Source organism: Colias philodice, chromosome 1, assembly GCF_061535455.1.
Source record: "Colias philodice isolate Cphi_HAF_F1 chromosome 1, ilColPhil1 Martin Lab GWU primary, whole genome shotgun sequence".
NCBI lineage: Eukaryota > Metazoa > Arthropoda > Insecta > Lepidoptera > Pieridae > Colias > Colias philodice.
In genome coordinates, this window is record NC_143086.1 from 12,910,831 (window position 1) to 13,199,188 (window position 288,358).

At 34.4% G+C, this 288,358-nt stretch overlaps 6 protein-coding genes across 23 annotated transcripts; 2 read left to right on the forward strand and 4 right to left on the reverse strand.

Moving 5' to 3' along the window:
- Window positions 1-17,107: 17,107 nt before the first annotated feature.
- LOC149491430 (uncharacterized) lies at window positions 17,108-61,546 on the forward strand. 13 transcript variants are annotated; one of them, XM_089696958.1, is made up of 28 exons: window positions 17,108-17,402; window positions 18,704-19,367; window positions 19,999-20,175; window positions 28,942-29,163; window positions 30,291-30,446; window positions 31,292-31,408; window positions 38,656-38,771; window positions 40,618-40,765; window positions 41,452-41,542; window positions 43,159-43,328; window positions 44,405-44,542; window positions 46,147-46,336; window positions 49,035-49,198; window positions 50,517-50,626; window positions 51,239-51,350; window positions 52,264-52,360; window positions 52,643-52,746; window positions 53,450-53,539; window positions 54,198-54,275; window positions 55,094-55,234; window positions 55,848-55,938; window positions 56,191-56,450; window positions 56,809-56,953; window positions 57,471-57,562; window positions 57,891-57,990; window positions 58,441-58,604; window positions 59,640-59,862; window positions 61,275-61,546. In XM_089696958.1, the coding sequence occupies exons 1-27, from the start codon at window positions 17,368-17,370 to the stop codon at window positions 59,859-59,861; spliced, it is 4,194 nt and encodes a 1,397-aa protein (XP_089553084.1). In that variant the 5' UTR covers window positions 17,108-17,367; the 3' UTR covers window position 59,862; window positions 61,275-61,546. The 13 variants fall into 13 exon arrangements, with proteins under 13 accessions (XP_089553084.1, XP_089553127.1, XP_089553102.1 ...); XM_089697001.1 differs by having other exon boundaries at window positions 57,903-57,990; XM_089696976.1 differs by having other exon boundaries at window positions 28,954-29,163; window positions 57,465-57,562.
- A 3,183-nt stretch (window positions 61,547-64,729) lies between these two features.
- LOC149491431 (angiopoietin-4-like) lies at window positions 64,730-69,204 on the reverse strand. Its single transcript, XM_089697795.1, has 8 exons — window positions 68,730-69,204; window positions 67,772-67,922; window positions 67,427-67,519; window positions 66,687-66,843; window positions 66,286-66,550; window positions 65,908-66,034; window positions 65,548-65,701; window positions 64,730-65,251 (listed from the first exon to the last, which is right to left on the reverse strand). Exons 1-8 carry the CDS (start codon window positions 69,202-69,204, stop codon window positions 65,105-65,107), a joined length of 1,569 nt encoding a protein of 522 aa, XP_089553921.1. The 3' UTR covers window positions 64,730-65,104.
- A 1,397-nt stretch (window positions 69,205-70,601) lies between these two features.
- LOC149491432 (uncharacterized) lies at window positions 70,602-71,913 on the reverse strand. The gene has a single exon (XM_089694550.1). It carries the CDS (start codon window positions 71,801-71,803, stop codon window positions 70,640-70,642), a length of 1,164 nt encoding a protein of 387 aa, XP_089550676.1. The 5' UTR covers window positions 71,804-71,913; the 3' UTR covers window positions 70,602-70,639.
- A 13,329-nt stretch (window positions 71,914-85,242) lies between these two features.
- LOC149491433 (RNA polymerase II subunit A C-terminal domain phosphatase SSU72-like) lies at window positions 85,243-87,313 on the reverse strand. The gene is made up of 2 exons (XM_089694558.1): window positions 87,060-87,313; window positions 85,243-86,661 (listed from the first exon to the last, which is right to left on the reverse strand). The coding sequence occupies exons 1-2, from the start codon at window positions 87,120-87,122 to the stop codon at window positions 86,077-86,079; spliced, it is 648 nt and encodes a 215-aa protein (XP_089550684.1). The 5' UTR covers window positions 87,123-87,313; the 3' UTR covers window positions 85,243-86,076.
- Window positions 87,314-88,315: 1,002 nt separating this feature from the next.
- Window positions 88,316-95,404, forward strand: scu (hydroxysteroid 17-beta dehydrogenase 10). The gene is made up of 6 exons (XM_089698270.1): window positions 88,316-88,546; window positions 88,827-88,991; window positions 89,195-89,359; window positions 89,751-89,879; window positions 92,115-92,223; window positions 95,151-95,404. The coding sequence occupies exons 1-6, from the start codon at window positions 88,538-88,540 to the stop codon at window positions 95,339-95,341; spliced, it is 768 nt and encodes a 255-aa protein (XP_089554396.1). The 5' UTR covers window positions 88,316-88,537; the 3' UTR covers window positions 95,342-95,404.
- A 219-nt stretch (window positions 95,405-95,623) lies between these two features.
- On the reverse strand, window positions 95,624-196,903 carry ftz-f1 (ftz transcription factor 1). Of its 6 annotated transcripts, XM_089697696.1 has the most exons (9): window positions 196,545-196,903; window positions 127,110-127,403; window positions 109,612-110,234; window positions 106,761-107,019; window positions 106,503-106,603; window positions 104,288-104,430; window positions 102,554-102,613; window positions 100,557-100,604; window positions 95,624-100,260 (listed from the first exon to the last, which is right to left on the reverse strand). In XM_089697696.1, coding segments are annotated over exons 1-9 (1,713 nt in total). In that variant the 5' UTR covers window positions 196,729-196,903; the 3' UTR covers window positions 95,624-100,259. The 6 variants fall into 6 exon arrangements, with proteins under 6 accessions (XP_089553822.1, XP_089553806.1, XP_089553840.1 ...); XM_089697680.1 differs by lacking the exon at window positions 196,545-196,903 and having other exon boundaries at window positions 127,110-127,979; XM_089697714.1 differs by lacking the exons at window positions 102,554-102,613; window positions 196,545-196,903 and having other exon boundaries at window positions 127,110-127,979.
- Between the last annotated feature and the right edge of the window lie 91,455 nt (window positions 196,904-288,358).

Consider the following 288,358-nt stretch of genomic DNA (forward strand, 5'->3'; position numbering starts at 1 on the left):
AATTTTTATACTCAACTTAATAGTTCTTATATGAAAATATTTCTTACAGTCTCTGAAATCCTTGAAGCTTAAAATCTATGATCCTGTACTCTGTAGTATGCCAATTACCCACAACGTACGTCTGATCCTAGATGCAATCGGGCATACATAACTACCTACTTATCATTATATTGTAAATTGCTTGAAAATTCTCGAATTACATTTCTAACGTAAAAAAAATGTCTCGGTCTGGCAAGACACATAAGGCTGATCACCTACTTGTCGCTAAATAAAATCGATCAGTGAAACAGATGTATGCATATTGAATAATGCATCTGCGGTCTGCCACATACCCCACTACACGAGTAGGGGACACGGGACTTCACTTTTTCTAAAATATTTCAATGTACATAGGTACCTACTTATGCTTTTGTTTTCTTCGCGTACCTTTGGGGTTTTGTTTATGGTCAATAGTTTTTTTATTGTTATCTAATGTTTAAGGAACTCCAAATTAAGCCAAACATTTAACTTTGATAATAACAATGACTAATATGATGTAAGTAGGTACCTACGTAATAGGTATGTCAAAAGTATAATGTGGGTTTAAAGTTTAATTCAACCAGATCGTGATATTTTGATATTAGTAGACAAACAAATAAACCTAAAAGAACAGTTAATATCAAATATAATAAAACAGTAACAGTAGTATAAAGCCTTCGGCTCTTATTTGAATAATATGAGACGAAGATCTCTCAAGCTTAAAAATCTATCCAGCCGTTTAGACTACAGCATGCCAATTACCCACAACGTACGTCTGATCCTGAATGTAATCGGGCATACATAACAACCGTCTTATCATTATATTGTAAATAGCTTGAGAAATTTCCAATTCAATTCCTAACATTTTTCAATGCATGTTTTTGTTTTTTTCTTGTCTCTGTCTAGTTTTTGTAACTGGTCAAAAAATGTTTTTATTGTTACCTAATCTTTGAGGAATTATAAATTGAAGCCAAATTAAAGCTGACATAATGTGTGATATCATGTCAAATCTATACATATAATAAATCTGTAGAAGGGTTAATTCTGTACATTGAAAATATTGAAAAAATAAATAGCAGGGGGTGTTACTGGATCGATACCAAACCCAAATATGTGATTAAAAAATTTTTTGTCTGTCTGTCTGTCTGTCTGTCTGTATGTGAAGGCATCACGTAAAAACTAACGGTTCGATTTCGATGAAACTTGGTATAATTATACCTTATTATCCTGGGCATAAAATAGGATACTTTTAATCCCGGAAAAATACGTAGAAAAAAAATAAATCTTAATTTTTCTTAATTTTTCCGCGCGGACGGAGTCGCGGGCGGAAGCTAGTCTTCAATAATTCTTCAATATGGTGATTTCTGGTGATAATTGATATTGGCACAGACTAATAATAATATACTACGTATACAAGTAAAGAAACAAATAAATATAAAAGAACGGTAAATAATAAAATAATAAAACAATCTATTCCTAAAAGTGACAAATTTAAATTAGACGAACTCAAAACGGTTTCTGTATACCAACCGTTCAGTTCACACCGACTCCATTTCAATTTACCATTCAGTACAACCAGGTTTGAATTTACCGGTGTTACGTAAGACAAAGTTTACGTTTAGTTTTGGTCAGATTGTTATTACGATTCGGTTCAGACAGCAGGTCAGTCAGTTGGCCTCATTGACTAATTATTCAAGGGTTAACCACTAACTGTCGTTATTAAGGGCGCGTATAAAGTCAAATCACCAATCAACTTTTAGTTGATACGTGTAATATTCAAGACCAAATATAAAAAATAAAATATATGTAAAACTTGATGATATTTTCGATTATATTGTCAGATCAAAAACATAAAATATTGAAATTGACTCGATAGAAAAAATTCACGAAGTTACCTCTAAATTTCACACTTTTACGTTTTTTACTGGACATGGTAATACTTATTATGATTTTTTTTTCATAAACAATTATATTAAAACATTTGCAAGATATTTGTCAGAGCATTTTGTGTAATTACTTTTAGTTTTGGTTTAATCACGATAAAACACTTTTGGCGCTTACTATATTTTTAATTACGCAAGAAATCATCTTCCATCGCACGTTCCGGGAGCTAAAACATAATTCTATTTCATACATCAGACGCTATCGCTCCGTTGAGACGAGTAGACCACGCTAAAATTGCTGCGCCGTGTTTTATAATTACGCCGAATATTGATTTGTTGAAAATGGTAAACAACAAAATGAAAAGACTTAAGAAACGAGAACTAAAGAAGATTCAAATTGAAAAGATAACTAAATGTCGAAGGTAATAATGTATATAATGTATAATATAATAGTATTGTTATAATATTAATAAATAATAATTATAATATAAAAAGATAAGTCTTGATTTACCTATTTGAGAAAGTTTAGTTTCTGTAAAATAATTTCCGCGGGCTGAGTATTGACGCGATAGCAGCAGCAACTATAGATAGGTAAATAAAATTCATAGTGGTAGGTACCTAATTCTTACAGTCGCGGTGCAATCAATCAAGTCAAGAAAGATTTATATTATTATTATTACTATAGGCAGATCCTATGTTCGCTCCAGTAAATAATAATATCAATAATATGTAAACCGGTTGTGAATAGTACATATATATTATATTTACAATCTGTATTAGATAATCATACATAACATCTATACATAGGTATAACAAATTCGTACGAAAGTCAAAATTGTACTTACATTGAATAGGTATTTTTTTATAATACACATATGTATATGTATATATATAATATATTCATAATCTGTATTACATAGTAATATGTAGTACATATCTATACATAAATATAGTTTTTAGAATTTTTGTATGTGTGTCTGTATGTAGGTATGTCTGGGCTCTAATTTTGGTGCAGATATAGCTTGAGACCTGAGAAAGGTCATAGGATGAGTTTTATCCCGTAAATAAAAAAAACTGTCTGTGTTTGTCTGTTTGTTTGTACACGCTAATCTCCGGAACTACTGGACGGATTTGAATGAAAGTTATTTTGTTGTGTAGGTACTATTATATTATCCGGGAAATATAAAATAATAATTTATTTTGAAAACTGAAACACCTGATGCAGAACCGCAACAGACCACCTAAACTATAGATTCATTTGAGAAAGTTTATCCAGGCGAGTTTGGATATTATTATTTGTGTAAATTCTGTAAATTCGTTTCCGCGAGTTGAGTATTCATGCGACGATATTTATAGATACCTACATTCATAGTGGGTACCTACAATTTACAAAGACACTTTTTATACTTAGTTATGTAGGTACCTAATTCCTACGGTCGCCTTGCAAATGCAATCAATCAAATTGACCCTGTTTGAAAGTAATTTACTAATTTCACAGAACAATTTTAAATTTGGAAAATGTGGACCCTCACTCTCAACCTGTGTCTACTGACTATTGCCACGCAGAAAAAAATACTCCAGAAAGGTACCTGCTAAAGTTACCAGCTCTCGATAAAATAATACGTAAATTTCGAAGAACTTTGTAATATTTTATAAAGGATAATTTTTATTTTTATTTTTAGAATAATTGCTGAGTCGAAAAATGTCGTACAATCTAATAGTCCATTGAATAAAAAGTTCTAGAGTGCGTGAGTTAGTAACGTAAGATGTTTCTTCGGAAACATTTCAAGAGTCCCTAGGTAATAAACATACTAAAACCCCGGGCCACTAGGAGGAGCCCCGGAGTGGGGGGAGGGGGAAAATGGGTCCATTTTTTCATTTTTCGCTTAAATCTCAAAAACGGTACATGTTAGAGAAAAACTTTCAAGGAAAAGTTGAAAGGCCATAAAATTATCTACAAGTTGTACCTGAATCATTTTTTCCTATATCCTACCGTTTCTGAGTTATACGCAGTAAAACATGATTTTGGCTCAAACAATTTCCACATCAATCGATCAAAAAATATTTCTTTCTTCCAAAAAACTCAAAAGTGCTACTTGTGACCGGTACTGATAGATTGCTCTTAATTAGGTCTATAATTGGTAAAATAAACACATTCCTCCATGGAAGCCTTTAGGAGGAATCGATTGTCAAAATATTATATTATGGTAGTTTGAGTTACTGAACTTGATCTTTTTATTTTTTTCTTCCAAAAAACTCATAAGTGCAACTTGTGACCGGTACAGATAGATTGCTCATAATTGGGTCTATCATTGATAAAAATACCAGATTCCACCATGGAGGCCTTTAGGAGGTATTGAATTTTATTAGGGTAGTTACGATACATGAACTTTTTAACTAACTACCCTGATAAAATTCAATTCCCCGTAAACGCCTCCGTGGTTGAATCTGGTATTTTTAGCAATGATAGACCTAATTATGAGCAATCTATCTGTACCGGTCACAAGTTGCACTTTTGAGTTTTTTGGAAGAAAAAAATAAAAAGATCAAGTTCAGTAACTCAAACTGCCCTAATATAATATTTTGACAATCGATTCCTCCTAAAGGCTTCCATGGAGGAATGTGTTTATTTTACCAATTATAGACCTAATTAAGAGCAATCTATCAGTACTGGTCACAAGTTGCACATTTGAGTTTTTTGGAAGAAAGAAATATTTTTTGATCGATTGATGTTGAAATTGTTTGAGCCAAAATCATGTTTTACTGCGTATAACTCAGAAACGGTAGGATATAGGAAAAAATGATTCAGGTACAACTTGTAGATAATTTTATGGCCTTTCAATTTTTCCTTGAAAGTTTTTCTCTAACATGTACCGTTTTTGAGATTTAAGCGAAAAATGAAAAAAATGGACCCATTTCCCCCCTCCCCCCACTCCGGGGCTCCTCCTAGTGGCCCGGGGTTTTAGTATGTTTATTACCTAGGGACTCTTGACATGTTTCCGAAGAAACATCTTACGTTACTAACTCACGCACTCTAGACCCCCCTTGGAGGGACTCATTCAATGGACTATAACCAAATTAATCAAAATAAAGTTCTGGAGGAATGTGTGTCGTCGACTGCGTATGTTTATTTAAAAATAGTATCTATACTCGCTATTTCGACAGACTTTTTTTACGGATTCGTGCTCTATACTGTTTCCCTAATATTGTTTTTTTTTTATATATTACATACAGACAGTTTTTACTTTTTTTATTGTTTTATAATATGTATAGATTATCATTAATAATTATAAACAAATAATAATAAAAAGACATATTACATAATTTGTGATGATTTCAACTTCACTGTTTTATACAATTATTTTAGACAACATACCTACTAACTACCGAAAATACGCGTTGAACGAGCGAAGAATATTGTGTATAATTTAGCGTGCGATGAACTTTACGTACGTTGGATGAGCCGGGTGTATGAGGGTATTGTGAGGGCGCGCGGCATGGCGCGTAATGTGCGGAGCTTAATCGTAGAATTATCTGGCTTTATACGCCCTCTTAAAGCTGGCGCTGAATGTAAGGGGCATTTAGGTTTCCTTTTGTTGCTTTATATCCGTTTGTCAAAGGGGATTAGTGCTTCATATTTAGCTGTGCATATTAGTGGACGTAGCGTATATTTGTAGTAGCCTTTTAGCACCAGAAAATGATAAAAGAGCCGGCAATAATTAAAGTGAATGACCCATAAATCGTTTTAACCAAAAATTTGTTGCGTGTGCTTTTCAAACACAAACGGGAGTAAAGATCTAGATAACATTTAGCGATTAGAAAAAGGGCAATATCTGAACTTCCTCACTTAGAGAGACAGCCTTTTGAGAAATTCATTGCGAGTGCGTAATTTAGAGTAACTACCTACTAATTCACAAGGCAAATTGGATACACATGTACCTAGATTGTTTCGATATTACATTCAAAATCAATAAGTAGGTACTGCGAGGGTAAATTGCCAATCACTCATCCAATCCAATCCTTTAGTAAGAACTAAAGGTAAAATTTCTCACCAGGCTGAGTTGCTCATTTGAAAAATAATATCTCAGAGAATAAAATTGTCACATAACGTCACTCGTCAGCTCGTCAGAGGGCTGTGCAGTGAAGCGCTCAAGCATGTCGCTGGCGGTGCAGTGTCGCGCGCGGCGCTTCCTTTATAGCTTTAGCCTTTAGACCCGTCAAACGAGCTGCAAACCTTGTGAGCTTTGTCGAAACAGCTAAAATAATTGTTACGTGCGAACTCATTTGAAACAACTTTTACTTTCCGTGGAATTTCTTTACAATGTTATTATTATTCTGAACTAATTTTCCCTTTTTGTGCAAAGCGCTTGTTTTAATGGGATTGTTCTCGGTATTTCAATGGAGTTATTTTTTAATAAAGGCTTTATTCGGTATTGTGGTTTGTTTTAATATAATTCGTATTCATGATAAACATTTGTTCAACAACAATAATTGATCAACAATGTTACTTTTAAAGTGAAACTTTTATTACATCGTCTCAAACTTTTTGGTCTGTGTACTGTGTAGCGCATGTCGCGTGACGGTCGAACCGTACGATAATTATCGTACAAATACGATAATTTTGTGCCTAAGTTTCACTTTTACCGTGGTTTCATAAAACCACACAACATTTTTTTATTTTTCCTCCTTTTCACTATGCACTATCAGCTCTGCAAGTTGCAACCACAGTCGGCAACGTAATGACCACCAGAAATTCTTCATCATAATGATTCAACTAAGTTGTGCGAGAAATGTTTAGCCCTTGGACCGTGCCTTGGGCCTTTAGCCTCTGTCATTCGGGAAAACTTTTACTTTCTCTGCTTAAAATATGTCGTGAATGTTTTTGAGTTAAATTGTTAAAAAACGACTACGATATCAAATCTTTCTAGTCTTGAATTGCGTCAAATCGCCGATTTTTGTTGATTTAAATTGATTAAAACATTACATAAAATAAAAGAATGTTGAGGCAGGTATGTAGGTAGGTACATCATACTTATGACGTCACAAATAAACAAGTAGGAAATAAAGAGACGTTTGTAATAAGGGTTACCAGATGTCCAGGAAGTCCCGCGTTCTCAGGATTTTGCGCCTCATTAACATCTTGACATTAGAAAAAGTCGTCAAATACTTATGTGATAATTAAACTTACAAGTTCGATATTTTTTATTTATTGTAATATGATGATATCTGTGTAGGTGTTTTATAGAATGTAGAAATATACAGGTGCGTTTTTAAACAATTTAGGTGAATCGATCTCAAACCTTTCATTTGCATTCAAAACTAAGAAAATAAATAAAGCATTGTGCTAAATGTACGTAACTTTCTAAGTGAAGAGTAAGTGGTTTCAGCATGTTTTAGTCATAAATAGTTAGCTAATTCTGCCATGTAGGTAATGCTAATATAGGTAATAATAGCTGGCATGTAGCAAACAAAAAATGAAGAATGAAATGAATGAATTCTCATGAAGAATTTAAACTCATAACTCATAAGGAAGCGGCTTTCTAAGTATTTGTGCAATTTGTTTACCTAGAAGTATTCATACAATATTGGAATTTGTGGAATGCTTTCCTTAGCAGCGGCGCTTTTCCTTTAATATTTAAAATATCGCATAAAAGGAACCCGTGTATTCAAGAAGACATAAATTATAATATATTTATATAAGTATTTATACATGTTACATATCTATATAAGTATTTAAAATTATATTTATTTAAAATTATATAGTATCCATAACACAAGCGAAAGCTTAGTATGGGATCAGATCGTGCCGTGTGTGAAAATTGTCCTGAAATATTTATTTATTTATTTATTATTTAGCGTTATCAAGCACTTTAATTTTAATCTTTTCGACAATCTATTCTTGAAAAGTGATATTGTTATTTAGTTTCTATACCGATTAGAATATAGATGTTGATTCCAGAACAAAAATTATTTTTTATTTTTATTTTATTTTAGGACTAAATAATAGAAAAAGGCAAACGCGTTCATAAAGGGTTTATCACGTGTCATCAAAGATCAAGTAACAGGTTGACACAGAAGACAAGGAAACTTTCAAAGTCGTGTGATGTCGGTCAATGTCCCTTTACGTCATTTTATTACGAGCGTAACTCAGATTTACGTAACGGGGGTGCGTCGTGCGAGGGTCGCGTCCCTGCGATCGATGCAGCCCTAGCTGGGGAGACTGTGGACCCGACATAGCTATAGCCAGGCATATTAATTGGTGCCATCCGCAAGTGATTGAAGAAAAACGCAGTAATAATGATTCATGTGTAATAGGTTGGTGTTTTCTTCCACGTTATTCCGGAAGCGGGTGCGAGATTTAATAATTATTCGCCTAATTGGGTTGAAATATCGATGGGTCGCTCAAGCTTAAGATTATTTTTTATGAAGAAATACATTAATTTACCATGTTAGGTTTAGAATAACCGATATAGATGCTGAAGTAGTTATAATTGCATCGCGCTCGTATTGTTAGTTGAACAAAAAATACCAAGCTGATACCTTTAAGCAGATTTAATAGGTACTTATGTACCAAACTACCAAGAGATGCTTATTTCGTTAAGTTGAAACTATGTAGGAACTAAGTAAGTACACATCTTGTACACATAGATAAGTGTAAAAAGTTTTTAAATGTTTATGTAAAATAATGAAATAGGTACCTACCTACATTACAAATCCACTTGTAAAGAAATATGAAATATCCTTTAGACTTGAAAGTTATTTGAGCTAGATAAGAAATTACAAATATACAACAACAATAATTATAAATCAATTATATTCATAAAAATCTATTTTGGGTATATTTATTACTAGTTGCCCTTTCTAATTAGCGCACAAAAGTATCGTTTATAGTGTCTTGTCTACAATTTCTATAAGTAGTTTTTTTCTTAATAACAATGCAATATGACGTTCAGCTACAGCTGTGGGGTTCATCGGCCGATGGACTTACACCCACACGATGAGCGAGATAGGTGAAAACCTAAGTGCATGGACTAAACGCAAGATGAAAAGAGACAGAACGTAAATGGACATGAAAGAAGTATTTGTACGAATCCGGGAAATGTGACCAAAATTTTTAATTACATATATAAGTATTTAAGTAGATAATAATATGTATAGTCCATAAGTTATTGTAGGTACCAATACCAAACCCGTTAGAGATATTATCTATTTATGTAAAAAACAAATTGAGTAGGTAGGTAGGTATATATGATGAAAAGAGTATTTTTCCTATCAATTCTACGGCCAGTTATTGCAAAAGCTTTTATTAAGGCCACAATATAACTAAGCAATTACCTGGCCTCACCCACACTTCAATTTAAATGATTCAAGAAGCATAAGATCGACCGTTTTATTAAAAGGTTATTTCTTTTCTACACGACTTGTGAATCGTCCTGTCTTCATTTTGGTTTTACTAAAGCTTCTTTCTCGTGATTGAAATGAAGATTTTACTGCTACAGATACATGATTTTTTTAAAACCCAGACAATTTTTTCTGATCCTGTTTAAGGGAAACATAGGATTGTAATTTGTTATCTATAGGTTAGGTTATGTCTCGCGTCTACTCCACACAATATAATGAATTGGTGCCGCCCTAATCTCTGTGCCTGGGATACGCATTACGCACCCTAATTCACGAAAAGCTCCCCCTAGATACGGCTCTAAGCTGTTTCTCCAGATCTTTGGAGACCGTTTTTGAAATGCAGTAATTGCAAAATCACTTCACATTCAACCTTTTGAAATTATTAGATAGCGAACAAAGGTATCCAAATATTATGGTGGAGGAATTGGTAATTCGATATGATAATGTTTTTATTTCTGATTATGAGTCGTTACATGATACCTTAGCCGTAAAAGAGATACCAACGAACTGGTGGTAATTTTAATTGATATTTCTGTTTCTATTGTTTACCCAACAAAGGCTATTCTGATGCAAGCATCTTTATAATTCTTTATGTAGGGGATATGCAAAAAATAAAGAGACAATAGGTCAGGTGCGATCCAGACGCCAAAATAAAGTAACAGCATTGTGTATCATTCTCAAGATTTGTCTTGCGGGATTTACTATAATAAGTTTAAAAATTAGCTTATTTTCTTAGCTTCTTATAAACGATATGGGAGAGAGTTTCTTTCTGGTAGGACTTCGTAAAAAGCCTCTTCGTAAAAATATGGATAGATAGGTTGTAGCCTCTATCTCTGTGAAAAATGAAAAATGTTCTATAGAAATGAAAATGCCACTTTTGCAGAAAATGCGCGAATTATAAAAGAAAGCGCTAAAACTTTGCTTAAACTTCCTCTTCTGCTTGCATAACTTATCACAACAATTTTTCCCATTACGTTTCAATTAATTGAAAAAGTTTTGGACAGTGCTTTATTTCTATAACTAGCTTCCGCCCACGACTTTGTACGTGCATCCCCGTTTTTCCCCGTTCCCGCAAGAATTTCGGTAAATCCTTTCTTAGCGGATGCCTATACGTCCTAACATCTACCTGCATGCCAAATTTCAGCCCGATACATCCAGTGGTTTGGGCTGTGCGTTGATAGATCACTATATCAGTCACCTTTGAGTTTTATATATGCATATAGATTAGGTATTTATTATAATTTTACATGGTTTGCTTGTATTTTGGTGGTATTTCGTTCATTTGTTCTTTCTTATACAGTTCTAACTTAGTTCTAAATGCATAATATACGCAGCTGTGACAATTTCACAACCCCCATAAACGATTTCTTCAAACCTCTTTACTTCAAACCTCCTGTGATTCCCTTTTCCTAATCACAGTGATTACGTCAAATTAGCCCTAGACTTCCCTTCCCCTTTAGCCCTAGTCCCTTTGCACCTTAATGACTAATTATAATGCTGTATATGTAATTACTTTATGTGTATAAGTATGCAAATGTGTGCGACCTGCCTAGGGTAGGTACCTAAGTACGTAATGGCTGCACTTAGCGGGTAATACAATCATCGTATTGTAATTGTTAAGTCTGGGTTTTACTGTATGTCGGATTTTCTCAAAAGGTTTCAAGTCTGAGTGAGGATACTCAAAACGAATGTAATTGCATTCACATTTATTATACTATCTAAGTAGGTAGGTACCTATAGGTAGCGTTAGCTACTATTAAGTATTCTGTGCTATAGGACTTAGAACTATTTAATAATCCCTGCTGTAAGTAGGTACTGATGTCAAGTTTGGTAGGCTCCCTAGCGACAATAGCTAAATGGATTTATGTTGGGGATTTGTGGTTTATGTAATTGTGAGAGGAATACTAAATAAAAAAAGGAAATGGTGGGCCATAACCCCATTTTTGTCTTAACTTTTTTTAGGTTAGGTGTCAACGGAAAATTTTACTAATCATTAACTTAGTTTAAACACACAGTTTTAACCTATTTTTTAAATTATAAGTAAAGCTATCTTTTAACACTTGGTCACAAATATACAGATACAAGCAATCCGACACCCACCCTCATAATATTAAATGTTATCGATCTTCTTGGGGAGATGCGAACGAAGGTGGTGCCTCAGGATAACAAGATAATTCCAATATATCAGGCATTTAAATATTGTAATTTTTATAAGAAATCACTAATCCCAAATAGATGAATATCTAGGTATGACCTATTTAATTAAAAATATGTATTCATATTGTATGGTTATAGGTAAACCAGAATCTGATGGCAATTAGGGAAATCAAAATTTTGAGTGTGCAACCCTAGGGAAAATGGACTGAACGATCTTGATACTGCTTATTTTTTATTTTGTCCTCAATTTCATTAGTCACATTACATAAGACGTGGACAATACTATACTTAATAATGAGATATCCACTTAATATTATGTAGGTACATACTTACATGTATAATATACATATTAATTACTTTTATACAGGTAATACATATTATTATTTACACATACCTATATTTGTATATATTCATTATCAGTATGCCATGTGAAAATATCGATATAATGATAATGTAAATCAAAACTAGACTGCTTATAATTTTTTATAAAATAAAATAAAACTATATTTATTTTCGTAAGTATTAACAGATACACACATTATAAAATTGACTTGGACAGCTTGGACTTGACGAATAGCCGTATTGGAAACTCCTGTAATAAGTTTTCATAAAATTATATTCTAATCAACAAACACTATTATAGTTACCTACATATAATATTTTTTAATTTAAAGTATCAAAACGGGTAAGTCCAATTTACCAATAAAATCTTCAAAATTGAAAATTGTGATGTGTTTGACCCTTCTTCATCGAATGTTTTTCTAGACACATTATAAACAATACCTCTTGCTTGTGATCGCAGCGGCTTTTTCGACATTTTCGAAGATTTTTTAGACAAAATCCTAAAAATTATTCATCAACTGCAAAAAAGACAAATAATTTGACAACCAATTTGATAGTTGTCAAATAAGTTGCCACATGAAAATCTTTTATTTCTTAAATATAAATATGCCATCAGATTCTGGTAGACCTATAGTTACCTTCATATACAGGTGTCCCACTGTTGGTATACAAAGCTCAAAGGAGGTTATAGTTTTGCATACGCCGAGTTTGTAAAAAATGCTTATAAAATTCCAAACGTATCTTTTTTCAAATATGTATATGAATTCTTAAAACTCTATGTGTACAGTGTACACCCATAACAAGCAACCCGCCCAACTTTACCACCAGCACGTGGATTATCTTTTCATATAGACAAAATACTCACATTAGCGAAGCGGTATAATATGCTGGCTGCGCGAAGCTAGAGAAGAAAACATGGATTTTCAGGAAAAATTTAGCAAAAATTTTTTGACGTAATTTTGTTGTATGTATTTAAGTATCTTTTACGTGATCAGTGTATGCTAATGCTTAAACTACAAGTGTCTTCGCGCATAATATACTTACCAATAGTGGGACACCCTGTATATTAAAAAATATGAGATTTGATTTTTTTTCGATTCTAATGACAATGGCTATGATAATTTTTAAACAAACGAACTTTACTGCAATGGTCATATAAACAGTGCTTTATTGCAACGTAAGCGTAAAAAAGTTTCGTATTAATAATTTAAAATAGCGCCATCTTCTGTCAAATTACTGTCTGAAACTTGGTTAATTCTGTCGAACGATGAAACAGTCGCGGCGTCAACCAATTTAGATAATACAGTATGCAGTTCTTAGTGTAAATTATAGGTGGCGCTATAGCCAAAAATAACATAATTATAATATAAAGAAATATTTCTCCTATCGAAATTTCGTATCAAAATGACTTATTATTTGATAATAAAAAATAATCATAAATTCATATATATAATGTACAATATACAGGGTGTCTCAAATGAAAGTTTATATTTTGTGGATGAATAAAAAAAAGGAAGCGGTGTATTGAAAAAATGTTTATTAATTATTAAAGTGCATAATATGGGAATTTATTTCTTAAAAATAATATCGCCCAAATGCAGTCCATTGCGTTCACGGCACTCATTTAATCGAACAGTAAAATTACAGTATTTATGGCAGCTCGGCAGGTAGACACAGTGATAGCTGCCATTTCGTGCCGGATATTTTCTTTTAAATGCTCTAGAGAAGTTGGTTTGTTGGTATACACTTTAGATTTAAGATACCCCTACATGAAATTATCGAGAATAGAAATTAGCGAGGAATTATTGGCCCTTACTTTTTCGAAGACGAAAGGGGGCGTGCAGTTACAGTAAATTCAGAGCGACGCGATGGTAGACGAGTTTTTAGTGCCTGCACTGCAAAACTTTCCTGGCTATAAACAGAGAACATGGTTGCAGCAAGACGGAGCTACATCACACACATCCAATATGTCTTTACTAAGGTCTTTACCTCGAATTCATGAAATTTTTCCGGGAAAATTGATATCTAGGAGAGGTGATATAAATTGGCCTCCACGCAGCCCTGATTTAACTCCCATGGACTTTTTCTTGTGGGGGTATCTTGAATATAAAGTGTTTGCCAAAAAAACAACTTCTCTAGTGCATTTACAAGAAAATATCCGACACGAAATGGCAGCCATCACTGTGTCTACCTGTACCTGCCGAGCTGTCATAAATGATTTTAGTGTTCGATTAAATGAGTGCCGTGAACGCAATGGACTGCATTTGGATGATATTATTTGTAAGAAATAAATACCCATATTATGCACTCTAATAATTAATAAAAAATTTTTTTCAATACACCGCTTACTTTTTTTTTATTCATCCACAAAATATAAACTTTCTTTTGAGACACCCTGTATATATTAAAAGTACCTATAAATATATTTTTAACCATATTCTAATATTATGGATGAGAAATAGATTGTACATCCATTTATGTTTAATTTGTATTTTACCCCTACAGCGTAAGTCATTTCAAAGGGTAGGGTAGTGGTTTCTGCCGGAAGCAAAAAATTTAAAATGGCGTCTAACCACCGGGCCATTTGTACCTCTCCCTCTCACACATGCGTTTTATTCTATAAAAAAAAATAAACGAATGTAGTTTACTACATAATAATACATTTACCTTTTACCTGGAAAGTCAGTAGGTATACATATTATAAATAGTGTTAAATTTATTACTTTCTTTTGTCCCTTTAACAGGTAGCTGTGCGTGGTCAAATGTAAGTAGGTAGGTACATTGTTTTGTTGTGCATATTTTATTATTTATTAATCGATAGGTAGGTACATAGAATAGCATAATGACTATATAAACATAATATCTGTACCTAATCAAGAATGTTGTGCGTTTTTGTGAAAAAATTACAGGTTACTGTTTTGAATAAGCACCTACCAAAACTGCAAAATACTTTAAAGTATTGCAAATAAATTTGGCAACAGTAGATAAAGTAAAGAATTTGAATGAATGAACGAAGAGACCACTTGACGAAAATTCCACAAGGAGCTTGGTTAGGTACAGACATGGGGCAAACTAACAAAAACTACCGTCATTCAATTTTCGTAATTATTAGGTCCTTTTCTTACTACTTTTACGAAAGTACTTAGGTTACATAAATTACTTAAATAGGTACCTAACTAAGTAAAGCAAGAAGTAAGTATTAAAGTTTTTTTTAATACCTATTAATGCAGACCGTTATGCTTGTAAAAATGATCTACTATCACAGAAGAAGTAAAACGTAAGGTAAAACGATAATCTTTCTCTCTAATTGAAAGTAAACTAATTGATAAACTCTGATTACAAGATAAACTATTGAATTACCTTCAATAATAACTAGTTACTAGGTAGGTACTCTACCAAAGACAGTAGACACTCGAAATTCACATTAGGTGGATAAATAAGGAGCATTCTTGCGATTAGCCTTTCTAATAACTACCGTGTTTAGGAATCCTGAGACCTGATTAAATAAGTTATAATCATCGTTATAATAAATATTAAATACTTACCTACCTAGTTTACTGTTTAGCCCACAATTAAATCCACAATAGTCGACAACGATTTGTGTTACACGTCATTGAGCAATAAACACTAACGCTGGCGCCATATTTAAAAATATTTATAAAAACCTGTGATAAAAACAGATCAATAAATGACGATCCTGTACATACAATAGAATACTCAATAACGAATCCCCGCGCAAAATTCCAGGTAAGTAAATAAGATTTTATATACTTAGTAGGTACTAGGTACCGGTACCCAACTTCTTTAAAAAACCTTGTCGACCGCGAAATTTACAATTGTTTTTTTTAACCTTCAATATTGTAGACGTTATGAAAATTATTATCAGTTCGAATTAATTATTATTCTTAGAATTTTTAGTTATTGGTACCCAGGTATAGGTATTTTCTGGAATTCAAGTCCACTTAAGAGGGTATTACATAGATGGCGCTTGTATAAAATATTTATAACATGAATTGTATACGTTAGTTTTTGTATTAAAATCGAGATGGCATTGTGCTGTTGACACCAGTTGACACGCAACTTATTTTCTATAGCCCTGTTAGCTGTTTCTTTAGCTTCTGAGGACTTTCATATTATTATCTAAACATATTATGTACAATCGATAACATCTATTGTATCAATTGCCTGTTCTACCGTTTATTACATTCGCTTATATTTCGATACCGGTAATTTTTAAAATGTAATCTCATCACTATGTTTATTTAAACCAAGTTTAAACCTTCGAATTTAGACTGTCACCGTCTCAGTCGCTGTAGTGTCAAGTGAGCTGCAATTCAACTGCATGAACTGCATCTCAACAGCTGTCAGAGAAAATAGTGACAAGCAGCACTTAATTTCAAATCGATTTCAATAACATCGAAATCGAATATAGTTAAGTACTTAAACACAAAATTTATTATCACTTTAACTAGGTTTTCTGTTAATGGGGAGGAAACATGTAGATACGCATTGCTTCTATAAATGAAAGGGCTGCGCTACGATACATTAAAAGACAACCAATCAGACGCCACTCAATGGTTATAACTTACTAATATATAATATCTATTCATTTTATTCCAGGACAAAGTAAACTGGTTTATCCCCTAAATAATATTTAAATATAGCTAAGGGGCGAACAGCGAGGGATATGATGATACCTATACTTAAAATATTTCGCTACAAAGTTTACAGAAAGTTACAAAGTAAAAACTTAACGTCTAACAGAAATTTAAAGAAAGTAGCACATTTCATTATTATTTGATGATCACAGTTTCAAACTATAAAGGTGCCAAAAATTACTAATAAGTACCTATCTAATTAAAAATAATGATAGGTAATATATTACATATTATGTAGGTAATAATATATTATTTCTGTGTGCGTATATTATTTTTATTAATTGAGCATTTATACATTTTTTATTTACAATATGTGTAAACTCAATTTTTTATTACTTAATTACTATTACTACACAAACGGCTGGAGAAAAGTATAAAAAAGGTATGCTGCGGGGCGATGCGAAGAGCTAATATTTTATATCTTCTCTCTCGCTTTCAACATCAAGTGTAAGCAGGATAGAGGCAGAAGTAATAATAATAACGCAGAAACGCTAATTTTGTTCCTCGCGCCCTTTCGTGCCGTTCTTAGCAACCGGTTTTGTTTGTGGAACGGTCATAAAACGAGTCTACCAATGACAGGCGAGCATTGGCAGCGGGCGTACCATTGGCGATGGGTGAGCAGAGCGTTCGTTGCGCGGGGTGAAGAGATTGGGTGCGGGGAGACGGTGGTAGCGCGCGCAGTTACCTCAGTTGTGTTTCGCCATTCGAAAAGGAGGTTATTGTTGCAATGAGACGGGCACCGCACTGTCGATAAAGTGTGTTTGTATGTCGTTTTCGTCGATAATAAGTGTTGTGTTTACTTTCACCCGTGCGAATGTCTCAATCCTTACCTTTTTTGTTTGTTTTTTCTTTAATAACTGCCGCATGGGTCGGCGCTTACGTTTCAGTTAACCCTTTATTTTGAAACGATGGAACGTTGTTCTTATGGTTTTTACACCAAAAGGTATTTTATGTTACTTTTTACTTTATCGCTGCGAATGGATGTGGTTGAGTGCGTCGCGTGTGGTTTAGTGTGGTAAATTAAAAATAATAATTGTGGTTCTAAATTGTGTTTCTATCGGCATTTTGGCACTTCTAAGAAATCATATAAATTAAGTAAATCTGAGGTTTTTTGTAAATTAATTCTACCTACCTACATATTTCTTTTGTTAAATACCTCTATACTTACATAATAATAAAAGCATCATCTATTATTCGAGGGGAGTTGGTATTATTATTGCAACGCTTCGGGGAAATGCCGACAATGTGGGGCTCTCGTGCCTGAGGGTCGGTTAGTGAGGGGGGAGGGTTCCGTCTGTCTGCACACATGCAGAACCGGTTCGCTCTCCAACTCCCCTAGTGCGCTTTATATACCTCTCTTTTATGCCACACGTGTTCGCATAATGCTCTCTCTTTCGCACATTTCATTATTTTTTGCTTCCCCTTGTGAAATAATGCCAGACGAGCCGTTTTTATTTGGGTTTCTTCCCTAAATAGGTGTATAACCTTATTTTTATTATAGTCATGGTAAGTATGATGAACACTAAAAAAAGTATGCGACTTTAGTTTTACTATCTATGATAATTTTAACAGAGGGTTAAATACCTTGTTACTAATATTTTAACTGCATGTTGTCCATAATCAATAAGATGGGTGGTTTTTTTTTTAAATTAAAATGTATATCTGAGAATACAAATAATTGTTAATTTTAAGTTAAATTAATCTTTAAAAATGAGATATGTAATAATATATGATGATTTAAAGTTAGAACGTGGCTTATACACCTTTTGTTTTTGAAAGAATTACGATTAACGATTTTATTAGGCATCACTACTTGGTATATACTCTGTAGATTACAAGTGACTTTGACATTGACATTGATGGACGATTTCGCACATAATTTCCTTGTTTCCTATCCGGAAAGTTGTTTGGTATAAATGGTATATTTTTATTAGTATGTTCATTGTATCTATAGCACAAGTGTAGAGACAAGCAAATATTAATATTATCGGTTTATGTTGTCATGTGTAATAATTTTGTCACTAACCTGGGAATTGTTAAATATAATGTTTCTATTTCGCCTTAAAATTCAATGCCGATAAAGTATACATACTTACAGTACAGTAAATTTATAGTGAAATCCGAGACATGGCTGATACTCACAGGTATTATGGTAACAAATGCACTTGAATGCCTGGAACTTGTTAGTTTAATGAAACACTTGTTAATTTTTTACTTTATTCAAATGTATGTTTTTGTTTCTAGATCTGAAATATTAGATAACATCCAAAAGAAGAAAGATCAGGACAAGGAACCGCCACAGAGCCCAAATTTTCAACAGCAACAATTAACAAAACCACCAGAAAAACAATTACATCCTCCCGAAGCTCCCAGTGCTAATTTGGTCACTCAGCATGTCCCCACACAGCTCTTGTCTCCCACTCATGGCTCGGGAGCCACTGTCCAACCTAAGGAAGACTCAAAGGACAAAACATTGAAAGTCACAAACTCAACGACAATAACATTGATTGAGAATAATAATTTAAACGGGGAAAAGGATAAAGACAACTATCCTAAGAATTATTTTACATTAGAGCCCAAGAATGACAAGAAGGATGACCTCACTAAAAATAGTATAACTATTACTCGGACGGTACCTAAACAGTCGCCTGGAACGCCGACCGACAAGGGTAAGGTTGCAGCGAAGCCGGCGAAACGTCCGCTACAGTACTTGGAGACATTAGCCCAGAAGGCAGGCATCACAACTGAAGATAAATACGAAGCTGCAAATACATTGCTGGCCTTGGACAAACAAAACAGCACATTTAGAAGGCCTGAGATTAAACAGCCCAAGTCTGAGCCTGAAAGTCTCTCGCAGGCAGATGATTATAGATACCGAAATCAAAAGGAAGATGATGATAAACTACAAGTAAGGAATATTTTCTGACATCCATATATTCATCTTAATATACTTACCCTCAATTACTTATTCATAACACACCATGACATACCCATAGTAGGAAAACCTCTGCAAAAATATTTAAACATAACCTAAGAGCTTATTTTAAAGTTAATAACCTTAGCTATTTTCATTTACAAATTACAATATTTGGAATATGCAGATGTTCCAATTATTTTTCCAGTACTACAAGACATAATGTAGGACCTTTCAAATAACATGTGAACTATAGCCAATTAATATCAATACTTAACGATAGTCGATAACCCCAGAAAATTAAATTAATTACATTGTTCACTCACCATCACATCAAAATACATTAATGATTGCATGTAATGTTTTGTTTTTGTTGTTTACAACAAATATGTTCAGATAAAAGAAGCTAATTGAAAAACACTGCATGTATTGAAAACAAGTGTTTTATTTTATTGTTTTTGTTATTGTGAACAAATATGTTTCAGAGATAAAAGCTTACTTGCTTTAATGTGTGCAAAAAAGTTAATTTGCACAGATAATTTTTAATATCAAAACTTCTGAAGCCAATTGTTGTTTTATTGTTTTCTTTTATAGTTTCATTTGCTAACCCAGTATAATGTTGTAGATACAGCAACAAATAATCCAGCAACAGCAACAGCAGCAGCAGTTGCAACAGTTGCAGCAACAACAACTGCAGCAGTTGCAGCAACAGCAGATACAGCAGTTGCAGCAGCAGGCGTTGCAGCGGCAGCATCAGGCTATACAGCAGCATTTGAAGAATCAACAGGATCAACAAGAATTGGTGAGTTTATTTAAATTTGTTTTTCAATCAACTTCAAAAAAGAAAGAGTTTCTTAATTCAACTGGTTTTTTTTTTTTTGGTAAATTACCTCAGCTTTAGATTACAAAATAAAAGGCAGATGGCGAATGACAATCGTCTATCGCCCTTATCAAAGAAAATACGAAATCAAAATCAAATACCAACCTGCGCCAGTGCTATAGCGCATCTAGTGTCATGCAATACGTCAAAAGCGGTTTGCAATTAAAGTAAAAAAAATGCTGTCTTGTGATATTAAAACGCTGTAAAATTTGTTCCCAAAAACAAAAAAAAAAAACATAAAACATCGTTTTACAGGTTTTCTGTAGATTATTTGGCTTATTTTTTATTTTTTTTATACAAATAATAATTTTACATGTAAGAAGGAATACAAAACTTCAACATATACTGCCAGTATTTTGATAATGAATTTGCCATTTTTATGGGTAAATCGGTAAAATGGTTAAAAGATCTTCGGGGTAGTGCTGTTGGATTTTTAGATCGTGAATGTGATTATTTGTATAGTGCAATAAAGGTTCATGATAATGATTTATTAGATTATTTAAATAAGCATTTTACATTTTTTTGTTACTTTTATTTAAAAACGTCATAGTCGTTTTCGCTCGATATTTAATTCATTGAACTCCATGATGGATATGATGAAAATAAAATGTCCCGCGTTTTCGACTAAGGGTGCACTCACACACATCAGTCACCGTCACGGCACCGATGACTGATCGGTGACGGTTTGTGTACGTATCCACAAACACCAGTCACCGTCATGTTGTCCGTCAGTCACGTCGCCGGTTTGACTGAATCATTGAACACATACATCAGGTTAGTCAGTGATTAGACGTGTGTCACGCTAGAGAACATGTAGCAATTATTGACGGTAGCACGACGCTGACTGAACTGAGACGTGACGGCACCGGGTGAGTGGGGATAAAAGTATGATACATGTATGGAAAGATTATTTGACGTGCCTGACCGGTGACGTCACTGATAGATTTCGTGCCGGCGACTGTCGTGTGGGAACAGAGTCATACTAGAACTATTGATACATATTTTTTTTTAATCCTGTCCGGTGACGTGCCGTGACGGTGACTGATGTGTGTGAGTGCACCCTAAAAACTACCGCTATTCGCATTCATATATTTTGAAAAATAAAAAATAATCATTGTAATCTTGCAACTTTTTTTATATAATTTATTTAATAAAAAATTGAATAAATTATAAAATTATTTTGTCCATAATATATAACTTTAGTAGATAGGTGCTTTATGTAATAAGAATTTTAAAGTGAAACTTTTATTACATCGTCTCAAACTTTTTGGTCTGTGTAGCGCATGTCGCGTGACTGTCGGCTGCCGAGTAGGTATAAAGCAGTGTTCGGAACCGTACGATAATTATCGTACAAATACGCTAATTTTGTGCCTAAGTTTCACTTTTACCGTGGTTTCATAAAACCACATAACATTTTTTACAATATTATAAAAAAATATCATAAACCCGAATTTATATTAAAAAAAATTTAAACTTGACTGCTAATTTATGTAGCCTATGTCACTACCACCACTACCATAATAATTCAGATGATTGCAATAATACCTCACAACTCAAAATCGATCTAACGGTTTATACCTACTGCAGGGCGTGTCAAAGAAATATTATACATACACACATTCGAAAAACATAACCCTCTTTTTTCCGTAGTTGGGGAAAAAATTTGGGAAATTTTTCAATATCTGGTAACATAACACGCTCACAGAAGCACCGTAGGTATACGTACATTGCAGCGGCGAAATGACAGCACACATAGCTTTATGGAAATGACGATAAATCATTCGGTTAGTTCGGCAACGCTCCATCTGTCTTTTATTTTGTAATCTAAGACCTCAGCACTACGTGAATGGATTTTGATAATTCTTTTTTTATTTAAAACCTGCCTATCATGTCTTCCCTTTTGATTTTGTTAGGCACTGACCTCTGTTAATTTGAAAGTGGTTCAGTTTTTGTATAATTATGTGTATGATTATTATGTTCTGAACCTTTGTGGGTACTTGTAGTCATGGTACATTACAAGTAGTGACTATTATTCAAAAATATTTTATTTCAAATGCATTATTTTAAATATACATTAGGTTTTGTACCATACAAATTGACTTGATAATGCAGAAATACAATTTTGTGGAATAGTGATATCTCTATAGATAACATTGATACATAAGAAATAATTAGATACTCAAATACTAAGAAATATGATTAATGTATTTAAGATAGTGTTATGTATATAATCTATGTACAAAGAAGATATATTTACTAGAAGTTATGAGATTGACTTAATAAAAATGTCTTCAAAAAATTGAATTTTCCGTATTCCAACAATTGAAATTATTTTAGATATTTAGTACATCCAGTAATTCATGTATGTAGTTAAATCTTGATAATTTATTAAATAAATTGTATTACATAAATACTTAGATTTTACAAAATGTACAACTCTAAACTCCGATTTTGATGCTAAAATATATGAATGTAACACCTTTCTTTGTGATCATTGTGTACTCTATACTTGAGTAACAGTTAAGTTTTCAATACTATTTGACTTGTTCAATACTCTATTAATATAATAATAGGTACTCTGTTGGTTCCAATTTGAGAGTTACGAATTAAATCATTGTCATTACACAAGAAACTGTTTTGTTGATAACTAACGAACCTAACTGGTTCTCTCGGAGATAGAATAATATGCCAATGTGTGTAATGAATAATGTAGGATTTGAACGTAACAGCATAATATCACGGCACGTTATAAGTTCGATTTTATTTGGGTTTTGCCTGTGGGTTTTGCGTAGGGTGCGACTTGATGAGTGTGAAAATAAATCTATGTGACTTTCGAGTGTTACCTATACAATGACGTAAACTCGTAATTGATGAGATCTGACATATTATTTTATACTAGCGGATCGCCCCGGCTTCGCCCATGGACCATGGTACATATATGCCAACGTATCTACCTACATAACGAACGGTGAAATAATTTTTGAAATCTGTGTAGTATATCTTCTATAGAAAATCGCGTTCAATAAAACTAACTGTTCAGCTTTTTATTAATCACTATAATAATAATGTAGATCTGCTATATATAGGAATAAAATTAAATTCAAAAATACAGTTTATAAATGTTTTGTTCAGATTGAAACGATAGTTAAATGATGGTTTGTGTATCAGTTATCTAATTTCCATAGTACAAGCGCGGTTTAGTATTCGTTAACGGTGTGTGAATATGCCTGGGAACATTTTTTTTATTTCATTATGTATTAAATTTTTTCATTTATGATTACCGGCTAACAGTTTTTACTATTTACCAATCGTTCCTCTGTCACTACTTAATCTTTGTTACGCTAATAATTTAGAATTCGAGAATTTTATCATTGTAAGGACATTTTAGAATATTCGAAAATTTTAGGGAAGAATTTTAAGTCGAAATTTATTTAATTTATGTTACTAATATAGGTTTAGGAAAACGAGTTTTATAGAATTTTTGTAATTCACTTAGTTATTCTAAAATAAGGTACTTACACTTTAAAAAAATACAAAAAAATTGCGGGTGAGTGGAGATTTGTTTGCAACAATATCATCGTACGACAATATGGCTGCGATCGCTCGGAATCTTTAGACGGATAAAAAGTAATTAAATGTGACATGAATAAAAATAATCATAGTGAGTTTATAAAAAGAAATAGTCTTAAACGAAGTTATTTATTAGTTTGTTGCAAAAAATGAAGTTCCTTGGTAAAATATAGGTAAGTATTTTGTTTTTCATCGGTATATTCTATGGGTTCATATTATACATTCTGTTGTATATGAAGTTTAATTACTATTTTATAACGCTAGTGATATTTAATATACTTCGTTTTTCTAACACGGCGTTAAAATCTTTGTAACGCTATCGTAGTACTTCATCGGTCGGATCGATTACTAGGATGTAAAATCCGCAAACGGTGATACACATAGGTATATCGCAATTCGCATTGACGATACTGCGTAAGAATATCAGCCTTATCATATAAGCAATAAGTGTCAGAATATTATGGAGTATATAATGCGAATGCGCTTCGTTTATGGGCGGGTGTAATTTGACGAGCGCAACAATGCATGCAAAAGTTTACCTGTTTATCGCCAATTTGACAATATAATGAGTTTGGGATAAAGAAGTAGATAAAAGCCAGTGTCTGCAGTTAAAAAATATCCATAGACAGTTATTTCTCATAACTATTAAAATATGATTGTTCTTAGATATTTCTGGGAAAACCATTGGTAGGAATTTTCTAATGCAACTCGTCAATACGTCATCTACCTAGAAGTGAGGTTAGATTGGTGTGTTCACATTGAATTATAGAGGTAATAATATGTAAATCGATTACATTTTAGCCACTTACAATAAAACGTAGGTAGTAAAACAATATTTTCCACGTAGGTACCTACATTAAGTAAAACATCCGCCAAGTCTTAATCACAACGTTCTATTTGTTCCATATGTTTTATAGGCCTAATTATTTTGCACGCCTCATAAGCGAAGCGTTGAGGTGGGTACTACTGTCACTTCGCGCAAAACATCTGATTTTTCAAACTTAAAATGTCTTTATGTATCATACATTGCACTTGTAAGATAATACATACACACATATATTAAGAAAAAACACTATTTTTAACATTCATGATATTTTTGATGTCATTTTTGTTATTTAAACTAGTTAAAAAACAGTTTAAAAAAGTTCTGTCTTGGACGTCCGTGTGTCTGTATGTGCGGAGGATTTTCTTGTTAACACGATAGCGACCGAAATACTTTACTAATCGAGTCTTTTTTTTTCTCTTACGCTTGAGTATGCTCAGGAATAGAACCCTTTCATTTTTCAGGGTCTGATTCGATGTGGTTTAATATTTATTAAATAAACAAAAATAATAATTAATAAATAATTATTAAAAAAAAATTATGAGGCGTGCACTTTTGGATTTTCCAAATTATTTCAATCCTATAATCACAGATACAAGTATACGAGTACGATACTATTTCTTTTTTTTAAAAGCTTATTAACTACGTATAAGCAATAAAAGGGCTTGTTTAATTTTGAGAAATAACAATTTGTTGTGTGAAATGACGTCCGCGCCGACCGTCTGCCCATCAGGTAGATTCCGCTCGACGGATATTAGTTTTTAGCTGGGTTCGTTTCCCCTTGCTCATTATGGGAGATTCAGGAGTCTCATTTAGGGACCTACGTGTAGTTAGTGGTTAGATGCTAATCGAGGCTGTAATAAACGTGAATTTGTATTTCATACAATTCCTTACCTAAATATTAAAAATAAATTATTATATTTCTTTTTAATATTTATTCAAAGTACCTATTTTATGCTATGCAGTCTACGGTCTAATGCGTGAATTGTGCAATGTGCATGTTTTCTATTTCAATGTATATCGACTTATTTTGTTAAATACTGATAATCTTGTTTAAAAATATGCTTTTGATATGTAGTATGTTTCTAGGTACTTTTATTATTCAAATAGATACTGTTTAAATAATAAGTGGGCGTAAATCTACTTCAGCTCTTTAAGCTTAATGGCTTTCAACGATTATTATTTAATCCTAAATTATTTTTTAAGTCCCATCTTCCACTACCGCATAATATATTGTTTTTTTTTAAGAAATTTAAATAAAAGGTACCTACAAGTTGTATAAATTCGTGAAATGAAATAAATTACATAAAATCCACCAAAAGGTTCATGCAAAATGTACAAGAATTCAAGAAAGATATTATGAAATATGCTGTATAATAAATATAAATTATAAAAAATGATTTATGTATGCATTATACAGCGTTGGGAAGTACTGTGAGTTAGTATTGGTGTTTATTATATTCAGCTTTCTTTACATGTTCACAGTATTCTATTGAGTATTATAATATATATATTTTTTTTATATAAATTGCTATAACTTTTCTATAAAGGGAGTACTGTAGAAAGTTCTATAATATGAAATACCTACGTATAGGTTGATTGATGTTGCCGTTAATGGCATGTTATTGTTGAAGCACTTAGCATCTTTCTTTACATTTCATATTTTGCTTTTACAGCACCCCAGCACGTTATATAGGTCGAAGTTTTACAGCACTACAAAGGAGATATCGTATACCTCTTTCGTAACGTGACAAGGTGCTGCGGGAGTGACATCGCTTTTAATGTGCTTTTGTAATAGAAGCTCGCAGCAATACCTTTATACAATCTTAGTGTTGAATTACCAAGGCTAGTCTTTATAAGACAAACAACACCTAGCATGTGATACGAGGTGCATTGTGATCTTATAGTATGTGATTGACACCATTGTATCGGAACCATTATTGGGTGTACTTGTTTTTCTACCATTCACGTATAAATTGAGTCTGTTCCTTTATACTGGAAGATATAGCGTGATAATGTGCCATAGGAATCCCGTCGCGTGTAATGATCTGCCTTTATAAAGCTCTAAGTATATTCCACCGCGACGTACAATTCAAAGTAGATGATGCAATGCAACTTTCAACTAAACCGCTACTTGATTTATTTGTTGAAAAATAAAACGCCCACGAGCGGATCTAGATAGGTTTTAACCAGTTATGTTTCGATACGAGCGGCGTTTCCACTCTTTTTGCTGCCACGTTATTCACTATTGGTTGCGAATAACAGATATTTCACATGTCCGTGTGAGGAATACTTTTTATTTGACTCCCAACAATTGGCGATTCTTAGAATTTTGAATTTTGATTAGCATTTAGCTATTCAAGTTTTGTATGATTTTGATCTGTAAGTTCTAGTAATACCTACTACAATACTAGTAACTTGCAATGCGCATGATTCATGTTTTTGCAACTTACTAGTATAATTGGAAAGATAAAATATACTATTTACTATTTGAAATATATTAAAATGCCAAATTCAACTCAGTATTCATCCGATTGATAAAAACCACGGCCATCATTTTTTTCGAAGCTTACTTGCCTTCGCACTCGACTTAGCCGGCTTTTTCAATATCGATTTGCAAAAGCCACACCGAGAATTCTTGAAGCTTCTCGCTTGCTCTAAAGATAACGTTTCCCTTATTTTTTGTTGTATAATGTATCATTCACGTTTGGCAAAATATAATATAATAAGAATTGTGAATCCCATAGGTTAACAATTCAAGTTGAAAACCTGAAATACAAATACTCTTTAATCAAGTATCGTGTTATCATCAAAGTCATTCCGTTATTCATATGTGACGTAAACAAAGCTTTCTTAGGTCATTAGTAGTTGGTAGTCGAACTAACCGGACAATCAATCCCACTATCGTATATTAATATCCCGACATAAAAGTATGCCTATAGAATTAACACGAAACCCAAAACTTAAGACATCTCGTTCCATCATCCTAAGACGCGAATAAGTGAGACAGAGAGAACGCTATTTCGCGCTAGAACTCGCCTCATGAGAGATATAAGCGTGACCTTGTCATCACGTTGATTTAAATGTCTAAAACGGTTCGAATGGGATTTGCCTCCATCATAGAAAATATACGTAGCGCTATTTGAGGATGATGATTTATCGAATGGATTTAGCGGTTAGGACGAGGAAACACTCCCCTAAAACGGAGCTGGCTAACCCTCGCCTCCGTTTATAATAAAAAAAGGCGCGACAGCCGACAGCCGTACAAATACTGTATATTAAATGGGGTAGACTTCGAAATAGTCGCACCTTTGTATTAAGCTTTTTTCCTTTCGTTTAAGGTTATTTGAAATATGGCGTCAAAATTTTATATTTTATGCATTTAATATCCACCAAGATTTTTTATACATTTTGGTTGTCGAAATGTTTACGTATTTTGTAAAATTGTTCTAGAGAAAGGGGATTTTTCTAAAGCTCTCACTATTATATCTACCAGAAAATTTAACTAAACGTTGTTACAAACCTGTTTTCTCTGAAGGCCGTATCGGAAGGTTTTGAGGTGAAACACGAAACGGAATTATTTAACGATGGATTGTGGTTTTATTTTTATATTGTATGTATTATGCCCAATTGTTTTCTATAATATTAAACTAAAGAACAAAGTCGATGGTAGTTGAACAGTAACGTACAATGTTGCATTTATATTTATTTTTATCCTATGGTTAGATATAGTTTCAAAAACAGCCTTTGTGCGAAACGAGATCGCCGCTATTAAAAAAGCTATCTAGCTAGCCCACAAAGTTGCAACTCAAATAACACATCTCAGCTTACAAATACAAGGAATCGTATTTGTGTATGTATTATGCCCAATTGTTTTCTATAATATTAAACTACAGAACAAAGTTGATGGTAGTTTAACAGTAACGTATAATGTTGCATTTTTATTTATTTTTATCCTATGGTTAGATATAGTTTCAAAAACAGCCTTTGTGCGAAACGAGATCGCCGCTATTAAAAAAGCTATATTTAAAACTATGTACCCACAAAGTTGCAACTCAAATAACACATCTCAGGTTACAAATACAAGGAATCGTATTTGTTTTGTCGTCGGGTGTAATGTCGGTTAGTTCAACACCGACCATGGAACGTACTAAAATAAGCAGGTTTTAAAATAGTCAGTATTCATTGGGCGCTCCGATAGCATCCATAGAGCATAAAATGAATGTTTGGTGAAGAAAAACCAGTTCTGTTAATAGTTAAAACAGTGCCTTCCCTTATAGAGCTGTTCATTACAGCTACAAAAACAGTTTCAACAACAACAACAGCAGCAACAGCAACAACAGCAGCAGCAGCAACAACAGCAGCAACAGCAGCAGCAACAACAGCAGCAACAACAACAACAGCAGCAGCAGCAGCAGCAGCAGCAACAACAGTTGCAGCAATCGCAGCCATCTAAGCCAGAAATACAGCAATTACCTCAGTCACAACAAGATTTACAGCAGCAGAAATTTGTTCAGGTATTTATAGAGGTGTTATATTGAAATTTATGAAGACTTACTATTAAACATGTCCATTTAACCACTTAAATTAATAGATTGAAAGATCTTGTTATACATATATTTTAATTCTAGTTCAATTGAAAAAATACGAGATAATTCTATATAATTTGTAATAGACTTGCATTTGCTTTACAATTTTTTGCTACTTAAAGGAAAACTTCGTGAATACTTCCTGACTTGCAGATTTACTCTTCATAGAATATCATTCAATAAGTATTCGCATTAACTCCGTATTAAAGTTAAAAGCGCTCAAAGGTTTATTTAGTAAAAGATATAATTAAAATACAGCCGTACAGCGTATTCAGTTGAACAAACTTAAAATGTTGAGAATGTTCAATTTATATTATTTTATGAATATGATGACTATTTCACAACATTGCTAATTTTTAACCGACTTCATGTTTCTTAAAAAGACTGGTATTGTAAAAAAATTGTAATTGATCATAGCAAAACTCGGTTTCATTCCATTAAACAAAGTCGAAGTCGTGAATGTTCAATCTTTTACAAAACTTTTTTTCACTTGAAGATCATTCATGAAATGTGTTTTACGATTAACTTGAAATTTATTATTGCATTTACATTTTAATTGAGGTTATTTTATAAACTACTAATTAAAGGGATCAATAGGTTTCCAATGAAGTTTATTTATAATGTAAAACATAATAATTGGTTTTTATTTTAGTTATTCATTAATTTGATTGAACGATAAGAATGCTGCTTACAATTTAAACTATAACAAATTTTCCGCCAATTAACTGACCAATTCCCTATGCAGTTATTTAAATTTGTAATTGTGTAAAAACCATATTCAAAGAAGACGTAAAACGTACGTACTATTTTAAAAAGCTGTTCTCTAGTTATGACATGTCAGAGATGTATAATATATCCCTAACTTTTTATCACTCAATCACCGCATTAACCCGAAGTATTCGAAGAAAACTCAGAAATTAATAAATGTACCTACTTGAAGTACCCAAAAACAAAGGCCATAAGTTCCTTTGTGGTTTTTGGCATGTTCAATTATGTTAAGTGTATTTTTTATTGATAAATAAATAAATGAAAAAGTAAACACAATTTTCCTACAGGTTGTAAACAACCAATCGCTACACACGCAGCAGTTCAACGTGCCGGGCATAGGCGAGATCAACCTGAGCTTTCTCTCGTCACCACAGAACAACGTGAACCTACTGTTCGACAAGAACCAGAAGGGCGGCATGAGCGGCGAGATTAAGTCGCAAACGGTATGCGATTTTGTACCCTATCTTCATACTTGACAGTTCATTTTTGTATGGCAGCCGGGAAGGCTTTGATCTAACATCTAGACTCTAGCATGTAGTTTGGTACTTGACTAGGTACTCTTCAGCTGAATGCGGTATGAAGAAAGTTTTAAGGTGTATGTCGTTTGGTACAGCGTACTTACTTTGGTTGGTTGATGTGTCAAGGAAGGAATTGCATTTTTCTTAATTATGTGTGATATAACCTCTAAGGTAGCATTTAAGATAGAATAAAAAACAAAATAAGTTATTTATGATACATTTTAGAATTCTTATAAAATTGTCACGTAGTCGGCGTCTTTATCGTTCGATGAATTACAATTTTACCTCTCACTTTTACTGGGGAATTTAACATACTAAAAATAAATTCTTTTTTCTTTTTTTTTCCTCAACAACGCCTTGACCTTCTCAAAATACTTCCATTTATTATGTTCGTATGGTAAAATCGTACGTGTATTATGTCATATACATGTTGCAGTAATTGGGGAATTACATTTATTTCTATAGCTTAAGCCCTTTTTAAATGGGTGCTTTGGCTTTTAAATCCTTTTTCTATAATACTCTCTGTTATATTTATGGTCCAGTTATCAAGAGTTGCCAGATTATTATTAATCAAAGTAACAAAATATTATCTCCAATAATATTTCCATTATACAAAATTAAATTGTTAGTAGTTAGTATGTTAAAGATCTCAATTTTTCGACACAACATTCGTGGGACAGATTATATCTAACAGAGTTTACACTTTTACTGTAACATATATTGGTCTTAGGACATTAAGTAAGTACGTAAGTGATATATTGTTGTCGCAGATATCGGAAGGCCAGAATCAGCAAAGTATGAGTATGTCGCAGCACGAGCCGAATCAGCAGCACCACCAGACGGTGACCGTGGTGTCTTCGATGCCGAGCTCTATGGGGACCCATCAGGTTTGTGTCCCTTGTTTTTAATTTTACTTTGGTTTTGTTTTTGACGTGACAACGTCTTATAATTCGATAGAGCACGCACGAAAAAACATGACTCATGCGGCGTTACCTCGCTCTGAGGCGTTCCATGTAAGGCTTGAAGTGCAAGCGAGAGCGCGGAACGAGCGACAAAGAAGCACAATCGGACGTTGTCACGTTCAACTATCGTCAGTAAACCGACTTTACAGACAACCAAATTTTTTTCACTAATTGTTTTATATCTCTAACTTTAAAGAGAGGTTTAGGTTGGGTAGAAGTATGCTAGTACGCTATTTTTACTTATTTCGCAAAGTTGGTAGAGGTCAAAAGTACGCGCTCAGCAGTTCCGATGTGGTATACTCAAACTTAAACATTTATTTATTAAATTAGACTTCTTCTAGAAGCACTTTTGAATCGTCATTACATATTTTTAACATTTACCACCGATTCGGAAAGCAATATCTATGGAGAGGAACTGGCAAGAAACTCCGTAGTTGTTCTTTTAAATCATGTCAGGTTTCTAGTGTAGTTGGACTTGTGGAAATTTCGCGTTTTTGATAGCATTTTAAATTTATTTTATTATCATTCAAAACTTGTTGGCTTGACAGAAGTTGACTGTTTCCCCAAGACATTTCAATAAAAAACACTCAGCGGTGCAGACGTGGTAACAAACTTAGATTTGTTAAAATATAAAGAATTTGTTTGGCATTAATAATGGTAGGCTATTACTTCGTTAAATATGTTATCATACTGTAATATCACAGTATTACAATATTTATATTGTAATACTGTGGTAATCTTAATATATATAAATCTCGTGTCACAATGTTTGTCCTCAATGGACTCCTAAACCACTTAACCGATTATAATAAAATTCGCACACCATGTGCAGTTCGATCCAACTTGAGAGATAGGATAGGTTTTATCCCGGAAATCCCACGGGAAAGGGAACTATGCGGGGTTTTCTCTGAAAACGCGGGCGAAGCCGCGGGCGGAAAGCTAGTCATACTGTCATTTTCTTTAATATAATGTAATTTACCCTTTGTTCTTGCGATACTTTTATAAAGAATCAATCATGTGAGAAGTTTGAATACATTAAAATTTATTTTCTTCATATAATAATTATCCATACAATTATCATCCATATAAAGTGCATCTTTTGATGCCGCTAACCTGTTACGTAACGTATTTAAATCGGTTCCAAATTAGGTTTTCATTGTAATAAAACTTGATTGATCAAGTATGTTTTTACTAACCTTATAATGCCTGTCTGCCCTGCCTTGCGTAATAAGTCCAAAGAAGTCCTCATACTTCTTATAATAATATTAAAAATATGATTTTGCATTTTTATTTGCTAGTTATTCGACAAATAGAAAGGAAATTTTTCTCCAGAAATTTGAAGAACATTTTCCGTTTCTGTCTTATGATTGATAATGCTGGGCTTATGATTGATAATGCTCACAGTTTGTGCCGGCAGCAACAACACTAGACTATCTTGAGTTATTGTTTTATGTTTTAATTTCCGCCACAGTAGGTCATATTTTAAGTAATATTGTGTCGTTGAAGTGCAGGAATATAGTGGCAATACAGTGAAGCCTTTAGTATATGTTGTCTTATTGATTTATAATCAATATTGTTGATAATATAGGTAAAGAAACTGCAATAAGTGTATTTTTAGTAATATTACTGTAACAAACCAATCAGATACATTATATCTTCTTATATATAAAATTCTCGTGTCACAATGTTAGTCTGCATACTCCTCCGAAACGGGTGGACCGATTCTCATGAAATTTTCTGTGCATATCGGGTAAGTCTGAGAATCGGCCAACATCTATTTTTCATATGTACCACGGGCGAAGCCGGGGCGGGCCGCTAGTATTATTATATACATACTCACTAAGAGATCTCTTTAAGAATACTGGTATCCTCACTGTACCATCACAGTATATATTTAATAATATTTTATATGTACACAAAAACGCGGACTTACACACAAAAGTAGGAGATAGACACTGTTATGGCACAAGGAATAGAAATAAAATTGAAATGCCATTTTATCGGTTAGCTAAAGTTAAAAATTCGTTTATGGGCCAAGGTATACGTTTTTACAATAGAATTCCTCATAGTATTAAAGAGTTTAGTAGTGTTAAATTTAAAACTTATTTAAAAAATGTATTAGTTCAGAGAGCCTATTACAGCATTAAGGAATATATGGAAGATGAAAATCCATGGAGGGTTGTCGCGTAAGAACTACAGGACAGTTCTTTGGCATATTATGATAATATATATTATGTAGTTGGATGTAAGTAACATGTATCGGTCAATTAGGGAAAGCTGGCATGTTCACAGTACTCACACTTATGCAATTTCACTTACAGTATGTTCAAAAATAAATGCGACTCTAGTTTCATTTTAGACTTGAATTGTAAAATGGGTGCGTTGTAGATAAATATATATGCAAATATAATTACTTATGAAAGCTCTCATAATTTACCTGTAAAATTATAATTTAAAAGTAAATCAATTGATGAAGTTAATTATTTATTCTAATAATAATCAATTGGATAAAAGTATTAATAATCATTCAATTATCAAATAATAATTAAATTCCTGACTTTGGTCGAGTAAAGATATCTAAGAAATTTTATATTTGTAGTAAGTACGTAATACCTACCAATACGCGCTAACAAATATGTGTTACATGTTTATTGTATAATTTTCACACTATTGGTTTTAAACTCAAACTCAAACATTTATACAATTAGACTTCTTCTAGAAGCACTTTTGAATCGTCATAACAGTTTAACAGTTTTAACATTTACCACCAATTCAGAAAGCAGTATCTATAGAGAAGAAGAAGAATCTATTGAATCATAATCGTAATCTTCTACTTCACTGTAACTTTCATCGCTCGAAGAACTCGATGTTTCGTTGTCGGAATTTCTTAATGTTATTATTTAAATGAGTCAGTGTAATTATCTACTTTTGGTTCTAATTGAATATATTTTTCCTCATGTTCTCGCGTCTTTCTCCAAACGTCACTAAACATATCCAGACTAATAGCATTTGCTTCCTTTCTAAATAATTCTTCCACAGTTTTCAAGTTAAAGTTCACATTTTGTGATGCTACTTTCCCTTTAATTATGCCCCATAGTAACTCTATTGGGTTGAGTTCTGGATGGTATGGTGGAAGGCGCAATACACTATGTCCATGATCTTTGAGGATTGCATCAAGTAGGTAAAAATTGTGTATAGTTTGGCTTATTTTTTTTAATAATGTGATAACTCTGATTATTAATTAGTAATTTGATTTTTCTAACAAGATCCTTATCATCCAAATTTCCACCTTGGTGAGAAAAATTGACATTTCTAATGAAAATGAACAAAAAATTAAATGATTTTATTAAATACTGTAAAATAGTCTATAATTCTTCCATTTACTGTATCACAAAATTCTTCATAGATTTTTAGATATTCGTACTACACCAATTACATCACCCTGTATTTATAAACAATTGCAAAATATGACACATACATAGGCCGGGAGATACTGACACAAAATTTCGGGTCATTTGTAACAGAATGGCGGTTCTACAGAGGTCTTATTACGCAATGACTAAAAGAAAAATGATGGTCAGAACTCAGAACGCTGGTACCGGCGGACTAGTCGCGTGGGCGTTAGTCGAACTCGTCGGATAAATAGCGAAAGTCAAACGATTTGTAACACAAAAATTTTAGAATTCACCGATAGCCCATAAAAAAGATGTAGGCGGTAGTGTCATGCCATACTTTTCCGGTGTAACTTACAGCCTCCCATACCGACGCGATGCGTTGATTAAAAAAAAACAATTCAAACATTTGTACCAGGCTAACTTTTGCACAGGTAATCATCATCGTGCAGACATTTACGAAAATCGCCATGCCATACTTTTCGGACGATTCCAAATGGCCACCATACCGCCGAAAATCTGCAAAAAAAAATTTTTTTTCGCCAAACAATTTGTACCAGTATTGCATTTGGATTTTTGGAGAGTATTTGATAAAATGTGACCATTATTATATTTGCCATACTTCTAGTAGGGGGAAAAAGTGCTGCTATACTTGAAAATTAATTTATTCGTCACGTTTCAAAAATACGACTGTACAATACGTAAAATAATTTTTTACAGTATGGGACACAGACATAGATAGACTACGCAAGTACCGCGATCTGTATGAAAACCAAGCGTGTCATATTTTTTGTACTGACCTTGACGCGTTATGACGTCACGAGCGCTTTTTAGTGATGGTAATTTCATTTTACGCTAAATCGATTAGGACGCCACTCGCGCGGCGATTATAGTATCGTCCTATCACTCCTATCCCATCGAAGTAAATCGAAAGAAATCAGATCAAACTAGATCTATGTCTAAGAGGTAATTAAATAAATGAATCGTAATCGATTACTAAATCGATTCAAGACAGAAAAATGATAATTACCATAGACAGAGGAATGATAAAATAAATTTATAAACCTTTTAATATTCTAACAAGTAAACTAATGTGTTTTAGCTTTTTCTTACATATGCCCATTGAGTTACCGTGTACTACGTACTAGAGAGGCCATCGAAAGAAAGTAATGAAACTGTCAATCAATCAATCTTTATGTCCCGTTGCATCAATCCATTTTTCTTTTATGTTCGGGTTACTTGGAAAACTGAAAAAACAAACATAGTCTAAGCAATAAGGAGTTTTCTTAAAAAACTCCCAAGATGACACTTTAACTAATGGCGTCCATGTCATAATATTTATTTTTAGTACCTTTGTATTAAAATACTTAAAAGTTCTAGGTCAAGTCGTATTAAATGACAAAAAAAATCTATACCTTTTTTTCTGAAAAATTGCTCCTTCAAATTATCATTTTTCTGTTCGATTATAAAATCGATTAGAATCGAGAACTGTTGCATCAAATGAACATCACTAACCACAAAATTGGACAGAAAAATGAGAACAGAAAAATGAGAAGACGCTATTCATTGCTTGTTATCATACGACTCGATCTTTACCGTGCCAAGTAAAAGCCGCAATGTATTCCGAATCATTTCGTATGATTTGGTATCCGTGTTTGTCACGATCGTTTTCCACAGATATTCTTTATTTGATTTTAAAATAAATAGTGCATATTCTGATTAGAAAATTACTTACCGGTGGAAGGAAACATCTCTGCTAACTCGGCCACTCACAGCTGTGGAGTTTCTACAGTTTATAACGGCGTAATTCGGCATTTTACTTTATTCAGCTTCACGTCTTTCCTTGGCGAACTGCAAGCGCGGACTGAGTGTAGGCCAGCGTCAAGTAAGTTTCATAATATTAGTTTGGACACGGGAAGTACATACACTCGCTTAGTCTATCTTGATACATGTCTGTGGTATGGGATCATTATATTCTGTTTGCTTGTATACAATTCTACCTAGAAAAAAATATCGCAGATTGCAAACATGGGGCGGATGATTGTAAGACTTAAGCCAAGACGTAAAAAAAAATGAAAAGAATTGGCGATTTGTACCAGTACGGCATTTTTGGAAAGTATATGATGCAACGTGACCATTATTATATTTGCCATACTTTTAATAGAGGGAAAAATTAGTGCCATACTGCTACAAATCGTTCAAACTACGAATAAAATCTTACAATAAGAAAAAAATCTTATACACATTCGCCACCTCCCATTATTATCACACTTCTATTTATAATCATTCAGGAGTTGTTGAAAAAAAAAATGTAGGGTGGTACAAATCGTTTGGCGAGAAAAAAAAATTCAAAAATTTGCAGATATTCCGTGGTATGGCGACCATTTGGAATCGTCCGAAAAGTATGGCATGGCGATTTTAGTAAATGGCTGCACGACGATGGTTACCTGTGCAAAAGTGAGCCCGGTACAAATGGTTGAATTGTTTTTTTTAAATCAACGCATTCACGTCGGTATGGCGGACTGTAAGTCACATCGTAACTGTATGGCATGACACTACCGCCTACATCTTTTTTAAGGGCTATCGGTAAATTCTAAAATTTTTGTGTTACAAATCGTTGGACTTTCGCTATTTATCCGACGAGTGTGACTAACGCCCACGCGACTAGTCCGCCGGTACCAGCGTTCTGACCATCATTTTTCTTTTTGTCATTGCGTACTAAGACCCCTCTAGACCGCCATCCTGTTACAAATGACCCGAAATTTTGTGTCAGTATCTCCCGGCCTAACATGTGCAATGTGTAAATGTGTTGACGTTCCAGCTCTTCTTAATATACCTGTAATGTAAAATTATATTGTATATGGACATGATTTTAAAAGAGCAACTATGGAGTTTCTTGAGTGGTAAATTTAAAAAATGTAATGACGATTCAAAAGTGCTTCTGGAAGAAGTCTAATTGAATAAATAAATGTTTGAGTTTGAGTTTGAGTTTACATATCTTGTTATGATTTATGTTGCTATACCAAACCAACACCAAATCAGCTGCTATCATATTGTTTTAATGTATTGTTAGACGTAACTTTTGATTTAATATTTTTGTGGATGAGTAGTTGTCAATATGGTTGACACTGTTTCCTGTCCGAACATGCTTAGCTGTCGCATACTTTAAATTGCGTTCCTTTGACTCGTGGCGCATTCATACGAATCGTGCCTAGGGGCTCGGACGTTGTTTATACGACGTTTGACCCAACTACCTTCACAGTTCACTTTGCTAATAGTCGTTGACTTGCTGCGATTTGTTATCAAATACCTACATCAATTAGGTAGCTGTGTAGAATCGCAGTACATTCTTATTACATTTCAAACTAATATTTAACTCGGCCTCGCTTTTTTAATTTCTTACATCAGAAGCGGGATATAATTCAAGCCTATACTTTTTAAATGTGTTTTAGTTTACGTAGTTTTGTAACGGCATACTGGCGTTTGTGTTTTTTCGTGCGTTGTGTAAAGTAAAAGTTTGTTACGTGGATTATTGTAACGGGAATGTAGTTCATCGAAGGAATTGTATGTACTTAGTGATCCAAATCGCTAGTCGAACCCTGGCGTTGAGGTATTGTCTAGTCGCTGACGTATCGTAGTGATGTATTTCACTAGTTGAACGAGCGTAGATATACCAAGATACGCGAACGGAGTGCCAAGTGTTCAAATTACAAAGATGAACATCAAATCAGCAACATTTTATTAATACTTACCCCATAATTAACCTTGCTGCTCATCCAGGTGCAGCAGCAACAAGCAGCAGCTGGCGGCATTCAGCAGCAAGCCGGCGCGAGTATATCAACAATGGCGCCGCTTCAAAGCTTACCGCCAAATACACAACACCCACAGCAATTGAGGTTGGTATTTGGAATTTTGTTTGATTTTATCCGAGTATTTTAAATTTACTTAAAGACTTGGGGATTTTAAACGAGATTTATGCATTATATTATTAACTTGACGTTTCGCATACAGCGAGCATGCTGGAAATTGGTCAATGTATGAATTGGGAATGCCACTTTTTCGTAGGACTAATTAGAAATGTTTTGATCCAAAATAATTTAATTGGGATAGAAAAAAATGATAATTTCTCATTACAAATGATAAATAAGTGCCAGTTATTTCTCGGACTATTTTACAAATATTTATAAATATTACTGTAATTTATAATAATATGATCATATATTATAAATAATTTGGAAAATCCAAAAGTGCACGCCTCATAATTTTTTTTTAATAAATATTTATTAATTATTATTTTTGTTTATTTAATAACAATTAAACCACATCGAATCAGACCCTGAAAAATGAAAGGGTTCTATTCCTGAGCATACTCAAGCGTAAGAGAAAAAAAAAGACTCGATTAGTAAAGTATTTCGGTCGCTATCGTGTTAACAAGAAAAAGGATCCGCACATACAGACACACGGACGTCCAAGACAGAACTTTTTTAAACTGTTTTTTAACTAGTTTAAATAACAAAAATGACATCAAAAATATCATGAACGTTAAAAATAGTGTTTTTTCTTAATATGTGTGTGTATGTATTATCTTACAAGTGCAATGTATGATACATAAAGACATTTTAAGTTTGAAAAATCAGATGTTTTGCGCGAAGTGACAGTAGTACCCACCTCAACGCTTCGCTTATGAGGCGTGCAAAAAATAAAGCGCTTACTGGAATTTTATACGAGCAAGTTAACATGAAAATTAAAGATAAAATATAGAAACCTATCATACGGTTATAAACAAAGCAACTCGCAAGTGCTATTTCCCTCTTGAATAAGTCATAGGCTTGAGAATCGATTGTGTATGAAAAACACAAAATTATAAGTAATTTCACATTATTGGTTTGTTTTAGTGCTTCGTTAGACGTTACCGAGCATCCATTATTGGTTATTTATTCAGCCTAGCCATATGTTAGTTTCCTATTTGGAATGAACTAATTTTGCCAAGTTAGAAATAATTTTGTATAATTTGTTTACGCTCTAATTCGATTTCTAAAGGGTTGTTTGCAATTTTAATTCTACTTTAAAATTATCTTTGTGTGAGTTAACTAAATTCTGTTTTATTATAGGCTGACAAATGAAATAACGATGGATAGGTAAGAAAATCGAATATCTAATAGTTTAGTATGTGTCGTGAATAGTATAATAAAGGAATATATACGATAAAAAGTAGTCAATGTTGTATAGATTAGCAGTTAGCACTCGCCATGTATAAGCTTTTCATGTATTGTTTTGCGATATACAATAGTAAATTGATTCATTTATATATTACAAAACAATTTAAAATAGCATGGATTCTTTTACTTTTATACAAAATCTCCATTTTTGCTAATGTCATTAGCTGTTTTTTATGTTTAGTTTTATAGCATTAAAATGCTTTATAAATGAGAAATTTTCAATGAATAGAAAGAATTCTTTACTTTTTATTTTTTTCTATTTTTCTTTTTTTGAAGTGAAAACTTCTTTAGCGGCGTTGGGTATAAAATCTTAAACTCGCGTCAGGACACGTGACCTGATCGAAAAAGCGTAAGACGGATGGATATCAAACATGCTCAACGTTAATAATCAAGTTTTCACTTCTGCCGGCACTCCCGGAGTGCAACCCGTCTTTTTTTTTAATTCAAGGAGTTGTTATATGTAATAATTAGTGTATGATAAATACAAACAGAACACTGTCTATACTATAACTGTTTTCTATAGCGCGGACTGGGGCCACGGGCGCGTGCAAGTGATCCAGCAGCCGCTGCAGAACAACACGTACCTGCAGCAGCTGTACAACGCGCAGGGCTCGCTGCTGATGCCGGGCAACATCGCGCTGCACCCTGGCATCAACTCGCAGCAGATACAGGTGCGTGTGGGTGCGGCTTTATGTCACTTGGGAGAAGATATTATAGAGGGTGGCCGGTGTGGACGCGCCTTTATATAATGATGCCGGACAAAATAGTGAACTCCAGAATCAACTCGCAGCAGATATAGGTGCGTGTGGAGGAGGACGGTGTAGACACGGCTTTATATAATGATGCCGGACAAAATAGTGAACTCCAGAATCAACTCGCAGCAGATACAGGTGCGTGTGGAGGAGGACGGTGTAGACACGGCTTTATATAATGATGCCGGACAAAATAGTGAACTCCAGAATCAACTCGCAGCAGATACAGGTGCGTGTGGAGAAGGACGGTGTAGACACGGCTTTATATAATGATGCCGGACAAAATAGTGAACTCCAGAATCAACTCGCAGCAGATACAGGTGCGTGTAGTTGTGTAGACTCGGCTTTATGCCACTTGGGAGTGGGATGTAGGGGGAGGTCGGTGTGGACGCGCCCTTATCTCGTGTCAACTCGCAGCAGTTACAGTTTGAGTGTGTTAAATTTAAGTTTGTTATTATTTATTACACTACTCCATAATAGATTTTCAATGTTATTTACATTTTTTATTATTAAGTTTCATTATGTTGACCTCATTTATTTTATATATTGTATACAGCATTTAGATCTACAATTCATCAAAATGTATGTTTGGTGTATTTTTATAGGTCATCGCTGCAGGGAAACCCTTCCAAGGAAACCAACTGGCTCCTCACATGCTCACAACTCAAGGCAAGCAAGTTTTACAAGGACAGACAAGTAAGAACACTGAACATGCAGGCACACTAAACCAAAAACCACTTTTAACACTTTTCTAACACTTTATCACTAATAATTTCTTTAATACTTATAAATTAACACTATAACAGTAATATTCTACACTAACTCACTAATGCTTACAAAAAACTGTTTTCGACAAAGTTTATGATTCAAGTGGTTTTTTTACTTGAGATAGATTAAAAGCTACTGCTTAAAGGTAAAATGAACACTGATGATGTTATCAACTAATTGTTGAACTTGACTCGTTTTTTCATTATATATACATACATATAGATCATTCTCATATACCATTTTCTATAAAATGCCTTTGAATCATTCACTTTCAGCTATACATTTCACAATCACATTACAACCAAATACGACTGGAATTACTACTAAGACTTCTATATAATATTATCATTGTATAACCAGGTAGAGAATTATGCCTGTAACCCTGTTGAAATATTCTTGAATTGATTGAAATATACATTAAAATACCCCTTACATAGATAGCAATAATCTTTAATTGAACCCCGTAAATACCTAGCTTCTCTTATAAACTGAATGCTAGTCTATCATGCATTACCCCATTATCCGATTGTATTACTTATAATATCCATATCCAAAAGGGTCATAGTGGCATTTCTTTACCAAATGTAATAAACCAAACCCAATGGGACCAAAGAACAGCTGCACTATTTAGTTTTATAGTGAATTTTTCAGGTCTAACGACATACCCGGACCAAGGTTTATGTAATTTTCACAAATTGAATAATAATAATTGTACTTGTTGAAAGTCAAGTGATTTTATGTTATTATGTGAATGTCATTGTCTTGAATTTATGAGGGATGAAATTTATTTTTCTTTTCGTTACTACGCGAAGTTGCATTCTTTTTCTTATAAAAGTGTCAAATTATAGTTTTTGTGAATAAATATATTATTTTGATTGAAATTATACAAATAAAACGTGCTTTATAATTACCAGATATTATTTTCAAACTTTTCAATAAATGCCTTATAGGAAAACCAATGACATCTTTTCTAAGAATGTGAATGCGCTATTTATTATGAATTGGCAATTTTAATTAATTTGGAGCTGTTATTAAATAATTGATGTTTGATAGGCTTCGTCAAAAGGCTTATTTTTACTTTATTTTATTTATTACAACCGCTTCTTTTAAGTTCCACACAGAATGTATGCCAATAAATGTATTTAATTATTATCTGTACTTGTATTTAATTTGGAGTAGATGTAGTTGTGAATCTTGTCGTTAATGTATGTGTAAAGTCCTACTAATTAGAATAAACATTTTCTATGTTATTTGTCGTGTCTATTTTTATTCACGATGACACTCGTAGAATGTTCTAGTGCTCTTAAACTATATAGCAATAATCTCCACGAGAAATCTGAGTTATGTGCCTGCAAACAATTTATAAATCTATCTCGGCATGTTATTAATTACATAGGTCACCGTTATTCTAACTTCACCTATAAAAAAAGTTTCAATAAGAGCACTAACATTTCAAATTTAAATTTCGAATATGTCACAAGAAAAAAGAAATAAAAAAGCAATCGAAATTTGGAACACATTGTTAACTTTTTCTTTCCAACCAGCTTCGTTCCCGGGGTACACGACGATACCGACTATACCCACAACGCAGAACCAGACGTTCGTGTTCAGTCCGCTGGGCGTGATCAACTCGCAGCCGAGTATACTGCCTGCGCATTCGCAAGCCACGGCCTCGGGCATGAACCAGCAGCAGAAGACTGGTGATATTCATAAGGTAATTTTGTTTTAAAATATAAATTTCACTGTGTATAAATTAGGATAGAGGTTCCTTGTAAGCGTATGACAAAAAAATACTTATTATTTTTCGTTACAAATGAAAGTGCGCAAAAACACAATTTTAGTGATTTAAGTAAGTGAAAAGTTCGTGTTTTGAGATATTCATAAAAATCTATTCTAATATTCTAGTAAAGTTTTCACATGAAATTTTATAAAGAAATATACGAAAACAACGCATTAATAAAACATTACGATACATTTCGAACGTAAACAACAATAACTTTGTCATTCACTATGCGTTGACACAATTTTTATCAATCTTATAAATCTTTATGCGGTTTTCTTCCCTAGCCTAGTGCTCTAGTACTTAATCTAGGTTATTCAAAATTCGTATATTACTAAGCAATAAGCTGTTAAATATTTACGACTGTCGATTTTATACAGTGAATTTTTAGTTCTCCATATGTCATAAGATTTAATTATGTATTATGTATTTATGTGATCCAGGTGTCAATTGATAATCATGTCTTGAGATGTGTGTATATTTTTAAATAAATACAAGTATAATACTCAGTTTGGTTGACATTAGCATAATTATATAGAATGTTTATATTTAGACCTTTTATAGTTGTTGATGAGAGATAATTATGTAAATCATCACATGCAGGTCTAGTTTCTCTATCTCTTATAAGTACAAAATTGGAATTCTTTTTTTATTATAACATCTCTTTTATGCCATTTATCTATATATACAAAAGGTGACTGATATAGTGATCTGTCAATGCACAGCCCAAACCACTGGACGTATCGGGCTGAAATTTGGCATGCAGGTAGATGTTAGGACGTAGGCATCCGCTAAGAAAGGATTTCCCGAAATTCTTGCGGGAACGGGGAAAAACGGGGATGCACGTACAAAGTCGTGGGCGGAAGCTAGTATGGCATAAAAGAGATGTTATACTGAGCAGGCTTTTATCTGAAAAAAAAATATAGGATAGTTAGGAAAATAATATTTATTTAATATATTTAATAATACCCAAAATGCAGTTTTACCACACAAAAAAAAAAAAATTCCAGGTTATGAGCGGCGGTAAAGTGACAACGGGCAAAGTGAACACGGGCAACGGCAACGTGCCCGTACAGACGCAGTGCGTGCAAGTCTCCCAGCCCGTGCTGGGGCAGCAGCCGCAGGCGCAGATCATCAGCCCGCTGCAGGTGATTGTCGTTCTTGTGTCTATGGGGATAGGGTGCAGTTTGCTGTGTACATGTATTATAGTAGTTAGTGTTAAATTTGGGATACAGTAAAAATTTTAAGTACATAATTGTCTGTGTTATAGTGATTACACTGTTTAAGGTAAAAATTGGGATGATCAATTTTTTTTTTAGTGTCGGATTCTGATATTCAGATATATATCAGAATAGTTGAATCAGTTTTTAAATTAATTTGTAATACATGTATGCAGTTGATTGTACCTTTAAATAATTTAGATAAGTTTTTATTAAGAATACTGGGAGATCCTTCTATCTTATATTCATATGATGAAGTAATAAACAAGGATGGAAGACAATATTATTCCTAAAGGTTGTGTTGGAAAGGTTTCCAAAAACAGTTTCAAAGGGCACAGAGGACAAAATGCTTAACTATATTATTAATACAGTATTGAGTAGGGAAACCCCATGTTACTATGTATATGAAAAATATCGCTATTTTTATATTTATTAGTAATAGAAATTATATTGTTATTCGTTCATTGCGATTTGTTTACTGCATTGCGATGTTATACCAATATATGTTTTGTATTGCGATTTTGATATTTATTATTTGGTCTGATCATATAATCCTGCAAAAGTGATTCGGTACAAACTGAATCTTTATAAATGGTGCATTGCGAAATATTTGTTTATTATAAATTGTGCGAAATGGTTTATGAGTGTGTGAGAATTGTGAAGGGCAAAGCATCTGTGTGGTTTAAAGTTTTTAAGCTTTTTTATCAGTGAAGACAATGTGCTGCACGTCCCACTATTGGTATTTCTTTTTCAAATCTGAGATGCTAAGAATAGCTGATAGATTCTTTTAGAACAATACTTACTGTATATATATTTGTATGTATATGTTTATGAGTTCGTTAATTATCGATTAATGTGATTTTTTGTGGTACCTATACATTGAGTGATGTGTTACATTGTTAGTGGATAATGCGCGGCGGTTTCACTACGTCACATTTGCATAACGTAGTGAAACCGCTGGGTGGTCACATATACAGGGTGTCCCACTATTGGTATACTAAGCGCGAAGGGACTTGTAGTTTTGCATATACTGATCACGTAAAAAATACTTAAACAACAAAATTACACCAAAAAATTTTTGCTAAATTTTTCCTGAAAATCCATGTTTTCTTCTCTAACTACGCGCAGCCGGCATATACCGCTTCGCTAATGTGAGCATTTTGTCTATGAAAACATAATCTTAAACGATAGGTCACGAGCTGGCTAGCAAATCTGGGCGGGTTGCTTGTTATAGGTGTACACATAGAGTTTTAATTATTCATCTAATTGAAAAAAAAATGCGTCTGGAATTTTATAAGTATTTTTTACGTACTTAGCGTATGCAAAACTATAACCTCCTTTCAGCTTAGTATACCAACAGTGGGACACCCTGTATATAGTCCCGTTTAGGATATTTATTAATTTACACTTTAATACAGTTGTATATAATATATAGGATAGTGTAGCCGTCCGCACGTATGTGTCCATCGGACGGTCACATACAGGTGAGGCTAGTGTGTTGTGGGGCGCGTTAAAGAGGTTGGTGGTTGCAGGCGGGCGGGCAGATGCAGTTCGCGCCGTGGCAGATCTCGGGCGCGCTGCCGCAGGTGTGGGCGGGCGGGCTGCCGGCGGGCGCGCTGCCGGGCGTGCTCGCGCCCAACCCGATCTTCATCCGGCCCTCGCAGCCGGACGCGCCGCCCTCCATGTTCATACAGCACTCGCCGCAGAGCGTGCAGCACACCGGTTAGTGGCGTACTACCGTGTATAGAGAGCTGGGTGGGGTGGTGTACATCGGAGCGTGCAGCACACCGGTTAGTGGCGTACTACCGTGTATAGAGAGCTGGGTGGGATGGTGTACATCGGAGCGTGCAGCACACCGGTTAGTGCCGTCCTACCGTGTATAGGGAGCTGGGTGGGGTGGTGTGCGTATAGCGCTCGTCGCAGAGCGTGCAGTGAGCGGGTTAGTAAAGTACTTGCATGTATAGCGGGACCTGGGTGGTCCAGTGTACATCGGAGCGTGCAACACGCGAGTCAGTGATGCGCTTCCATAATATCCCACTATATTATGCTATAGGCTGGACGCTCTAGTGTACATACAACAAGCGCTGCATAGCGTGCAGTGACCGGGTTAGTGGCGTACCATGTATAGAGCTGGGTAGGGTAGTGTTCGTATAGCGCTCGCCGCAAAGCAAGCAATGAGCAGGTTAGTAAAGTAATTGCATGTAGTGGGACCAGTGTACATCAGAGCGTGCAACACGCGGGTGAGTGATGTGCTTCCATAATATAGTGGGGGCTGGACGCTCTAGTGTACATGCAACAAGCGCTGCATAGCGTGCAGTTACCGGGTTAATCAAGTGCTACCAAGTAGTTATAGGTGAAGGAGTGGGGAGCTGGGTGAGGTGGTGTACGTACGTACAGCGCTCCCCGCAGAGCGAGCAATGAGCGGGTTAGTAAAGTGCTACCAAGTAGTAGGTGAAGGAGTGGGGAGCTGGGTGAGGTGGTGTACGTACGTACAGCGCTCCCCGCAGAGCGAGCAATGAGCGGGTTAGTAAAGTGCTACCAAGTAGTAGGTGAAGGAGTGGGGAGCTGGGTGAGGTGGTGTACGTACGTACAGCGCTCCCCGCAGAGCGAGCAATGAGCGGGTTAGTAAAGTGCTACCAAGTAGTAGGTGAAGGAGTGGGGAGCTGGGTGAGGTGGTGTACGTACGTACAGCGCTCCCCGCAGAGCGAGCAATGAGCGGGTTAGTAAAGTGCTACCAAGTAGTAGGTGAAGGAGTGGGGAGCTGGGTGAGGTGGTGTACGTACGTACAGCGCTCCCCGCAGAGCGAGCAATGAGCGGGTTAGTAAAGTGCTACCAAGTAGTAGGTGAAGGAGTGGGGAGCTGGGTGAGGTGGTGTACGTACGTACAGCGCTCCCCGCAGAGCGAGCAATGAGCGGGTTAGTAAAGTAATTGCATGTAGTGGGAGCTGGGTGGGGTGGTGTACATACAGCGCTCGCAGCACGTGGGTTAGTCACCTGTTTATGTATTCAAGTTAGTGCTACAGATTGGTGCAGAGGATGGTGTATTGTACATACAGAGCGTCTAATGATCTACTATTACCTTATGATCAGGAAATTAGATGGTCTGATGTAAATGAAGCACTGGCCGTGGAGCATATACACAGTGTACAATCCGCCCTTTGGTATTAAGGTCAGCGAGCCTTCACATTGACATTTTAACAGCATGTTCAGGTATTACTGGTACGTTTTATATTAGTTAATCTTCACGCAGCAGAACATCCCATCGTGTAGGTAAGTCCTGTACTTAGACTTGGAATCTTCATCCCTAGGCGCTGACTCCACGAGCGAGAGAATCGCGATGACTCCGCCCTTATATCGTCGGATAATCTCCACGAACGAGCGATAATTCCGCCGCGTATCGTCGCGAGTCGTAACGGAATCGCAGCGTTTCCGCGGCGACTCGTAACGGTATCGCCACGTTTCCTTGAAGAGAACTACGAGAAGACCAGAGGCAACGCTGAAATGACGCTGCGTTTGACAGCGGGCCCGCCGCGCGCTCGTCGATAGCCCGCTGCTGGTCGCGGCGGGCTAGCGACGATGTAATGACGTTTCGCGCGCTCATTGCCACTCGTCGCATCGCGGCGATAATATCGCCGTGTGGAGACGGTTCCATAGAGAGTGTATAGAAATACGTGGCACGACGATAATATCGCCGCGATTCTCTCGCTCGTGGAGTCAGCGCCTAAAAAAAAACTTAGCTGGCATAAAGTACAAGATGTAACTTTAAAATTCATTGCGAAGTTGGAGTACATCAGGAAATTTAAAAATTGCTTAAGTTTGTCATAAACTGATGATGAAACAACGGTAATCACAAACAGCGTATGGGTTATTCATTTAGAGGGCATGAACTGGTCCACAATATGTCGACGCCATGTCTCAGGTAACTATAAAATTTAACGACATTATACAATATTATTATATTTCACGAGATATCAAAATTAGTTTATTATAAGGATCTTGAAGAAAATGCATTTGAAAGTTAAAAATCTAAACTAACCTCGATTGACTAACTTCTGATAGAAATGAAATGTCTCTTTAAACAACCTAATAATTAATAAGTTATGCAGAATTAAAACCTATCTGTTGATTTAACATGACTTATGACATTTGTGTAATGACAAAAATCATAACTTTACTTCTCTTCTATTTTGTTAATTAACCAATGTAACATAAATAATGCTTTGCGAATTAAATTGGCTCAAGCGAACAAGCTACGCTTTAATAACAACGCTCTTTTTACCCAACCTCCCTTAAATGTCTTACCGTATTAGAAAGAGATTAAATTGAATAATATATTTTAAGGCTGTGCGTTTCCACTGAATTATGTTAATAATTAATTAATTAATTAATTACTATCTAATAATTAATTATTCCTTTCCTAGGTGTAAGCGTAGCCTCATCAACGGTGACCACTTCAAAGCCAAGGGCGTCCACAGACACGATATCGAAGTGCCCCAGACCGTTGTCGAACATTCTGCCCTCTGGCGGGATTCGACCGGCCTCCAGTGTTTCTACGCAGACTAGCGCTAATCAGGCGCAGAATGCGGTAAGGATATAGAAATATACATTGAAAACGTTATAAAATAAGTTAAGGTATACTGTATTTAGGACCGAGGGCGGTTCAAGGGGGTATTGAGCCGCCTATAACATCTTCCCGGTCCTGTGACAGTCCTACCCACTCTGGGTAGTCGATAATGAGGAAGGGAAGCCAGTCTGGCATATAGCTGCGGGAACTCTGGTGCGTTCTGCGAGAGATCCCGGAGTCCCCGCTACCATGCTTTGGGTTTGGCCGTGGAGGTTTTAGTGGTTAAGAATCCCACATGCTCTCTTTTTCCCCCAAAAGGGAGTATCTTTTGAAGATTTGCTCCTCGTTACCAAAAAAAAGTTATACTGTATTTATCTCACGCACTATACAGAATACAAAATCAAATTATCATCGTTATTGTGTTGTATTATTGAATAAAAATTTCATTGATATATTCATAGGGGGTTTTCGCAAGATGTATAGTTATTTGTGATGGTTTAGAATGGATGGATATAATTTTTACTCAACAAACGTTGATGTACCTAATAGTTATGGGGCTATATTTTGATCGACCCAGGTGGCGCCGGGGGAGTAACTATTATTAAAAGCGTTTCAAGTACCTATTCCATTTGTCTGAATAGTAAACCTTGTACCAGTTTTTTCAGATAGAGTGAATATCGCAATGAAAAGTTTCTATAAAAACTAGGTCAGATAACATTAATGATCATAACTTGATCTGCGAAACGATATTTCAAAGGAAATGAGTTTTAATTGCCAATTAAAATCGTGCAATTCATAGTTTTATTATTTCCATTTATTACGCATAAAGCCCTTTACAAATTTTGATTAACACAGTTTCTTATCCATTGACTCATTATGTATTTATTAGTCCTATATTGATAAATTAGTTCTAGTCATAGCTTAAAATAAAATGCATTATGTGATGATAGTGAGGCTTTTGATATTTATAAATGTCTGAAATCGCGTCTCGCGTTTCCTTTTTGAATACTATTTGAGTTCTGAACTACATATTATATACATTCTTATGTTTATGAGAAAATCTCGATCTTGAATCGATATCGATCTGTTATGTCCGTACTCTGTACGCTAACATGCTCACCCTACATCCTTTTAGCTTGTTCAGCATTTCTCAGCATTACTGGCCTTTTCCATAGCATCCATGTTCAGTCTCTCTCCAAATTCTAATGCCGACGGACGGCTGTCTTATAAAATTTACTATTTCGTTTTTTTTAAAAGCCTTGTCCTGAGAGTCACAGACAGATCGCTATCCATATCGCTCTTTGACGTTTTTGTAATATAAAATAATAAAAAACAACAGGCAAAGCAACGCGGCAAGCCAGGCGTGCGCTCGCCAGCCCCCGCTTCAAAGCAAGATGCCGCCAACCAGACGAATAAGATGCAACATCAGATACAACAGCCGAAACAACAGTATGTATTCCGTAATTATTGTCATTGATAAATCAAAATTTTATTTGCGATTTTTTTTCCTTTTTATTCATGTATAATGAAGTATAAAATAATGATAAGAGATGATTTTTTTTTTCATTTTATCTTAGTTTTTGTTTTAATAAGAATAAAAGAGGTTTTTTTTAAATATCAATATAACAGACTGAATGGACATTATCACATATTAGTGCATATGCCATATACTATTTAACATCTATCCAAAATCAAGATATCTAAAGTGTTTAAGAAGTGCTACTCATCACCTGAAAATATCATAATCGTACATTTACGTACTATAAACAACTAGACACACAACCGCCTCTAAAAATGTCCGAGCGTCATTGTATAAAACATTTATTCCAATCAATACCCTTTCGCCAGTAATTTTTAAATTATATTTTGTCACACATTAGAAAAGTCTGCCTAACACGCGTAGGCAGAGTTTTGCCTCAGACATTTTTTGATCGAGATTTTGAGTCTAGTTGTTTATCATACATTAATGTAATCAACAACAACGGTGAAACAACATTGGTCGGGTTGGAGTGGTTTCACCATTGTTACATTTACTTTACCGCAACATGCAATGAATCTCAGGTTACTGGTTATGAACTCTAGCGGGCAGATGTCGCAAATGTCGAGTTTGGACAAGCAGTCGAGCAACAAGAGCATGCAGCAACAGCAGATGTTGCAGCAACAAGCTTTACAGGTAATTATATCATTTATTTGAGCTATAGATTATAAAGATAGATAATTACAATATTTAAAATGTAGTAAAAATTCATACGATGTAGGTCTATAGTTTATTCCCTCCTCCAACTCTATCTAGTTGCTTTTCGTAGTTTTCAGAGCTATTTTTACTACCTATTATCTTGATATCCATCAATGCAAAAATTATTGCATTCCCTTCAGCCGTTCTGCAGTTATAAGTAAAACTAACTAATCTATAGTTAAATAGATATAGATTACAATAGAATTTCTTCAGATTAGTCTAAAAATTCCATTTTTTTTCTTTCCGAAAGCCTTGTTGTGACACCGTGAGTATATTTCTGTTCAATAGAACTATATTTTGATGTCTTAGAAGTAATTTAAAGTATTGTAAATGATTAGTTGATGTTTTATTAAAGAACAAAATGAGTCGATGTGAACCATACAACTGACTGACAAATTATTATAACTTTATACTAAAAAAATAGTTTACATTTTAATTACTGAAAACAATAGATATTTGTATACTTTGAATAATTGAGTAAATAAAAAAAAGATACATATTTATAAGAATCAGTATATTAAAACATGTTTCTGAATTTGTTTCTCACGCTGCTCTCATGATGAAGTGCCCGGTGAGTTACAGATAATAAAAATAATATTCATGTTCTAAATAATACATGAATAAATCATATCATCACAAATCACAAATAATAGTAAATTCATCCTGGCATCAAAGTACAATCTGGAAAATTTTACAAAATCATATCATAATTCGTTGTCACATTGGCATTCATGATCATTCAAAAATATTTTTTTCAAAATTTCACTAAAGAACATCACGCATTAAGTAAGGCAATTAGATTTAATTTACTACAGTAAAATCGGTATTCAAAATATTGTTGTTATTTTAGCAACAACAACAACAGCAACAGCAGCAGCAACAACAACAGCAGCAATTGCTTCAGCAACAACAGAACCAGCAATTGGTCCAACATTACCAGCAACAAGGTACTTATATTACTAGAATATTTTATATAGTTATCATGGATATTAAAAAATATTTTTCTTATTAATTTAGTCTGCTTACTTGATATTATGAGTTTTGTTCTGTTTAAAAAAGCCTACATTTGTTTCCTGATATATTTAACTAAACTATCCTATAAAGTAGAGTAAGTATCCTTAAAAATGTTAACATGGTAAATTTTAAACGCTTATAAGAATTAAAGCACTATATTATTTAACCGAAAAATGAATAGTATATTTTAAATATTGTTATTTTTAATAACTTAGGAATGCTTGGGATGCAACAAGGCAGTCTGCCGGTGGGTTCCGTGTCTCAAACGTTGCCGATGGCCGGGCTACCACAGATCTCTATGGTGCAACAGATTCATCCGGTAAGGATTGTTTAAAAATAATAAAAAATAAAATAATATATTTGTATACATTTTGATTTTTGAAGTGAAAACTTCTTTAGCGGCGTTGAGCACTTTTTCTGTAATGGGTATAAAATCTTAAACTCGCGTCAGGACACGTGACCTGATCGAAAAAGCGTAAGACGGATACCATTCCAAAGTATCAAACATGCTGAACGTTAATAATCAAGTTTTCACTTCTGCCGGCACTCCCGGAGTGCAACCCGTTTTTTTTTTTACGGGGCTGTTATACATGAGTTGCGCTAGCAATGTGCGTTTTTGATTAATTTCCATCAAAATTATGTTCTTCTTGATATGATTAATATTTTTTATGTCACAGTATTAACGTAAAACTTTTATGTTTCCAACATATTAACAATTTACTTGTATTCATATTGCATAATTTACAATCTCACGAACAATATTCTAATATTTTAATCATAACTACAAACTTTGAAGCACTTTTGAATCGTCATAACATGTTTTTAACATTTACTTACCACCGATTCTTAACCCATTGAGTCCCGAACGGCCCGATCAGTCCACGACACAATAGATTTTCTATTGTGTGTGTGATTCCGGGGCCTGAGTTATTAAAGCAGTATCTATGGAGAAGAGCCGGCAAGAAACTCCATAAAAATACCTATTTTAAATAAGTATCTGTAACATATTTGTAACGTTATAGCTGGGCGGTATGGGCCAAGCGGGCACGCTACTCAGTCAGATCAACACGAGCCAGCCGCAGAACTCAATGCAATCGTTGCAACAACCACAGGTAAATTATTGTTGTAAAATGTTAAGTTACTCAATCCATACTAATATTATAAATGCGAAAGTAACTCTGTCTGTCTGTCTGTTACTCAATCACGCCTTAACTACTGAACCAATTTGCATGAAATTTGGTATAGAGATATTTTGATACCCGAGAAAGGACATAGGCTACTTTTTACCCCAGGACATAGGATATGTTTATCCCGGAAATCCCACGGGAACGAGAACTATGCGGGTTTTTCTTTGACTGCGCGGGCGAAGCCGCAGCGGGAAGCTAGTACAAAATATGTAAGGAATTTAATTTATGGATAATTAAATATATAAGTTAAGTTGGAGTTACTACCCGTTTACTAAAAGATTTGACCTTGCTGGTGCAATGTATTGCCTCCAGTCTCAATAGTGAACTTATGATAAATAGTAATAGTATAGTATATCTAAAGTGATTCACAAATATTTTAATGATGTTTTTTTCAACACTGTGCCCATGCGTTGTAGTGACGTCATGAACAGCAGGTCCAAACTTATAGTAAACGGGTACCATGTTAAAATATTTTAACTGGGAAACTCTGTGTGAACTTTACTTGAAATAAAAGGAGAAAATGGAGCCCTAAAATAAATAAACGTGAAATATATTTTATACTTAATTAAATGTCTATTTGCAGACACTAGTCGGCGGTGGACTCGTGCAAACGTCAGTGGGAATGGGTGTGTCTTCTTTGAACTCGTCGCAAATGCAAACTGTAAGTTGTACTTGTATTTACTACTAGCTGTGCCGCGCGGTTTCACCCGCATTACTCCGCTCCTGTTGGTCTTAGCATGATGATATAGAGCCTATATTACTCGTGGATAATGTAGCTTTGGAATGGTGAAAGAATTTTTAAAATCGGTCCAGTAGTTTATGAGCCTATTCATTACAATCAAACAAACAAACAAAGTTTTCCTCTTTATAATATTAGTGTAGAACAGTTTTATTACGGAATTCACATTTTGCCTTCACTACACTCTATTATCAATATACTATGTATCTCTTAACAATTCACGGGTACCACCAGAAGGAACAACCTGGTCGTTTGGAAGGTCCAACACGCAAGCAAACCCTTTAGAGAACTTTAATGTGCTATGGAATACCAGTTTTCAATGTTATTATTGAATATATTATGTATGTACAAAGGATAATGTGTTAGTTAAACAGCTGGAGAAGTTCTTGTGTTTTTGCATTGTTTATCGCATTAGAATAACAACTAAACTAATAAATACAAGTATATAGTTATACCAGGTGAAAGGTAAGACGTTTGACGAATTAAGACAGGAGCTTCTACTCATGAAACTGAACAACTTTTGTTCTACAACTTTGCTGAATTCGTAGAAAAAAATTTGGACTTTGTATGGAAATCTGTCAGCTGATTAGCGAAGTTTCCTTACAAAGTCCAATTTTTTTTTACGAATTCAGCAAAGTTGTAGAACAAAAGTTGTTCAGTTTCATGAGTAGAAGCTCCTGTCTAAATTCGTCAAACGTCTTACCTTTTACCCTGTATATTAACACAATAAATTTTAACAGGTATCCTCAAACAGTCTAAGCACGCCCCAAATTACGATCCAAGCGCCTGGTCTTGGTTTGATAACCGCTCCCGTGCAAGGCTCAGTGCTGCCGCTACAGTCGCAGATGCTCAAACCAGATGATAAAATTACTATTTCCTCTGTAAGTTAGAAATTATATATTAGTACAACACACATACACACACGCGTAAACACACACACACACTCTATCACGAACACGCGTGCTGCAAACCGCAAAATAATGTACTTTGTTTTTCTTTTATTATTATTAATTGTATTAACTTCCATTACATTAGATTATTTACCTACTTGTTGTCCATAACATATGTACCTATATAACCAAGAAGCGCAACTCAGGGTCCCAAGACACAAGTATTTCACTCAGTTTGGGACCCACTGTCATACCTACATTAATTGTAAAACATATAATGGACAAATAAATTTATTTCATTTCATTTCATTTAATTTCACAAGAGTAGATAAGCTGACTCAGCAAAAATATCTCTATTTAATGTTGTATTTACACCAAGAAAGTTAGCAGCAAACCAATTTTAATATTAGGTATCTATAATAGTATATGTATTAAAACTCAGCAATTGTTCAGCCTACTTACAGCTGCGTTAGCAAATATCAATAATAATTATTGAATTACATAATTATATGAGGTATTGCAAGAGCAAATTCTTCATGAATTATACATGTATAGGTTTTGTAATTTTAAAAAATTAATATAAATAATATGTTTTGTTTAACAGGGATCGATGCAAATGTCAACGTCCACGGACTCGTCTACAGAAACATCTCACGCTTCATCCAGTGATGCAGTCAGTCATAGCTCCACTTCTGGTATGTTTTATATATAAAATAAAATATTATGACTAGAAAATGATTTTAAAGAAAGTAAAGTAACGATTTTGTTTGGAAATATCTTAATATGTTTTCACTATGCTTGTAATAATTGGAAAATCAAAGCAATTGCTTACTTTCATCCATCATGTTTTGTAATAGATTTCAACAGTAGATAAATAAATTAATACAATTAAGTATTTCATTGATATTAATTCATACTTTTATAATACGTTAATTTAATTTATACAGCATCAACAGCGCCAGACACATCCCACTCTCACACGCCCCACTCGTCCCATTCATCCCACCCGACACACTCATCTCACTCATCCCACTCAACCCACTCAACCCATACATCCCACTCGACTCACTCAACCCACTCAACCCACTCATCCCACTCGTCCCACTCCAAACGGAGTCCAAGCAAAGCGGACAGCGCCATGACCATCACGGTCACGACCACGACCACGTCCGCGACCAGCAGCGGCCATCATGGCGTGTCTTCGCAGGTATTTATCATACAGAATATATTAAAAGTATAAATATATTCAGTAGAATTTGGTAATAAAATGAAGTCAGTTAAAGATCTGCCTATTGGTGTTTAAAGAAATCTCAAAATTTACGAAAAGTTGTAGAAAACTGGTAACTTTTTGAAAGATACCTTTGTGTGACACAAAGACACAAATTGTGTCTTTACTGACACTTTACGTGAATCAGATAAATCTCTGGTAAAAAATTGTGATTTAATTAATTAATATTTCAACAACTCGGTCGTTTTACAAAGGCTCAAATAAATCTTCTTTCGCATCTTTTTCACCAACAAACCTATCTCTTTTAATTTTTTCCCACTAATTCCATTTCCCCCAGTCGCTTACGTCAATGGCATCGTCGACGTCATCAACGACGTCATCGACGCTGACGTCATCAGTCTCAACGCCCGTGTCGGCCAGCACCTCGGGCGCCATGTTCAAGAGCTCCCAGGGCACGTCCAGGAATATTAGCTCGCAGCAAGGTAAATAACTGTACACTTATATCACGTATGAATAATTTAGTTTAAAAAAAAAGACGGGTTGCACTCCGGGAGTGCCGGCAGAAGTGAAAACTTGATTATTAACGTTGAGCATGTTTGATATTTTGGAATGGTATCCGTCTTACGCTTTTTCGATCAGGTCACGTGTCCTGACGCGAGTTTAAGATTTTATACCCATTACAGAAAAAGTGCTCAACGCCGCTAAAGAAGTTTTCACTTCAAAAAAATAATGACAGAGAGAGAGAGTTTATAGTAAATTCAATTGATTTTTTATAACCTTAATAAAAAACATAACTTTAGTATGTAATAGTTTTGTGTTTATATTCATTTGTTGTATTTGGTTGTTGACAAAAAGGAAAGATAAATAGCAAATAATATAACTGTGATACACAATGATAAAAGCTTTTCTATCAAATATTTTTCTAATTAGTTAAACACATTTTTAGAACGAACCATTACCATAAAGCAGATAAAACTAAAATAATCTCTTTAGTTACAGATAAAGGTTTACCAAAAGCGATGGTGAAGCCGAACATACTGACGCACGTGATAGAAGGATACGTGATACAAGAAGCCGCTGAACCCTTCGCAGTGAGTCCCATATTATTGTTGTAAACCCATCATATTATTGTTATTGAAATTAATAAAAAACCCAATCTTGAGATTTTTTTTAAGAATAGAAAAAATTCAGTCACGAGGCAGGATTCGAACCCGTGTATTTAGCTTTTGGTGTTTATTAAGAATTTGAATGGTAAAAAATTAAATATTAAATTTTGAATCTTGTTACTATAAAATTAATAAGCGAGAACTAATCAGTATACTTCACGCAAAAACCAACTTTTACTTGACAAAATGCTAAGTTTTCCAATGTTATCAATAAAAAGTATATGAATAAAGATGTATTCTTATAATAACCAAGATAAATTATTTGGCTAAGGTGAACCGGCCGCTCCGCGAGTGGGGCTCCGCGGACAAGGACCAGGATAAAGAGAACAAGATACCCTCGGACGAACCGTCACGTATGTATTCATATTTAATATAAATTTATACTGATTAATTCATTTATTTTTCATTGTCTTGTTAGTGATTATATTTTTTTTTCAGTTATATTAATATTTATTGTTCATTGAATGATGCTAAACTAATCGATACGTGTCGATACTTTGTCATATTCTCTCGAGTCAGTATAATATACTTGCTTGTTTCAACAGAATAGTTTATAATTTTTATTTTTGTCATTGTTCCTGAAATCACTTACGGCAGCTCTCATTGTTTGCTGAGAATAGCCCTGATAGATGCCACTGTCTGGTTTAAATAGATAAATAATTCGTTATTTTAACTGTCAGAGAATAAAACACCAGAAATATTTGAAACTGTTCCTGCGTTTAAGTTTTGATACAGCACTCTAATTCTGCGCCTAAACCACTTCAAAGAATATGTTACTTATTTATCACTATAACAAAACACAGGCAAGAAACAGAAGCTCGACAGCAGTTCGTTGCCGCGCATCAGCTCGAGCAACGAGCCGAGCGCGAGCACGAGCACGAGCGCGAGCAAGCCGGAGCCTCCGCCCCCGGACACCGTGGAGCCCCCGGTGGATGACGCGAAGATACCGAACGCGCATAAGTGGACGGTGAGAAGGATCTTTGTTTAAGGGCCGATTTTTCAATGCTTGGATAAAACTTATAAATAAATAAATAAATAAACTTATCCGTCCAATATTACACGATAATATTAAAATGTCACGTAAACTGTCAAATACGGGAAATTTGAATACGTTTTTAAAATGGTAGTTTTATACATTATTCGACGAATAATATGGTTAAAACACCAAGGATTGAAAAATTAGCCCTTAGGAAAAGTGTTATTTTGTTGTACTTATAACCTATATTGTAAAGTTTCATCCAAATCTATACCTACAAATCCCATCCTTTCGCGATTATAATATTAGTATGATATAAAGGTCTGTAAGTGGGTGAAAGGTGATAAAACGTACCAGAAAAAAAAGTGTCAATTAGGTGACTAGTGTCTTTTGCACTTATGTCTGCACTGATGCACTGATGTCGTTTTCGGGGTACAAGACGCAAAGTTTTACTTGTTATACTTCATCCTCACCTCTTAACTATTTGTCAAATTTTCTGTATTCCCGCATACATACTACGTAACAGATACACTCTTACATGGAATACCTTGTTACCCATACATCTATACCCAAGTAACTACACAATAACACTCTACCTATTTATCTACAGGGTGTAATCGTTAAGTGTGCACAGGCGATTATTCCGTAAATATTGCAGGTATCAAAAGACTTTATACTGATATCGAAAGCCCTTTACCTAATGATTAAAATATCAACAATAACTTTTTATAGATAACACGGGAAATATCCAAAAAAATTTATAACGATTACACCTTGTATACTCAGATCCAAGTAATAATATATTTTACTAGCTTCCGCCCACGACTTTGTACGTGCATCCCCGTTTTTCCCCGTTCCCGCAAGAATTTCGGGAAATCCTATCTTAGCGGATGCCTACGTCCTAACATCTACCTGCATGCCAAATTTCAGCCCGATACGTCCAGTGGTTTGGGCTGTGCGTTGATAGATCACTATATCAGTCACCTTTTGAGTTTTATATATATAAATTTATATTTGGTTGTGCAGGTGAGCGAGGTGTGCGAGTTCATCCGCAACATCCCCGGGTGCGCGGGGTACGCGGACGAGTTCCTGATGCAGGAGGTGGACGGCGAGGCGCTGCTGCTGATCAAGCCGGAGCACCTCGTGATGGCGCTCTCCATGAAGCTCGGGCCCGCGCTCAAGATCGTCGCCTGCATCGACGCGCTGCGCCCCGAGACCGAGCAGCCCGCGGCCGACGCGGCTGAATGAGGTGAGCCGGCACGAACACGCGTATTTATACACACGCACACATGCACACGGCGGTGTACGCGACGTAGGCAGACGCACAAACACATACACACGATAAATAGACATTCGTACGCTGCTGACGCGGTTGAATGAGCGTAATCACATGCGAATACGCATATAGGGTAAACCACCCTATTATTGGCACTCTACCAATTTATTGGCATGCTCCAGTTTTTAAGAAAATTAAGATTTTTTGTAGCCAGTATAAATTTTGTAGTATAAATTAATAAGTAGCGTATCATTCTTTACTCAACTAGCAAACAATGTTTTTTATTTCTTAAAACATTGCGGCGTATCAACCATCTGTTTGACAAGCCGGGACTTGTGTGGCAAAAATATTCAAAATATTCGTTTTTTACTAAGGTAAGAGCTATCATGAACTTAAAAGAAATTGCAATTCCGTTGTGTTTTTCTTATGCATATTCATTTTGTCTTATTATTGAATGTATGAACTGCCTTTTTTAAACATTATTTTAAAATTTAACCGCCAACTTTCAGTTATTTGTGGTATGCCAACAATTGGGCTGTTTAAAATCTGTTTATCCATTTTATTGGCACACAAAAATGTTAATTGAAACTTAAAAATTACTTATGATCTCATTCAACCAGAGCTGTGATTTAATTAAATGTAAGATAATCGTAAGCTAAAATTGTTCTATGTTTTATTTAAGTAGGTTTTTTGGTTGTCTAAAACCATATTTAAAAATAAGCGTTCCAACTGAAATGGTATGTTCCTCTACAAACAAATGTGACATTTCTTTTAACAAAGTCTTTTATTTTGTTTATTTCAAAATTAATTTCTGTTAATTTATGAATGGTACAAATTAACTTTAAAATGTCATAGTACACACTTTGAGAGCCCTACTTAAGATCTAGTAAATATTTTTCAGTCTTGAATAGTGACAATAATAGGTAACAGTCACTGCCAATAAAAGGTTTGACTATGCCAGCAACTGGTATTTTAGGTTTTTCTTTTAAAGGTTCACTATATTAAATAAAGCGATTTAATTTAAAATTGAAAAGTACTTAATAATATTCTCCATAGATTAGAATACCAGTATAAATGTTTTTTTCTTAATTAAAACATAATTGTACATGCAAATTTCACCGGTTTTGTGAAGTAGCTGCTTAAAGTGCCAATAATTGGGTGGTTTACCCTATATTCAGACACATATGTACACGGTTCATGGACATATACACGCACAAACACATACATACATAATATATACATACTAGCTTGGTTATATGCGTGCGTGATAATCACAACAAAAATAATTTACATTCACTTAGGACTAAAAAAAATTTATTATTTTAAATTTTAATCATATTACAAATACGTAGTACATTTAGTAATCTGCATATTTTTCTTTCCAGATTGGTATTAAGGTCCGCCGGTGTAGCGGGCCTGCCTCAAAGAGGCGAAGCAAAGTGTTCATTATTAGTTGTTTTAGTGTTTTCCTTTCTAATATTATTATATTTCTCCTTACGCTATTGTTTACGGCGCGGTTATAATAATTGGAATACACGCTTAGTCCAATCGTTTATAATTATCGATAAACCCCATTGGCGCAGTGGTTGATGGATCTATTGCGACAGGGGTTCGATAATGTATACGCGACTTACGGATGAATATATGTATAAAATAATAAACAGTATGATAATCTGTTGTCTAGTACATACTTAGTTAAGAGTTGCTTAATTTGAGACAGTCGTCGTTGTGTGAAATGTCTAAGAATATTAATTATTTATATATATTTTAATAAATAGTTTAATATATTTACTCATACATAGATTCATTCAAAAAAACTAAAGTTATGGATGTTCTAATCGCGCCGTTATATAATATAATATGTTATTACTCGTTTTTGTACATAGTTTAATAATTTAATTATTTATGTTTCGTGTAAGCCGCTGAGGGATATATTTACATAAATATTTTAATTGTGTCAGATCGTTGTTATTCGATATTTAATGGGCTTTTACTCACTCCCAAAATGTCTCAGAAAAATAATTCTATTTTCCCCAATAGATGGCGGACCACGTCGATAAGTTAGGCTAGTTAGATGTTAGTTAGTAGCTAGGGTATAATTAAATTATTAGTATTTAGGTATATATGTTAGGATAAGTGGGAATATAGAAATATTTTATCGATGTCAATATGCAGCACGCACGGTGTTCCGTGTGTACAATTAATCTCATACTTACCATCTTAAGTAAAGCCCTGTGGGTAAAAGCCCAGTGAAAAATTTGTTGTGAATGTTTATACCGCTTGTACAGTTTTTTTTCTACGATTTGATATTATTTTAATGAAACCACTTTCAATTTTTAGTCATAGTTTTTTTTATCTCCATTTTGTTATAGTCAGAAGCGCGACGTCGAAACGGTTGCTTTTCGTTTAATCATAGAATGTTTGCGAACGAAAAGTGAGTTTTTGTCGAATATGGACACGAATCGTTTGTGACCTCGCGCTTCGCCATTAAGAGCTAGCGCGCACGAGCAACTTAGTCTCCGCAACTATTTTGTCTCTCCCATCAATTGTATGGGGAGTTGCGTCGCTACGTGCGCGCACTTTCATACTAGCCCATGGGTGGAGAGACAAAATAGTTGCGGAGACAAAGTTGCTCGTGCGCGCTAGCTCTAATTCGTCTTCTGCATCAGCACCTTCACTGGACAAATGTCGATAGCTCCGCCTACTTAGAGTTAAGTGTATTTTATTCGCTTTTATAGCATCCTTTAATAATTTCGCTAGCGTTAAGTTAATTTACGCAATGGATTCAATCTCAACGAGTCCATTTGCATTTTTCTGTTTTTTTTTTTTTACTTTTCATCTCTCTAATATTTAGTTCAAATACTTATACTTTATTGAAATTACCGTTACGTTGTTCCGTTCCATTCAACTAACATTATTTCAATTTAGGTTTATTTTGTGCTTGTTACTTATTTCTTACTTTCTTTGAGCTGATTTTCTACAAATTCACCCTATTCAGAGTCGCAGTACCTTACTTAATGTTTTCTGTCTAATAATTGTTGTCCCTTTATCGTCGATTTGCCACGGAACAATTCAACTTATTACAAACGTTCCTCAAGGGTGATATCGGTAAAAAGAATCAATAATCATAAATTCAGGGTATTTGAAGTGAAATTACTCCAAAATGCTGAAATTTATAAAACTGGTTGTAGTAACGCAATAAGCATACTTATTATCTTTAAATTGTAAATCTTAAGAATAAATCCCTAAAACAAAAGCATCATTTATTATTAAATAATTGCTAACAAAAAATGTCAATAGTCAATGGAGTATATAGACAAACAGAAATTAGATGTTTCGGCATTATGGAGTAATTTCACTTCAAAAGACCCTGAAATTATTATTGATTCTTTTAACCGATACCAGCCTGAACGTTTCTTCATTCCTTATCCGTTTAAGTGTCTGTGTTGTCTCAGTGATGTCGATTTTAGTGTAAAACGTTTTTCATTTCTTCATTTAAGTGTATAACAAATTGACCATCCAAAACTAGTCTCGTCATTGCACTCGAGTGCCGATTGTGAGATTTGTGTTATTTATGTAATTATGTGTGTTTGTCAGAATTAAATGTAATTTCATGTGTGTTCGTCGAGGTGTTGGGTTCGTGTATAGAGTAGCTTTAGTTGTAAATAAACGCAAGGCAAGTGCAATTTTAATGTACGTGTCTCTTTTAATCCATATTAATTTTTTATAGGTTTAGTATTTAATGTTTGTTTTCCAAAATTGAACATAAACTATTGTCTATGGTGCTACTAAGTTTTTATTTACATCGTCTTAATGCGTACTCTTATTAGAATTTAGTTTTTAAGTAAGTTTTAGTTTTTAGTTTTTATTACTTGTACATTTTTTAGTTACGGTTCATTCTAGATTAAATTGTATTTAGATTATTATTTTTAGGTGAAATATAGCGTTGCGTTACATCGTTGTTGTATTCATGTTGTTAATATAACATCTCAGAGAGTGTACATATGAGAAAGGAAGGATATTATTGGATACCAAAACCGGGTCAGTATATGTTAAGCTTTGGGAACCTAAAGTTTTACAAGAGCAAATGAATATTTTACGATGACATTATTGTACGTAAGAGGTTGTATATTTTAGTGTTTCGGCGAAGAGCGTGTCGGACACGCGTCACTTTGTGTTCTATAGAATTTTACAAGCATTATAACAACTTGCAGCAATTGAAAACTACTAGTTTACTAATCTACTAGTTTAATAACTGTGTCAAAAATCTTATGAGAAAAGTTCATTAAATTAAATCGATCAAGAGTTGCAATTGCTGCAAGTTGTTAAAATGCTTTTTGTATCGATCTATCTTAGTTGTTAGTAGTGTTCGCGCTTGCGTCGCGAGTTGTGTATACCACGTTAGTGTTAACGAATGAGTTGTTCATGCATTTTGGGCAGAAATACATCGGCTATCGGCCCTAGGTTAATTAGTAAATGTATAAATTAGTGTTGATTTAAGTAATTGAATGTGGCTTATGTATTTCTGAACAATATTTATAGTTAATATATTGGATGTGAGTCCCATTTCGAAAGCCAAGTAACTTATTTTATGATTTCGGTATCGTTGTATTGTGTTCGTACATTGAAAGGACTGCTGTCCACTGTTGCTCAATTTAAACGAAGCTAATCTTTTCTCATCATCTGTATTATTAATGAAATAAATGGAATGAGACTGATTTTTTGTTTTTATTCACATTTATATTCCTGATGCATTTCAAATATAACTACTTAAAGTAGGTATCTTCTGTGGTATCTATAATAATCACAATCGAGAAATAAAATCATTCATTATGGTATTTTAAATAAAACTTTATTCATGACCAATTTCAACATTTACATAATGATGTTTAAACCTTGAGACATAAGAGCTATAAAAGAAACATAGCTAAAATAATGCATTGAAGACGTCAATATACAAAAACCCATTATTCAGCGTATGAATTATGTTTATAATACGTTGTTTAAATACTATAGTTTATTTTCAAAGCTTGGAGGGTAACATAATATAGAATCTTATCATCACTTTAGATAATTTTTTTGTGAAAATCTAAATTATAAATATCGCAAGTATTTCCTAGAATAAACAGCTATTTATCTTGTAAATTCTTACTTATCCATATCAATAACAAGCATGGCTACAATAAGGGTTTTTATATGAGTTAATATTAAATATCTAAGCATAAGTCGGGAAGAATCCTTCTGCGTGCACAGTATCGTCATAGCGGTAGGGCGGGCGACGGGCCATGTCGTAGGGCCCTCTCACGTCCTTGTGGGGCTTCTGCTTCTCACTGGGCCGGGGTTTTGGGGCGTCTAGAATTTTCTAGAAACATACATTGGTAAGTACAAGAGGACTTAGGTTAACTATATCTTCTACTAACTAGCTTGACATGCAATAAATAAACCGCTATTTCTGTTTATATCATAAACTTCCTGACTTAGATAGCACCTATCTACTCAAAGTTTGTATGTTATTTCAAGCTCAACTCTGGCGTAACGTAGTGATGACTCGTATTCCGTTATGGAGTATAGGACTGTGACGTCTCCACCGGGAATCGAACCCAGGAAATAGGGAAGATCAAAATATAGTTCTTAAACAAGGTAATAACTATACAGTACCCTAGATTGTTCGGTATCAGCAGGTCGACTGGCTGGCAAGGGCCGTATCATCATCCTCGTCTTGGCAAGTGGCGAGCTGGGTCCCATGAACGAGATCCAGTAGATCGACTGCCCGTGGTGTTCCTCTGGTGTCGTGTACTTGCCGTTCAAATTACTGGAAACATAGAAGAGTTGTACGAAATCTTCAAAGAATATAATGTAAGAAATATACAATACGCTGTGTAGGTACATTTTAGTATTCCTTGTTGTATAACTTATAGAATGCTTATTTTTTGTATAATGTGTAGTTCTCAAATTCACTAATTTTAGCGTGTTTTACAGTAAATTAGTTAATTGATGATTTTCGATTAGTTTAGGTACCTTTTGTCACACTCCTTGTACCACCAGGAGCCACCATGTTCGACGGCACACGCGCCATCTTTCCACTCATCGTTGTCTACATCAAACGTCGAGAACTTCTGACCCGCGTGGTATGATAATGAATCACCTTAAAACGAACATTTTTTTTTAATCTGTACCACCTAATAAAAAGTAGAAGTCAGTCACGGTTAGTCAAATACTTTTTAGATAAATGAATGAATGAAACATTGATCATCATCACCATAAATAAAAATCCCTTCCATAAAACCAAAACTAGGCTGGCTAACCAAAACTACTTGTAGTCAACTCTTATATTTGATCTTCAAACTTCAAACCTATTATTAAATTATTAATTAATTATTATATGGTCATAGTTACCAGCATTTCCCCTATAAGAGCCTAACGTGCTTATTCTGTACCCCTCATACTCCGGCCCGACAGTGAACACGGAGTACGACGCCGACACCTCCTGCCCCGTCTGCGCTTCCATCTCTATCCTCAATTCGTAAAGCTTCTGGTTCGTGAGATAATTCAGTTTTTCCAGCCCGAGCCAGAATTCCCCAGCTAAATTGCCAAACCCATGCTTGTAGTCAGACCAGCTCTTGTAGAAATCTTGGGAACCGTCAAAGCGATTCTGTATGACCTTAAAATGATGATAATTTAAATTTTAAACACCTACAGATAAAATAGTTAAGTTACAGTAGTAAATAGTTAAAATAGTTGGCTGGTATGTTTGTTTATCAAATACCTATTATAATACTAAATACTAAAATGCTTACAGTCCAACCTCCGCCAACCGTATTAAGATCGCACAGTACATAAAAGGGCTCCATATCATCTGGTCGAATCTTGTAAATACCAGATACATTAAAGCCTTGCAATTGAATTTCTTGGCAATCCGTTGGATACCTTTCAACGCGGTCTACTCTTCCAAACCTAAGGAACATGTAGAAATAATTATTGTTATGTATTGCAGTACTAATAATATTTGTTATTCATTTTCATTTTTTTATCACAAATTTTTAAAATTCAGTTGTTGGATTTTCTTTCATTTATATTATATTTGTAGGTGAATTACTGGCTGGTAGAAGTATTACTGGCTGATGAGAATTACATCGGAACGAGATTTGACAACTGTCGATCTAGCGGAGCGTCGCGTCCACAGGTCGCGTCGATGGTCGGCGGCAGACGTTGCTTGGTTACAAACGAAGAACGGCTAGAGCACCACGTTTTCGACGAATCGCTATTGTTCCGAGTAATCTTGTGTATTGTTGTTTCAAAACTAATTAAGAGCGATTCATTAAGCGATTCCCTAATTACTAGCGCATAGATTTGTGCGATTGAATAACCTTTGTTTGTGACATTGGTGATTCATTTGTTTCCACCAACATTATAATTTACTGAAGATATGAGTGATTCTGATGATTATGGCCATCCGCCCATATATTTATTTATTTAATGTATATTAAAATATACTTTACAAAATATTTCCTCAGAAAAAAATAGGCTTTATACTAACTTGCAGTCACACTTTTTCGTTTTTTGTTCCTGCAGAGCTCGTCTAAACTCTGAAATTAGGCCTATGGCTTCCAAGGATCCTCCGACATCAGGTCTAGGCACATAAAAAATATTATGTTATAATGATTATTAATATACCTAATAATAATTATAGAATTATTAGTGTTGTCCGCTAACCGTGAAACGTTCTTAGGTTCGATTCCGAATATATTTACGAGTTTTATAAACTTAAAAAAAAATATTAAAAATGCCTTTTTTGTTTGCAAAAAATAAATAAAAATAATCACAATAAAATATTAAAGCTAAATTTGTTAAAGATACTATATACATTTTGTGTAGTTCTTACTTTGAGACTATTCGAGCGCTTTGGCGCGATTTTACTTCTGAAATCACAGATGCAATGGATTCGATGCTCGTCATTATATTTTTCATATGGCTCTCTAAATACGCGAGCCGGCTGTCTAGCGACGCGTCCACTTGATACTCTGCTCCTTCCACTGGAAAAAATATTAAATTGACTCCTGTTATATAGTTCTTCTAACATAATTTTAAAGACGGTAAATCTATACTTAATTAATATTATAAAGCTGAAGAGTTTGTTTGTTTGTTTGAAAAATTCAATTAAATTAGATTAGATTTAAATTAAATTGAATTAGATAGCCCATTTATCGAGAAAGACTATTATAGGCTATATAATATCATCACGCTAGGAACAATAGGAGCAGAACAACGCGGGTAAAACCGCGGGGCACAGCTAGTTATTAATAAAATTTTTGTAAGAATGGACCTTTTTCCTACCGGTGAAGTAAGAACTAAGAAGTAGTAGTATCTATATGTAGTAGTGTCGTATATTTTGTTAATGTGTCGTAAATTAATACCCTTGCCGGTAAACAGATGGAGACATAATTGGCTGTTTTATAATTTTCCTATTGTTTTTTGTAGACTAATATAAACTACAACGTACTATATTTGTACACAAATATTTATTGTAGGTACTAGATATTAAGATATAATAGATGTACACTATCTAGTATCGTTATAGTCAGGATGCTGGTTACACGCATGGATATCAATACCTGGAAGTCATTGATTTTAAGATTTTAACAGGGGGGTGGCGCACGTGACTATATTATGCCTCCCCTTTAGCCAGCCGGCTGCCTCCCTTATTTTACATTGAAATCTTATTACGTTCGTTAATACGAGTTGATCAATACTCTACCAAAATTATTTTTCAACAAGGCCAATACGAAACAATATTTCCAGACGTCCACATATTTTTTTTAGAAATTTAAATTAATCATTACCCTTTCCCGTTGCTCGTGGATTTTTTTCAAAGTAAAGCTTTATTTCGCTAATATCCTTATTAAGTTTTTCTAAAGCTGGTTCTATACTCTCCGAATTTCCTATATTTTGAATGGCTTTAATGATCTCCGTTAAATATTTAAGAATGCTATTGGTTTTCTCGTGTATTTCTATGTCTAATCTGTTTAATCTGAAATCTATGCTTTCCACCTTCTTGAGGTACTGTTCACTGGACGTGATCGATTCGACGAGCTTCTCTATTACCATTTCGTTGTCAGTTGTCGTTGGCGATTGAGCGATTCGCGTGGCATTCTTATGGCGTTTCGAAGACAACATAGCGTCTGTTAATTCACTCTCGTATTCTTTTTTCCATAATGATTTGTCACCAAGATCATTTTTCCGTTTCCCTTGCTTTTCTCTACTACCGTCACAAATTATACCAGTTAGAAATATTAGAATAACAAAATAACGGACCATTTCGAGATGCAAACGACAAGTATGATGTTTAACGACTGCCGCATCTCAATAATGTCCCGATCATCAGATAGTTTACAAATTATAATATGACCAAACAAAAACACTCTTACAATAAGAATACCTTCCTTGTGACTCTTCAACCGTGTGAATATTGAAAATATTCTTATTATTATTCCACATACATTTTAAATTAATCAACATACAAGAAGAGATTATAATTTAACTGCATTAGATCGATAGATTGCTGTAATGTATCTTACTTATTTTTTAATTTCTAATATTAATTTAATTTATGGTTCGCCCAATAAACTGAATAAAGTAGATCGTGTACCTAGAGAGCGTGTATATGTAAACACGGATTAAGATAAGTACAGATTCTTGACTCAATAATTACTACACCTGATTACTATTTACCTGCTTATGTTAATAAGATGTATGCAAATAAAAATTCTAGTTCTAATCAAGTTTATTGTTTTGAAATTTGCAGTGGCAGAGCTAAGTTTGGAACTAGATAGCATTTTTGTCTTGAAATAGGTACTTATCCAATGCTTATCTATATATCGTCAAGAATAATGACAGAAGATATATTACTTACTAGCGGTCCGCCCCGGCTTCGCCCGTGGTACATATTTACGTTTTCTCTAAATAAGAACCATCCTCGTACTTCAATGAATATAATAGAAAAGAATTATCGAAATCGGTTCAGCCGTTCACACGTGATGCCGTGACAACGCGAAACGGGTGCGGACCCGCAGCCTTTTTATAGCTCCCGCCGCGAAGCGCGTCGAACGCGGCAACTGATACACAAAAATAATCCTTATGGCATGATTCTGTATTCACGCGCGATGACTTACAGCGTATTTCATGTATAACTTTGGTGTTTCTACACCGATTTACATGTTTCTTTTACTATAACCTGCCCAGGAGTATGAAGAATAATTGTGCCAAATTTGGTTAAAATCCGTCGTGTAGTTTTTGTTTCTATAACGAATATACAGACAGACAGACAGACAAAAATTTTACTGATTGCATTTTTGGCATCAGTAGCAATCCCTTATCACCCCTTCATAGTTTTTTTTTTAAATATATTTCATGTACAGAATTGGCCTCTCTACAGATTTATTATAAGTATAGATAATAAAATAGTAACCATATCATTTCTGAGCATATTAAAACTTGTTAAAGGTGCTTCTGTATATATCTCATTCATATTGCTTCCAGTAAAGGTATAAAAAAGATAGAAGCAAGAAACAAATAATAATAATTAATAATTGAATAAAGCAACTCCAAGGAACAGGTTAACTAGTGTTATAAACAGGTAAATATAAAAAAAAAAACACTTTGGGTAAGTTTTTTATTTATTATCATATGACATTAATTATTATTAAAAAAAAGCTGTTTAAAGTTTAAGATAAGTTAAGTAATGAAAGTTAAATTAATATTGTGATATAACAACAACATGAGGCTCTGAATCATTGCCAAGTTTTTTAAATGTTACATAAAATTCATTTCCAAGCCGTAAAAGTTTATAACATTCAGAATCCCAAATTTGACTTTCAATGGCACAACAATGTATGGCTATCGGGGGATATAGAAGACTCTCTGATGAGATTCGCTTCAAATTCATAATTGACAAATTCATTGATTTTCCTAAATCAACAAAGTCAACTAATGCCTTTTTTTCCGGATCGGTCACTTTCTTGATGAATCCTCTCTCATAATTCACATAGTCCGGTGCTGCTAGCACCGGCATATTTTCTTTTAACTCTTCACTTGTTAAAGCTTTTGCTTGCTTAGCAATTCTTGAGATTTCTTGTTTATGTTTTAAATATTTTGCATAATCACTCTTTTCAGCAACAAAAAATTCTTGTAAAGTTTTCCCAGATTGAACTCTTACATGAAGTTTATCATCGACCTTCAGACTCCTTTGAGAATAATATATCTTCTTTGGTGTAGGATTTGTTAGTCTACTTATAGCTGGTCCCACATATCCAAATGTGGAATAGCCAGTTATTGCGAGCATTGTTGATATATCATCAGGGCATGAATTAATCAGTTCTACGGTCAGCTTATTGTTATTTTTTCCTTTTATTATAATCTTTGCTTTTTCGTTACCTACAAGTGATTTCATTGCTTCAATAGTTTCGGTTTTCCATGTAGTGCTTTTGCATGGTTCACAGAGTTCCAACTTACAGCAAATCGATAATGGTGGGACTTGCAAGCAAGGGTTACTACTTATCCATATATTTTCGGATGTAATGTTACTGTCCGTGAAACCATAGTCTACTGCAAATATGCTGTATAAACAAGTACCTTCTTGTTCGACTATAGCAATTATTGTACCCCTTAAATAATGTTCACTTTGCCTCTTAGTATCCTTGTATACAACTAAATCTCCCGGGCTTATTTTATCAGGCTTCTTTAGTTCTCCGGCTAGATTAGTGCATATCTTCTCAGTCAAAAATTCACTTAGACGCATCAATCGTACGTAAAAGTTATGCGGGTCAATTATATGGGTTACATGAACCCAATGCATTGATCCTATACGAAAATTTGTAGGAGATAATTGACGAAAAACATCACTTAAGACTTCATCCATATTTCACTACAAAAATTTAGCAATTACTATCCTAATCTTAAAGTGATGAATGAATAAAACGTGTGCGTCCTGGGACAGAAGTGATATGTAGGTAGGTAACTTAGACCATCTAAGACCTGCTAAGTGCTAACACCTTAGGCGCCACACCGAAGTCCGAAACCACCTGTGGAAACCACCGTCAAACTGATAAATTATATGTTTAAACTTTAATCACAGAGACATTCGGTAAAATGACACTTGACAGATAATCATTAACAGCTGAAGAATTCTGAAACCAAAAACCAAGCCAAAAACGTATCTGTAATGTCCGCTGTCATCGAAATTTTCACGAATTTGACGTCCAAAGGTAATAAAATTTCACTGTACATAATATTATATTATTATTAAGCAAATACTCACGTTTTAATAATTCCAAGAAATACTTACTTTGATATAATTGAATCGGTGTCCCAGCAAACAAAATAGCAATAACATAAAATTAAACAACTAGGTATAAACTATAAAGTAAAATCTGATTTCCGAGTGTTGGCAACATTAAAGTATTTGTTTGCATTTGAATGTAAACTTTTATTTATTAATTTTCTCGTTGATGGGTCACAACCTTAGAGCATTAAACCAGTCACAACCAAGGTCACAACCATGTAAAAATAGACATTATATCCAATTCCATGGTCACAACTCTTAATTTTACCCATTTTACTGCAAAGTTAATTAATTTTCAGAAACTGTTGATAGAACGTTTAAAAAACGGTGAAAATATTTATAGAAAAAAAAAATATTGGCCACATTTCAACAAGGTTTGACTTTGGAACACCCGAACCGAGCTGTTTCTAATTTCTTGTCCAGTCTGCCAACACTCCTAAATCGGACTTCACTTAAAGCTGTTGTTTAATATTATTATAGGTAACATTTGATTAAAATTAAAATACTGGAGATTATTTATTATCAATGATTATTATATTTATTATCAAAGAAACTTTTGTCTTATCTAAAGTTCGTATCTTTTAAGTTTCTTTAATAAAATATCTATGGATGTTACTTTTAGTCGTTATGAAAAATAAAGGAGCGTATCGTATTTCGTAAGCGAGTCCACCGCCCGTATTTATCTAGGGGCTTCTGCAGATGCGTTGTCGATTTTGTAAGATGGAGGTACATACTCTCTTCTTGAAGACACTCAAGTTGTAGCTATTAGGAAATGTCGCCGCGGGAAGGCTATTCCATAATTTGGTAGTGGATCTGTGGTGAGCATGAAACTTTGCTTTGTGTCGGGCAGAACGATGGTGGAATTCTGCGGCAGGTATCAGTTTAAACAACTCATCAGAACACTCTTTCAACATTCCAATTTGGATTGGAATGTTCTAAATTTTTATTTATTAGCCTTAGTTTAATTTTTAGCCTAAGGAGTAAAATTTACTACTGGAAGAAACTTGTTCCCACCACACAGGGAATCCTAGTTATAGTGCGGGAGCAAGGGTTTGCAATTTCTATGTACCTATCTTATATTTTGGAAATAAAGTTATTGTTTATTGCTTATTGTTATTGTTATTTAGTTCCATTCCCGGGCATGAATAAAGTATTAAGTGATTTCTCAAAATTCTTTAAATGCTTAATACATAATAATAATATATAATATTGATTTAATAATTAAAATATATAACTAAGTAGTTATATTATTAATAATATTTTTTATGTTTTTTTACTAATTTTTAATTATTATTTTTTTTAAATAAAGGAATTTTTGATGTCCTTTCAGTAAAATTTGCTATTAGAATATTTCAAGTATTTCCCAGGGCCCATAGAAAATTTCCATCCTGTAAATATAGATAATAGGTAGGTATATTGTATAATATATCGTAAATATAGTAACAAAGAATACATACACGTGTGCTCATGATGACAATTGAAAACTATTTAAAAATCCAAGTCTACCTACAGACCTAGTGTTAAAGACTTTGGGGTATATCCATAGAAATCTAAATAATGGGTAGCGTTTAGCTACTATTATGTAATATTCTGTGTAATGGGTATATCCGAGGGTCCATTATCCGTATAGGTTGTTATCAGTTATAAAATCGGTGTACCTACATATTTAATACATTGTTAAACCTGTAAATTTATCAACGGCGATATAGTGTACTTACGTTTCAAATTCAATTAGCAATCTAGATAGGGGTTGTTATCGATGTAAAAGGGGTGCAAAGGGGTGCACACCATGCCTGCGCACTAACGACGTCGCGTCTGTGACGCATCATATTTTTCCAACTGCATGCATAAATATACCTATGTATATAATTAAACAGGACACAAAGAGATCTAAATAACCGGCCAGAAATATGATGTACCTAGTCGGGGTTTCAAAGTTAGTAAAATGCCCATATTTTACATGCAATTATATTGATACCTATTATTTAAAGCTATAAAAATGTATAATGTATACCTATAAAAAGGAGGTAGGCTTTAGGTATAAATATATAATTAGGTATACCTACAAAGTTTCTCTTGTGATACTGATATCCTCTCTTCTCTGGCCAGGGTGAGCAGAAATAGGGGATTTGTTTCTCCGATCGATTCTAAATGGTGATGCTCTCCTACTTGCAAAAATCGTTTATCTACTTACATAATATAAGAGGAAAGATTTCCCTATGTCCCTTTGTATGCTTAAATCTTTGAAACTACGCAACGGATTTTGATGCGGTTTATTTAAATAGATAGAGTGATTCAAGAGGAAGGTTTATATGTATAGTAACATCCATTAAATAAGTAGTAGAAGTATTGTTATTTTTGAGGTTTCTAATGTGATGTCCTAAATAATTACATTTTTTCCGCTTACATTGCAAACGCAGGCTGAACCCTACGAGTTTTATAAAAATAATGTACTAAGTATTGAAAAGGTCTACAGAAAAGTCCGTGATGGTATATGTCTATATCTTATGGATAACCCACAATAACTTTTTTTTGTCTGTTCTTTCATACAAAATGTAGAAGAAGGACGTGGTGCAAAACAGGTTGAAGAGGCGTGCCCGCGCCGCTTGTTTTTGAGTTTTGACCCGCGCCTATGGGGTTCCGTAAGATATTTGGGTTTTTCGGACACAAGGTGTAAAAAATCAACCAGAAAAGTTACATAATTTGCGTACGCTGCCTTAAGTGTAAAAACATATAGAAGCATAAAATATTTTAGTTAATTGTAGATCTTATAAATAAATATCTACAAAAAATCCGCGACACGCTATATAGAGGTATTTCGGGTGAGCCGTGAGGCACAACAAGCATTTTTTTTAATTAAAAATATTGATTTTTTTTTATTTAAGGTATATTTTATGATGTTTTTATCCCAGGCGGAGCCGGGACGACTGGCTTGTGTCATAATATGATCTTTACTTAAACAATAGTAAGTAGGCAGACTATTTAAAAACCTTACTTAACTACACACGTCCTCTATAAATGAAATAAATGATGTAGGTACCTACCTCTCATTTTCGGTAAGGCTTTTACTTTTTCGGAAACAGCTTGTTGCAATTTGTCCAAATCATGTTTCAGACTTCTTAGAGTCTTCTCCATCACGTCTTGTGGCACCGCGGCAGTTTTGGCGATTCTCAAAACCTCTGCCAAATATTTCAATATTGTGTTTGTCCTATCATGGAAGTTTGCATCTAAATGGTTAATCTTTTTTTCTACAGATTCGACCATTTTAAGATATCTTTCGCTAGCCATTAGTGTGTCCACAAATTTTTCCACAACCATTTCACCTTTCAGTGAACGACCTGTGGTCGTCGGTGCGTGAGTCAAATTATACTTTGATCTCACTTGGACGTTGCTACTATCATCATCTTCCTCCTCTCTCAAATACTCTCTTCTTGCGGCAGATGACCAAATTAATGTGATTAAAGAGAAGTATAAAATATAGGTATTCATAGTGCAGTGCCGGCTGTCGGCTGTCGGCTCCCACGAAATATACACAATGAATGTGCAAGGAGAAATAATGTTTAACATGAAGCTCACTTATTTTAAAACATTCGCTTCTTACGGGTATCATTGTTGAGTAATTTTAAAACAAATAATATATCTGTGTGAATGCATACATTAAGCACTTAACTACCTACTTCCGAGATCGCTTTGTCAATCGTCATGCACCTATAGTAGAAGATCCGAACATAGGTCGACCTTCACCGGCGTGATAATAGAAAGAGACCAATTTTATAATAAATGTAGTCGATTAAAAAATCTATTAAAGATGGGTTTGCTGAAAAAATCCTAGACAGGATATTTTTAGTTAATTATTTAAAGAAATGTTTTTTATTTTTTTTAATTATGCAGTGTTGAGACAATAAACAATTTTGTTATAAAACAGCGCTCATGCTGATATATTATATTTTTTTCGATCATCCCATCAAGTGAACGTAAACGGTACGGACATGCCTGTTTATACCTGCCAACCTAGCAGTTTGTCCAGGTAAATATTAGAAAACCCTATGACTGCACATTCTGTAGGTTTCATATTTCAAGTCTATTATAATTTTTTTTTATTATCTTGATAAGTACTGAAATTAATTAATAAAAAATATTTTTTAAAAATTAATTAAAATGTCCTGTCCAGGATTTTTGCAGCAATCCCATTTTTAATAAATTTTTTAATAGACTAAATTTATTTTATAATTGGGCCCATTTTATTATCACGCCGGTGAAGGTCGACCTCTTGGTCGACCTATATTCGGATCTTAGACCACTATTCAAAAACATGTTTGACTAATGGATAAAATGATAACATCTCATTACTCATTTGATCTCTTACGATTAATATAAAGAAGAAAGAAGGTTTCACATGGAATACAACATAAACATAACGGTGTAACAGAAGGCCAAGCAAGCTACACTTCAATAAAAATATTTTGCATGTACCGGGTACATTCAATTGTTCCTTGTCGCGTGTAAGGAGCATTGAGGCATGGGCGTATACGGTATATCTATGGTACTTAGTTATATTGAATGTCTATGTTCTATAAATTTATAAAGAATAGAAAAAATTCGATCACGAGGCGGGACTCGAACCCGCATCCTTCGCGCCATTCCGGGGCGGATGTCTATGTTCTGTACATTTGTTTTATTGTGTGTTTTACTTATCACTATACAGTGTGTAATCGTTAAGTGTGCACAGACGATTATTCCATCTTTGTTACAGATATAAAAAAAAACTATAAACCGGTATGGAAAGCACTCTACCTAATGAGTAAAATGACAATAATAATAAAACTTTTAAAAGATGAAACGAGAAATATCCAAAAAAATTACATTAAACACTCCCATACTTACACAAAATTTTTTTATGAAAAGCAGTTACTACTAACTAAACTTTCCTTAAAATTTGCGGAGTAGTTACAGCAAAAAAAAAGAACTATTTTTTTCATATTACATAATAATATATGAATGGGATATTCATATCTCATACTAAATGTATGCGAGCGTTTAATGTTAAATTATTGGGATATTTATAGTTTTATTATTAAACAGTTTTAATTGTTCTTTTATCATACAGTTCTTTCGATACCAGTTTAAAGTCTTTGGATATCTGGAATAAATACGGAATAATCGCTTGTGCACACTTATCGATTAGGTACATGGCCACACACAGATACTATAATATGGCCTTCCTCCATAAATGGGCTATCTCACACCGAAATAATTTTTCAAATCGGACCAGTAGTTCTGAGATTAGCGCGTTCAAACAAACAAACAAACACTTGAATATTATAGTAATAAATAATAGTATATCTATATGAAGCGGTTTTCGAAACAAAATGCGTTTTCTGTGCAAAATAGGGTCTGATTAGTAGGTACATATTGTATATATTTTTTTATGTTTGGGCCCCTTCTAAAATGAAAAGTAAACAATGCACTTTGTTAGTAATGCCCCTGAGTATCACATATAATATCTATTTTTTTAAAGGTAATCGTACCAACAGTTTCCTCAACAAAATTCATTATCTAGGTACATAGGTGTATTTCGTATTTGACCGGGGTGAATGTGATCCCCTTAAAATTGAGAAGTTATCATGTCTCAGGAAAATTTTACAGCAGGATAAGGTTGGAAATGATAATATCAATAAAAGGCATAACGCCAACGTATAGATGGACCTCGAAATAAATAATCGGTAAATAAGGGGGTGACCTAGCTGCGCCGGCCTGCGTGCGCAATGGCATGGCTACCTTTGCAAGTACATAACATTGATTTTTCCAGGTACGGGGTGGGTGGCTATTCAAGGAAATTCATCTACCTATCATACAAAGCTTCATTTTCAATCTCAGCTCGCAGTAATTTTACCTAACTACTGTAGAAGTTTATATTTTATTTATTTAATTATAATACTTTATTGTACAAAACAATGTAAGGAAATCTAGTACAATCTAATAAGGTACAAAAATTTTGCACAATAGGCGGCCTTATTGATACACAGCAATCTCTGCCAGGCAACCTGGTATTAAATGAATTATGAGAAGAATACGGATAGCGCGAAAAATAAATAAATAGATACTACATAGTCATATAAATATACTTGTTAATACACTACACAAACTACAATATATGTATGTCCTTATATAACTAATAGTAATATATACAAAAATTATAATTATACATAAATTATTTATTAATGCTACTATTGCATGGCTAGATAATGAGCTTTAGTACGTTCAATATTTCTTTAAATTACATATTTATATATTATGAGCTTATAAAATATGATATTCTAAGATTATTATGTTATGGTCTATGGAACAGTGGTTACCGCGTAGCGTAAGCGCATAAGTGGTCACCAGTCGCCACCGCCTATAAACATTCGTAACACTAGAAATGTTGCCGGCCTTTTATAGACAAATAAGCTCTTTTCTTGAAGGCCCCAATGTCGTAGTTGTTCGGGAACACCGCAGGTGGCAAATCGTTCCAAAGTTTCACCGTACGCGGATGTAGTATGTATTTTTTAACTCTTTAAAACCACGCAACGGATTTTAATGTGTCTTTTTAAAAAAAGATAGAGTGATTCAAGATGGTTTTAGTTTTAGTATATAATATGAGGTTTTTGACAAAGCGGGCGAAGCCGCTGGTGGAAAGCTAGTCTATCTATAAGTATATTTTTCAGGCTGATAAAAGCGAAATATAAGATAGCCATCTGATAAGATTCAGTAGGTGATAGATGCTGTTGCGTTACATCTTTCAAGGTACCAGCTGACGGACTTTCCACCGAGATACAGCGAGCTGGCATTAATTTTCATTTATAGTAGCACATAAACTATCACCAGGTAAATTTTCAGTTGAGAGGAAATCACTGAAAATATTTTTTTTTCATGTTCAAGCAGCCAGCTGCTGCCGCACAACTCACCATGTTACCACAGTATTACAATATTATTTCCTACTAGCGACCCGCCCCGGCTTCGCACGGGTGCAATGCTGATACTAAAATATACACTACAGAAAAATTGTGAACGCTGTATAGGTATAAAAATATAGCGGCCCGCTCCGGCATCGCACGGGTATAAAATACATAGCCGGGCGGCCGCATACGCTACGTCCCGCAATTTTTAAATCTGTAATATCTTCGAAAATATTCACTTAAATCATACGGTGTAAAGGGCCATATAGATCTATATTAAATGAACAATGTATCCATGGTATTTAATTGGTTAAGGATTAATGCTGTATTGGTTAAAATCGCTTCGAAAATTAGCCATTATTTGTCGTAAAAAGTAAATGACAAAAAAAAGTTATTGTGGGTTATCCATAAGAGGTAGACATATACCATCGCGGACTTTTCTGTAGACCTTTTCAATGTGTATAATACTTAGTACATTATTTTGATAAAACTCGTAGGGTTCAGCCTGCGTTTGCAATGTAAGCGGAATAAATGTAATTTTTTACGACATCACATTAGAAACCTCAAAAATAACAGTACTTTTCCACTACTTAATGGATCTTATTATACATATAAACCTTCCTCTTGAATCACTCTATCTATTAAAAAAAACCGCATCAAAATCCGTTGCGTAGTTTCAAAGATTTAAGCGTACAAAGGGACATAGGGACATAAGGACAGGGAAAGCGACTTTGTTTTATACTATGTAGTGATGGAAATAATTATTTATTGTAAGAGTACAAACAATTTCAGTAACTAATTGTATGTACAGATAGATTATATTCTACTAACTATCCGGCCGCGGCTTCCGCGTTTTCAAAGAAAAACCCGCATAATCCCCGTTCCCGTAGAATTTCCAGGATAAAACCTATCCTATGTGTTAATCCAAGTTACCCTCTATATGTGTCCCTCTATATGTAGAGTTTGTTTGAACACGCTAATCTCGGGAACTGCAGGTCCGATTTGAAAAATTCTTTCGGTGTTAGTTAGCCCATTTATCGAGGAAGGCTATAATATAATATTATCTCGCTAAGACCAACAGGAGCGGAGCACTGCGGGTAAAACCGCGGAGCACAGCTAGTTTTAAATACAATGATATTGATTTTAAAGTCTAATATTTGCAATACGCTAAGTATTGGTAAATAGTTATATTCAATTTATCAAACTAATGATTGTTATAAATGATTTAATGATTGCTCATGAGTCAGAGAAATATTTTAATGGTCTGTGTAGGTCGTGGGTTCGATTTTGTTAAATTATTTCGTGTTTTCGAATTTTAATATTCGTCCAGGAATTGCAGAGGTGATCTAAGTTTACTTTATAATATGTCAAAAAGGACTCTAAAATTAATAATAAAAAAAACATAAAAAGAACTACTTTTTTTATAAATAACAACTAAGATGTCATCTTATTATATGGCTAGGTTCTAGTTTTAAAAATTAATAGATACGTTAACTTTAATTCATTCAAAATAACTTATTACTACTTACTCATATAAAAATTTATCGTATGCCATAACTTAGGTATTCCAATCGAAATTCTTTAATTCGCAAACATACCTTCAAACACGTTCATTGCCTGATTTTACATCTTGCATTATAAAGAAAAATAAAATACAGCCTGCAAACTTTACGAGCTATCTCGTTAAATAACATTATTTCTAAAACAAACGCAAATTTGCATCCCGCCAGCGAGCTGTCAAAATGACATTGTAAATTATTTATAATCTGTGCGAAAGAAACGTCAATTTTATTTTTTAATCTATGTGTTGCGTATTTTATGGCCAGGATTAAAAAACTGATGTTTTTTTTATTAATTGCGTCTAGACGAATGTCAAATAAAACTTGAATAATAGAATTATTGTTGTGTAAACTTGTTTTGTTGGAATTCAAATGCACTCTGTCTTTATGATTTACTAGCGGTCCGCCCCGGCTTCGCCCGTGATACATATTTACGTTTTCTCTACATAAGAACCATCCTCGTAGGTACTTCAAAGAATATAATAGAAAAGAATTATCGAAATCGGTTCAGCCGTTCACACGTGATGCCGTGACAACGCGAAACGGGTGCAGACCCGCCGCCTTTTTATAGCTCCCGCCGCGAAGCGCGTCGAACGCGGCAACTGATACACAAAAATAATCCTTATGGCATGATTCTGTATTCTCGCGCGATGACTTATAGCGTATTTCATGTATAACTTTGGTGTTTCTACATCGATTTACATGATTCTTTTACTATAACCTGCCCAGGAGTATGAAGAATAATTGTGCCAAATTTGGTTAAAATCCGTCGTGTAGTTTTTGTTTCTATAACGAATATACAGACAGACAGACAGACAGACAGACAGACAGACAGACAGACAAAAAATTTACTGATTGCATTTTTGGCATCAGTAGCGATCCCTTATCACCCCTTCATAGTTTTTTTTAAATATATTTCATGTACAGAATTGGCCTCTCTACAGATTTATTATAAGTATAGATATTGTAATACTGTGATGTTACGGTCAGCTGACTTAGTTTTTCCTTCAAGATACTACATAAAATATAATATGACAAATTTTCAAATGAGATGAAATGACCGAAAAAAAAAATATTTCTGCATGCTTGGGAGGCTACTATAATGCCCGACCCACCAACGGAGTTGCAGCTGACGGTCGCGAGTGTTGTAGTGTGCTGTGTGATAGCTCTGATGCATTTTACGAAGTTACACTCGGGAGGAAATTGTTCATGAAAATCTGTTATGGGCTCCCGGGCTATAATACCACTGTAGCTGAAGAGAATGTACCACCCCCTCTTAATATGTACTGTAGGTACATAAAAAAAATTAGTCAAATAAAAGTGATTTTTAAAGGAAATAAATATTTGATTATGTATATAGCTATAATAATTATTATATAAAATAACTAGCGGTCCGCCCCGGCTTCGCCCGTGGTACATATGAAAAATAGATGTTGGCCGATTCTCAGACTTACCCTATATGCACAGAAAATTTCATGAGAATCGGTCCACCCGTTTCGGAGGAGTATGCAGACTAACATTGTGACACGAGAATTTTATATATAAGACTAGCGGTCCGCCCCGGCTTCGCCCGTGGTACATATGAAAAATAGATGTTGGCCGATTCTCAGACTTACCCGATATGCACAGAAAATTTCATGAGAATCGGTCCACCCGTTTCGGAGGAGTATGCAGACTAACATAGTGACACGAGAATTTTATATATAAGATGTAGTGTCAAGCATAGGTAGGTATCACTTAAAACTAAAGATCGGCTGAATGGGTTTAAGGGTTTCAAACCTAAAAAAAAAACCAACCTCATAAAGGAACACTTTGTTGTCCGTCTCTCTGTCTGTCAACACCCCTTTTCTCAAGAACGCGTGGAGGTATTAAGCTCAAATTTATATCGAATGCTCAAGTCTACGGTCCCTACTCCCTTGATGTTGTAAAAAAATCTAACTTATAAGCCAACGCAATCAAAAGATACAGGGCCCGTAAGTTTCCACATTCGCAAGGGAATCAAAAGCTACAGGGTAGCTACTTCCCATTACAAAGTAACGTTCTTATAGCACAGGATGAAGGAAAAATTGATAAAAATATAAATTTTATAGTACCTACTTAACAACGTAAAAAAAATAGGTTTATTCGGAACGTTCGGTGCGCGAGACCGACTCGCACTTGGCCGGCTTTTTTTCTAGTTAGGTGGTGGGAGTGTTTAATGTAGGTATTTTTTTTATATTAACTGTTTTATTTAATAAAGTTATTAATGTCATTTTACTCATTAGGTAAAGCACTTTCGATATCAATTTAATGTTTTTTGATAACTGTAATAGTTACGAAATAATCGCCGATTACACCCGGTATACCTATTTGAAAATTTCAAAATCGATTTTCAATAACGATAAGAACGATATAATCTCCATTTCATATTAATAGAGTTCAAGAAATTTTACTAAGTATGTTAAAATAATCTTACTCACCTCAAAGCTTATATGAAGACAACTAAAAAGTTATTTATTTATTATTAATCACACTGTCTCTAAAAAAGAATTAACCTACGTTCTCAGCCTGCGTAATTTTTTTTTTATAGTTTAATATTCTATATTCCATTTTAGTGTAGTAACTAACTAGGTACTTTGCAGAGGTACGTTTTTTGCAATCAACCTTATAATGCTCCAAATTCTACTAGGTAGTATGCGACAAGTAGGAGGTATGTAGCCAGTAGGTATAGGTAGTATTATTTGGAAAGACGATCTTTTTAAACGACTGTGTCATGTATTTTTATTTGGTATGTTCAATGCTTAGTTCAATGATATTTTCGGCAATTGAATTCTATAAGAATTATTTATTTAGTTCGAAAGGGAAATCAGGAAAAGCCAACTGTAATAATGTGAAATAAAATTTTAGAAGTAAATTTTGACCCATTTTACTTACATTACCGGTTTGCGATCGAGCAAAAATCTTGTTACATAAGTAACAATGTTTATCATCTGCTATTATTATTAAACTGATCTGATGATGGAGTAGGAGGTAGATAGTGGAAGTCCTGAAAGGTTAACAGCAAATAAACATAATGAGGGTGCCGAACCTCAAAAGGAAAAAACGGAACCCTTATACATATTAGCACTTTGTTGTCCGTCTTTTCACAGGAACGCGTGGAGATATCAAGCTGAAATTTTATAGTGAATCCTCATACTTACGGTCCTTTGAAGCTGTGATAAAATTAAACTTATAGGTATGCCAACGCAATCAAAAGATACAGCCGCTTATGCTGCAATTTTTGGCATATTTCGACATTCGCAAATTTGTATTGAATATTCAAGTCAACGGTCGCTTGTAGCTATGATAAAATTAAACTTATAAGACAACACAATCAAAAAATACAGTCTAAGCAGCCATTTAAGTATGCTGCCATTTTTCGCATATTTCGACATTCGCAAATTTATATTGAACATTGAAGTCTAAGGTTTCTTGAAGCTGTAATAAAATTAAACTTATAAGACAACTGCAATTTTTCGCATATTTCGACATTCGCAATTTTTCGCAAATTTCGACATTCGCAAGCAAATCAAAACCTACAGGGTACTTCTTGTGAATAGAGTCATGAAATTGTGTACCAAAGGAACATCTTATAGCACTTATAAAGGAAAAATTAGAGTAGGCTGTGTAATAAGCAATAGGTTTGTTCGGAGCCCCCCCGCGCGAGACCGACTCGCGCTTGGCTGTTTTTATTTTTAAAATTGCTTTTAGGTGCTATATAACCTATTCTAAATTCCAATATGGCATGGCTGATGCACCCTAGGTTGACTTACATACATTTAATTTTATTAAAAAAATTTTTTGCATTTTTTTTACATATAATCAAAAATCAAAACAACAATCAAAAAATAAATTAATAATATCAGAAGCGCTACCCACTCATCTATTTGAGGTAGATGCCAGCCAAGCCAAATACATAACAAATAAAAATTTAGCTATGTATTTTCGATAAGGGATGTATTGACAATAAAATAATATATATTTTTAATCACATTTATTTTCTTTGATACCAATCTTAATTTTACAGTCTTATAATTTAACATAATCAGAAATACAGAAATCAGCGAGTCTCACTCACATCGAAAACATTATATTATATGAAAATACAATTTTTTAAAGTACTTATAAAAAAAATACTGAATAATGTAACATTCTTTTAAAAGCTTGTAAAAATTGGCCAGTAAATAATACTGACTAAGTAAGACGCATACATAGCCTCCAAAAAGTATTGTTTCCATAAAAAAAAATGAAGTATAAAGCTCAAAGTTAAACTCAGCTCAAAGTTAAACCTACAGTCCATTAAATATATATTAAGTTTCTTCTAGTTTAACATCAACATCAACAAAAACATTCATAACATTTTTGCGAAGTAGATTTAATAGCGGATATTTTTCCAAACATTCCCAATAAAGAAAGAGATCAAGAGAACCATGGAAAGACCATATGGTTATAATCAATATTACACTTAAATCTAAGATACTCTTAACTTTGAGATCCTAAGACATTCAGTTTAACTTACAAATGTCTCTCTTATATCTAAAATTTAATGTAATTCAATTGCATCTTCTGCATTAAATAATTGAATGAAATACAATCTTAAATACCTTAATTTTACTAATTACTAAATCTACTGTGTATTACAATAATGGTTAACATAATATGATATTACATACATGTTTAGTTTTATGCTCAAAATGCAAAGTTGTAATTTAAACTAAAATCCATACGGATAAAGAAAAATAATATGTGGTACGGGAATTAATCAAACAGAATGTGAAAGACAAATAAAAAAAATCTAATTCAATTTAGAAACTCAAGTCCATCTATCCATTATGTGTATGTTTTAATAAGGTATAAAAAGTCTGTAATGTGTTTCAGTGTGTAGAGGAAGCTGGGGGAAGTTTTAGCCCAAAAGGTTCTGAGTAACAACATAAGGCAAAAAATCAAAGACCGCACTTTGTTGCATATTTGTACGAACACTTAAATATTTGTTTTACAAAAAAAAAATGTGCGAAAATAAATTTTTTATAGATGTGCTTATACAATATTAATTGTAATTAAATTTTATTTGATCAGTAATTATGAGTTATAATTACGAGTTTATTTTTCGAAAAGAATAATCAACTTAATTCTGAAATGTGTTGTTCATAAACCTTTACGACTCCTTTCATTCTGAGTGTATATGGTTTAATGTTCTTAGAGTTGATATGTGGCTTTTTGAGATCAAACAGTAAATAGATATCAAGACTAAAATAGATAAATAAAAATGTATGCTATACATAAATAAAAATATGAGAAAAGCGACTACAAAGATCTTTCCAGCATGACAGTGCATCTAATAAAACATAGTACAATGCGATACATGTTTCCTGCATTTCCTTTGAAAAGCCTTTAGAATAGAATGTAGATCCTTTTTGTAATCTGAGCTCTCAGTTAGTTTTGTAGCAAGGTCAAGGATGAGATAAGATCCCAAAGTAGCTTCCTCAAGATTGTCTTTAATATCAATATTTATGATATTAACGGGTTTGTTTTGTTCAGGTTTCTTTAAGACAAACCACTCGACGACCTGGTCAAAAACCCGTTTCTCACAAGTTATAATAATATCAAATCTATCAGTAGAATCTTGGAATCTCTCTGGACAGGGTTTTAGATTCTTGTTTCTCAGAAGCATATTCAAAACAGAGTTTTTCTCATAATATTCTTTATCTTTTTCAAGAAGGTCATTATATATGTCCTTATAGGAAACGCCAAATTCGTAGCAATTTGGTTTGTTCCCTCTACCCGGTAGTTTTACCTTGTCTCCAGTACCAAAAGATTTAACTTGAAAACCTCTGCGGCTCAGGATGGCGTGAGCCTCCATACTACGATTCATGTTGGATGAACAAACAACGGCAAACTTCAATTCATCCTGCATGATGGCCTGAAGAAAATTGGGGAGATAAAGTATGCTACATATTTTATAGACTTGCTATGCTTGTGGCATTTATATAGTCTCAGGGAACCTATCAAATGGTGAATGAATTTTTAAAATAGGTCCAATATTTATTGAGATTAGCGCTCAGCAGTAGCATTAAAATAAACAAATAATTAAGTACATAATAAACAGTTATATACAAACAGAAATGCCTGTGAATAAGTAGTATGTACTTAATTTAGAACCTATATTAATAATATACTAGTTAAGACAGAGAGCATTTAATGAAGTTATAAACGATGGAATTTTCCATGAAATTTTATCGATTCAGAACCACAGAAGAGTTTTTTGGCGTATTACCTATCATTTAATTAATACGAAAAGTTAAAATAAACTAAACCCACCTGAGTCCAATGATCAATTGGAAACACAAAACGGCAAACGTTTCCTTCACAAACGACACTCATGATGATAGCACAGATCAAGTTGAGCTAAATGATATTACCAGAGCACGTACCGCAGCAAACAGCGCAACAGGCAATGAGAAAAGCGTAGGAGAAAAGATTGAGGATGCTGGATGCCGGCTGCGCAAACGTCAATACAGAATCATTGATTAATGCACAGAGCAAGTAATATGATTAATACATAGATGCAAAATTGAACACACAAAATATCAAAATGAACGTATTTGCCATAGACAAGACGTATTATGGTGATACGATACGATCAAATGGCTTGATGTGGGCTTGATCAAAAAAGGTAAGGGTGTGGGTAAGGGTAACTATGCATATTTTAATTATAAGTAGCGGCAATTATCTCTAGCGTTGAGGGAAATGTGGAGGGGTAACTGGTAAGGGGTTGTCTTCGCATGGGCACTGTCGCACACCAGAATACGTAAAGGTGCAAACCAATCACTTGCTCTGTGGTGCAAACAAACTATCGGACGCGGCTAATACAGCCGCGACTACGGGTATCTAGATAATGATTTGCCTCGGAGCCTATAACAGATTTTCATGACCAATTTCCTCCCGATTGAAACTTCGTAAAATGTATCAGGGATTCAGGGACTTATACTCCAGTGTCTAGGTGTTATAATTCGCCGCAAGAAGAAAATGTGCACTCTTGATCGCGCGGCCAATGTGTGGATGGTGCGCCAAGCTTGCGACAAGTGTCCTTTGATCCGACATTTGGTAGCACAGAATACATAATAGTAGCTAAACGCTACAGAACGGACACTCTCCGCCTCCCGCCAAAATTATACTTACCTCACCCCGCGCGATCGTGATTAAAATGGGCCATATTTTTCTGCAAGGCCGATACGCAACGAAGATTGACAACATTAATCAAATTGACTTAAAGTAATTTTATTATTTTGGATTTGTGATTATCGTTTTTCGTAGAAAATGGTTAGATATTGTGCTGTTTACGGATGTATTTCATCAGAAAAACGCGAATTTTTTTTTACGCTAGCAAATGTGCCAACCATAAAGCGTTAACACACACATTTGCAGTCTCTACAGTGTGACTGTCAAAACGATAATTTTGTATGGAGTGTCCGGGGCACAGGTCCGGGGTGTGATAATCACAAAAATCATATCAAGCCACATGCCATGTCTCTTGTGTCTGTCTTTTCAGTGTCAACCAAGTGTCAAAAGGCAGCCAGAGCCAATGGCAGAATAGGTATCGCACAACACAAGTCACAACAATAATTTATTTGAATGATATTTACGTAGGCATTTTATTTAAATTTTGATAACACAATTTCAATTTGATTAGCATTTTTTCAAACATAACTCAAAGTTCATTGCGAGGGTATTGCGTAATTCGTGATTAACCATTACCTCTTTGATTTTCGCACGTGTTTATCTATTTTGTTTCAAAAATGTTTAAGGTTTGTATTAAATATTAAGTAATGTACAACTTAAATAGCTTAAGCAATTTATATAAATTTGTTTCTTCCGTTTTGTTTTTTATTTTAATAGAATTACATTGTTTTAATAGATTTTTTTTTGTATTGCTATTGAACGAAATAGTGTATCGGGAAGGCACAGGCTCCTGAAACACAGCGAAAGCTATATTAGGAGTCTGGGGTCCTCTTTTTTGTGTAATGTATTTTGGTTCAATAAATGATTTTTATTTTTTATTATTATTTAATTTACGACTGTCTTTAGGGTTTGGTTGGTCTAGTCACCGGCGGCGCTTCGGGTCTTGGAAAAGCGACTGCGGAACATCTAGTGAAGCAAGGAGGGCGTATTGTAATCTGTGACCTGCCCTCCAGTTCAGGGTCCAATCTCGCTAAACAATTAGGAAATGATGCAGCATTTGTTCCTGTCGATGTAAGATTACTATTGCCCATTTTAATTAATAGCACTTTTTTTAAATGAAGTGTAAATATTTTATTAGATTTTCTATTAAACCAAGAACAAAGTCTCTGAAATGTCTATATATATATATATATATATATATATATATATATATTATATATATATTATAAATTACGTAGTCTAAACTGTTACTAGCTGCTGTTATAATTTTCCAGGTAACATCAGAAGATGATGTTAAGAATGCATTACAAGCAACAGTTGACAAGTTTGGCCGTTTAGATGTAGCTGTGAATTGTGCTGGCATTGCCACTGCCTCCAGAATATATAATTTCAAGAAGAACCAACCATTTGATTTGAAGTCTTTCCAAAAGACCATTGAGGTATGGGTTTACAGAAATAACAATTATTAAGCTATTGTATAGCTTTTATCTCAGACTAGCTTACCGCTCGCGGCTTCGCCCGCTTTGTCTAAAACCTAATAAATTATATACTAAAACCTTCCTCTTGAATCACTCTATCTATTTAAAAAAACCGCATCAAAATCCGTTGCGTAGTTCTAAAGATTTAAGCATACAAAGGGTCATGGGGACAGAGAAAGCGACTTTGTTTTATACTATGTAGTGACTTTGAGCGCGGCGACCGAATGTAAAAATTCCGTAATGAAAAAACCTAACATCCCCCACTCCAACCGGCACAGTGATGCGATGCTATGCTAAGGAAGGAACTATGACAGAAGACATAATACATTTAAACTTAACATATTATTTTCAGGTGAATTTAATTGGAACATTCAATGTGATTCGCTTTGTGGCTGGTCTCATTGGCAAGAATGCACCAAATGCAGATGGTCAGAGAGGGGTTATAATCAACACTGCCAGTATAGCTGCTTATGATGGCCAAGTAAGTGGGATTCAGTCAAATACTTTTATCTGTATTATTATGGAAAATTATAAGTATATTATGGAAAAAGTGAGGTTCTGAGTCTAGTGTCTCCTACCAAGCAGATGCATTTGCTTCACTGATCAATTTATTAGTCATTTGCTGCTTATTGATGCAAGTAGGGACTAATATACACTATACTAATGTACTTTAAAAATTTGCATATTTTAATATAGTCTCAACAAAACAGTCTGACATATGACAGATTATTACTTCAATCACAATATCTGAATGGATTTCTAGTGTTTTCATGGTTAAGTCCATACATAAACCCTTTATCATATCAAGGCCTTATGCAAGGCATTTTCTTAACTATACTTAACTTACCTTATCAACTGAACACTTAATTGCCCACCACATGTATGACACAAACCCCACTATGGGGTAGAACTCAAACTCAAACTCAAACATTTATTTATTCAATTAGACTTCTTCTAGAAGCACTTTTGATATGTCATTACATATTTTTAACATTTACCACCGATTCTCATTCCGATTCCGATTCAAAACTCCATAGTTGCTCTTTTAAATCTTTTAAATCATGTCAGTTTTACAATTTAATTTTACAAAATACTTATGTAACATCATATATTATAATAATATGCCAATTATATAATATGAACTGTCCTGTGGTTTTTACGCGACAACCCTACATGGGTTTTTATCGTCCATATATTCCTTAATACTGTAGTAGGCTCTCTGAACTAGTACATTTTTATATAAGTTTTAAATTTAGAACTACTAAACTCTTTAATATTATGAGGAATTCTGTTGTAAAAGCGTATACCTTGACCCATAAATGAATTGCACGACTCATGATGCGAAGCATCAGAGAGTGCTTTACGATCGAAAAATTTTTTTCGCCTCATTTTTGCAGCTATTCTTATTATTATAGCCTTGTTAGTTCACGGAATCAAGATATTTTGCATACTATTGTCGAGATAATTTAATGGAGATTAATCCCATACTTTTTAAAAATTGATTTACTTCAATAGAATTGGAAAAAAACACCGAAATAGGTTAAAAAAATTTCCTGTCCGTCATGTGTGAAACCTGAAAACACTATAACTTGTGAAAAAATCCATCATTTGAGTTGAATTTTTTTTTTAAATATTCTAATCGACGATTGTAGGTCACTGAATGCGAATGATTAATTAATTCAGTGTCGTTTAATTGCAATAAATAAAAAACGAAAACTACAATAGTTAAGTTTTTTTTTTTTTTATATTTCATAATTAAATGAGCATTATGAGTCGTGCACTTTTGGATTTTCCAAACTTTATTTTTAACTTTAGCTAACCGGAAATATGGCATTTCAATTTTATTTCTGTTCCTTGTGCCATAACAGTGTCTATCTCCTACTCTTGTGTGTAAGTCAGCGTTTTTGTGTACATTCAAAATATTATTAAATATATACTGTGAAGGTACAGTAAGGATACCAGTATTCTTAAATAGATCTCTTAGTGAGTCCCGAGCACGTAAATTATATATAGAGCGAATGGCTCTTTTCTGTAAGATAAATATAGTTTCTATATCTGCTGCCCTGCCCCATAGTAGAATTCCATCGGACATAATTCTGAGATGAAAGTAGCTGAAATAAACCAATCTAGCTGTATCTCTATCTACATCGGTGAGATGACTTATTTTTCGAACTGCATATGCTGCTGGCTGACATGGGCTCCCCACTGTAGTTTCTTGTCCAATGTTAACCCAAGAAATACAGTCGATTCTGTAGGGTGTAATACCTCCCCGTTCAAGGTAATATTTCTGTTTATTTTTTAAACGTTAGGTAGTAAAAATTCAACACATGTTGTTTTTTTTGGCATTTAATAATAAATTATTACCAGTAAACCAGTCGGATATGTGTAAAAGAGCACTGTTCACTTCGTCAACATTTGGGTCATGCCTATCCACATTAAATATTAATGAGGTATCATCTGCAAACAGAACTATTTCACACCTATCCTGTAAATAATAAGGTAGATCATTGATATATACCGAGAACAAGAAGGGTCCTAAAATAGATCCCTGTGGAACACCAATGTTAATTGACGCACCGCCAGAACATTCTCCATTAACAACTACAGTTTGTATCCTATCATGCAGGTATGAGGCTATGAGGTTCTGAGCTTGTCCTTTAATCCCATATAAACAAAACATTCTACAAACTAACTTATACCTTAAATATTTTTTCAGATTGGACAGGCGGCATACTCTGCATCAAAAGCAGGAGTCGTGGGAATGACTTTGCCAATTGCGAGGGATCTTTCTAAGCAAGGCATAAGAGTGGTTACTATAGCACCAGGTGGGTGACCATTTTATTGGTATTTTACTATTTTCATTAGGATTGCTGAGTTATAAACTAGAAAAAGAATTAGAATAAGAAGTTATTAAAAATTATTATTATAGATATTCCTCATTTTTATCCCTTGTTTAAATAATTGACAAATACAGGGTGTCTCATAAGTACCCAACGATTTCATGATGCAAAAAATTTAACTAATTATTGGTTTTAAAATATAATATTGACAAATTTAATAGAAAACAAAAGGAATTTTTATTTTTTGAAGATTACATCGTTGAGATGGCGTCCATTACGATGCCGACATTCTTCGAGTCTTTGGTGAAAGTTTCTGAAAACTTTCTGAAGAAGAGGTCTATCTACGGACGCAATTTTTTCTCCGATGTTGGTCTTCAAGTCGTTCAAAGTTTGCGAAGAATTTTCATACACATTTGACTTAAGATACCCCCATAAAAAAATGGGGGGGCGTCAAATCCGGGCTTCTGGGGAGCCATTCAATGTCACCCCTTCTTGAAATGACTTTTTCGGGAAACAATTGGTGTAGGGCTTCAGTTGAGTGGTTAGTTGTATAGGATTTGGCTCCATCCTGTTGGAACCATGTCCTGACATTATAATGCTCACATTCTTGAAGCTCTGGCTCGAAAAAGTTGCGTAGCATGGCCACCTAATGCTTATTTGAGGTTGACGTCGCACCGAACTTGCCACCAACTCAATGTTTTCATCCGTTCTTACACTTCTTGGGCGCCCAGATTTCTTGCTTCCTGTTGTGTTTCCGGTAGTGTTGAAACTCCGGATCCATGAGAGTATGGTAGAGTTGCTGGGCGTTTCATCAATATGCCTCAATCGATAATTGAGACGATACAGGCGCCGTCGATTTATTGTTTTGAAAATAGGCGCGAACGCAAAAACCGCGTTGCTCTCCCGTGAACGCCATGGCGGCAACTAAAAATCCTTGGAACGCGCTAGCTAATGCCGCACTCACCGCTCCCATCAGTTGCGCCGGCTAGTCTAGACACGCTTTTGAAATCGTTGGGTACTTATGAGACACCCTGTATTTAAAAAATATAACATTTATACATAATGTTTCTAAAGTGTTTGGATTAAATATTAATTAAAAAAAGAGTGTGTGTGCCAAGCACACATGTCAGAAGTGAAATTTCTTTGGCATTATTCCAAAATACCAAAATTGTCACTTTACTCCATGGTGTGACGGTATTGCCATGACGCGACCATGAATTTACTGTCAACGCGCCTAAAGAAGTTTCACTTCAAAAATCCCTTTATAAAATAAGTGTAAGGATTTATTTTGTGTATTTTTATTTGTCTAGTTTGGTGCACTATGCGAAATATTACTACTAATTTATTTGCGATTTTTTGTTGGATGAATTTTGTGACAAATATATTTGTCCATGCATTTTATCATTGTATGCAGTTCTTGATAAAACAATGTTATCATAAGGGTCCTGTTAATTGTGCTGATAATTTGCATTGCAATTTTAACCTAAATTTCATTTGTATATACATAATTACTATTAAGAACTTACTTTCTTGAATCATAATAACACAGATGACAGAATGCAGGATTGGTTAAGAAATGATTAGAATATATCTTTTGAAGGTATGCGCCCTTGGCATTGCTCGCATCACTCGCATTTTTGATTTTCTGTACAACTTTTATTTTCTATAAATTCGAATTTATCAAACCAAATTTCCCCAAAATCAGTTCAACCGTTTTTGCGTCATAATAACAAACACTGTACAGTACTCCCAAACTGATAATGCGCATAGAAAAATTCGTCACTGTTCGGCAACTGTCATATTCCCCGAGCCTCCGAAGATGATATGTATATAGAGTGGTTAAATGTATTTTCTTCATGTATAGTTTATTAGAATTATGAGTTTTATTGTGATTTTATGGTAAAAGAGATAAATAACGAAATTTGTTTCGATAATTCAATGTAAGTTAATAGCGAGGATAAGCCACACGATTGCGAATATATATTTGTTGTATTGATTTATTCGGAAAATTCTATACTAAGAACTATTAAAGTGTCTTACTGAAGCTGGCGTAATGACGGATGTATGGAAGGTTAAAATAAGACAAAGTTTATATTTAAAAAAAAAATGATTTTCAAACACTGGTATACATTTAAATTGTAGAAATCTAATCATTAAAATCTCAGTCCAAAGGATTTATAGAATCAGGGATTATCTCTATTTCTGATATCGTAGAATGATCAGAACTTTCATTATGCTCTTATTAATTTTCACTTTCCCCACTGCTATCTGCTACCAGTGTAAATAATCATTTTATCGGAAAATTCAACTTTGAAATAAAACTAAGAAGGGTATGTAACAGCAGCTCTATATAATTCCATACAGAGATAATACGTGCCGTCGCCACCAATATATAAAGACGACTGACGGATTTTTGAATTTTTTGACTGACAGGCTACTGTCACCTATCGCCTGAATTGATTTCGATTGTGTATGACTCTGAATTGACTCCTATTTCTTTTGAACAAGGTGCAAGTGAATTGTTTTAGGGCACTTACGATTCAATGATTTGGGGTGATTCGGGTGTTTCTGGAAATACGATAATTAGCGAAGATCTGCATGCGCATTATTAATTTTGGAGTACTGTAAGGTTGATAGTACTGTGTAGTAGATGCTTTGAGACAAAGATATTTTAATATTTATATGTTTTAATTGCGATGGCGAGTTAATTCCAATAGTATAAAATTAATGCATAGCTTGTGATTGTTAGAAATAAATATGAATGTAACAAGTTAACAACAATCAACCCATTTTTCCAACTTTGCGAGCAAAAAATTGAAATGATAATCACATATTTGGTCCTGCCTTTGCAGTAATTTATCTAAGATAAATATAAACCTAATGTATTATAAAGATTGATCATTATTTTCCAGGTTTATTCAGAACACCAATGATGGATATGTTACCAGAGCCAGCCATCAAACAGTTGGAGGCGTCTGTACCATTCCCTTCACGTTTGGGACATCCCAGCGAGTATGCGTTACTTGTACAGAGCATTATACAGAACCCAATGCTTAATGGAGAAACTATAAGATTAGATGGGTCCTTGAGAATGCAACCTTAGACTAAGCGTACTGTTTTTGTTATACATGTTTATGAAATCTAAATAGATGTTATGTTTTAGATATGTTTGTGTTTCATTTATCTTGTGATAAGAAATTCTGTTGCACATGTCAAGGACTTCCACACAATGTATTGAATGCGTAAAGATCTCGAAACGTTCTTGCTTTTCATCGCAGTTTTTGTTTATTCTATTCTTATATAACTTAAAATATATGTAGGTATTTGCGAATTATTATATCAGCTAATAATTCGACGTAGTTATTAACACAAAAGAAAAAGCCAATTTAAACGAAAATATTATTTATTTCTACAATAACGGGCGACGACGGGCGCTGTCCTCCGCCGCCGACGCGTCGTGCGTCTCACAATATTTATTAAACACCATGAAAATAAATACACTGAATGCGGGCGACATCTTTACACCGCCACGTATATGTATCTAAGTGGACATCTAAAAATAGATCTCGTGTTTGCAGTTTCCAACTTAACACCTCGAAACACAATGAAGACAATAAAGATTTAGCGATAACAATAACTATTTTAAAATGTACAAAAAGACGTTAATATGTGAGGTAATGACACGGTACAACTGCGGCTAATAGATCGCGGTTGCTCATCTTTTAACTGAACCGTTCACAACTTTACCGATATGTATAACTCGACGCGGATTACCTTAGTATATACAATAAATGATCAGCCATTGCGAGTGACGATGGACGCGACGGCGTTGCGAAGGGTGTCAAGGCGTGATGTCTGAAGTGATGTATAGAGGGGATAGACGTTTGTACATTACATCTAAACGTTCAGTTAACAAAGGAGCAGCCTTACAATGCGCCTTACAGGCAGAGCTTAGATGGTGTACTTATTTTACAATTACAGCGGTCCGGGGACCGAGATGCGAGGGGTGTGTTCCTCTCGACGTGAGGATCGGGTCGACTCACGGAGGCCGTACGGTAACCAATTAGAGAACATCGAGGGACTAAGGTCCACAACAGTTAACACTCAAGAGTTACGACGAACAGAAGTACCTAATTATGTCTATCGTATCGGTTATGTATAAACAGCGAAAGCGACAATGTCACAGTGGTATTCTGTCAGCGCCTTTATTAAATTTAACAACAATAATTGAATTCTGTGTACCTCGCCCTATCTATATGTACAATGATGATATTATTATATAACTAACACGGCTCGCGAAACAAATTAAGGTGCAACAGAAAAAAAATCACTTAGGTTCATAAATTTACAGCTAGGGTGAACCAGGCTTAGGCCTGTCGATTCGCTCAAATTCACGTCGTCCTCACATTAACTTAATCGAAAATACTATACACAAACTAAAGTAAACAACATCGACTGAGATTAAAACTAACTTATCGTTAATGAACAACAAAGTGGTTAACTTACAAATTGTAACGCGTTTGTTGACGCGCGTTATTATGTTATGATTAGTGTTATTTTGGAATGTGTCTGACGCGTACGACCACTCAGCCATCGATAACTCGTCGCCCAATTGTTTACCGTCTGCAAGTGTGATGGTGACCGACTGCGACTTCGGCACCGCACCGAGCACATTGCGTGCACGGGCTCTCCTCGGCGGCTCCGGGCTTGTCTTCATTGCAATTGATATAGACAATGTACAAACTTGAATGTGGATAATCACACCCAGAGAGTGAAGAGATCTCGTACAGCAGATAATGTGCCCGGTGAGGCCCGGCGCCAGCGAACGAATCTGAGCGAACAAACAGCCGCCCTCCGATTGACCGCATCACACCGCGAGTTACCAACGCCTATTTGGTATGCATCCGTATTCCTCACCACCGAAACGAAATGTACATGTACCGAGAAACACTCTTCGTGCCGCTCGACGTTATAAAACACTTATTATAATTCATAAATATAGATATTACTTACTTACAAAAACACTAGTTACAACATACGCCGTATATTACAACCTAACTTACGCGTACATAGTAGTTTAACATTACAAGCATAAACTATTTATAATCTATATCGATCGATTAAATATTAAAATCATAGGTAATCCAAGTATAGTAAAGCGGGTAAAATGAAGTGGCGTTCGGATCGTTTAATAAAAGTTAGGATGAACACTGGCACCCTAATACAGCTGTTATTGTCTACTCTCGTTGCGAGCGAACGCAAACCACAAGCGGGCCGGGGGCCGGGGACCGGCAGGCCGGCGGGCCGAAGGCCGGTGGCTCGGAGACGCACTCGCGGACCCTGTACCGTGTACGGGCTTAGCTAATGGCACACGACTCCGGTCTGTAGATGACGAGGGGTATCCACGTAATATTCAATACGTACGACTAATTAAAATAGTATTTATAAATCTGCTTTGAAATATATACATAAAGTTATATTTATACATCTATACATTTAAATACTGCGATACATTTAAATATTTTATCTATAAACATCCAAGTTGTTATTTAATATAAATTGTATATAGGATTTACACAGACAATAATTCATTAGTAGTCGATTAGTTATCAGAGAATCGGTCGTTAATCGAATGCGTCCTACGAAAAAGTGATATAAAGCATTAGTGTATAATTAAAAATACTGTAGAAATGGTAACGCGTGCGCGGAGCACAAAACTAATATAACGAAGTAGGAAGAGTCGCCCGAGCGGGGTCGGATCGGGTTCCTCGCGCGAGACGCGTAACATACAATACTCCAAAGGGTAAACTCGTAGTGGACAGGAAATAACGTGTTCGCCAAAGTTTGGACAGACCCACAGCCTTCAAAGTACCTAACTACGTCATACCATCACAGATCAGCTTTGCCTTCAATAAAGCGTTTACGAAGCTGTGTTCTCTCGAACAAACCTCTAAGCGTTAACTGAAACTAAATAACTCGCAACATGCCACTTCAGCGGTAACGGTCGCCTGCGCTCGCTTATACCACAGCTCCAAGAGTTCCGATATATATATACAATGGGGTTTCGCTTCTGTGCGTCGCACCGACATCTATTGATTCCGTTCATTTGTATATTTCAAATAATTATACTATTTTTTGTAAAAAATAATATTCACATGTATAAGGGAAATTAAAGTGCAATGTAATATTTAGATTTAATTCAAATATTTCCCAAAACGATATCGATAAAAATTCACACATTGATAAAAACGTACCGACAACATTTCAAGGAACTTTCAATAATTGATTTTGACGAAAGATTTGATCCAATAACCGTGTAAAGCCGAACCCGATGTACCGATGAATGTCAAAAAATAATACAAACAAATCCGTAATTGACCGGAATTTCTAAACACGTTTTTGATTAATAAATTTCAGTTGACTGGACGGTATATAGACAAACACGGTACCATAACCTCTCTATCTATATAAATATAAATAAAAGCTTAGGTGAGAGCCCCGAGAAGAAATAATGAAAATAATATTAATCGATAACATCTAATATTATGTACTTTTCGTTGATGCGGTCTACCGTAGATGCGCACTTGGTGCAATAATTATAGGGTAAACTAAAGTTTATAACGACTCTAACACAAACCGTCGATCACATTAACTAAAATCTTATCGCTTCGGGGCCAGGCCTGCCGCTCCCTGTACTCGATCGCGAAGGCAGGCCGAGACCGTCCACATCTTATTCGACGAACCATTACAAAAATAAAACGTTTTCAAATTAAATTTGTAACGTACATATGTACATAGGAGATATAATATAGATATATGTATATAACACAATGATAACGGTTTATTTATAATTAAATACAATAATCCTTTTCCACTTTACAAGTTGATCATAATTTTCGATTACATTACACTATATGTTAGAAAAATACGAAATAATGTACTTTCAGTTAACATATTATATATGTTAATAAAGAACAATATGCTGTATAAAAATACATTGTCTCCTCGGCCGCAGGCCATTTGACGCTAGTACCCATCTTTTTTTAAAAATCTATGATTTTTAAGGCTTTTGCACGTATGTTCAGAAATATTATACATAATTACAATAGAAGTAGCGTAAATCACTGTTATGTGCTATTTTATAATATTTACAAAGATTATAATTATATACTCATTTGTACTGGTACGGCCGATAAATTATATATATACTTTATTAAATTTTATACAACATTTAGATAAGATTTAAAACATCGATTGAACAAATGTAAACTTTAAACACGACCTCAATGCGATCGTTTATTAATTAGTCCTTATTAGTATTTTATAGTGATAATACATAGAGATTTTTATTTTAAAATATCAACTCTTAATAAAATCTGAAATATATTCAGGCAAATAACTACTTTAACAATTCATACTTCACCTAGTCACGTGACCGCTCACAATATGCTCCATAGTGCGTTACTTAAGAAGACGAATTAAACGTGTATTTATAATATTATCGTAATGTATAGTAAGTAATAAGGTGAAGGTATGCGGGCTCGCACGTAGTTAGGTAAAGCGTTATTAACACTAACATTTATACATCACACAACTAACATTAAAATGGTTCATCAATTTTCTTCGATAAAAATCACAGACGTTTTCCTAAAATATGTATAGTAATATTTTTCCTTCACTACGCACCGGAATTAAGACGAGCTAATATAAAATCGGTACTTACACAATTTTGATACGACGATATATAGACTGCACAATAAATAGTAGCTACGCGAAACGGATCGTTAAATATTTGCATATGTTACAGAGATTAGGCAGATAAATAATTTGTATTACTGTATGGGACTAGGCGCGCGCGGCGTCGCCGGCGCTCGGCAATAACTTATATGCTTAATCACACACCAAGTTACCAACTAAATCTAGATTAACAATAAGTAATATTTTGTAGTAGCTATCTCGCTGGATGGGGGAGTCTCGATCACGTGCACGATCTGTTGCTCCCCGTCACTGGTGTTTCAAGATCTGCGAACAGAAAGTGGCTTTCAGCTCTCAAACAGTAATAAACAGGGATTGTATTAGGGCCGTGCTATGTGAATGATGGTTAGAACCTGGACGAGTGACTCCTTCACCGATATTAGATGTACGGATGGCCTAGAGGTGCGAATTATTCAAGCGTATCTGTTAGGTGCAGTGTCGTACGTTTGAGCCGCATTGCTACAACCGTTAATATGTAATACGAAGTAGTTAGTGCCTTTGTGGTGGTGCTGTATTAAATACGGTGCAATAGTGGTGCAGTCTCGGAGGTATTGAATGCTTACTATATTGGAGAATGCGGCTCAATCGTGTCGTTTGGCAGGAAACCGCACCTGACACAGACAGAGTCATGAGAATCAAATGTCAATTGCATCGTCATTCGGAGGTGAAGTCCCAGTATCCCAAATGAGGCAGCGTTGCACGTTTCCATTTGAACTTAATTATATTTCAAAATCAAACTGGTATATTGTATTGCCATAATTCATTATATAGAAATCCCGCAAATCTCCCAACACATACTCTCATTATATTTGGCCATAAATATCCATTTCAACGGCAAACTAAAACCGTACTGACCGTAATCTTATTTTTAAGGCTTCACGCTATTGTTGGGTCGATGGATCAAGGCCGCACGATTTGGGCCATTTTAAACTTTATTTCTATCGTACTATATTTGGATATCGACAATTTAGAAATGCGATGTTCTATTGTTATTTATATTCTCGCTATATTACCGCATCAGAATAAAGAGCGGTGCAAGCAAAAAGGCTTGTGAACGTGCTCGCTTTATTATAAATGTAATCAGTTCAAGTCAGCAACTTAAATATAGTACACAATTGGCACATCTATCGTTATTATATTATCGTATATCATGCAACTGATAGATTAGCAAACATCCATTGTGTTTCATTCGTGCCGAGTGCCTACGGTAACCATGACTACCGTAACCCGCTTTCGTCATATAAGAATTGCAACAAATAGTTTTCCATTACAAAGCTTATGCAAATAGAGCGTTTGAAGATTTATATCATTGAGGGCGCCTCGGATCGCGCTTTATCAGCGCGTTCATTCTATAAATCTATTTTATCGTATTCTTCGCTTATAATCTCACGTGACCTATTTAAAGAATCAACGGCGACTATTGAAACTTGCAAAAGTAAACATTTTTATTAAAATACACCGCTGTATTTGTTTATGTTGTGCTACATTTGTATGAAAGGCTCTTTATATAATTGATAAATACCACGTGTAATGTGACTGTATTATATGCTCATTCGTATCATATATTAACCCATTTTTGTCAAGTATAAAACATTAAATGCCCCATTTAAATTCAATGACCCGTTTATAAATAATTATCTTTTCATGTTATCGTAAATGAAGTGTATAAGAATAATGTGCGTATACAAGATATATTTAAATTACATAAATCAACGTAATATAAAATAGAAGAAAGAGATAGAAACAAATGATTAATGTCCTTAAATATCACAATATAAGTACATACACAGAGAATTAATAATGAGTCTGAAAATAGACCTTGCATTTCACGAATATGAAATCCTTGTTTATTTTTACGATAAAATATTTAATTAAATATTACATGTACCTCGGTGCATGTTTTGTGTGGTCAGCGATGAATAATGAATTTTACTCAATTGTATTTGCAGAAATAAGAATAACATCTCATCACGTTTGATTTCATTAATATTTTAATAAAAGCGATGTTTGTGAAATGTTAAAACATTATGTATAGATTGATTACATCCAATATTGTGGTTTATAAAGCGAATGAAAATAATAAAGTTGCCAGCGCATTCAAAGAATATTTATCGGAGACATATAAATGAGTTTTCATGTTCAATATGTATGTTGAAATTTACATTTATTATTTGTTATACGAATCGTATGCGTTAGATCTTCTATGAACGTGCGTTACTTAAACATGAATTTGGCCAATTTATTCATTTGTAATAACTATATATTATGTTCTTTATTAAATTCACGTTCATTTTATAATCGGATTATTATTCAAAAACAAAACAGAATTTATACAACAATGGTACTTCAGAAATTTCGTTAAACATTGTAATTATTTTCATTGTGTGGGTTGTGAGATTTTTAATCCCTTCAAAGTACTGTAAATTGTCTAATTAACGAATATTCATTAATTAAGTGAATTGTAAACAAGTAAGAATATCAAAGAACACTGGCAACTCTATAGCGTGTGGTCTTAGAATGAGTGAGAGATGAATATATAATATAATAACAAGTAACGTACAATCGGTCTAAAGTTGATGTGTGCTCAGCACTCCGGTTTACCATCTCGCCTCCATTTGGCCTAGAAAGAGACACATTACTGCATAACTCATACTATATATTTGAGTTTGAGTTTGAGGATACCTTCAGTTTTTTTAAATACTATCTACTAAATTAAATATACATATATGACTAATTTCCAATGAAATGTTTCTATATTGTGTTTATATTCAAATGTTGTGTAGATAGTCTATGTGTATTGATATAGTATGTCTGATGTTTTGAATTTTTATGTTTCGATAAATATATTTATGACTTATATATCACTTGTGAATATACTATACGTTGTATTGGGATGTAGTTTGAACCTTTTAAATTTATTTGACCTAACATTATGTTACTTTTTAAGATGATGATATTATGTCCATATAATTCATAATTATTGTTCTGTAAAGGTTTTATTCTATACCATTGAAATTGTATGTTCTGACAATAGTTTGCTATAGTTTGATATTAGGTAGGTAATTGTTTTGTTATAAACACTACAATATTTTACTTTATTTCCAAGATCCATTAAATGAAGACATATAGGTAATAGAAATTTTATTTCCTATCTCAGATCACATGTTTTTAATTAACAATAATTGGTCGATTCGTACCAAAATTTTCCATCAAGATGAGAACAAAATTGAGATTTCTTTTGTACATATGATAAAATGTAGGAGTTCAGCGAACTTACTGAATATATAAGCGGCTTTTACTCCCACAATTTCCTTTTAACTAAATAATTAATCTTATTACCAATTATTTTCATATTTCATGAAATTAGTATATCAATACAGGATGTTTTGACATAGGTACTTATCAGGGGCGTAGCTACCGCCGTATTTGCCGTATCAATTATACGGGGCCCCCAACGTGCGTAAGCAAAAATTACTAAAAACTTCCCAATTTTTTTTTTCAGAAATGACAAAAGTAAAAAAAAAAAACAATTTTCTGGCCTCCTGTGTGTAGATATATGTATATATATATATATTTAATTTGAATTGTTTGTAAAAATTTTGGAATGTGACAGATAGACAATTATGATGAATAAATATTTCTTTTAATTTTATGCAAAAAATTTTTTTTGTGAGAAATTTTACCCTTCCTAAGGGCCCCCAAACAAATTTTTATACGGGGTCCCGCCAAGGCACGCTACGCTTCTGGTACTTATGGAAGCAGATATTAATAAATATTTACACGACTTTTATACATAAAATACTCTCAGTTGAAAGTTCTCACTGTTCGACAAAAATTACTGTAATGTAAAGTAGGTTATCGCCTAACAATTTAATTAACGAGCATCGTAACTGAATGACGTCATTATCGCGAAACTATATTGAGACCATAATGAGAACGAAACTTTTCATTTATCATTTTATTTCCTTTTGTTTTATCAAAATTCTAAATTTCCAAATATAAATTCTATAAAAGTAGGTCATACCGGTTCGCCTTTGTTTCACTGTTCGTATCAAAAGTTTTCTAGATTGCTAGTTAATTTCGGTAATAGCTTACATGACCGTATTACTATGAGGGTCGCTCTCCATAGAGACAAGCTACAGTACCTATTCTCTACCTGAAATTAATTTAACTAATCCAACATTTGGAATGTGTACACCGATTGTCTTCAGATCTCGTTCAAGCGTAACCTAACCTTCTAGAATGTTCCCGAATATTCCAGGACGTCCGAGAACCTTCCAGAACGGCTACTCACTTGCGTTTAGCGTGCAGCATCTCCATGAGCAGCGTCTGTGTGGGGGCCTGCCCGGCGCAGTGCCGCTGGTAGAGGTGATCCTCCCCCCGGGCCGCGAGCGCGTGGATCTCGGGCACCACCATTACCAATTTGCCAAATTTATCCTGGAATAAACGGTGGTTTCTATTAGCTATTTGCCAAATTTATCCTGGAATAAACGGTGGTTTCTATTAGCTATTTGCCAAATTTATCCTGGAATAAACGGTGGTTTCTATTAGCTATTTGCCAAATTCATCCTGGATTAAACGGTGGTTTCTATTAGCTATTTGCCAAATTTATCCTGGATTAAACGGTGGTTTCTATTAGCTATTTGCCAAATTTATCCTGGAAGAAACAGTGGTTTCAATTAGCTATTTGCTAAATATATCTTGGAATAAATGTTGATAGTCGTTTCTATTAGCTATTTGCCAAATTTATACTACTGGAAAAAAGGGTGTTTTCAATCTGGTTAATATCTATTGTGGAACTTCTCTTTTCATTATTAAAATACGTAGTTACATTGTTATGATTGTAAAGAGCAACTATTTAGTGGGCCGGTTCGTCTCTGTAGAAACTGCTTTACGAACCGGTGGTAAGTTATTATTTTTCTGTATTCTAAACTAAGTCTAGTTGAATTTATAAATGTTAGAGATTGAGTTTGATGCTTTTCAGCTCATTTAAATCTAAAATAATATTTCGAAATTTAAACGTATATCGCTCTACAAAACGACTGGGATGTTATTGTGATGTTTTTAAGGATATCAGATCTTGTAACAACATCATACCTTGAATTCATTTTTATCCACAACGTAAAGAAATGCATACAATAGAAATAAGGCATTGAAAATTATCGATCCATTTTTTCAAATAAAATGTGCAAACTTCTTAGTTGAAGTGTTTATGAAACCTCAAGAAATGTTTCGTACCTATTTATGTTTCGTTCCGCTTAGCTAACTGGGAATCCCAGAGCACAATATGTTAATATTCTATCCCAATACGTGTTTTGCTTTGTTCCAGAAACTTATCGATTTTTTTTAACACGCCATCTCTAATGCATGTCACAGAAAACTGTCCTGTTTAACTGGGGCTATCTTTTCGCTATTTTAATGTAATTACTGGACGAGACAATAAAGAACTTTAGTTACCTATTTATACGAATGCGACTATGTTAATACATTCCACGGGATTACATTCATGTGTCTGTCTTTATCTAACATTGTTGCTGGCAATGAATAGAATATGCTTTGTAAATGCATAATGACGTTGTACTTGTTAGGTCTATACAATTTATGCGACGAATTGACACAAAAACTGTGATGTATACGATACTCGTGGTATTTTCGCAAAATACAAAACGTCTATATAAACTCGCCCGCTGAATACTCTCTCGCGTTTTCAGTGACCCATTTTTCGGATTACAGTTTTAGTTTCACATTCTCCGTTCAATTTAAACGTAAATAAAATATAATTTGAAAGCTTTGTATTGTGTAACACTACATAGCAAATCAGTTTAGTGATAGGAGCGGTATCGATATTAACTCAATAAATAATTATGTATGCATGTTGTGCGTATTATTATATTATTATAATAGCAATTGTATTGTGGCTATACATAATTTTTGAATTCGTAAACAATTGTTAACTCTACCTTCATTATGTGTAAGCTAATCGTGCGGTTATGCAATTATTATAATGCAACATAAAATTTAAAAATTTTCCTTGCAATTTGAAGCTAAAATATATAAAGATATATTGTTACGACTGTCTCAGATTTTTCTCTCGAGATATTGCGTATTAATTCATCGTAGAATGTTTGATTTGATCTTTGCAATCAATTGGCCAAGTAAGATAGACGTATTTCGATTAGTGCTGACGTTGAATCAAGAAGTTGATTACTCCTATAAGAAAAACGTTGTAGAACAGCTAGAAATATATGTATAACCAGACGTTATTTTTAGATGAACAAAGTATAAACTATTATAAAGATGCATTTTTTCACACTTCATCATAGAGATTTAGGTTATTTTTGTACGTCGCGGTTTCTAAACAATACTCCCGACCCAGCCTCTCAAAGCTGCTCGTCGGTATAATGAAGTTTAGTTGGTTCTACAATGTTGCATGACCTTTTCTTTGATGGCAATACGTTACCAATGATCATTAAAAGGCCTGTAAAATAAAGAACTACAAAAATGTTTACCTGTATCGTAGGATAGCAGGTCAGCGTGTAATCCAAGAGCGCAGCTTGTACCGTCTGGTAGCCGTCGCGCACGCATTTTACGTTTACGATACCCCTCACGTCTGAAACCCCAAGAATACTCTTCAAACAAGTACTAAATGAATAACTTGTCCACTTAAAATATGCACACACATACAAAATAAAAATACAATCAATTCGCATAGGGCCAGGCGTGTAAAACAAAATAACAAAAGTCGGAAGGAGGAAGAAAATACTAACCAGGGTTAAGTAGTAGCAAGAATTTGACACAGATGTAGTCAGGTACGTCGAATTTGAGTTCTGCGAGTTTGTTCTGGAGCTCGTTGAAGTGTTCGGCGAGGGACGGCACGCCGAGGAGGCCCAGACACAGCAGGTCGAACTTCTGGCCGTTGTGCAGGGTCGTCTCGTCCGGGAGCCCGTTGTGCATCCGCTGGTGCAGGTGGTCCAGCACGAGCATGTCGGACCACGAGTGCTGCAAGAGCTTCATTTGGTCGTCGACCTGGGGAGAACATTCAGCGTTGCTGTATGCGGCCTACCTTCGACAAATGCACGCACATTTGGGCGAAGAGATTACGGGAATACGGCGGTTATATACATTCGCGAGCAGACGAGTCAGACACGGCCGCCGTATTCTTTGCTTTTTCGACCCGGGACATAGGGACCGTCCTTGTTCATAGTATCGCGTGTGACGTATTAACGTTACTTTGCTCAAATCCCTGTTTCCCTGAATGCAGCGGTGAATTCGCTACATTAAATGTATAAGCGATTTGTATCTTGAACCGAATGACAGACGCGAGCGGCTCACGGCTCAGCTCTGACCTACATTTTGTCTAGTTGCATTAGTGTACAGGGCTGTACGAACGAGTAAATTTGCCGTTTACGAAACGACATAACTGAATTTTAGAGCTCAAACTTATTGCACCACCGCGGCAGCGCTTACTCAATGTCTATCAAGATCGGGTCATCAAGATCCGGTCTTCCAAAACGTTGCGTTCGATACCTATACTTGGATTCTGTTTAATTTTAAAATTGTCACCAACTGCCTATAAAACTGGCAAATAATTTTTCAAAAATAATTATCGCCTAACTTCGACGAAGTAGTTATGTATAAAAAACATCACGTTCATGAGTGAAGAAATGAAAAATCAACACTTTTGCATGCCGCTTTTAATACGAAACTAATTGCCATTGAATGTTTGGGCTAGCTTAGTTAGCTAGCATTCTCTTATGTGAGCTATCTTGGCTTGAGATGTCCGTAGTCCGTACTCGGCTTATGATCTGGGTCAAAGTCGCGGCGACGAGTAAAGTGCCAGATACCATACAAACACGTCAATTTAATAGAATACGGCTTTGTCAGCCTCTATACATAACTTTATGAATCGCGGTCTATTACATAAGATATTGAACAAACCTTTTTGTTTAGTTACGTCCAAATTTTTTGTAACGAAAGACGTTTTTGAAATATTAAACTTGGATTTGAATGAATTATTTATTTAAGCGGATTTAGATATTATTTTTTATAGTCGAGGCTTTGAATGGTCATACGCAATTATGAAATACCATCTAAATCATTATATTGTAACAATTTTGTAGAGCGTTAAATTTGCCAGGCTCAACGTTATCATAAGCGGTTTTGAAACTAAGGCTTGGCTAATGTCTTTAACGAATGGGCTGTAATGAAATAGAAAGGCGAAAGAACCAAATTGCACGACCCTATACTTTTCAGCAATAAAGTGTAAGTATGTAATAATTTAATTGAACATAAAAAAGGAAGCTTATATTCAAATGTATTTTTTAACTAGCTTATCAGACTGTATAAATAAATTGAGGGAACCCATTAAATAGTCAATTGGTTTCGTAGGTATCCCATACAAAGTCCATGTGTACATTGAACATTGACGTGATACCTAATAACGTCATTGCGTGTTCGAAATCATTGCGGTACGCGTCTAAACTAATCGTGACTCGTTAAACGTTACGTAAGAGAAAGCAACGAAAGGCCGCATAACTAGTTACGTCTCGGTTACCAGTGGTTACGCGCGCAGTAAAAAGTGCTTTCTCGCGGCAAGTCGGCCACGGGCACTGTGTCAAGTGCGCCGACGAAAGTGCAACGTTGCCGCACCGCACTCCATACCGTTACATCACATCCGTCTGGAGAAAGCATAGGTCATCAACATCGATCTCGCGCGCTCCATGCTTCGCTCGTCCTTTTATTTACGTGCTCACACATCCCGTTAGAAAGAGCTACGGCAAGGGCGGTCATTTCTAATGCTTGTGCGACTGCTCGCGTGTAAAGATTAAAGAACATAGCCCATTTCCGTAAACATGTGTAAACGCAGGCGAGATTCATGTACGTACGCCGTCGTCCTAATTCTGAGAATGGGTCGTAAACAAGCCGCGTCATTTAGCACAAATGAAAATTGCTAGTTGCGGAGTTGAGGCCATCTGTGGGAGCGAGAGGAGATGAGGGTCGGTGCGGCAACGTCGCGCGGCCACGTGACCGGCTACGGGTCTTGCGTAAGCGTACGGCGACCACGGAACGCGACCGCTACCGCTTTGCTCGCTCCTCCGTTGGCTTCTCCTGATTGATTGAACTCCGGTACACGCATAATTGATCACTGGACGCACAATCATTTGTATTCATGAACGTTGTTAGACTCTTTGAAATATAAATGCTTAAGCATGGCCGGAAACTACTGCATTTAGCGAGTCACTCGGAAATGAATTGTTAAAATATTATTATTATGTCATGGCAGCGAGTAATGTAATTAGGGACGCTAATGTGGAATCGTAACGCGACGGCAACGATTGGCGGCATGCTTGTCGTGGGAACTTGACCCAGTTGGTGAGGCGCGGCGGGCGGAGCGGAGGGGTATCGATTGCGAACGGCACCGCACCGCTCTATGCGTCACACGCGCTTCTATTTACACGGCCGGATCCCTTCCTTTACACACAAATCATAAGAAACATCCTTCGCATGGCGAAACAAAACAATTCGCAAAAGCATCACAACAATCGCAAAGATAGGTGTACACCAGGAGGGGGTTGACGGGATTCGGGATGGGATTCTTATACTTATCTGGAAATTCACCTTTAAATACTTAAAGAACACGGTGTTTCTCGCCCAGTCGACTTGCGAGAACAGATTTTGGTCGAGAACTTTGCACATTAACTCGAAGAGATCCACTTCGCACTGGTTGTAGGTTTGGCTCTGCAGAAGGCCAAAGAGGGAGTTCTGCCATTCTCGGTCGTCGATGGTCTGTACGAATTCCCGGATCATGGGCGAGACCCGGAGAGTTTCTGTGCTCGTGGCTTCGGCGGTGCTGGATGGGGTCGCGGCTGCGGAGGCTTGGGTGTCGAAGACGAAGGCGTCCGGCGAGGCCGAGTGCGGCGAGTGGGTTTCCCATTTGTCGTGCGAGGGCGGCGGCGGCGGCTGTGGAGGCTGCGGCTGGGTGGCCAGCAGCGCCGGCCCGGGGGATGACTCCGGTGATGACGTCAGCGACGACACTTGTGGTATTTGAATCTCCTGTTTCACGGGAACCGAGGCGTAAGGTGAGCTGAATCCCAGGACGAGCCCGTTGTCTCCGAGCGAACCACGAAGGGTCTGCACGGCGATCTGTCTCTGCCTCATCATTTGTAATTTGCGGGCGCGATCGCGTTTGTACATTGGACCGAATTTGTTGCGACCACCTCGCATGCGGTCTGCTCGCACGGCTGTAACAAAGAAACAGTTCATTACGATCTTTTCAAACTGACTGAGGCTGACGTGGACAGATAAAGTAAATCAAATTAAATTCTGAATGGCCTTAGCAAGTTATAGGTCAAGTAGTGTCTTTATAAGTCAGTATGTAATTATCTTAATTATTACTTGTGTGGGAAAAAAGCCATACATCATTTCTGTAATGCAGTCATTTAGTACTAAAACCTAACGTTCTCTAATATACGAAGCGTAAAATCTGTCTTTAAGAGAAGGCGTCAGTATATTCAGGAGTGCTAGATGACTACTGCTTGCGCTTTAGTTAAAGCCTTTGATCGTAAGAGATAGGATAATTTGAAGCCAAGTATCCTGTGCAAATAAGATGCGTTGTAAATTAGCGTTCATCTACTGATTGCTCTAGGAGACTTTGATTTAAAAACAACTCATTATCAGATTGATAGTAATAACTTTTAATACATTCATATTTATTAATGAAAATGAAATAGATGCATGAAAGTAATTCAGAATTGTAAGAAATAAACTACGAAGCAAACATTATTGCAGTTGAAATTATTATCTACACTGATAAATTACGTTTGCCTGAATAACATAATCCGATAGACACAAAATAATAACCTAAATTCATCAGATCATGTTGAATGCTAATGCATGATACTACATCAGCTTTGTATCCCACAAATTTGATATTTGATATTGACTAATTGCTAAAGCTCAATCCCAGATTTTCCATAATTGGTTTTTCGGGTTGTGGGCGCCGCCGGCCGCTGTTCGCTGAGGCCTGTGTGCGGACGCAGGCGGCCGGCACCGCTCCGACACACTCGGCCCTTCATCTCTTAAATCGTGTGCTGGCCTCTGAGTCTCTGATGCCACAATTGATATTTTTGCTAGCAGTACAAATACTGTCCTAGACCTCTGTAACAGGTACTTACATAGTGGGTAACTCCGTTTTGTTTTTATTTTTGTTAACGTATTATTACTAAATTCAATGTATGCTTTGGTATTATTACTGTAAGTACAATGAAAGTTTCAATAAATAAATAAGAATAAATAAATAATGTAGCGTAGATTGAACATATTTAATCATGAAAGTGAACCGTTATCCGTTAAGCAGATTAATAACATTGCACTAATTGATGATTGTAAGGGGATTTGCGAATTACAAAACAATAAATTAGTTTTACATGTATGTAGTAGTATATGTGGTATTTATGTATAGATATGCATGGCATTTATATATATAGGTATTTTATTTAATATCGGTGTGTTTCCTTCAGAATATGATATATAATATTTATGTATATATATAATTTGTATGTATACCTATTTATTTTATTTATGTATGCGTCTATGTAGATTTATATTTATTATCTTTGTACATGTATGTAAGTATATGATATTATATATATTTAGATATGTATTAATTTATGTAGACACATGTTTGTATGATAAAAAACTCTTCTTTTTCTTGGTTTTTCTTGCTATTATTATTATTATTTTATTTTTTTTTTCCTGTTCTCGTCCCGCGTACCTTTTTGCTCGTTACCTTTTACCGTGGTTGCCTGGAAGAGATCACTACGTAGTGATAAGGCCGCCAAGTTAGTTGTACTCTGTTTTTTAGCTGTAAGTAATTTTAAGTTTTCCTGATTGTACAACTAATAAAGTGTTAAATAAATAAATAAAATAAATAAATTAGACCTTATTATCTGTATAGAGAATTAAATCCATATTTGCCACCACATGAGTCGAATCTACAAAGCACATTATATTTTATTTGAATGAATAGCAGACTTAGTTTAAAATGTTCAACATTTTAACATTATGTTGTTTACTCTATTCGTAAACCCATGTATAAAATTAAAAGCATATTTGGTACCATTTCTTATCAGTGCCGCTCAGATAAGAATTCCTTCGCCTAATAGCAAATGTAAGTAAAACGAATCTTCGTCAACCTAAAATATTTATATGTCGGTATGGCGTCGCTCATTGGTTTTAATCTTAGATTGCAATTCGATAAAGTTTTAATAACATTCTTGAAAATTAGGACAGCGGCCCCATAATGCACGCAGTCTACTGCTCTTTATTGTTTTGGCAATATTCCAAATATCAAGCGGCCGCTTCTCACGATATCAGCAATTTATGTCCGTTCCGATTCTTTGAGAGGTAAAGTCTAAAATGGTGCCTCTAGAATGAGAACAGATATTAGTATTGTACAATGTACATAACTAAACGCATGTATAATATAACGAGCATCTGTTTGAAATTAATACCCTCGACATCGTCGCATTTCCCGGATATGCAGTGCACTCGAGTTTGCGTCGGGACAAAAATTGCATTGTTGAGGTTTGACGACTTCTCGCTTTACTTTTGAATTGCTTTAACGTCGTTTTCGACAAAGCAGAAACTTTCCTACTCAGCATTATAGCCCTAATAAGTTCCTATAATTACCATAAGAATATTAAAATCGAAGGCACATCATTCAACAATGTCAAAGTAAATGTCAAGGAAAGAAAAAAAAAACGCAGTCACGACATGCAATCGCCGTTCTGATTTTTCACTTCTCCAAATCACAAACTTTTTTGTACGTTCACGACATATCGCAACTCGCAGACAAGTTATCGAAACTGTTACAAACTGTAAATAAATAAGTCTGAATCTGGAACGGAAGGGGGCTTTCAGTCAGTGGCCGAGTCGCCCAACCCACGAGTTAAAAATAACAACCAGTTTTTATTGTAGCCATCGCGCCTCTGTGCGAGAAGGACAAAGTTATAGGGCGCCGCTAAGGATCCAAGAGAGACGCAGAGCGTAACGGATTTGAGCGTTGTTGTGTGCAATTCCACCAGTTTCGTATTGCAGTCTGTTTCATGAAAGAATTTATGTATCTACAACCGCAGAACTCGGTAAAGACTGTTTCAAACTTCGCCTACAAACTTAAATATCATATTTGGACTGCAAGTTTGCTGGTTTTAATGGCTATCATGTTTCGTAGTGGTCTATAGTTGTAGGAACAAGGAAGTTGGTATACAATTTCGATAAACATTCGTCCATTCATTGCAGCAACAAACAACTATGAGAGCATACTCGTGAATGCGGTACGTCGATAGAATCCTCTTCTCATTTCACAAAAACTGGTTTACATGGTCGTCCCTTGACACAATTTGATTAAACGGGTTTTTGACTTTCCTTCGTTTATCATTACGTAAAAATATACTATCAATAGATGGTTTCTAGTAAGCAGGTAAATAGTTTTGACTAGGACTGAACAATTTATAGACTAGCGAGTAGCGATTAGCGAAATATGAATGTTATTTTACAACTAATGAAATTAGAAAAAAGAAATTAAACGATAGCAAATCCTTTGACGATTATTTTAGTCAAAAAATCTGAAGTCACATCGTGCTTGGTTTGTTGTGTTTTCAAGAATAATCCTTTATATTAACTTTGATGATGAAAAATATACCACTTATTCATTACTAGCGACCCGCCCCGGCTTCGCACGGGTGCAATTCTGATACTAAATATACACTACAGAAAAACGGTGAACGTTGTATATAAAAACATAGCGGCCCGCTCCGGCTTCGCACGTGTATAAAAAATTTGTCGTAAAAAGTAAATGACAAAAAAAAGTTATTGTGGGTTATCCATAAGAGATAGACATATACCACCGCGGACTTTTCTGTAGACCTTTTCAATGTGTATAATACTTAGTACATTATTTTGATAAAACTCGTAGGGTTCAGCCTGCGTTTGCAATGTAAGCGGAAAAAATGTAATTTTTTACGACATCACATTAGAAACCTCAAACATAACAGTACTTCTCCACTATTTAATGGACGTTATTATACATATAAAACTTCCTCTTGAATCACTCTATCTATTAAAAAAACCGCATCAAAATCCGTTGCGTAGTTTCAAAGATTTAAGCGTACAAAGGGACATAGGGAAATAGGGACATAGGGACAGGGAAAGCGACTTTGTTTTATACTATGTAGTGATTAATTCAAAGCTAGCAATATAAAGAAACGAATTTCATCGAAACTGTTTAAAAAACTAAAGATCAAAATATACCATTTAACTGTCAGCTAAAACGAAAAAATAACAGCCATTATTATTTAAATTTTCAACAACTTTTTATGATTTTTTTAAGCTCTAGATCAGAGAGATTTTCATACCGAAGAAGCCTCATTATAATATAATAGCAATTAAAGCAGTTTGAATCATTGTAATCTAAATTTTATTTATTGCCTCAATTCACGTTACAATTATCTGTTGTACTCGTTTCTTAACTAGGACTTATGATAGAGAAACCAGTTCCTTCTCAAACATGCATACATAATGTCTGTGAAAGAATTATGACATAATACCAAAAGATAAAATGAAATTTATTAAGCTAACATTAAAAAATCTTCTAAGTAACCTAGATCTATTTTTATTACACGCTTTATATTAGCTTCACCTGTATGTTTGTATGTTTGTAACCGACTTCTTTGGGCGCGATTTTGACCCACTTTAAACGGTCAGATTTCGTTCAAACTTTGTAGATTTATTGAGGACCGATGACAATACACTAATTTGATAAAATTTTCTATTTTTTAGTTCGGTTTTCTATAAAAAGCGTGTTTTTTAGTTTTTTTAAACTATTATTATTTTTATTCTTTTGGCATTCATAATTTCAATCCAATTTAATGACAGCGTAGGCTTTAATGTTGAAAACTGGAGTGTATGTATTCATAGAGATCGGAATAAGCGAAACTAGATTGCGTCATAATACACGAGTAAATGTTATACCTTTCGTGACTCTGTGGAGTTCTTTTGTGACACGGTGCTATGATGTACTATGACCTATTACGGTCCACAGCACTTATTTAAATTTCGTGTTGTGTATGAAACGATTTTTAAGTATACTACTTACAGATCGTAATACACTTTCGCAATGTTTTGTATTTCCTTTTACATATGTGTTTATGTTATCATTAGACAATTCACACGACAACACTTTCAATTATTTTCCATGAAGCTATTCTTTTTAGCCGGATATTACGTGAAGCACAACTAATTTACTTTATCATGACTATAGTCGAGCCAATTTAATAGGCAACATTTGACGTCTATCAATTTTATCTTCGAAGAGAGGTAACCTGCTTAAAAACATCGATTTTAAATTAATCGATACGGACTTGAAACATTAATTGTCAATCGAACTTGAAATACATGCCAATTTTAAAATTCATCAGGCGAATCCCTGTCCCAGTAATACACTTATACACTTTCTTTCGTAAATTTAAGGAGCAAAATAAGACAAGTATAATACATAGTTAAAAAAACACAACGCATTTATTAATTTATGATAATTTTTATTCACAAGTAATCAATGCATTCGATTCTAGATGTCAGATTTCGATTTTTAGAGTAACGTCTCTGGTATTTAAAAAGAAAAAAAGTTTATTGACACAAAATTGTAGCGACGTCAGTTCTTTAATTCAGAAATTGTTTATTATGTTTAGAATAGTTTATCAGTAAAACGAAATCTTTAAAATATTACTTGTATTGGTCATTATTACTATAAATATGTAATCGTAATTGAAAAAAGTTAAGCAAATGTGCAGTTCTAACAAAACGAAATATCATGTTATTCTATGTCGTCGTTACTAGGTTACGTTGTTGAATTTTGTTACTGTCAAATGTTGCCTATTAAAATGGCTCTACTATATTGTCACCAGCACATTTGCGGTTTCCATTCACTACTTAATAATAGCTACTTCGTTTAATTCTTGTTGGAAAAAATTACCTCGTTACATGATTCCGTTTGGAAACTTGAGCATTGTTTAGGTACGAACCTAAATGGGAGCAGTGGATATTTTCTAAGTTCTAATGCATTTAATAATGTATCGTTATTGTAATGAGCACGCGATAGTAGCTGATAATGTTGGAAACGAGGTCAGGCACTTATTACAAGACGTAAGTAGATCAAGGTCAAGGTCATTTTTACAAATCAAAAACACACAACTCTGTGACAAACAGCCGGTGTGCAAAAATAGCTACAAACGAGTGTATGTTCACCTCGCATTCTAGAGCTATTTGCGGCTAAGATATGGCCTACTTATCTAAGATGGGTCAAGGTCTACCTTAGCGATACGCAACAATATACCTATCTAACTGTGGCGACCTTAGCGACGGCGACAATCCAACATCACGAGATTCCGAGCGATTACAGCTATTCGAAACGAAGATACGACCTTGGAGCGCGCATCAGGGTCGTCAAATGAAGTAATCGTGTCAACGAGATAAAAAATTGTGTGTTCCGAAAGGACGGGAAGAGGTGGGGAACGCTCCTTGTACCGACGAGTCGGTGAAACTTGGTCAAGGCTGGCGGCGCCCCCCGCCTCCTCGCCTCGTTAGCCACGACCGACTCCGAGGCGAACCGAATGCCGCCGAACGCCCGCGCGCTATATCGCGTTTAGATAGCACTGCTGTGATCGTTACACAAGACAACCGAGATAAATCATCACCCGCACTGATCTACACAACTGTGTCAAGATCTCCTCCACTCATTTGAAGATGTCGCTTATAAGATTTTCAAATGCGTAGTAACAAGATCACCGAAGCGATTCTGTAGTGACCTACCTACTTATATCTAAGAAAACGAACACTTACTAGAGACTAATAGGGCAAAACTATTATTTCTAATAAGATTTCCCAAACAATCATTGACCATTGCTGATTTCGAGTCCGAGACCTATGAAATTATTTTTGATATAAATTATGTGTTCTCAAACACATAAATTTTCATCGACAATACGACGATGAAGACATAAATACTAAATAGTCACACCTGTATGATTTTATTCATACAGATATATGACGAAATAACCCTTCCAAGAAATACTTATTTTTTAAAGATGGCCTCAACCGCCCCCTGCAACTTCTGTAATAACAAGACAGGTAATACCTAAAAAATAGAAAGGCCCGGTGTACGAGGCCGCTCTGTCGAAACGTTCGATTCAGGTCAAGGCAGCGCGCCGAAATAGTCGGCTGGCGCGCGCGTTTTTATTGTGATCTAACATCTGTCGCGAGCGCCTGACCCCCGCGCACTCTCAATACGTTTAGTATTTGCATCTATCCTCTCCTTCAATGAATCACGCCTCACTATCTAAAACCCCTTAAAGTAAAGCCAAATGTCTTGTCAGATTCCAATTAGCCCTTGAATTCATACAAGAACACGGCGTTTATACCGTAGTCGAGGCTCATCCAAATACTGTATATTTTATTTAATGCTCATGGCGTAATAAAATTGCGTAATTAAATATTGAGAACTATAAAGCCAAACATTGAATAGAGCATCAGTCTGAATACTGATTACATTTTAACTGTCGCTCGAAACAAGCGTGGCGTAGCAACGTCGTTACGTAAGGTGGTGTGAACACAACGCTCAGCAATCCATGTAACAATCATTATTTGACCATCTCCGTCCGCCGATGCGCTTATGTGGTCACGTAGGGGAACATATAGAGGTGAAATGTTTATAATTACGAGTTGGAGCATCAAACACAGTTTATGGCAGAATTAATAATCGTTAACGTTAAAATTTGTCAATAATTCAATTTCATAATATTCGTTGTTCATATTAAGTCTTCGTAATGAAGGTCACCTGCGATATTTCAGTAATATGATCGCTCGAATACAGATATGGAAAGTACATAGTAAACATTGTGTAGTAATAATTAGACAATGTTAAGCTAATTCAATACGCGTAGTCTTGAAGCTGCAACGTGATACGTGTTCAGGTCACATTTGGGTAGTCCATTGCGACAGGTCGAGCGAGGCGTCTTGTGAAATGGCGCTTGCGCAGCGCACCCCACTGAACGGCCGATTGTGTCGAAATGCACGATACAGTCGCTTGTACACAGCTCATAACAACTACCCTCGTTTCATGAACGTTCTCGTTTTTTAATTAGCGTTCATGTCATAATGTCGCAGGTCGGTTTCGAAACCGAGCTTTATTATTGGTTTCAATTCACATTTGACACCTTCGAATCGAAAGTGGATTTAAAGCAGTTTTTCAACTTGCCATTTGAAATAGTTCTCAATGAAACCGCGTTCAAGAGACCAATTTAATGTTTACATTGTATTAGGTACGCTATGAGAAATAATTAATAATACTGCAAGGGAATCCCTGGTGGAGTCAAAGTCGTTTATAATAAACCAACGGTAGTTATAAAGTTTAGGATACGACGTCAGTAATTAGTCCATTGAATGAGTCCCTCCAAGGGGGGTCTAGAGTGCGTGAGTTAGTAACGTAAGATGTTTCTTCGGAAACATGTCAAGAGTCCCTAGGTAATAAACATACTAAAACCCCGGGACACTAGGAGGAGCCCCGGAGTGGGGGGAGGGGGGGAATGGGTCAATTTTTTCATTTTTCGCTTAAATCTCAAAAACGGTACATGTTAGAGAAAAACTTTCAAGGAAAAGTTGAAAGGCCATAAAATTATCTACAAGTTGTACCTCAATCATTTTTTCCTATATCCTACCGTTTCTGAGTTATACCCAGTAAAAAATGATTTTGGCTCAAACAATTACCCCATACTACACATCAATCGATCAAAAAATATTTCTTTCTTCCAAAAAACTCAAATGTGCAACTTGTGACCGGTACTGGTAGATTGCTCTTAATTAGGTCTATAATTGGTAAAATAAACACATTCCTCCATGAAAGCCTTTAGGAGGAATCGATTGTCAAAATATTATATTAGGGTAGTTTGAGTTACTGAACTTGATCTTTTTATTTTTTTCTTACAAAAAACTCAAAAGTGCAACTTGTGACCGGTACAGATAGATTGCTCATAATTAGGTCTATCATTGATAAAAATACCAGATTCCACCACGGAGGCGTTTACGGGGAATTGAATTTTATTAGGGTAGTTAGGATACTTGAACTTTTTATTTTTTTTCTTCCAAAAAACTCAAAAGTGCAACTTGTGACCGGTACTGATAGATTGCTCTTAATTAGGTCTATAATTGGTAAAATAAACACATTCCTCCATGGAAGCCTTTAGGAGGAATCGATTGTCAAAATATTATATTAGGGTAGTTTGAGTTACTGAACTTGATCTTTTTATTTTTTTCTTCCAAAAAACTCAAAAGTGCAACTTGTGACTGGTACTGATAGATTGCTCTTAATAAGGTCTATAATTGGTAAAATAAACACATTCCTCCATGGAAGCCTTTAGGAGGAATCGATTGTCAAAATATTGTATTAGGGCAGTTTGAGTTACTGAACTTGATTTTTTTATTTTTTTCTTCCAAAAAACTCAAAAGTGCAACTTGTGACCGGTACAGATAGATTGCTCATAATTAGGTCTATCATTGATAAAAATGTCAGATTCCACCACGGAGGCATTTACGGGGAATTGAATTTTATTAGGGTAGTTACGATACTTGAACTTTTTAACTAACTACCCTAATAAAATTCAATTCCCCGTAAATGCCTCCGTGGTGGAATCTGGCATTTTTATCAATGATAGACCTAATTATGAGCAATCTATCTGTACCGGTCACAAGTTGCACTTTTGATTTTTTTTGAAGAAAAAAATAAAAAGATCAAGTTCAGTAACTCAAACTGCCCTAATACAATATTTTGACAATAGATTCCTCCTAAAGGCTTCCATGGAGGAATGTGTTTATTTAACCAATTATAGACCTAATTAAGAGCAATCTATCAGTACCGGTCACAAGTTGCACTTTTTAGTTTTTTGGAAGAAAAAAATAAAAAGATCAAGTTCAGTAACTCAAACTACCCTAATATAATATTTTGACAATCGATTCCTTCTAAAGGCTTCCATGGAGGAATGTGTTTATTTTACCAATTATAGACCTAATTAAGAGCAATCTATCAGTACCGGTCACAAGTTGCACTTTTGAGTTTTTTGGAAGAAAAAAAATAAAAAGTTCAAGTATCCTAACTACCCTAATAAAATTCAATTCCCCGTAAACGCCTCCGTGGTGGAATCTGGTATTTTTATCAATGACTAGCAATGCCCTGCGGTTTCACCCGCATAGATAGCGATATCGTTACAGTGAAAAGTCTACTAAATAGGTCGGACTATAGGTTTAATTTTTAATCACATGAAAATCACCTTTACCCCGTCCCGTGGGGCCGTGGGTTATGTCGGATTCCTACCGACCAAAACCCCACTGTGTTCCGTCAAGACGCATATTGGTAGAATTCCTCCGTGACCCCCGCACTACGGCCTGCTCGAACAGTATACCTACTATTTTCTGTAGATTGACACTTTTAAAAATTCGTTATATCTTTTGAATGGAATATCCAATTCTTTTCATTTAAAAAGTATTTTGCTGGTATTGAAACAGTCTATAATAAAACATCATTTAATGGGATAAGGATTAATATATGTGTATGGATAACATGGTTTGATTACTGTCGGCACTTTTATTTACTTTGAAAACGTAAAAAAGTTGTTGTAGTAACATAACTACTGAAGATGGACATATGGTATCGCGGACTTTCTTGTAGATATTGATCCATTCTATAATACCGTAGAACATTTTTTTGTTCTATCTTCAATAGATTCCGCAGCGCACGCGATGACAGAAGTTTTATTGAGGATTTTTTTACACCTTGGGTTACATTATTGCATTTTTGGTAAGGATCTCTAATTTTTTTGAAAATGCAATATAGCCTATGTTGCTCAGTAAAGATGCAGCTTTCTAATGGTGAAAGAATTTTTGAAATCGGTCCAGTAGTTTTTGCGTGAAAACCATACATACATACATACATACTTACATACATACTTACAAACTTTTCCTCTTTATAATATTAGTATAGATAGACCTAATTATGAGCAATCTATCTGTACCGGTCACAAGTTGCACTTTTGAGTTTTTTGTAAGAAAAAAATAAAAAGATCAAGTTCAGTAACTCAAACTACCCTAATATAATATTTTGACAATCGATTCCTCCTAAAGGCTTTCATGGAGGAATGTGTTTATTTTACCAATTATAGACCTAATTAAGAGCAATCTACCAGTACCGGTCACAAGTTGCACATTTGAGTTTTTTGGAAGAAAGAAATATTTTTTGATCGATTGATGTGTAGTATGGGGTAATTGTTTGAGCCAAAATCATTTTTTACTGGGTATAACTCAGAAACGGTAGGATATAGGAAAAAATGATTGAGGTACAACTTGTAGATAATTTTATGGCCTTTCAACTTTTCCTTGAAAGTTTTTCTCTAACATGTACCGTTTTTGAGATTTAAGCGAAAAATGAAAAAATTGACCCATTCCCCCCCTCCCCCCACTCCGGGGCTCCTCCTAGTGTCCCGGGGTTTTAGTATGTTTATTACCTAGGGACTCTTGACATGTTTCCGAAGAAACATCTTACGTTACTAACTCACGCACTCTAGAACTTTTTATTCAATGGACTAAATGGCATTACACAAGGCTCGGTTGCAGGTCGAGCGGGCGGTGCGAACCTCTCGCAACACCCGCTATTCGGGTCAGCAACCGATTTGTGAGAATTGTGTCATCTCACACATGTTTCTATAGTAGTGCACGACTAAATAAAAACTTTCATATATAATCCTTTCAGAATTTGATAAACAAGTAGAGACCCGAGCTCATATACCACTATGGAGAGACGATCCATCGCAGGTGACTACGTGACTACGTACGACTATGTATGTGATAGTTGAAAGTTTCCCAAATTTTGGAATCAAACTTATTCAAATGTAGCTATTATATGACGGGATGAAAAAACGATTCTGAATAAATGGGGAATAAATGAGTCGTCATGTCAAAAGGGATACTGTTTTATATACATGAGCGTGAGAAATGAATCCACAAAGGCGATTAACGATTCAATAAAATTCATATATGTATTTATTACATTTTACAAAATCGTATACATTTGAGTGTCGATGATTCAGTGACTTATTTAAATTGGAAGAGTCAAGAATTTTCAGGATAATAAACCTGTTGTAGGAAGACCAAAAAAGAACGACCTATTGATGGTGTTGCATTAGGGAAAGGCTATAGAAGATCCATAACAACATTGATGTAATATATTCCTAATGAAAAAAAAAAAAAATACATTCTGAACTTGTACCTAGAACTACGCATAACAAATCTAAAGTTCCAGTCTACCCAAGGTTTAATCTCGTAAGTTTTCGAAGATTAATTTGTAGCCGTGTGTAATATTATGTATTATACACGTTTCAATGTAAGTAATAGATGTTGCAAACATCCCAGCATCTGGCGAAACGCGCAATGGCGAGTGGCTCACGCACACAGCCGCAACCTTATGTTGCGTACATAAACTCACAACAGGCAGCGCGCGCGCCGCATCGCGGCCCCGCTTGCAAGTAGGTCAGGGCGCTATGCGGCCGTGCGCGTTTTAAATTTAGAATGATCTGCGCTTCAAACTCCGCCCCATTCGATCACCTAGCTACAAACTAAACATTACCTCTTATTACTCAAAATGTCATAATACATATAGGTCAATTAGGGAAAGCTGGCATGTTCACAGTACTCACACTTATGCAATTTCACTTACAGTATGTTCAAAAATAAATGCGACTCTAGTTTCATTTTAGACTTGAATTGTAAAATGGGTGCGTTGTAGATATATATATATGCAAATATAATTACTTATGAAAGCTCTCATAATTTACCTGTAAAATTATAATTTAAAAGTAAATCAATTGATGAAGTTAATTATTTATTCTTATAATAATCAATTGGATAAAAGTATTAATAATCATTCAATTATCAAATAATAATTAAATTCCTGACTTTGGTCGAGTAAAGATATCTAAGAAATATTATATTTGTAGTAAGTACGTAATACCTACCAAGTACCAATACGCGCTAACAAATATGTGTTACTTACATGTTTATTGTATAATTTTCACACTATTGGTTTTAAACTCAAACTCAAACATTTATACAATTAGACTTCTTCTAGAAGCACTTTTGAATCGTCATAACAGTTTTAACATTTACCACCAATTCAGAAAGCAGTATCTATAGAGAAGAAGAAGAATCTATTTAATCATAATCGTAATCTTCTACTTCACTGTAACTTTCATCGCTCGAAGAACTCGATGTTTCGTTGTCGGAATTTCTTAATGTTATTATAAATGAGTCAGTGTAATTATCTACTTTTGGTTCTAATTGAATATATTTTTCCTCATGTTCTCGCGTCTTTCTCCAAACGTCACTAAACATATCCAGACTAATAGCATTTGCTTCCTTTCTAAATAATTCTTCCACAGTTTTCAAGTTAAAGTTCACATTTTGTGATGCTACTTTCCCTTTAATTATGCCCCATAGTAACTCTATTGGGTTGAGTTCTGGATGGTATGGTGGAAGGCGCAATACACTATGTCCATATAATATGATCTTTGAGGATTGCATCAAGTAGGTAAAAATTGTGTATAGTTTGGCTTATTTTTTTTAATAATGTGATAACTCTGATTATTAATTAGTAATTTGATTTTTGAAAAAAAAAATGCCGATTTTAGTCAAAATTTATATTTTTCTAACAAGATCCTTATCATCCAAATTTCCACCTTGGTGAGAAAAATTGACATTTCTAATGAAAATGAACAAAAAATTAAATGATTTTATTAAATACTGTAAAATAGTCTATAATTCTTCGATTTACTGTATCACAAAATTCTTCATAGATTTTTAGATATTCGTACTACACCAATTACATCACCCTGTATTTATAAACAATTGCAAAATATGACACATACATAGGCCGGGAGATACTGACACAAAATTTCGGGTCATTTGTAACAGAATGGCGGTTCTACAGAGGTCTTATTACGCAATGACTAAAAGAAAAATGATGGTCAGAACTCAGAACGCTGGTACCGGCAGACTAGTCGCGTGGGCGTTAGTCGAACTCGTCGGATAAATAGCGAAAGTCAAACGATTTGTAACACTAAAATTTTAGAATTCACCGATAGCCCATATAAAAGATGTAGGCGGTAGTGTCATGCCATACTTTTCCGGTGTAACTTACAGCCCCCCATACCGACGCGATGCGTTGATTAAAAAAAAAACAATTCAAACATTTGTACCAGGCTAACTTTTGCACAGGTAATCATCATCGTACAGACATTTACGAAAATCGCCATGCCATACTTTTCGGACGATTCCAAATGGCCACCATACCGCCGAAAATCTGCAAAAAAAAATTTTTTTTCGCCAAACAATTTGTACCAGTATTGCATTTGGATTTTTGGAGAGTATTTGATAAAATGTGACCATTATTATATTTGCCATACTTCTAGTAGGGGGAAAAAGTGCTGCTATACTTGAAAATTAATTTATTCGTCACGTTTCAAAAATACGACTGTACAATACGTAAAATAATTTTTTACAGTATGGGATCATTATATTCTGTTTGTTTGTATACTAATTCTAATAGAAAAAAATATCGCAGATTGCAAACATGGGGCGGATGATTGTAAGACTTAAGCCAAGACGTAAAAAAAATGAAAAGAATTGGCGATTTGTACCAGTACGGCATTTTTGGAAAGTATATGATGCAACGTGACCATTATTATATTTGCCATACTTTTAATAGAGGGAAAAATTAGTGCCATACTGCTACAAATCGTTCAAACTACGAATAAAATCTTACAATAAGAAAAAAATCTTATACACATTCGCCACCTCCCACAGGTATGGCATTATCACACTTCTATTTATAATCATTCAGGAGTTGTTGAAAAAAAAAATGTAGGGTGGTACAAATCGTTTGGAGAGAAAAAAAAATTCAAAAATTTGCAGATTTTCCGCGGTATGGCGACCATTTGGAATCGTCCGAAAAGTATGGCATGGCGATTTTAGTAAATGGCTGCACGACGATGGTTACCTGTGCAAAAGTGAGCCCGGTACAAATGGTTGAATTGTTTTTTTTAAATCAACGCATTCACGTCGGTATGGCGGACTGTAAGTCACATCGTAACTGTATGGCATGACACTACCGCCTACATCTTTTTTAAGGGCTATCGGTAAATTCTAAAATTTTTGTGTTACAAATCGTTGGAATTTCGCTATTTATCCGACGAGTGTGAGTAACGCCCACGCGACTAGTCCGCCGGTACCAGCGTTCTGACCATCATTTTTCTTTTTGTCATTGCGTACTATTTACTAAGACCCCTCTAGACCGCCTTCCTGTTACAAATGACCCGAAATTTTGTGTCAGTATCTCCCGGCCTAACATGTGCAATGTGTAAATGTGTTGACGTTCCAGCTCTTCTTAATATACCTATACCACATTGATCTCGAGTTGGAACACTAAAGTAATTTTTGGATGACAAATAATGTCTAATAGGGGTATAATGATTCCAATAATGAAATTCGAAACAAGAGGTGCACGTCATGTAGAAGAACTGAAGGAGCATTTCTTATTGTATTTCGATACAATGCGGTGTCGTAAGCACCAAACATGAAGGGACTTAAAAATGGTTCAAATTGATATTTAACCAACTTGTTACAATTACACACCGTGAATACAATATATCATAGCTCTAGATATTTACTTTTTATGAAGCAATATGACGAACGTGTGACTATTTAAATGTCAGACAAAGGATTTAATATACGACATATTAACGAGAATAGAGTACTTAATACTTATGCTTGCACTAATGAGAGTAATATTATAGAGTCATATTATATTCGAATTATTGGTAAGCATGCTTTAGGTACAAAAAATGTCACAAAATAGTAAATTGAGAAAAATATCTTCAATACTCAAAAAACTTATTTTGAAGAGGAAGACAGTGACACGCATCAAGTGTTAAGAAATTTCTAGATTATGGGCATGGGTAGAAGACACATCAGGACTAATATTCAAACTTTTGTATCACATAAATACAAATAAACTACAGCAAATCTGGTGTTCCAATATTATGCTAGACCGAAATTAGGTACGTAAAATATAAAGAAATTTACAGTCATTTCAACATTTGATAATTTAGAGTATTTGTTTGTGTGTGAATTAGGACCACGAACGAATTAGGAAATTAGGCAATAAACCACTTCAGAAACGGCTCGACATAGCTCTGGTGAAACGAGTTAGATTACTCATGATACAGTTATATTTCTTTATGTATTATTGATTTTAAATCCTAGACAACTTCCTTTTAATAATGAGTGTAATATTGTCGTAATCATTTTAGTCCAGATTAGGCAAACCTTTTATAGTGAGGTGTTATTAACCTTCCCAATAAATACATGACTTATTTACCGAACAATGATAAAAGTAAACGAAAGTTGAATAAGTGGTTACGCCGATGAAAAAATATAATTCTTATTTCAACGATCTTATTAAGTAACTTTTAGCAATACTAGACAGGCGTTGACTTATTGCCAAATTGTTTTGAGCAACCTTTAAGTTAAGACAGAGCTTGTAATGAGTCAGATAGTTTATGCAACAGTCTTATTACTTTGCTTGTTTAGAATTAATTTAGGTAATGAAACTATTTGTATTTTTACGCCTTTACTTGCTTTCGAATATTTTTATCTAACTCTTGATAAGATTCAAGTAGATAATATGACAAAACCTGTGTTGAAAAGTAGGTGAAGGTCGCAAACGAGCTGCCTCGACACACAACGAATAAGTCATCAATTTCTGTTTATTCATATTAAGTCTCATGAAGACGTCGCTGACATCTTCTCCAAATTGGTGATTGATGACATCAGACATAAATACCATTAGTTCTTGCGAAGGATACCGGCACTGCTGACGGAAATGATGTATGGACAGGTCAATTGTCTTCTAAATTTGAAGACAGTTCTGCTAGAGCTAAAGTAAAAATAAAAATTCAACTCACCTTCTAATTTCATTCCGACGTCCAGACATTTTTGGAAACGGCAAAAGGGACATCGTTTCCTCTGTGTTTTATCAATGTGACACGCGCGTTCAGCAACGCATGTGTACACCTTTTTGTTCTGCACGGTCCTCTTGAAGAACCCTTTGCATGATTCACAAGTGAGCAGCCCATAGTGGTATCCACTCACTTTGTCCCCGCAAACGGGACAAAGTTCTTCGATCACATCTTTTGTGTCAGTTTGATCACACACAGTACCAGCTGTGGGTAAGTATGCCCCGGGTTCTCCTCCGGCACCTGTTGGGAACAGATATGAAGCATCCAGATTAGCGTAGGCAAAAGGTTGCGGGTCTGATGTGCATTGGTATGCGGCGCCCTGTGGCACGTATTGCTGTGAGGCTCCCGAGGGTCCGCTGCCCGAGCCCGAACCTTCTGGTCCCGGACTTAGATCGAAAGGGGACATGTTGAGGGACATGAGGCCTGTCTGCTGATCCATCGTCATGCTCGGCCGCACGTAGCGGCTGCTTATTACAAATCCCTACGACGGCGTTCAACCGAAACAACGTTCACACAGTCACTGAGTTCACTGGCGGTCTGACCGCAACACTATCTGCCGCTGGCGGGCTGCACCTGTTCAAGCACTATAGAAAGAGGCACATAAATCCAGCACATTTTGTTCTAAACGAATCAGGTGGAGATAAGTTCGGACGCGAAGCGCCGTGCTCTATGCATACGATCGCAACGAGAAATGTTGTTACAGTTTGTTGACGGCGCGCGTTTTTACGATCGCGACAAGTGTTGGTGTCGCGGCGGCACACGTGCCGTTCAAGAGACGTCCCGCGATCGACTGGCGGCCGGCCGGCGACATCGGCGCGCGTGCCGGCGCCTCCCGCATGCGCGCCCCGCCGCTACCCGCGAGCCCCCGCCCGCTCGCACAATGGAAAACGATTAGGAGCCCATGTAATAAGTGAAAGTGAGTCGGTGACCCACTTTCCCGCGATCCAGGTCTATGTTAGTGCGCGTTCGCGCGGTTGCGCCACCGCGCGGGCGAGAAGCGAAGCGGGGGGCGGCCCACTGACCCAGTTGCGCACAGTGCCGCAGCAGGGCAGGGTTGCCGCGAACAACGAGCTTATGTTTACGTTCGCACAGCATTGCTTGACGCTTGTGTAAAGAGCATTCGCTCTACGTAACATGTCGAAGCGTCATCGTAGTCACCGGAGCGGTCACACGCTTACAGATCTCAAAACTTCTATAACTAAACTACAAAACGATACCCTTCATACTTTGCGATTCTTAGTACCTATAGCTTATGCGCAAGAGTTTCAGATTGTATGAAAATATTTTTTGCCACAAAAATGATTGGAGACTAAAAACAATTTACATAAAACGTTAAAATACCTAATTGCGCAAAAGTAGTACCTACACCTTTTATAAATATGTATTCTTTGCAATAAATAAATACAAGAGATAGTTGAGTAAGGTCAGTTGTGCGTAGATCCATCATCCAACTAATAAATGAACGCAACACAAACTAAAAAAGTATTTATTAAAAACATTATTATTAGGTGACTCATTTTTACAATAACTATCTATTTAAAGTGCATCCTTTTGTAAAACATACAAGTTTTTAGACATTTTAAACTTCACCAAAAAAAAAAAACATTACTTAAGTAGTTTAAAAGTGTTCATGTGTAGTAGAATTATTTTTTGCTACAAAATATGACGCCAATATTATAAACAGAAAACTTATTATTTATTGCATTAATAAATTTTCCAAAAAACAGAATTTGCTGGACTTCATTAACAGCCCACGTTAGAAAAATCATTTGAAATATATGTAAAAGGACTAGCGGTCCGCCCCGGCTTCGCCCGTGGTACATATTTCGCAATAAAAGGTAGCCTATGTTCTTTCTCAGGGTCTAAAGATTATCTGTGCCAAATTTCATCAAAATCGGTCCAGTAGTTTATGCGTGAAAACCATACATACATACATACATACATACAAACATACAAACCTTTCCTCTTTATAATATTAGTATAGATATAGAAGAACAATAAAATATAGAAGAATAATAATTACAATTGATCTTTAATACTTTAATCAACGAGACTCTACATCAAAAATCAATCAACAATGCCATTACCTAATTACGATGCTTGTTAAAAATTTTAGCTCATTCAATTACAATTTATTTTTCATTTGTGCGTGTAAATAACTTCACAATAGTTGTAGTTCGAGAATCATTCAATATCAAAGCGAAATAAATTAAAGATCTTGACCTGGATTTGCTTAAAATCAGTCAACGGGTCACGAACGAGTGACTGTCTGTGACAGCCTTGTGGCGAGTAGCGCGAGCCAGCCTGTCCTAATGCACTAAACATGTCATGCAGACATACATCAGCACGTGGACAGAATAGAGACGCGTCGACGCTATTTATTTACTACACAAGATACACAATACACAAGGTACCTACTCTCGATTCACTTTCATTGAATTCGAAACGCTGAACTTGCAAACTTTGTTGCGTCGGAGATATCACATTATTTCATACGTCAGGTTCCGTTTCTAGGCTAAGCGATTAAGTATTGACCTATTGCTCGTTTTGCTTAATTATCTCTTGATTAATGGGTCTTCGTTTAATTTCAGTCGTGTGATTCGATAAAAATATCAAATGTTTTGACAAAAACATCACATCTTTACAAATTGCCCTGGGTAACCGCTGCGAACGTGCAAAATATCAGTCGCCGTGCAGAATCATCTCGAGCGCACAACAAAGCACCCTCATTACAGAGGAAAGCACATATTGCGTACACGGCGACGTAATGAGTCAATAAGTTTCGATTTCATAATCAAGACCTGAATACCGGATGAAAAAGCGACAGTGTCGGTGGTGTGTCATTTCGCTATCGTGCAGACGCCGCGACCTCCTACGAAAGCAAGAGTGGTTCGAGTCTCACGCGCAACTTTGCTTTCTTCGCATGCGCGGCTGCGAGTGACGTCACGCTTTCTCTGTGCGGCCTGCGGTGACGTGCGCTGATGTAACTATCGTAATCCGCAACTGTGTAATAGACGCGCCGTCATCGATTGTATTATCGCACTCGTTTCAAATGCATAACACGGAAACGTGCACATGCGGGCTTAATAAATTAATTATTCATTTAATCTCGAGCGTATGTAGATTGTAGACGTTGTGAGATGTTGTTTTAAATTTAAACGTCGACACATCACTTGGCACTCGGCGGTAAATCATTGAGAATATTGCTTTAATATATGCCAATTTGATTTCATACAAGTTCCATAACCCAAATTAAGTAAAGGAGATTGCCTAAGTGACTATGGCACTTTGTATCGCAATCAAACTTATTGTGTCAAGATGAAATATAGCTCAATTTAAAGCTTGATGTTAGTACTTTTAGATATGATTAAAGTTTTTATGTAAATAAGCCGCAGTTCGCGACAATAAAAATAAAACAATAGTTTTATTCAACACTTCAAAAAATACTTTAACGAGTTTAAACTAACGATGAACGTTAAGTTTTACATTTATTACATATCGTATAGGAGGTAGTAACGTTTAAAAAAAGTCATTTTAGTATTGGGTTTTTGATATACTGTTTCTCTTGCTATTTCGGTTAGAGTCCGGGCTGTCTGGCTGGCGGTAGTGGTTGCGTTTATTAGTGCGCCCAGAAAAATATCCGTAATTTAAAGTCATTTATTAACGCGTAATTTTTAATCTTTTGCCTTTAGATAGATCTATCAGACATAAATTTTTTATTGCAAGACGTTTTTTTCGTTTCGTTGTTAAATAGGTGCCATACGCAATTTTTTATTTCAAAATAATTAAAATGTCAACGAATTAAGTGAAATTACATCAACATGAGTCCGCTTAAAAGGTAAGTTATAACTTTATTACTTATATTAAATTATCCTTTTTTAATACTTATATTGAATAATTAGTAAACTAATATTTTTAATTGATGGTTTCATATTTATTACACTTTTGGGTATTAAACTATTAATGTGAATTTGATGATATTTGGTTTTTATCAAGTTTACATTAACGTCCTATTTGAGGTTCGTAGGGAAAAGGAGGCACCATGGTAGATTTTTGCAAAAAAATTATTAATAGTAAAATGAATATTATATATATTATAAGTAACATAGTGATTACTTATCCTTCACGGGGACTCATGTTGATGGAATTTCACTTATTTCGATGACATTTTAATGATTTTGAAATAAAAAATTGCGTTTGACACCTATTTAACAACGAAAAAAACGTCTTGCAATAAAAAATTTATGTCTGATGGATCTATCTAAAGGCAAAAGATTAAAAATTACGCGTTAATAAATGACTTTAAATTACGGATATTTTCCTGTGCAAATAAGATGCGCACTAATAAACGCAACCACTGCGGCCAGCCAGACAGCCCGGAATCTAACTGAAATAGGAAGAGAAACAGTATATCAAAGAACCAACTATACTAAAATTCTCACTTGTCAACGTCGGTAGCTCCTATACGATTATAAATATACAAATAGGAATTAACAATATCACGAACACGTGACACAACTAGTATTTTACCGATTCCATACGTGGTCATACATGTTTCAAAACACAAACTTTTACTTTTATTTCCGGTATAATTAAGACTTAATAGTGATACATAATATGATGATTATAAATACAAATAGGAATTAACAATACGACGATTCACGAATACGTGGCACAACTAAAATTTTACCGATACCATCCGTGGTCATTTTCCTTTACATTTGTATTTTTTTTGGTGTGTATACGTAGTAACTCTATGTTAAAAAAGGCAGATCGAGCCTCATGCATATGACTTAGAATTCAATGTAATAAATAAATTATACGATCTGTACTCGGAATACTTAAATGTATTATGTAGTTTGAAAAATTGATGTAAAACGTCTGTAGAGTTACCTACATCTACTCTACATTTTTAAAGAAAATGTAACTTGAATTTAGAACGGGGTCAGTCATATAACTAATTCAAGACCCATTCCTTCGGAGACATTATATTTCTAAATGGACACTTTACAAATTACCTTACTGGGAAATGGTTTTATCAAGGGAAAAACTTACAGGGTGTCAGACATGTAACGCCATTTCCTTTATATCTATATTCTATATATTTTATTATGATTTCACATACGTATGAATCAAAGCCAACACATCTACTCATATCGGAAATAAATTACGAACCCTCTTACAAGTGAAACTCGTGGGTAATATTCCATAAATTATATCGCAAGAAAATGCTTTAAATTGAAACATACCTACCACACGACGTATTTGAGCATTTTATCCCTCTTCAAAGGAGTTTTATGTGCTCACGTAATTATTCGGAAGTGAGGACTCGATGTTAATTAGTTTCGTGGCACAAAAGAGGTCACAACAATCGATAAAGGAGTCTAATACCTGCGTGAAGAGGGGTGCGTGAGGGTACTGAATATTTGAGCCAAGTGCACGGGGTCAGTAGGTCAGCGGCGCTAACCCATTAGTTCCCCAACCTACGTTTTATTAAACTCGAACACACAGACCCCGTTTGCTTAGTTATTACAGAAAAATGTCAAGGTAAGTTCTTATTTAAAATGAAAACCAATTATGCGCCTGGTAACTAGGTCTCAAACGACCTCGATTTATTATTGTAGACACATGGAAATGGTCCATGGGAACTAAGAAGGATTAGTGCCATATGTGCTACATAGATTTTGTATTTAGGGCTGATTTTTCAATCCTTGGTTAAAATTTATTCATCGAATAACGTATTAAACTACCATTTCAAAAATGTATTCTAATTGTCCGTATTTGACAGTTTACAGGTGTCATTTTAAAATGTTCGTGTTATACTTTATTGGACGGATAAATTTTAACCAAGGATTGAAAAATCGGCCTTAAATATAAATAAATAAATAAATTTTCACATCATAATTTTACAAATCGAAGTGACCCAGGCTCGTAAGATAGTAAGAACTGTTTTTCAGCAGCTTGTGTCTTCCATTTACAACTACACGGACACGAAGATATCAGTGAAAATTTAAATAAAATAAAAAAAAAATATTTAAATCACTACATAGTATAAAACAAAGTCGCTTTCTCTGTCCCTATGTCCCTTTGTACGCTTAAATCTTTGAAACTACGCAACGGATTTTGATGCGGTTTTTTTTAATAGATAATAGATTTCAAGAGGAAGGTAAGGAGTATGTATAATAACATCCATTAAATAGTGGAGAAGTACTGTTATTTTTGAGGTTTCTAATGTGATGTCGTAAAAAATTAAATTTTTTCCGCTTACATTGCAAACGCAGACTGAACCGTACGAGTTTTATCAAAATAATGTACTAAGTATTATACACATTGAAAAGGTCTACAGAAAAGTCCGCGATGGTATATGTCTATCTCTTATGGATAACCCACAATAACTTTTTTTTGTCATTTACTTTTTACGACAAATAATGGCTAATTTTCGAAGCGATTTTAACCAATACAGCATTAATCCTTAACCAATTAAATACATTGCACCCGTGCGAAGCCGGGGCGGGTCGCTAGTAATATATAAAGCTTAATATGTAGGTATTTATCGTAATTATTTCGTTTAGATATAGTACACTTGATCACTCATCATTTAAACAGGTGTGCACTTGCTCAGAGTATCGGATCACATTTCTAAACATCTATAATTCTATATGCTGATCCACTTTAGGCGAGGTATTACAATTACACCGGAAGTGTTATTTTAATGTTATTATTATTTATTGTTATGTTAATTCGATATTCTGAAGCTAAACTGTAAGGGCTTTAGAAATATTAATGCAAAGAGGGCGACCATTGTATAACTGAATAAATATAAACCACATGACAACTGAAAAATATTGCAAAACGCCGATAGACGAGCGAGCAAATCAAAATTCAGTTACTATCCGACACCACCTACTTTTACACAAAGGAGCATAATCTGCCCCAGTATAGAGATGCTTGGAATAACAAAGTAGTGTTGCCCAACTCGATAGTTGCAAAGAAACAGCCGACCTGATTCCGAGATACGACGATTTCACTTGTCCTCAAAATGCGTTTCTTAACAGTTAATCATGTACCGAGCGAAACAAAAGATTCAAAACAATTGAAATTGACCTTAGTTGACGCAGATGCATTATTCGGCTGCAGCTGTTATAACTCGTTACATTATTTTATTCAATGTTCATAATTAACTTCTATTTTTTTGCCGTATTCATGTACTTAATTAACCAACCATGAAGAAATTAATGCCAAACACAATATGAACTAACTTGAAACATTACACAAGAAGTTTGAAATAAAGTTAGAGTTGAATAGGCAGTCAACTTCGATTTTGTTACATTTGTTTATTTGATGTTGAATGGATAATTGAGAAATATCAAAGTTATTTCTTTGTATATTTTCATAAAATATTTACAACTTAAAGGTAAATAAAACCGGCCAAGTGCGTGTCGGACCACGCATAAGTAGGGTTCCGTAATCCGTAGTCATGTTAAATTTATTAAGCTACATTCAGTCCTAACAGTATTTTAAAATTCTTTATAGTTTGCAGTTCTTTTTGGATAATAAGTCTATATTTTTATTTTATTTATAATTTCAAAAGTATTCACCATAATATACCCAAAACAATTTTAATTACGAGTTTCCGCGCCACTTTATTTAAAGGGGGGGGACACACACCGTGTTAACGAGTTTGGCGGGCTATATCTCGCAAATGGTAAAGCTGATAAAAAAGTGTTGTATGGAAACTCTGCCTCATTTACATGGACCTTTTCAACGATACCCCACACAAGGGGGTGCGCTCAAAAAAATTATTTAGCCCCCCTTTACATGTATGGGGAGGTACCCTTAAAGAAAGGTAATTTTCATTTTTTGTATTTTTAAAATTGAGATCCATATCCAAGTTATCCTTGAACCAAGTTTCATGCAAATCGATCCATAAACGTAGAAGATATTGTGCTATGACAGACTAGGGTGCTAGGACGGACGGACTGAACGATCTTATAAGGGTTCCTTGTCGGACTACGGAATCCTAAAAAAGGGCGAACATTTTCTTCGTTATTTCAGTTAATAGGAAGCCAATGGAATCAACTCATTAAAAGGGCAAATTTCTCAACGCGACCGACTGAAACCAATTAAATTAATTTATATAAAGTAACTTTTAAAGTATAATAAATACAAGAATGGTTGTACGAAGTTAAAGCAATAAGGTTTCACAATTCCAAGGAGAAGGCTAGGAATGTAATCAGTAACGTGATGCGACTGCAGGCGGCAGGGAATCGAGACCTTGTGATCCCGTCCTCGGGGATGAAGCTACCCGTTTATTTAATGTTATACTAGCTTGTTACATCAATGCCACGCTTTTATTGTCTTTAACTTGATAAAGCCGCGATAGAACTAGAATTAATAAAGCATGAATGCGCAAGACGTAGAGTTTTTGTTCAAACGCGAACCATGTGGTCTAGGGGAAGTCAAGTGTGTAATACTTTGGATGTCAATTTGCTATAGAATTATAAACTAAATCAAAATTAAATAGCTATGAAACCAATTTTGAGGAATAAGGTCGCAAACATTCAGTCCAAAAGAAACAAAAAATATTCATGAAAAGCTTTTCCAAAATCTTCCATTCAGGTAGTTAAGAACTCGTTTGGCTATTTTTTACAAACATCGAGACTTACAAGATTTTCTTTATCTATTGAAACTTCATATAGACGCAAGTCAATTAAATACGAATTTTCGTATAAGTTTGGATCTTTATGGATAATAACATAGCTAAATAAAACTGACTACGTGACTTCGTGCCACGGTCCGCTTGGTAAATTAGGTTAACTCATAAATGCTGGAGTGCTTGTTAATAGTTTATAAGTACGGCTCAATTCATTTTTAATAATTATATTTTATGACAGCCTTTCATGACCGGTCGCTTTGTTCTCAATCATATTTTTTGCAAATAATTATGAAACTTATTTATAAACTTCTACCGCTTTATTGTACAAATTAAAAAAATCTAGGTCATGAACTCTTAACCAATTTCATTCCACCCTTCTCCATAAATTTACCATCTTGTTACTTTATAGTAATTAAATATTAAAAAGTAATCTTCTAACCGCATACAATAAAATTAAAAATGCCTGAAAGCTCTCTTCACTTAAGGGTATTATTCACTTAAGAGTATAAATTATAATTAAATCCATTGCATAATTTAATGGATACGTAATACGTTTAACCACGCAACTACCGCGCTAATTAACCTATATTCTCCATCGATGATCTCGATCCAATATTGCTCCATTAAAAAGGATCATCTGACCCCGTTCCCCCCGCGCCCTAAATCCACCCCAAACCTGACCTAGATAGGATGTATGACGTTGAGACCTTCGTGTATTATCGACGATAGGGAAGCCATTAATAATGAATAAATATTTATAATTCTCATTAAATTCCCTTTGCAGTTTGTGGTAGACACGCCGATTAGTCTGTTGACTGTTCCGAGTTACGTCATCGCGTACCTATGGCCTATCCGGACATGCATGAGCTAATTCTTTTATGAATTCTGTTTCTGGTATTACTCACAATACATCATATGTCAAATGTAATTGTGCTTTCTTAGTTCATTCATATCATATTAGCAGTTAGCTATCCGCTCGTGTGGTCAAAGAAAATTCCCACTGGAGTTAAATATGTATTTCGTCGCGGTAAAATGTTATTGTCTAGCCTAACTATCTCCAATCACAAAAATAAAATCTGCATTCATTGCAAGGTGAAGAAAAATGACTCGTTATAAAATAAAAGTAATAAGCAACTCATTTCTTTAAGTGAGACTCATTTTCTATAGCGTAGTAAGTTGTAATAGCTGCAATATAACATAACTAAAATCAATAAAAACTCGACTTAATGCATAATATATGACTTTTTTAATCCAACCTCTATCCGTTAGTAGCAACCTACCCGTCTGTTTCGTCTTTGAAAAAGCATGAGCCACCTGTAAAAATTTCTTAAATTTATTCACCCATTCAATGTGTGTAAATTTTTATCACACGATTTTAAAACATGAATTAAATATCATTGTACATTTAAATATAGAAAATACAAATCCAAAGGTGAACTTATTTTTAGAAACGGTTCAGTACTTCTTGAGATCAGCGCGTTAAAACAAACAAATCCTTCAGCTCTATATTACTAAGTACCTATAGATTTTACAGTGGAAATTTAATGGACTCTCATCGTGTGGACAGCACACAAGGTTTTCGCAAAATTGAGTTAAGCGAAGCGGGATGGACATGTAACGTACGGTGTCACCAATTGATATGCGCTTGTCACGACTATTTACTATTTTTAGTTGCAATAGGTGACATTTAAAAAACCTAGAGGACATCCAATGTTCGAATTCGGAGCATAACAAAAGAGTACAACCTAAGCGCAATGAATTTTTATTTTAATAAATATTACCATCTTCCTATAAGTGTGCCAAATTTCTACTCCTCCTCTATCCGCGAAATGTTCTTTAAAAAGTGTTCTAAAGTTCACGTATTAAAAATTATCAAGAGAAATATACATCGGCATTTCATATAAAGCAGGTAGAGCTGTAAACAAAAATAAATATTTATTTAGTCGCTTAATTGCTACACTGTAAAGCACCGTTGGACTCTATTGTCCCTTTGAGATGTATACAAATACTACTACGCATTTTTATTACACTTTGTGAGCCGTCAATGTTATGCTTATCCTGTTAATTTTGTTGAATAAGGCAATAAAAGAAAGTCGCTGCTGTTTATAATTATGATGTTATTATTTAAAAGGCGTTGTCGGTACACAATACAAGAACGGCATCGCATTAACTTTTAATTGTGTATAAATTTTATTATTATGTCAAGAGAATTGAGGTGATAGCGATATGTACCTACTTCCAATTAACCATACTTAACATTATTAGTGTTGAGTACTCAGGTGGAATAACTATCGTGGAGTTTCTACGATCCTACGTTTGAAAAGGATCTTTATCCATTTTCCTGCCTTTCGAAGCGTGAAAACATAAAATAACGTGCCACTTATCCAGAGCATTGCTTGCCTGTTTGTTTTATACGCTTTTATCTAGGTACATAAAAAACCTATGTCCGATATAGATTCTGGAACTTTAGTATCTTAGCATGATCTGCGGCAACTTTGTGACCCAATTGATAGACGACAATGAAGTTCAGATTACGACCAAAGTCATAAATTTCCCCACACATGCAATATGTAGATTCCAATTTAAATAGAAACGGTAACTGCAATTCGAATGAGTGATTTCTATTTAACAGTTCCTAACACAATCCACTCTTGAAAAGTGGGTCGTTAGCTCTAGCAATCTTTACACATACTGAGTCTGAATAAATAAAGAACACAACAGTGTCGCGTTTATCATAGTACCTACTGAGTATATTAGATTGTAGTTTGGGAATGAATACATGTATGTTAGTATTTCATTCGCACTTACACATATAAAAAGTAAATTAGAAAATTTAAATTATTTTCGCGTACTTATTAACAATGCATTTATTTTTAACGCTGTACTTTTTCTATTCACCTTCTTTATCGACTCCCGCAAGAAGACTTTTCTTTTCCTTGGCTCATGTGGTTGAGTTACATTAGAAGTTACTCATACCTACAATATTTTTTATATATCATAAATAACAAATGTTAAGGTGGCGGTTCGCGCCGCGACAGAGACAAGCTACCGAGACAGGAGACCGCGACCGAAGACCGCGACCGTTACTTGACGTTCGGCAATGTATAGGCGGCAATTCGCGAGCGAGACAGAGACAGGAGACAGAGACGCGAGACGGGAGACAGCGAGACGGTCGCTGCCCCAGACCAGTAGTGTCTCGTGTCGCGCTCAAAAAGCACATGTGTTTTTGTCATCAAACTTTAGGTGCTTGTTTACTAATAGCGAAAATGATCCTTCTTGGCCTCTAGTTAAATATAATTCTTTAATAGGTAATATTCTTTTAGTTTTGTATTTGTAATAATAATATAATAGCAAGAGGAAGAAGAAGACGATTCTTCTTCCTCCAATAGAACTTCTACAACTTGGTTTTCCATCATGACACAAACACAACTGACTACATCGACAGACTCTCCGATACTGATTAACTTTTCGGTCGTGAAGAGCCTGAGACACTTGTCGCGGTATCCGGTCTCGGTCTCGCCTTACAGTACATGCAGAAGAGACCGAGACACTTGTCGCGGTCTTCGGTCGCGGTCTCCTGTCTCGGTCGCTTGTCTCTGTCGCGGCGCGAACCGCCACCTTTAAGGGCCACTGACACCCCGGGCGAAAATATTGTGGCGCCCACTTGAGGTGTTCTGAAGGTTTGCACCAGGAGAGGCAACTTCAGACCTTGGCGCCCCCCAGAATTTGTCGCCCTGGGCCATCGCCCCCTCTCGCCCCCCCCCCTTAACACCGGCACTGCCGACCATAGTGTAGAGCATATCAAAACATATACCTACAAAGGAACCTCCTTTGATTCTAATTTGATTGAGAGGTCTTAACAGCATTGAAATCTAGATTTAATAGAGAATACATGCGGTTAGATCCAGAACACAGAAGCGCAGCATCCTGGAAACGTCTCATTTGTACACATTGTATACGGATTACCTACTGCCATTCTACTAAGATATGGTCTTTTAATATTCGTCTGAGGAACATGTCTAATAAAGTTTGTTTATAATTTATAGATGGATTTAGACTTGTTTCATATAAGGTACCTACTTTCTATAAGAAAACGGATATTTTTTCACCAATGAAACATATAGGGATCGATTGAAACATAAGTCACTATCATAGCCCGTTTTCTTTGTTCCTAAAATGTATTTATAATCTTCTTATATATAAAAATGAATCGCAAAATGTGTTGGTAAGCGCATAACTCGAGAACGGCTGAACCGATTTCGATAATTCTTTTTTTATTATATTCCTTGAAGTACGAGGATGGTTCTTATGTAGAGAAAAAATAAATATTATGTACCACGGGCGAAGCCGGGGCGGACCGCTAGTTTTTTATAAAAATAAACACCGATTAATGTATCACGAAAAATGATTAATTTATAAGAACGAATACGGTATCTAAATGGGTTAATCTATGCAAATTTATTTGATTATATTGCTCATGATAAGTGCATACCTATTACATTATAGGTAATTCATATATAAAGGTTACATTCCATATTCCTACGCAACACAACAGAAAAAAGTAAGCAGTCAATATTTTTGAACCATTAATTTTCTTTTACCCAAATTTTAAAATTTAAATATATTTTTAAAATTTATGATTTAGTTGTATTTTTTGATCTATTATGTTATTTAAGACAACAATCCATTTATTTAGAGAATTTCTAAGAAATTGAGCACGAAACAATACTTATACTTATTGTATCATGATTCATGCGCCATTTTAAATAAACTTAAAGTAAAATAAATTCAGTACAATTTTACAAAAAAATATGAGCTAACCTAACCCAACGATACAAAAATATTCCATGTTTTCGAAACAGCAATACAATTATTAAGATGTTTCAAAATCCTTGCTCTTATTCGGATTGGTAATATATTCGTGGGCTTTCAAAATTATGCATACAACACTCCACTTTTGTGACCCAATTTTTGTTGAACAAAGAAAATTTTGAATAATGTTATTGAACAATAAACGCGCTATGATTTCTCATTTTCAAACAAAAAAAAACTTTATACGTATTTTTTTTTGATATTTGAAACATTTTTAGTGATTCGAATTCGACGATGTAATCACAAAAGCATTTGGCAAGGCCCTTTAGCGAGTCACATTTGCGCATAATTGCTATGTTAGTGTATTATAATATATTATTATTGTGATAGTGAACGATCAGTGAAGCAAGTATTTCGTCGTGAGCGTACATTCTGGAAACCTCAAGGTCAACAGGCGGTTCACGGAACAACTGTCTCCTCGTACACTTTTTTATGTTTTACTTTACTTTTATTTGCACTTGTTTACCGACTACCCGGCTTTGTACGCATAGTGCTCCACTCTTTATGTCGATCATATGAAACCTCTTTGACTCGCGGAAATTCGCGGCACAATCGAAAAATGTAATTTCCGAGTTGAAATGAAAAATGTTTTCTGGCCAATGTTGTACGGTATTCTATTTTTGTGAAATTTACCTCTAGAAAGTTGTTTATTGGATTTTATTCCGCATTGTTATTCGGAGGTCGTCTCTTATTGGACATTTTCAGTATAAAGAATCTTTCTTGTTAGTTAAATTATTTCATAACCATTGAGCCGAGAGTTTGTTCTCTACATACCTACTTTTAATTTTATCGTCCACTATTTTATAGTATACCTTCTTATTTGTTTCTGATACCTACCTATGTATTAATATTGCGCAAATCCAATATGATTTTTTCTCTAATAGGATTAAACATAATATGTGTTATTTTAATGTAATCTACTAGGATTTGCCTGTGGTCGTAAATTGTTCTTGTAACTAGGTATACATAGCACTATTCGACAAATTTGCATAGTGATACAAAAGTGATAGATACCCAAACCACAAAGAAAAAAATATGAATATGTATGAATCGTCTATACTGCAAACATGCAGGTACGTACACGGTACAACCGACAGTAAAAAACTCTGTTCCTAAAACTTCAACAAGAATTAGCATATAAGGCGCGGGTCAAACACAAGCGGCGCGGGCGCGGGCGTGCCATAAGCGCACCTCTTGAATCTGTTTTGCACCACGTCCTTCTTATACATTTTGTATGAAAGAATTTTGGAAAGGCGACGAGGCGGCACGCCACGGTTGCGCCGCGGGCGTACCGCAGGCGTACCGCAGGCGCGCTTCCCCCATCGCATCCAAATAGAGGTCAATTCACGGTCATACACAATCAAAAACAAATCGGGTGGTATAGACCGGGAGATACTGACACAAAATTTCGAGTCATTTGTAACAGGATGGCGGTTCTACGGGGGTCTTAGTACGCAATGAAAAAAACGAAAATGATGGTGTGAACGCTGGTACCGGTGGCTTAGTCGCGTGGGCGTTAGTCGAACTCGTCGGAAAAATAGCGAAAGTCAAACGATTTGTAACACAAAAATTTTAGAATTTACCGATAGCCCATAAAAAAGAAGTAGGCGGTAGTCTCATGCCATACTTTTCCGGTGTGACTTACAGCCCGCCATACCGACGCGAATGTGTTGATTTAAATAAAACAATTATTCAACCATTTGTACCAGGCTAACTTTTGCACAGGTAACCATCGTCATGCAGCCATTTACGAAAATCGCCATGCCATACTTTTCGGACGATTCCAAATGGTCGCCATACCGCCGAAAATCTGCAAAAAAATTTATTTCGCCAAATTTTTTGTACCAGTATTGCATTTGGATTTTTGGAGAGTATTTGATAAAATGTGACCATTGTTATATTTGCCATACTTCTAGTAGGGGGAAAAAGTGCTGTCATACTTAAAAAAATAATTTATTATTAATTTATATAAGTGAAAATTTCCAACACCTAGATCTTTGAAATTTTATATTTATATTCGTTGATCCTCAAACTTACAGGAAAAATAAGTGCCATACTGTTACAAATCGTTTGACTTTCGCTATTTTCCGACGAGTTCGACTAACTCCCACGCGACTAAGCCACCGGTACCAGCGTTCACACCATCATTTTCCTTTTTGTCATTGCGTACTAAGACCCCTGTAGAACCACCATCCTGTTACAAATGACTCGAAATTTTGTGTCAGTATCTCCCGGTCTATAGTAGGAGACGGTAGCCTGTCAGTCAAAAATGTGTTCTCTCTGTGTGGAATTATATAGAGCTGCTATTACATACCCTTCTTCGTTTTGTTTTTAAAGGTGAATTGAATTAATCGATGAAATGATTTACACAGGTGATGGCAGTAGGGAAAGTGAAAATGAAGAAGAGCATAATGAAAGTTCCCATGTATTTACAATGTCAGAAATAAAGATAATCCTGATTTTGATTGTGTTTTTTATTTATTTGTAATTGTAATAATATTGTGGAATGATCAGTACTGTAAATACTTTTGAACTGAGATTTTAATGATAAGATTTATATGGTTTAAATGTAAACCTGTGTTTGAAAACCATATTTTATCTATACTAATATTATAAAGAGGAAAGGTTTGTATGTATGTATGTATGTATGTATGTATGGTTTTCACGCATAAACTAGGTACTGGACCGATTTTGATGAAATTTGGCACAGATAATCTTTAGACCCTGAGAAAGAACATAGGCTACCTCTTATTGCGAAATATGTACCACGGGCGAAGCCGGGGCGGACCGCTAGTACAATATAAATTTTGTGTTATTTTAACCTTCTTTTCTTCCATCATTACACCAGTACTACTTTAAAATTACTTTAAAAGTACTATAAAATTTTCCAAGTAAATTCCAACATTTCCAACAAAGATATATTTGCAATCGTGGGGTTATCCTCGCTATTTACTTACAAGGAATTATCAAAACAAAATCGTTACTTTCAAATTAACGTTACTTTCAAATCTCTTTTAGCACAAAAAACATAATTTTACTAAATTATGCATGAAGAAAATGCATTTAACCTCTCTATATAAATATCATTTTCGGACGCCAACAGCGCGCCCGATGCGCGCCGGCAGCGCGCCCGAGGCGCGCCGGCAGCGCGCCCGAGGCGCGCCGGCTGGCGCGCCCGCGGTGCGCCCGATGCGCGCCGCGCCGCTTGTATATGTCCCGCGCCTAACGCAAAACCAAGCCTTTGCAGAACGAAATTAGAACTCGCTCTAATAATAGCTCGAATAATTTTTCACCCGGTGTATTGCTTTATAAGGTAAGCATTAATATCTTTCTACAAGCCCTCAGTCCATCTTTGTCCATATCGAGATAAGGCAAGGTAAGCAATACAGTACTTTTTGATGACATCTATAGGCGCACGTAAATCCGATTTCTGGCGTGGCGACGCGTCGCCACGCTATATTTTGGTACAATATACAGGGTGTCCGAAAAAGAAGTCATGAACGGAAGCTGGGAGGTAGAGGACCTAGAGGGCTATCCGAATCACCCCCAAGTATGTTATGCAATTTTTTTTCAAATTTTCACCTATCGCCGAGTACGATGATATTTTCACTCATGGTGACGTCAATTATTGCGGAAGATGCTTGATTTTTTTGTGTGCTAAGCTGAAAGATAGGCCAATTCAGTATGGTAATTGGTAACATTTACTATCGATAGATCTTTGAATGGAATAAAAAAAAAAAGAATTAAATGCCAAGAAAGGTAAAATTACCCAGTATGTTCACCAATTCAAGGGCCCGTAAAAAATAAAATCACATAAAAAAGTTTTCCGTTTGGCTTTTAAAAACTTGCTCTATCTATCAGGTTTCAGGTAGCTTACCTGAAAATTTCATTTTATTATTCAGAAGGCTTCAATCGAAAAATTGAAATCTAAATGTGGTAAGTGCAAAAATTGAATTAACATGATGATTAATAAAAACAAATTAAAATCAATAACAAGGTGTTTATTTACCAGAAATTTTTAAAATGACCCCGCTGTTGCTCAGTGCAAGTGTGACATCACCATAAAAAGTTGTCTTTTAATTAATGTCTGAATGCCCTATTTTCATTTTTAATGGTTTCTTCTGCTGCTATGAATTTCCGGGTTATTTCGTCCAAATTGTGGCAGTCTCTTGTCTTTGTAGTATCCCCACGGAAAAAAATCAATAGGGTTTATGTCCGGGGACCGTGGAGGCCAGGCTGAAGGGCAAAGATACCCTGAATGATGGATTGGTCGTTGCAGCCTGCGCTTGCGCCGGTGACGCCTGCCTTAAAGCCTGGCCTCCACGGTCCCTCGACCTAAACCCCATTGATTTGTTTCAATGGGGATACTAAAAAGACCTCGGCTACTTGAGAAAATGATCTCATTTCATTTAGATTTCAATTTTTCGATTGAAGCCTTCTGAATAATAAAATGAAATTTTCAGGTAAGCTACCTGATAGATAGAGCAAATTTTTAAAAGCCAAACGGAAAACTTTTTTTTGTGATTTTATTTTTTACGGGCCCTTAAAGTGGTGAACATACTGGGTAATTTTATCTTTGTTGGCATTTAATTCTTTTTTTTAGATCCAACGATAGTAAATGTTACCATACTGAATTGGCCTATCTTTCAGCTTAGCACACAAAAAAAAAATCAAGCATCATCCGCAATAATTGACGTCACCATGAGCGAAAATATCATCGTACCTACTCCGCGATAGGTGAAAAATTGAAAAAAAAAAGTCATAACTCCGAAAATACGAAAAATCGCATAACTTACATAGGGGTGATTCGGATAGCCCTCTAGGTCCTTTGCCTCCCAGCTTCCGTTCATCACTACTTTTTGGGACACCCTGTATATATAGTATATCCTATTAATATTATAAATGTGAAAGTTTGTATGGATGTTTGTTACTCTTTCACGTAAAAACTACTGAACCGATTACAATGAAATTTAGCACACATATAGAGGGTAACTTGGATTAACACATAGGATAGGTTTTATCCCGGAAATCCCACGGGAACGGGAACTATGCGGGTTTTCCTTTGAAAACGCGGGCGAAGCCGCGGGCGGAAATCTAGTTAGTAAATATATGCAGTAGTGTTTTCACTAAATTCGTCGCACAAAATAATGTCGATGCTTCACATCTGCCAGGCGTCCCGTGACGGCATTTTTTCAATAACAATACTGTACAATAATTATATTCTTGCACAAGACTGCATTCGGTCACATCGCCGACACATAAGTCTCCGTAATATGTCGGTCATGGCGACTGCGAGATACCGCATAAGTGTCAAAATATCAATTCAGATTCTGTTTTGTACCTACGACCTACATGTAATATTTTTGATTTAATTTCTTGTTTATTTTATGGTTTCTGTCAGTCAATATTTATTTTTGAAGTGAAAACTTCTTTAGCGGCGTTGGGTATAAAATCTTAAACTCGCGTCAGCACACGTGGCCTGATCGAAAAAGCGTAAGACGGATGTTTGTTTTTTTTTAGCCCTTATATTCCATGCGTAAGACGGATACCATTCCAAAATATCAAACATGCTGAACGTTAATAATCAAGTTTTCACTTCTGCCGGCACTCCCGGAGTGCAACCCGTCTTTTTTTTTTAAATTGCTTTAGGGCCGATTTTTCAATGCTTGGATAAAACTTATCCGTCCAATAAAGTATTACACGATAATATTAAAATGTCACGTAAACTGTCAAATACGGGCAATTAAAATACGTTTTTAAAATGGTAGTTTTATACATTATTCGACGAATAAGTTTTAACCAAGGATTGAAAAATCAGCCCTTAATGGATTGAAAGACGTACACGTAAAGTAGGTAGGTACCTATGTCTATCGCTCTTTAGTTTTCGTAGAATTTCAGATTGTAATATGTACTAGTTTTCAAATAACTTAAGGCCTGAATCGGGTAGAATTCCCTTTTAAATACCGAAAATTAACTCTAGTTATAACCGTTTTTCTTCTTAGATTCTTAATGTACTATATCTAAAATAAAACCGGCCAAGTGCGAGTCGGGCTCGCGCACAAAGGGTTCCGTAGCAGCAAATATAATAAATTACAGTTAAATCAACCTATCTCAAAAACTATAAGAGATACTTTGATCAAACCAAAAATCGTTGAAAGAGTTAATTAGCATGCATCACCTCTATTTTTTTTAGAATTTTATACCCCGTAGTTATAAAAATAGAGGGGGGGGGACATACTTTTTACGACTTTGAGAGCTGATATCTCAAAAACCGTTCACTTTAAGAAAAATGTTTTTTAGAAAACTTTATATCATTTTAAAAGACCTTTCCATTGATACCCCACACGGGTATGTACATCGAAAAAAAAAATTTCATCCCTCAGTTACATGTATGGGGGGCCCCACCCCCAATTCTTTTTTTTACTATTTAGTGTCATATTTTTGTAGCGGTTCATACAACACATATTCCCATCAAATTTCATCACTGTAGTACTTATAGTTTCCGAGTAAATCGGCTGTGACAGACGGACAGACGGACAGACGGACAGACGGACAGACGGACATGACGAAACTATAAGGGTTCCGTTTTTGCCATTTTGGCTACGGAACCCTAAAAAATGTATATTAAAGTTTCGAATATGATAAAGGGCATGGCTGTTTTAATTTGTTTATTTTAACATCAGGTTTTTTGGAAAAAAATCATGAACTGAGGTCGATTTTTGGACTTTAAACCAAAACGCTAAGTCAATATAACGTCAATTATTATTGTAGTGTTTTTACAGTGTGTTTATGAAATTGAAACACAGGGCATGGTTGTTTTAAATTTTGATTCCATATCCAAATGTCTTTTTAATAATTTTTATACGGTAGATTCGCGCCGGCCCCCGATCCCGCCTTGTAAATCACCTAACAAGGTCGCTAGCCCCTATTAAGGCCTTAATATTTTTATTACGTCGATGCATGATTTCCGATAAGTAGGTATCTAACAAGGTTGGCCTATTACTGAAAAATAAAGAATTTTGAATTCTGTTCAATAAATATTAATCATAAAGAAATACACACCATATTTGCTGTAAAGTAAGGAATTCCATTATAGGTAATTTTTTATACAAACATATTCAACTTATTCCGTAAATTTGACTTCTTTTTCTCCGTAATTCTTATTAAGCTCATAATATATTTTTCAAAGCTCGGATGATCTTAGCCCTTTAAAGTTCTCGAGAATTTTTAAAATACTTTTTCTTAGAACACTGTAATCTACTTATATATAAAAATGAATCGCAAAATGTGTTGGTAAGCGCATAACTCGAGAACGGCTGAACCGATTTCGATAATTCTTTTTTTATTATATTCCTTGAAGTACGAGGATGGTTCTTATGTAGAGAAAACGTAAACATGTACCACGGGCGAAGCCGGGGCGGACCGCTAGTTTGTAATAGAATTTAATATTCCCAGTATTACTTTAGTCTTTGTGAGCGACACCCGATATCATTCAGTTTTCCATTTCTTAAGTAAATTTTACTTTTGAATGACAATATTACAAATTGCACGATAAAAAGATCGATGAACCTAGGAAATATGTCCATAATTTACCTATAAAAAAAAACAATAATTATTTTAGTCCAATATAGTTATTTTGGTTTAGTAAAGGTACTGAGCTACTATGAAAATAATATAAAGAACTTTAATTTGATAATTTTTGCATCAATTCCAATAACAAATTAACATTGCTCTACTACAGTTGCAAGAGCCAAAATATGTTGTTACTTTACTTGTAAATAATTTTACAGAAACTACTACATGTGTACATTCAAAGTAACAGCATCAAAAGAACAACATTGTTCTCATAACCTAGCGTAGGTAAGCGCATACGAAACGATTTGTGCAACACCGTTGCGTTATGAATTTTTCATTCCCGATCGACATGTGAGTAACTGAGTACCTACCTATCATAAACCACAAAAATAAGCGACGAACGCAATTGTGTAGCAGCATGCACGCATAACTTGGTACTACATTAAGCATAATTAGGCGTTGACCCACTTTTTTATCAATCCTCGAGGTGACTCGCGAGCGACGCGGGCGCATGCACACCGCACGTCGCGTATGGATACGAAACGCTCGATACACATCATACGAGACGCGTAATGTACACACCCACACACTCGATGAATCGAACACTCCGTTCAACTACCGACAATTAGTAACTGCTCATTAATATGTACCTAGTATATTTATATCGATATGTAATCATCTATTTTTATTATGCTTTAGTAATATTTGCTTGAAAGGTACATTTTTAAATTGTTCTTATTTGATTGTTTTGTAGATTTAGGGATAGAATTTTAGATTAATTAATCATATCTGTTTTCAGTCCAATTATCGAAACAGGTAGATATATCTAAAGCTGAATTATATATCAATAATAGTAAGTACCTACTCAAATAATTTTTGTTGATGGAAAATTTCTAATTTACTTATAGGCATTGAAAAAAAAACAGTGTATTGTTTCCAATTGAGAACAAAGAAAACAGAGAAAAACGAAAATCGAATATTAACCGAGGTTTTCGGTTTATTAATTCCGAGGACGACACCCCACACTGCTTATACTAGGCCACTGAATAAAGTTATTCAAAGAACAATTTTGCAACGCACATCAAAACGTTACGAAACAATTGTTAGCTATCTTCTCGTATATATACCTAATGCCCACACATGCAGACCGAAAATATTAATTACAAGAATAATAGGTACTAAATACACTAGCATCATTCATAGTTTGTATTGGATGCAGAAATATAGTGAATATTAGTGTAATATACACAATGTAAACGGTATTTCTCACATACATGTAAATAAGTGGAGCCTTGGCCTGGTTACCACGATTTTAGCAGTATTACAAAATACTGAGTGATGTGGCGCCCGCACCGACCGATGAGCGCTACGCATATATACTATTAAATAATTGTACATATTATCTATTATAACGTTCTCATATAAAAGTGTCAAGGAAAGCGCTAACAATGATGGATGTAATTCGCCGAGTATTTTGTAATAAATAAAACTACAATACATAAAAATTCATTCTAGAAACATTTCAATAATTGGAATGTTTCAATTGAAATTCCGAATCTAGGGACCTTTTGATACTCGGTAATCACACCGTAGATGAATGCAAACAATGAATCATATATTCATAGTTGAAAGTTTGTATACATTTTCTGCACGTTCAATTGATACAAATCATAATTATTATTGGGCTATTGCATTCAACAAGCATAGGTATCAAATATCAAATTCACAGTGATCAAATGTTATATGCTTCAAACGACTATCCCTTTTGAATGTAATAGTTTTATCTAATTAATCGTGTCTCGTATCTCCTTACAATCGTCACGTTCATCTTTATTATCATCACCATCAAGCCAATAGAAAAAAAAACCTCATTTAAGTGTAAAAATGCAAGTTAAAAAAATGTGGTTTTCCTGAATTATTCTTTCCAAATCTATACAATTAGCGAGGTCTAGCTTGGACCCATTTGCATTTTAATAAAATTTAATTAAAACTAGGTTAAACATGGCTTTCGTATCGCTTCTAATGAACAATATACGTATAAGTAGTGTGTATATTTTCCCAATATGAAACATTATAATATTTACACAATCCATTATGGTTAATAATATAGGAATATACTACTGAAAAATATGTAGTTGTTATGACTTGAAATTTTCCGCCAATATTTTTTTCTGTAGCACAATTTTATTTTACAGGATCGCCAGTCTATAAAATGCTCTCCCTATTTTTAAGCTTGCAACACAAATACTCCTTTTATTGTCACCTGTCAAAGTACAACGAAAGGCGCGAAAATTGGCACAACTTTTATCGGGCCCGAGGCCTTTGAAGGTTGCACATAATCGCGACACAATAACCCGCTAATTATGTTTAAATGCTTGTATGATAATTATTAGTATATCTTTGTATGACCTACATTGGCACAATACTGGTACTATAGTACTTTATGATTGTAAAGGTTTCTAGAACGGATGTTTTACATGTTTTAGTACACAAATCTCGTGTGGATACTTATATTATTAGTACCTCTATATAAGAGAAACTATAGTATACCAATTCATTCTTACTGCATCGATGAGAGACTTCAAATGAATTAAATATAAATCTTTAAATTTTCAATATGAAATTTCACAATCTTAATTTAAACAAAACAAATATAAAATATTACCACGCGTCATGCCTAGCATTAATTTGATACCTACCAACCAGTGACGAAAAAAGAGTTATAATGAAATATAGGTACAAACACAAATAAAATACAAATATTTTCGAATCGAACCACTTATAACAGAACAACAACGTCTTATGTTAGTGTAGTACCTAAATAACATTGAAAATTATCTCTAATTGAAGTTGAGTGGTATACCTATCGAATTGCAAATAAACCTTGAATTTTTAATTTTCCCTAAAATGTGTTTAGGTCAACGGCAAAAAATTAGAAAGTTGTACATGACCGCGATGGCCGATTTCTCAATAAAGTAAAGCTTGCACATCCTTTAAAATGCCTACAGTTTTTTACTAATTTAAAACTTCATTCTAGCCTGAAATTCTTTTAAGTTGCTTATGAAACATTGGCCTATGCGGTCGGTCGCATTTTGAATTTATTAATTGTTGCAAGTAAATTGATTTGTTCATGCATTGGAATTATGAATAACACATCACTCCGTCCACAATCGACAACTGATGTGTAAATGAGCAATACGTAGAACCACAAGGCATCGTAGCAATCTTCCTAGAGCAAGCAATATAGTTGACATCTTGACTGAGCAATTCATGAGCTCGCTATAAATTATAATGGGTCGCTTGCAGGCAAAGCGATTGAGTCGATCGTGCCTAGATATAATTTAGCGCATCCACAGACGCTTATAGGACGCTACCCACTACTACGAATCATCATAATATGACCGTAACAGGCACACGTCAGGCAGACACGTCTAGCAAAAAAATCTTTGTATATAAAGAGGAGACTCCAGTAAATCGTTCCGTCACCGTCACGTGGCATGCACGGAGCGTCAACAGCGTCCACTAGAGTGTATCAAATATGTATTAAATGTCTTTAATACATATTTGATACACTCTAGTGGACAAAATTGAGCATAGCGTGTTGCTTTCCGATCCTGACACGTTCCTATTACGGTCATGGTATGATACGTTGTAGTGGGTAGAGGCCCTTAAAGTGCGATGAATCAATACATGCCAGTTGTACGAATAGTCGAATATACAAGCACGTGGATGTGGCCCAAGGCTGCTTGTAGAAACGGTGCGCGGGTCGCTGAGAATACAATAACCTATCTTTTGTCTGAACTATGAAAGCTGCAGTTCAGTCATGCATACTCATGTTATACCTATAGTAGGGGAGGCCAAGAGGGGATTTTGGGATTTACTCGAGCGCGTCAGATTACTATAAGGGACGGTACCTTAGCTATTCATTAGTACCTCTAGTCAATATGAGCAGTAGTGGTTGGTGGGTGCGCTCAGGGGCCCCGCTGGAAAATTTGAATAATCCATAATTCCCTAAGGTTGAGCTCGAATCGTCAGATTAGCGAAATGGGGACTTCTTATATTGTAATTAACCCCCCCATATATTAATCTGACGCGCTCGAATAATATTACTTTAATTTTTTACCCTTTCTTCATAGCGATTAAATCGCCACTTAAATCGTCAGATTAACGTATACTTTTTTTCAGTGACGTCCTGGAGCATGCAAAATATCAATATCTAACGCGCTTGAGTATTTCCAAGCCAATTTTTTTCTTTTTTAAATTAAAAAAAATCAAAAAACCCTTCCCCACCGCTAAAAGTGAAAACATTATAGGACCTTTTTTTCTCGCTATGGTCTAATCTACCAATTCTAATAGGTTCCCGTGACGCTCGAGTAAATCCACATTTAGCATCCTGGGCTCCCCTACTACTAGATAGATTATACTAGGCTTGTCGCTGAATAGTTATCAATGCCACACAAAAAAATATTTCTATAATAAAACTAGCGGTCCGCCCCGGCTTCGCCCGTGGTACATATGAAAAATAGATGTTGGCCGATTCTCAGACTTACCCGATATGCACAGAAAATTTCATGAGAATCGGTCCACCCGTTTCGGAGGAGTATGCAGACTAACATTGTGACACGAGAATTTTATATATAAGATATTGTATAGTCTATTTTGACGTTTCAGAACTAAAGAAATGACCGTGGTGTAAAACTAAGGATAAGAAAGAGGTCTAACCCAAACTGCCAATTTGGGGCGACTATAAAGCGTATCACATAAATGGTTTGAAAGAGAGCTTGAAAACTTGTATTAAAATAATCCTTTTATGTAAGAAAGTGGGGCACGTTTCGTTGGAAGCAATATAGGTAATATTGCTTCCAACGTGTCTTAAATTTTCTGAAGAAAACGTCGTATACCAGTAATGTTGACCTCTCAGCTGTAGAGCATCGTTTACGTGCCGAGGATCAACTCATAATGTTTTTTACCTTTACATTATCTTATTACCTATACATTTTCTTTGAAAGTATATAATGTAGTAGTATGTATATGCTACAGTCAAAACCCTGAACCAGTCAATATCCTTATTGACGGTTATTAAGGTTACGGATATTCACCGACGCCCTTAGTCAATAACCTTAATAACCGTCAATAAGGATATTGACTGGTTCAGGGTTTTGACTGTAACATATAACAAATTTTTATTTTACATTATTTTCCTAAATCATCCTATTGGCTTGGAATATTTATCGTAATAGAAATGAATAATACTTCATTATAGACATTATAATATCAATTTCTTGGAAATTTCAACCTCGCCTCGATGTAAATGTGAGCGCTTTGAATAATTGCGCTAAATAGAATATAACTAAACTGTTACTATATAATTTGTCCGTAAATGAAATACTCGTAGAAAAAATACGCGGCTCATTTTCGGGCCTGCCAGTCAATTGCTCAACTCCGCAAGGTCAGATAGCGATTGAGAAACGAACGCCTCTGAATAATGTAGATAATACCTAATGTTCATTTTATTTAATTAGTCAAGAATAATTCTGTTTTGTTTACTGTTGTGTAAAGCGAGAATCGACCTTTAAATACCCTGGAAAATGTGCCATGCAATGGATTCATATTGACACCAGCGTCAAGTGTCAACCCTCGTTATCCGCAATAATTCTATTGCGCTTCACTAATCTGAACGGATTAATCAGAAATTCTGCTTTATTTGTGGTCGAGATAGGAAATATCCAGAAACAGTGAGCGCAACGGCGCGCTAGATTACCATGAATCGATCCCATTTCTCGGAAATGTTGATATTGCCGAGCGTTTGGACAGCTTTACAAAAGGAGACTGATTGGGCTAAGTTTATGTGAAAGTTGGTTTCGCAAATTACGCAATTCACGTGTATCATTGTGTATTTGTAATGATTCAAACTCACTGCGCCAGTCGTATAATATAATATTTTTATTGCGAGAAAACAAATAAATCCTTTTATTAAGACTCATCATTGCAAAAGGTGGTTTCGCTAACAGTTTTTACTTTTTATTGGCAGTTTAAAAGCCATAATTTTCCATGTTAAAATCTTGTGAATAATTCGAAACTACATTACGTAAATACGATTTTTTGTTTCCCCCATGTCGAATACAAAGACATTTTTCATACAGCTACAAGCGACGTCTCCTCGGCGCTCATCGGTACGCATATATTGCAAAACGCTCGACCCACTTACCAAGATAAATTGAAATTCAATTTCGCCAAAGGGCAACACACGTTTAAACATACTGAATGCTAAGTAACGTTGTGAAGTCACATTTACGAACAATACATCGCCATTCACAATTAACAGTGCATTATAGTACCTATAATAAGCGATGATTAAGACTGCATCTATTGTACTCGAATAGACAGACATTGCGTTTGATTTTGGATCGTTAAATATAAATTGTATATTTCACTCAATATTGATAATTCTAAATTTATTGCATACGCTGAAAGACCAAACATGGTGTTATTTAAAGAAGCACTCTAAACGTGACATGCGTAACCAAAGGAGCGATACAGTGTAAGATTTCTGCACCCAGCACCACACTCAATACATGTTTAACGAGCGAAAAGCTACAAAACATTTCGCGCAACCAAAGCTATATTCTCCAAACATTCTGGTTACGGTATCGAGTCAACCATTGCACAACCGTAGCCTTCGAAATGTGAAAAGAAACGCGCAACCCACATTGCCTTCTGCTCGAGTACTGTTTACTGCCATATACGTAAATTATGATAACTGAATGCTTTAACCTGCGACTTCAATGCAACAAGGGGTGCCAGGTCTTGCGTTTTCAGGATGAATAGGTAACTTTTAATTAAGGTTCCCCTTATGTTTACTGAAATAATGCTACCTGGATTTTTATGTTTGTGATATTTTATGTAAGTGTATTAATTTATTTTATTAGATACCCATAGGTAATATTTTAATCTTATGTAAAAATATTTTGAGTTCAAAGCTTGGTTCCTGCAATTAGAATGTGAAGCCTGAGTGCAATTTCAACATGGGCTTAAAATTGGGACATCTGCTGAGCCGAATAGTGCCTATACCTACTTATAGGTACATAGTAGCGCTCTTACCTTTACACCCTAAGTATGTGTGTTGCATATAGATTTCGATGAAATTAGATAAATCAACTTTTACCATAATTTTGACGTAAACGATGATAACGTAGGAAGTACTTAAAACAAGAAGCTCAGGTTTTGTATATATATATTTATATTATGTTCATTTAAAAAATTGTCAGTGAAATAAATGCAAAACGTATGACCATACCAAACAAGATTACACAATACATTTACGAAATAATAATATGTAATATTCATCTCTGATTTCAGTCTGTTAAAAATTGATATAAGAGAACAAAGATAACCGCATAACAAATTTTAATAACTGCAATGAAGCTTTTATATTTTACTGAAGCTTGTGTAAATATACCATTGCAAAACTAGGTAATTACATATTTAAATTACTCGTCCATATTATATTGCTTTCAAAATTAGCGTTTCATGTATCCCCATTTCAGCGTGCGGTATTCAATTTATCACTAAAATAATTATACAAATTGGGTACCATTTATAAACGATATCTGATAGTACGGATTTCGAATTTCAACACTAATATAGTTACCTGCTAAAATAATATTATAACTGCACAGTGACAATACAAGCATCTATTGATTAAACTTTAAAGTTATCTTCTTGTTAAAGCGGTGCAAAGTTCTGTACCACAATATTACCGTCACTATAATGTGATACAGAACTTTCTCATTAACGCGATCCAACTTTACTTTTAAGAAAGTTTAGTCACTTAATAATGTAGAGGAAGCTGGTACGTAATGTGTATATATGCCTACTGTTAATTAACCCGGGTTCAGCTAACATCTCACTGCAGATCCTGCATTGCCAAGTTCAAGTTCAAGCAGACTCGAATCAATAGATAGATACCTACCCGGTATATATTGGAAATGGACTGTACAGGGTTGCCATTGATTGGTTTGGAAAACTGATTTTTTTTTAACAAAGACTAGCACTTTTTTGCTATAATTAATATAATAATGGTGGCTTATTAATATTTTGACAAATGAAGAGTTGGGGTGACAAAATTACAAATCAGATATTTTGCATATCAGCAAAAAGTAATTTGTTACCAGATACCCACACAAAACTCAATAAACGCAGCAAATTAATCTGATGAGCATTTTCAAAATGGCGTCAACGTAATAAATGCTTCGTTTAACAGCGACCACCTGGATCGTCGATAACAGCATTTAAAAGATTCAAGCCGCTGATTATAATGTGAAGCTATAGGGCTCGTTCACAATGCGACAGAAATATTCTACTAGGAACTGATTTATCGTATCATCTTTCGCATTTCTCAGTGTCCCAATGCAGAATTAGAAATAAACCATGAGCTTTAAATGGATATAACTTGTCGCTGACAATCAAATTCTTTAGAGACGTATGAAACTGGGTTGTTGTAGGTATTTTTATTTGCATTAATGTAAGGACGTATTTCCATATTTTGAAGTAGATGTGTGTGAAATATGTTTTAAAATAATGTACCTATAAGGTTTATTAATATAACAATATTGAGAACATTTCACTCAGACTCATACCAAATTAACAAGCAGATTAAGGATTAATATGTATCTACTTTATAATGGAAAATCAACAACATTGAGTACTTACATTAAAGCTGCCAAATTAATATTTCACGGAACTTATAATCTGTGTGCATTTGCTTTTACCGCAAAATACATTATTTATCGTAAAACCTATAATGAAGAAGGCAATTAGGTTACTGCTTTTCCAGTAAATGTATATTATAAATACTAGAATAATCTGCTTAAAGGAAGTTCTAATGCGTAATACGACATTTTCGTTTGCAGATCGACACTTGACACCCCAAGATGGACAGAAGAGACCATTGATAGACATTTCCTTTTGGCAAGGCACGACGTAGCGGGCTGTGTATGCAATAACCGTATGCTATTTATAATCATACCGAAGGAGACTAAAGGCCTGTATTGAAATTCCTTCATACAATATAATTTTAGCATGAGATAAAGGTCGCACTACAGATATGAAAATTATACATCAAATCAGGATTCAAACAGAAATCACTGGAGTATTCCAGCTATTGACTATTAGATCTGTACGCAACGATTTAAATTCCTTGTAGGACTAACGTTCGGACTACATTTGCTCGAAAGACGACTTCTATCGGAACACTTAGGAAAGGAAGATACGGAATCTTCCGTACTCGATTGTTTGCCGAGTGGAGCTGTAAACAAGAGCAACTAAAAACGTATTGTCCTACAGATTTCAGCTTTATCGAGTCAACTGCAATCTCTCGGGACCTTGATGCGGGGGGCGGGAACGGGAGGCGGCATGGCCGCGGATGACGCGCGTCCTACTGACACACTGACACACTTACCTAGTGACAGTGGTACTGCTTTTAGTGCGACGAGGCCGCTTAGTGCGTCCTACGTATCGTACGTATAGGTATCATAGTACACTAACGTTCACACCACCTAACCAAACCGACTGGAACGAAATTGCGCCAATCTTACGATATGTTGAATAATGCCGTTTCATTTGAAACGACGAGCAAGTCACTGGAACAATTATCATACACAAGCAAGTACGTTTACGTACTGAAATTGGTACTGTATATTTGATATCCACAACAACCGTGACTATATTACAGTTGAGAAAATATAAACTTGAATATATTTTAATACAGTGTGGTAACTGGTAAGGTAAGTAGTTAATTAGTGAATATCCAAGTGATGAAACACTACGTAGAAGATTTGTTTCTGTGGCACCAATTCAGTAATGAGATGTGTTAAATCCAATATGGGCGCTATAAAAGTTTATTTATACACACAATCAATAATAATTGGAATATAAGAAAACAAATTAAATAGCCCAAACGAATGCAAATGTATGAATTCATAAGTATTTTACAAGTAATTGCCGAAATATTTTTATGTCAAGGTTTAACGTGTTGCGCAGAGACGAAAGGAAAAATCTACATTGCCATTTCAACCTTGCGAATATTTAGCCGCTAATTAAATTTAATTAAAAATTGGCATCACGATACCGTCACGCTACTTGACTGTAATCGGTCAGAATCTCCTAGCACGTAAGCTTAGATTTATAGGATGAACTATGGTAACTCGGACGATTTGCACTAAATGAATTCCATAGTTTTGTTTTTTGTTTTGTTCACAATATCCATACACATGTATACGCTCTTATCACAACATCCGGTAGTACTCAGATAGAACTTAAGTGCTCGTGTAATTTTTCAATCGCTTTGGCATTGAATTACGTCGTAATATATATCAATCAACGCTGCTCTCTTCGGGGATCCTGAGGAAATTACTTTTGCGGATATGTAATATAATGTAATGTAATGTAATTTACTTTCTTTATTGACCGTGACCCGTGAGATGTAGTTACTGAAGAAAATATTGCACAATAGCCTTGTAAATGTCGTTATGAAATCAAAGACAAATGTGCAGACACGCCATTAGTAATTATGAATTTCGAAAGCCCCCAGAGCCGATTTATAATACTGATGAATTAGCAGGTAAAATAAAATGACTAATACATATAACAGATAGTGGGGATGAGAGTTAAAAACTCCAATGCGTCATGCAAGGAAATTGACAATAATCTGACGAAGGTTCGCGAAAGAGAAAACACCCACCTAAGGCACAAATCATTCTTAATAAGAACATTTATGACTATTTCTTGTTTATGCCAGACATATTGCTATATTTTTAGATTATGCAGCTTTCATATCGGCGCAAATTATACCTGCTTAGGTAGGTTGTGTTTTTTTTTAGCGAAAAAATCACTTACCAAATCTATTATTGATATACTTTTAACTTGGATACTTGTATCCGTAGCGGTATTTCCTATAATATTCATATTCTCTCAAAGTTCGGAGAATTTGCATTACGTGATCAGATCGCATTTTCAATGTAATTTTCTTAAAAGGCTGACCGCTGTATTTTCGTAATGATCAGAAACGAAATAGGTACTATCGAATGGTTGTGGAATTTAATCTAATAAGTATACATTTTTAATACTGTTATTTGTACACGAAATTTCCAAAAAATGTAGGTTGGTATGAGATACCAAAACTAAAATAAACTATCAGTAGTGTAATAACAAATTATCCCAATTTTTTCGCCGAATTATTTGCATTCGACGTTTTTAGATTTTTATCCAAAATAATTGTTTGATTAATTACGCGAAGTAACTACGAATAATATAATTTATTACGCCACATCATAGCATTAACAAATTCTAAAAAGTATATTTCGAAATATCCGCCCACTGTTATCTTCAACAGAGCTTCGTTAAACTTAAAACGCGCCAATAACGTAATATTTTGTTTTACTAATGTAACAAACAGGTGAAGCGAAGGTTACATTTGTTTAGTAATTGTTATTGTTTGCCCATAACAAAATTATAAAGTAATTAAATAACTTGTCTCGATAAGGCAGCCTCTGATGCAAGCATCGATCCATTTTCAAGAACGCAACGACCTCGACACAATTATGTTTCTGCAGAATACTATCTGCATTTTCCTTATATAGAATGTCAACAGTAGTTACTTTACCACTGTGACATTATTTAACATTACGTCATAGCGCTTAACAGTTTCAATGAACATGAATTCAATTTCAAAAAAATAACGATCATTCTACCTCGACAATATCGAGCCAAGATCGAGCCAATTACAAATGCAAAACGTAGATATAAATTAAAAATGTCGAAACTCTTTGATTGACATTATGTTCCAAATTCTCAGATAGCGTTTTATATATTTATTTCAACCGTATGATGCAATTACTACGCTTTATAAAGTTGAAGTAAAAATAAGCTATGAATATAGATAGGTTCTTATTTAAAACAAAGAAAAACGAGTACTTCGATCAAGGTCTTTCGCTATCTCGCTTTCCCATTGAAAACTAGAATTTCCTTTAAGGACTTCCCTTGCATTCTGTTGTACTGTGTCAAGGGTGATTCCATTTTACCTATTGTTGATACAATCTATTACGGAGTCGTGATGGTCATTGTTACATCAATACTTATAAAGACACAAATCGGCCAAGTTTAAAACTCAATCGCGTGTGAGGGTTCTGATTTAAATACTATTATTACAATTGACTGAAAAAATTGTCAAATACTATCTACTATATTGATGTTTTATATCTTAATTAACTCTTCTTCAATTATAATGAAACTTCCTTGCAGAAATGAATGCTAGAGGTATATGTTTGTTCTAATATATAAACGGATTTTCTTCCAGCCAGCGCATAAAAATAGTTTCATCTGAGACGCCATGAAGCTAATTCAATTAATTAGCGACGTTCTATGAAATCATAATAAGAAAGTATTAAGAGAGCTTATTTTTTCTTTAAAAAAAAAACTAATTATTATATGAAATACTTTGATCATAAGATTTTCTACTGTAAGAATTTTCTTTACATTAAAATTATAAGAAATTCTTTCTAAATAACATTTTAAAAGAAAAATATGAGCTTATTTTCTCAATTTTAAAGGAAAATTTAAAATAAGTAGAAGATAATCCCCGACTCCCAATTAAAAATATTGTTTCACGAGTAAACATCCCCATCATTAGCGGATGTTTTTGCTGTAAATATGAGAGAACAAATCACAAGCTACAGTGAGTACTTACGTCAAAGCAAAACAGCATGAGCTAATTAAAAAATAAAGTTAATAAATACGTAATACCTTACAATTAACCTAGTTTAAATCGTATAATTCTCGCTCGCTATGTTTTATTTACTATCTGCGTACGAGAAGCTTCTAGGTCGGAATATGGGCCAAGTTCACAAAAGTAGGTCAGGGGGATACAGACGAGCTAATGGTCAATCCTGTACGGATATTTCTGTAACTCGTTTCGTAACCACATTCAATGTTTGTATTGGAACCAGTCGCTGGATTCAACATTTAATATTAGGGTCCGTATTAATAGATCTTCCACTGCAACGTTTAGGCCTTGAGATCCTATTCTCTCTGTTCAATTTTATAATAATTAAATCGTTACACAGTGACTCTTTTTGGAAATCCGCTGTTTCATATTGTAGCCGGTACAATAAATAAAAAATATTGCATAGATAAAAGCTATTTATGAAAATTGGTGTTATGGAGTATGGAGTTACTTCTGTATACCTAATTTTAGTCTATCTACTCTATCACAAAATCTACAATCCTGAGCACATTACAAAAAGTAATCGGTCGCAATATAAAAGTCAAGTTGATGCAACATGGACATGGAAAATTAAATCTGCAAACTTTCAAAACGTCAAGTTAATAGCATTGTTTCAACGCTCACACTTGAGCGGGACGTAATTGCCATTTCCTGGAAAGTAGGTCAAGCGGGTCAAGATCAAGAGAGAAATAGGTCACAGGGAATTACATTCATACCTCCCTTGACATAGCAAGGAGGCTAGGGGTGGGGCTGTCGACTGTCGAGCTCTCGATGGTACCGTGCCCTTGCCTCGGGGAGATGCCTTGACAAGGGGGAGCGTGTCACAATCTATTAGCTCCACTTGACTACACCCTGTGTTTCCTCGCGCTCTTAAAAACGTCAGTTAAATCCTGGGTAGTATATTGTTGTATGATATCACATAACATCACATAAATATTGTTGTATGATTTATAACACATATAAAATTTTCTTTACATTTTGACCATTGAAGGAACTGAAGTACGGCACGAAGTTCATTTTTGATACGCACGTTTTTTTGTTTCCAAATCTACTGTAACAAGTGTTTTAAATATGTAGTTTGGGAGTACCATAAATTTTTGAACGCTAAAAAACTGTTCGTTTTTACTTTTTAGGTAAATTCATATAGGCGTAATGATAACGAAATCTACGTACCTACAGACAATATTTTGGCTCAATGTGTATTGTGTATATATACAGGGTGTCCCACTGTTGGTATACTAAGCTCAAAGGAGGTTATAGTTTTGCATACGCTGAGTACGTAAAAAATAATTAAAAAATTCCAGACGCATTTTTTTTTCAAATAGATGAATTCTTAAAACTCTATGTGTACACCCATAACAAGCGAGCCGCCCAACTTTGCCACCAGCACGAGAGCTATCGTTTAAGATTATGTTTTCATAGATAAAATGCTCATATTAGAGAAGCGATATATGCCGGCTGCGCGAAGCTAGAGAAGAAAACATGGATTTTCAGGAAAAATTTAGCAAAAAATTTTGGACGTAATTTTTTTTTAAAGTATTTTTTACGTGATCAGTGTATGCAAAACTACAAGTTCCTTCACGCTTAGTATACCAATAGTGGGACACCCTGTATATATTAAGAATCTAATAGCCTGTAATTTTTAAAGAACACTAAAAGCGCCGCATATCTAAAATAGTAGAATTTTCCATATTTGACTCCTCTAAACCTAGTCATTAGATATAAATAATTCCAGGATGTTTTCCTCGCATGCTGACAATACTCATTAAGTCCACCACACTACATGGCGTCAATTTTAGTCGCATTAAAATCTACGGTATATGTACGAGAACATGTTATTTAAGCGTAGCTCGCTTGTTAGCCAGCATGCAGGTATATCCTTGCTATTAACCGTGAATAGTACTTATGTATTATAGCCAAGTACGTAAACCACTCCGATATGACACACACACAGATGATTTTGCAGTAATAGTGAGTGTGTTATTTATTAGGTATTCCATATAAGAGCGGAAAGTGTGTCAAGTTCGTTCAATCCAGGGCAGAGGATAACAGAAGTGCATTTGACACGAATATAATGTAGGTTACATAAACGCGTCATACTGTGTATGAATATTTCGCTCGTTCCGAATGAATTAATGTCCTTTTGCTCGAAAGATCTGGTACAAATGATTTATCTTTATTTCTAGCAAGTAGGTACCATCATGGCATTGAGAATTGTCATGAATTGAATTTAAAAATTTCCATTTTTCGTATAGGTTGACATATGAGAATTTTAGTATAGTTGATTCATGTTGAGGTAATTTCACTTATTTCGATAACATTTTAATTATTTTGAAATAAAAAATTGCGTACGGCACCTATTTAACAACGAAAAAAACGTCTTGCAATAAAACATTATTTCTGATGGATCTATCTAAAGGCAAAAGATTAAAAATTACGCGTAAATAAATGACTTTAAATTACGGATATTTTCCTGTGCGCACTAATAAACCACTACCAACCACTACCGCCAGCCAGACAGCCCGGACTCTAACCGAAATAGCTAGAGAAACAGTATATCAAAAATCCAACTATACTAAAATGACTTTTTTTAAAACGTTACTAGCTCCCGTACCATTTACATTCAAATTATAGTACCTAATGAAAATTGAAATATGTCTAAATATAACTTAATCTATTTAGAGGTATCGGTTTCCTCTTAATTTATTGGAGAAAAGCCAATAATTATAAAATGAATCGAGAATTAATCTTCCATCCTATCAAAACAGCAAATTGCCTTCTTTTTGACTTAAGGGCTTGGTCTAGTAGTGCAAACAAATGCATCCTGTCATCCTATATGTAAATAATACAAATGTACTAACGGAAAGTTGCTCCACTTAATTTTTAAAAATTAAATCATTCGTATAATTTAATATTCGTAATAAGTACCAAAAATGACAATTTGAAACAATTTTCGTGAAAATTACACCGGGTGATTTTTTTTATCAGTACACAAGATTTGCGAATACTTTCTATTGATATCTTCAACTTCATGTTTATATAACTGATCAACTTTTACAAAGAAATTTGGACGAAATATAAAAAAAAAATAAGCTTTCCATACAAAATGCATAACTCTATACATTTTTTTCGACCTAAGTTTCTTAGTGAAAGTTGTTCAGTTTAACTAATAAAACGGATAAACAAATTTTGTATATAATAAAAAAAATGTAATGTTTGTGTTAAAAAATTATAAAATAGAAAAATACGCAAATGAAAACAAAAGATATTTATTTCTGACTAGCTTCCGCCCGCGACACCGTCCGCGCGTATGTCAGTCTTCGCGTCTTCTACAGATTTATTATATTATGTATAATATATAGATTTATATTTATAAACCTAATAAATCTTTTGCTAGCATTCTGATGCTTTATCGGTTGCACTGGATTTATCTCTTTTTTTTCAATCGCTTGAATGATATAGGATGGGTCCTTGATGGCATCGAATGCTGAAGTCTCGAATCAATCAATTCTGACAGTAGGCAATTTATGTAAAATCTTGATAATGGTCCATCATTTTATTTTGCCTAAACGTTACATACTTTTTTATATATTCTATTTTTAACGAATGATTCACTCCAGTCCAAACAGCAAATAAGCAGACTTCTGCTTCTGCAACGTTTAGTTGTCCCTGAATTTGGAAAAAATAGTCATGATTCTTATCTATGACAAAAGTGTTATTTTTTGCATTGTATTTCAAATATTATTTTTTTTATTTTTAACCGCATCTTCCGCATTCATGTCTTTTGCTGGAATTAGACATTTAAAATCTACTAGTCCCATTTTCCCTTTTTGATATGGGAGTGTTTAAAGTAATTATTTAATAAAGTAAGTTATACTTTTAAAAAGTTATTATTGTCATTTTGCTCATTAGGTAAAGTAATTTCGATATCAGTTTTAAGTTTTTTGATACCTGCAATAATAACGTCATAATCGCCTGCACATACTTAACGATTACACCCTGTATACAATCCACCATCCACATTCATAATGTTTTCCTGTCCTCATCTCCTTTACGCTGTTCACCGATACATTTTAAATGAGTAAATCTGCTACCACTGAAGGATGTTTCATTGGGATCAGCAAATTTTCACCACTGTTGTCGATTATTTGTTTTTCATTTTTAATCAGCAATTGGGAATCATCAGTTTTGTTTTTTGCAGATTGGTGATGTACCCTAACAATACGTCGAAAAGGGAAAGCATCAACGAATTATCGTTTTCGTCCTCTTTTTTTATTCTTCGCGTCTCTGTTACTTCTGTTTGTTTAGTTCTCAACACCCACTGAATTTTCTATGTTATTGTGATCTTCCATTACATCTGAGTTTTGATGATGTGATGATAATCCATTCGTTTTAATATTGGTACTTAGAGTTGGTGGACTAAACTAGAAATGGCGGACTAAATTTGTCAGCGCGTCTGTAAGATCAGAATATAAAACCAACATCCTGTATTTAAGTTACAAAATTAATAATCAAACAACATGCCGCTACGTTGAAAATGACTAGAAGAAAAAATTAAAACACCTCGGCATATAATTTTGGAGTAAACAAATCATTTTCCCCGTATGGGGATTTCCCCGGATGAACTTGGGAAGTTCAAGTTCTCAATACAAGTTTATATTATATTTCGTATTTCTCAAACGAAAAATAAACATTTTTGGAACTTCAAAAAAAATATATTATAAGAAAATTTATGAGCTTACTTTAGTTTTAAAGAAATATACATCCCTTTACTGACACCCCGTAAAATAAAGAAATTGTTGCCAATCACCTTTGCAATCTATTTGGTTTCATTAACTTTATGTTCGAAGATAATTTTTTTTCTAGTAGTTACACGCGTATTTTTTTCTTTTATTTTCCATATCGAAATCAAATGTTTAAAAATACGAATATTTGCACAAAACTAAGATAAAAATAATCAATTAACAAAAATATTAAATTTAATGAAGTAGAGCAACTTTCACTTCGGTATGAAGGAAAATCGAGCGTAGAGCACACGTCAGAACGCTCCGGCCCAAGGAGCGCGACTAAAGAAATTCGCTAGGATTTTTCCTAATTATTTTAAATATTTTTTTAATATTTAAAGAATTATCAAAATTCAAAAAAAAATTTTTTTAAAGGATTAATACTCATTGGTCTTCAACCAACTCGAATAAATTAATGGAAAAAATAACTTTTAGCAGTATTTATCAATAGATTTTGTAAGGCAAAAAATGGAAAATTTAATGAATTTATAACGTTCTAATTAGGAAAATCATAAGTTTTTCGGCAATTGTATTCAGCAGTTTTTAATAACGACTATATAAGGATAATAATGCGCTGATCAGATTGTATAAATTGTAATCGGTTGCAACGTAGTGAGTGCACAAACTTAGCTCGAAATGTCTTTGGGGGAAAGAGACTTATCTTGAAGGCCTGATTAAGGTAACATAAAGTAACTTTATAAATGTGAAAAAATTCACGCGCATTGCGTATATAACACTAATTGATAAACAAGAAAAAAAAAATCAGTTTATCATTTCATTAGCCGGGAAAAAATTGTCAAATAACTTGTTGAAAACGCAATTTTGCTAGACTGCAGCCTTAAGAGTAAAAAAATACGTTGTAAAATTAAAACGACAAAGGTCACTCCCTGCTATAGGTACTTATGATTGTATAGCATGGAGGGTGACCTAATGGAAACCACGCTAGCAATAAATTATATTAAATCTTGAATAGAACATTCAAATCTAACAATAACATTCTTCAATTCGAAACTATCTAGTCTCTTGAGAAAATCATAGACATAGTGGTAACGTTGGGTGAACAATCATTAAATATTATTTTTGAACATATTTCTTAAATAAGTATACAGTTATGGAAATAGGTATTATTCAGTCATATTATTGTGAAAGAGGTATCGAAAGATTTTTTGTAATTATGCTCATACTTTTCTACATCGATTTAGACCACTTCTCAAACATTACGTCCAATCTTTATAACATTTGAATCAATACTGTTTTAATTATTACAAATAAGGTCACCTTTAAAATGTCTATTTGGATTAGTGGGTTAAATAAATATGTACATATTAGTAAAGTACGTAATCAACATTATGAAGTACTTCATTTTAATAGTATCAAATATCAATATACTATAGGGTCAGTAATAATTACCTACAATATAACGTTGCAACTAAATTAACAAACTAATATCTATTTATATGTTGATGAATTTAGATTTGTGATGAATTTAAAAACAAACTTGTTTTTCCACTTGTAACTAACAAGGTAAAACAAATTAATCCGTCGTTACTTTTACGTGAGTTATAGGTTGGTAATTTCACCTTCAGGTAAAAGCTTCCTAAAGGTACCTGAAGGTGAAATTACCAATTAATACCAAAAATAAACTCATAGGTTAAAAAGCAAAAAAAATCCTTTGAATCCCATACAACAACATCAAATGGATACCCACATAAATTATAATAATAAAAAATACCCCATACATTTGAAAAACGCTTTTAGCTTATTACATACAGGAAGGTGTAAGTTCTTACATGTAATGAGCAAAAAAATCCTTTGAAAAAACTCTCCTAAAATAACATCAAATGCGTACCCACATGACCAATTATAAGAGTACGAATCGAACCCCAATATTATATTTAGAAAACCACAGATTTATCAAACAGTACAACATAATGCGCTTAAGAGTGAGACAGACGGATAAGCGTGTGTTATGAAAAGATATACAACCGAGAGGTTGGATCCGACTGAGCGGGTAAGTAGGCGAAGGTTAGCAGCCATTGTGGTCGGCTTGTAATGACGTTACACCTATAGATAAGCTGATATCACCGGTACCACTAATCGACGCATCTCCTTATTTTGGTTACTATAGTTTGGTGTACATACTGTAAATGTTTTGACACGGTTATGTGAATGGAAATCCTTTCAATTCTCTCATGATCGATTAGGTATTGGTTTTATGAAATAGGTACGAATTTTTTTTTATCAAATCGCAGTTACTATATGATAAAATTCACTTAGTGCGTTTGGATGCTGGGACTACAGTACTAGCAAGACATGTGAAAGTTATGGGAAGAAAGTTTTTCCAACTTCCAACCTCAGCTTAAAAAGTTTTGAATAGTTAAATATTCTATATATTTATTATTTGTATATTATAGTTAAATTATATCTCATTAAATATATGCTAGCTGTAGTGTTTCATGATGTTCTGAAATATGTACTTAATTTGCGAAATAATCATTTTCATACTTTTAAGGTATGTAGGTATCTCCTTTTTAAAAGTTAGGCATATTCCTTCCACTGTTTAATTCCTCTTGCCGACGTCGTTCCACATCGTTTTACAATTTCATTGAGCGTTGAAAATTTTCCAATGTTTATGAATGGACAGAGATTAGAGATGAATAAGCGATGTCATCAAATAGTAGGTACCTATCTATCACATGCATCAAATGACGCTGAATTTAGGTTTGCAAAATAAAAGATCATGTTTATTATTGGCATAGGTCAGTTATTTTTATTTTGTACTCAGCATATTTAAATAACCTAGGCTTAGATGTGACGTCAAATACATCTGACTCTTAATTGGATCGTTCGATTCTATTCTATCCAGCACCTTATTTAGATTTATCGGAAGTAGAGGGTTATAAATATTTGAGTTCATTTTATATGTGTACAATATTCATGTGGGAGGGAGCTTGCTTGAGCATGAATTAGTTGACGCGCTCTAACCCACCCTCTTGGAAGATCGGCGCCAACGTCAAACCAGATTTACATATTATGGTATAATGAGGAAGCCATTTCCCATGTCGTTGTGACTACTATCCTGGCATTTCCACATCTCAAATCTTATCTTAAGCTACCATCAAATTATGGTCTATCTTTGAGCAGCGGCTATATCTCATCCTTGCCTCTTTTAAAATATATTACGAATGTTTATCTACTGTCCTAATTAGTGCATTAGACAAAAGAAAAAAATATGTAGCTATAGCCTCGTAACAGGCAGTAGGTGACTGTCATTAGAAGACCTAAAGTTTCAACCAATGAAGATATAAATTATACTTCACAGTTCTTTGTAAAAATCAAGTGTAGCATTTAATCTAGTAGAATTTTTTTTTTACTTATCTGTATTCTTTATATTTATTTCTTACTAGCTTTCCGCCCGCGGCTTCGCCCGCGTTTTCAAAGAAAAACCCGTTCCCGTAGGATTTCCGGGATAAAACCTATCCTATGTCCTTTCTCGAGTATCAAAATATCTCTATACCAAATTTCATGTAAATTGGTTCAGTAGTTAAGGCGTGATTGAGTAACAGACAGACAGACAGAGTTACTTTCGCATTTATAATATTAGTATGGATTAGGTATGTAGTTTTTGATTACGTAATTACTATTTATAAATTAAACATTTTAAATAAATTTATTAAATCATTTTACCATATCCTTTATTACATTAACGTTAATATTACAAAATAGTTAATTAACATATTATTAAACCGATATATAATGGCACATTCAAGAAAAACACATATGTATTTATGGCCTTCAAACATAATAAATTACACACTCTAAAATAAAATCGAATTTTTACAAAAATATAGACACGTGTTAGATCCACGATGGATAAGTTAATTACGTTTAATATTGCTCGTAAAGCTATTTCGTAAAATGCTATTTACTTATTTATCATATGTAATTATATTATAAAATTTCAAAGGGATGTCGTGGGCATATAAAATAATAGTTTAATATTTCTAGCACGAGTATGTTTCCCAGAAAACAATCCGTAAGCGATGTAATAGACGTTCCGATCCCCAGCGGAGCATGTCGTGGCGATGTTACACATTATGACATCATAAACTGAAATGTAATAAGAAATTCTCCATGCTTAAACGAATTAGCGCACGATACATTGAGAGGTTAAGTAGAAAAATCAATAGATATACGGAAGGACGTACGTGGTCGTTGCGTCCTTCATTAGAGATTAAAGGAAATGTCGCATTAGAAACGAAAAGTGTGTGGGAACAAATGGTGGGACTGGGACCGTGGGACGCCGTATTTCAGAGCAGTATTGTCAGTTAATTTTGGAAAAAGGAAATTGAATAATATATTTGTAACAATAAATGTTATTCTCATAATTTACGTGGTAGACCCACGTAAATGTTATTTTTATATGTTATGTTATTTTTATATATCACTTATAATTTCTGGTTTGTAAGTCTAAGTCTGATTGAAAAGTCAATTTTCTGATTCAGAATTCAGGCTATAAAAGGTTACGGAGTTTAACGATTAATTTTAGTGTACATTATTATAATCGTTGTCACACCCAGGGCAAAATGCCAAGTCATGTCCATATTCTAAGGTTGCATATATGCTATACTGACCCAAAAGTACAATGAACGCATCGTATGCATTTGCAACTGAATGCTAATTGCATTTATAATCGTCACCTTGGGCCCTAGTCTGTACAAATTAGTCGGTAATTACCGATAACTAATTTATAGTCCCGTCTTCAGCAATGAAAATGATGTCGCTTAATACCTCTCCCCAATTTGATGGAAGTATACAATGGATACATATTTGTTTATAATTTTTATTCTTCACAAAACTTTCCGTTATGCGTCAAAATATTTATATAATAATAGCCTTGTAGCAATGCATTTTTATCTAAATTAATAACATCATTATTTCAATTCCGTAGATATATGAAAAATAAATAAAATATAGATTTCATGGATTTGGAAAATCATTTCTTTGCAACACATTCGAATATTGTCAAAACAAATTATTCTTTGACATTGTCAATCGTTATGATACCGACGTTTGATCTCGACAAGATCTCGAAGGCCCTTGTCCCATTACGCTACCGGTATCCTACACGTCCGCGACTAGTTTGATTGGTCGCTTTTGCGTCGCGTTTCGCGCGTATCTCTTCGGTAGAAAGATAAAAAATTCTTATCATCATGTTGTAGTTCTCGTGCGGCTATAAAAACTACAATTTATGTTTCTTTCAATATATGGATGAATCCTGCAGTACCTACTTCCTACTTTTACGTCGTCACTGGAATCGCTCGACATAGCGTCCGTCTACAAAAACGAGGCACAATAATGATGAATTTAGTCATTTTTCAGTCGCATAATATGTGAGCATCGGGTAGCGAGCAAATATCTAACTAGTATTCTACTCGAGTATCGTATTCTAGAAGTATCGTAATGGGAGAAGGGCCTTACGGTTTGTGTGGATTTGTAGATACGGTTGATAATGTCGGAAAAATTATAGATTAAGTATTATAATTTTATAATAAAAAAGATATTTCAAACTTCCGATGCTACATGATTTAACGCAATATTGTTTTCTCTTAAATAAAGTTATTGCAATTAAAATAAAATAAACAAATAATGTTTTATTTTTAAGATGGTTTCAAAATTTTATTGAAAATGTTAAGAAGCCTCTTATATTATATTAAATAAATATTAAAATACTAGCGACCCGCCCCGGCTTCGCACGGGTGCAATGCTGATACTAAATACACTACAGAAAAACTGTGAACGTTGTATATTAAAACATGATTAAAACATAGCGGCACGCTCCGACTTCGTACGGGTAGGTATAAAATAGATAGCCGGGCGGCCGGCCGGTACCGCCGCAAACGCTACGTCCCGCAATTTTTAAATCTGTAATATCTTCGAAAATATTCACTTAAATCATACGGTGTAAAGGGCCATATAGATCTATATTAAATGAACAATGTATTCAAGGTATTTAATTGGTTAAGGATTAATGCTGTATTGGTTAAAATCGCATCGAAAATTAGCCATTATTTGTCGTAAAAAGTAAATGACAAAAAAAGTTATTGTGGGTTATCCATAAGAGATAGACATATACCATCGTGGACTTTTCTGTAGACCTTTTCAATGTGTATAATACTTAGTACATTATTTTTATAAAACTCGTAGGGTTCAGCCTGCGTTTGCAATGTAAGCGGAAAAAATGTAATTTTTTACGACATCACATTAGAAACCTCAAAAATAACAGTACTTCTCCACTATTTAATGGATGTTATTATACATATAAACCTTCCTCTTGAATCACTCTATCTATTAAAAAAAACCGCATCAAAATCCGTTGCGTAGTTTCAAAGATTTAAGCGTACAAAGGGACATAGGGACATAGGGACAGGGAAAGCAACTTTGTTTTATACTATGTAGTGATGATGTAGTGTACTGCTGTCTGCATTTATTCAGCCTAAATTATTGCATTCATATTCGATTAATTTCTTTCTGAACTTCTAGGATAATAAAATTATACAGATGAATACAAATAAAAAACGACCGAATTAAGAAAAAAATTTATTAGAAAAATTTAAATTTAACAGTTTATAATAGCGTAGTTGAAAATTTGGCTCAAAACCATCATCTCTCATCAACATAATTCTAGTAACTTGTTCATCTGTAAATTATAAAATTTATAGATAAATATTTATATTTAACACATAAATAATTACCCGTGAACCGCTAAATCAATTGCATATATTCATCCTTTGCTTATTAACTGTAATAAAATATACAATGATGCACATAATATAATATATGTAAGTAATAATACAAGCTAAAAATACAAGTGATACAAATTATCCGTTCCGTCCTTAGTTTTAGTTCCGTCCGTTTCTATAATGTCTTAAAGATTTCTCGAAAGGCTTCGAATTGAGCAGAATTATCTTGTAGAGCTTTTAGAGTCTTTTGATTAGAATTTTATTGCACTTCACAAATAACAAAATATTAGTAATCTAAAACTAATAGCTTTAACTATATAAAAACATAACGCAGATTGATGTTTTCTTAGGATATTTGTTATCCCATAGATTTATAGGATTTTTAAGAATATAATTAAAAATTATCCTCTTGAAAACACAAAATTTATATTTATTTTGATAGAAATATTATTTTGATTGATTGATGTCAAATGTCAAAAAAGTAAATAAGGAGATTGCCATACATGGAATTTTGGATTCCATGAATATGTAATAAATAGAACATTAATTAATCGATTGATATAAAAAAATATCGAATTTGATTAAAATTAAATTAACTGCCATGTTTTTTATGCATAACATGTGCTTTTTTCATATGCAATTGTATTTGTAATAATGTGAAAAATTTATGTAACTAATTTTAATTTACTATATATTCCATAATATCAGGGTAAATTTCTTGGAAAAACAACACTAAATTTTTTAGGTCCATACTATAGTTACTGAACATCGTTAGTTACCGACCGTTTTCGGTCGAGATCGATGTCGATTAATGTGTCGAGACTAGGCCCCCTTGTCACAATTAAATATCAATTTGTGCACACACTGTCAATGTTGAGTCCTGGGGGCCTAGTCTCGACACATTAATCGACATCGATCTCGACCGAAAACGGTCGGTAACTAACGATGTTCAGTAACTATAGTATGGACCTAAAAAATTTAGTGTTGTTTTTCCAAGAAATTTACCCTGATATTATGGAATATATAGTAAATTAAAATTAGTTACATAAATTTTTCACATTATTACAAATACAATTGCATATGAAAAAAGCACATGTTATGCATAAAAAACATGGCAGTTAATTTAATTTTAATCAAATTCGATATTTTTTTATATCAATCGATTAATTAATGTTCTATTTATTACATATTCATGGAATCCAAAATTCCATGTATGGCAATCTCCTTATTTACTTTTTTGACATTTGACATCAATCAATCAAAATAATATTTCTATCAAAATAAATATAAATTTTGTGTTTTCAAGAGGATAATTTTTAATTATATTCTTAAAAATCCTATAAATCTATGGGATAACAAATATCCTAAGAAAACATCAATCTGCGTTATGTTTTTATATAGTTAAAGCTATTAGTTTTAGATTACTAATATTTTGTTATTTGTGAAGTGCAATAAAATTCTAATCAAAAGACTCTAAAAGCTCTACAAGATAATTCTGCTCAATTCGAAGCCTTTCGAGAAATCTTTAAGACATTATAGAAACGGACGGAACTAAAACTAAGGACGGAACGGATAATTTGTATCACTTGTATTTTTAGCTTGTATTATTACTTACATATATTATATTATGTGCATCATTGTATATTTTATTACAGTTAATAAGCAAAGGATGAATATATGCAATTGATTTAGCGGTTCACGGGTAATTATTTATGTGTTAAATATAAATATTTATCTATAAATTTTATAATTTACAGATGAACAAGTTACTAGAATTATGTTGATGAGAGATGATGGTTTTGAGCCAAATTTTCAACTACGCTATTATAAACTGTTAAATTTAAATTTTTCTAATAAATTTTTTTCTTAATTCGGTCGTTTTTTATTTGTATTCATCTGTATAATTTTATTATCCTAGAAGTTCAGAAAGAAATTAATCGAATATGAATGCAATAATTTAGGCTGAATAAATGCAGACAGCAGTACACTACATCATCACTACATAGTATAAAACAAAGTTGCTTTCCCTGTCCCTATGTCCCTATGTCCCTTTGTACGCTTAAATCTTTGAAACTACGCAACGGATTTTGATGCGGTTTTTTTTAATAGATAGAGTGATTCAAGAGGAAGGTTTATATGTATAATAACATCCATTAAATAGTGGAGAAGTACTGTTATTTTTGAGGTTTCTAATGTGATGTCGTAAAAAATTACATTTTTTCCGCTTACATTGCAAACGCAGGCTGAACCCTACGAGTTTTATAAAAATAATGTACTAAGTATTATACACATTGAAAAGGTCTACAGAAAAGTCCACGATGGTATATGTCTATCTCTTATGGATAACCCACAATAACTTTTTTTGTCATTTACTTTTTACGACAAATAATGGCTAATTTTCGATGCGATTTTAACCAATACAGCATTAATCCTTAACCAATTAAATACCTTGAATACATTGTTCATTTAATATAGATCTATATGGCCCTTTACACCGTATGATTTAAGTGAATATTTTCGAAGATATTACAGATTTAAAAATTGCGGGACGTAGCGTTTGCGGCGGTACCGGCCGGCCGCCCGGCTATCTATTTTATACCTACCCGTACGAAGTCGGAGCGTGCCGCTATGTTTTAATCATGTTTTAATATACAACGTTCACAGTTTTTCTGTAGTGTATTTAGTATCAGCATTGCACCCGTGCGAAGCCGGGGCGGGTCGCTAGTATTTTAATATTTATTTAATATAATATAAGAGGCTTCTTAACATTTTCAATAAAATTTTGAAACCATCTTAAAAATAAAACATTATTTGTTTATTTTATTTTAATTGCAATAACTTTATTTAAGAGAAAACAATATTGCGTTAAATCATGTAGCATCGGAAGTTTGAAATATCTTTTTTATTATAAAATTATAATACTTAATCTATAATTTTTCCGACATTATCAACCGTATCTACAAATCCACACAAACCGTAAGGCCCTTCTCCCATTACGATACTTCTAGAATACGATACTCGAGTAGAATACTAGTTAGATATTTGCTCGCTACCCGATGCTCACATATTATGCGACTGAAAAATGACTAAATTCATCATTATTGTGCCTCGTTTTTGTAGACGGACGCTATGTCGAGCGATTCCAGTGACGACGTAAAAGTAGGAAGTAGGTACTGCAGGATTCATCCATATATTGAAAGAAACATAAATTGTAGTTTTTATAGCCGCACGAGAACTACAACATGATGATAAGAATTTTTTATCTTTCTACCGAAGAGATACGCGCGAAACGCGACGCAAAAGCGACCAATCAAACTAGTCGCGGACGTGTAGGATACCGGTAGCGTAATGGGACAAGGGCCTTCGAGATCTTGTCGAGATCAAACGTCGGTATCATAACGATTGACAATGTCAAAGAATAATTTGTTTTGACAATATTCGAATGTGTTGCAAAGAAATGATTTTCCAAATCCATGAAATCTATATTTTATTTATTTTTCATATATCTACGGAATTGAAATAATGATGTTATTAATTTAGATAAAAATGCATTGCTACAAGGCTATTATTATATAAATATTTTGACGCATAACGGAAAGTTTTGTGAAGAATAAAAATTATAAACAAATATGTATCCATTGTATACTTCCATCAAATTGGGGAGAGGTATTAAGCGACATCATTTTCATTGCTGAAGACGGGACTATAAATTAGTTATCGGTAATTACCGACTAATTTGTACAGACTAGGGCCCCTGTTTATCTTGAATTCATTATAATCAATACCTATTCATTATTCAATATACCTATATTCATACGAGAGGACCAAATGGTACGTGTAAACTTTTTAAATGATAGAAAGATACAATTAACATTATAATATTATTCCTAAACATAATGTATCTAATTAAATTTAAGTAACATCGAAGTTTAAATCATTTTAACAATATTAACAACAAATAAAAACGATCACGCACTGAGCGGGTGATTCGTCTTACTCGCAGTATGTATTTAAATTTTTCTTGCATTAAACTTTTGGGTACCTTGAAACTTAAGGCCACTCACGCAACAACAAACTTCGAACAAACACACAACATACCTATCTACATATGCCGTGTACGGCTGACCACACAACCACTCAACCGTTTACCAATGAGCAACTTAAATGCAGCGTTCCAAGATCATACAGTCGATGTCGTCGTACATGTCTACATTTACATTAACGATGCTGGAGACATGTCTGTAGTTAAGCATCGTTGGATAACAATATCGGTCGTCGTTCATTTAACAGAGCAAGTTATAACACTGAATTCGTACTTGTTTTCCTCGACCTAGTCTGCTCGTGAGCCATCTAAGGAGACCTATCGAGAGCAGGGCCATCGAGCTATTAAGGAGACATTGTTGAGCCATTTTTTATTTAATTTCATATTATTTTTTTAAGCCCTTGACTGGTGCTATTGTATGACGAAGAGGTGGAGATCGTTATCACGTGATTTCTTTTGATATTTCTAGAAATATAACACGAAGAATATAATTTATAAGTATTTATTTATAAGTATTAAGAAGTATAGAATTTATTGAATTACTGATATTTGTACTCTCATGTCTAAAGGTTGAAACATAAGATGAAGAAGAGAATATATATGCTCTTTAATTAATTATATGCTCTTATAATTAAATTATAAATATAATGACTACCTACGTTTAAATATTTTGTGTAAAACAAAAAATATTAATAGATAATAAGGTTGAGTAATCGTAGTACTTCTTCTAAAATAATCTTGGCAAGACTACGGTTAGAGGAATGGCAAATGTGACAGGATGTTGGGAAAGATCTCTTAAAATTCCTGTACCTATTTAAAAAAATCGACATCACATAATGGATTAACTAAATTGTGATAATATTCAGACTTCATAGAAACCTTTACGACCTAACTCCTAAGTAAGAAACTTTTCGATAAGTGTGCAATGCTCCAAATAAAATATGTATTAATGTCATGAAATTCATTTGACGACAAAGGACATAGGTGTTATTGTGAACAGTATTTGAGATTCATAAATTCAAAACTTAACATGAATAATGTTTCAAATACACCAAATCTACAGCAAGTATCGTTCATTGCGACACTCCGAATCGAATTAATTACCTCGCAACCGAGCGTAGTATTAAAAAACGGTTTGCGCAAGAGTCGATCCACACCTTGACACAGATAGAGGCTAGAGCTCAAACTGTCGTTTTGAATACACAAAACCGGACGCTGCCTTCACTATTTAAAAAAATCTTAAAATGTTTAACTCTAACTAAATAGAAATTAATACATTACTGCCTCTATTTCATTATGATTTCGATGAAAAACATCTTTAACTATTCTCATGTGAACCTGTGTGTATTGTAAACAATTAACCATCATTTAACACGTCTTATAGATCTTATCGTAAAAACATTTATTTTTAATAATATTTATTATCAGCTATATCAGAGTTTCATAATAAAACGCAGTTTCGTCACAAAGGCTGTCGTAATGTTGGTAACTGATTATGAATCTGTTCGGAGTGATATTTGTAAATTGACTATCTGTTCGAGTGCCTAACCCCCGAGTATCTGTAGTACCGTGAAAAGCGTTAGATAAGTTTCGACTATCTGTCGGATAAGCGCGTCGGAAAAAGCTGAAACAATAAGCCTCACATAAAAAGATGTACACAATACACGTGTTAAGAGTTGCGTAAAACGTCCGCAATCGTAAACGCACCCGCATATTAACGTACCTTTGTGTTATCCTGCAATGACTAACAGACAATATATAGGTCGGCATTTTCTATCTGCTTCGAACAAAGATTATTTTGAATTATTTACTCTTTTTTATGGTGATAAATTTGATTCTATGCGCATAAAATAACGAGAGTATAGGAGCATGAGCATGGAAAAAACTGTTGGAATAACTAGATTATGAAACGGCGGAACTAAGTCATTCGTAGTATCTACCCCTGAATGGAGCAGACATCTTGACCTGAATGGGATTGCAGTCTTAATAAAACACATTCATATTAGTTGCTTCAGTCTATCTTTTGTTTTGCTGCATTGTATTCAGCTTCACAGCTAAAACGGGAGCGCAGGCCCCAATTCTTCGTAGAAATATTAACATAAAATAGATGATTACTGAAGCATATTTTATGAACATACATAAAGTAATAATTCATGTGAAAATTGCTTTCATATTTAATGTGTGGACTATTAATGTCGAATTATAAGTTAATGCCTAGGCTTTGAAAACTCCTATTTCATAAAGAATTAGGAAATCGATTTTTTGAGTTGTTCAATTTGGATCTACAAACAATACCTACCTACAATACTTGTAAAAATTGCCACAATATATTAAGCGATTTTTAATTTGTGGCATTTATTTAACCAGACACATGACTTGAAACCTCACATTAATGAAAGACTTTTTATACAGGGTGGCCCGTTTATAGTGGTCCAAAAATTTTTTTCTGCTTGAGAGCATCATGAGTAATCATTTAAAACAAACTTTAGTTACGCGAAAGTTATGGTTTAAAAATTATGATTTTTTTTATAAATAATCCGGAGTTTCAATATTTTTGACACAAAACCACTCTGTTATGAAAACTACTGGACCGAATTGAATGAAATTGAATAGGTATAGCGCAATAACCTACCTATCGCACTATAGGCTCATCTTGTGTAAATAATTAGACTGCATTTTTTATTTTAACTTTTTCTGTAGTTTTTTGAATTTCTCGGCAAAATATGGATTTTTCGAAAAAATCCTGTGAAAAAAAAAATGTACCACCAAGGTTTTGCTGGTACTGCTAAAAACTACCTTAACATAGGGTTATTCTTGACACAAAAAAATCATAGTTGTCCTTCGATTGTAACATCTTCAAAAACAACATAACAGAGTGGTTTTGTGTCAAAAATATTGAAACTCCGGATTATTTATAAAAAAAATCATAATTTTTAAACCATAAGTTTTCGCGTAACTAAAGTTTGTTTTAAATGATTACTCATGATGCTCTCAAGCAGAAAAAAATTTTTGGACCACTATAAACGGGCCACCCTGTATATTCCATTGAAGCTACGCACTTTCGCATAATTTGGTTTTTAAACAATAGGCCTGCCAAACCCCACGAGTCTCTGATTACGAAATATCAAGGACACAGTTCCACAGTAGTGGGAAGCCCTACGAGTCATTACGTTGGTGGCTGACATAAAGTTGATTATGTTTACTTCGCTTGGACATTTTTCACGTCAACGTATATGGTTGCCAGTACAAAACATGCCAATTAAGTTCTTAATACTTCATTATATTTCCTAGAACTGGGTATTTACCAGGTTCTCGAGTTCCGTAATCCGTACTATCGTAAAATTGATTATTTTTATACAAAAGTATAAGTACGTCACTGTTTGTGAAAATAATAAACATCGGTTAATATTACCCTCCATTATTTCCATTCACAGAAATACATTTTACAAATAGCTTATATAATATATTAACCACCCGTAATCCGTTCAGACGTTGAAATAGTTCTAAAGCTTCATGCTATTGATCAAATAAGCTGCGTGTTTGAATTTTCATATCCATACAGGAGTTCATCGAGTGGACGGATATTATTCAATATTGTGGGCATAATAGAGTTCATGAAGTGATATTGCAATTTCGCAATCCATTTCATCGATATTGTTATATTGTGCATTTCAACCGTGTGCTGGGCATTGAAAATTTTGTCAGGAATTTTTTCCTGTTGCAAATAACAATTAAAATGTACAATTGATTTTACTGGTGGGAATTGTAAAATAAAGTGATGTTTTTAATACGCACTCGATTGCAAAGAGGGTAAACGTTATTCTGAAACAATGTTTTTATGTAATGTTGGTTTAAATAAAGATTTTCAGCTTAAAACTATGTCGCAGTAAGCTGACGACCCGGGTCAGTGGGTGACGAACTACGTCATACGGATTAATGTTATTGGCCAGCTCAATGCGGAGAATTTAAGTGTTCCAATATGTTACAACAGTGATGCCTGGCTGGTAGATATTTACAGAGCTCGCCCTAATTTTCTTAGCAATTCAGAAGTTGTTAATGCTTTGTATGTTCGGTTGAAATAAATTTTAATATTTGACGCCGCTTCAATGAGGACTTCCCATTAATTTAGCAACACAGTAGAGTAGTAGAGTTTTTAAGTATGTTTTCTATGCCAATAAATATTTGAGAACCATCAAATCAAAATATTTCATCCTTGTTACCTCTGTAAGCTACCACCATCGAGAGTTTCGTACATGTAATTATTGGGCGTCTCATCAAAATAAAGCTACTCACGGAAAATTAGCTTGATAGTAATCACTTGCAAAAATGGGCGAAGGATCCTGGACTAGGGCCTTGTAATTACTTTACAGATTTTGTAGATAGCACATGCATCATCATTCACATGTTAAAAATCTTCCTGTACATCATCACTACATACTATAAAACAAAGTCGCTTTCTCTGTCCCTATATCCCTGTAGTGATGATGTACTAAGTACACATTGAAAAGGTCTACAGAAAAGTCCGTGATGGTATATGTCTATCTCTTATGGATAACCCACAATAACTTTTTTTGTCATTTACTTTTTACGACAAATAATGGCTAATTTTCGAAGCGATTTTAACCAATACAGCATTAATCTTTAACCAATTAAGTACCTTGAATACATTGTTCATTTAATATAGATCTATATGGCACTTTACACCATATGATTTAAGTGAATATTTTCGAAGATATTACATATTTAAAAATTGCGAGACGTAGCGTTTGCGGCGGTACCGGCCGGCCGCCATTGCACCCGTGCGAAGCCGGGGCGGGTCGCTAGTGTAGTTATAATCTTAAAAATGAAATCTTTCATGTAGTCAATTCGCCTCTAACCAATTTCATTATGTAAATACCTACCTTCCATAAATTAGCATTTAATAAAAAAACTAAAAAAGGCTTTCACGGGAGCGCTCTTTGATAAAGCGGTAACAATAATATGGTTTAGCGGGATTAATTTCTCCTTTCTCCTATGCGCTGTTGAAGATTAATCTCGATGGCAAAACGAAGCTTTGCCATCACAATAACGACTGATTGAAACAAAGGCTTAGTCGCTGATTCAGACGTGAACCAAAAATTATCAATTAGCAAGTGCCTCTGTATATTGGTATTTGGTGCGGTAGAAATTAAGCGGCTTTGACGGTGGAAATTGTTTTTCAGATGAGCAGGGCCAAAAAATAAAAATTGAATTGACGACAAATAGCAAACCTTTAGTATTCGCATATCACTGATCAACCTATCGTTACTATTTAAAAGTATGGCTTTATCTGTTTCTATAAACTTGTATAAAATATAACTAAACAAATCAAACGTGATTGTAACATTGAAAGCATCTTGATCATGTATTTCTCTAGAACGATTTTATGCTATTTGTATAATATACTTTCCTAACTAAGACTGCTTGTTCATCGTATAATAAATAAAATTATAGAAATTTACCCTGGATACCCCTCGAAGTCTATCAGGGATGGTAAACAAGCGAAGTAAATGGATGAAAAATAGAGAAAACGAGCAGTACTAAGAATACTTCAATATTTTTATACCTATAAATTCAGAGAAATATCACATTTTAAGTATTTTAAACAAATAACTAAATAAGTAACATGTTATAAATAAACTTAAAACATTGTTTTATTTTTGAAATTATCGGTTCTTTTTTATAGTGGCTCTATATTCCATTTAACACTATCTATGTGATTTATTACAGCAGTGGATGAAACCCACATTTTATAACTACCTAACCAGCATTATTCTTGGACGATGCAATCGATATAATAACTTGAACTTTCCTTCACTTTTAAAAGTGGTCTATCGTCTAGCATACCCATTATATCATTATCTACGGTAAATTTTCTTCGCTTTATATTTTATTATTAATAGTTATTCTTTCACTGCTACTTAATCAATATATTGTTTGTGAATTATTTGCGAGTGCTACCTTAATGATTGGTTGATTCCCTTGAAATTAAATGAAACATACCGATTTATTCAAAATTCGTGAAACTTGTGTCCTAGGTTAGAAATTATAAATTCGAAAAATAGTTTAGACTAAAAACAAAAACCCAGCTTCATTTTATTTTGTTTAGAAAACAAAAACCCAGCTTCATTTTATTTTGCCGTACACAATAAAGTCAGTGCTCTGGCTCTCGCGTAGTGGTATGCAGCCGTGTTTTATCCTCTTTGACGCGACAATCCGCTCGAATTCCCTCAAATCTATTCATCGAAAACTTTTTTTTTTCACTATACCTTTCCACCTAAAAATATATAAATAATTAAATATAAATAAATTCACGTCACAAAAGTAAAGCTCTTATTCATAGAGCGAAAACATAACAAACTACGAGCCATACTTTATCACGTTGTAAAATGTAAAAATAATTATATTTACTCTTACGAAGAATAGTGAGTGTTTATTCAGAGTAAGACATACTCGTGGATAATGTGCGACTGCTACTCTACGTATCTGGGTCAGTGGGTCACAGACGAGGTCTACTGATAGTAAAGAGCAGTCATTTCCCAAAGTGTATTATTGTTTTATACGAGTCGAGTTTATTTATCGTACGCACCTACTTTTTAATGGTTTTCATTATCACATTTTATTGTGTTCGGGGTAAAAGAGACCAGGTGGTGTGGATAACATGTTGCTTCGACATATATTTCGAGGGGATCAATAATAAAAACTTAACTTAATTAGTGGATAAAAAGCTGTTGTTTGAATAAAGTACATGCGTAGTAAATAGTAAACAAAGCAGAGCTGACAGTATATGCAATATTTACAGTACGTTGTCACGTAACCTGTGATTAGAGTATCCCGTCTAGATCCCAATCCCATTCGAGGTAGGGAACACATCCGCAGCTAATGGTCGGGGGTGCTTACGTGCGTCGCTTACCTAACAGGGACATGCGTACAGTCCATTCTATATATCTCTATAATATTCGTTACTTTAAACATTTGCTCACTATTTTAGTAAAAAAAAAAACAAATCAAATTATCAATCAAAAAATCATTTAATTTCAAAGTATTTCACAACTTTGATTGGTAAAGAACGTACTGGGAGAAAAACAGTGAAGGTCAAGTCGACTCGAAGGACTTTTTCCTGCTCAAAATTCTCGGTAAAATATTTGACGTACGGTGGTTCTTGCAAAATCAAATTATTCGGGAATTTTAAGCGGTTACAAATAATATCATTTTAAACAGGATAGATATCATTGAATACTCTGATATATACATTTACACAAGAAACCGCATAGAATATTTACTTCACAATGATAAAAATATGAATAAATCGATGTTCATACGTCCTACTTAGCAAACTATTTAAGTAATACAATTAGATTCTACCCAATTCACTAATAGCCGATAGATCTGATTGATTTCTTTTGCCATTTGCCCATTGCGGACCAAACCCTCGTTCTCTACACGCTATACAAATAATCGAGTCCTATCTTTAGTTCAATAGTTGATTTTTTACCAACTCAGTAGTAAACGGTAGCAGGCATTAATGTGTAAACATTGCAGAATTAGAACATACATTGGCAATTAGAATCGCAAATCGAACACGAGCCGGCAAACTATGATCATTACGGTTCATTTCATTCTATTTAAACATCAGTTGACCATCAGCCTTGCGCCACATTCTAGAGAACAATTAATTCTTAATTAAAAAAAAAACTAGTGCGACGTAAATGGATTTACCCGCGATAAGTTCACTTGTACAGTTGTACTGGCCGGTTAGTAAAAATATTAGCAAATTTAATACTGGGTTGTTATGATATATTCCACAAAAAAAATCTTATTGTACCACCAGATCCCAGACTCGATGATATTCTTACTATTTTCAGTGTATTAAGAAGTGATCTTGATTTGATTTAGGGCTGATTTTTCAATCCTTGGTTAAAACTTATTCGTCGAATAATGTATAAAACTACCATTTTAAAAACGTATTCTAATTGCCCGTATTTGACAGTTTACGTGACATTTTAATATTAACGTGTAATACTTTATTGGACGGATAAGTTTTATCCAAGCATTGAAAAATCGGCCCTTAGTTTAGGTATTCAGGCAAATAAATATACTCTTATTTGCGTAGGTGCTAACGATTTGTTTTAATTGCGATGAAAGAGTTTTCATTGTGCGTTCGAATTAATTTAATTCTTCAAAAGCGTTCAAATGACACAGATATTACATAACAGATTTCCTATCATCAGTGGTTATAAAAATATTTCAAAAGAAATAGGTTACACGAATGTCTCGAAATATATTTGTTATCGCCACGTAGAAAATGTTATAATAAATATTAAATATTAAAATGAAATGGTACGTCATTAAATTAAGAATTCTCTCATCGCCCCTTAGATGCACGACACCTGTAATAATTCACACCGAACTAGCAGATAGCAAATAAAATTGCAACGAGGTCGAGTATCCCACTCCGAGCTAGAAAATGGGTCACAACGTAGCACATAAAGGTACTACTCTGTACCTAACATTTTATAAATATAAATATTAAATATTACAAGCTTGAACGCGTTTTTTTCTTACCGAAGCTGCAAGAGCTAACCTCATTAGTATAACGATAGATTTCGAATACAAAAGCTGTAGATGGAAACCTCTCATCTGCTCGACACTGAATTACGAAGCAAAATGGAAAATATTCCGAACATTTTATTCTTGTGTCTACTAATTGAGTATAATATTATAATACTGTTTGCGCTACCTTTGTTATTTGAAATGCAGAAAATATCAAGTAAATAATATTCCCTTATTCATAGGAATAGCTTGAAATATTCACAGAGAATAGTAAATAATATGTGAATTCTTATCCTGCATATTACTTTGTTTTTCAGTGTTTGTATTGAATTTCTAGAAATTTTATTTCATAGACAATATAAAAGAAAGCAATATACGAGCTTCCAGTTTCCTGTAATTCACCGGAAGGGATAATAAATCTACGCAGAATAGATACGGTATTAGATTTGAAATTTTCTCGAAGTATTGAATTCTAATATAAAATCAAAACAAATAAATCTGGAGCGAATTCATATTGTTCTGAATAAAACAAAAATCATGTAAAGCAACAATGACGACACAGATGTAATATTTTCGGTCAGTGTCCCTATTGACACCGTTTAACTATCAAAAGTTTTTTTACATTCATACTAAGTCCATATTTTACAATATTTGTTTCATTCATGATGTGATTTCTCACATATTTGTATATAAATTTGGGACTTCGTAATCCATCAGAATGTCTCGACCGGTTCTGACAATGTTCTTAATAGCATTTCATACTTGATACATTTTAAATGCTTAGTAATTAGAGTGAAAGCAAATTGGGTTTCAATTTGAAAAGTCACGTAACTCGGTTATGGTCGTGATACCGAGCTGAGGCTAATAAGGCGTTTAATCATTCAGCGCTTATTGCATGATAATTACGAGTATTTTATAGATTTGGTACACATGACGTCCAATTAGTACAGCTTTTAGTCAGTAACGAAGTAAAAAATATCACCCCTTTGTTGTTAATCTGATGCCCGAATCGTATTTATAAAAGGCCATGCGGAAAATCCGGTTATATAAATTCAATTCTCGTCAGTTTTGCCCCGGGTGAAAACAGTGCCACTGTTAGTAAATCCGCATCACAAAGAAAATATGTCGAAACATATTGCAGATGGAAAAACCTTCATGCATTTTTCATACTTAAATTTTACGATTACAATTATTTCTAAATATCTTTATCTTATATATAAAATTCTCGTGTCACAATGTTAGTCTGCATACTCCTCCGAAACGGGTGGACCGATTCTCATGAAATTTTCTGTGCATATCGGGTAAGTCTGAGAATCGGCCAACATCTATTTTTCATATGTACCACGGGCGAAGCCGGGGCGGACCGCTAGTGTAATATAATAGCACTAACTATAAATACCTATAGGAGACGCTTGTCATTACTTTGTCCAGGATGATTAGCCGACATTAGGTACTCAACACAGAATTTTTTCTTATGGTGTCTTTCACCGTTTCGTCATATTCGTTACTATTGAATTTTGAAAAAAAAAAACAACATAAAATATACCCGCTCTATATAATAATATTAATTTATTATATAAATAGATATATAAAATATTACACGTGTTTCGTTACTGTAACACACTATGGGGGAATAAATTGAAACTAGGTATATATAATATAATTATGCACTTTGATGCATTGTCGCTACGGTGATGCTTACTAATAGATCGATGCAGAGTCTATAATATGAATATGTATTTGATGCAATCTTCTCTATTATAGTAGAGAATTGTATACCTAAGTACCTTATAGGCTTATAGGATTTTTGGTTTGCTCATCTTCGAAGTAGGTACGTAACTGTTTTCTTTACCGATGGTTCTTGGTAATTAGTAATTACCAATTGACTTATAAGTTAAGGCTGCAGTCTAGCAAAATTGCGTTTTCAACAAGTTATTTGACAATTTTTTCCCGGCTAATGAAATGATAAACTGAATTTTTTTTTCTTGTTTATCAATTAGTGTTATATACGCAATGCGCGTGAATTTTTTCACATTTATAAAGTTACTTTATTTTACCTTAATCAGGCCTTCAAGATAAGTCTCTTTCCCCCAAAGACATTTCGAGCTAAGTTTGTGCACTCACTACGTTGCAACCGATTACAATTTACACAATCTGATCAGCGCATTATTATCCTTATATAGTCGTTATTAAAAACTGCTGAATACAATTGCCGAAAAACTTATGATTTTCTTAATTAAAACGTTATAAATTCATTAAATTTCCCATTTTTTGCCTTACAAAATCTATTGATAAATACTGCTAAAAGTTATTTTTTCCATTAATTTATTCGAGTTGGTTGAAGACCAATGAGTATTAATCCTTTAAAAAAATTTTTTTTTGAATTTTGATAATTCTTTAAATATTAAAAAAATATTTAAAATAATCAGGAAAAATCCTAGCGAATTTCTTTAGTCGCGCTCCTTGGGCCGGAGCGTTCTGACGTGTGCTCTACGCTCGATTTTCCTTCATACCGAAGTGAAAGTTGCTCTACTTCATTAAATTTAATATTTTTGTTAATTGATTATTTTTATCTTAGTTTTGTGCAAATATTCGTATTTTTAAACATTTGATTTCGATATGGAAAATAAACGAAAAAAATACGCGTGTAACTACTAGAAAAAAAATTATCTTCGAACATAAAGTTAATGAAACCAAATAGATTGCAAAGGTGATTGGCAACAATTTCTTTATTTTACGGGGTGTCAGTAAAGGGATGTATATTTCTTTAAAACTAAAGTAAGCTCATAAATTTTCTTATAATATAATTTTTTTGAAGTTCCAAAAATGTTTATTTTTCGTTTGAGAAATACGAAATATAATATAAACTTGTATTGAGAACTTGAACTTCCCAAGTTCATCCGGGGAAATCCCCATACGGGGAAAATGATTTGTTTACTCCAAAATTGATCCAAGGTGTTTTAATTTTTTCTTCTAGTCATTTTCAACGTAGCGGCATGTTGTTTGATTATTAATTTTGTAACTTAAATACAGGATGTTGGTTTTATATTCTGATCTTACAGACGCGCTGACAAATTTAGTCCGCCATTTCTAGTTTAGTCTACCAACTCTAAGTACCAATATTAAAACGAATGGATTATCATCACATCATCAAAACTCAGATGTAATGGAAGATCACAATAACATAGAAAATTCAGTGGGTGTTGAGAACTAAACAAACAGAAGTAACAGAGACGCGAAGAATAAAAAAAGAGGACGAAAACGATAATTCGTTGATGCTTTCCCTTTTCGACGTATTGTTAGGGTACATCACCAATCTGCAAAAAACGAAACTGATGATTCCCAATTGCTGATTAAAAATGAAAAACAAATAATCGACAACAGTGGTGAAAATTTGCTGATCACAATGAAACATCCTTCAGTGGTAGCAGATTTACTCATTTCAAATGTATCGGTGAACAGCGTAAAGGAGAGGAGGACAGGAAAACATTATGAATGTGGATGGTGGATTGTATACAGGGTGTAATCGATAAGTATGTGCAGCCTGCAGGCAATTATGACGTTATTATTGCAGGTATCAAAAAACTTAAAACTGATATCGAAATTACTTTACCTAATGAGCAAAATGACAATAATAACTTTTTAAAAGTATAACGAGAAATATCTAAAAAATTTACTTTATACACTCCCATATCAAAAAGGGAAAATGGGACTAGTAGAAGTTAAATGTCTAATTCCGGCAAAAGACATGAATGCGGAAGATGCGGTTTAAAAAAAAAATTTAATATTTGAAATACAATGCAAAAAATAACACTTTTGTCATAGATAAGAATCATGACTATTTTTTCTAAATTCAGGGACAACTAAACGTTCCAGAAGCAGAAGTCTGCTTATTTGCTGTTTGGACTGGAGTGAATAATTCGTTAAAAATAGAATATATAAAAAAGTATGTAACGTTTAGGCAAAATAAAATGATGGACCATTATCAAGATTTTACATAAATTGCCTACTGTCAGAATTGATTGATTCGAGACTTCAGCATTCGATGCCCATCAAGGACCCATATCTATATCATTCAAGCGATTGAAAAAAAAGAGATAAATCCAGTGCAACCGATAAAGCATCAGAATGCTAGCAAAAGATTTATTAGGTTTATCAATATAAATCTATATATTACACATAATATAATAAATCTGTAGAAGACGCGAAGACTGACATCCGCGCGGACGGAGTCGCGGGCGGAAGCTAGTCAGAAATAAATATCTTTTGTTTTCATTTGCGTATTTTTCTATTTTATAATTTTTTAACACAAACATTACATTTTTTTTATTATATACAAAATTTGTTTATCCGTTTTATTAGTTAAACTGAACAACTTTCACTAAGAAACTTAGGTCGAAAAAAATGTATAGAGTTATGCATTTTGTATGGAAAGCTTATTTTTTTTTTATATTTCGTCCAAATTTCTTTGTAAAAGTTGATCAGTTATATAAACATGAAGTTGAAGATATCAATAGAAAGTATTCGCAAATTTTGTGTACTGATAAAAAAAAAATCACCCGGTGTAATTTTCACGAAAATTGTTTCAAATTGTCATTTTTGGTACTTATTACGAATATTAAATTATGCATACGAATGATTTAATTTTTAAAAATTAAGTGGAGCAACTTTCCCTTAGTACATTTGTATTATTTACATATAGGATGACAGGATGCATTTGTTTGCACTACTAGACCAAGCCCTTAACGCGCCAAAGATACTTACTTGCATCAATGATTAATTTTTAATATTATAGTGTTCTAATGGTTGCTGTAGTTGTTCTGATTTTATACATGGTGGTAAATTGTTTACAAATGTAGGTAAGTATTTATATGAAGAGGGTGAAAATTCCCAATGAACATTAATTACTTAATAATTTACAAAATTCGTCTAAAAATTCTAACCTAGAACCCAGTTGATTATGTTCAATAATGTTTGTAACTGATCGATGCATGAGAGTCGATTAATACATTAATAAATATTATAAAGTTTATATTATTCTATGTATAAAAATTCATTGTTAGCCACTAGAAGGTCCCAACTTTATGTGAAGATTTAATTGAACGATAATAATACGAAATACACTGCGCAACGTATTGTTACACAAGTGTCATTTGTAAAATTCACACGTGGTTGGTCATGCTCGCACACTGGCGACGGTCCTCACGCACACATGCATCACGTATCTCTATCAAAATGCGTATATATACATCCTAATGTTGCGTTCGACCAGCCTCAACCCTTACGTACAAGGCGATTAAGGGCGATAATTGTTTGTAGTGTTCGTTTTGAAAGTCCGATATTTCTGTAACTTCCACAGTTGCATGCTCGAGGGTCATGGGTAGACTATAATGAATCGTTTACTGTTTACAACGGCGACCCTGCACTTGCTAACTCTTTGAAGACCTATTTTAATATTTAACCTCGATGCAAATCGACATTATCATAATAAAGTAGAAATGTGCTTGTTGCTTGGTTGCGATTTTGCAAACACGTTAAATTATTTCATTTTAATGCGGCCTGTAATCCTTTGTTCGCTTAATGTTTATTAATATTATAGAATATTCTATGTTACCTTTTTAAATATGTAAATCGATGGATTTGCAAAAAAGACTAAAGATATGAAATGGGTGTACATATTTAACTATTTTTAATATTCTCTTTAAAATATAACATGATGAATGTTATGTATCTATCATAATATTTCCATTGAATTGTCATAATTTTATGATAGAGTGGACGAAGCTTACTATGCACATAATAAATGCAATTGAGTTTATGCTGCGATAAGAAAAGATCGCGAAATAATTATAAAATATAGATTGCTCTTAGTTTGTTCTGTTATAACACGATAATGGATTGCCATTTGCATACAAATAAATTACTATAATTGTATAGTCTATATTCCTTTTTTTGTAAGCTAGAGCAAATTAATGGTACTGTCGAGTCTAGGCAGATTACTTCGAGACGTGATAATTATAATATAAGAGCCCACGACGGCCAGACTTTCCTTTCTTTCGGAAAGTTGAAAGTTTCTCTGTATATGTCTCCTATACAGATAAGAACGACCAGCGACTATCAAGTTTGGGTTGTGGTTGCTTTGGCAGGAAACAGGTAGTGAAGGTGTATAAAATAGTACCTACCTAACTTTCATTATAGTTTAAAAGCTAAATTTTATATATGTTACTTGGGGACCTATAAAAAGACATTACCTTAAGAGCCAGACAGTTTTCATGGTTCTTACATCTAGCCACTTAGACTTATGTTGATGGAATTTCACGTATCCCGATGACTTTTTTATTGTGTCATCGAGATACGTGAAATTTCATCAACATAAACCCCCGTAAAAGATAAGTAATAACTTTATTACTTATATATAATACTTTTATTTTTTTAATAATTATAGTTAACTAATGTTTTAGTGGGTTATTTCATATTTGTTACGCTTTTAGGTAGTTATGTGAATTTGATGATATGTTAGTTATTTTTTAAATGTGTCTGGCTAGATGTAAGAACCATGAAAACTGTCTGGCTCTTAAGGTAATGTCTTTTTATAGGTCCCCAAGTAACATATATAAAATTTAGCTTTTAAACTATAATGAAAGTTAGGTACTATTTTATACACCTTCACTACCTGTTTCCTGCCAAAGCAACCACAACCCAAACTTGATAGTCGCTGGTCGTTCTTATCTGTATAGGAGACATATACAGAGAAACTTTCAACTTTCCGAAAGAAAGGAAAGTCTGGCCGTCGTGGGCTCTTGATCTATTATACGTCTAGGTTGTATTCCTGTCAACCTGAGTATGGAGCAGTTACATCAACATCTGCTTTGCTATTAAAAATAACTAAAAAGAACAATCTTTTTAGTTTCATACACGCCTCTGCTAATATGCATCATACGATGTTGAGCTAATTTTTCTCTTTGCCATCTGCTCAAGTCTGGATAGTAGAATTATTGGCTACTTATTTGATGCTATTTTTACACGCTTTATATTAGCTTCACCTGTATGTTTGTATGTTTGTAACCGACTTCTTTGGGCGCGATTTTGACCCACTTTAAATGGCCAGATTTCGTTCAAACTTTGTAGATTTATTGAGGACCGATGACAATACACTAATTTGATAAAATTATTCCATTTTTTAGTTCGGTTTCTATAAAAAGCGTGTTTTTTAGTTTTTTTAAACTATTATTATTATTAAGTTTCAAATTTATATAATTTTTCACCTAGAGTTTTTCACCTTTCATTTAGTCCATTTCTTAATTGTAATTTTAAAAAGCATCGTAATTTGATTATTTAGAACTTAAGAAGTAAGTATCTAGTATATTAAACGGATTTCGATTTCCGAAAAAATCACATTTTGTAAATACTAATTACAAAATTTACGAGAAATGCAAAACTTGTGTGATCCACGCCACGTCAGTAACGTGTTAAAATTTCACAGCGCTTCGCGTGGAATCACGGATTCCGGATTTATGTCCATTAAAAGGGTTTCAGTGCTGTTGACAGTCCAGTTGCATGCAAATGAATAGAATTATTAGTCAGCATTTCGCCAGTGCACGTACAACCAAATGCAATCAGGCGTAGCCGTGTCAACAGTTAATCCGGATTTCAGACATGGATCGGAAATGGACGCTCGGAGCAAAAACGTGGGATTATCTGAAAACGTACAATCCCTTTATAACGTTCGCATACACTGCCATATACCTACTGCGACGCTAATTAACTACAGGGATTTTTATTTTTATATAACTACTAGCCTTCCGCCCTCAGTTTCACCCGCTTTGCCTAAACCCAATAAATGATACCTACACTAAAACTTAAAAAAAACCGCATCAAAATCAGTAGCGTAGTTTTAAAGCTTTAAATCTATGGTAGAGAATTTTGGATTAAAGTAAGTAGTAAGTTTATGTGAACGAAGCTTTGCTACACGTGGTAATTATATATCTTCATTATGTGTGTATGTATAGGTAAGTATATTTCTTTGGCACGCTTTGTAGCTCTAACGGTTTTATGGATTTCAGCTCGAGTGGTTTCGTTAAATTTGTATTAATGGGAATGCTTATATGTACTAAGTTCATTGGATTGGTATTTTTGTGGTATTTTTTACGGATTAAATTTAAAAGGTACAAAAAGGAACTACTATAACAATTTAGGCACCGACAGATTTGCTAATTACTGTATTTTTTTTCTTCTAATAATTTTTGTGAATACACTGATCAGTAAGAAAATATGGCCCGCTCTACTTAATAGAATAGAGGCTAATTAAAATGAACAAGTGTTTAATAATCCCGTGAAAAAGGTACCTTACCTACTTGAAAGGAACTTTTCCTGTAATAAATACTTGAGTATCGATGCTCAGGGCGATATTTTCTTCAGTCATATCATATTCCTTAATTCATAGCAAACTATCATATTTTATGCACTAGGTAGTCTCTAGTCGAGTTTGCTTTTTAATTAATTAATTATTGTTTTTGTCTTAACACACTCTTGAAGTGTTTGGTGTCCCCATACGATTTATCTGTGCCTTTTAAATATTTTTCGAGGTTTCCTTACTGGAATGGTTTCTTTCATTTACTATTTCTTTTTACGCTGTGAATACGAAGTAGAGCCGTCAAATATAGTTTTATTCATGTCATTTCTCTTTCGAAGCGTGAAAAGATATTGTTTTCAGATGGCTACCCCCGTACCTGCATATTACGTATGTTTAAGGGCTTTATTATGTTATTATAATGTTATGCTATCTTTGACAAATACAAACGCTGGACGCCAAATACTGCAATTTTTCTCTATCAATTAGTAACCAAAGCCTTTGTTGTTTAATGGTGTCCTTTTGTTATGGGCGTATTACATGATTACAGCAATTTAAATGTTTATGGATAGGGTTGCAGGTATAATTTCAGCCATTCATAACATTTTAATTAGGAACTTAATATTTTTATCTATTTAAGTAGGTATTGTTGTGGTAAGTTTTTTACTAGGTATCATTGCTGATCACAAAAATTGACAAGCCAAGCCAGGGAATTAATTTGTTTAAAAATCATGAATATATTATGATAAAGGGTATGGGAAAAACGGTAAAATCGTGCGAGTATCCGGATTTCCTAATACGAGTTGAACCCTAGTTCTGGGAATTTCAAAGGTCTATATTTCAATACTGTGATTTTTACACTATACTTTAGTCTTTAACTTCCTATCAAATATCAACTGGTACTATTGATAATTCTTTTAATAACATTGCGAGAAAATTTTATTTTACAAGATTCTTTTCAATAGATTGGCTTGTAAATCCTTTTTTATTTCTTCTATTCTTTTCCCATTAACATGCTATAATATTTCTAAGTGATATTAAGCTTTTTTGGCCATTGTTCCTAGATCAAATTTAAAGGAGATAGAGGCTAGTTTTTTTGAAGTATTTAAAACTATTACAGCAACCTGTCACTGATTTATAATATACTTTAGGCGCGGGTCAAACACAAGGTTTAGGTATAGGTAATCATTACAAATTACAAAATCCTTAGCGAAACTTTTATTACAAAATTTAGCCTCAGTCACGTAATACCTAAATCTGAATTATTCAAACTACACACGCACTCACACTCACACGCAGGTTTTATCTCATTTATTTTATTACTTAGGTAGGTACCTAGTTAGGTATTATTTTATTAAAAAAAAAATTTATATAGAAGTTTGTTAATAGTCTTATCATATAGAAGTTTATGAATAGTATCTTGAGTGCTTGTTAATTGATTACACCAATGTGTTAGAGCGAATCTACATTTTTTTTCTAAAGCTGATAAGAAATAAACGATTTTATTATCACACTAGCGGTCCGCCCCGGCTTCGCCCGTGGTACATATTTACGTTTTCTCTACATAAAAACCATCCTCGTACTTCAAGGAATATAATAAAAAAAGAATTATCGAAATCGGTTCAGCCGTTCTCGAGTTATGCGCTTACCAACACATTTTGCGATTCATTTTTATATTATAGAAGATTATAATCCAACACGCTAAAGTAAAGTACCTAGTAGCCAGATTCCAAACAGAACGATCGCTCGGCCTACTTGCAAAAATACGCAGAATGTTTGCGCAATACCGTACTATTATGACAGAGTTAAGGGTGCACTCACACACATCAGTCACCGTCAAGTCACCGATGACTGATCGGTGACGGTTCGTGTACGTATCCACAAACACCAGTCACCGTCATGTTGTCCGTCAGTCACGTCGCCGGTTTGACTGAATCATTGAACACATACATCAGGTTAGTCAGTGATTAGACGTGTGTCACGCTAGAGAACATGTAGCAATTGACGGTAGCACGACGCTGACTGAACTGAGACGTGACGGCACCGGGTGAGTGGGGATAAAAGTATGATACATGTATGGAAAGATTATTTGACGTGCCTGACCGGTGACGTCACTGATAGATTTCGTGCCGGCGACTGTCGTGTGGGAACAGAGTCATACTAGAACTATTGATACATATTTTTTTTTAATCCTGTCCGGTGACGTGCCGTGACGGTGACTGATGTGTGTGAGTGCACCCTTAGATAGAACAAGTCAATCATCGATCTGCGAAATATCAAAACATCATGATGCCCGTGTCTGTAAGCGTGTTTCAAGCGCGTCCGCGCGTCATGATTACTTCATATTGTATAACGTGATGTTGTGGACTGTGGAACTCTTCGCCGCACTGCGGGCTCACTGAGCGTGCCCTACTAACACAAAACAATCTAACAATAGGAAAAGATGCCTCATTCGCTAGCACGCGAGTGTAATTCATTCAATTATTTCGAATTCAGATTCTACGAACTTAGTCAGTCGCATGAGTCTTTTAAAATAATATCCGTTTAAGAAAAACAGTCAGAACTATTTTACACGGCTGTTCCATCGTAGTTACCGCAAAAAGCAAATGCGGCGTTGCCACACCGTGCGACCGAGCGTACGAGCAGGTAGCCTATAGCCTCCACAATGCATACAATGTAATTATTATACAACCAGCACTTGTCTGTTTTGAATAAAAGCATTCATATTCCTTATGGCCTCATGTCCCAAAACTTGTTTTATTCATACTCTTTCCAAGCGGAGTCTAATTCGAAATTACCTTTCATATAGAGTCCCAAAATATCATTTGAAAGGTAAATTACTTACCTAATCGAATATTCATCTCTTTTTTATCAACCTGTGAGTAATGACTTAAATCAATAGGTTTATGATCCGGCTTTTATGAATTTCATGTCTAATAATATCTCTGTTTGGGTTCCTGTACTAATTTAGTCGAAGCAGTAATGGATTAATTGATGAAATACGTACCGCTTGTGGGATCCACATATGCAATTTTCATTTCCATTTCTATGTTGCTTTGCGTCGGTTTGCTTTCTGTTAAACTCATCTCGTACTCAGATGGAGTTTCTAGTATAATATCGCTCTTCACCTGGCTCGTGGAGGCAACCAAACCCTGCGCAACACTCATTTTTGGAGAATCTTCGTGCAACATTTACAGATATTCGGGCGAAACAACTAAATTTAGCTGTTCGCAAAATAGAAGAAATACCATCTACGCGTAAAATAATAATGTTTTATCTTAAAAATTGTCCACGAAAACCGATAATTCCATGTAAAACACAAATGTAGGTCTCTAGGCCACTTCACTTACACTTTGATATTCCGACATAACTCGGACTCAATAGAACTACTGTACTCATGACTGACATTGAAATAAGTCGGTAAAGGGCAGTGGGAAACTAACCCAATTTTAGAAAAGTATGTCACAAGCTTTTTTCAATATATTAAAAGTAAATAGTATATAGTCAATTTTTATTCATTTATTTTGAATTTTTACAGTTGTTAAATACCCAAAAATATGTAAAATGTTTGTAAAAGTACTTCTTTGTATAGTTTTAATTTCGTGTTAAGTCTGCTTAAATTCATGAAAATAGTGCAAAATTACTACATTTGCTTATGAATACGCTGCGTTGTGTAATAAATGACCGTTTCTATTGCACAATCCTTTCACAAGGGCTTTGAATGTAGGTCAATCTGTATGAGTATGATAGCATAGCATTACTGTACCAATTTTGTTAAAAGTATTAAAAAAACAAAAGCTTTAAACTTAAAAGTATTATTAATTTAATTTAATGATAATGGGATTAATGTCTTTTAAATAAAAGCACATTAAATATTTAAAAGACCTGGTATTTACTTCAACATCCGGTATATATAAGCGCCATCTATGCAGTGATCGTTGACACTACTTCATGGTGTGGTTCAGTATTATATAGAGGGCTCTGTTTTCAATTGTTTATTTTAAACACACTTTATAGATGTCACTGATACAGAACTTTGATTTGCATAAATTTACAAATAATAATTACACAAGTAGTCGACTGTCGATCTTCGATAGTCGTGCCTAGGGCATAGTTATAGCCCGGGAGCCCATGACAGAATTTCATGACCAAGTTCCTCTCAATCGAAACTTCGTAAAATGCATCAGGGACTTATACCAATGTCCAACACCACCGAATAACGCCGCCAATGCTATGAATATTGAATACTCACGACCGTCAGCTGCGACTCCGTGGGCGGGGCCGGCAGTGACAGCCTCCCACGCAGGGAGAAATTTTTTGTTTCAGTCTTGTTTCAGTCATTTCCTCTCGATTTAAAATTTGTCACACAGGTTTGTTATAATTATCTCGAAAGAAAAATAAACTCAACTGACCATCATGGTGGATTGTACGTCAGCTCATGAACCAATGTCAGCTAGCTGTTTCACGCTCTTAAGAAATAATTATGTATCTACTGATAATACTTATTTAAACCACCCACAAAAAATTAAGTTATCGTATAAAGAGCAAATTATTAATTCCAAGCAATTTCATATTAGGTCACAGAATACATAATAGTAGCTAAACGCTGGTTGGCTGGTTGCTGGTGGTACCTACTCTTTTTAACCGACTTCAAAAAAAGGAGGAGGTTATCAATTCGGCCGGTATTTTTTTTTAATATAATTCTTATGAATTTATAAAACATATACTTGGCAAAGAGTGTCTAGGAACCATTGAGATACTATAACTGTTATGATCCGCTCAACAGAGGTCAACCGGCCACACTGGCATATAAACCTAATTATTCTATAGACCGTGCCATGTTATTTGCTGCGTGTACACTGTATTGTATCGTTTTCGGCTGATCTTTCAATCCTTGGTTAAAACTTGTCCGTCCAAAATTAAAATAAAATAACATAAAACAATGTTTACTGTAAAACTTCATATTATACAAGCAATTCTAGCATTTAGTTTTGAAATGGTTATTTAATACGATAACGGAAAAAGTTTAACCAAGGATTGTAAGTAGACGTAATATAATATGTTTATAGGTTAAAAGCTATAATATGACAGGCGTGCTCTCATCTTGTTTTTCTTAATATCTTCAGCTTCCACAGGAGTTCGGGAATAATCTCAACTGACAGAACACGTACAGAATTCCATTTAAAAATACTAGGGTTCCTGTAGGTGCCTATCACTTATCAGTCGGAACTATCCGAGGGATTTCTTTTTCTATAATTTTCCGTGTTCCTCAAATCAATTGTCGTTCTGCAGCGGTATCCCGAAAGGTATGTGTAACAGTCTTTTATGTATACTTAAAGACTATAATCGCATACCCTTCGGGATGCCGCCACCCACTGCGGTTGCGAATAGCTCTGCCCCCCTAGACAAGTGGCTTTCTATTAGCGTAAAGTTCAATAGAATAGATTATGAATGTATGAGATTGACGTAATCAATCGACGTCGTCGTCGTAATCAAACGTCAATCTCATACATTCATAATCTATTCTATTGAACTTTACGCTAATAGAAAGCCACTTGTCTAGGGGGGCTGGTTTGAATAGGCTTTAACGTGAAATGGTCCTGGTTTGAACTGCATAGTGATAAAACTTCACAAGATGGCTCCCACGTGGTCGGGGCTCAGAGGGCGTGCCACAAGTCCATGTAGGGTTACAGACATCGTAAACGCTGCAATAACTTGAACTCATACGTGGAAATGTGAACGCCACCAGAGCATGTCTTATGGCATGAGGTCAGGTTATTTATTTTCAAAATTATTAAATACATATAAACAAATTGGTAACATGTCATCTTAGTTTTAACAAAATTAGAAAAGAATATTGGATTAAAACTAAGTATAAGAAATTACAAAAACAGAGCTCATGTATTTTTTTAATTTATTCAATATTAAATATATAATATATATTTTTAGAACGGTATTTGATTGCTTTTTTTACCCCAATGTGCAGGAAGTATACTTTGGTGTTTTTTTTATACTCTGGGAACACAGCACAGGCATGTAAGTGCGTAATTCACAACTTTTATATAGACATTATCATTAATCATTCTTAAAATATAATGTAAAAACCTTTATACGTCCCAGCAAAACTCTTTTATTATTCCGTTCGCCAAAATATACTTAAAAAATTAACGAATTTTAAAAGTAATACATCTCAAAGCAAAAAATATTATTGTAACTTAATTTGACATCTTTCAAATATAAAATCGACAAAAACAATGATGCTGCAGAAACGTGAGAGATTACGACAGCTTAAAATTTTCATGGAAATGACAACTATTTTGGGCCCTCTTCACAATGCGCAGCGTTGGCCCAACAAGTGATCGTCAATGTTTGCCACCGCTACGGCGATTGTGAATAAACATCTACAATGACGGCCGATCATAGGCATTTAGGCCCTCTACACTATCGTGATTGCCTCTACTCGCCCAACGCTGCACATTGTGAAGAGGGCCTAGAACTTTAAATCTTATACAGAGAACTTAAGACTATTGGGAGATATGGAAACAAAATAAACTGAGCTATGAAATGGGATAATACAGGACAGGGGTGATCAATGGGATAATACAGGATCCTGTTCTCAACTGCAGGCTTCACTCCAATCGGTGAAGGCAAGCTGGACATGAGAAATGGGGCCTATTCTGGGAGCATTCGAGAGCGCGGGGTCGCTACTCCCCGACACCTCGCCACAAGGTGCCCTGCGCGCGACTGATTGCACGGTTGGGATATATACTGTCACGTGGATATTCCAACCGTGGGCGATGGGGTCGTCACATCCCTACGCCACTATATTTTTCTATACTTGTGAAAATGTAGTTTATTAAAAAAAATATGTACCTAATTGTTCTATAGACCGTGCCATGTTATTTGCTGCGTGTACACTGCATTGTATCGTTTTCGGCTGATCTTTCAATCCTTGGTCAAAACTTGTCCGTCCAAAATTAAAATAAAATAACATAAAACAATGTTAACTGTAAAACTTCATATTATACAAGCAATTCTAGCATTTAGTTTTGAAATGGTTATTTAATACGGTAACGGAAAAAGTTTAACCAAGGATTGTAAGTAGACGTAATATAATATGTTTATAGGTTAAAAGCTATAATATGACAGGCGTGCTCTCATCTTGTTTTTCTTAATGTCTTCAGCTTCCACAGGAGTTCGGGAATAATCTCAACTGATAGAACACGTACAGAATTCCATTTAAAAATACTAGGGTTCCTGTAGGTGCCTATCAGTCGGAACTATCCGAGGGATTTCTTTTTCTATAATTTTCCGTGTTCCTCAAATCAATTGTCGTTCTGCAACGGTATTCCGATCGGTAGGCGTTTAAGTCTTTTATGTAGTATATTACTTAAAGACTATAATCGCACACCGTTCGGGATGCCGCCACCCACTGCGGTAGCGAATAGCTCCGGTTTGAATAGGCTTTGCCGTGAAAGGGTCCTCCGTCCTGGTTTGAACTGCATAGTGAAAAAACTTCACAAGATGGCTCCCACGTGGTCGGGGCTCAGAGGGCGTGCCACAAGTCCATGTAGGGGTACAGACTGCAATAACTTGAACCCATACGTGGAAGTGTGAACGCCACCAGAGCATGTCTTATGGCATGAGGTCAGGTTATTTATTTTCATAATTATTAAATACATATAAACAAAATGGTAACATGTCATTTTAGTTTTAACAAAATAAGAAAAGTAAATCGGATTAAAACTATAAGAAATTACACAAACAGAGCTCATTTATTTTTTTTTATTTATTCAATATTAAATATATTATATATATTTTTAGAACGGTAGTTGATTGCTTTTTTTACTCCAATATGCAGGAAGTATACTTTGGTGATTTTTTTATTCTCTGGGCACACAGCACAGGCATGTATTGCGTAATTCACAACTGCATTATTATTAATCATTCTAAAAATGTAATCTAAAAACCTTTATATTATGTCCCAGCAAAACTCTTTTATAATTCCGTTCGCCAAAATATACTTAAAAAATTAACGAATTTTAAAAGTAATTTACATCTCAAAGAAAAAAATATTATTGTAACTTAATTTGACTGCATCTTTAAAATGTAAAAACGACAAAAACAATGATGCTGCAGAAACGTGAGAGATTACGACAGCTTAAAATTTTCATGGAAATGACGACTATTTTGGGCCCTCTTCACAATGCCCAACAAGTGATCGTCAATGTTTGCCACCGCTACGGCGATTGTGAATAAACATCTACAATGACGGCCGATCATAGGCATTTAGGCCCTCTACATTATCGTGATTGCCTCTACTCGCCCAACGCTGCCCATTGTGAAGAGGGCCTATAACTTTACATTATAAGTTTATTTGTTGTATTGAAAAAACCAGAATCGCAAATCATTTTCAAGTCTATATATAGAAATGTATAGAAAAATAATGAGTTATGGTGCCTACTATGATTTATTATATACTACTATTTATGGATAATATTATTGATATATTGGTTATAACGTTGGCAACCAGACAGTCATCATCTGAATATTTATTTCGGTAATATAAATATTACATTAACATTACAATGTAATTTTTAAAAGATAATTATGAAGCATTTGACATATAGACTAGAGTAGATAATTTTTGAAACAAAAAAAAATCGCAGTCGGATGAAACCCATTAGAAAAGGAGGGGAATATGATAAATATGTATAAGGAAAAATAAATTACGGTCAATCCGAGTTCGGGAAGCGGGAGGGGGGAGCTTTTAAGAGAAAAAAATGGTATCTCTCGATTTCCGACAAAACTACAAGTCCTATAGAAAAATGTTCAATGGCAAAGTTGTAGGTAATTAAAAGTTCTACAACTTTTGTATTCACAATTTTTTCACGTAACCTAAAAATTTAGGTGAAAAATTCAAAAAACCAAGTTTTTGGTCTTTTATTTCTATCTACTTCAAAATTTATTTATTTTCTACGAAATTTGGTGGAAACTTACTTTATTATGTCCCAAATACACTGTAATTTATTTGATTGAAAATATTTATTTTTTCGCCTTATTTTGAATTAATACCAAAAAAACAACCTAATTTTCAATCGAAAAGTCACCCGTCAAAATATCAGCTTTTTTCAAAAACTTGGGGTGCCTTTTATTTATTGAAATCTCTACTTTCATATGGTGTAAAAAAAATAAACACCACCATAGTAAATGATCCCAGGAAATGCATACAAACAGTTTGAAAATTAGCTTTTACTAAATCAGGCACACTTTTCGAACTACCTGAAATGTTTTTATCGACATCATTTTGCTTTTGAATATGCTGTAAAATATTAAACTTAGAACAGATAATTATTTTTCTTTTGAAATATTACCGAAAAGCCTATACAAGAGAAGATATAGAGTTCAAGAAGTGTGCCTGATTTAGTAAAAGCTCATTATCACACTGTTTGTATGCATTTCCTGAGAACATTTACTATGGTGGTGTTTATTTTTTTTACACCATATGAAAGTAGAGATTTCAATAAATAAAAGGCACCCCAAGTTTTTGAAAAAAGCTGATATTTTGACGGGTGACTTTTCGATTGAAAATTAGGTTGTTTTTTTGGTATTAATTCAAAATAAGGCGAAAAAATAAATATTTTCAATCAAATAAATTACAGTGTATTTGGGACATAATAAAGTAAGTTTCCACCAAATTTCGTAGAAAAAAAATAAATTTTGAAGTAGATAGAAATAAAAGACCAAAAACTTGGTTTTTTGAATTTTTCACCTAAATTTTTAGGTTATGTGAAAAAATTGTGAATACAAAAGTTGTAGAACTTTTAATTACCTACAACTTTGCCATTGAACATTTTTCTATAGGACTTGTAGTTTTGTCGGAAATCGAGAGAAACCATTTTTTTCTCTTAAAAGCTCCCCCCTCCCGCTTCCCGAACTCGGATTGACCGTAATTTATTTTTCCTTACATTTTTATCATATTCCCCTCCTTTTCTAATGGGTTTCATCCGACTGCGATTTTTTTTATCTTTTCATTATTTTCAAAGGCTTCTACCCCAGTCTAATAGTATGATTTTTGAGATTGAATTTATCATCAAGATTAAAAAGATAACATGGCCCGGTCATATAGGTTTATTTTTCTGAGAAAATAATGAGAATAAGGATTTAAGAGGTTTTTTTTCATCCTTAATACCTAGTTACGTTGCAGTTGTAATAAAAACATAGATATTATGAAAAATATAAAGGAATCAGGATGCAACATGATTTTGTAATCAAATTATTGAGATCGCATATAACATTTATTCATCGTATGATCGTAGCCACATGGAAATTGATACAAATATGTATTTTTATATTATTAATTTTTTTTTTATGTCAGAGCAAGCAAATGAGCAGATGGGCCACCTGATGTTAAGTGGTCACCACCGCCCATAAACACCTGTAACACTTAAGTGTTACAGGTGCTTTGCCGGCCTTTTATGGACAAATAAGCTCTTTTCTTGAAGGCCCCAATGTCGTAGTTGTTCGGGAACACCGCAGGTGGCAAATCTTTCCACAGTTTCACCGTACGCGGAAGGAAGTTGCGGGTGAAGCGGACAGTGGTGGAGCGCCAACCATCCAGATGGTGCGGATGGAACTGGTTTTTACGGCGTGCGGTCCGGTGGTGGAACTGTGCGGCTGGTAAAAGGTGGAACAATTCCTCAGAGCACTCCCCATAGTAGATTCTGTACAGTATACAGAGAGACGCAACGTCTCTTCGCACTGATAGAGGATCGAGCCTATCGGAAAGCCTACGGTCATCGACAATTCGAGCTGCTCGACGTTGGATGCGGTCAAGAGGAAGGAGTTGATACTGTGGGGCTCCGGCCCAGAGATGAGAACAGTACTCCATATGCGGTCGCACCTGAGCCTTGTACAGCTGAAGTCGGTGGGCCGGCTTGAAGTACTGTCTCGATCTACTGAGCACACCAAGCTTTTTCGAGGCTAATTTAGCCTTCGCTTCCAAATGACTGCGGAATTGAACGTCACTCGAGATTTCAACTCCGAGGATTCCGATTTTCGGCGATATACTAAATGTTAAATTTTAACCCCAATTAATCGTACATTATTTTCTACTACGTAGATATAGAGGAGACACCACGAACAAAATCTGTCCTGCAAGCGCGGCGGCGCGGGGCGGCTTGTGAGTCATAGATTAAGCGATGTCATCGACTCACCGCTACAGAGGCGAAACTTTGTAAATATTTTGCTTATTACTTATCAATTAAGAATAATCAATGTAAAAAAAAATATTAATCTAATAAATAAATTATTACTTAATAAACTTATCATTTAAAAACTTTTCAGTTAAAACCAATCAATGTAGCAAAAAAAATTGATACATAGGTAAATTATTTTCATCTTTCATGATTTAACCTTTTTTTTTTCAAATAATATCCACAGTACAATATTTTTTAAATGTGTAAATTGTAAAATTATTTTTTTCCACTATAAAATTTACGTCATCTGATACCTATATATAAAAATTTAAAAATTCTGACAATTATTTGTCGCGATTTCGTCGACTGCTTCAACAATATTGCGTTGAAATAATATTACTTCATCATCATCATCATCATCATCATCAGCCCATATACGTTCCCACTGCTGGGACACGGGCCTCCTATGAGGGTACAGGCCATAATCCACCACGCTGGCCAAGTGCGGGTTGGCGGATGACACATGTCGTTGAACTTTTGATTCTTCGACATGTCGGTTTATAACGTTATGTCGACTTATAACGTTAAAATTGAAACGGAGGCCCTGACTCATTCGGTTGAACCAAGCTAAATTGCGTTTTGAAGATTACATCTATTTATGCGATGCAATTAGCACAAATAAGAACATGCAGAAAATGTTGGGCTATTTAGATGCTTAGGTGCTATTTTTCCGGCGGCACAGACATTACATAAAATAGAATACACATAAATTGCACAATGGGCGACCTTATGGCTACAGAGCCATCTCTTCCAGGTAACCCAACCAAGGAAAGCAATGACAAAAACAACGAATACAGGTAGGTGGTGTATACTGAAGCACTGAAGCAATAAAAAGATAAAAAATAAATAAATATGTATAATACGTACTAATAATAGGATAACCAGGAAATTAAGAATATAAATAAAATATAGTATACATTTTGCGACATTAAGAAATGTATACCTATATATGTACATAATAATAATAATATCAAAAAAAAAATACAGATAAGTGAAAATACATAAATATATAAGGTCATCACTTAATTAAAGATATGTAGTAATTAAAAAGCAAGTTTTTGAAAGCATCGATGGAACTCGCTTTGCGAATAGCTATTGGTAAGTCATTCCATAGTCTAAGCCTTCACTGTAAATGAGGAATTGAAAAATTTAGTTTTAGGTATGGGTACATTAAGGAGATAAGTATCACTGGATCTCAGATTTAATCCGTGATTACTTGCGTACTCAAAGTTGTTTTTTAAGTAGGGTGGGGTTCTGGGATCGAATAATATTCCATACAACAGATGCAGCACATAAGCATCCCAGCGATATCTGATAGGCAGCCATTTCAGCCTGCGACGATAACTTGTACAGGTAGTACAAGTCATACGTATGAATATGCGCAAGATGCAATGACATATGTTCGTCATTATGGTCTGCCTTGATCTATTCATTACATTTACATGACAAATGATGAAATCCAAAATGGATGGAAATTATTCTACTGCTGCTTCCCGGACAGTTATCAAGTGATCGGCTCGACATTACCACACGTGTTTTCTAGCAATGAGTTTCATTAACCAAAACAATATCTTTCGGATTATTCAATGATGGATGTATTGAAATCGAATGAAAAAAATCAGGCTTGCAGCATGCACACATTTTAATTTGGTTAGTCGAAAGAATTCGGGCATATAAAATAGATGAGATTGTATGTGCGAGTATAATCCTGAAATCGATCCAGACCGACATTATGTTGTAATCACGAATATGATTCATGGACCGTGTGGCACCATCAACCGCCAATCACTATGCATGGTTGACAGCGAGTGTTCCAAAAGGAATCCACGAAAATTTACTGTAGAAACTATCACAGGCAACAAGATGATAGTGGTAGAACTATCATAACTAAAGTGAAAGGAAACGATTTCGTGGTCGACACCAGTAAAAGAATGAAAAGAGTTAATCCCAATGTATCCCAGGCTGCAAAACGTAGTTCAATTCGATAATTTTTCTCTGGCACGTGTATGAAGTTATTAAGTACCTAATTATTGTTTTTTTTTTATTCTATTTAGCTATACCTATGTATTATTCATCGAAATAAAATGCTGTTATATATCATTCATCAAAACCTAAATTAGTTTCAAGCCCAATAGCCTAAAGGTAACACGACATTTATTGACTGGGCGGTACGAAGTTCGCCGAGCCAGCCAGCCCCCCTAGTCAAGTGGCTTTCTGTTAGCGTAGCGTTCAATAGAATAGACTACGAATGTATGAGATTGACGTAAGCTGTAGATAACGTCTATAGATAGATAACGTCTGTAGACGTTATCTACAGCTTACGTCAATCTCATACATTCGTAGTCTATTCTATTGAACGCTACGCTAACAGAAAGCCACTTGACTAGGGGGGCAGAAAAAATTAAAATTAAAAAAAAATTCTATAAAAATGTAAGAAATTAAAATTATTTGTTGCGATTTCGTCGACTGCGTCAACAATATTGCGTAGCTATAAACAAGTTAAATTGCGTTTTTAAGATTGCATCCATTTACGCCATGCAATTAGCACAGAAGAAGATGCAGAAAATGTTCGTCATTATGGTCGGCCAGATTATTCATTAAATTTATATGTAATTCGAATCGATGAAAGCAAGCTGGACTTGAGAAATGGGGCCTATCCTGGGAGGGATATATGTCACGTGGATATTCCAACCATGGGCGATGGGGTCGTCACATTCCTACGCCACTATATTTTTCTATACTTGAGAAAATGTAGTTTATTTTAAATAAAAATTAAAATATATATCTAATTGTTCTATAGACCGTGCCATGTTATTTGCTGCGAGTACATTGCATTGTATCGTTTTCGGCTGATCTTTCAATCCTTGGTTAAAATTTGTCCGTCCAAAATTAAAATAAAATCACATAAAACAGTGTTAACTGTAAAACTTCATAACATTATACAAGCAATTGTAGCATTTAGTTTTGAAATGGTTATTTAATACGATTACGGAAAAAGTTTAACCAAGGATTGTAAGTAGACGTAATATAATATGTTTATAGGTTAAAAGCTATATGACAGGCGTGCTCTCATCTTGTTTTTCTTAATATCTTCAGCTTCCACAGGAGTTCGGTAATAATCTCAACTGACAGGACACGTACAGATTTCCATTTAAAAATACTAGGGTTCCTGTAGGTGCCTATCAGTCGGAACTATCCGAGGGATTTCTTTTTCTATAATTTTCCGTGTTCCTCCAATCAATTGTCGTGCTGCAGCGGTATCCCGAAAGGTATGCGTTGAAGTATTTTATGTAGTATATTACTTAAAGACTTTAATCGCATACCCTTCAGGATGCCGCCACCCACTGCGGTAGCGAATAGCTCTAGTTTGAATAGGCTTTACCATGAAATGGTCCTGGTTTGAACTGCATAGTGATAAAACTTCACAAGATGGCTCCCACGTGGTCGGGGCTCAGAGGGCGTGCCACAAGTCCAAGTAGGGGTCCCGTTACAGACTGCAATAACTTGAACCCATACGTGGATTTGTGAACGCCAACAGAGCATATCTTATGGCATGAGGTCAGGTTATTTATTTTCAAAATTATTAAATACATATAAACAAAATGGTAACATGTCATCTTAGTTTTAACAAAATTAGAAAAATAAATTGGATTAAAACTATAAGAAATTACAAAAACAGAGCTCATGTATTATTTTTATTTATTCAATATTAAATATACTATATATATTTTTAGAACGGTAGTCGATTGCTTTTTTTACTCCAATATGCAGGAAGTATACTTTGGTGATTTTTTTATTCTCTGGGCACACAGCACAGGCATGTTTTGCGTAATTCACAACTGCAATACCTATTATTAATCATTCTAAAAATGTAATCTAAAAACCTTTATATTATGTCCCAGCAAATCTCTTTTATAATTCCGTTCGCCAAAATATACTTAAAAAATTAACGAATTTTAAAAGTAATTTACATCTCAAAGAAAAAAATATTATTGTAACTTAATTTGACTGCATCTTTAAAATGTAAAATCGACAAAAACAATGATGCTGCAGAAACGTGAGAGATTACAACAGCTTAAAATTTTCATGGAAATGACGACTATTTTGGGCCCTCTTCACAATGCCCAACAAGTGATCGTCAATGTTTGCCACCGCTACGGCGATTGTGAATAAACATCTACAATGACGGCCGATCATAGGCATTTAGGCCCTCTACACTATCGTGATTGCCTCTACTCGCCCAACGCTGCCCATTGTGAAGAGGGCCTATAACTTTACATTATAAGTTCATTTGTTGTATTGAAAAAAATCAAGATTAAAAAGATAACATGGCCCGGTCATATAGGTTTATTTTTCTGAGAAAATAATGAGAATAAGAATTTAAGAGGTTTTTTTCATCCTTAAAATACCTAGTTATGTTGCAGTTGTAATAAAAACATAGATATTATGAAAAATATAAAGGAATCGGGATGCAACATGATTTTGTAATCAAATTATTGAGATCGCATATAACATTTATTCATCGTAGCCACATGGAAATTGATATAGATATATGTATTTATTAATTTAAATGTGAAATTTTAACATTAATTAAGTTGTACATTATTTTCCTAATTTCAATAGACATTTAGATAATAGTGTTCAGTAGCAAATATTGGTGAAAAAGAATTATTATCTTGATCGGATTCAGGTTTCCCAAACTAACAACCTTTTTCCAAACAACGAGTATCGTAATACCCCGTCCTATTACTGCAACTTGAGTTCCTTTAACGATAATTAATGTTTGATTCTTTTGTACCTAGGAACATGAGGTAATTGATTTTCATATGTTAATTATTGTATACTAGCTTCCGCCCGCGACTCCGTCCGCGCTGATGTCGGTCTTCGCGTGGATGGTTTATATTTTCTCCATTTTGAGTAACTCTGACAATGACATCTTATAAATATCCATTGGACCCAAATACGGGCCCATAATAATTAAGGAGATCCTTTTATTGAGCTACTTGAAAAAGACAGAAACGATTAAAACGCCACAAACGGGTGGTGAAAATTTTGAGTTCTAGCATATTATTATAATGATAAAATATCACAAATAAGGAAAACCGGTATTAAAGCCCGTGCTACATTCCTTCTGTGATCTTATTTAAATACGTCATAAGTAGGTAATAAATTCTGCCCTTAAATAGTTGGGATGTTTAAAGTAGTTAAAACCCATAATTGTTTAATAAATAATACCAAGTCGCGGTCGATACACATTTGTCATGAAATATTCAGTAAATGTCTTATTTCTATTAAGAAAAGGGAGCCGATTTTAGTTAATCAAAGCTCTAAAATCCATATTTCAAAACCTATTGCATCACTATTTTTCTCTACACTGAACTAACACCTCAGATAATGTACCGCTTCTCTAGAAAAACAATTATTTATCTGTAGTTACATCTATGTGTATAAAACAAACATTTCTTAAGTACATATTATATTTTATTATACAAAAAAAAAAGTGAAGTCCCGTGTCCCCAAGTGGGGTAAGGGGCAGATGCATTATCCATACATCTGTTTCACTGATCGATTTTCTTTAGGGACAAGTAGGTGATCAGCCTTTTGTGTTCTGCCATACCGAGACATTTTTTTTCTTCGTCTCCACCGGAAATCGAACCCAGGACCCCTCGGTTCTACGCTTACGCGTCAACCACGGCCACAGTACCAAGGAGGCGGTCATTTTATTATACAGCGTATATAATATTGTGTTTGGGGATCAATGTTATCAGTTATGATGTGATAATATATCACATATATATATATTAACATATATGTTAGGTACCTACTTAACATTGCAAAACAACTAGGTATAATATTATGGGACTAAAAGCAAAAATATTGATTCTGAATTATTAATACAAACTGGCTTTCCGCCCGCGGCTTCGCCCGCGTTTTCAAAGAAAAACCCGCATAGTTCCCGTTACCGAGGGACTTCCGGGATAAAACCTATCCTATCTCTCAAGTTGGATCGAACTGCACATGGTGTGCGAATTTTATTATATAATCGGTTAAGTGGTTTAGGAGTCCATTGAGGACAAACATTGTGACACGAGATTTATATACATATATTAAAGAAATCATTAGATTTTACAGTATTCCAGTCAAATAAATATAAATAAGATATTTAAATAAATAAAAGGAGAATTGAGAATGGAGATGTGCTATGTAGGTATATTTATTAAAAATTTGGAAAAATAATTATTATTTTTGTTTATTTAATAACAATTAAACCACATCGAATCAGACCCTGAAAAATGAAAGAGTTCTATTCCTGAGCATACTCAAGCGTAAGAGAAAAAAAAAGACTCGATTAGTAAAGTATTTCGGTCGCTATCGTGTTAACAAGAAAAAGGATCCGCACATACAGACACACGGACGTCCAAGACAGAACTTTTTTAAACTAGTTTAAATAACAAAAACGACATCAAAAATATCATGAACATTAAAAATAGTGTTTTTTCTTAATATGTGTGTGTATGTATTATCTTACAAGTGCAATGTATGATACATAAAGACATTTTAAGTTTGAAAAGTCAGATGTTTTGCGCGAAGTGACAGTAGTACCCACCTCAACGCTTCGCTTATGAGGCGTGCATAGGTTATATAGGATATATAATATAGGTTATAGTTATATTAACATAGGTTTGATGTCGGTGCATGGGCTATTATACTAAGTGCTTAGTGTTTGGCACCGACTGCAAACCTATTTAATAAATAGCACATCTAAATAATATGTAGTAATTAATAATAGCAAATCTTTTTTATTTTTTACTTTTCCCTTTTTTAAGTCGGTTGTTTTTAACGTAGTTATTTTGGCACGTGTATTAAGTTATTAAGTACCTAATTATTGTTTTTTTTATTCTATTTAGCTATACCTATGTATTATTCATCGAAATAAAATGCTGTTATATATCTTTATTTACTTTGTATCATTGTATTCCATTCATCAAAACCTAAGTTTCAAGCCCAATAGCCTTAAGGTAACACGACATTTATTGACTGGGCGGTACGAAGTTCGCCGAGCCAGCCAGAAAAAATTAAAATTAAAAAAAAGTTCTATAAAAATGTAAAAAATTAAAATTATTTGTTGCGATTTCGTCGACTGCGTCAACAATATTGCGTAGCTATAAACAAGTTAAATTGCGTTTTTAAGATTGCATCCATTTACGCCATGCAATTAGCACAGAAGAAGATGCAGAAAATGTTGGTCTAGATTATTTTACGGGCGACATACACAGGTAGCTCAAGTGAATCAGGTACAACAGGTAGCGCAAGATGCAATGACAAAATAATATGTTCGTCATTATGGTCGGCCAGATTATTCATTAAATTTATATGTAATTCGAATCGATGAAAGCAAGCTGGACATGAGAAATGGGGCCTATCCTGGGAGGGATATATGTCACGTGGATATTCCAACCATGGGCGATGGGGTCGTCACATTCCTACGCCACTATATTTTTCTATACTTGAGAAAATGTAGATTATTTTAAATAAAAATTAAAATATATATCTAATTGTTCTATAGACCGTGCCATGTTATTTGCTGCGAGTACATTGCATTGTATCGTTTTCGGCTGATCTTTCAATCCTTGGTTAAAATTTGTCCGTCCAAAATTAAAATAAAATCACATAAAACAGTGTTAACTGTAAAACTTCATAACATTATACAAGCAATTGTAGCATTTAGTTTTGAAATGGTTATTTAATACGATTACGGAAAAAGTTTAACCAAGGATTGTAAGTAGACGTAATATAATATGTTTATAGGTTAAAAGCTATATGACAGGCGTGCTCTCATCTTGTTTTTCTTAATATCTTCAGCTTCCACAGGAGTTCGGTAATAATCTCAACTGACAGGACACGTACAGATTTCCATTTAAAAATACTAGGGTTCCTGTAGGTGCCTATCAGTCGGAACTATCCGAGGGATTTCTTTTTCTATAATTTTCCGTGTTCCTCCAATCAATTGTCGTGCTGCAGCGGTATCCCGAAAGGTATGCGTTGAAGTATTTTATGTAGTATATTACTTAAAGACTTTAATCGCATACCCTTCAGGATGCCGCCACCCACTGCGGTAGCGAATAGCTCTAGTTTGAATAGGCTTTACCATGAAATGGTCCTGGTTTGAACTGCATAGTGATAAAACTTCACAAGATGGCTCCCACGTGGTCGGGGCTCAGAGGGCGTGCCACAAGTCCAAGTAGGGGTCCCGTTACAGACTGCAATAACTTGAACCCATACGTGGATTTGTGAACGCCAACAGAGCATATCTTATGGCATGAGGTCAGGTTATTTATTTTCAAAATTATTAAATACATATAAACAAAATGGTAACATGTCATCTTAGTTTTAACAAAATTAGAAAAATAAATTGGATTAAAACTATAAGAAATTACAAAAACAGAGCTCATGTATTATTTTTATTTATTCAATATTAAATATACTATATATATTTTTAGAACGGTAGTCGATTGCTTTTTTTACTCCAATATGCAGGAAGTATACTTTGGTGATTTTTTTATTCTCTGGGCACACAGCACAGGCATGTATTGCGTAATTCACAACTGCAATACCTATTATTAATCATTCTAAAAATGTAATCTAAAAACCTTTATATTATGTCCCAGCAAATCTCTTTTATAATTCCGTTCGCCAAAATATACTTAAAAAATTAACGAATTTTAAAAGTAATTTACATCTCAAAGAAAAAAATATTATTGTAACTTAATTTGACTGCATCTTTAAAATGTAAAATCGACAAAAACAATGATGCTGCAGAAACGTGAGAGATTACAAAAGCTTAAAATTTTCATGGAAATGACGACTATTTTGGGCCCTCTTCACAATGCCCAACAAGTGATCGTCAATGTTTGCCACCGCTACGGCGATTGTGAATAAACATCTACAATGACGGCCGATCATAGGCATTTAGGCCCTCTACATTATCGTGATTGCCTCTACTCGCCCAACGCTGCCCATTGTGAAGAGGGCCTATAACTTTACATTATAATTTATAAGTTTATTTGTTGTATTGAAAAAAATCAAGATTAAAAAGATAACATGGCCCGGTCTTATAGGTTTATTTTTCTGAGAAAATAATGAGAATAAGAATTTAAGAAGTTTTTTTCATCCTTAAAATACCTTGATACGTTGCAGTTGTAATAAAAACATAGATATTATGAAAAATATAAAGGAATCGGGATGCAACATGATTTTGTAATCAAATTATTGAGATCGCATTTATTCATCGTATGATCGTAGTAGCCACATGGAAATTGATATAGATATATTATGTATTTTTATATTATTAATTTAAATGTGAAATTTTAACTTAAATTAAGTCGTACATTATTTTCCTAATTTCAATAGATATTTAGATAATAGTGTTCAGTAGCAAATATTGGTGAAAAAAAATTATTATCTTGATCGGATTCAGGTTTCCCAAACTAACAACCTTTTTCCAAACAACGAGTATCGTAATACCCCGTCCTATTACTGCAACTTGAGTTCCTTTAACGATAATTAATGTTTGATTCTCTTGTACCTAGGAACATGAGGTAATTGATTTTCATATGTTAATTATTGTATACTAGCGCCCGCGACTCCGTCCGCGTTGATGTCGGTCTTCGCGTGGATGGTTTATTTCTCCATTTTGAGTAACTCTGACAATGACATCTTATAAATATCAAATCAAATAAATATAAATAAGATATTTAAATAAATAAAAGCATGGGCGTAGTAGCCACGGTGGGGCACTCTGACAATGACATCTTATAAATATCTATTGGACCCAAATACGGCTAGGCCCATAATAATTAAGGAGATCCTTTTATTGAGCTCTCAAAAAAGTGAAGTGAAGTCCCATGAACCTTAGTGGGGTAAGGGGCAGATGCATTATACATCTGTTTCACTGATCGATTTTCTTTAGGGACAAGTAGGTGATCAGCCTTCTGTGTCCTACCAGACCGAGACATTTTTTTTTCTTCGTCTCCACCGGGAATCGAACCCAGGGGGCCAGGACCCTTCGGTGCTACGCTCACGCGTCAACCACTGTACCAAGGAGGCGGTCATTTTATTATACAGCGTATATAATATTGTGTTTGGGGTACAAAATTATATTTATAAAAAATAGATCAATTCTATCAGTTATGATGTGATAATATATCACATATTATATATATTAACATATATATGTTAGGTACCTACTTAACATTGCAAAACAACTGGCTATAATATTATGGGACTAAAAGCAAAAATATTGATTCTGAATTATTAATACAAACTGGCTTTCCGCCCGCGGCTTCACCCGCGTTTTCAAAGAAAAACCCGCACAGTTCCCGTTCCCGAGGGATTTCCGGGATAAAACCTATCCTATCTCTCAAGTTGGATCGAACTGCACATGGTGTGCGAATTTTATTATATAATCGGCTAAGTGGTTTAGGAGTCCATTGAGGACAAACATTGTGACACGAGATTTATATATATTAAAGAAATCTTTAGATTTTACAGTATTCCATTTCCAGTCAAATAAATATAAATAAGATATTTAAATAAATAAAAGGAGAATTGAGAATGGAGATGTGCTATGTATATTTATTAAATAGGTTTGATGTCGGTGCATGGGCTATTATACTAAGTGCTTAGTGTTTGGCACCGACTTCAAACCTATTTAATAAATAGCACATCTAAATAATATGTAGTAATTAATAATAGCAAATCTTTTTTATTTTTTACTTTTCCCTTTTTTAAGTCGGTTGTTTTTAACGTAGTTATTTTGGCACGTGTATTATGTTATTAAGTACCTAATTATTGTTTTTTTTTATTCTATTTAGCTATACCTATGTATTATTCATCGAAATAAAATGCTGTAAATAGCACATCTAAATAATATGTTGTTAGACGTAACTTTTGATTTAATATTTTTGTGGATAAATAGTTGTCAATATAGTTGTCACTGTTTCCTGTCCGAACATGCTTGACTGTTCGACCCAACTACCTTCACTTTGCTAATAGTCGTTGACTTGCTGCGTTTTGTTATCAACTACCTACATCAATTAGGTAGCTGTGGAGAATCGCAGTACATTCTTATTACATTCAAACTAATATTTAAACCGGCCTCCCGTGTTATTTCTTACAATGTAGTAATTAATAATATCAAATCTTTTTTATTTTTCACTTTTCCCTTTTTTAAGTCGGTTGTTTTTAACGTAGTTATTTTTATTTAATAATTTTTAGTGTATTTTTCAACACGAATTAAACTACCCCGAACTCGATAAAGTTGAGTCAATATATTACTGAGTTCCTATGGCCACCTTCCGATTCCATCATCAAATCAGCTCTATGTCATGATAATGTTTCATGGCTATCCAATTTACATACGTATACAAAATTTCAGCTCAATCGGTTTCCGGGAAGTGAATCAAAGTTACTTGCTACATTTCAATTAAGTCATCGAGTACAGACAAAAATGCTCATAAATAAAAACTACTGCGCCTATCTGAATAAAATTTTTATGGGACCAATTCGACACCATCCCGCATCGAACAAAAAAATTATCACGTAAATCGGTTCAGAAACCTCGGAGTAATCGGTGTACATACATTAAAAAAAAATACCGGCCGAATTGATAACCTCCTCCGTTTTTTTTGAAGTCGGTTATAAAAAGGAGAATTGAGAAGGCTCTTTTTCAAAATAATTAATAACTACATAAAAAACTTATAGATAGTAAGTATAATTCAAATTTTAGATTTAACTTACCGCTAACAACACGGACGTTTGCCCTTCGGGTAGAAATAATGAGCCAAAGTCACTAGAGGGTCGTTTTATCTGAAAATAATATATAACATTGATTTACTTCATCATTTTATATTAACCTAGAAGTTAAATATTGTTGTGAGAAAGAAACTAGCAAGAGTGCTAAAAAAATCAAGTTTTTATTTTCACATATAAATTTCACATGTGACGTCACAAAGCTTTTGAGCCCCCCTGCCCCTTGTCACACTATTCACACCCTGATGATACCCTCCCCCCTTTTTTTTTTTTTTTTTTTTTTTTTATAGTGGGGAAATCTTCCAAAGATACCCACGGCCCCCAGGGGAAGGAGCCGTGGGTTATGTCGGATTCTTACCGACTAAAACCCCACTGTGTTCCGTCGAGCCGCTTTAATGATGGGGCCGCGGGTATTTGTTGGAATTCTTCCGCGACCCCCTCGGCGGCAGCCCATCTCCAGGCCAGGCGCAAGCCAAGAACAGGAAAGGTAGTTTGCCTGCTCTTCCCTCCCGTTGGCGGCATGAGCGGAACACGTCTCAAGCCACCTCACCGCACCGGACGATGGATTACATTCCCCGTTCCACCGCCCGGCGCCCTTCGTCAAGGAGGCACGTTGCGACCGTGTAGAGCGGCCGCAACACGGCGACGACGCCCAATAAGACGTCTGCGCCGGATCGGGTCCGCGTGAGGATCCCTCTCGCGCACCCGCTCTGCCTCCTCTTTCTGCGAGATCACGCTCTCCGAGAACGCGATCACCGCACGCCAGGATCTGTCGCCATCCACCATTGCACGAACAACGGAGGGTAGAGAGAGATCCGGCCCAATTATCGCGACTAAGCGAGCACGGGGCTCGGCCCACGCGGGACACACGGCAAGAGTGTGATCTGCCGTGTCCTCCGGGCAGGCACACCAGTGGCAGACCATGCTGGGCTCCCTCCTCGCGACTTTACACAGGTACCGCCCGAAGCAGCCGTGCCCGGACAGTATCTGCGTAAGGCGGAAGGTTATGGCCCCGTGCCGCCTGTCGCACCACTCTTGGAGGACTGGACGTATGGCCGCAACCGTCCTCTCACCCGCGCTGGGCTCCTCGAGCCGGCGTTCCCACTCCCGGAACCGCCGCTCGGCAGCCTCGACCCTCCACTCCTCTACTTCCTCGTAGGAAGGATTCACCCCATGTGACCTAGACGCCGAGACGCGGCGATACACGTCCGCTAGCATCTCGGCGTCCAGATCCCATGGCGGCGTTCCGGCCATTACGCAGGCAGCCTCAAAAGACACCGTGCGGTATGCCCTAACTACCCTGAGCGCCATGACCCGCTGCGGCCTCCGCAAGAGGGGTCTGGTACGGGCGCTCAGGGTGTCTGCCCAGATGGGGGCCCCGTAGAGGGCCATGGAGCGGATTACGCCAGTGTATAGCCGGCGACACCCACCCCCAGCACCTCTAAGGTTTGGCAGCAAACTTCCCAGTGCTCCGGCCGCCCCTACAAGACGGGGGGCGAGGCGACGGAAGTGCTCCGTGAACCTCCATCGGCTATCCAACACGATACCTAGATATCTTATGGTGGTGGTGACCCTGATCGCTACCCCATCCACCCGGATCTCTGAGCCTGCGCTATGTAGCCTCCGGCGACCGGGAAAGAAGATGGCTTCGGATTTCTCCAGCGCCACCCGTAGTCCCAACCGCCGGATGCGGCACACCACCTGCTCAACTCCCGTGGTAGCTAATAAAGCTGCCTCCTCGTATGTGGCCCCACGCGCAGTCACCAGAGTATCGTCGGCGTAACAAGTTACGCCAACACCTGGGAGGTTAGTGGCGCGCAGGACCCAGTCGTACCCGACCCTCCCCCCTACTAACGTGTGACGTAATTTATGGATGGCCCCTTAGTATAAAATTTTGCTATATCTGTACTTGCTAATAAAACAAAAATATACCGACCGAATTGAGAACCTCCTCTTTTTTTGAAGTCGGTTAAAAAGAAGAACGTGTGTGCCGATGATAAAGAAATAATACTTACCCAAAAACAAGTTCTTCAGCTGTAACATGTACGAATGGTTTGGCTCGTTCCCTGTAAGTTAGTGTAAGGCCGGAGACAAGTAGATTGAAAACAAATCCTGCCATGTTGGGGGAAAATGACGTCACAGTCTGAAAGAAAAATATTTCAATTTTATACATTTGCTATTACATAGCTTGAATTAAATAAGGGCTGTAGAGTTGAAATAAGATAGATAAAAATACTTGAACTTGTATCTTTGGGTAAATTCATACATTTTTTTTAAATTATTAAAAACTAGCTTTCCGCCCGCGGCTTTGCCCGCGTTTTCAAAGAAAAACCCGTTCCCGTAGGATTTCCGGGATAAAACCTATCCTATGTCCTTTCTCGGGTATCAAAATATCTCTATACCAAATTTCATGCAAATTGGTTCAGTAGTTAAGGCGTGATTGAGTAACAGACAGACAGACAGAGTTACTTTCGCATTTATAATATTAGTATGGATATTCAAACTTCACATTAAACTCACGGTAATAGTTCCTATACTTTAACTAAAACTTTAGTTAATTTAGGTAGATATTACTTACAGCAAATAAATGTACAAATTGAAATTATATTATACTAGAGGTCCGCCCCGGCTTCGTCCGTGGTACGTATTTCGCAATAAAAGGTATCCTATGTCCTTTCTCGGGTATCAAAATATCTCCATACCAAATTTCATGCAAATTGGTTCAGTAGTTTAGGCGTGATTGAGTAACAGACAGACAGACAGAGTTACTTTCGCATTTATAATATAAGTATGGATTACGCTAATAATTTTTAAATAATTATTGCCAATATATGAAATACAATAAATTTACCCATCCATATTCCGACCACGCCCTAGTGCACTCAACCAGAATATCTCTTACTGCTAAACACGTATTTAACAGATATTTACAGGCCACTCGACCTTTACGCTATCTACATAAAACACATTTAATAAAATAAACAACAAATACACAAAAATCTCACCAAATTAAAAATTCTTAAACCACCTATATAACGAATATCTTGATTATCATTTAATTTAATATATGAATAATTATTCCTGCACATATAAATAATATCCTCACCCCTGTCTATTCCAGGACAGGGGGGCAAGGTTGGGATATACATTATACATATACCTACTGTCACGTGGATATTCCAACCATGGGCAACGGGTTCGTCACATCCCTACGCCACTATATTTTTAAAATGTAGTTTATTTTAAATAAAATATAAACCTAATTGTTCTATAGACCGTGTCATGTTATTTGCTGCGTGTACACTGCATTGTATCGTTTTCGGCTAATCTTTCAATCCTTGGTTAATACTTGTCCGTCCTTAATTAATATAAAATAACATAAAACAATGTTAACTGTAAAACTTCATATTATACAAGCAATTCTAGCATTTAGTTTTGAAATGGTTATTTAATACGATAACGGAAAAAGTTTAACCAAGGATTGTAAGTAGACGTAATATAATATGTTTATATGTTAAAAGCTATAATATGACAGGCGTGCTCTCATCTTGTTTTTCTTAATATCTTCAGCTTCCACAGGAGTTCGGGAATAATCTCAACTGACAGGACACGTACAGAATTCCATTTAAAAATACTAGGGTTCCTGTAGGTGCCTATCAATCGGAACTATTCGAGAGATTTCTTTTTCTATAATTTTCCTTGTTCCTCCAATCAATTGTCGTTCTGCAGCGGTATCCCGAAAGGTATGCGTTGAAGTCTTTTATGTAGTATATTACTTAAAGACTTTAATCGCATACCCTTCAGGATGCCGCCACCCACTGCGGTAGCGAATAGCTCCGGTTTGAATAGGCTTTACCATGAAATGGTCCTGGTTTGAACTGCATAGTGATAAAACTTCACAAGATGGCTCCCACGTGGTCGGGGCTCAGAGGGCGTGCCACAAGTCCAAGTAGGGGTCCCGTTACAGACTGCAATAACTTGAACCCATACGTGGATTTGTGAACGCCAACAGAGCATATCTTATGGCATGAGGTCAGGTTATTTATTTTCAAAATTATTAAATACATATAAACAAAATGGTAACATGTCATCTTAGTTTTAACAAAATTAGAAAAATAAATTGGATTAAAACTATAAGAAATTACAAAAACAGAGCTCATGTATTATTTTTATTTATTCAATATTAAATATACTATATATATTTTTAGAACGGTAGTCGATTGCTTTTTTTACTCCAATATGCAGGAAGTATACTTTGGTGATTTTTTTATTCTCTGGGCACACAGCACAGGCATGTATTGCGTAATTCACAACTGCAATACCTATTATTAATCATTCTAAAAATGTAATCTAAAAACCTTTATATTATGTCCCAGCAAATCTCTTTTATAATTCCGTTCGCCAAAATATACTTAAAAAATTAACGAATTTTAAAAGTAATTTACATCTCAAAGAAAAAAATATTATTGTAACTTAATTTGACTGCATCTTTAAAATGTAAAATCGACAAAAACAATGGTGCTGCAGAAACGTGAGAGATTACAACAGCTTAAAATTTTCATGGAAATGACAACTATTTTGGGCCCTCTTCACAATGCGCAGCGTTGGCCCAACAAGTGATCGTCAATGTTTGCCACCGCAACGGCGATTGTGAATAAACATCTACAATGACGGCCGATCATAGGCATTTAGGCCCTCTACATTATCGTGATTGCCTCTACTCGCCCAACGCTGCCCATTGTGAAGAGGGCCTATAACTTTACATTATAATTTATAAGTTTATTTGTTGTATTGAAAAAAATCAAGATTAAAAAGATAACATGGCCCGGTCTTATAGGTTTATTTTTCTGAGAAAATAATGAGAATAAGAATTTAAGAAGTTTTTTTCATCCTTAAAATACCTTGATACGTTGCAGTTGTAATAAAAACATAGATATTATGAAAAATATAAAGGAATCGGGATGCAACATGATTTTGTAATCAAATTATTGAGATCGCATTTATTCATCGTATGATCGTAGTAGCCACATGGAAATTGATATAGATATATTATGTATTTTTATATTATTAATTTAAATGTGAAATTTTAACTTAAATTAAGTCGTACATTATTTTCCTAATTTCAATAGACATTTAGATATAATAGTATAATAGTGTTCAGTAGCAAATATTGGTGAAAAAGAATTATTATCTTGATCGGATTCAGGTTTCCCAAACTAACAACCTTTTTCCAAACAACGAGTATCGTAATACCCCGTCCTATTACTGCAACTTGAGTTCCTTTAACGATAATTAATGTTTGATTCTCTTGTACCTAGGAACATGAGGTAATTGATTTTCATATGTTAATTATTGTATACTAGCGCCCGCGACTCCGTCCGCGTTGATGGTTTATTTCTCCATTTTGAGTAACTCTGACAATGACATCTTATAAATATCAAATCAAATAAATATAAATAAGATATTTAAATAAACGGGCGTAGCCACGGTGGGGCACTTTGACAATGAAATCTTATAAATATCTATTGGACCCAAATACGGCTAGGCCCATAATAATTAAGGAGATCCTTTTATTGAGCTCTCAAAAAAGTGAAGTGAAGTCCCATGACCCCTAGTGGGGTAAGGGGCAGATGCATTATACATCTGTTTCACTGATCGATTTTCTTTAGGGACAAGTGGGTGTTCAGCCTTCTGTGTCCTACCAGACCGAGACATTTTTTTTTCTTCGTCTCCACCGGGAATCGAACCCAGGACCCCTCGGTGCTACGCTCACGCGTCAACCACTGTACCAAGGAGGCGGTCATTTTATTATACAGCGTATATAATATTGTGTTTGGGGTACAAAATTGATTAAATTATATTTATAAAAAATAGATCAATGTTATCAGTTATGATGTGATACATGTTAGGTACCTACTTAACATAATATTATGGGACTAACAGCAAAAATATTGATTCTGAATTATTAATACAAACTGGCTTTCCGCCCGCGGCTTCGCCCGCGTTTTCAAAGAAAAACCCGCACAGTTCCCGTTCCCGAGGGATTTCCGGGATAAAACCTATCCTATCTCTCAAGTTGGATCGAACTGCACATGGTGTGCGAATTTCATTATATAATCGGCTAAGTGGTTTAGGAGTCCATTGAGGACAAACATTGTGACACGAGATTTATATATATTAAAGAAATCTTTAGATTTTACAGTATTCCATTTCCAGTCAAATAAATATAAATAAGATATTTAAATAAATAAAAGGAGAATTGAGAATGGAGATGTGCTATGTATATTTATTAAATAGGTTTGATGTCGGTGCATGGGCTATTATACTAAGTGCTTAGTGTTTGGCACCGACTTCAAACCTATTTAATAAATAGCACATCTAAATAATATGTAGTAATTAATAATATCAAATCTTTTTTATTTTTCACTTTTCCCTTTTTTAAGTCGGATGTTTTTAACGTAGTTATTTTTATTTAATAATTTTTAGTGTATTTTTCAACACGAATTAAACTACCCCGAACTCGATAAAGTTGAGTCAATATATTACTGAGTTCCTATGGCCACCTTCCGATTCCATCATCAAATCAGCTCTATGTCATGATAATGTTTCATGGCTATCCAATTTACATACGTATACAAAATTTCAGCTCAATCGGTTTCCGGGAAGTGAATCAAAGTTACTTGCTACATTTCAATTAAGTCATCGAGTACAGACAAAAATGCTCATAAATAAAAACTACTGCGCCTATCTGAATAAAATTTTTATGGGACCAATTCGACACCATCCCGCATCGAACAAAAAAATTATCACGTAAATCGGTTCAGAAACCTCGGAGTAATCGCCAATCGGTGTACATACATTAAAAAAAAATACCGGCCGAATTGATAACCTCCTCCGTTTTTTTTGAAGTCGGTTATAAAAAGGAGAATTGAGAAGGCTCTTTTTCAAAATAATTAATAACTACATAAAAAACTTATAGATAGTAAGTATAATTCAAATTTTAGATTTAACTTACCGCTAACAACACAGACGTTTGCCCTTCGGGTAGAAATAATGAGCCAAAGTCACTAGAGGGTCGTTTTATCTGAAAATAATATATAACATTGATTTACTTCATCATTTTATATTAACCTAGAAGTTAAATATTGTTGTGAGAAAGAAACTAGCAAGAGTGCTAAAAAAATCAAGTTTTTATTTTCACATATAAATTTCACATGTGACGTCACAAAGCTTTTGAGCCCCCCTGCCCCTTGTCACACTATTCACACCCTGATGATACCCTCCCCCCTACTAACGTGTGACGTAATTTATGGATGGCCCCTTAGTATAAAATTTTGCTATATCTGTACTTGCTAATAAAACAAAAATATACCGACCGAATTGAGAACCTCCTCTTTTTTTGAAGTCGGTTAAAAAGAAAAACGTGTGTGCGGATGATAAAGAAAAAATACTTACCCAAAAACAAGTTCTTCAGCTGTAACATGTACGAATGGTTTGGCTCGTTCCTTGTAAGTTAGTGTAAGGCCGGAGACAAGTAGATTGAAAACAAATCCTGCCATGTTGGGGGAAAATGACGTCACAGTCTGAAAGAAAAATATTTCAATTTTATACATTTGCTATTACATAGCTTGAATTAAATAAGGGCTGTAGAGTTGAAATAAGATAGATAAAAATACTTGAACTTGTATCTTTGGGTAAATTCATACATTTTTGCACGCCTCATAAGCGAAGCGTTGAGGTGGGTACTACTGTCACTTCGCGCAAAACATCTGATTTTTCAAACTTAAAATGTCTTTATGTATTATACATTGCACTTGTAAGATAATACATACACACACATATTAAGAAAAAACACTATTTTTAACGTTCATGATATTTTTGATGTCATTTTTGTTATTTAAACTAGTTAAAAAACAGTTTAAAAAAGTTCTGTCTTGGACGTCCGTGTGTCTGTATGTGCGGATCCTTTTTCTTGTTAACACGATAGCGACCGAAATACTTTACTAATCGAGTCTTTTATTTTCTCTTACGCTTGAGTATGCTCAGGAATAGAACCCTTTCATTTTTCAGGGTCTGATTCGATGTGGTTTAATTGTTATTAAATAAACAAAAATAATAATTAATAAATATTTATTAAAAAAAAATTATGAGGCGTGCACTTTTGGATTTTCCAAATTATTTTAAATTATTAAAAACTAGCTTTCCGCCCGCGGCTTTGCCCGCGTTTTCAAAGAAAAACCCGTTCCCGTAGGATTTCCGGGATAAAACCTATCCTATGTCCTTTCTCGGGTATCAAAATATCTCTATACCAAATTTCATGCAAATTGGTTCAGTAGTTAAGGCGTGATTGAGTAACAGACAGACAGACAGAGTTACTTGAACGCATTTATAATATTAGTTTGGATATTCAAACTTCGCATTAAACTCACGGTAATAGTTCCTATACTTTAACTAAAACTTTAGTTAATTTAGGTAGATATTACTTACAGCAAATAAATGTACAAATTGAAATTATATTATACTAGAGGTCCGCCCCGGCTTCGTCCGTGGTACGTATTTCGCAATAAAAGGTATCAAAATATCTCCATACCAAATTTCATGCAAATTGGTTCAGTAGTTTAGGCGTGATTGAGTAACAGACAGACAGACAGAGTTACTTTCGCATTTATAATATTAGTATGGATTACGCTAATAATTTTTAATTAATTATTGCCAATATATGAAATACAATAAATTTACCCATCCATATTCTGACCACGCCCTAGTGCACTCAACCAGAATATCTCTTACTGCTAAACACGTATTTAACAGATATTTACAGGCCACTCGACCTTTACGCTATCTACATAAAACACATTTAATAAAATAAACAACAAATACACAAAAATCTCACCAAATTAAAAATTCTTAAACCACCTATATAACGAATATCTTGATTATCATTTAATTTAATACATGAATAATTATTCCTGCACATATAAATAATATCCTCACCCCTGTCTATTCCAGGACAGGGGGGCAAGGTTGGGATATACATATATCTACTGTCACGTGGATATTCCAACCATGGGCAACGGGGTCGTCATATCCCTACGCCACTATATTTTTCTATACTTGAGAAAATGTAGTTTATTTTAAATAAAATATAAACCTAATTGTTCTATAGACCGTGTCATGTTATTTGCTGCGTGTACACTGCATTGTATCGTTTTCGGCTAATCTTTCAATCCTTGGTTAATACTTGTCCGTCCTTAATTAATATAAAATAACATAAAACAATGTTAACTGTAAAACTTCATATTATACAAGCAATTCTAGCATTTAGTTTTGAAATGGTTATTTAATACGATAACGGAAAAAGTTTAACCAAGGATTGTAAGTAGACGTAATATAATATGTTTATTGGTTAACAGCTATAATATGACAGGCGTGCTCTCATCTTGTTTTTCTTAATATCTTCAGCTTCCACAGGAGTTCGGGAATAATCTCAACTGACAGGACACGTACAGAGTTCCATTTAAAAATACTAGGGTTTCTGTAGGTGCCTATCAGTCGGAACTATCCGAGGGATTTCTTTTTCTATAATTTTCCGTGTTCCTCCAATCAATTGTCGTTCTGCAGCGGTATCCCGAAAGGTAGGCGTTGAAGTCTTTTATGTAGTATATTACTTAAAGACTTTAATCGCATACCCTTCAGGATGCCGCCACACACTGCGGTAGCGAATAGCTCCGGTTTGAATAGGCTTTACCATGAAATGGTCCTGGTTTGAACTGCATAGTGATAAAACTTCACAAGATGGCTCCCACGTGGTCGGGGCTCAGAGGGCGTGCCACAAGTCCAAGTAGGGGTCCCGTTACAGACTGCAATAACTTGAACCCATACGTGGATTTGTGAACGCCAACAGAGCATGTCTTATGGCATGAGGTCAGGTTATTTATTTTCAAAATTATTAAATACCTATAAACAAAATGGTAACATGTCATCTTAGTTTTAACAAAATTAGAAAAATAAATTGGATTAAAACTATAAGAAATTACAAAAACAGAGCTCATGTAGGTATTATTTTTAATTTTTATTTATTCAATATTAAATATTCTATATATATTTTTAGAACGGTAGTCGATTGCTTTTTTTACTCCAATATGCAGGAAGTATAGGGTCATTGCGCCTGTTCGCGTCCACTTAGTGCAGTTGGAAAGTTTGAAGGAGAAAATAAAAATGTTCCAGAACTAATTTCAACGCAAAATTTATGTAACGTGTTCATTACATAGTCTTTTTTAAGATTTATTGTGTTGGAAATATTATGTGGTTTTTATTTATCTAGACAAATAGCAGAATTAGGTGTTTTACCCAGTTCGCGTCCAAAAATTCCAGTTTGCGTCCACCCGTGGACCAGTTCGCGTCCACCAGCTTAGAAAAAGAATTAAGAGTGTATTGGGTGATATTTTATCAGCTAAATGCAAATAAAAATTAGATTTTAATAAATTATTTATTTACGAATATAGTTATTTAATAAAAACCGGCCAAATGCGAGTGGGACTCGCACACCGAGTTTTCCTGTATAAACTGTTTTTTTTCATATGTTTTAACTGTAAATGATTATTTTTTCAATGTTTCCCTTATTTGTGCTATAAGACGTTGCTTCGTACCAAACTTCAAGTGTCTGTGTTCACGTAAAGTACCCTGTAGGTTTTGATTCCCTTGCGAATGTCGAAATTTGCGAAAATTTGCAGCATAAACAGCTGTATCTTCTGATTGCTTTGGCTTATAAGTTTGATTTTTTCACTGCTTCAAGGGACCGTAGACTTGAGTATTCAATATAAATTTCAGCTTTATATCTCAACGCGTTACTGAGAAAAAGGGTTTTGACAGAAAGACAGACCGGCAGATGGACATACAGACGAACGGATATCAAAGTGATCCTACAAGGATTCCGGTTTTTCCTTTTGAGGTTCGGAACCCTAAAATCAACATTATTATTAATATAATTCACTGTAAGGAAACTGGAAAAACTTATTTATATTTATCTTCTCATCATTAATAAAACTAAAAATTAACAAAAAACAAAGTTACATTATGTAAATAAATAATAATCAGTTCTATTAAGATTACCTACCTACCCTATTTTTAGTTTCTAATGAATTAAATTTCTTTTTTGTTTATATTATTTTCTTAACCACAGACTTATTGATTCTCATTCTCAAAGATACTAGTCTCATTCTTAGAAAACCCATTTTAAAATGAAAAAAATTGCATAAAAATTTGCTAATTTGAATGAAAATTTAAATTATCAACTTGTAGTCTTAGTCAAAAATTTACAATCTATTTTAAATTACATATTTTAACAAACAATTCATTGCTACTTAATGAAAAACAATGTGGACGCAATATGTTCTATTGTTATGCACTATAGGTATAGTTTGCGCCCACCGTGGACGCAAAATGGAAGTTGTACAAATTCGGTGTAGTAATTCGCGTCCACCTTATTTTAGCTATTAATTGTAAAAGAAATAAGCTGATTTATAATCCATACTATTCCATGTTTTGTTAGCAAAGTAAAGAAACAGTTACATATTCAAAAATTCACATTTAACAATAAGATACTTACCGTCAAACGCGACGCTGCGCACTATTTTTTTCTCAAAATCCCGCGCGTTTTAGCTCTCTCGTTTAATAACCAAAATTAAATATTTTTTTTAAATAGGCGGTGCGCAGGCATATTTTGAATATGTGTGCATGTCTCTAAAGCGCGTCACACACGGTGAAGATACTATAATATTTTATCTTAAGATACTGTTATATTTTATATTACAGTATCTTAACGCATCCGGTATCAGCGTTCGGACCATCATTTTTCTTTTTGTCATTGCGTACTAAGACCCCTGTAGAACCGCCATCCTGTTACAAATGACGCGAAATTTTGTGGGTTATTTGTAACAGGATGGCGGTTCTACAGGAGTCTTAGTACGCAATGACAAAAAGAAAAATGATGGTCCGAACGCTGATACCGGATGCATTAAGATACTGTAATATAAAATATAACAGTATCTTAAGATAAAATCTTCACCGTGTGTGACGCGCTTTATACATTGAGGTATTATCGGAAATTTTCCTTATTACAATTTTACTTAAAGTATACTTATTTTCGTGAATTTTCTAAAAGATATCCGCAAAATGGATGCGAATAGGCATGTGTACGCGAACAGGCGCAATGACCCTACTTTGGTGATTTTTTTATACTCTGGGCACACAGCACAGGCATGTAAGTGCGTAATTCACAACTGCATTATTATTAATCATTCTAAAAATGTAATCTAAAAACCTTTATATGTCCCAGCAAAACTCTTTTATTATTCCGTTCGCCAAAATATACTTAAAAAATTAACGAATTTTAAAAGTAATACATCTCAAAGAAAAAAAATATAATAACATAATTTGTTGATAAATAGATTACTTACCACGATATAGTATACAACATTATGATGCTCCAATAAGCATGTTGTTATTTTCACAAATAAACATGAAAAACAGCGTAGCAGTTTGCTACGGCGTAGGCAATGAAATCTACAAATAAGCGGTACTACACAATATGTACAGCGTACATACTATTCGAATAATATTTATTTAAGTTCCTATTAATGTATATTCCGAGACTATATTTTATTTTTAGCTTCTCCAAGCTACGTATGATTAAACTTATTTTAATGAAGATGGCAAAGAAGATACATAAGTAAGTAACGGGTGATTTTTTAAGAGGTATAGGATTTGATTTTCAAAAAAAACACAAAAAACTTGAAAATGTTGATGTAATCTATAATGGAATTGATAAAACGATCAATATAATTTAATGTTTGAAGATGATTTCATGCAAATGATGGCCACGGCTCCGGTTTAGATGGCCCATTCGCATTTCGGCACACTCTCTACAACATATCGGCCGGTATATCACGAATACTTAAATGCTTCAATATTGGCTACCAGTGCGTCAATCGTTGCTGGTTTATCCCTGTAGGCATAAGAAATAGTCCAAAGACGTTTGATCACGCGATCTAGGCGGCCAATCGACGGGCCCAAAACGTGAGATAAACTGTTCGCCGAAGACGGCTCGCGTGTGGTATGTGGCACCGTCTTTTTGAAACCACGTGTGAGGCATGTCCAATTCTTCCATTTTGGGCAAAAAAAAAATAAAATCGCCAATCGATGAAGTGCATCGCGCACTTCTTAACCGACTTCACACTCTCTTAACCGAGCATGCATTTTGATAGTAAAATTCAATAATTTGCAAGCGTTGTTCGTTCGTAAGTCGATTCATGGTTAAATTATAGACCAAACTGAACAAGTTTGATAAAGACACAAGACACGATTCACGCGTGATCTATCAAAAACAGTATTGCCAAAAAGAAACCAGCAAAAAAATCACCCTATATAAGTTATAAGTTTTTATGAGTTTTATAACATTTTGTGAATATAGAGCCTTATTAACGGACTTTAAACGCGATATCCTCCGGACTTCTTCGAGCTTGGTCATTAATTTAAAAAAAAAAATGGTTGCCTGTAAAGTCGGTTTTACGGGCGAAGATTTTACGTGACAACGTCTTTTTCTCGGTAGAATATTTATGTGCTGCGCGCGCGGCAGATCGCGGGCCTCTCTCTCGTTCGGTGACTCATCGTAACGTTACCGAGCGTTACACTTTTTCATAAGTGACTCCCAGTCGCAACCTAATTTAAGACGTTGTCACGTCAAAAAATGTGTGGTTTTATGAAACCACGGTAAAAGTGAAACTGTTCGAACGGTTCCGAACACTGCTTTGTGTAGCGCATGTCGCGTGACGGTCGGTTGCCGAGTAGGTATACCTACTCGGCAGCCGCGATACACGCGACATGCGCTACACAGACCAAAAAGTTTGAGACGATGTAATAAAAGTTTCACTTTAAAATATTATTGTAACTTAATTTGACATCTTTTAAATGACAAAAACAATAATGCTGCAGAAACGTGAGTGATTACGACAGCTTAAAATTTTCATGGAAATGACAACTATTTTGGGCCCTCTTCACAATGCGCAGCGTTGGCCCAACAAGTGATCGTCAATGTTTGCCACCGCTACGGCGATTGTGAATAAACATCTACAATGACGGCGGATCATAGGCATTTAGGCCCTCTACATTATCGTGATTGCCTCTACTCGCCCAACGCTGCCCATTGTGAAGAGGGCCTATAACTTTACATTGTAAGTTTATTAGTTGTATTGAAAAAAATCAAGAAAAAGAAAAAGAAAAAGATAAATCAAAAAAAAGAAAAAGATAACATGGCCCGGTCTTATAGGTTTATTTTTCTGAGAAAATAATGAGAATAAGAATTTAAGAAGTTTTTTTCATCCTTAAAATACCTAGTTACTATACTGACTACCTGCAACCAGTTGTAATAAAAACATAGATATTATGAAAAATATAAAGGAATCGGGATGCAACATGATTTTGTAATCAAATTATTGAGATCGCATTTATTCATCGTATGATCGTAGTAGCCACATGGAAATTGATATAGATTGTATATGTATTATTATATTATTAATTTAAATGTGAAATTTTAACTTAAATTAAGTCGTAAATTATTTTCCTAATTTCAATAGACATTTAGATAATAGTGTTCAGTAGCAAATATTGGTGAAAAAGAATTATTATCTTGATCGGATTCAGGTTTCCCAAACTAACAACCTTTTTCCAAACAACGAGTATCGTAATACCCCGTCCTATTACTGCAACTTGAGTTCCTTTAACGATAATTAATGTTTGTTTCTTTTGTACCTAGGAACATGAGGTAATTGATTTTCATATGTTAATTATTGTATACTAGCTTCCGCCCGCGACTCCGTCCGCGCTGATGTCGGTCTTCGCGTGGATGGTTTATTTCTCCATTTTGAGTAACTCTGACAATGACATCTTATAAATATCTATTGGACCCAAATACGGCTAGGCCCATAATAATTAAGGAGATCCTTTTATTGAGCTCTCAAAAAAGTGAAGTGAAGTCCCATGAACCCTAGTGGGGTAAGGGGCAGATGCATTATACATCTGTTTCACTGATCGATTTTCTTTAGGGACAAGTGGGTGTTCAGCCTTCTGTGTCCTACCAGACCGAGACATTTTTTTTTCTTCGTCTCCACCGGGAATCGAACCCAGGACCCCTCGGTGCTACGCTCACGCGTCAACCACTGTACCAAGGAGGCGGTCATTTTATTATACAGCGTATATAATATTGTGTTTGGGGTACAAAATTGATTAAATTATATTTATAAAAAATAGATCAATTTTATCAGTTATGGTGTGATAATATATCACATATATATATTAACATATATGTTAGGTACCTACTTAACATTGCAAAACAACTGGCTATAATATTATGGGACTAAAAGCAAAAATATTGATTCTGAATTATTAATACAAACTGGCTTTCCGCCCGCGGCTTCGCCCGCGTTTTCAAAGAAAAACCCGCACAGTTCCCGTTCCCGAGGGATTTCCGGGATAAAACCTATCCTATCTCTCAAGTTGGATCGAACTGCACATGGTGTGCGAATTTTATTATATAATCGGCTAAGTGGTTTAGGAGTCCATTGAGGACAAACATTGTGACACGAGATTTATATATATTAAAGAAATCTTTAGATTTTACAGTATTCCATTTCCAGTCAAATAAATATAAATAAGATATTTAAATAAATAAAAGGAGAATTGAGAATGGAGATGTGCTATGTATATTTATTAAATAGGTTTGATGTCGGTGCATGGGCTATTATACTAAGTGCTTAGTGTTTGGCACCGACTGCAAACCTATTTAATAAATAGCACATCTAAATAATATGTAGTAATTAATAATATCAAATCTTTTTTATTTTTCACTTTTCCCTTTTTTAAGTCGGTTGTTTTTAACGTAGTTATTTTTATTTAATAATTTTTAGTGTATTTTTCAACACGAATTAAACTACCCCGAACTCGATAAAGTTGAGTCAATATATTACTGAGTTCCTATGGCCACCTTCCGATTCCATCATCAAATCAGCTCTATGTCATGATAATGTTTCATGGCTATCCAATTTACATACGTATACAAAATTTCAGCTCAATCGGTTTCCGGGAAGTGAATCAAAGTTACTTGCTACATTTCAATTAAGTCATCGAGTACAGACAAAAATGCTCATAAATAAAAACTACTGCGCCTATCTGAATAAAATTTTTATGGGACCAATTCGACACCATCCCGCATCGAACAAAAAAATTATCACGTAAATCGGTTCAGAAACCTCGGAGTAATCGGTGTACATACATTAAAAAAAAATACCGGCCGAATTGATAACCTCCTCCGTTTTTTTTGAAGTCGGTTATAAAAAGGAGAATTGAGAAGGCTCTTTTTCAAAATAATTAATAACTACATAAAAAACTTATAGATAGTAAGTATAATTCAAATTTTAGATTTAACTTACCGCTAACAACACAGACGTTTGCCCTTCGGGTAGAAATAATGAGCCAAAGTCACTAGAGGGTCGTTTTATCTGAAAATAATATATAACATTGATTTACTTCATCATTTTATATTAACCTAGAAGTTAAATATTGTTGTGAGAAAGAAACTAGCAAGAGTGCTAAAAAAATCAAGTTTTTATTTTCACATATAAATTTCACATGTGACGTCACAAAGCTTTTGAGCCCCCCTGCCCCTTGTCACACTATTCACACCCTGATGATACCCTCCCCCCTACTAACGTGTGACGTAATTTATGGATGGCCCCTTAGTATAAAATTTTGCTATATCTGTACTTGCTAATAAAACAAAAATATACCGACCGAATTGAGAACCTCCTCTTTTTTTGAAGTCGGTTAAAAAGAAAAACGTGTGTGCCGATGATAAAGAAATAATACTTACCCAAAAACAAGTTCTTCAGCTGTAACATGTACGAATGGTTTGGCTCGTTCCCTGTAAGTTAGTGTAAGGCCGGAGACAAGTAGATTGAAAACAAATCCTGCCATGTTGGGGGAAAATGACGTCACAGTCTGAAAGAAAAATATTTCAATTTTATACATTTGCTATTACATAGCTTGAATTAAATAAGGGCTGTAGAGTTGAAATAAGATAGATAAAAATACTTGAACTTGTATCTTTGGGTAAATTCATACATTTTTTTAAATTATTAAAAACTAGCTTTCCGCCCGCGGCTTTGCCCGCGTTTTCAAAGAAAAACCCGTTCCCGTAGGATTTCCGGGATAAAACCTATCCTATGTCCTTTCTCGGGTATCAAAATATCTCTATACCAAATTTCATGCAAATTGGTTCAGTAGTTAAGGCGTGATTGAGTAACAGACAGACAGACAGAGTTACTTTCGCATTTATAATATTATTTTGGATATTCAAACTTCGCATTAAACTCACGGTAATAGTTCCTATACTTTAACTAAAACTTTAGTTAATTTAGGTAGATATTACTTACAGCAAATAAATGTACAAATTGAAATTATATTATACTAGAGGTCCGCCCCGGCTTCGTCCGTGGTACGTATTTCGCAATAAAAGGTATCCTATGTCCTTTCTCGGGTATCAAAATATCTCCATACCAAATTTCATGCAAATTGGTTCAGTAGTTTAGGCGTGATTGAGTAACAGACAGACAGACAGAGTTACTTTCGCATTTATAATATTAGTATGGATTACGCTAATAATTTTTAATTAATTATTGCCAATATATGAAATACAATAAATTTACCCATCCATATTCCGACCACGCCCTAGTGCACTCAACCAGAATATCTCTTACTGCTAAACACGTATTTAACAGATATTTACAGGCCACTCGACCTTTACGCTATCTACATAAAACACATTTAATAAAATAAACAACAAATACACAAAAATCTCACCAAATTAAAAATTCTTAAACCACCTATATAACGAATATCTTGATTGTCATTTAATTTAATATATGAATAATTATTCCTGCACATATAAATAATATCCTCACCCCTGTCTATTCCAGGACAGGGGGGCAAGGTTGGGATATACATATACCTACTGTCACGTGGATATTCCAACCATGGGCAACGGGGTCGTCACATCCCTACGCCACTATATTTTTCTATACTTGAGAAAATGTAGTTTATTTTAAATAAAATATAAACCTAATTGTTCTATAGACCGTGTCATGTTATTTGCTGCGTGTACACTGCATTGTATCGTTTTCGGCTAATCTTTCAATCCTTGGTTAATACTTGTCCGTCCTTAATTAATATAAAATAACATAAAACAATGTTAACTGTAAAACTTCATATTATACAAGCAATTCTAGCATTTAGTTTTGAAATGGTTATTTAATACGATAACGGAAAAAGTTTAACCAAGGATTGTAAGTAGACGTAATATAATATGTTTATTGGTTAAAAGCTATATGACAGGCGTGCTCTCATCTTGTTTTTCTTAATATCTTCAGCTTCCACAGGAGTTCGGGAATAATCTCAACTGACAGGACACGTACAGAGTTCCATTTAAAAATACTAGGGTTTCTGTAGGTGCCTATCAGTCGGAACTATCCGAGGGATTTCTTTTTCTATAATTTTCCGTGTTCCTCCAATCAATTTTCGTTCTGCAGCGGTATCCCGAAAGGTATGCGTTGAAGTCTTTTATGTAGTATATTACTTAAAGACTTTAATCGCATACCCTTCAGGATGCCGCCACCCACTGCGGTAGCGAATAGCTCCGGTTTGAATAGGCTTTACCATGAAATGGTACTGGTTTGAACTGCATAGTGATAAAACTTCACAAGATGGCTCCCACGTGGTCGGAGCTCAGAGGGCGTGGCACAAGTCCATGTAGGGGTACAGACTGCAATAACTTGAACCCATACGTGGAAATGTGAACGCCACCAGAGCATGTCTTATGGCATGAGGTCAGGTTATTTATTTTCATAATTATTAAATACATATAAACAAAATGGTAACATGTCATCTTAGTTTTAACAAAATTAGAAAAGTAAATTGGATTAAAACTATAAGAAATTACACAAACAGAGCTCATGTGTTTTTTTATTTATTCAATATTAAATATACTATATATATTTTAGAACGGTAGTCGATTGCTTTTTTTACTCCAATATGCAGGAAGTATACTTTGGTGATTTTTTTATTCTCTGGGCACACAGCACAGGCATGTAAGTGCGTAATTCACAACTTTAATATGGACATTATCATTAATCATTCTTAAACCTTTATAATACGTCCCAGCAAAACTCTTTTTTTATTCCGTTCGCCAAAATATACTTAAAAAATTAACGAATTTTAAAAGTAATACATCTCAAAGAAAAAAATATTATTGTAACTTAATTTGACATCTTTCAACTGTAAAATCAACAAAAACAATGATGCTGCAGAAACGTGATAGATTACGACAGCTTAAAATTTTCATGGAAATGACAACTATTTTGGGCCCTCTTCACAATGCGCAGCGTTGGCCCAACAAGACGTGATCGTCTACATCTACGGCGTTTGTGAATAAACATCTACAATGACGATTGACGGTCGATCATAGGCATTTAGGCTCTCTACACTATCGTGATTGCCTCTACTCGCCCAACGCTGCCCATTGTGAAGTCTGAAGAGGGCCTATAACTTTACATTATAAGTTTATGTGTTGTATTGAAAAAAATCAAGATTAAAAAGATAACATGGCCCGGTCATATAGGTTTATTTTTCTGAGAAAATAATGAGAATAAGGATTTAAGAGGTTTTTTTCATCCTTAAAATACCTAGTTACGTTGCAGTTGTAATAAAAACAGATATTATGAAAAATATAAAGGAATCGGGATGCAACATGATTTTGTAATCAAATTATTGAGATCGCATATTATATAACATTTATTCATCGTAGCCACATGGAAATTGATATAGATATATGTATTTTTATAAATTTTAACATTAATTAAGTTGTACATTATTTTCCTAATTTCAATAGACATTTAGATAATAGTGTTCAGTAGCAAATATTGGTGAAAAAGAATTATTATCTTGATCGGATTCAGGTTTCCCAAACTAACAACCTTTTTCCAAACAACGAGTATCGTAATACCCCGTCCTATTACTGCAACTTGAGTTCCTTTAACGATAATAATTAATGTTTGATTCTTTTGTACCTAGGAACATGAGGTAATTGATTTTCATATGTTAATTATTGTATACTAGCTTCCGCCCGCGACTCCGTCCGCGCTGATGTCGGTCTTCGCGTGGATGGTTTATTTGTGCTTTAAACGGACAGATTTAATTCAAACTTAAACCAAAGATTAAAATTACTGCATTGTACATTTACCAAGGATCGGTGACAATACAATAATTTCTTGATATAGCGTATTTTCTACTATATAATTTATACTAGCATTCCGCCCGCGGCTTCGCCCGCGTTTTCAAAGAAAAACCCGTTCCCGTAGGATTTCCGGGATAAAACCTATCCTATGTCCTTTCTCGGGTATCAAAATATCTACACCAAATTTCTTGCAAATTGGTTCAGTAGTTAAGGCGTGATTGAGTAACAGACAGACAGACAGAGTTACTTTCGCATTTATAATATTAAGTATGGATTAATTTATTATTCATATTTTAATCTATCCACCTTGCAAATAGCAAACGGTCTATGCGACTGTGAGCGCTATTACAAACTTCATAAGTGTAAATTTTGCTATAGTATCTGTACTTGCTAATAAAAAAAAATATACTGACCGAATTGAGAACCTCCTCCTTTTTTTGAAGTCGGTTAAAAAGAAGAGCGTGTGTGCCGATGATAAATAAATAATACTTACCCAAAAACAAGTTCTTCAGCTGTAACATGTACGAGTGGTTTGGCTCGTTCCTTGTAAGTTAGTGTAAGGCCGGAGACAAGTAGATTGAAAACAAATCCTACCATGTTAGGGGAAAATGACGTCACAGTCTGAAAGAAAAATATTTCAATTTTATACATTTGCTATTACATAGCTTGAATTAAATAAGGCCTGTAGAGTTGAAATAAGATAGAAAAAATACTTGAACTTGTATCTTTGGGTAAATTCATACATTTTTTAAATTATAAAAATATTCTAACTTCGCATTAAACTCACGATAATAGTTCCTATACTTAAACTAAAACTTTAGTTAATTTAGGTAGATATTACTTACAGCAAATAAATGTACAAATTGAAATTATATTATATGTATTACGCTAATAATTTTTTATTAATTATTGCTAATATATTATGAAATACAATAAATTTACCCATCCATATTCCGTAGTGCACTCAACCGGAATATCTCTTACTGCTAAACACGTATTTACAGGCCACTCGACCTTTACGCTATCTACATAAAACACATTTAATAAAATAAACAACAAATACACAAAAATCTCACCAACAGCGGTATATTCGGTACGAGTTACGACCAGTTTAAATTCTTAAACCACCTATATAACGAATATCTTGATTATCATTTAATATATGAATAATAATAATTATTCCTGCACATATAAATAAGATCCTCACCCCTGTCCTGTTATTCCAAGACAAGGGCAAGGTTGGGATATACATATATCTACTGTCACGTGGATATTCCAACCATGGGCAACGGGGCCGTCACATCCCTACGCCACTATATTTTTCTTTACTTGAGAGTTGAGAAAATGTAGTTTATTTTAAATAAAATATATCTAATTATTCTATAGACCGTGCCATGTTATTTGCTGCGTGTACACTGCATTGTATCGTTTTCGGCTGATCTTTCAATCCTTGGTTAATACTTGTCCGTCCAAAATTTAAATTAAATAACATAAAACAATGTTAACTGTAAAACTTCATATTATACAAGCAATTGTAGCATTTAGTTTTGAAATGGTTATTTAATATCTACGATAACGGAAAAAGTTTAACCAAGGATTGTAAGTAGACGTAATATAATATGTTAAGCTATAATATGACAGGCGTGCTCTCATCTTGTTTTTCTTGATATCTTCAGCTTCCACAGGAGTTCGGGAATAATCTCATAGAGCACGTACAGGATTCCATTTAAAAATACTGGTGATCCTGTAAGTGCCTATTAGTCGGAACTATCCGAGGGATTTCTTTTTCTATAATTTTCCGTGTTCCTCAAATCAATTGTCGTTCTGTAGCGGTATCCCGATAGGTAGGCGTTTTAGTCTTTTATTATGTAGTATATTACTTAAAGACTACAAACGCAGACCAACAGGATGTCGCCACCCACTGCGGTAGCGAATAGCTCCGGTTTGAATAGGCTTTACCATGAAATGGTCCTGGTTTGAACTGCATAGTGATAAAACTTCACAAGATGGCTCCCACGTGGTCGGGGCTCAGAGGGCGTGCCACAAGTCCATATACGGGTACAGACTGCAATAACTTGAACCCATACGTGGATTTGTGAACGCCAACAGAGCATGTCTTATGGCATGAGGTCAGTTTATTTATTTTCAAAATTATTAAATACATATAAACAAAATGGTCCTCTTAGTTTTAACAAAATTAGAAAAATAAATTGGATTAAAACTATAAGAAATTACAAAAACAGAGCTCATGTATTTTTTTTATTTATTCAATATTAAATATAGTAATATATATTTTTGGATCGGTAGTCGATTGCTTTTTTTACTCCAATATGCAGGAAGTATACTTTGGTGATTTTTTTATACTCTGGGCACACAGCACAGGCATGTAAGTGCGTAATTCACAACTGCATTATTATTAATCATTTTAAAAATGTAATCTAAAAACCTTTATATCTCCCAGCAAAACTATCTTATTATTCTGTTCGCCAAAATATACTTAAAAAATTAACGAATTTTAAAAGTAATACATCTCAAAGAAAAAAAAAATATTGTAACTTAATTTGTCATCTTTCAAATGTAAAATCGACAAAAACAATGATGCTGCAGAAACGTGAGAGATTAAGACAGCAAAATTTTCATGGAAATTACAACTATTTTGGGCCCTCTTCACAATGCGCAGCGTTGGCCCAACAAGTGATCGTCAATGTTTGCCACCGCTACGGCGATTGTGAATAAACATCTACAATGACGGCCGATCATAGGCATTTAGGCCCTCTATACTATCGTGATTGCCTCTACTCGCCCAACGCTGCCCATTGTGAAGAGGGCCTATAACTTTACATTATCAGTTTATTTGTTGTATTGAAAAATATCAAGATTAAAAAGATAACATGGCCCGGTCATATAGGTTTATTTTTCTGAGAAAATAATGAGAATAAGAATTTAAGAGGTTTTTTTCATCCTTAAAATACCTAGTTACGTTGCAGTTGCAATAAAAACATAGATAATATGAAAAATATAAAGGAATCGGGATGCAACATGATTTTGTAATCAAATTATTGAGATCGCATATTATATAACATTTTTTCATCGTAGCCACATGGAAATTGATATAGATATATGTATTTTTATATTATTAATTTAAATGAGAAATTTTAACATTAATTAAGTTGAACATTATTTTCCTAATTTCAATAGACATTTAGATAATAGTGTTCAGTAGCAAATATTGGTGAAAAAGAATTATTATCTTGATCGGATTCAGGTTTCCCAAACTAATAACCTTTTTCCAAACAACGAGTATCGTAATACCCCGTCCTATTACTGCAACTTGAGTTTCTTTAACGATAATTAATGTTTGATTCTTTTGTACCTAGGAACATGAGGTAATTGATTTTCATATGTTAATTATTGTATACTAGCTTCCGCCCGCGACTCCGTCCGCGCTGATGTCGGTCTTCGCGTGGATGGTTTATTTGTGCTTTAAACGGACAGATTTAATTCAAACTTAAACCAAAGATTAAAATTACTGCATTGTACATTTACCAAGGATCGGTGACAATACAATAATTTCATGATATAGCGTATTTTCTACTATATAATTTATACTAGCATTCCGCCCGCGGCTTCGCCCGCGTTTTCAAAGAAAAACCCTTTCCCGTAGGATTTTCGGGATATAACCTATCCTATGTCCTTTCTCGGGTATCAAAATATCTCTACACCAAATTTCTTGCAAATTGGTTCAGTAGTTAAGGCGTGATTGAGTAACAGACAGACAGACAGAGTTACTTTCGCATTTATAATATTAAGTATGGATTAATTTATTATTCATATTTTAATCTATCCACCTTGCAAATAGCAAACGGTCTATGCGACTGTGAGCGCTATTACAAACTTCATAAGTGTAAATTTTGCTATAGTATCTGTACTTGCTAATAAAAAAAATATACTGACCGAATTGAGAACTTCCTCCTTTTTTTGAAGTCGGTTAAAAAGAAGAGCGTGTGTGCCGATGATAAATAAATAATACTTACCCAAAAACAAGTTCTTCAGCTGTAACATGTACGAATGGTTTGGCTCGTTCCCTGTAAGTTAGTGTAAGGCCGGAGACAAGTAGATTGAAAACAAATCCTGCCATGTTGGGGGAAAATGACGTCACAGTCTGAAAGAAAAATATTTCAATTTTATACATTTGCTATTACATAGCTTGAATAAAATAAGGGCTGTAGAGTTTAAATAAGATAGAAAAAATACTTGAACTTGTATCTTTGGGTAAATTCATACATTTTTTAAATTATAAAAATATTCTAACTTCGCATTAAACTCACCGTAATAGAAAGCTTTAGTTAATTTAGGTAGATATTACTTACAGCAAATAAATGTACAAATTGAAGTTATATTATATGTATTACGCTAATAATTTTTAATTAATATATTATGAAATACAATAAATTTACCCATCCATATTCTGACCGCGCCGTAGTGCACTCAACCGGAATATCTCTTACTGCTAAACACGTATTTAACAGATATTTACAGGCCACTCGACCTTTACGCTATCTACATAAAACACATTTAATAAAATAAACAACAAATACACAAAAATCTCACCAACAGCGGTATATTCGGTACGAGTTACGACCAGTTTAAATTCTTAAACCACCTATATAACGAATATCTTGATTATCATTTAATATATGAATAATTATTCCTGCACATATAAATAAGATCCTCACCCCTGTCCTGTTATTCCAGGACAGGGGGGCAAGGTTGGGATATACATATATCTACTGTCACGTGGATATTCCAACCATGGGCAACGGGGTCGTCACATCCCTACGCCACTATATTTTTCTTTACTTGAGAGTTGAGAAAATGTAGTTTATTTTCAATAAAATATATCTAATTATTCTATAGACCGTGCCATGTTATTTGCTGCGTGTACACTGCATTGTATCGTTTTCGGCTGATCTTTCAATCCTTGGTTAATACTTGTCCGTCCAAAATTAAAATAAAATAACATAAAACAATGTTAACTGTAAAATTTCATATTTTACAAGCAATTCTAGCATTTAGTTTTGAAATGGTTATTTAATACGATAACGGAAAAAGTTTAACCAAGGATTGTAAGTAGACGTAATATAATATGTTTACCTATAGGTTATAATATGACAGGCGTGCTCTCATCTTGTTTTTCTTAATATCTTCAGCTTCCACAGGATTTCGGGAATAATCTCAACTGACAGTACACGTACAGAATTCCATTTAAAAATATCTACTAGGGTTCCTGTAGGTGCCTATCAGTCGGAACTATCCGAGGGATTTCTTTTTCTATAATTTTCCGTGTTCCTCCAATCATCGTTGAAGTCTTTTATGTAGTATATTACTTAAAGACTTTAATCGCACACCGTTCGGGATGCCGCCACCCACTGCGGTAGCGAATAGCTCCGGTTTGAATAGGCTTCACCATGAAATGGTCCTGGTTTGAACTGCATAGTGATAAAACTTCACAAGATGGCTCCCACGTGGTCGGAGCTCAGAGGGCGTGCCACAAGTCCATGTAGGGGTACAGACTGCAATAACTTGAACCCATACGTGGAAATGTGAACGCCACCAGAGCATGTCTTATGGCATGAGGTCAGGTTATTTATTTTCATAATTATTAAATACATATATAAACAAAATGGTAACATGTCAATTAGAATACGTTTTTAAAATGGTACTTTAATACATTATTCGACGAATAAGTTTTATCCAAGCATTGAAAAATCGGCCCTTAACAAAATTAGAAAAGTAAATTGGATTAAAACTATAAGAAATTACATAAACAGAGCTCATGTATTTTTTTATTTATTCAATATTGAATATACTATATATATTTTTAGAACGGTAGTCGATTGCTTTTTTTACTCCAATATGCAGGAAGTATACTTTGGTGATTTTTATATACTCTGGGCACACAGCACAGGCATGTAAGTGCGTAATTCACAACTGCATTATTATTCTTCATTCTAAAAATTTAATCTAAAACTCTTTTATTATTCCGTTCGCCAAAATATACTTAAAAAATTAACGAATTTTAAAAATTATACATCTCAAAGAAAAAAATATTATTGTAACTTAATTTGACATCTTTCAAATGTAAAATCGACAAAAACAATGATGCTGCAGAAACGTGAGAGATTACGACGGCTTAAAATTTTCATGGAAATGACGACTATTTTGGGCCCTCTTCACAATGCGCAGCGTTGGCCCAACAAGTGATCGTCAATGTTTGCCACCGCTACGGCGATTGTGAATATAAACATCTACAATGACGGCCGATCATAGGCAGTTAGGCTCTCTACACTATCGTGATTGCCTCTACTCGCCCAACGCTGCCCATTGTGAAGTCTGAAGAGGGCCTATAACTTTACATTATAAGTTTATTTGTTGTATTGAAAAATATCAAGATTAAAAAGATAACATGGCCCGGTCCTATAGGTTTATTTTTCTGAGAAAATAATGAGAATAAGGATTTAAGAGGTTTTTTTCATCCTTAAAATACCTAGTTACGTTGCAGTTGTAATAAAAACAGATATTATGAAAAATATAAAGGAATCGGAATGCAACATGATTTTGTAATCAAATTATTGAGATCGCATATAACATTTATTCATCGTAGCCACATGGAAATTGATATAGATATATGTATTTATTAATTTAAATGTGAAATTTTAACATTAATTAAGTTGTACATTATTTTCTTAATTTCAATAGACATTTAGATAATAGTGTTCAGTAGCAAATATTGGTGAAAAAGAATTATTATCTTGATCGGATTCAGGTTTCCCAAACTAACAACCTTTTTCCAAACAACGAGTATCGTAATACCCCGTCCTATTACTGCAACTTGAGTTCCTTTAACGATAATTAATGTTTGATTCTTTTGTACCTAGGAAATTGAGGTAATTGATTTTCATATGTTAATTATTGTATACTAGCTTCCGCCCGCGACTCCGTCCGCGCGAAGCTTGAAGTAGTTAAAACCCATAATTGTTTAATAAATAATACCAAGTCGCGGTCGATGCAAATCTGTCATGAAATATTCAGTAAATGTCTTATTTCCATTAAGAAAAGGGAGCCGATTTTAGTTAATCAAAGCTCTAAAATCCATATTTCAAAACCTATTGCATCACTATTTTTCTCTACCCTGAACTAACACTTCGGATAATGTACCGCTTCTTTAGAAAAACAATTATTTATCTGTAGTTACATCTATGTGTATAAAACAAACATTTCTTAAGTACTTACATATTACATTTTATTATACAAAAAAAAGTGAAGTCCCGCGTCCCCAAGTGGGGTAAGGGGCAGATGCATTATCCATACATCTGTTTCACTGATCGATTTTCTTAAGGGACAAGTAGGTGATCAGCCTTTTGTGTCCTGCCAGACCGAGACATTTTTTTTTTCTTCGTCTCCACCGGGAATCGAACCCAGGACCCCTCGGTTCTACGCTCACGCGTCAACCACTGTACCAAGGAGGCGGTCATTTTATTATACAGCCTATATAATATGTTATCAGTTATGATGTGATACATGTTAGGTACCTACTTAACATTGCAAAACAACTGGGTATAATATTATGGGACTAAAAGCAAAAATATTGATTCTGAATTATAAATAAAAACTAACTTTCCACCCGCGGCTTCGCCCGCGTTTTCAAAGAAAAACCCGCATAGTTTCCGTTCCCGAGGGATTTCCGGGATAAAACCTATCCTATCTCTCAAGTTGGATCGAACTGCACATGGTGTGCGAATTTTATTATATAATCGGTTAAGTGGTTTAGGAGTCCAAACATTGTGACACGAGATTTATATACATATATTAAAGAAATCATTAGATTTTACAGTATTCCAGTCAGATAAATATAAATAAGATATTTAAATAAATAAAAGGAGAATTGAGAATGGAGATGTGCTATGTAGGTATATTTATTAAAATATAGGTTTGATGTCGGTGCATGGGCTATTATACTAAGTGCTTAGTGTTTGGCACCGACTTCAAACCTATTTAATAAATAGCACATCTAAATCATATGTAGTAAATAATAATATCAAATCTTTTTTATTTTTTACCTTTCCGTTTTTGAAGTCGGTTGTTTTTAACGTAGTTATTTTTATTTAATAACTAGCGGTCCGCCCCGGCTTCGCCCGTGGTACATAATATTTACCTTTTCTCTACATAAGAACCATCCTCGTACTTCAAGGATTATAAAATAAAAAGAATTATCGAAATCGGTTCAGCCGTTCTCGAGTTATGCGCTTACCAACACATTTTGCGATTCATTTTTATATATAAGAAGATAAAGATTTTTAGTGTATTTTTCAACACGAATTAAACGACTCCGAACTCGATAAAGTTGAGTCAATATAATACTGAGTTTCTATGGCCACCTTCCGATTCCATCATCAAATCAGCTCTATGTCATGATAATGCTTCATCGCTATCCAATTTACATACGTATACAAAATTTCAGCTCAATCGGTTTCCAGGAAGTGAATCAAAGTTACTTGCTACATTTCAATTAAGTCATCGAGTACAGACAAAAATGCTCATAAATAAAAACTGCTGCGCCTAACTACATAAAAATCTAATAGATAGTAAGTAGGTATAATTCAAATTTGAGATTTAACTTACCGCTAACAACACGGACGTTTGCCCTTCGGGTAGAAATAGTGAGCCCAGAGCCAAAGTCACTAGAGGGTCGTTATATCTGAAAATAATATATAATATTGATTTACTTCATCATTTTATATAAAAATACTTATAGACAAAAATAAATAAAAATATCGGGACAATTTTCACACACGGCATGATCTGATCCCATACCAAGCTTTCGCTTGTGTAACACTTAAATAGATAATAAACACCCAGACACCAAGCAAACATCTATGTTCATCACACAAATATTTACCGCGGGTGGGAATCGAACCCACAGGCCACAACCAGTGGCTTGGAAGGCAGGGTCTCTACCATATAAGCCAACCGGCCAGTAAAAAAACGTAAGTTGTCACCAATCCTTGATAAGTGTACAAAGTTTGATTTAAATCTGTCTGTTTTTAAAGTTGGCAAAATCGAGTCTAAAGGATTCGGTTACATTATACTAATTACTAACATACAGGTGAAGCTAATAAAAGCGTGGTAAAAACATCCACTATGCCTCAAGGTCAAGCTTTTCATTGAAAAACTATTCTTACCTTATTAATTGTTTACTTCAAAATAAACTTTATTATTGTGTTATCAGAAAGAAAACAAATACCTATATTAAACCACGCACGCTGTCCATAAGCACCACAAGGAAATGAAATAAGTTATTGAAGTGTACCTACTTCTTTATCGGGGTTGGAAAAAAAATTAGTGTAACATTTTTTCGTTACGCGTGACATTTTTCCGTTACGCTCCATCTTTTTCTTGGCCCTCCACGCGTGATTCGACGTATTTCTGTAAAGTTGCATAATGCATATATAGTAAACTAGCGGTCCGCCCCGGCTTCGCCCGTGATACATATTTTCGTTTTCTCTACATAAAAAGTAAAAACCATCCTCGTACTTCAAGAAATATAATAAAAAAAGAATTATCGAAATCGGTTCAGCCGTTCTCGAGTTATGCGCTTACCAACACATTTTGCGATTCATTTTTATATATAAGACTAGCAGTCCGCCCCGGCTTCGCCCGTGGTACATATTTACGTTTTCTCTACGTAAGAACCATCCTCGTACTTCAAGGAATATAATAAAAAAAGAATTATCGAAATCGGTTCAGCCGTTCTCAAGTTATGCGCTTACCAACACATTTTGCGATTCATTTTTATATATAAGATTATTTTTTGAAAAATAAGGTCATGAAGAAGTTTCACTTCTTACGTATGTACACTAGTGTACACGCACACATTTTTTTTACATTATTATTAGCACGCTTTTATTAGCTTCACCTGTATGTTTGTATGTAACCGACTCCTTTAGACTCGATTGTGCTTTAAACGGACAGATTTTTCAAACTTAAACCAAAGATTACAATTACTGCATTGTACATTTACCAATGGATCGGTGACAATACAATAATTTCATGATATTATAGCGTATTTTCTACTACATATATAAGTAATTTACTAGCGACCCGACCCGGTTTCGCACGGGTGCAATGGCGGAAGGCCGGTACCGCCGCAAACGCTACGTCCCGCAATTTTTAAATCTGTAATATCTTCGAAAATATTCACTTAAATACAGTATACGGTATATAGGGCCATATAGATCTATATTGAATGAACAATGTATTCAAGGTATTTAATTGGTTAAGGATTAAAATTGGTATTGGTTAAAATCGCTTCGAAAATTAGCCATTATTTGTCGTAAAAAGTAAATGACAAAAAAAATTTTGGGTTATCCATAAGAGATAGACATTTACCATCACGGACTTTTCAGTAGACCTTTTCAATATGTATAATACCACAGACGAATAATAATATACATACTACGTATACAAATAATACTTAGCACATTATTTTGATAAAACTCGTAGGGTTCAGCCTGCGTTAGCAATGTAAGCGGAAAAAATGTAATTTTTTACGACATCACATTAGAAACCTCAAAAATAACAGTATCTACTTCTTCGCTATTTAATGGATGTTATTATACATATAAACCTTCCTCTTGAATCACTCTATCTATTAAAAAAACCGCATCAAAATCCGTTGCGTAGTTTCAAAGATTTAAGCGTACAAAGGGACATAGGGACAGAGAAAGCGACTTTGTTTTATACTATGTAGTGATTGTTCTATAGACCGTGCCATGTTATTTGCTGCGTGTACACAGTATTGTATCGTTTTCGACTGATCTTTCAATTCTTGGTTAAAACTTGTCCGTCCAAAACCAAAATAAAATAATATAAAACAATGTTAACTGTAAAACTTCATATTATACAAGCAATTGTAGCATTTAGTTTTGAAATGGTTATTTAATACGATAACGGAAAAAGTTTAACCAAGGATTGTAAGTAGACGTAATATAATATGTTTATAGGTTAAAAGCTATAATATGACAGGCGTGCTCTCATCTTGTTTTTCTTAATATCTTCAGCTTCCACAGGAGTTCGGGAATAATCTCAACTGATAGAACACGTACAGAATTCCATTTAAAAATACTAGGGTTCCTGTAGGTGCCTATCAGTCGGAACTATCCGAGGGATTTCTTTTTCTATAATTTTCCGTGTTCCTCAAATCAATTGTCGTTCTGCAACGATATTCCGATCGGTAGGCGTTTAAGTCTTTTATGTAGTATATTACTTAAAGACTATAATCGCACACCGTTCGGGATGCCGCCACCCACTGCGGTAGCGAATAGCTCCGGTTTGAATAGGCTTTACCATGAAATGGTCCTGGTTTGAACTGCATAGTGATAAAACTTCACAAGATGGCTCCCACGTGGTCGGAGCTCAGAGGGCGTGCCACAAGTCCATGTAGGGGTACAGACTGCAATAACTTGAACCCATACGTGGAAATGTGAACGCCACCAGAGCATGTCTTATGGCATGAGGTCAGGTTATTTATTTTCTTAATTATTAAATACATATAAACAAAATGGTAACATGTCATCTTAGTTTTAACAAAATTAGAAAAGTAAATTGGATTAAAATTACTATAAGAAATTACACAAACAGAGCTCATGTATTTTTTTATTTATTCAATATTAAATATATTATACAGGATGTCCCAAAAAGTAGTGATGAACGGAAGCTGGGAGGTAGAGGACCTAGAGGGCTATCCGAATCACCCCCATGTGTGTTATGCGATTTTTCGTATTTTCGGAGTTATGACATTTTTTTCAATTTTTCATCTATCGCCGAGTATGATGAGATTTTAACTCATGGTGACGTCAATTATTGCGGAAGATGCTTGATTTTTTTTGTGTGCTAAGCTGAAAAATAGGCCAATTCAGTATGGTAATATTTACTATCGTTAGATCTTTGAATGGAATAAAAAAAAGAATGAAATGCCAAGAAAGGTAAAATTTCCCAGTATGTTCACCACTTCAAGGGCCCGTAAAAAAATAAAATCTCATAAAAAATGTTTTCCGTTTGGCTTTTAAAAACTTGCTCATCTATCAGGTAGCTACCCTGAAAATTTCATTTTATTATTCAGAAGGCTTCAATCGAAAAATTGAAATCTAAATTTAGTAAGTGCAAAAATTGAATTAACATGATGACAATAAAAACAAATTAAAACCAATAACAAGGTGTTTAATTACCAAAAAATTTTAAAATGACCCCGCTGTTGCTCAGTTTAAAGTGCGACATCACTGTAAAAGTTGTCTTTTAAATGTCTGAATGCCCTTTTATCATTTTTAATGGTTTCTTCTGCTACTATGAATTTCCGGGTTATTTCGTCCAAATTGTAGCAGTCTCTCGTCTTTGTAGTATCTCCACGGAAAAAAATCAATATGGTTTATGTCCGGAGACCGTGCAGGCCAGGCTAAAGGGTAAAGATACCCTGAAAGATGGATTGGTCGTTGCAGCCTGCGCATGCGCCGGTGACGCCTGCCTTAAAGCTTCACAAGATGGCTCTCCACGGTCCCTCGACCTAAACCCTATTAATTTGGTTCAATGGGGAAACTAAAAATACCTCGGCTACTTGAGAGAATGCCACAATTTGGACGAAATAACCTGGAAATTCATAGTAGCAGAAGAAACCATTTAAAATTATAAAGGGCATAAAGACATTTAAAAGATAACTTTTTACGGTGATGTCGCACTTGCACTGAGCAACAGCGGGGTCATTTTAAAAATTTTTGGTAATTAAACACCTTGTTATTGGTTTTTATTTGTTTTTATTAATCATCATGTTAATTCAATTTTTGCACTTACCCAATTTCGAATTCAATTTTTCGATTGAAGCCTTCTGAATAATAAAATGAAATTTTCAGGGTAGCTACCTGATAGATAGAGCAAGTTTTTAAAAGCCAAATAGAAAACTTTTTTTATGTGATTTTATTTTTTATGGGCCCTAGAAATTGTGAACATACTGGGTAAATTTATCTTTCTTGGCATTTAATTCTTTTTTTTATTCCATTCAAAGATCTAACGATAGTAAGTGTTACCATACTGAATTGGCCTATCTTTCAGCTTAGCACACAAAAAAAAATCCAAGCATCTAGCGCAATAATTGACGTCACCATGAGTGAAAATATCATCGTACTCGGCAATAGATGAAAAATTTAAAAAAATGTCATAACTCCGAAAATACGAAAAATCGCATAACACATATGGGGGGATTCGGATAGTCCTCTAGCTCTTCTACCTCCCAGCTTCCGTTCATCGCTACTTTTTGGGACACCCTGTATATATTTTAGAACGGTAGTTGATTGCTTTTTTTACTCCAATATGCAGGAAGTATACTTTGGTAATTTTTTTAGACTCTGGGCACACAGCACAGGCATGTAAGTGCGTAATTCACAACTTTTATATGGACATTATCATTAATCATTCTTAAACCTTTATAATACGTCCCAGCAAAACTCTTTTTTTATTCCGTTCGCCAAAATATACTTAAAAAATTAACGAATTTTAAAAGTAATACATCTCAAAGAAAAAAATATTATTGTAACTTAATTTGACATCTTTCAAATGTAAAATCAATAAAAACAATGATGCTGCAGAAACGTGATAGATTACGACAGCTTAAAATTTTCATGGAAATTACAACTATTTTGGGCCCTCTTCACAATGCGCAGCGTTGGCCCAACAAGACGTGATCGTCTACATCTACGGCGTTTGTGAATAAACATCTACAATGACGGCCGATCATAGGCATTTAGGCTCTCTACACTATCGTGATTGCCTCTACTCGCCCAACGCTGCCCATTGTGAAGAGGGCCTATAACTTTACATTATAAGTTTATGTGTTGTATTGAAAAAAATCAAGGTTAAAAAGATAACATGGCCCGGTCATATAGGTTTATTTTTCTGAGAAAATAATGAGAATAAGGATTTAAGAGGTTTTTTTCATCCTTAAAATACCTAGTTACGTTGCAGTTGTAATAAAAACAGATATTATGTAAAATATAAAGGAATCGGGATGCAACATGATTTTGTAATAAAATTATTGAGATCGCATATTATATAACATTTATTCATCGTAGCCACATGGAAATTGATATACCTAGATATATGTATTTTTATAAATTTTAACATTAATTAAGTTGTACATTATTTTCCTAATTTCAATAGACATTTAGATAATAGTGTTCAGTAGCAAATATTGGTGAAAAAGAATTATTATCTTGATCGGATTCAGGTTTCCCAAACTAACAACCTTTTTCCAAACAACGAGTATCGTAATACCCCGTCCTATTACTGCAACTTGAGTTCCTTTAACGATAATCAATGTTTGATTCTTTTGTACCTAGGAACATGAGGTAATTGATTTTCATATGTTAATTATTGTATACTAGCTTCCGCCCGCGACTCCGTCCGCGCTGATGTCGGTCTTCGCGTGGATGGTTTATTTGTGCTTTAAACGGACAGATTTAATTCAAACTTAAACCAAAGATTAAAATTACTGCATTGTACATTTACCAAGGATCGGTGACAATACAATAATTTCATGATATAGCGTATTTTCTACTATATAATTTATACTAGCATTCCGCCCGCGGCTTCGCCCGCGTTTTCAAAGAAAAACCCGTTCCCGTAGGATTTCCGGGATAAAACCTATCCTATGTCCTTTCTCGGGTATCAAAATATCTACACCAAATTTCTTGCAAATTGGTTCAGTAGTTAAGGCGTGATTGAGTAACAGACAGACAGACAGAGTTACTTTCGCATTTATAATATTAAGTATGGATTAATTTATTATTCATATTTTAATCTATCCACCTTGCAAATAGCAAACGGTCTATGCGACTGTGAGCGCTATTACAAACTTCATAAGTGTAAATTTTGCTATAGTATCTGTACTTGCTAATAAAAAAAAAATATACTGACCGAATTGAGAACCTCCTCCTTTTTTTGAAGTCGGTTAAAAAGAAGAGCGTGTGTGCCGATGATAAATAAATAATACTTACCCAAAAACAAGTTCTTCAGCTGTAACATGTACGAATGGTTTGGCTCGTTCCTTGTAAGTTAGTGTAAGGCCGGAGACAAGTAGATTGAAAACAAATCCTGCCATGTTGGGGGAAAATGACGTCACAGTCTGAAAGAAAAATATTTCAATTTTATACATTTGCTATTACATAGCTTGAATTAAATAAGGGCTGTAGAGTTGAAATAAGATAGAAAAAATACTTGAACTTGTATCTTTGGGTAAATTCATACATTTTTTAAATTATAAAAATATTCAAACTTCGCATTAGACTCACGATAATAGTTCCTATACTTAAACTAAAACTTTAGTTAATTTAGGTAGATATTACTTACAGCAAATAAATGTACAAATTGAAATTATATTATATGTATTACGCTAATAATTTTTAATTAATTATTGCTAATATATTATGAAATACAATACATTTACCCATCCATATTCCGTAGTGCACTCAACCGGAATATCTCTTACTGCTAAACACGTATTTACAGGCCACTCGACCTTTACGCTATCTACATAAAACACATTTAATAAAATAAACAACAAATACACAAAAATCTCACCAACAGCGGTATATTCGGTACGAGTTACGACCAGTTTAAATTCTTAAAACAACCTATATAACGAATATCTTGATTATCATTTAATATATGATTAATTATTCCTGCACATATAAATAAGATCCTCACCCCTGTCCTGTTATTCCAGGACAGGGGGGCAAGGTTGGGATATACATATATCTACTGTCACGTGGATATTCCAACCATGGGCAACGGGGTCGTCACATCCCTACGCCACTATATTTTTCTTTACTTGAGAGTTGAGAAAATGTAGTTTATTTTAAATAAAATATATCTAATTATTCTATAGACCGTGCCATGTTATTTAATGCGTGTACACTGCATTGTATCGTTTTCGGCTGATCTTTCAATCCTTGGTTAATACTTGTCCGTCCAAAATTTAAATTAAATAACATAAAACAATGTTAACTGTAAAACTTCATATTATACAAGCAATTGTAGCATTTAGTTTTGAAATGGTTATTTAATATCTACGATAACGGAAAAAGTTTAACCAAGGATTGTAAGTAGACGTAATATAATATGTTTATTGGTTAAAAGCTATAATATGACAGGCGTGCTCTCATCTTGTTTTTCTTGATATCTTCAGCTTCCACAGGAGTTCGGGAATAATCTCATAGAGCACGTACAGGATTCCATTTAAAAATACTGGTGATCCTGTAAGTGCCTATTAGTCGGAACTATCCGAGGGATTTCTTTTTCTATAATTTTCCGTGTTCCTCAAATCAATTGTCGTTCTGTAGCGGTATCCCGATCGGTAGGCGTTTTAGTCTTTTATTATGTAGTATATTACTTAAAGACTATAAACGCAGACCAACGGGATGCCGCCACCCATTGCGGTAGCGAATAGCTCCGGTTTGAATAGGCTTTACCATGAAATGGTCCTGGTTTGAACTGCATAGTGATAAAACTTCACAAGATGGCTCCCACGTGGTCGGGGCTCAGAGGGCGTGCCACAAGTCCATATACGGGTACAGACTGCAATAACTTGAACCCATACGTGGATTTGTGAACGCCAACAGAGCATGTCTTATGGCATGAGGTCAGTTTATTTATTTTCAAAATTATTAAATACATATAAACAAAATGGTCCTCTTAGTTTTAACAAAATTAGAAAAATAAATTGGATTAAAACTATAAGAAATTACAAAAACAGAGCTCATGTATTTTTTTTATTTATTCAATATTAAATATACTAATATATATTTTTAGATCGGTAGTCGATTGCTTTTTTACTCCAATATGCAGGAAGTATACTTTGGTGATTCTTTTATATGTGGCACACAGCACAGGCATGTAAGTGCGTAATTCACAACTGCATTATTATTAATCATTTAAAAAATGTAATCTAAAAACCTTTATATCTCCCAGGAAAACTATCTTATTATTCTGTTCGCCAAAATATACTTAAAAAATTAACGAATTTTAAAAGTAATACATCTCAAAGAAAAAAAATATTGTAACTTAATTTGTCATCTTTCAAATGTAAAATCGACAAAAACAATGATGCTGCAGAAACGTGAGAGATTACGACAGCAAAATTTTCATGGAAATTACAACTATTTTGGGCCCTCTTCACAATGCGCAGCGTTGGCCCAACAAGTGATCGTCAATGTTTGCCACCGCTACGGCGATTGTGAATAAACATCTACAATGACGGCCGATCATAGGCATTTAGGCCCTCTACACTATCGTGATTGCCTCTACTCGCCCAACGCTGCCCATTGTGAAGTCTGAAGAGGGCCTATAACTTTACATTATCAGTTTATTTGTTGTATTGAAAAATATCAAGATTAAAAAGATAACATGGCCCGGTCATATAGATTTATTTTTCTGAGAAAATAATGAGAATAAGGATTTAAGAGGTTTTTTTCATCCTTAAAATACCTAGTTACGTTGCAGTTGTAATAAAAACAGATATTATGAAAAATATAAAGGAATCGGGATGCAACATGATTTTGTAATCAAATTATTGAGATCGCATATTATATAACATTTTTTCATCGTAGCCACATGGAAATTGATATAGATATATGTATTTTTATATTATTAATTGAAATGAGAAATTTTAACATTAATTAAGTTGAACATTATTTTCCTAATTTCAATAGACATTTAGATAATAGTGTTCAGTAGCAAATATTGGTGAAAAAGAATTATTATCTTGATCGGATTCAGGTTTCCCAAACTAACAACCTTTTTCCAAACAACGAGTATCGTAATACCCCGTCCTATTACTGCAACTTGAGTTCCTTTAACGATAATTAATGTTTGATTCTTTTGTACCTAGGAACATGAGGTAATTGATTTTCATATGTTTATTATTGTATACTAGCTTCCGCCCGCGACTACGTCCGCGCTGATGTCGGTCTTCGCGTGGATGGTTTATTTCTCCATTTTGAGTAACTCTGACAATGACATCTTATAAATATCTATTGGACCCAAATACGGCTAGGCCCATAATAATTAAGGAGACCCCTCTATTGAGCTACTTGAAAAAGACAGAAACGATTAAAACGCGACAAACGGGTGGTGAAAATTTTGAGTTCTAATAGCATATTATTATAATGTTAAAATATCACAAATAAGGAAAACCGGTATTAAAGCCCGTGCTACATTCCTTCTGTGATCTTATTTGAGTACGTCATAAGTAGGTAATAATTTCTGCCCTTAAATAGTTGGTATGTTTGAAGTAAGTAGTTAAAACCCATAATTGTTTAATAAATAATACCAAGTCGCGGTCGATGCAAATCTGTCATGAAATATTCAGTAAATGTCTTATTTCCATTAAGAAAAGGGAGCCGATTTTAGTTAATCAAAGCTCTAAAATCCATATTTCAAAACCTATTGCATCACTATTGCACGCCTCATAAGCGAAGCGTTGAGGTGGGTACTACTGTCACTTCGCGCAAAACATCTGATTTTTCAAACTTAAAATGTCTTTATGTATCATACATTGCACTTGTAAGATAATACATACACAGAAGAAACACTATTTTTAACATTCATGATATTTTTGATGTCATTTTTGTTATTTAAACTAGTTAAAAAACAGTTTAAAAAACTTCTGTCTTGGACGTCCGTGTCTGTATGTGCGGAGGATTTTCTTGTTAACACGATAGCGACCGAAATACTTTACTAATCGAGTCTTTTTTTTCTCTTACGCTTGAGTATGCTCAGGAATAGAACCCTTTCATTTTTCAGGGTCTGATTCGATGTGGTTTAATTGTTATTAAATAAACAAAAATAATAATTAATAAATAATTATTAAAAAAAAATATGAGGCGTGCACTTTTGGATTTTCCAAATTATCATTATTTTACTTTTAAGTTTTTCTCTACCCTGAACTAACACTTCGGATAATGTACCGCTTCCTTAGAAAAACAATTATTTATCTGTAGTTACATCTATGTGTATAAAACAAACATTTCTTAAGTACATATTACATTTTATTATACAAAAAAAGTGAAGTCCCGTGTCCCCAAGTGGGTTAAGGGGCAGATGCATTATCCATACATCTGTTTCACTGATCCATTTTATTTAGGGACAAGTAGGTGATCAGCCTTTTGTGTCCTGCCAGACCGAGATATTTTTTTTTCTTCGTCTCCACCGGGAATCGAACCCAGGACCCCTCGGTTCTACGCTCACGCGTCAACCACTGTACCAAGGAGGCGGTCATTTTATTATACAGCCTATACAGGGTGTCCCGCTTTCGGTATACTAAGCGCGAAGGGACTTGTAGTTTTGCATACACTGATCACATAAAAAATACTTAAATAACAAAATTACGCGAAAAATTTTTTGCTAAATTTTTCCTTAAAATCCATGTATTCGTCTCTAGCTTCGCGCAGCCGGCATATACCGCTTCGCTAATGTGAGTATTTTGTCTATGAAAACATAATCTTAAACGATAGCTCACATGCGGGTGGCAAAGTTGGGCGGTTTGCTTGTTGGGGGTGTACACATGGAATTTTAAGAATTCCTCTATTTAAAAAAAAAATGCGTCTGGAATTTTATAATTATTTTTTACGTACTCAGCGTATGCAAAACTACAAGTCCCTTTGCGCTTAGTATACCGAAAGTGGGACACCCTGTATAATATTGTGTTTCGGGTACAAAATTGAATAAATTATATTTATAAAAAATAGATCAATGTTATCAGTAATTATGATGTGATATATCACATATATATATATTATATACTAGCTTTCCGCCCGCGGCTTCGCCCGCGTTTTCAAAGAAAAACCCGTTCCCGTAGGATTTCCGGGATAAAACCTATCCTATGTCCTTTCTCGGGTATCAAAATATCTCTATACCAAATTTCATGCAAATTGGTTCAGTAGCTAAGGCGTGATTGAGTAACAGACAGACAGACAGAGTTACTTTCGCATTTATAATATTAGTATCTATGGATTAACATATATGTTAGGTACCTACTTAACATTGCAAAACAACTGGGTATAATATTATGGGACTAAAAGCAAAAATATTGATTCTGAATTATTAATACAAACTAACCTTCCACCCGCGGCTTCGCCCGCGTTTTCAAAGAAAAAACCCGCATAGTTCCCGTTCCCGAGGGATTTCCGGGATAAAACCTATCCTATCTCTCAAGTTGGATCGAACTGCACATGGTGTGCGAATTTTATTATACATAATCGGTTAAGTGGTTTAGGAGTCCATTGAGGACAAACATTGTGACACGAGATTTATATACATATATTAAAGAAATCATTAGATTTTACAGTATTCCAGTCAAATAAATATAAATTAGATATTTAAATAAATAAAAGGAAAATTGAGAATGGAGATGTGCTATGTAGGTACTTATATTTATTAAATAGGTTTGATGTCGGTGCATGGGCTATTATACTAAGTGCTTAGTGTTTGGCACCGACTTCAAACCTATTTAATAAATAGCACATCTAAATAATATGTAGTAATTAATAATATCAAATCTTTTTTATTTTTTACCAAGTTCCGTTTTTGAAGTCGGTTGTTTTTAACGTAGTTATTTTTATTTAATAATTTTTAGTGTAATTTTTCAACTCGAATTAAACGACTCCGAACACGATAAAGTTGAGTGATGATATTACTGAGTTCCTATGGCCACCTTCCGATTCCATCATCAAATCAGCTCTATGTCATGATAATGTTTCATCGCTATCCAATTTACCTACATACATATACAAAATTTCAGCTCAATCGGTTTCCAGGAAGTGAATCAAAGTTACTTGCTACATTTCAATTAAGTCATCGAGTACAGACAAAAATGCTCATAAATAAAAACTGCTGCGCCTAACTACATAAAAATCTAATAGATAGTAAGTATAATTCAAATTTTAGATTTAACTTACCGCTAACAACACGGACGTTTGCCCTTCGGGTAGAAATAGTGAGCCCAGAGCCAAAGTCACTAGAGGGTCGTTATATCTGAAAATAATATATAATATTGATTTACTTCATCATTTTATATAAAATACTTATAGGCAAAAATAAATAAAAATATCGGGACAATTTTCACACACGGCATGATCTGATCCCATACCAAGCTTTCGCTTGTGTAACACTTAAATAGATAATAAACACCCAGACACCAAGCAAACATCTATGTTCATCACAAATATTTACCGCGGGTGGGAATCGAACCCACGACCAGTGGCTTGGAAGGCAGGGTCTCTACCATATAAGCCAACCGGCCAGTAAAAAAACGTAAGTTGTCACCAATCCTTGATAAGTGTACAAAGTTTGATTTAAATCTGTCCTTTTAAAGTTGGCAAAATCGAGTCTAAAGGATTCGGTTACATTATACTAATTACTAACATACAGGTGAAGCTAATAAAAGCGTGGTAAAAACATCCACTATGCCTCAAGGTCAAGCTTTTCATTGAAAAACTATTCTTACCTTATTAATTGTTTACTTCAAAATAAACTTTATTATTGTGTTATCAGAAAGAAAACAAATACCTATATTAAACCACGCACGCTGTCCATAAGCACCACAAGGAAATGAAATAAGTTATTGAAGTGTAGGTACCTACTTCTTTATCGGGGTTGGAAAAAAAATTAGTGTAACATTTTTTCGTTACGCGTGACATTTTTCCGTTACGCTCCATCTTTTTCTTAGCCCTACCACGCGTGATTCGATGTATTTCTGTAAAGTTGCATAATGCATATACCTATAGTAAATTATTTTTTGAAAAATAAGGTCATAAAGAAGTTTCACTTCTTACGTGTGTACACTTGTACACGCACAAGTTTTTGAAGTGAAACTTCTTTATCGGGGTTGGAAAAAAAATTTAGTGTAAGTAACATTTTTTCGTTACGCGTGACATTTTTCCGTTACGCGCCATCTTTTTTTTATCCCTACCACGCGTGATTCGATTATTATAGGCCTAGCCGTTTAGCTCAGATTAGTAATAAATTTTATTAACAATTCTTTTCATTGTTTATGCTTGTTTTTTTTTTACTCAATAATTGTACCTTATGCTATGTAGTAACTTTTATACAGTCACTGGGCACAGCTAATCTATTTAAACATCTATACATATAATAAATCTGTAGAAGGGTCAATTCTGTACATTGAAAATATTGAAAAAATAAATAGCAGGGGGTGTTACTGGATCGATACCAAACCCAAATATGTGATTAAAAAAATTTTCGTCTGTCTGTCTGTCTGTCTGTATGTGAAGACATCACGTGAAAACTAACGGTTCGATTTCGATGAAACTTGGTATAATTATACCTTATTATCCTGGGCGTAAAATAGGATACTTTTTTTCCTGGAAAAATACGTAGAAAAAAATAATCTTAATTTTTCAGTTTTATCCATAGACGTTGTTCTGTAGAACCGCGAACACACGTTGCGTATTATTATAGGCCTAGCCGTATTTGGGTCCAATAGATATTTATAAGATGTCATTGTCAGAGTTAATCAAAATGGAGACCATCCACGCGAAGACCGACATCCGCGCAGACGGAGTCGCGGGCGGAAGCTAGTATATATATACATATAATAAATCTGTAGAAGGGTCAATTTTGTACATTGAAAATATTGAAAAAATAAATAGCAGGGGGTGTTACTGGATCGATACCAAACCCAAATATGTGATTAAAAAAAATTTTGTCTGTCTGTCTGTCTGTCTGTCTGTCTGTCTGTCTGTCTGTCTGTATGTGAAGGCATCACGTAAAAACTAACGGTTCGATTTCGATGAAACTTGGTATAATTTTGCCTTATTATCCTGGGCATAAAATAGGATACTTTTTATCCCGGAAAAATACGTAGAAATAAATAAATCTTAATTTTTCCGCGCGGACGGAGTCGCGGGCGGAAGCTAGTATTTAATATTTCCTGCGGAATCAATTTAAAGGACTCCATTTTTTATAATTTATATTACCTACTTAACTATATCAAAAACAATTTTACTTTAGGTACTTTTATTTTACTTAACCTGGCACTACGCGATGTAGCTATAATATGTAAACTAATTATGCAAGCCTATTTTTGTGCTAAAAAATCCGATTAACATAATATGGTCCAGTGATGCTGATTGGAAATTGTGAAAAATGAGACAAAACAGGGAAGTGAAAAGGTTTACTCACAAGCTGCTCGTCTTCTTTCTTCCTGAATTACACGCACTGCACGATACTTTCACCCGACTTGACGAATTTATTTGGTTCGGAATTTTTGCATCTGCGTATAGAGTCCTTTTACTTAAATATTCATAAAAAACTGAGTTTTTGCACGAAAACGATAATATAAGGATTACTGACTATAGGGTTTTCCTCGCGAAAATCCTACCGGCTGTGCCAGTCAAGTTCCAGCGACCGCGGGATGTCTTTAAAAAAATATATTTTAATTTAAATGGATTTAATTAAGGTATGTATGATAAGATGGTTAGTGTGTAACTGATTAATTATTCTATGTTTGAACATTCAAACTGTGTAGGTAACTGATTTATTCTATGTTTGTTTTATTTATACATAGACCGGGAGATACTGACACAAAATTTCGAGTCATTTGTAACAGGATGGCGGTTCTACAGGGGTCTTAGTACGCAATGACAAAAAGAAAAACGATGGTGTGAACGCTGGTACCGGCGGCTTAGTCGCGTGGGCGTTAGTCGAACTCGTCGGAAAAATAGCGAAAGTCAAACGATTTGTAACACAAAAATTTTAGAATTTACCGATAGCCCATAAAAAAGAAGTAGGCGGTAGTGTCATGCCATACTTTTCCGGTGTGACTTACAGCCCGCCATACCGACGCGAATGTGTTGATTTAAATAAAACAATTATTCAACCATCTGTATCAGGCTAACTTTTGCACAGGTAACCATCGTCGTGCAGCCATTTACGAAAATCGCCATGCCATACTTTTCGGACGATTCCAAATGGTCGCCATACCACCGAAAATCTGCAAAAATTTTTATTTCGCCAAACTTTTTGTACCAGTATTGCATTTGGATTTTTGGAGAGTATTTGATAAAATGTGACCATTATTATATTTGCCATACTTCTAGTAGGGGGAAAAAGTGCTGTCATACTTGAAAAATTAATTTAGTATTAATTTATATAAGTGAAGATTTCCAACACCTAGATCTTTGAAATTTTGTATTTATATTCGTTGATCCTCAAACTTACAGGAAAAATAAGTGCCATACTGTTACAAATCGTTTGACTTTCGCTATTTTCCGACGAGTTCGACTAACGCCCACGCGACTAAGCCGCCGGTACCAGCGTTCACACCATCATTTTTCTTTTTGTCATTGCGTACTAAGTACCCTGTAGAACCGCCATCCTGTTACAAATGACTCGAAATTTTGTGTCAGTATCTCCCGGTCTAACATTGTTGTTCTTAGAAATTATTAGGGATGTCATCACGACGGTTAAGTTGACGATTCTCCGTAATCACTTCCTTACAAATCATAACTATGTATTACAACAAAGTGGGTACATTGTTGCTAGTATTAATACTTAGCTAAACTACTAAAATATGGATTCAGCAGGTTTTGGGTGTATAACTCCTCCCTCCCGTCTCCGTAAGTAAAAGTTCGAACATTACTGTTTCGCGTTACATTTTTATACGATTTCTTATAAACTATGAATATAAGATAAATAATTAAAATTAAAACAACATTTTTGAAGTGAAAACTTCTTTAGCGGCGTTGGGTATAAATTAATCTTAAACTCGCCTCAGGACACGTGGCCTGATCGACAAAGCGTAAGACGGATGTTTTTTTTTTTAGCCCTTATAATACATGCGTAAGACGGATACCATTCCAATATATCAAACATGCTGAACGTTAATAATCAAGTTTTCTCTTCTGCCGGCACTCCCGGAGTGCAACCCGTCTTTTTTTTTTACAAAAACAACTTTTCCTATACTTATTTCACTCTATCACTTCACTTTTCCATCATCTATAGTGATCAGGTCCACGGAGTTTTTCATGGCTTAAGTACCTCATTATTACAAAATTTTGACATAATAGTTTCAGTTCTGGTGTAAACGAGCCATCGATTGAGTTGTATAAGTTCAATCTTTAAATCTCCAATTACCTATAATGGGTACCTAATGAATGGCATTGCATGTACAGGTAAATTAGCTTGGAGAAATTTTTGCATATGTAGTGGTGTGTATATTACTCAGATCTTAGAGCGCGTTTCCACTATATCGTTCTGGCCTATACAAAAATGTTTCGATATCCTAACATTACTATTTAATTTTATACTTATTCCTAGCAACACTTTTGTTTTCAATAAAAACAAGTTTTTATTTGAAAGAAAATGGTTTTGACTTTATAAAAAAAAATATATCATTCAATTTTACGTCCTTGAGCAAACGACAAGGCGACTACCGTGAAACAATAAAATATCGTGTCCATAATAATTTGTTTCATAATTAATATTTGACCATAATAATTACGAAACAAAACAAATAAATAAATCGTCACTTGATAGTGGAAAGTGGAAACACGCACAAAACCAGAATAAACCAGTTTACGCTGTCCGCAGGTGCCACGTGCAGTCGTTTGGTAACGTTAGAACATAAAGCACATTTCATTCAAAAATTATAATTATTATGTACGTAGTTTAATTGATAAATTTTGTATTTGTTGATTGTTGTTATTATTTGATATTATTGTTATAATATTTGTTGAAGTGAATTACATGTCCCGCAGCCGGAGGCCCCAAATGAAAACTCAGATGTACTTAAAAACTACATTTAATAGCTAAAATGAGACTTTTACACCCATGTCTGCACGATGCAGACCGGAGTTAAAGAATGAATTTATACAGTTTAATAATTATAAAGACGTAAGCTTGGATGCTAACTAAGGGAAATCGCATCCACATTCTATTCCCGTGCGAACGGCGTATTCAGCAGTTTTGTATGAAGGCAGGGCCATAACTAGTGTTTAATTTGTGTGTAAGTGTTGTAACTTTATATTGTTAATTCAATATGGCTCCAGTGTTAAAACATGGTCGAGGCAAGCCTTTGACTTCTCAAACTAAAGAATTAAACTTTAAATGTCGTTTCTTTTTCAGGTTAGTAAATTTTTCATTTTAGTAACATTGTTAATGTAAAAGTTATATGTATGTTAAATGTGCAAATATTAAAATAAAGTCTCATCTTTTTCAGAGGAGAAACACATATAGTTTAATTTAAAATCCCTTATACATATATACAGGGTTACTTGTAAAACACCGGCAACCTCGCAGGACAAGATAGCTAACATCATAAGTAACAACATTTCGACTTTTGATAATTTGTTAGATTTTATTTTCATACAAAAATAAATATTCATTTAATTTTCCGTCTGAATATTATAAACTCTACGCCTCCCAAAAATTACGTAAACAAAAAGCGAACGAGAGGGGGAAGGGGGCGTCGCGTCGTCCATCCGATAATTAATAGAACATAGACTTACAAATGTAAGGAGAGTACAATAAAAGTTTAAAAAATCATTTAAAAATAATTTATTGCGTTATGCCAAAAGTCGTAGAACAAATGTTGTTACTTATGATGTTAGCTATCTTGTCCTGCGAGGTTGCTGGTGTTTTACAAGTAACCCTGTATAAAATAAAAACTAAAAATAAAATGTTGTTTTATTTTATTTGCTGACCATACACTACTACAAACGCAAAAATTTCTCCAAGCTAATTTACCTGTACCACTTATGTTTGATGAAAACTTAATAATTTTTGTAATACATTCGTCCTGCAGCAAGGATATTAATTAATTAATTAATTTATTTATTTTTAGAAAACTACACAGCTTACAGTTTGACTTACTCTACTTATATCTATGATACAATACGCCAATTACGAGTTTTACAATTATTATCAACTAGAGGTCCGCCCCCGGCTTCGCCCGTGGTACATATTTCGCAATAAAAGGTAGCCTATGTCCTTTCTCGGGTATCAAAATATCTCCATACCAAATTTCATGCAAATTGGTTCAGTAGTTTAGGCGTGATTGAGTAACAGACAGACAGAGTTACTTTCGCATTTATAATATTAGTATGGATTATGTATATGTAACAGTAACTTATTAAAGAGTGGTGAGTTGTGTGTGTGGGTGAGTGCGTGCGTGCGTTTGGGTACGTTAGATAATATTTTATATGTACATTGGTTTTAAAACGATTGCGAGGGTTGTTAAATATGTCAAGAGTAGAAAATTTTTCAATGTATATCGAAGGTAGGCGATTAAAGAGTGAGTTCTTCATATATATTGATTTTTTGTACGTGGTATAAAGAATAAAGGAGTATTACGTGTTCGAGTTAGAGGGGTGTTAAAATATATATTTTCTGTTAATTGGGGGTCAGTCTAGTTTGTTGTTTAGGAGATCATAAAGAAACATAATATCTGAAAGAGTAGGTACGGCTGTCTTCAAGTTATTAATTTTAAAGAAAATGCAGGATTCTTTGTAGTCCTTAAAGTTATGTTTTGCTTTAAAACTAAGATGCTTCATAAATATCTTGGTCGCCATATTATACTTCCATATTCTAATACTAGCTTCCGCCCGCGACTCCGTCCGCGCGGAAAAATTAAGATTTATTTATTTCTACGTATTTTTCCGGGATAAAAAGTATCCTATTTTATGCCCAGGATAATAAGGTATAATTATACCAAGTTTCATCGAAATCGAACCGTTAGTTTTTACGTGATGCCTTCACATACAGACAGACAGACAGACAGACAGACAGACAAAAATTTTTTTAATCACATATTTGGGTTTGGTATCGATCCAGTAACACCCCCTGCTATTTATTTTTTCAATATTTTCAATGTACAGAATTGACCCTTCTACAGATTTATTATATGTATAGATGCTTCTGACGTAACTATGATATAGCATTTTTAAACACTGACAGCCGTACAAATAAAAACTTGCTTATTCAAACCTTATGCAATGCATAGATATGATAAGAATAAATAAAGAATAAGGATGTCATAATTTCTTACAAATAAATTTGGAATAACGTCGATGTAACTATGGTCACGCTATGCAATAGGCGCGGAGCGGCAACGTAGCAATTCATTCATAAAATTATGAAAAACATTGAAATTGTCTACGGTTAAACCTTGGTGCTGTCATTTTGACGCTCGTTTGACTTCGTCGAATTTGTTGTGAAGTTTCATCATACGATGTTCTGTTTATTTATTTTTTTAATATTTATTTGAAATAATTTAAATAATATATCATTAAATATGCAAGCAAATGAAAGAGAACGCTTTCCAATATCCGGAGAACAGAAGATAAACCAACCTTGAGATAGAGAGTTGCCAAATAACTGGTACTCAAAACTTACAACTCCAAGCTTAGAAGATTTATATTTTCAACAAAAGTTTATATTATTGTGATAAGTTTAGAAATAAGTGTTTTATGTATGTATGGTTTGGCGCATGTCGTAAATAAATAAATCATTATAAATATCAAAAGGGTTTTTCATAATTTCGTATATTTTGACATTTCATACTAAATTTTCCATTTCAATAGGTACGTAATGAAATTATTAATTTGCTGAACTTTTTCTACTTCTCGTATTACTCTCATTGCTATTATCTCAAATTTAGATTGAAAATAGGTTCTAAAACTTGTAAAACACAGCACAATGTACTAAAAAATACGCTATAACTCAGTTATGTCAGACTTATACTAGGGTGGTAGCCGGAATAAGGATGAAATAGCAGTATGAATACTTATTACGAAGTTATAATAGGTTTCATTTATTACGTGTTTATTTGTATGATTTTTCCTTATTCTTAGTTTATTCTTTTCATAAAATGTTATAACTCGTTTATTTGTACGGCTGTGAGAGTTTTTAAAAGGTTGACTTGAACCAAGGGATTTGTATGCTTTACTGGACATGTACTCAATATGGGCGTCGAAGAAACATTTATAGTCCAGAAGGATGCCGAGATCCCTTACTGAAGTTGTTCTATTAATTAACTGATTATTGATACTATTCTTATATATAAAAATGAATCGCAAAATGTGTTGGTAAGCGCATAACTCGAGAACGGCTGAACCGATTTCGATAATTCTTTTTTTATTATATTCCTTGAAGTACGAGGATGGTTCTTATGTAGAGAAAACGTACCACGGGCGAAGCCGGGGCGGACCGCTAGTATTTGAATAAAATAATGTTACGTTTACGAGAAAAGCTTATGGTTTGGCATTTTTGAATGTTTACACCGATGTTATTAATTTTAAAATATTCTCCGAGATTATCAAGATCAGTGGAGTAGATTACAATCGGCGGTACAAGTTACGTTACGGAAAATTTTGTTATCATCGGCATACAGTAAGCAATTTGAGTTCTTAATACAATGTGTTATATCGAAAAGGAAAATGTTAAAGAGTAAAGGTGTTATATGGGATCCTTGTGGAACTCCAGAGGTGACGTTTATGAAGTTACATTTATGACTTCCTATGACTACTGCCTGACGATAGTTTCTAATATAAGATATTACCCATCTATGAAGATTACCCTTAATACCTACAGCATTTAGTTTCCCGGCGAGAAGCCTTTTCGAGATCGGTATAAATAACGTCAATCTGAGCGCCGTCACGTCTTATGTTAGTAAGTAAATAGTTAGTAGTTAACACTCTACTAATAGTTTATAGTTAACACCAATAAACACTAATAAATAATTGTAAATTTCGTTAATATAGTAAACTAGTGGTCCGCCCCGGCTTCGCCCGTGGTACATATTACGCAATAAAAGGTAGCCTATGTCCTTTCTCAGGTATCAAAATATCTACATACCAAATTTCATGAAAATTGGTTCAGTAGTTCAGGCGTGATTGAGTAACAGACAGACAGACAGAGTTACTTTCGCATTTATAATATTAGTATGGATAATAATAAATAATAATATATACATACAGTCGACTCTCGTTAATTCAAACCTGCGATAATTCGAACCTCTATAATTCAAAGTTATCACGAGGTCCCTACAAAATCTTTTTATATTTCGAACTAAATCCATACATTTTTGTGCACTTGGTAATTCGAATGAAAATACCATTGCTATATAAGTAACAAAACGACGCAATTGTAAGCAGGTAGTCAGGTACACGCACACATTTTTGCACGCACGCACATTTTGCGACAAGTTCAAACTTGTTCAATGAGCCGTTGTTTTCAGTTTTTGTTATGATTAGTTTGCTTTAAACACTTCTCACGAATTGGTATGTTTAGTTATCATTTGGTAACTGTAGAATAGCATTTAATAATTAATAACAAATGATTTAAATAGTGTAGGTATTTACATGGTCCGTAGGTAATTCTTTATTTTTAAATTTTTCGAAAACCAAATTTATGCTTCTAGGAAGCCCTAAGATGGTAGGTAAAAGCGATTGAGCAATTTGATCCCAAAATAGTAGTTGATAATAATTTAATCGAGCGTGTACACGAGGCAAGGAATTTAGGCTTATTATTTGACGAGAATTTGAGATTCTAAAAACATATAAATAATAGGTACCATTTCTAATTCTTTTTATAGGTTAAAAATTTAAATTTACATATCCGTCTCTTGTATTGTCGACATTTAACTTTTCGGATACTGTATATGGCCCTAGACTGCTTAGCCGTACTAGAACAGCAATACAACGCGTCCAGAATGCCTGCGCACGATATTGCTGGAACGTTCCACCTATAAGAAGAATCGAAATTATAGAAGCCACATCAGTCCCTATCTTAAGACTTAAAGACGCCAATATTTTAAATATGGATGGACGTAGGCTATTACATTTTACTACTTTGTTATTTGGTTTAATGCACAAAAAAATACCATTATACCTATCTATATAAAAAATTAGCTTGGTTAGGTCAACGAAGCGACCTAAAATACAAAACCAGATTTGCCGTTGATGTGTCCCGCTGTATGTGTATAGGTATCTCTATTCTCTACGTATATAATATCATACTTCTTATTGTAGTTAATTATTATTCTTAATTTATTATTTTTTCTATACATATATTTTTATTACACATATATTTCTTATATTATATAAGTAAGTAATAAGTACAAATATTTTATAAATATATATCACACTTATCACTATTTGATTATTTATTGTTATATATTATCTATTAAAAAAAAAAGCTGTAACTCCAACCGTCGCAACCGATAGGGGCTCCTGAAAATCAGTGCTGTTAGTGTTCCTATGGGGCACTACAGCTTTTAACTTGAGGTGGGTACTACTGTCACTTCGCGCAAAACATCTGATTTTTCAAACTTAAAATGTCTTTATGTATCATACATTGCACTTGTAAGATAATACATACACACACATATTAAGAAAAAACACTATTTTTAACATTCATGATATTTTTGATGTCATTTTTGTTATTTAAACTAGTTAAAAAACAGTTTAAAAAAGTTCTGTCTTGGACGTCCGTGTGTCTGTATGTGCGGATCCTTTTTCTTGGTAACACGATAGCGACCGAAATACTTTACTAATCGAGTCTTTTTTTTTCTCTTACGCTTGAGTATGCTCAGGAATAGAACCCTTTCATTTTTCAGGGTCTGATTCGATGTGGTTTAATTGTTATTAAATAAACAAAAATAATAATTAATAGATAATTATTAAAAAAAAATTATGAGGCGTGCACTTTTGGATTTTCCAAATTATTTCAAACTCTTGATAATCTATACCGTCATATCCTCCAACATTGCCTTTCCAGCCTATCTTTGCCCAAATAGAAATTTTAACTTTCCCGAGTGTTTATGTGGAGTAGCATGACATTTAAGACTTGTTTTGTTTTTTGGTAGAAAATTAAAGTCTTTTCTCGCAATACTGATTAGATAGCACATGTATAACGTCAATCAGTCTGCTGCTACATGTCGACAAAGAAGGAGATGTTTTGGTGGTGCCAAATTTTTCTAAAAAAACTTGTCTCTGATCACTGGGAATCAATTAGAATACGTGAATATTTCTTATTATTTATTAAACTAGAATATAAAAAAGGAGGTTATTTGTTATTTCCAAGCAAAAATACGTAGTATTATAGGAGTTTTGTCGCTGGGCAATGTTAGGTTAATAAACGTAGTATGACCTATCCCAACATTGCCCAACCGTTTTGAGGTGCTAGGGCTGACACATTTTTAACAGACTTCTCAAATAGGTAGCAAGGTAATTTTTTTTAGGTGTAAATTAAGTACACAGCATGTTTTTTCTTTTAGGTACCTAGGTAGGATTGTACGAGTATGTATGCCTAGCTAGGTACTTTTTAAATGTTTAGTAGAAGTTACGTATAGGTACATAAATATTCATAATTTCAGTTTCATTTTAAAGATATACCTAGAAACAGTACGAACGCAATATTATTGCATGTGTACCTACCTATTACTTGTTACCCACCTACATATTTTATTAAACTTAATTTTTTCATCCTTTACCTAGTTTATTTTTTTGTGACAACCCTAAACCCTAAAGATTTTTGTATGAAGATTGTGAGAAAATTACACCTAACTTTGCCCATACAATTTAATGAAGATCTACTTATTTTGGATCATATTTTGTAAGAGATTCGGCATCTTTGCCTTGTCTTGTACTTTGTCTCTTAAAAACAGCTACGTAAGTCTTAAAATGGCTGAAATATTAAAGGTGGGCAAAGTTGTATACTTTTCCACCTTATTTCGCCCACCTCTTTCTTCCTTATTTTTAGAGAAACTATTAAGAATATAATTATTTCAAGTATATCTATTCATTCTAAATTCAATTCCCTACTCAAATAACAGCATCAATTCTGTCCATGTTTTGTTTTTTCTTGTATATGATCAAAACACTGTGAAAAGCGGGCAATGTTGGAGGATATGACGGTACTAATATTATAAAGAGGAAAAGTTTGTAATTATGTATGTATGAATGTATGTATGGTTTTCACGCATAAACTACTGGACCGATTTCAAAAATTCTTTCACCACTAGAAAGCTGCATCTTCACTGAGCAACATAGGCTATATTGCATTTTCAAAAAAATTAGAGATCCTTACCAAAAATTCAATAATGTAACCCAAGGTGTAAAAAATTCCTCAATAAAACTTCTGTCATCGCGTGCGCTGCGGAATCTATTGAAGATAGAACAAAAAAATGTTCTACGGTATTATAGAATGGATTACAAGAAAGTCCGCGATACCATATGTCCATCTTCAGAAGTTGTGTTACTATAACAACTTTTTTACGTCTTCAAAGTAAATAGAAGCGCCGACAGTAATCAAACCAGGTTATCCATACACATATATTAATCCTTATCCCATTAAATGATGTTTTATTATAGACTGTTTCAATACTAGCAAAATACTTTTTAAATGAAAAAAATTGATATTCCGTTCAAAAGATATAACGAATTTTTAAAAGTGTCAATCTACAGAAAATAGTACCGGTCAAATGTGGCTACTTGACCACATTTTTTTACTTTTTCTTAGCTAACTTATTTATGTTAAACTTTTATTAACATTTTATGATTTTTTCATGTCATGAATGATTTCATCATTCACTTTTATAGGTATTTCTTTAAAATATATTGAATCTGACATTATTTACAAATAAATGTAATACAGGTCAAGTTGACACTGATGTGGTATCTTGACCTTGCACATCAGTTTTCATAGGTAGATGCTTAACATTCTTATTTTAGGCTAAGTTGCTATTATTTTTTAAGTCTTCGACTTTTTAAATATTGCAGCCCGAAGCTTTACAATAAACTGTTAGGCTCTGGATACCTGGTCAAGTTGCCACGGGATTTGTAATGATTTCATACAAAGCATTACATGTCGGATAGGGTTGTCACAAACAAGACACAAATTTTAATGAACTATTTATTTATTAAACTAAATTTAATACATATGTATATGTATATTACTTAATACTTATAGCCTTATAGGTATTTATTAGTAGGTAAGGAAACATTTATTTTTCATTAGAAATATGCTAAATCGTTGTCATCAAAGAGAGTATATCGCCGCCATACAACTAAAACCAATTAAATCATAAAAAGTGAAAACCGAGATATCGCGATTACAAAGTTTATGGGGTTGAAAATACCCTTTGTAGTATTATATTGTTATTATTACTTCATAGCATCAGTACATTGATAAAATATGTTCTATTTAAACATGTCTATTGAGGTTTAAAAAAATTATTGCTTTACATCGAGATAGTATGTACTATGTTGCTTTATAATAAAATTTTCAACTATTGTCACAAGGTGAACCATTTAATTGGTTTTCCCTGAGAACTGATAAATGTCTATAAATAATAAGGTAATAGGAATACAGCAAATCCCGAGAAATTAGTTTTTACTTTTAGTTAATTAAGACTAACCATGATAAAAAAATCCTATACAGCTGTCCCTTGTGAAGTTACAAGTGAAAATGTATCAAGATAATTGGTTTTCCCTGCAGAAAATTAAAGAGTTTAAACAGTTAAGCAAGTAATTTATTAGAATTTCAGTACGTTCATTTGTTTTCAAATTTTTAACTCGAATTAATGAATTAAGTACAATTTAGATTAATTAGCTCAAATAACAATAAAATTGCGCTTCAAATGTCAGTAATAGGTGCCAAAAAAGTATGTAAATAAAGAGGAAAAACTGACTTATATTGAGTGACCAATGACCAACCAACCGACTGACTGACATACCAAAGCAAAGCCAATATTATTGAGCAAGACGTCTAAAATCTTACATATTACATAAATGTACCTTTGATAATCCTGCTTGGAAAAAAGAAATCACGAAATTCCCATGGGAAAATGATTTTTGGGAAAAAATAAACCTTCAAATTCGAAATAAAATATTTTATTACTTCAATGTTTATAGTTACATTAAGCACTTTCATATTCTGGGTAGCGAGAATAGGTAAGTAATTGAAATAATAATCATAGTCAAATTAGAAAATCAAGCATTTTCATCTTCTAATTAGGTAAAACCTGTATGTCATTACAATTATAATCAAAATTAAATTAAGATAATTAAGACAGTAAAAATAAAATACCTTAGGATAGGAACAAAAATAAACTATTTTGAATTGGGTTGTTGTTAGTCATCATCCGCAGATATCGTAGGTTCGTCATCAGAGACTGTGCCATCAGGTACCCTGTCTTTACAAACTAACATCGCTATTCAAATTGTTGAATCAGGGATGGTACTCCTCTGATATGACACCTTTGCTGCATAATTGCAGCAAATCTTACCATCTTTCGGACTTCCTGCGAGGTTATGCGATTGGGTTGCCAGCTTCCTGGAAGAGAGGAGCATTAAGGTCGTTATCGACGGTTCTTGCTCTAAGCCTCTTCATGTGAATGCTGGTATACCACAAGGCTGCGTGCTATCTCCTACACTATTTCTTCTGCATATCAATGATCTGTTACAAATCAGTAACATTCATTGCTATGCAGACGACAGTACGGGGGATGCTCTTTATCCCGGCCGTGCAAACACCTCAAAGGAAAGCCTCAATGAGAGTCGAAACAAACTTGTCGAGTTCAATCCCTTAAAGACACAGGTTTGCGCGTTCACCGCTAAAAAGACCCCATTTGTCGTAGAACCTCGGTTTAAGAGAAAATCGGAATCCTCGGAGTTGAAATCTCGAGTGACGTTCAATTCCGCAGTCATTTGGAAGCGAAGGCTAAATTATTAGCCTCGAAAAAACTTGGTGTGCTCAGTAGATCGAGACAGTACTTCAAGCCGGCCCACCGACTTCAGCTGTACAAGGCTCAGGTGCGACCGCATATGGAGTACTGTTCTCATCTCCGGGCCGGAGCCCCACAGTATAAACTCCTTCCTCTTGACCGCATCCAACGTCGAGCAGCTCGAATTGTCGATGACCGTAGGCTTTCCGATAGGCTCGATCCACTGTCAGTGCGAAGAGACGTTGCGTCTCTTTGTATACTGTACAAAATCTACTATGGGGAGTGCTCTGAGGAATTGTTCCACCTTTTACCAGCCGCACAGTTCCACCACCGGACCACACGCCGTAAAAACCAGTTCCATCCGCACCATCTGGATGGTTGGCGCTCCACCACTGTCCGCTTCACCCGCAACTTCCTTCCGCGTACGGTGAAACTGTGGAACGATTTACCACCTGCGGTGTTTCCGAACAACTACGACATTGGGGCCTTCAAGAAAAGAGCTAATTTTTCCATGAAAGGCCGGCAAAGCACATGTAACACTTCTAGTGTTACAAGTGTTTATGGGCGGTGGTGACCACTTATAAGAAAATAGGCTTACTTCAGTCACAGAATTTGGAATGCAATTCGACAAGTAGTGGTATAAAATAGTACCTATTTCCGCGCTACCTTTTTTCCATTTACTTCTGACCACGTGAAACAATATGCATTGTTTGGAAGAGCACTCTCGTATACTGTCAAATTAGATATAGTTAATTTACGCATGTAGGTAATATATATATAATATTGTGGAATTCGTCAGGTAAAACAAATTAATCAGGTTTAATCGCTGTAGAGATTAGCTGTTGCATCCGTGAATAAGTATCATGAGAGAAAAACCATTATTTAGATATACATTATTTTCTTAGACGATTAGATTGTATTGTTAAAATGGAATTCGTCAGGTATAATCAATTAAACTGTTTTAATAGCTTTTATTGGACCATTTTAATCTAGTATGGAGATTTAAATCTTAGTAAATGGTTGTTACTGAGTGAAAAATAGAGTATTTCATAAGCTCTCCCTGAAGAAAAACAACTTTATCACCATTACGTAAGATCAACAGGAGCGGAGCCACGCGGGTGAAACCGCGAAGCGCGTTATAATAATAATTGTAAACGTAGTTTCTATAATATACACATGTTAGAGGGCTTCGTACCTATAATTATTGATACGGCGTAAGAGCGGGAGCTACACACCTGTTACCTACCAAAACAAGATGCTAGTTTGTATAAGCATCTAGAAGAAAATTATAAGTTTATGTGTTACTAGTAATCACTACATAGTATAAAACAAAGTCGCTTTCTTTGTCCCTATGTCCCTATGTCCCTTTGTATGCTTAAATCTTTAAAACTACGCAACCGATTTGATGCGGTTTTTTAATAGATAGAGTGATTCAAGAGGAAGGTTTTAGTATATATACATAATTTATTAGTTTTTAGACAAAGCGGGCGAAGCCACGGGCGGTAAGCTAGTACTGTATATAGGGTAATACAACAGTAATACTATTGGGTAATACTTACGAAGTAGGTACGAAAGAAAAATACATTTGTGTGTAAAATTCCATTTTCAAAATATTCCGAATTCAAAAAATTATTTTCGGAATAAAAAAAATAATTTAGTAAAATGGATTCATTTAAGTTTATAAAATATATTTATTCCAGATATTTATAAAATAAAAAATTAAGTATTTTGTTTTATTATTACATATTTAATTTGAAATTAAAAACCTATAAGAACGTTTGAGAAAAAAAAATGTGCTGGTTCAAACAGATTTTATTTTTAATCTGTAATTTTTGTTCCAAATTCCAATCAGACGAAGTGTAGTGAAAAACAAGAACGTTTTGCGTTGAATTCAAAATTAAAATTTATTATAATTACAACATCTTTTATAATCATTATAATTACAATATATTTTAATAGCAATGCCAATCGATAATGATTTAAAAAAAGTTTGGGTGGCGGGCCGCTATCGAATATTCATTGATAAAGATCAAAATGTCGACTATGAAAGAGTCACGTAAGTTAAATACATTGTTTTATCATCATACTAATATAACCGAGAAAGTTTGTAAGTATGGATGGATGGATAGATGATATTATGTGTTCCGTTTGATGTCCGTTGTCCATTATGAGAGAGTACATCGCCTTTTTCCCCGTGAAGTCGCTAGATGGCTGATGGTGCTAGTTTTAAGCCCGTCACGTGGTACCGCCGCCAGCGCCGCGAGTGGTGGGAGATATAGTATAGATATTTGAAGAAAATTGTAAAAAAAAGCATTTATAAATTTTTTACCAATAGTTTTAACTTTTAATTTAATGTTAAACCTGCACATGATTTTAATCAAAGAATTTCACCTCATTCAGCAACCACTTTGCTCGAATAAAATTTTACGTTATTTTTAACCAAATTTTGATTTTTCAGGTCAAAAATTTTATCTTTAAGACAAGTATCAGTAAACACCTCCTCAATTTTAATGAGTGGGGTGGCCAGAGTTTACGAGAAAGAAGTGGATCAATTGTTAGAAGGTAAGTTCAACATTAAACATTGCATAATATAATAATATGTATTGCATCATGCATGCAAATTGTAAAGCACATTCTTCAATATCTATGAGCTAGCGCGCAAGAGACGAATCACCTTCTTAAATAAAAGAGGCTTAACCTGGCATCATTTGATTGTTTAAACTTATAATCTTATCTGTGTATTTTGAGCCAAATAAACGTTATTTTATTAAAAAAAAACATTATATATATCCAAAAACATCAAATTCCTGTAATTATTATTGTGCGCTAATTACAGCTAATCGCTTGACTGCAAGCTACTATAGTAGAGCCCAGAGCCATTTTAATAGGCAACATTTGACAGTTCAACAAAATTCAACAATGTAACCTAGTAACGACGACATAGAATAACATGATATTTCGTTTTGTTAGAACTGCACATTTGCTTAACTTTTTTCAAATACGATTACATATTTATAATAATAATGACCGATACAAGTAATTTTAAGATTTCATTTTACTGATAAACCATTCTAAACATAATAAACAATTTCTGAACTAAAGATCTGACGTCGCTACAATTTTGTGTCAATAAACTTTTTTTCTTTTTAAATACCAGAGACGTTACTCTAAAAATCGAAATCTGACATCTAGAATCGAATGCATTGATTACTTGTGAATAAAAATCATCATAAATTAATAAATGTGTTTCAAGTTCGATTGACAAATGTTTCAAGTCAGTATCGATTAATTCACTTTAATCGATGTTTTTATGCAGGTTACCTCTCTTCGAAGATAAAATTGATAGACGTCAAATGTTGCCTATTAAATTGGCTCTACTATAACTGTAATAACATTCTGAATGAACGTAATAATAATTATACGCAAATAAATCTACATAATATATTTAACAATAGGTTCTGCCTGTTACTTTATATATTTGCTGATTTTATAGGAGAAGGAAATCTTTAAAAAATGTAGTATGTGTCCTTTCCCAAATATTTTTCCGCAACCAAACATAACAGGTTTTAAATATTTGTCTCCTTAAATATATCATATTAGCTGGTTTTATTTTAAAATAGATCATACCTACCTACCTGTGGATCATACTAACATATTTTTTTCTTATAGATTGCCGTAAATTAGATCAGTCAATAGTTATGAAAGACAAGAAAACGGAATGAATCCACTTCAGAAGGAAGAAGATTTATGTAAGTCTTTTCATATTATACGGGTGTCCCAAAAAGTAGTGATGAACGGAAGCTGGGAGGTAGAGGACCTAGAGGGCTATCCGAATCACCCCCATCCGAATAACCCGGAAATTCATAGTAGCAGAAGAAACCATTAAAAATGATAAAAGGGCATTCAGACATTTAAAAGACAACTTTTTACGGTGATGTCGCACTTGCACTGAGCAACAGCGGGGTTATTTTAAAAAATTCTGGTAATTAAACACCTATTTATTGGTTTTAATGATCATCATGTTAATAAAATTTTTGCACTTACCACATTTAGATTTCAATTTTTCGATTGAAGCCTTCTGAATAATAAAATGAAATTTTCAGGGTAGCTACCTGATAGATAGAGCAAGTTTTTAAAAGCCAAACGGAAAACATTTTTTATGTGATTTTATTTTTTTACGGGCCCTTGAAGTGGTGAACATACCGGGAAATTTTACCTTTCTTGGCATTTCATCCTTTTTTTTATTCCATTCAAAGATCTAACGATAGTAAATATTACCATACTGAATTGGCTTATCTTTCAGCGTAGCACACAAAAAAAAATCAAGCATCTTCCGCAATAATTGATGTCACCATGAGTGAAAATATCATCGTACTCGGCGATAGGTGAAAAATTGAAAAAAGAGTCATAACTCCGAAAATACGAAAAATCGCATAACACACATAGGGGTGATTCGGATAGTCCTCTAGGTCCTCTACCTCCTGGCTTCAGTTCATCCATACTTCTTGGGACACCCTGTATAGCTTTCCGCCCACAGCTTCGACCGCGTGCTGTAAATATTATCAAATTATCAAGATCGGACTGAAATTTGGCATGCAGATAGCATAGCATTATATAAAGTAGGATGTATACGTACGATGACTAATTTTATTTTAAATATTCATTATGCTCAACCTAACTCAACTTTTCATTTACGGAATATCTTCATTAAATATTTAGTAACCATCGTCTGTATGTTTTTAATGTCCTTAGAATTTACTACTAGCCTGAAGGTATATAACTATATAGCCTATAGGCTATAGCCCTCTTCGATAAATGGACAATCAGCCTGTGTGTTCCTGAGATTTAACTCTTCAGATTTATAATATTAGTGTAGATATGAATTTATTTATTAATTGTTTATACAGTGATGCTTTAGTGATTTATAGTAGCCTAGTAATCAGACGGTTTTTGTGGTCGATCCAACTCAAACATTCTTTTCACTAAAACAACTATTTTTTTTTTCAGATTGCTGTTTGCAGTTCTGCTGTCCAGCTAGTTCCTCCATTTTTGATACACTTCTTAATAATTTAAGTTAAAATTGATAATGATTATTTAAAGAGTTTAATATGATTATTTCGAAATAAGTTATATTTAAGTTGATTATTATATCTTTGAGTTGAAGATTAAATAAATATTACCTACTATTGTTTTTGTTTTTCACGTATCGCCTTAGCGTATCGCTATAAGAAATTTTCGAAATTTTATTTTACTATTTGTCATTTCCTTATTTAATAGTTCTCATGTATTTCATATTATGTCTTATTTAAATAAATACGCATAAAAATCCTTTTTTTTAATAAGATTCGCACTCCTAATTATTATACTAATTCCTACCTGAAAAAAGCTCAATTTTCCAACCCGAAAAGAAAAAACACTCATGGTTACACTCAATTATAAAACAAACAAACTAAAACCTTCCTCAAAAAAAATCCCTCAAAGAAGGAACAGACAGCGAAGCGACATCGACTTTGTTTTATACTATATACCTAGTGATAAATAAAACATATGTACAGAACATAGACACTCAATATACCATAGATATACGCTTAATGTAAATACATACCTACTTACGCGACAAGGGACAATGTCCACAGTACATGCATAATACCTTCTGTAACACCGTCGCGTCGTGAACATTTTGCCTTGAAAATATAAGTCTTATTAAGTAGTAGACTTATAGAGTAAAGAGTAGATCGGTATCTTTCTATGTTTCTATGTTTTCCATGTGATACCTTTTTTATTATAGTGGGGAATCTCAGTACGGTAGTCCGTAGTGAGGAGCTTCGCTTAGGTATAGTCTTCGTCCGCGAGGAATTATAAAAGTAACCGAATTTATTCCTTATTACATCAGCTATCTACCAGACAGAGTAACGTCCAGCCGTTCCAGAGATTAGCTGGAATAAACAGACAAACAGACAGATACAGAAAAATATATTTATGAGAGCCACCGCCCTAATGGTTATAACTTATAAGTTATAAGTCGTAGCCAAATAGGTTGTCTCCGTTTAATTAACTGCCTGCATCAAATCCAATCATTTCATGAAATAGCTAGCAAACGATTAGGATAATATTTGAAAAAATCGTTGTATGGCTGCTATAGTGACTATTTATATAATTTTTGGTCTTAAACAGTTTTATTCTCTGTTTTTATACAAAAATAGAAATATCTTCCTATTACGTAACTATTCAAATTCAAATTTCAACGTAACTATCTATACATATATAAGTAACTAGGTTTCCGCCCGCGGCTTCGCCCGCGTAGTCAAAGAAAAACCCGCATAGTTCCCGTTCCCGTGGGATTTCCGGGATTGCGTCATTTTCCCGGGATAAAAAGTAGCCTATGTCCTTTCAAAATATCTCCCTACCAAATTTCATGAAAATTGGTTCAGTAGTTTAGGCGTGATTGAGTAACATACAGACAGACAGAGTTACTTTCGCATTTATAATATTAGTATGGATACGAAAAATCTAAGCATCAGTCAGTCAATTATTATATCCTATGCGAAAACGAACTGAACGAAACTGTCCGCAAATGTTTTTTTTTTATCGAAATGAAGTACATATTAAAAAAAATGTTGTGTGGTTTTATGAAACCACGGTAAAAGTGAAACTGTTCGAACGGTTCCGAACACTGCTTTGTGTAGCGCATGTCGCGTGACGGTCGCGATACACGCGACATGCGCTACGCAGACCAACAAGTTTGAGACGATGTAATAAAAGTTTCACTTTTAAAATATTCAGTAAGGTATTTTAATAATGTATTTAAGGGTGCGTATAAAGCAAAATTACCAATCTTCTATTAGATGATACGTGTAATATTCAAGACCAAATCTAAAAAATAAAATATATCGCCGCCATACAACTAAAACCAATTAAATCATAAAAAGTGAAAACCGAGATATCGCGATTACAAAGTTTATGGGGTTGAAAATACCCTTTGTAGTATTATATTGTTATTATTACTTCATAGCATCAGTACATTGATAAATGTTCTATTTAAACATGTCTATTGAGGTTTAAAAAAATTATTGCTTTATAATAAAATTTTCAACTATTGTCACAAGGTGAACCATTTAATTGGTTTTCCCTGAGAACTGATAAATGTCTATAAATAATAAGGTAATAGGAATACAGCAAATCCCGAGAAATTAGTTTTTACTTTTAGTTAATTAAGACTAACCATGATAAAAAAAATCCTATACAGCTGTCCCTTGTGAAGTTACAAGTGAAAATGTATCAAGATAATTGGTTTTCCCTGCAGAAAATTAAAGAGTTTAAACAGTTAAGCAAGTAATTTATTAGAATTTCAGTACGTTCATTTGTTTTCAAATTTTTAACTCTAATGAATTAAGTACAATTTAGAGCCAGCGCGCATGAGCAACTTTGTCTCCGCAACTATTATATTGTCTCCGCAACTATTTTGTCTCTCCACCCATGGGCTAGTATGAAAGTGCGCGCACGTAGCGACGCAACTCCCCATACAATTGATGGGAGAGACAAAATAGTTGCGGAGACAAAGTTGCTCGTGCGCGCTAGCTCTTAGATTAATTAGCTCAAATAACAATAAAATTGCGCTTCAAATGTCAGTAATAGGTGCCAAAAAAGTATGTAAATAAAGAGGAAAAACTGACCTATATTGAGTGACCAATGACCAACCAACCGACTGACTGACATACCAAAGCAAAGCCAATATTATTGAGCAAGACGTCTAAAATCTTACATATTACATAAATGTACCTTTGATAATCCTGCTTGGAAAAAAGAAATCACGAAATTCCCATGGGAAAATGATTTTTGGGAAAAAATAAACCTTCAAATTCGAAATAAAATATTTTATTACTTCAATGTTTATAGTTACATTAAGCACTTTCATATTCTGGGTAGCGAGAATAGGTAAGTAATTGAAATAATAATCATAATCAAATTAGAAAATCAAACAAGGGTTTTTTTACTTTGATAAGCTTAAATTCAAACACAATTATGTCATTTGTTTATGACTAAGCATTTTCATCTTCTAATTAGGTAAAACCTGTATGTCATTACAATTATAATCAAAATTAAATTAAGATAATTAAGACAGTAAAAATAAAATACCTTAGGATAGGAACAAAAATAAACTATTTTGAATTGGGTTGTTGTTAGTCATCATCCGCAGATATCGTAGGTTCATCATCAGAGACTGTGCCATCAGGTACCCTGTCTTTACAAACTAACATCGCTATTCAAATTGTTGAACCAGGGATGGTACTCCTCTGATATGACACCTTTGCTGCATAATTGCAGCAAATCTTACCATCTTTCGGACTTCCTGCGAGGTTATGCGATTGGGTTGCCAGCTTCCTGGAAGAGAGGAGCATTAAGGTCGTTATCGACGGTTCTTGCTCTAAGCCTCTTCATGTGAATGCTGGTATCCCACAAGGCTGCGTGCTATCTCCTATACTGTTTCTTCTGCATATCAATGATCTGTTACAAATCAGTAACATTCATTGCTATGCAGACGACAGTACGGGGGATGCTCTTTATCCCGGCCGTGCAAACACCTCAAAGGAAAGCCTCAATGAGAGTCGAAACAAACTTGTCGAGTTCAATCCCTTAAAGACACAGGTTTGCGCGTTCACCGCTAAAAAGACCCCATTTGTCGTAGAACCTCGGTTTAAGAGAAAATCGGAATCCTCGGAGTTGAAATCTCGAGTGACGTTCAATTCCGCAGTCATTTGGAAGCGAAGGCTAAATTATTAGCCTCGAAAAAACTTGGTGTGCTCAGTAGATCGAGACAGTACTTCAAGCCGGCCCACCGACTTCAGCTGTACAAGGCTCAGGTGCGACCGCATATGGAGTACTGTTCTCATCTCCGGGCCGGAGCCCCACAGTATAAACTCCTTCCTCTTGACCGCATCCAACGTCGAGCAGCTCGAATTGTCGATGACCGTAGGCTTTCCGATAGGCTCGATCCACTGTCAGTGCGAAGAGACGTTGCGTCTCTTTGTATACTGTACAAAATCTACTATGGGGAGTGCTCTGAGGAATTGTTCCACCTTTTACCAGCCGCACAGTTCCACCACCGGACCACACGCCGTAAAAACCAGTTCCATCCGCACCATCTGGATGGTTGGCGCTCCACCACTGTCCGCTTCACCCGCAACTTCCTTCCGCGTACGGTGAAACTGTGGAACGATTTACCACCTGCGGTGTTTCCGAACAACTACGACATTGGGGCCTTCAAGAAAAGAACTAATTTTTCCATGAAAGGCCGGCAAAGCACATGTAACACTTCTAGTGTTACAAGTGTTTATGGGCGGTGGTGACCACTTATAAGAAAATAGGCTTACTTCAGTCACAGAATTTGGAATGCAATTCGACAAGTAGTGGTATAAAATAGTACCTATTTCCGCGCTACCTTTTTTCCATTTACTTCTGACCACGTGAAACAATATGCATTGTTTGGAAGAGCACTCTCGTATACTGTCAAATTAGATATAGTTAATTTACGCATGTAATATATATATAATATTGTGGAATTCGTCAGGTAAAACAAATTAATCAGGTTTAATCGCTGTAGAGATTAGCTGTTGCATCCGTGAATAAGTATCATGAGAGAAAAACCATTATTTAGATATACATTATTTTCTTAGACGATTAGATTGTATTGTTAAAATGGAATTCGTCAGGTATAATCAATTAAACTGTTTTAATAGCTTTTATTGGACCATTTTAATCTAGTATGGAGATTTAAATCTTAGTAAATGGTTGTTACTGAGTGAAAAATAGAGTATTTCATAAGCTCTCCCTGAAGAAAAACAACTTTATCACCATTACGTAAGATCAACAGGAGCGGAGCCACGCGGGTGAAACCGCGAAGCGCGTTATAATAATAATTGTAAACGTAGTTTCTATAATATACACATGTTAGAGGGCTTCGTACCTATAATTATTGATACGGCGTAAGAGCGGGAGCTACACACTTGTTACCTACCAAAACAAGATGCTAGTTTGTATAAGCATCTAGAAGAAAATTATAAGTTTATGTGTTACTAGTAATCACTACATAGTATAAAACAAAGTCGCTTTCTTTGTCCCTATGTCCCTTTGTATGCTTAAATCTTTAAAACTACGCAACCGATTTGATGCGGTTTTTTAATAGATAGAGTGATTCAAGAGGAAGGTTTTAGTACATATACATAATTTATTAGTTTTTAGACAAAGCGGGCGAAGCCACGGGCGGTAAGCTAGTACTGTATATAGGGTAATACAACAGTAATACTATTGGGTAATACTTACGAAGTAGGTACGAAAGAAAAATACATTTGTGTGTAAAATTCCATTTTCAAAATATTCCGAATTCAAAAAATTATTTTGGGAATAAAAAAAATAATTTTGTAAAATGGATTCATTTAAGTTTATAAAATAGGTATATATTATATTCCAGATATTTATAAAATAAAAAATTAAGTATTTTGTTTTATTATTACATATTTAATTTGAAATTAAAAACCTACAAGAACGTTTGAGAAAAAAAAAATGTGCTGGTTCAAACAGATTTTATTTTTAATCTGTAATTTTTGTTCCAAATTCCAATCAGACGAAGTGTAGTGAAAAACAAGAACGTTTTGCGTTGAATTCAAAATTAAAATTTATTATAATTACAACATCTTTTATAATCATTATAATTACAATATATTTTAATAGCAATGCCAATCGATAATGATTTAAAAAAAGTTTGGGTGGCGGGCCGCTATCGAATATTCATTGATAAAGATCAAAATGTCGACTATGAAAGAGTCACGTAAGTTAAATACATTGTTTTATCATCATACTAATATAACCGAGAAAGTTTGTAAGTATGGATGGATGGATAGATGATATTATGTGTTCCGTTTGATGTCCGTTGTCCATTATGAGAGAGTACATCGCCTTTTTCCCCGTGAAGTCGCTAGATGGCTGATGGTGCTAGTTTTAAGCCCGTCACGTGGTACCGCCGCCAGCGCCGCGAGTGGTGGGAGATATAGTATAGATATTTGAAGAAAATTGTAAAAAAAAGCATTTATAAATTTTTTACCAATAGTTTTAACTTTTAATTTAATGTTAAACCTGCACATGATTTTAATCAAAGAATTTCACCTCATTCAGCAACCACTTTGCTCGAATAAAATTTTACGTTATTTTTAACCAAATTTTGATTTTTCAGGTCAAAAATTTTATCTTTAAGACAAGTATCAGTAAACACCTCCTCAATTTTAATGAGTGGGGTGGCCAGAGTTTACGAGAAAGAAGTGGATCAATTGTTAGAAGGTAAGTTCAACATTAAACATTGCATAATATAATAATATGTATTGCATCATGCATGCAAATTGTAAAGCACATTCTTCAATATCTATGAGCTAGCGCGCAAGAGACGAATCACCTTCTTAAATAAAAGAGGCTTAACCTGGCATCATTTGATTGTTTAAACTTATAATCTTATCTGTGTATTTTGAGCCAAATAAACTTTATTTTATTAAAAAAAAACATTATATATATATCCAAAAACATCAAATTCCTGTAATTATTATTGTGCGCTAATTACAGCTAATCGCTTGACTGCAAGCTACTATAGTAGAGCCCAGAGTCATTTTAATAGGCAACATTTGACAGTTCAACAAAATTCAACAATGTAACCTAGTAACGACGACATAGAATAACATGATATTTCGTTTTGTTAGAACTGCACATTTGCTTAACTTTTTTCAAATACGATTACATATTTATAATAATAATGACCGATACAAGTAATTTTAAGATTTCATTTTACTGATAAACCATTCTAAACATAATAAACAATTTCTGAACTAAAGATCTGACGTCGCTACAATTTTGTGTCAATAAACTTTTTTTCTTTTTAAATACCAGAGACGTTACTCTAAAAATCGAAATCTGACATCTAGAATCGAATGCATTGATTACTTGTGAATAAAAATCATCATAAATTAATAAATGTGTTTCAAGTTCGATTGACAAATGTTTCAAGTCAGTATCGATTAATTCACTTTAATCGATGTTTTTATGCAGGTTACCTCTCTTCGAAGATAAAATTGATAGACGTCAAATGTTGCCTATTAAATTGGCTCTACTATAACTGTAATAACATTCTGAATGAACGTAATAATAATTATACGCAAATAAATCTACATAATATATTTAACAATAGGTTCTGCCTGTTACTTTATATATTTGCTGATTTTATAGGAGAAGGAAATCTTATTTTTCCGCAACCAAACATAACAGGTTTTAAATATATTTTGTCTCCTTAAGGGCTTGGTCTAGTAGTGCAAACAAATGCATCCTGTCATCCTATATGTAAATAATACAAATGTACTAAGGGAAAGTTGCTCCACTTAATTTTTAAAAATTAAATCATTCATATAATTTAATATTCGTAATAAGTACCAAAAATGACAATTTGAAACAATTTTCGTGAAAATTACACCGGGTGATTTTTTTTTATCAGTACCTACACAAAATTTGCGAATACTTTCTATTGATATCTTCAACTTCATGTTTATATAACTGATCAACTTTTACAAAGAAATTTGGACGAAATATAAAAAAAAATAAGCTTTCCATACAAAATGCATAACTCTATACATTTTTTTCGACCTAAGTTTCTTAGTGAAAGTTGTTCAGTTTAACTAATAAAACGGATAAACAAATTTTGTATTTAATAAAAAATATGTAATGTTTGTGTTAAAAAATTATAAAATAGAAAAATACGCAAATGAAAACAAAAGATATTTATTTCTGACTAGCTTCCGCCCGCGACTCCGTCCGCGCGGATGTCAGTCTTCGCGTCTTCTACAGATTTATTATATTATGTATAATATATAGATTTATATTGATAAACCTAATAAATATTTTGCTAGCATTCTGATGCTTTATCGGTTGCACTGGATTTATCTCTTTTTTTTCAATCGCTTGAATGATATAGGATGGGTCCTTGATGGGCATCGAATGCTGAAGTCTCGAATCAATCAATTCTGACAGTAGGCAATTTATGTAAAATCTTGATAATGGTCCATCATTTTATTTTGCCTAAACGTTACATACTTTTTTTATATATTCTATTTTTAACGAATGATTCACTCCAGTCCAAACAGCAAATAAGCAGACTTCTGCTTCTGCAACGTTTAGTTGTCCCTGAATTTGGAAAAAATAGTCATGATTCTTATCTATGACAAAAGTGTTATTTTTTGCATTGTATTTCAAATATTAAATTTTTTTTAACCGCATCTTCCGCATTCATGTCTTTTGCCGGAATTAGACATTTAACTTCTACTAGTCCCATTTTCCCTTTTTGATAAAAAAATTTACTTTATACACTCCCAAGTGTATAAAGTAAATTTTTTAGATATTTCTCGTTATACTTTTAAAAAGTTATTATTGTCATTTTGCTCATTAGGTAAAGTAATTTCGATATCAGTTTTAAGTTTTTTGATACCTGCAATAATAACGTCATAATCGCCTGCACATACTTATCGATTACACCCTGTATACAATCCACCATCCACATTCATAATGTTTTCCTGTCCTCCTCTCCTTTACGCTGTTCACCGATACATTTTAAATGAGTAAATCTGCTACCACTGAAGGATGTTTCATTGTGATCAGCAAATTTTCACCACTGTTGTCGATTATTTGTTTTTCATTTTTAATCAGCAATTGGGAATCATCAGTTTTGTTTTTTGCAGATTGGTGATGTACCCTAACAATACGTCGAAAAGGGAAAGCATCAACGAATTATCGTTTTCGTCCTCTTTTTTTATTCTTCGCGTCTCTGTTACTTCTGTTTGTTTAGTTCTCAACCCCACTGAATTTTGATGATGTGATGATAATCCATATTCGTTTTAATATTGGTACTTAGAGTTGGTAGACTAAACTAGAAATGGTGGACAAAATTTGTCAGCGCGTCTGTAAGATCAGAATATAAAACCAACATCCTGTATTTAAGTTACAAAATTAATAATCAAACAACATGCCGCTACGTTGAAAATGACTAGAAGAAAAAATTAAAACACCTCGGATCAATTTTGGAGTAAACAAATCATTTTCCCCGTATGGGGATTTCCCCGGATGAACTTGGGAAGTTCAAGTTCTCAATACAAGTTTATATTATATTTCGTATTTCTCAAACGAAAAATAAACATTTTTGGAACTTCAAAAAAATTATATTATAAGAAAATTTATGAGCTTACTTTAGTTTTAAAGAAATATACATCCCTTTACTGACACCCCGTAAAATAAAGAAATTGTTGCCAATCACCTTTGCAATCTATTTGGTTTCATTAACTTTATGTTCGAAGATAATTTTTTTTCTAGTAGTTACACGCGTATTTTTTTCGTTTATTTTCCATATCGAAATCAAATGTTTAAAAATACGAATATTTGCACAAAACTAAGATAAAAATAATCAATTAACAAAAATATTAAATTTAATGAAGTAGAGCAACTTTCACTTCGGTATGAAGGAAAATCGAGCGTAGAGCACACGTCATAACGCTCCGGCCCAAGGAGCGCGACTAAAGAAATTCGCTAGGATTTTTCCTTATTATTTTAAATATTTTTTTTAATATTTAAAGAATTATCAAAATTCAAAAAAAAATTTTTTTAAAGGATTAATACTGATTGGTCTTCAACCAACTCGAATAAATTAATGGAAAAAATAACTTTTAGCAGTATTTATCAATCGATTTTGTGAGGCAAAAAATGGGAAATTTAATGAATTTATAACGTTCTAATTAAGAAAATCATAAGTTTTTCGGCAATGGTATTCAGCAGTTTTTAATAACGACTATATAAGGATAATAATGCGCTGATCAGATTGTGTAAATTGTAATCGGTTGCAACGTAGTGAGTGCACAAACTTAGCTCGAAATGATTTTGGGGGAAAGAGACTTATCTTGAAGGCCTGATTAAGGTAACATAAAGTAACTTTATAAATGTGAAAAAATTCACGCGCATTGCGTGTATAACACTAATTGATAAACAAGAAAAAAAAATCAGTTTATCATTTCATTAGCCGGGAAAAAATTGTCAAATAACTTGTTGAAAACGCAATTTTGCTAGACTGCAGCCTTAAATATATCATAATTGGCTGGTTTTATTTTAAAATAGATCATACCTACCTACCTGTGGATCATACTAACATATTTTTTTCTTATAGATTGCCGTAAATTAGATCAGTCAATAGTTATGAAAGACAAGAAAACGGAATGAATCCACTTCAGAAGGAAGAAGATTTATGTAAGTCTTTTCATATTATACGGGTGTGAACGGAAGCTGGGAGGTAGAGGACCTAGAGGGCTATCCGAATCACCCCCATCCGAATAACCCGGAAATTCATAGTAGCAGAAGAAACCATTAAAAATGATAAAAGGGCATTCAGACATTTAAAAGACAACTTTTTACGGTGATGTCGCACTTGCACTGAGCAACAGCGGGGTTATTTTAAAAAATTCCTATTTATTGGTTTTAATGATCATCATGTTAAT

What these genes read in the sequence shown, in the direction of transcription:
- LOC149491430 (XM_089696955.1), top strand. Translation starts at nt 17,368, where the DNA reads ATGGAACGTTGTTCTTATGGTTTTTACACCAAAAG. An exon ending in ATACAACAGCCGAAACAACA is followed by an intron (nt 50,627 to 51,238) that starts GTATGTATTCCG and finishes AATGAATCTCAG; the next exon opens with GTTACTGGTTATGAACTCTA. An exon ending in AATCGTTGCAACAACCACAG is followed by an intron (nt 53,540 to 54,197) that starts GTAAATTATTGT and finishes GTCTATTTGCAG; the next exon opens with ACACTAGTCGGCGGTGGACT.
- LOC149491431 (XM_089697795.1), bottom strand. Translation starts at nt 69,204, where the DNA reads ATGGTCCGTTATTTTGTTATTCTAATATTTCTAACTGGTATAATTTGT. An exon ending in AGCGCTCGAATAGTCTCAAA is followed by an intron (nt 67,520 to 67,771) that starts GTAAGAACTACA and finishes TTATGTGCCTAG; the next exon opens with ACCTGATGTCGGAGGATCCT. An exon ending in ACGAAAAAGTGTGACTGCAA is followed by an intron (nt 66,844 to 67,426) that starts GTTAGTATAAAG and finishes CATGTTCCTTAG; the next exon opens with GTTTGGAAGAGTAGACCGCG.
- LOC149491432 (XM_089694550.1), bottom strand. Translation starts at nt 71,803, where the DNA reads ATGGATGAAGTCTTAAGTGATGTTTTTCGTCAATTATCTCCTACAAAT.
- LOC149491433 (XM_089694558.1), bottom strand. Translation starts at nt 87,122, where the DNA reads ATGAGTGTCGTTTGTGAAGGAAACGTTTGCCGTTTTGTGTTTCCAATT. An exon ending in CAATTGATCATTGGACTCAG is followed by an intron (nt 86,662 to 87,059) that starts GTGGGTTTAGTT and finishes AATTTTCTTCAG; the next exon opens with GCCATCATGCAGGATGAATT.
- scu (XM_089698270.1), top strand. An exon ending in CTTTCCAAAAGACCATTGAG is followed by an intron (nt 89,360 to 89,750) that starts GTATGGGTTTAC and finishes TATTATTTTCAG; the next exon opens with GTGAATTTAATTGGAACATT. An exon ending in TAGCTGCTTATGATGGCCAA is followed by an intron (nt 89,880 to 92,114) that starts GTAAGTGGGATT and finishes ATATTTTTTCAG; the next exon opens with ATTGGACAGGCGGCATACTC.
- ftz-f1 (XM_089697680.1), bottom strand. Translation starts at nt 127,608, where the DNA reads ATGACGATGGATCAGCAGACAGGCCTCATGTCCCTCAACATGTCCCCT. An exon ending in TGTTCTTTAAGTATTTAAAG is followed by an intron (nt 107,020 to 109,611) that starts GTGAATTTCCAG and finishes TGTTCTCCCCAG; the next exon opens with GTCGACGACCAAATGAAGCT. An exon ending in CCTGCTATCCTACGATACAG is followed by an intron (nt 104,431 to 106,502) that starts GTAAACATTTTT and finishes CGTTTATTCCAG; the next exon opens with GATAAATTTGGCAAATTGGT.